General features: G+C 41.9%; 3 protein-coding genes across 7 annotated transcripts; 1 reads left to right on the top strand and 2 right to left on the bottom strand.

Moving 5' to 3' along the window:
• Window positions 1-14,739: 14,739 nt before the first annotated feature.
• On the bottom strand, window positions 14,740-33,993 carry QRSL1 (glutaminyl-tRNA amidotransferase subunit QRSL1). Of its 2 annotated transcripts, XM_084622634.1 has the most exons (11): window positions 33,839-33,993; window positions 31,388-31,547; window positions 30,474-30,572; window positions 28,740-28,836; window positions 27,423-27,599; window positions 25,739-25,914; window positions 25,515-25,627; window positions 21,957-22,149; window positions 20,101-20,218; window positions 16,512-16,717; window positions 14,740-15,220 (listed from the first exon to the last, which is right to left on the bottom strand). In XM_084622634.1, exons 1-11 carry the CDS (start codon window positions 33,860-33,862, stop codon window positions 15,009-15,011), a joined length of 1,575 nt encoding a protein of 524 aa, XP_084478760.1. In that variant the 5' UTR covers window positions 33,863-33,993; the 3' UTR covers window positions 14,740-15,008. The 2 variants fall into 2 exon arrangements, with proteins under 2 accessions (XP_084478760.1, XP_084478761.1); XM_084622635.1 differs by lacking the exons at window positions 28,740-28,836; window positions 30,474-30,572; window positions 31,388-31,547; window positions 33,839-33,993 and adding an exon at window positions 28,025-28,182.
• A 67-nt stretch (window positions 33,994-34,060) lies between these two features.
• Window positions 34,061-77,142, top strand: RTN4IP1 (reticulon 4 interacting protein 1). 2 transcript variants are annotated; one of them, XM_084622632.1, is made up of 10 exons: window positions 34,061-34,945; window positions 37,110-37,261; window positions 41,381-41,449; window positions 44,375-44,499; window positions 47,473-47,521; window positions 49,795-49,931; window positions 51,851-52,034; window positions 54,489-54,581; window positions 71,290-71,388; window positions 76,999-77,142. In XM_084622632.1, exons 1-10 carry the CDS (start codon window positions 34,645-34,647, stop codon window positions 77,032-77,034), a joined length of 1,245 nt encoding a protein of 414 aa, XP_084478758.1. In that variant the 5' UTR covers window positions 34,061-34,644; the 3' UTR covers window positions 77,035-77,142. The 2 variants fall into 2 exon arrangements, with proteins under 2 accessions (XP_084478758.1, XP_084478759.1); XM_084622633.1 differs by lacking the exon at window positions 76,999-77,142 and adding an exon at window positions 76,417-76,452.
• Window positions 77,143-77,347: 205 nt separating this feature from the next.
• CRYBG1 (crystallin beta-gamma domain containing 1) lies at window positions 77,348-199,302 on the bottom strand. Of its 3 annotated transcripts, XM_084622626.1 has the most exons (23): window positions 199,229-199,302; window positions 180,188-180,326; window positions 135,806-137,322; window positions 127,738-129,118; window positions 127,437-127,610; window positions 124,925-124,972; window positions 124,697-124,815; window positions 121,344-121,503; window positions 119,484-119,623; window positions 118,208-118,337; window positions 117,882-117,917; window positions 117,320-117,477; window positions 116,439-116,565; window positions 116,206-116,351; window positions 107,427-107,553; window positions 107,205-107,237; window positions 104,640-104,752; window positions 104,165-104,294; window positions 99,939-100,078; window positions 89,527-89,650; window positions 88,318-88,476; window positions 85,397-85,559; window positions 77,348-79,552 (listed from the first exon to the last, which is right to left on the bottom strand). In XM_084622626.1, the coding sequence occupies exons 2-23, from the start codon at window positions 180,197-180,199 to the stop codon at window positions 79,464-79,466; spliced, it is 5,226 nt and encodes a 1,741-aa protein (XP_084478752.1). In that variant the 5' UTR covers window positions 180,200-180,326; window positions 199,229-199,302; the 3' UTR covers window positions 77,348-79,463. The 3 variants fall into 3 exon arrangements, with proteins under 3 accessions (XP_084478752.1, XP_084478753.1, XP_084478754.1); XM_084622627.1 differs by lacking the exons at window positions 180,188-180,326; window positions 199,229-199,302 and adding an exon at window positions 139,394-139,525; XM_084622628.1 differs by lacking the exons at window positions 180,188-180,326; window positions 199,229-199,302 and adding an exon at window positions 139,049-139,156.
• Between the last annotated feature and the right edge of the window lie 44,491 nt (window positions 199,303-243,793).

Genomic DNA, 243,793 nt, shown 5'->3' with positions numbered 1-243,793 from the left:
TCACCTATTCAGTAGCTGCAAAAGTATTTGACAATATAATCTGTATTACAGTCTTTAAAGGTAAGTGGTCTCCCATGATTTAAAATGTATCCTTTATTAAGAGCATAGTTTTTGCAAAATGTTGACAACGGATGGCAGAGAGGATTTTGGTTCAATGTTTAATGTATTCCAATGATGGTAACAAGTCATTTATATCAGGAGATGTGTGTAATGATGGGTTGAAGTAGGTGTAAGTGATGTATAGACCTTATAGTGGTCTGTTTCAGCCACAGGCAATTGTGTATTACCAGGGAAAATCTAAAAGATAACATTTGAGGCAGTTTTTAACACATGGAATATACACCATTAAATATCCATATTTGACATTAATTGGCTTGTTCTGGCTTTTGTTGTTAGAAATTTTCCATCAAGCTACAAAACTAATAGCAAGGGGGAAAAAAAAGACTATTTCAGCTTCAAAGGTCCACTATTGGTCCAAGGTACCTCAATAGCTAAGATACTATTTGGTTAATTTTCATGATATTTAAAATATATGCTGTTTAAAATGTTTTACTGTGTTGTCAAATATAAACTAAACTACTTGCAGAAGCCACTCAAACAAGCAGAGAAGCAATAAAGAAGGGATCCAAAATATAATCAATTTGGGAAGCAGAGGGAACACCCATCAAACGTCTTCAAAAACCAAAAATGAGCCAAACGGATTTGTGACCAAGGGATGTATCCAGTAGCCACAATTAAATATTACTTTATTTCAAATTATATGCATACATTATAAATGTACAACAAGACAGTCATCCCCAATAACAGGATAGAACAGGATCATCAGGTACTCCTGTGATCTCCACTTTTTCTTCTCTGGTCCAATGGTGATAGCACTAGCCTGGGACTCAAGAGACCAGGTTCAATTCCCTGCTCTGTTACAGCATTCCTGTGTGGACTTGGGCAAGTCACTCAGGCATTTTTAGAATTACCCTAAGCGGTACCTAAGTGTTATCTGAAAATGGGATTGAGGTGCTTTTGAATATTTTACCATTCATCTCTCTGCCTCAGTTCCCCCTGGCACCCAGCCAGCAGCCGAGCAAGCACATGCAGAGCCCAAAAGCAAAAGGAAAAAATGAGCAGCAAGCAGCAGTTTTAAAGCTTTTTTTTTAGCAGATTGCGCAACCGGGGGCCAATCATGCTGTCTTCCGGGAAATTAAAAACCGAACAAAACAAAAAAAACAAAAAAAAAGAAGCCACACACCCCTGAAAAGCCCCAAAACAAGCAACACACTACTTAAGAAATGAATAGGCAATTACACACACAACGAAGCCAATATGCACTTGCTGGGAGCGGGCTCGGCAGCCAACAGTGATAACGGTACTTCACTGCCTCACAGGTGTGTTGTGAGGATATTTAAAGGTTCTTAGGTGGTCCCATACTACAATCCCTGGGGCCCTATAGATACCCAACACAGTGATAAACACGGTATTTATAATCTTCATAAAATATTCAGGAATAATTTAATTTGTTAAAATTTCATCCACATATCTTGACAGTTCAAAATTGCACAAATATCATTCTGTATTGTAAAAAAAAAAAAAAAAAAAATCAGCAAAGACCTGAAGAAATATTAGTGTTAAAAGCTAGAAAAGCACTTAGCAGAGACGAGCTAGATGATACAATTAACTTTGATTTTTTTTTAAAAAAAAACTATGCTAATTCACTTTGATTTCTTTAAAAAAAGCAATTCTGACAATACCCTCTGAGGCTGAGAATCGGAGCTTGACTAAGTTTCCATCTCTTAAATAAGATTAAAATATATCCTGAAATAGCTCCAGAGGGAATTTATTTCATCAGCATACATACTCTGCTAGCACTGGACAGCATGGAAATGTGACATTTGTTTTAATGAGTTTGCTCATGAAACCCATAGGTGATGGCTTAAGGAACTGTCTGTGCTTTCAGTGAGAGAAGGAGAATTTTGTACACCTCTGTGAGATAATCATGTAGATTACCATAAAAAGAAAAGGAGGATTTGTGGCACCTTAGAGACTAACAAATTTATTTGAGCATAAGCTTTTGTGAGCTACAGCTCACTTCATCAGCTGCATCAAATAAATTGGTTAGTCTCTAAGGTGCTACAAGTCTTCCTTCTCTTTTTGTGAATACAGACTAACACGGCTGCCACTCTGAAACCTAGATTACCATGGTTACTGACTTTGAAACTTCCAGGCCCTGACAACAGCACATCTGTGTACAGCAGTTAGAGCTATTTTTCTTTCTGCTTTGGGCTGCCTATGAAGTCTACATTTTGAAATCACATTTGCTCAATTAAGGCAAGAAAATTTATTTTTAAAATAAAGTGAACTTTGTGCCAGTGAAAGGTGGCGGGTTGGCAGCATTATAGACTGAAGTCCTGTATTTACAAAGAACAGGAAGTGCACAGCCTACAGCAGCCTTCCCCATGATGCCCCCATATATAATAGCCTTTTTGAGGGTATCACCTTCACAGGGGACCAAAGATCACTTGATTGCCATGTATTTTTTTATACAGGCTCTGATTCAGTGCCTGGTGAACTCAACAGGAGCCTTTCCACTGACTTCAAGTCTTTCACCTCTCTGCTGAACAAATTTGATCTGGATTACTGAGACCCAATAAAATGTGAACACCATGATACCCTTTTAATAGTCTGTTTGGAAAGTATGTTAACATTTGAAGAGTAAATTCCCTAAATGTGTTGCTGGTTCATTTTTCTATTGATAACTGTTATTCCACTTCAGTCTCACATTTAGTCAGCCATAAATGTTTATCATGTTCTTTGCTGCTGGGATTTATTCTGTGATACATATTTGAAATATGGATTCAGATTTTTGAGGCCTTTTAGACAATATGCTGGGGTGGAAGATCACAAAGGGATGGTGTTTTAACTTGGGTTTGTGATAGAAATATGTCAGGTGTCAGAGGTTTCAGCTCCCCTACCTTGGCTCAGTATCATTGTGGTACTTTATGTCAGGGAATACACTGTCTTGCCATAACATCTATGTGCTAATCTGCTGCCAGCACTCTACAGGGAAGTACTGTTGTGTACATGTACATGGCACAAATGGCTACAACAGGACGTCACTGTTTCTTAGCCCTTTCCTGGAAGGAGAAATGGCAAATGACACATGTTTGAGGGGCAAGTTAGCAACTGTAGAGCTCTTTCTCTCTGCCTCACCTACCAATGGTTCCATGTTAATCTTAAATTACAGAATTCCACAACCCCAATTTTGGACTGTTTCTCTTGTCACAACCTGGCCTAGTCTCTCTAGACAGGCACCTGTGTGTGAGTGGATCCACTCACTGCAAAGTGTAGACCTCACATCTGCACCCCTTCCTTGGGATGTGGAGCTCCAGAGCCTGGTTGCCTTGACCACAGAGCCGGTGGCTTATAGAAGCACTCTCAGAATTCTATCTTGTTATGGGCATTCTGAGATTCTTATTAACCCCTTCAAGGACAATATGGCTGGCAAGCAAGGAATACAGGCTTAGCAAAGGAACTGCTTAATCACAGCCACTATTACTCTTGAAAGCACTAGAGTTACAGATTTTGAAAACCAAACAGTCCTCAGTTCTTCCCTCCTATGGGTCTGAGGTCAGGTCACTGTTTCAGGCAAGACAGACCCTCCTCCCTCAAGCCGTCTCTGACCAGCCTGGGCTTCTGGCGTGTGGCAGTGGACACCCCCCCCTTCACAGCGCACACTCATGTTTTAATATAGTTTGACCATGTGCCCAAGAACTCCAGCCCCTTTCCCTCCCAGGGAAGCGTCTGTCTAGAGAGTTCGTTGTTCTTGTAGATGGGTCAGTAGCTGAGGGACAGAGTTGATGGCCTTTAATGACTCACATTGAAAGATTTCTTCAAGGTGACCAACACCCCTTCTGAGCAGGGCCATCTCTGCAATAGACTGACCACAACACAAACAGGCAGCAGGCTCACAAACATGGAGTTCACAAAACAAAATGGAGTTTACAACTTGATACAGACATATTCCCCTATGTCACACCTCTGATAGATGCTTTATTAAAACCATTTATTTACATATTTAATTTATTTGTTAGTAAACTAAACATTTACTTCTGTAAAAGGAGGAGGAACACAGTTTCACATTCAAAAATAGGACATGGAAAATAGAACTCAGACTTTTGGGGAAATGTTGTGGTTTTACTTTTTTATTAAATAAACGATAATTGGTCTTAATTTTTTTTAAATGGAATAACTAGGTCAAAAGTTAAATGTCATTGTGACACTGCACCCCATATTCTTTACAGTGATATTATTATGATACGATTATGACATACATTATAATGTATTTTATGCAAGATAAGTCATGTGAGGTGTCATTGGAAAAGTTATGATTTGCTGAATATGATTATCCTTTTTGTATGAATATATCATTTTTGTATCTGAAGTTATGAATATTGACTATGTGTCTGTATTTCAAATGTAGTTACACCTGGGTAATGCCCACTAGACAAGATGCTTTCAGGCTACACAGTGGGAGGGAAAGGGCCTATTCAGGGCAATGGGCCCTTAGGAAAAACAATAGGCCTTAGGAGAAGTTTATCTCCCACCTGGGGAGCCTTCCTGAGAACGCTACAGCCAGCCTCCAGTAATGGCTGCTATGACTCTACAAAGACATGTGATCAGACCATATGATACTGGATGCCATTTTGGGATGTCAGTATTTTTCCACAGACTGGTCTGGGAACCAAGCTTTGAAACAAAGGTTGCCACCATATTCAAAAGCTATATAAGGCAGGGAGTGACATCATCTGGTGTTCTTCACTCCCCACACAAGGAGACTTCTGGAAACACCTGAGGAACAAAGACTGAACGGGGGGAAGTGCTGGACCCAGGCTAAGGGGGTTTCTAGCCTATGAATGAAAGACCTGATGATTCCAAACTGTAAAGCAAGTGCAGCTTGCCCCTTAAGAATCTGCAGCCTGCTTGTATCATTTCGTAGGGTGAAAATCTGCTATTCATATCCAATCTATTTAGTATATTAAGCTTCGTTTGTGTTTTTTGTTTATTTGCTAGGTAATCTGCTTTGATCTGTTTGCTATCCCTTATAATCACATAAAATCATCTTCTGTAGTTAATAAACTTGTTTTTGGAGTTGGAGTGAAGTGTGTGGGAATCAAAACCCAGGGGCAAAGGCTGTTGCATATGCCTCTCCACATTGAGGGAGGAGGTGAATTTTATGAGTTTACGCTGTACAGTTCACTGTGCAGCGTGAGATGGTATAATTTTGGGTTTATACTCCAGTGGGGGTGTGAGTCTGGAAATTGGCTGCTGCCTGCTGCATGTTTTTGAGTGGCTTGGGTGAATCTGTTCTCTCAGGTAGCTCAGTTTGGGTGTGTGGCGCCACCTGCTGTCATGTTGGATGATAACAGGGCCTGGATTAGGCTGGCTGTGTCCCCAAGCAGTGTAAGCAGGGCCAACCCAATTGAGTCGTTAGAGGAGCCCAGTGGATCCCACAGCTCCCAGACTGCACCTCTAGGACACCAAGGCGACAGGAAAGCCAGACGACTCCTTCAGTTCAAGGAGGAACTTGTAAGAGGCACTTCCAGTAACAACAGCTGGTTGGCCTCATCCCACCCTCCTGCCCTGGACTGGTGCTTCCAATTGGAAGGATGGCACATTGTGACTCGTCACACTCCAACTGGATAGAATGAATGAACAGCCTCAGCTCTGCCCTACAGGATGGAAGGACACGTGTGGTAGATATGGGTGAAGAGAATGGAGAGGGAGAAAGAGTTAAGTGCATTTCTGTGGAGATCCGGCACTATAACATTTAGCAGTACATCACTGGTAAACTCTCAATTTTATTATTCAGCTAAAAGCTTGTTTTCTGTTTAAAGAGAGAAAACTACACTAAAGGCCCCATTTCCAGCAGTGAACCCCATCTAAAGTAACCCCCTCAAGATTTTCCTGTCCAACTTTGGATGAACTTTCGTTGAGACCAGACTAAAACCTTGGCATAAACTGGTTCAACTCCCGGTATAGCCATTGGGAGTTGGATTAATTTACAGCAGGGCTGAATCTGGCCCATTACAACCAAGGGTTTGGTTTTTATGTTTGATTAAGGCAGACTTCAGTGTGTTTCTATTAACAGTTCACTCTTTGTATTGCACTAGCTCATCGAGAGGTCCTGACCAGGGTCATTGTATGCTAAGTGCTGCACAAAGTAAAAAGACAGTCCCTTCCCCAAAAGTGTGCAAACTGTGTTTGACAAGACGCAACAAATTGTAAACTCTTGGGGGTAGGGACTGTCATTTATTATATTTTTGTACTGGTCTTACCACAGTGGGGCCTTGTTCTCATGGCCTTTACGTGCTCTCACAATATAAGTTTAAAAAAACCCAACACACCACCAAGGGAGTGGGGACAAAGTAAGAGATGAGCAAGTGTTGTAAACAAGAGTCACAGCTGACCCCTACTTAGTTGTTAGCAAGCAGTGTTTGGTATGCATGTGTCAAGGCCAAGGCAAATCTTAAAGGAGGGTTAAGGAGGCAGATAAGGCAGTGTGGCTTAATGAACTCTTTCAAGAAGCTTTTCCTGTGCACAAGAGGTAAGTAAGAGAAAGCAGTTAAGGAAAAAGTTGACTGGACCTCAAAAATGTGAATGTTGGTGTGACCATGACAAGATTTTAATTCTGTACAGTGCTTTGAGACTGTGTGCTGTGAGTGCTAAGTAACAGGTGTTTTGAAGTACAAATTCTTTGTTTTGAAGGCTTTCCATGTACCATTTTAACTATTAGTTGACCACTTGATTTCATTCCCATTTTTGTCAAGCAGTTGTTAGGAATGTAGGGCTGGAAGGGACCGCAAAAACTCATCTAGTCTAGCTGCTTACACTGAGGCAAGACCAAGTCTACCTAGACCATCCCTGAAAAAAAATTGTCTTACCTGTTCTTAACTTCCAAAGATGGCTGCTCCACAACCTCCGTTGGTAACCTAGTCCAGTAGTTAACTAACCTTACTGTTAGTTTTTCCGACAGCCAATCTAAATGTCCCTTGCTGTAGATTAAGCCTATTATTTCTTGTCCTATCTTCAGAGGACATGGAGAACAATTGAGCACAGTCCTCTTTGTAACAGCCTTTAACATATTTGAAGACTACCAGGTTCCCCCTCATGCTTCTTTCCTCATAGGTTACATTTTCCAAATCTTTCATCGTATTTGTTGAACTCTCTCCAATTTGGCCACATCTATCCTAAAGTGTGCTGCGCAAATCTGGACACAGTACTCTAGCTGAGGCCTCACCAGTACTGTGTACAGTAGAACAATTACCTTCCATGTCTTGCATGTGACACTCCTGTTAATACACCCCAGAATGATAGTAGCCTTTTTAGCAACTGCATCACATTGACTTGTATTCAGTTTGTGATCCACTATAACTAAGGCTACATTTTAGTAAAGGGTATTTTTAGTAAAAGTCATGGACAGGTCACGGGCAGTAAACATAAATTCATGGCCCAAAACTATACCCCTGACTAAATCTTGCGGGGAGGGCGGGGGATGGCCGGCTCAGGGATGTAATGGGTGCTCAGGCTGGGGGGGGTGCCCCTAGAACACTGCAGGTGCTGGGGGTGGGGGGTGCAGGCAGCAGCATGTGGCCCAGGACCCCGCTAGTGCTGGTGGGGGAGGGGGTTGGCAGGGTCGCCAGGCTCCCTACCTGGCTCTGCACTTCCCCAGAAGTGGCACCATCCCCCTAGCTCAGCTCCTAGACAGAGGTGTGGCCAGGCAGCTCTCTGCACTGCCTCTGCCCAGGAAGCTGGGTTTGCAGCTCCCGTTGGCTGGGAACCATGGCCAATGGGAGCTGCGGGGCAGTGCCTACAGGCAGAAGCAGTGTGCAGCGTTGCCCGGCCAGGAGGCTTCCTCTGCCTAGGAACTGAGTGAGGTGGATGTTGCTGCTTCCAGGGAGCCCCCCAGGTGAGCGCTGCCCAGAGCCCACCTCACCCCATCCCGTGCCCCTGCCCCCTCCCATGCCCAAACTCTGCTGTTGGGGGAAAGGGGTGTGGCGGCCCAAGACTGCCCCAACAGTGGCTGGTGCGACTGGTGCAGGGGCTGCCTGAGCTGCTCCTGGGCCAGGCACACCAGCCACTGCAGAAGTCACGGAATCTGTGACTTCCATGACAAACTCGCTGCCTTAACTATAATCCCCAAATATTTTTCAACAGTACTACTGCCTAGCCAATTATCCCTCATTTTGTAGATGTCCTTTTAATTTTTCTTTCCTAAGTGCAGTAATTCATATTTGTCATTACTGAATTTCATCTGGATGATTTCAGACCAATTCTCCAATTTATCAAGGTTATTTTAATTCTAATCCTGTCCTATCCTCTAAAGTGCTACAACCCCAGCTCGATGTCATCTGCATGTTTTATAAACATCTCTTCCACTCCATTACCCAAGTCATTAATGAAAATAGTGACTAGTTCCAGGCCCAGGACAGAGCCCTGTGGGACCCCACTAGGTTTGTCATCCTATTGTTAACTACTCCCTTGAGTACAGTCTTTCAACCGCGTGTACACGCACTTTTGAGTAGTCACATCTAGATCACATTTCCCTAATTTGTGTATGAGACTATCAGGTGGGACTATCAAAAGCCTTACTAATATCAAGACAAGCACTTCTGTAGCATCCCACTATCCCCTACGTTGCCCTGTCAAAGAAGGAAACTAGGTGAGTTTGGCATGATTTGTTCTTGACAAATCCATCTTGGCTATTTACTTATTGCCCTACTATCATTTAGACCATTGTTCCTCAACTGCCAGCACATGGGTTAGATCTGGCCCAGGAGAGCATTCCCATTTGGCCCTCTGCCAGTCACCAGCTGTTCCTTCCTGCCTCCCGGGAAGCAGCAGCCACTCAGAGCTGCGCAGGAAGCAGCAGAGCTCTCCTCCTTCCTTCTGGAGCCTACCCTGCTCTCACAGGGAGGGAGAGTGGAGAAGTCATCCCTGATCGGAGGTGGGATCAGAAAGAGCCCTGCAGCTCAGAGTGGCCCCTCCTACCCCTCACCTCCTGGAAGCATAGCTGTCTCCTCTGCTTCTCCTCCTCCCTCCTTGTAATACCTTGCCTGGGAAGAGGGAGTGGGGTGAAGAACCACTGGAGCTGTTTCCACCCCAACCTGAAAGAGAGAGGGGAACCACACTGCACCCTCTCCTGGCCTGGGAGAGGTTGGTGAAGAACCCCAGGGGCCCCTGGACGATCAAGATACAAAAGGAGCACTTAAAGACAGTAAAGTCATCATGGAGAAACTAAATGGATTCTTTGTTTCAGTCTTCATGGCTGAGGAGGTTAGGGAGATTACCAAACCTGAGCCGTCTTTTGTAGGTGACAAATCTGAGGATTTGTCACAGATTGAAGTGTCACTAGAGGATGTTTTAGAATTAATTGATAAACTAAACGGTAACAAGTCACCGGGACCAGATGGCATTTACCCAAGAGTTCTGAAAGAACTCAAATGTGAAATTGCAGAACTATGGTTTGTAACCTGTCCTTTATATCAGCTTCTGTACCCAATAATGGGAAGATAGCTAATGTAACGCCAACATTTAGAAAGGGCTCTAGAGGTGATCCCAGCAATTACAGACTGGTAAGTCTAACGTCAGTACCGGGCAAATTTGTTGAAACAATAGTAAAAAATAAAATTGTCAGACACATAGAAGAACATAAATTGTTGGGCAAAAGTCAGCATGGTTTCTGTAAAGGGAGATCATGTCTTACTAATCTATTAGAGTTCTTTGAAGGGGTCAACAAACATGTGGACAAGGAGGATCCAGTGAACATAGTGTACTTAGATTTCCAGAAAGCCTTTGACAAGGTCCCTCACCAAAAGCTCTTATGTAAATTAAGTTGTCATTGGATAAGAGGGAAGATCCTTTCTTGGATTGAGAACTGGTTAAAAGACAGGGAACAAAGGGTAGGAATAAATGGTACATTTTCAGAATGGAGAGGGGTACTAGTGTTTTTCCCCAAGGGTCAGTCCTAGGACCAATCCTATTCAACTTATTCATAAATGATCTGGAGAAAGGGGTAAACAGTGAGGTGGCAAAGTTTGCAGATGATACGAAACTGCTCAAGATAGTGAAGACCAAAGCAGACTATGAAGAACTTCAAAAGGATCTCACAAAACTAAGTGATTGAGCAACAAAATGGCAAATGAAATTTAATGTGGATAAATGTAAAGTAATGCATATTAGAAAAAATAACCCCAACTATACATACAATATGATGGGGGCTATTTAGCTACAACTAATCAGGAAAGAGATATTGGAGTCACTGTGGCTAGTTCTCTGAAGACGTCCACGCAGTTAGCAGTGGCAGTCAAAAAAGCAAACAGGATGTTAGGAATAATTAAAAAAGGGACAGAGAATAAGACAGAAAATATCTTATTGCCCTTACATAAATCCATGGTACGCCCACATCTTGAATACTGCGTACAGATGTAGTCTCCTCATCTCAAAAAAGATATACTGGCATTAGAAAAGGTTCAGAGAAGGGCAACTAAAATGATTAGGGGTTTGGAACGGGTCCCATATGAGGAGAGATTAAAGAGGCTAGAACTTTTCAGTTTGGAAAAGAGGAGACTAAGGGGCGATATGATAGAGGTATATAAAATCATGAGTGGTGTGGAGAAGGTGAATAAGGAAAAGTTATTTACTTGTTCCTACAATGTAAGAACTAGGGGCCACCAAATGAAATTAATGGGCAGCAGGTTTAAAACAAATAAAAGGAAGAAGTTCTTCACACAGCACACAGTCAACCTGTGGAACTCCTTGCCTGATGAGGTTGTGAAGGCTAGGACTATAACAAGGTTTAAAAGTGAACTGAATACATTCCTGGACGTTAAGTCCATTAATGGCTATTCGCCAGGACGGGTAAGGAATGGTGTCCCTAGCCTGTTTGTCAGAGGGTGGAGATGGATGGCAGGAGAGAGATCACTTGATAATTACTTGTTAGGTTCACTCCCTCTGGGGCACCTGGCACTGGCCACTGTCAGTAGACAGGATACTGGGCTGGATGGACCTTTGGTCTGACCCAGTATGGCCGTTCTTATGTTCAATAGGAGCAGAGGTGAGGCTGGGGCGTGGGGAGCACAGCTGAGGAGTGGGTTGGGCAGATTGGGGGGCTAGAGGGCAGAACAGTTGGGGGAGGTCAGGTGTGGGGGCATAGGCATAGTTTGGCTTCTATAGTTGAGGAGGCAGCTCCAGTCAGGCCAACGGGACTGCATGTGGGGTGGGGGATAAATTCTGCACCCGCCTAAGGCTTTCAGTTAGTGGAGCAATGCTCCCACAACCCTCCAAACTACACTCATAGGGCTAGGTATGTGCAAATCGCTTTCCCTTCTCGTTATCATCATGCCATGTATTTAATTTAAAATTGTTTCATTTACACATATTGGTGCTAGATTATGTTGATAACACTTTGACTTACAGTGGTACTCTTTTTTAATCAGGCACTTAATCAGCTACTTTTGCAAAGATTGGTAATTCAAGTGCTTTAGTTAGTTAACTTGATTGCATGCTGTGTAGTACTTTTTGGGGGGCAGGAAATTGCAAGCATTAAAATTTCAGGCAATAAGAAAGGGGAATTATATTTCTTGTGAGTTTATCGTCTCATTTTAATTTCAGGGGGACGTGTGTGTGTGTGTGTGCTTGAGTGTGAGTGCACTGTCTCTTTACGAAAGCACTCACACTCAGGAGCCTGCAGGTGTGTTCAGACACAAGCAGTTGCTGGCAGCTTCGGGACCCAGAGAAGCAGCAGCACAGACACATTCCCCCGTCCCATCAGTGGGGGCTCAGGGGAGACCAGGTACATAGGCAGGGGGAAGGGGACACCCCATCAGCCTCCCCCACAACAGACAGGAGGACGCTCCCAGTCTGGAGCAGCATGGCCAGGGGTGACTCCAGGGAGGACTGGAGGGGAGTGAAACAGGAGCAGCAGCAGCTGCACAGGGCAGTGGAATGGGGGGGGGCACCCCTGCTCCAGAGGAGCAACCTTGCTGGTCATCCAACAACTACCTCTCTGCAACTTGGGTCCCTCCACCCTCTCCAGACGCTGCTGCTTGCCTGCCTGCTGCTTCCCCCAGCCCAGCTGGCTCTTGGCACACCAGGCGGAAATCAGGCAAACCCTGCACATGGTACCCTCTTTGGCAGGCCGCCCTGGGCTTCCACCTGGACCGCCCACCCCAAAGGCTGATCTTGGACCTATAGAAAAGAGGCATCAATGTATCTCTTATTTTGTATCTCTTAGGGTGACAAAAAATTAAGTGCTTTTATCCATTATATAATGGGTTTCCTCGTTGTCCTTGGAACTATTCCACTTCTGACCTTACCAGAGAAAGCAAGTCCTGTATTTAAAGGCTCTATTCCTGTCCTTCCCAGCTCACTCTGGGCTAGCTGAGGAACACCAGCTCCTCCTCTTTTGCCTATGTTTAAGGGAACAATGTGGATGTGATGTTGCATGCTACATGATTTTATGAAAATATGCTGAGAAGTGTGAATATAATGTAACTAAAATATGCTTCATGCAAAAGGTCTCTTGTAAGGTATCATTGCAAAGCTTATAATCTACTGAGTGTGTTCATCCTATTTGTATGAATGTAGCACTCTTGTATCTGAAACTAGAAATATGAAATAGAACTCTGAGGGCCTATTGTAATTATGCAAAGTGTGGGCTATTAATGGTGGTTTGGAATCTTGATGGCTCCCATCAGCCAGGACAATTGACTGTGGATGGCTCTGTTTGCAGGCAGGCCTTCCTGTGAGTCAGGCTGGGAAGAATGAAGGCTTAGGGTCTCACAGGAAATATGACCATGTCACCTGGTACTGAAATCCATCTTTAGGGGAAAGGATTGTGCCCGTACAAGGAAGGTGTCCAGTCTGTGAAAGAAACTTATTGAAACATCTCTGAGGGTGAGATTTTATCTGTATTCAGTTTTATTATTGTATTAGGCTTAGACTTGCATATTTAATTTAATTTTACTTGGTAATTCACTTTGTTCTGTCTGTTTCCACTTGGAACCACTTAAATTGTACTTTCTGTATTTAATAAAATCACTTTTTACTTATTATTTAACCCAGAGTATGTATTAATACCGGGGTGGGGGTGGGGGGAGGGAGGGGCAAACAGCTGTGCAAAGCTCTCTATCAGTGTTATAGAGGGTGAACAATTTATGAGTTTACCCTGTATAAGCTTTATACAGGGTAAAACTGATCTATTTGGGGTTTGGACCCCATTGGGAGTTGGGCATCTGAGTGTTAAAGACAGGAACACTTCTTAAGCTGCTTTCAGTTTAAGCCTACAGCTGTTAGGGGACATGGTTCAGACCTGGGGCTAGGTTTACAGCAGGCTAGCAGGTCTGGCTCAAACCAGCCAGAACACTGAAGTCCCAAGCTGCCAGGGGAAGAAAGGAGGGACAGAAGTAGTTTTGGCACATCAGTTGGCAGCCCCCAGGGGGTTTCTGTGATCCAACCCATCACAGTGGGATTCTAGGGGTGTAATCTACACACCACGCTGCAGGGGCCAGGATGATGGAATGGAATCTATGGGCCCTCAGACATACAGCGAGTCCCAGGACTAGACTGACCGATAAGTGATAAATATGTAGGACCAGTAGCTGTTTCCTAGTAGCTGCTGTGTAAGACATACAACTAGTATTCAGGGAGATGAAAAGCAAGAGTTTAAATGAAACGTATATAATAAATGTAACTGAAAAGTGAAATACTTCTAATGTAGGTTTCCATATCAATCAACACTAGGTCTAAACTGACAAACTGGATCCTAAACAAGAGAGGTCTCATACTATCAGAAATTAGGGCTTGAAGGGACCTTGAAGTTATCCAGTCCAGCCCCCCCAACTCCTGAGGCAGAACCAAGTAACTCTAAACCATCCTTGACAGGTGTTTGTCAAACCTGTTCTTAAAAAAACTCCAATCCTCTAGTCCCTCACCATAATTATCTCATTTCTTTTCACCATCTTAGCTTGTGAGAAGAAAATGGAGCATCTAAAAATGAGCAACAGTTACAAAGAAATAAGCACTCATGGTGGTAAAGTGGAAAACAATATTCCTGAGGGTAAATTTTGCAGATGTTAGTGACTGTTTCTTAAATCTTCCATTCTAACATCTGGGTTGGAAACGTTCAACAGTCAGATGATACATTTCCTCATTGTAGGCATTGGAGAAAAGAATGTATTAATTTATGAAACTGCCTCTGATTTTGGTTCCTGAGCTGTGATTATAGCAAAATAGAAGGGGCAGGAGGAAGAGCAATTTCTGAAAATTAGAGGGTTGTTTCTCAAAGGAAACATCTGCAATTAGCCCTTATTGTGAAAAGGCTTTCTAAGTACCACAGCAGCCTCCAGGATCCATACAAAGATGACTCTTCTGCACCCTACATGGTTTAGCTACCTTCTTGCTCTTGTGCATTTCCATTCACACGTTCCTACACTCTCATCTTTCCCTCTCTTTCCAATCTAGTTGAGTGCAGAGCTTCACTAAGGCCTCCTGTGGTTGAGGACTCCTTCATGGCTTGGTTTCATTGGAGCCATGTAACCTGGGAGGCAGCAGGAGACCAGAGCTCCTGGAAACTATACATTCTTAAGGAAGAAGCCCATGTTTGTTCCACCAAGGAATGAATTCCGCAGGTTTCTTTGTATGAAGGGTAGGGAAAGCAGCTCTATAATTACAAGACATACACTTTATACCTACCATGAAAAAAATATATATTCAAACTATACATGCAGTTGTAGGGAACATACCAGGGGCCTCACTTCAGTTTAATCACACAGTAACAAAGCTTCCCTGCTTCGCTCTTGCATTCTGCTTGAATACAGATGTTTTTAGACTCTACAGCCTATCATTTGCACAGATAAATGGAAGGATTACATTTCTTTTCAATCTGAAACAGTACAAAGTGATTGAGAAATATTCTAAAATCCTCCTTACTTCTGCTACGAAAACCACCAAGTCCTCTGTTATGAAAAAAAGGCTGATTTCTGATGGTGACTGTCAGTGTGACCATGATCCATTATTCCCTGTAATTGTATCATGGGGAATTTTACTTGTTTTTCAAACCATTTGGCTACAGTAAGAAGCTGCTGCTCCTGGAATGCACGTCCAATAAACTGAAGCCCAACTGGCAAACCTTTCTCTGAAAGTGCTGTAGGAACAGTTATGGCTGGCAGCCCTGGGGGGGAAAAAGCAAAATTATTAAAACATCACATGTGCAGGATTTGCTATTACACATATTGCTAGAATTATTACAAACGAGACTCCTAGGAAAAATAACCAAAACAAATTCATGTAAGCTTTTAAGGCTTGTCTCTTTGCATTTTAGCAGTACAACCAAGATTATATTACTCCTGGGGGAATTCTGCACCATTGCACACATGCAAAATTCATGTTCCCCACAGATTCTCCACCCCCACAGAAAATACATTCTGCCAGAGAGGCACTGCAGTTGCACCTTTCACCCACCAGGTGCTTGTGGTGCCAGAGAGTGGGCAGCCGGCTCACCAGCTGGAACAGCCAGTCAGACAGGAATGGGGCAGAGGTTGCGGTCCTCACAACATGCCTGTGGGGCCCAGGTGAGAAGGCATGGGATATGGGGGGGTTGGGGGTGGACACAGCGGGGCTGCTGGGGGATCACAGACTGGGATGGTGGCACAGGAACTACCAGGGTGACAGCATTGCACCAGGGTTGAAGGGGGGGGTGCAGGGCCACATGGGGACAGGGGCAGATGTGTTGGACTGAAGAGAGGCTGGGGGGTCAGCCAGGCTCCCTGTAGGGGGAGGCTACTCAATTCCCAAACAATTCCTCCCCCCCCCCCCCCCGAAATACCACCTGTTCCATACTTCTCCCACCACACTCAACAATCCTCTAGGTTCACTCCCACTTCTTTCCAGAAATTACATCCCTCTCCCTCAGCTCCTCCATTACCTCTGATTCCCCCAAACCTTTGCACTGCTTGAGGGGTGTGGGAAATAGGTTTCTGTACTGTAGTTTAAATGAATTACTACTCAAAGTTCTGTATTAATATGCCTAGTAAGGAATCTATTTATAAAAAAAGTTTCCTGAATCTCTGTCTGTGTTGTTACAGATATACTTGCCAACAGGTATTTTGAAATAAATTACCAAAATAATTGGGCATGATTATATTGTGTTATTTTAACAAATAAAATATGCAGAATTTTAAAATTGTGTGCCAAATTTTTAATGTTTTGGTGCAGAATCCTCCAGAAGTAATTATATACTTAAATTCTTGCACATTTAATGAATGAACTCACTTCACACTGCTACCATCTTATGGTCAATATAAGCTTTGCTACTCAGAGAAACAAGCTGACACCTTGGTTCAGACAGTTGCTTTCTATACAGAGGTCCTATAGAAAGAGGGCAGCTGGCTGGAGAGAATGGATACTAAATTGAAGACTGGCTGGGAAATATGCTAAGGAGATGCACTTCTCTCTCTACTTACCTGCCATGTTTGCAGCCTGTGTAAAAATATCATCCTGTGCACTGCGGGTTCTGTTGTCTTCTTTGATAAACTCCACATATGGTATTGTATCACTTAGAGTGGTGGGAGTGAGCAAAACATCAATACCACTATGGAAAACATTCACAAAGTCTTTGGCAATGAGTCGTCTCACTTTTTGGGCCTTGATAAAATAATTCTCATAATTCCTAGGAACAAAGAGTCACTGGTGTTAGAAGTTAAGTTTAAGACCATCAATAATTTAAATTGCTAAGTGGCTACTGGGGGAAAAAAAACCAAGCCCAGTGTTCCCTTTGGGTTGAAGGGCTGCACCACAAGTACTTAGGGTTTCAACAGAGAACAAGATCAGTCATCAAAGCAGCATGGTTGCAGATGAACTAATGGCACTAAAGCATATTCTTAAAGATAAGCCATGAAACAGATCTGGGAAGAGACCTGGGGCAAACACCACTGAAGAGAGTGGAGAGGGAATATAAATGAAGGAAAATACAAGCCAAGTGGACGGTAGGCTCAAATCAGATAGTATTTTATGACCCAGTCTTTTTCTGCAACCTTATTGTTTACTTATCTACTGAACTTCATTGCATGATGGAAGTGATGTCTGGAAAAAAATGACTTGTCTTATAGTTGTGATTTATCAATCATTTAGGGACTATCTAGCAAGGCACTTAAGCACATGAACAGTCCCACTTGACTTCACAGGGACTACCCACATGCTTAAAGTTGTATGTTTCAGGTGTGTGCTTTGCTACTGGTCCTTCTTATTGATATTATAGAGAAGCACACCAGGTCTTTGTCTAAAATTCCCACAGTCATTTACTTTATGTAAGCAGCAGTTTAGACTGAAGGAGGCTATGAATTAATCTGTTTTTCCGCATATCTGAAGCAGAAAAACTGACAATTTTATATTTCATTCCTACATCACATGCAGCATTACCCTGAGTTTAAGGATTTAATGTCAAGTTTAGAGGTTCAGTTTCAAAAGAATTTATTAGTCAAAAATAACTGGTACTGTAAACATTTTATGGGTAATTAGCAAATGTATTGTAAGTCAAGGGTAAATAACTAAATGCCAGTGTCTGCTGATAAAACAATCCAAATTATCCAGTACATAACTGTCAGCTGATCACTCTGAAGATCTGATTTGCTGAAGAGTTGTACTGAAAACAAAGTTGAATGTGTCTTAACTTTTCAAGAGAACCTGGTACTTATTCTTCCAAAGTGATTGTAAAGATCAAGATATCATGGATCTCCGACAGCAAATCCATTGTATTATGGAAAATGGCTCTTTCTGGGGTTATTTATGAAACCCCACCTACCAGACTAAGGAAAAGGTTAGCTGCAGAATAAAAATATTCAAGACTCATGTAAGACTAAAGAGTCTTTAACCAGTTTTCCTGGTTTACATTTTTTTACCCTAACTACTTTTAAAGAATTTATAGAAGAGACCGAGTAGATACATTTTAGACTTCACTGACGATATATGCAAGCATGCATAACTTCAAGCATCAATCTAGTTATTTTATGGATTTTACATCTTAAAGAAAATATTTTGTAATTTGAATATAGCAGAGAACAAACATGGCTCTCCTGCAATCTATTATGATAATGTTATTTTAACCCTAAATTCTGTTCTTGATGATTCATTTACTGTGTATTGTTGCAAAGTGCTGAGACTCCCCCCTGCTTAGCTCTTGTAGAAATCACTCCTGTTTTCCTTCACCAAAACTGACCCACACAGGTTGTCAAGCATTCACCCTACATTTATGATAGATGGCTCAGGCAGATGTCATCAGAGAACACTAAATTGAGGATGCTTAGCAATAATATTGACAGTTCAGAGGGGCTGGCTGCTCATATGCTGACATCCCTGTCGTGAAGACACCCAGCTTTTATTAGCTCTAAGAGCTTAAAGTAGCAGGAATATTCTTGTGTGTGCTCAGTGTCACAGTTTAGGGCAATTGCACCTGCATCTCCCCTCAGTGGTTCAGCAAAGGTACCCATTCTCAGATTCCAGCTCCCCAATGGTCGCCTTTCTGGGTGGAGACCCATGTTTCTCTCCCTATTTCCAGGCTGCACAGTTTTTTGCCTTCACTGTATATTTCCCAGCAAAGACAATCTGCCTAAGCAGACTTGCTTGCTTTCTCTTCAGAGACTGATAACAGAGGGATTGCTACAGATATAAGGTACCAAACAGTTCTTTCTGTGCAAGCCTATTGTATTCTTAAGGTAAAAAGCACTATAGAGAAAACATACACTCTTGTTAATAAGCTTACCAGGAACTCCCACCCCAACATGGATTCTGACACGGTAAGTCCTTCAGAGGACCCTAGGGGAGTCCTTGTGATTCCCAGTTCATGACAGCTTTGAGGATTCCCAGTTCATGACTTCTTCAGCTCAGAACAAACATACTTATAACAGGTTCAGTTCACGGGTCTTTGATTTGAAGTTTCCAGATACAGGTAATTAGCATACAATGGGTCCCATTCCTGGGGGCTACCTTCAAAAAGCTCAGAGGGAAGAATTTGCATTCCCCTGACCCCCAGGGTATTTCCTCAAAAATCCACTTCAAGTCTTTTTGGAACTATATGTGTGAAGTTACTAATACCTTCCAGAGATTGTATTAATCTTGTGTTCCTGCTTAAGCAGTTCCACACTATCTCACAATAGTACATAAAACACTTTTAATACAATGAATTCCAAAAGATGTTAAATTTAATTCAATAAAGTTTATTTTAATTGATACGGTTCAGTCAGGATATGGCAGGAGATTGTTAGTCTGCAACACTCAGTTTTCTTAAAATAATTATGACACCCTGTATCAGTTGTTTTGAGGCAATGTGGAAATCCTCATTGTTTGGAATCTTAACAGGGTGGAGGCAGAGAAAGTGGCATTCTCCAATTATAGTCATAAATGAAGACAGATTGAGATTGAGTGGAAATTAAAAGTATGTTCATTCTGAGTTCACATACCAGTTCATCCAGCTGAACTGCATAAACATAAGGTTCCTCACAAAAATAAATGTGTTTACTTGATCACACCAGTACAATTTTATTTTCTCTGTAGACTCAAGCAAAGAGGTGGGGAAGGTGAGAGAGATATATAAACTAAGTGCCACATCATCTGGCTTTCCATGAGAGGCATCAGTAGAACATAATAAATGTTTCTATACCTGGAGAACTTTAGCAAGATTAAATCGGCTTGATGCTGATGGCCACAGAACATTTAAATATAGAATAGTTAGGGCTCTATTCTGATTTCACTGACAAACATCACAGACTACGTTTTTGCATAGCTTTATCCAAATGTGCCAATAGGCTACTCAAGATGCAAATCACACAACGTGTTGTTCTACCTTCCTAAATTCAAAAGGCTTCCAGTTAAGAGTAAAGGAAAGCATTCTTTTTAGCCATTAATAATGGTTTGCTACATATTATACACTTAAACCAATATAAATAGATATTTCCTTAGCAACAAAGAATTTGTTCAACATAAGTAATTTCATCATAGCTGCTTAACAAATAAGTCATTAATATGGTACATTTGAGCTTTAAAATACGATGAACTTACTGTTTTAACAAAAAGTAGTTTCCGGACAGAATTCTTCCTCTTACAACATCATTAAACCCTTCCCGTCGAGTTGCAGCATACATGACTTCTGTGGACTTGTCCATACTGGAACGGTGTCCTAAAAATAAACCACCAGTGATCTGGAAACAAATCCTGAAGGCCCATGAAAACTATTAAACAATATAAATTATTGACCTTCACAATGACATACTATGTCAAGTGCACTAGATGTTAACATGCTATTTTTGCACACAAAAACGAAAAACTTAAGCTAAATATTAAATGAATTCTGGACTCATACTGCAGCTATACATTTGGGGTCTCTAGAAGTGAAATATTTCCATTTATCTGTACTGAGAACTACAATGGAGCGTGCTACAATATGAACACTCCTGCCTCTGAGCTTCGGTCTGACATGGAAGGTAGAGAGAACTCTTATCCCTCACGACATGAATGTGTAGAAGTATTTCAGTAACACTGATAGCTCACCCTTCAGTTTATTTTGAGTAGAGACTAAAAACTGATCTGAACAATGCATACATCCTTTGTGCTGCACAGTACACTCCTCAAAGAACACAGCTGAGAACATTTCTCTCAGACTAAAAACTTGCTTGGCGAAATGAAAAGCAACAACTTATTTACAAGGGGTCGGATCCTAAGCTCTCTGTATTCAATGAGATTCAGTGGAATGAATTCAATAAACTTCGGATCAGGCCCTAATCTTCCCATAACTTAAAGAACACCCAAACTTCAGACAATCAGCACTGGCGTAAGCAGTGAAATTCTGCTGATTTCAATTAAGCTGCACTTGCTTAAGAGTTTGGCCAATCACTTAATTCTGTGAGGTAGGGACAGGTACACAGAGAGGATTGAGTCTAAATCAAAGTCTTTTTATGTATTGGGTTTTTGGGGATAGCTACAATATCTCAAAACCCCAGAATGTGAGCATTAGTTAAATAGAAAACAGAATCCAAAAAGGTCACATACTATAAACAACATTATAATGGTGGCTTTGTGACAAAAAGAAAGAAGAGGGGGTAAAAAAAATCACAGGAAAAGCATAGTTAAAAGGGGGAGAAAAGCACCATGTGTCCTTCAATAGCCAGGTGCAATGGGGATGTTTAAGGAAGTTATTACACCTAATTCAAATTACTATCTGGTAAAAACTTAGATATAATATTAATCTTTTGATAGTCCTGGCTTATTTTAATGCATGGAGAGTGACTGACTTCAGAAATTAGCTGCATTTTTATTTTTCACTCACCAGCACCACACATACCATAATCAAGTGATACACTCATTAGACAAGCTAAAATGGCAAACCATTAAGACAACAACCCATCTTGGTCAAGACACAAAATACAATCATGAAAAAGATCTTTTAAGTCTATCTGGTTCATTTCCCAGATAATTCAGGACTATTCCCTTGTTTACATTAATTAGGCTGCCCTTTTTTTTTTTTTTTTGGCCAGGCCTGTCTTTGGATGTATCCAGTGATGGGATTTTTTACTCAAGTGTTTCTAAATTCTAAATATTTTAATGCACAGTATCTCACCCAATAAGATGGCAAAACATTAATGTATATATTGAGCACTTTATGCTTTTAATAATTCACAGTTTCTGAAAACAAATTATTTTCATCTTTTCGCCACAAGCAGAAAGCCAGTGCAAGTTTCATGATCGCTTGGGATATCTCCTAACATTCAACCATGAAATGCAGGTAACCATGTATGTTAAATCACCACAGTGCACACACCTATGACAGGCATCTTTATGCCACTTAATGATCAACACAGTGAATGTTACTTTATATTATATGTAATATAGCCCTTTTTCCTTTGAAAACTTAAACTTACCATATTCTAGTCCATCAAACCTGGCCATATTTGATGCTACTTCTGATGTGCACAGCACATGATAGCATACAACTGAATAACGTGTGTGGGGTAGACTCACTTCAATCACCTTGGCACCTGCATTCTCAAAGAGGTCAGCAGCTTTAGACCAAAGTGCCAGAGTTTCACTAGATAATCCTGGTGCATGGTATTCCTTAGTGGAGAACAAAAGTTAGGAAATGAATTCTATGCATAAGCATCTTCACAAATAATTTTACACGAGTTTACTTTCAATGGTTCTTAATTATCGGTTGACAGTAAGCAAGCCAAACTATGTAATATGCTATTAGATGCAAATACTGTTTAAAAAAAAAAATGCAGCGATGAGCACTAGTTTAAGTATTTATTAGACTTATGTTTTTGCTGACTGTTAGGATATTAAATCATATTAAGTTCATAAGTTTCATAGATTTTTAATGCCAGAAGGGACCATCATAGAATCATAGAATATCAGGGTTGGAAGGGACCCCAGAAGGTCATCTAGTCCAACCCCCTGCTCAAAGCAGGACCAATTCCCAGTTAAATCATCCCAGCCAGGGCTTTGTCAAGCCTGACCTTAAAAACCTCTAAGGAAGGAGGTTATCACGATTATCTAGTCTGAACACATGCATAATGCAGGTCATAACATTTCACTATGCACTTCTTGCTTCAATTCTATAATTTCTGGATAGAAAGCTGCCCACCTGTCAGTCTATTAACTAGGACTGTGCAGTTCATGGACAGCACATTGTTGGATCATATTAAAGAAGTTCTGTATTAAAATCACAAATGAGTTTGATTCCCCAGAGTTTAAATTCCAGGGTATTACTAATTAAGAGGTCTCTTGGTTTTTGGTATTGTTTCTCTCCCTCTATGTGTGAAACTTGCAAGCTGCTAATTGTGTTAGTACATTCTAAGACAGAGTCTGTTCTCAAAGCAATTCACACAGAGAGAGACTCAAAGCAATACTCTAACAACAGAAACAGCACCCAGAGACTCCCCACCCTTTTGTTGTATTAACAATTGTGATTAAAATAGAGATAGAGGATGTATGTGGATGGATGCTTGGTGTGGATAATAACTGAATGATCAGGGAGGTGCCAGCCTAAGAATCCAGTGTCCATCGGCTGAAGAAGGCGTCAAGTGTAAATAACCAGAGGACCCCCGGAGGGCAGACTGGAATCCACCCAACAGCCTCAAGAATGGGAGAACCAAAGAACAAGATAACATCTTGGAGCCGTCAGGAATGTGCTATCTGCTGATTGATTCAGCAACAGCATGATGAAGCAATTCCCATAGACTGGCATAGGAAGAAATTCCTATAAAAATAGACTCTAAAAAGTGAGAATTTTGGGGTCTGATTCTGCAAACCAACTTCCAGGAGCATCAGATAAGCATCTGACAAGGCCCTGCTCCCTCCTCATGTCCAGGCCACCTGGCCAGTGGCTTGGCATGAGCAACTCTAAGGCTGGTTTCAGAGTAACAGCCGTGTTAGTCTGTATTCGCAAAAAGAAAAGGAGTACTTGTGGCACCTTAGAGACTAACCAATTTATTAGAGCATAAGCTTTCGTGAGCTACAGCTCACTTCCTCAGATGCAGGTAACTATGATAACAACCTTGCAGAACGTGTGTGTGTGTGTGTATAAATATGAGATTGAATGGAATGTTATAACTATAACTAACTGCTTACTATGATTCTTTCTGTATTCACAGTAAATGTGGTATTTTGCCTTTTTCCCTTTAATAAGATCCTGCTGGTTTTTATTTTATTGGTATAACAACATCTTAAATTTTAAGCCACGATACCAGACCCATTATGAATGTTAACTGAGCAGAAACAATGGCCAAAGCACACCAGTGGCAAGTGTCATACCTAGGTCAAAACACAGCACTAAAAAAAAAAAAAAGTCTCATAATATGAGAGTTGGTGACAAGCCTCACTTTGTGTATACTCTTAGGGTTTGTCTACATGGAAATAGCCCAGAATAGCTATTCCACAGTAGTTCACTGCGTAGACACTCTTATTCCGCATTAAAAGTGCCTTTTTGCTGTTTATTGAATAGCATACGCTTCCTAACCATATTAACCTAAACAGCAAAAGGCACTATTAGTGAGGAATAAGACTGTCTATGCAGTGAGCTACTGTGGAATAGCTATTGCACTTTACATTTATATCCTAGTTTATTCTCCATTAACTTTCCCATGAAGACAAGCCCATACCAAGGAGACAAGGACAGCCAGCCTGATTAGCCTAAGTTTAGTTGAATATCCACTTTTATAGACAGTGTCAGTTCAGTGTCAAAATATGGGACCAATCCTGCAGACTTGACCATAGTACTAACAGAGTTGCTTATATAAAAAAAATCCACACTACTGTAAAAGGGGCACTACCGTCAGGAGATCACTTATTAAAAAAGTCCTTATTTGTTACCACCACCATTTTGGATTACTAAAATTGAAATATTTACCATATAATTTACAAATTACTGTACATGCTCTTTTTGCATTTCAATCAAATTGGACAATGAAAATAGACTGTTCAGTGATATTTTTGTTTGATTAAATGTTCTGGTTCACCTGTATTAGCACAACGCTTGGATTGCAATTAGTGAAGGGATGTTTAAATCCAACTGTTATCCCCTTATCTCACAGAAGGAAACACATTCATAAAAGGTTTTTTTTGGCCTATTAATAGAAAGATAAAAACCTAAATTTTTTCCCTCAAACACCTGATCCCTAATTAGAACTCTTTCCCTGCTATTCCCTTCTTTGCCCAGCACAATAAATCTTTTAAAACAGTATTTTGTATTAATACAGTGCCTTTCAACCCAGGATCTCAAAAGCACTCCACAAACATTTATTAAGTCTTAACATCCCTGTGAGGTGAGTATTATGCCCATTTTACACTCAGGCTATGTCTACACTATGAGCTAGGGATGTGATTCTCCTACTCGCATACATGTACTCCCGGTAGCTCGATGAGAGCTTAGCACGAGTATAAACAGCAGTGTAGCCACAGTAGCACCGGCAGCAGCAGAAAAGCCATAGCTGAGCTATGCCGAGTACGTGCCCCCTGGGTTTCAAGTGGCACGACTCTGCAATGCCTCCACTGCATGTGCTACCACGACTACACTGATCTTTATACTCGGGCGAGCTATGATATGTGTACACAAGCTGAGGATGCACACCCCTAGCTTGTAGTGTAGACATAGCCTCAGGCACTAAGAAAAAGAGTGATTTGTTTGAGGTCAAACAGGCAGCTGGTGAAAGAGCCAGTAATAAAGCCCAGGAACTCAGGCTCCCAGTCTCCTCTTATAAAACTTCTAGACAACATTCCCTCCAAAGACTGGACAGAACTCTACAGAGAGAGTCAATGCCCTATAAAGGCCTGAAGAGGTTGACACCGAGCAATGAGATACACACACTTTCACTCCCATGCTGTCTCCGCAGATCCAAATCATTGCAGACTCAGGGAGCAGGATATATAGGTTTTTACTCTGGTATGAATTTTTTTTCCAGTGATAAAGTTGAAAATGCTACCTTTGGTATTCCTATACAGAGCTTGCTGGCATCTGTAAAACAGGTTAGTTCAAATGACTTAAAGGGGTCCTGCACAGTAGTAGAGTCTTTAGGATCATGCCCTGCAAGCACACCTGAAAGATGAAAAAGAGCTCATGACATACAGAAAAAGTAATACAGTGGATTCTTGAATTCAAAAGGTTTTGAGACAAACTGTATACAAAGACATATGCACTAGTAAATACCCAATACAATTGCTGCATCGTCCACACATCTGGTTAAAATTCCTGGTACATCCATGGAGTTCACTAGTGGAATGAGACCATGACGAGAAATCAGTCCATAGGTTGGCTTTAAACCTACTACTCCACAGTGAGCCGCTGGGTTTCTGGTGGACCCTCCTGTATCTGATCCTAAAGCCCTACAGTTTAAATAGAACCATCATTAATAGAATTGAATACTTCAAAAACACATCCAAATTTTATCTGTTCTTAAAGAGGTACAGTTTTAAATTTATCAGAGGGGTAGCCGTGTTAGTCTGGATCAGTAAAAACGGCAAAGAGTCTATAAGTTGCCACAGCACTAACAGACGTATTGAAGCATAAGCTTTCGTGGGTGAATACCCACTTCGTCAGATGCACGAAAGCTTATGCTTCAATACGTCTGTTAGCTTATAATGTGCCACAGGATTCTTTGACGCTTTTAAATGGAATTTTTTTTATATACAAATACGAGAATAATTTAAAGTGCTCCCATTTATTCTAGCCCTTTCTTTACTATTTAGTATGAAGCAGCAGCAGTTTTCAGTTTACAAAGACATGCTGATAAAATACGCCCTTCACATCTAACAACAAGGCTGGTTCATCAAGGAATATTACTTTTTTCGTGTTTTCTAAGATTGAGGCTGTGCATTGTGATTTCCCTTCTATACCAAAACTGCACCTGCTATACCAGGGGAAGGCAGACTATGGGCCATGGGCTGGATCCGGCCCATCAAGGTTTTCAATCCGGCCCGTGGGATTGCCAGCCATGTGGCGCAGCGGGGCTAAGGCAGGCTCCCTGCCTGCCCTGGCCCTGCTCCCAGAAGCGGCCGGCACCACGTCCCAGCAGCCCCTGGGGGGAAAGAGGGCGGGCAGAGGGTTCCGTGCGCTGCCCTTGCCTGCAGGCACCAGCCCCTGCAGCTCCCATTGGCTGGGAATGGGGAACCGCGGCCAATGGAAGCTTCGGGGGTGGTACCCACAGGTGAGGACAGGATGTGGCGGAGCTGCCTGCCCCACTCCACCACCAGGAGCCACTGCCGGACGTGCTGGTGACTTCTGGGAGCGGTGTGAAGCCAGGGCAGGCAGGGAGCCTGCCTTAGCCCCGCTGTGTGCTGCTGCCACCCTGGAGCTGCTCGAGGTAAGCGGCGCCAGGCTGGAGCCCACACTTTGAACCCTTCCTGCATCCCGCACCCCAACCCCTTGCCCTGAGCCCCTTCCTGCACCCCAACCCCTTGCCCTGAGCCCCTTCCTGTACACCACATCCCCTCCAACACACAATTTCCCCACCCAGATGTGGCCCTCGGGCCAAAAAGTTTGCCTATCCCTGTGCTACACTCAACATTTTTAGTAAAGCTGGTTGCAATTTTGATTGAGCCTCTGAGGGGTGAATGTCTGGGCTCGGAATGAAATGATTTAAACGTACCTATATGTAATCACTTTTAATTTGTGTTACGCATTTCAGTATCTCTGTGTTCTTCATGGTACAACTAATTCTTCAACACCAATGCAAATAATCCTACAGTTTCAAACAAAAACATTACCTTCCCTTCCCCAGGCACTACACTATAAACTAGGTTACTGAAAGATTCAAAAAATCAAATTAAATTTTGAGGAAAAGTGCACAAGTCATTATGAAGCATTTAATTAACAGTTCTAAAAAGGCTCTTACGCAAAGCATGTGAAAGAAGACACTGCAGCAGCGCTACCTCCTGAGCTTCCTCCTGTTATCAACCAATTGGAGTCTTCCTTCTCAGGATGGGAGTTCTGCACACATTTGTCTCTGTACTGCCTTGAATAACTCCAGGGGTTTCTAACTGGTCCAAATATTCCATCTGTGCTTCCAGATCTGGTGTGAGAAATTCAGATTGAAATATAGTTGTCTGTATTTATCCTGTTATAGACTTCACATTATTAATACAATGTTTTTCTTCCAATTCCACCTTTTACTCCTGGCCCTTCAGGCAAATCGGATTGTGACATGGAAAGGCTGATATAGATTTACTTGTGAAGCTGACCCCAATACTGTTTTAAAAGAGTTGCAGGAAATCATAAAAACCTATAGTTATAACTTCACTCCTTCCTTCTGCAGAGCAGACTGAGGGCTAAATTCTCCCTAGTGTAAATTAAAGTATAACTCCACTGAAGTCAGGGGACTCACACCATGTAAGCATCAGGCAAACCAAGTTATAAGTCTGCTTTGAAACGAAGGTCTTCAAGCCTGAGATACAGTAAACTACCAAAATTGGGTATGAGAAAACCACACAAGATTACCTCTTGAAGTAGTATGTCAGAAGAAAGTGCCACACCATGATGGCAGTGTAGACTGTTCTGTAGAAAGCATAGCTCTTTTTGGAACAAAAGAAGGTTTCCAAGACAAGGCACACTGTGTGCAGAGGCAATGTGATAATTCTCATGCTTAATTCAGTTACTAAGAAAAAAAGAAGCCACCTTGAAAGAAAATACTACTCAATTAATCCCCTCAAACCCATCCTACCATGCACAGCTGCTACAGTGTCTGGCCCTCTTTTCTTTAAATCATACCACAATGAACACACACCCTAATAGGATAGGTTTCAGAGTAACAGCCGTGTTAGTCTGTATTCGCAAAAAGAAAATGAGTACAGCTCACTTCATCGGATGCAGCATAAGTTTTCGTGAGCTACAGCTCACTTCATCGGATGCATACTGTATTTTCCACAGTACGCATCCAATGAAGTGAGCTGTAGCTCACGAAAGCTTATGCTCAAATAAATTGGTTAGTCTCTAAGGTGCCACAAGTACTCCTTTTCTTTTTCCTAATAGGATAAATATTCAGTGAGAAGTTCACAGACAGTCATCATATTCCATTAGTCATCCCTGGGGAGTAAATATTTACCACCATATAACAAACATGCATAAACGCAGCAGTTTAGGATTAGCGATGAATCATAGTAGACACTGTAGTTATATTACTATGCAATGATATTAAATATTTAACATAACTTACCCCATTGCAAATTCATCTAGGTTTGTTTTTCCTAGAAGCACAGCCCCCTGATCCAATAACTTCTGAACTACCGTAGCATTGTAAGGTGGAATATAACCTTAAAAAAAAAATCAGATTGGTTAAAAAATTGTCTGATACCACCTGGAGGACTTTCAATAACTACTCCTCCAAATGTTTCAAAGTAATCATCTCTGCATGGCAACTGTCATTGTGCAGTGCTACCAAGTTTCTTTGTGACAGTAGCAGTGATAATCAAAATTCATTGATAACAAACAAGGAATAAGTATTAACTAGCACTTTTATTATTTCCTAGAGTCGTCTTCTCCTGAGACTGAGCGAATCGTACAGTTAATTCAGACCTTGTTCACATGGAGAGGAGAACCAGGCCAGTTACAAGAGCACATAAACAGGGTGATTGCAGCCAGAGTTCTAACAGTTTCTCTGACCAATACTGATGCAGCTATCTTTTTCTGAGAAGTATGTTAGAGCAGTGGTGGGCAACCTGCGGCCTGTCAGGGTAATCCGCTGGCAGGCCACCAGACCATTTGTTTACATTTGCACAGCCGCCTGCAGCTCCCAGTGGCCGGGAATGGCGAACCACGGCCACGCAAATGTAAACAAATGGTCTGGCAGCCTGCCAGCAGCTTGCCCTGACGGGCCGCATGAGGCCCACAGGTTGCCCACCATTGTGTTAGAGCCTATATCAGAGTTTCACCCTCAAGACTCTCACCCACACTATCCCTATCAATCACAACTGCTTTGGTGGCATGCAGAGGAAATGGTAATTTTAGATAACTTGACCCTTGCTGTTCAATGGATATAGTCAATTTTTCCCCTTTCATTGTTACAACACAATAACACAAATCGAAATAAATTAGTAGGATTTTCCCCCCCAATTTTTTCAGTTTGTTTACCTTGTGTATTTGTCAGCACTTTTTTGTATCATCAGTTTCGCTCTTTACCCTCATTAGTTAATGTTCCCTGTTTGTGGTGGTCTATTACACAGCTACATGAGAGAGAATTTTTTTCCAAATAGGAAAATAATAGTGCTTTTATTAATAAAACATATTACAATGCTATGAACATCTTAATGGAACTGCTAAGTGAAACAATGAGCTATGGGTATGCAAAAAAAAAAGAGCAGCTTTTTATAAAACAAAAAATTATAAAAGAATTATGAACTGATGACTCACATCAATATGAAAGACAACTGTTGAGCTCAAGAACTAGGACCAAGTCTCTAAGAACACAACAAAAATTGTGTTTGCATTTTTGTATGTAGAAAGACAATTTAACAAACAGAAACAAAAAAAACAGTATGCATCCAATGAAGTGAGCTGTAGCTCATGAAAGCTTATGCTCAAATAAATTGGTTAGTCTCTAAGGTGCCACAAGTACTCCTTTTTTTTTTTTGGAAAAAAAAAACACTGACTACTCTCCAGTAACAGAGTAAAATGTAACCTGTTGATAGAATAGTTACATTTTAATGTATTGATTATAGTTAATATTGCATTGTTTCATTTATTTACATTGTTACAATATTAATAGTTTTTAAATATATGACTGCAAAAGCCACAAAAGTTTGGCAGATGGAGATAAGGGAAGTTTAGTGCCTGAAAGTACTTGAATTCATTTTTTTGAAAATGACTAGGTTTTAAGTAGGTTGCGCTGCTTTAGAGAAAAGGACTAGAGCTTCAAAATGGTGTTTGCTTTGCCTACAACGCATTACTTTACCTTTCAGCATGTTTGATGCACATGTTGTTTCAATACCAGCTGTGTTGAAGTTGTCTTTTACTGCAACAGGAATTCCATCTAAATCCCCCAGTATCTGACCTGCGTTACGAATTGGTACAAGGACAACAGAGTAAAATCTAAGTAGTAAAACACACTGTCTATGTTGCTCAGCAATGACATTTTATTTTACTCTTCAGCTTCACTTTTAAGTGGAAGTAGGAGTTGTACTCAAATGCTTTTAAGTTATATTTTCACTCAAGGTCTTTTGTTTTCAACTCTAACATTAAGGACTTTGCTCAGGCCAGATTTAGTTCCATACTGCATATTCTCTGCAACTCAGAAAGTGGCTTCCAAACTAGGTAAATTATTCCAAAAGATGCTTACCACCTCAGCTGCGGCCATACAATTCTTATTTCATCCTTAGACAGCTACTTAAATCTACTCCATTTCCAAGCCAGGAGTCCTAGATTCTGCCTTCTGATGCACAGCAATTGTGCTCGGAATTAGTAGTTGGACAAAGAGTCTTTCACAGCTGACTATTAGTTATCCAGAGAAGAATCTCAAAGGGGATAAATGCCTTGAAGCTGAAGTATCTTAAATGACATTTTGCTGAAGCAATGGGATGGTAGGAACTGTTAGTTAGACAGAAGAGCAGATCTACCAGGTTGAAATTCTTCTCCTCCTGCCCCTGTTCATCTTTTGTAAATGGTGATGACCTCAAGTGCAATCAGTATATGTCCACAGAGCCCTTAGTCTCAATAGGCCCCATCGTTGTTCACTACAAGCAAATCAAATGAACAGTAGACCTCACTTTCTTTTTTTAAAGTTACTGAGTCTAACAAAAGGTTCCATCCACTACAGTCAAAAAAATTTATGGAAGAACAGCAATTAAATACAAATCTAGGGTAACTTACCTCTCCTATATCGCTCCTCTGATTCTTCAGCCTGTTTTAATGCTGTCTCTTCTGCTATAGTAATGTAAGCATTAAGAAATTTTGTGGCTTTGATAAAGGAGAGACATCTTTGACAAAGCTCTGTTGGAGTCACTTGGCCTTCTTTCAGTGCTGCAGAGATCTGAAAGGACAGTTTCCATTTTTAAATTGCAAGACCCTAGTTAGAAATATTGGTATGACTTGCAAGAATTATTTCAGTCAAGTTTCTAAAACTAATTCCCTCCCTCCACCCTTGTCATAAATATAAAGGGAAGGGCAAACCGCTTTGAAATCCCTCCTGGCCAGGGGAAAGCTCCTCTCACCTGTAAAGGGTTAAGAAGCTAAAGGTAACCTCACTGGCACCTGACCAAAATGACCAATGAGGAGACAAGATACTTTCAAAAGCTGGGAGGAGGGAGAGAAACAAAGGATCTCTGTCTGTCTGATCCGATGAAGTGAGCTGTAGCTCACGAAAGCTCATGCTCAAATAAATTGGTTAGTCTCTAAGGTGCCATAAGTACTCCTTTTCTTTTTGCGAATACAGACTAACACGGCTGTTACTCTGAAACCTGTCTGTCTGTAGTCTTCTTAGTCGGGGATAGACCAGGAATGGAGTCTTAGAACTTTTAGTAAGTAATCTAGCTAGGTATGTGTTAGATGATGATTTCTTTAAATGGCTGAGAAAAGAATTGTGCTGAATAGAATAACTATTTCTGTCTGTGTATCTTTTTTGTAACTTAAGGTTTTGCCTAGAGGGGTTCTCTATGTTTTTGAATCTAATTACCCTGTAAGATATCTACCATCCTGATTTTACAGGGGGGATTTCTTCATTTCTATTTACTTCTATTTTTATTAAAAGTCTTCTTGTAAGAAACTGAATGCTTTTTCATTGTTCTCAGATCCAAGGGTTTGGGTCTGTGGTCACCTATGCAAATTGGTGAGGCTTTTTATCCAAAATTTCCCAGGAAAGGGGGGGTGCAAGTGTTGGGAGGATTATTCATTGTTCTTAAGATCCAAGGGTCTGTAGTCACCTAGGCAAATTGGTGAGGCTTTTTACCAAACCTTGTCCAGGAAGTGGGGTGCAAGGTTTTGGGAAGTATTTTGGGGGGAAGGACGCATCCAAACAGCTCTTCCCCAGTAACCAGTATTAGTTTGGTGGTGGTAGCGGCCAGTCCAAGGACAACGGGTGGAATATTTTGTACCTTGGGGAAGTTTTGACCTAAGCTGGTAAAGATAAGCTTAGGAGGTTTTTCATGCAGGTCCCCACATCTGTACCCTAGAGTTCAGAGTGGGGGAGGAACCTTGACAACCCTTAATTTTGGGGATAAATTTGATACATGTAGTACTTTTATGATGGAATAAAAGCATTAGTTAAGAATGCACTCTGCTAACTTTCACAACTCTTTCAAAACATTTCAGCCTCAACCAGCAATGCCACTGCTATTCTGGTCATGTCCTGAGCAATTTCTAAATACACTGGTAATATGAAACCCAGTCCTTCAAACTTTTATGCATGTGAGGAGTCTCGATCACATCCATCATGTGCACGAGTGTTTATAGGATCAGGCCCATCATTTGTAACTGGTTATTGTGGATGCAAATACAAGTTTTGCAGCATAATTATGATTAAAGATGGTTTTAAACACAGCTACAAATCCCTACTCTGCATAGAGCCTTTGTTAACTTGCTTTTGGCTGGTGAGGAAACTCACCAGCCAAAGCCTTGTTCCAAATAGCACCACTATCTCCCTCTCCATAAGTTAAAACACACACAATCATCCAAACAGAATGAAAACAAGATTTTAACCAGGCTGTATTCAGCTAAGCTGGCCAGACATCCGGATATTAGGAGCTCTGTCTTATATGGGACCCTATAACCCATCCTCCACCTGTCCCGATTTTTCACACTTGCTGTCTGGTCACTAGCTCATGGGCAATGCGCCGCAGCCTAGACACCCCTTGGAGAGGAGACGGCTTCTATTAAGAGCGCTGCTTGCTCTGTGTCCTGCCAACGCCTCCCTCCCTAGCCCCAGCTGGGCCGCAGCGCCCGATGCGGGACTGGGTGTGCACGGGGCTGCGCCAGGGCCACAGCGCGTCTCCTCCTCGCTGCCGGCTGCGCCACTTCTTGCCCTTGCGGGGTTAACACGCTCCGCCGCCCTCTTGGCCTTTGCGGCGCCGCCGCCGCCAGCGAGAGGGTGGGGGAGAAGGGCGGGCGCCTCGCGCGGACACAGCCGGGGCGGGCGCTGCGGGGAAAGTTACACCGTGCACATCGGGTACCCCGATACCACGGCGATAGGCGCGGGCCGGGCTCCGGGCAGTTGCTGTAGGCAAAGCTCGGGGTTCCGCTTCCGCCCCGTCCCCATAGGTGGGAGCCCCCGAGCCGCACGGGGTGGGGGGGGGGAGTGTCGGCGCCACGCGCCCGAAGCCCACTCACTTCTCTGAGGGAGACGCGCAACATCCTCTCCGCGCCGCCACTCCCCGCACGGCCACGGCTAGGGCGTCAGGCCCCTGCTCGGCCGGCCGGGCCTGGGCGCTGCCATCTTGGTATGCACCCCTCAACATGCAGCAGCTCCATTGGCTCGAGTCTTCGCCGGCGGGCATGATGCCGGCTCGCTATTGGCTGAGGTGAGCGGAGTGGGCGCGGCCCGGCGGTGACCCTCAGCCTGTGCGCGCTGCGCGGAGGAGAGTCAGGCCAGGCAGGGACGCGCTGAGAGGAGAGGGGGGAACGCGCTGGCACCTGGGGCAAGGGCAAGGAAGCGGGAGAGCGAGGCGGGGGCTGCCTCACTTCTGGGGGCCGGGGTCTTGTGGGTGGAGGCTGAGCTGCCTGGGGAGGGGTCCTTGGGGCACTGAGATTTGGTGATTTGTAACGGGTTTGGGGGAGCCCCTCTCTTCTTCCCCCACCTTTCAAACTAGGGAGCCTCTGGGGGCTGTGATGCTCGTGGGGAAAAGCCAGTTTGTTCAGGCCGCCTCGTTCACACCTCAAAACCTGTGAGCTTTGTAGTTAAAAATTGAATCTAGACAGGCCTCCCCCTATCCCGTATGGTTGTAAAAGAAGAATTAGAGAAATAGTAAAATATTTTTTTAAAAAAATTGAAGTTGGCAAACATACATGGATTTGATTGGCTTAAAAATTATCTCTGTGGAGATGGGAAGCAGCAGTGTAGCCAGCATGTAATTATTTTTACACATCAAGTATAGTAGCTAGAGTCATTAACAATCCCACCTTTTGCGTTGTCAATAATGTATTTAAAGATGCATCTGTTTAGTAGGAGAGCATACAGTGGCTTGCTTTTCAGTCAAGGTTCCATGGCAACTTGCCTTAGAAGCAGCAAAAGTTTAATCAAGCCCCGTCTATATAGAAATATCAGCCTCTCTTGTCAGAGATGTACAGTTATGGCATCGTGGATAATAGATAGATATGGGCGAAATGATGTGCTACGATTTACAAATAACATGATGTTCCCTATAATACATTTTCCAAATGAAGTTATTATTAAAGTCCATGCTGCAAGTTTAAACCCTATAGATGTTAATATGAGAAGTAAGTGATTTTTTTTTAGTAGGAATTATTATATTTTTGTGTATTTTAGTGTCGATTAAGTTCTTAACATAACATGTTCATACTGTAAATATAATTTTATTATACTTGTATTATTTTTATTAAATTGTTGGTGTAAATCATAGTCCAAAATGTGCCTGTGGCTCCAATAGTTTTTAAACAGGGCTGTCTGGGAAAATATTCCATGATTATTGTGGGAAGATCCTCTTGCAGAACTTTTTTTCTGTTAAATTGTTAGGGGGAGTGATGAATTTTTAGACTATTGTTCTGCATCTACCAAAGCAAAACTAAGCTGGGTTTTAGCCCAAGTAATACAAGCAGCTGGTTGCTGCTCTTCACAGACTTAAAACTCATGATCAGAATGAGAATCAACTTGCAACTCAATTTTAAAGTGTTTTTCTTCTTCTGTTAGTTTGGTTTCTATTGTGCAAGGGTCCAGGCCTGCAAAACACTTAGCTTCCTCAGCTCCCATGACAGTTGGCTCATACAATTAATTCCCAAAAATGTTTATTTCTCATCTTTGTCCTAACTTCCTGTTGCATAGGTGCCTCAGTGCCTACTTTTATTGGACCAGCTTCTATTCGTGAGAGAGACAAGCTTTTGACCTTACACAGAGCTCTTCTTCAGGTCCACTGAATTCAAGGCTTTGGCCAATCAGTACATTTAACTGATTGATCATTGACATTTGACATTTTTCTAGTCCAACAATTGTTCTCAGTAGCAGGCTCAGAAATCTTAACAAAAACTTAAAATAACAGAAAATCATACATTTCACTGTTTATTCACAGCAAGATGCGGCTTTGCATTTCAAATTTTGATATTGGTCTTTGAGGAAAATTGAAGGAACTTTCTATTTTTTTAAACAACCGAGCTTAAAATGTCAGTGATACAGCAATTACTTGCAATTTAACGCTCTTCAAAAGCCCTGATCCTGCAATGAGCTCCATCTTAGCAGACTCCTGAGCCTACACAGAGATCTGGATGGATCCGGGATCTGCCTGCATGAAGCTCCTTGTGGGACTTGTATTCTGTTTGTATTCTGGGGCCAAAACTACTCAAAACAAGGCAGGTTGTTTGTTATAGGATTGTTTGTCCAATCATGCAACCCATACTCATCTGAGGGGCCCTACTGAAGCCAGTGGGATCATTTGTGTGGTTAATGATTGCAGAATTGGCCCTGTCAATGCTCATCTACCTATGAAAAATAAATTAGACATCCTTGAGATAGTCAAAGATTTTAAGGAGCTCTTTGGTACATATGGCTGGCAAAGCACCATATTTTCATCCTCAGAAAATATTTTGTGTTTGAGTGTTCCTTTAAGCTTCTTTATTATAATAGTGCATAATTAAGATTGTGATTGCTCATTTTTCTATGACTGATAATTTTAAAAATAATAGGACATCTCTGCAGACTATTATATATTTGGTAGGCCTTGTACATCTGAACAACTGTCTAATGAATAGAAAATGGTTAGTCCAGACAGGATATGACTGTTGTTGGACCGTGACCATGGGTGGTGCAGAGCATTCACATTTACTTAATAGGAGTTAGAGTTGCTCAGTACGTATCAGCATAAGGCCATTAGTGATTTCCAAGATCATGTTTAGATGAATACTGATGTAATACTTCCCTCCTTGGGGAAATGAGACACATTTTGCAATTCTTTTGCATCATTAGCTATAAAGTATTATTGTAAGATGAAATGTGTTATCAGTTGAAGTTCTCAAGAGAATAGAATAAAGTGCTGTGTGTTGTTGTCACACATGAAATGATTGATTGTTCTTATTATGAAATAACAAATGTCTGTCAGTGTGATGTCTAATATCGTGTTATAAGTAGCTAACTGGTTTTGTGATACTTAATATTTTATATGTATTGTGCACCAAACGGGACAAAAGAAGAAATATTGCAAGACTTAAAAGTTGATACTTAGTTGTATAAACTTTTTTAAAACATAAAATAATACTGTTCTGCTTGCTTCTAGTTCTTTAGAGTTGAGAACATTTTCAGAACTGTAAAAATCAAATTTCAGGGGTGTAAAGTTACATTATGCACAGGTTATACACCTTACTCACTTGTCTGATTTGTGCAGTTCTATAAAAATAATCATTGACATTTCCTACTTTGTTAAACCATGTTTTATAGATGGTTATGGAGCAGCCGCTTTAAATGTGAAACGTGATCCACTGAAATTGAAAAGCACCGGGAGTGAATTTCCTCTAACACTTGGTAGAGATGTATCTGGTGTAATTATGGAATGTGGGCTAAATGTGTCCTATTTCAAACCTGGAGATGAGGTGATGTAACTTGTCTCATTTTTCTAACTTTATGTATGTTGAAAATGTAATATGAAGTCAATTTTTTTCTTTTTCTTTGCAAATACCTTTTTTTTCTTGCCTCCGTGCAGCCTACATGAAAACTAGGTTGCAGTAACTTTTTTTTGAACTTCTATTTGTTTTTTTCCTGCAAAATATTCATATGGGCTAGTTACCCCATTCCTTTATATTTAGAGTCCATTGAATTAGCATATGTTAAAATCCTGAGGTGGGGGTTTCTTATATTAAAAAATGAAACACCCAAAGCTGCTTCATCTTGATTGAATCTAGAATTTTCACAGGAAATTTCTCTTGGGTAAACCTTTATTATCTTATAATACCAAAAACTCCGACATAGTTTAGGAGCCAGCAAATTTCTGAGCCTCATATAAATCCTTGTAAGACTTGCTTTTAACTTTTTTCAGTTCTACTGGAGGAATGTGTTTTTCTTTCAGGTATTGTACCAGCTCATGGCCTTCCAGTAAGATATGAACTGTTTAATGTAATCTGCTTTCTCCAAAAGTTTATATTATACACAGTACAGTACGTCTTAGTTATATGGCCCATCCATGCTTCTATTAATCATTCTTCTATAGTTTGTTTTAAGAGAGCAATGAAACCTTTTTATAGTGAACTTAGATATAGTGAAACTGATATTCCGTATAATTAATCATAGAATCATAGAATATCAGGGTTCGAAGGGACCTCAGGAGGTCATCTAGTCCAACCCCCTGCTCAAAGCAGGACCAATCCTCAACTAAATCATCCAAGCCAGGGCTTTGTCAAGCCTGACCTTAAAAACTTCTAAGGAAGGAGATTCCACCACCTCCCTAGGTAACCCATTCCAGTGTTTCACCACCCTCCTAGTGAAAAAGTTTTTCCTGATATCCAACCTAAACCTCCCCCACTGCAACTTGGACCATTCCTCCGCGTTCTGTCATCTGCTACCACTGAGAACAGTCTAGAACCATCCTCTTTGGAATCCCCTTTCAGGTAGTTGAAAGCAGCTATCAAATCCCCCCTCATTCTTCTCTTCTGCAGACTAAACAATCCCAGTTCCCTCAGCCTCTCCTCATAACTCATGTGTTCCAGACCCCTAATCATTTTGGTTGCCCTTCGCTGAACTCTTTCCAATTTATCCACATCCTTCTTGTAGTGTGGGGCCCAAAACTGGACACTGTACTCCAGATGAGGCCTCACCAATGTCGAATAGAGGGGAACGATAACGTCCCTCGATCTGCTGGCAATGCCCCTACTTATACATCCCAAAATGCCATTGGCCTTCTTGGCAACAAGGGCACACTGTTGACACATATCCAGCTTCTCGTCCCACTGTAACCCCTAGGTCCTTTTCCGCAGAACTGCTGCCTAGCTATTTGGTCCCTAGTCTGTAGCGGTGTATGGGATTCTTCCGTCCTAAGTGCAGGACTCTTCACTTGTCCTTGTTGAACTTCATCAGATTTCCTTTGGCCCAATCCTCTAATTTGTCAAGGGCCCTCTGTAGCCGATCCCTACCCTCCAGCGTATCTACCTCTCCTCCCAGTTTAGTGTCATCTGCAAACTTGCTGAGGGTGCAATCCACACCATCCTCCAGATCATTAATGAAGATATTGAACAAAACCGGCCCAAGGACTGACCCTTGGGGCACTCCACTTGATACCGGCTGCCAACTAGACATGGAGCCATTGATCACTACCCGTTGAGCCCGACAATCTAGCCAGCTTTCTATCCACCTTATCGTCCATTCATCCAGCCCATACTTCTTTAACTTGCTGGCAAGAATACTGTGGGAGACTTTAGCAAAAAGCTTTGCTAAAGTCAAGGAACAACACGTCCACTGCTTTCCCCTCAACCACAGAGCCAGTTATCTCATCACAGAAGGCAATTATATTAGTCAGGCATGACTTGCCCTTGGTGAATCCATGCTGACTGTTCCTGATCACTTTTCTCTCCTCTAAGTGCTTCAGAATTGATTCTTTGAGGACCTGCTCCATGATTTTTCCAGGGACTGAGGTGAGGCTGACTGGCCTGTAGTTTCCAGGATCCTCCTCCTTCCCTTTTTAAAAGATGGGCACTACATTAGCCTTTTTCCAGTCGTCCGGGACCTCCCCCGATCGCCATGAGTTTTCAAAGATAATGGCCAATGGCTCTGCAATCACATCCGCCTACTCCTTTAGCACTCTCGGATGCAGCGCATCCGGCCCCATGGACTTGTGATCGTCCCAGCTTTTCTAAATAGTCCTGAACCACTTCTTTCTTCACAGTGGGCTGGTCACCTCCTCCCCATGCTGTGCTGCCCAGTGCAGCAGTCTGGGAGCTCACCGTGTTCGTGAAGACAGAGGCAAAAAAAGAATTGAGTACATTAGCTTTTTCCACATCCTCTGTCACTAGGTTACCTCCCTTATTCAGTAAGGGGCCCACACTTTCCTTGACTTTCTTCTTGTTGCTAACATACCTGAAGAAACCCTTCTTGTTACTCTTAACATCTCTTGCTAGCTGCAACTCCAGGTGTGATTTGGTCTTCCTGATTTCACTCCTGCATGCCCGAGCAATATTTTTATACTCTTCCCTGGTCATTTGTCCAATCTTCCACTTTTTGTAAGCTTCTTTTCTGTGTCTAAGATCAGTAAGGATTTCACTGTTAAGCCAAGCTGGTCACCTGCCATACTCATTATTCTTTCTACACTTTGGAATGGTTTGTCCCTGTAACCCAATAAGGATTCTTTAAAATACAGCCAGCTCTCCTGGACTCCTTTCCCCCTCATGTTATTCTCCCAAGGGATCCTGCCCATCAGTTCCCTGAGGTTGTCAAAGTCCGCTTTTCTGAAGTCCAGTGTCCATATTCTGCTGCTCTCCTTTCTTCCCTGTGTCAGGATCCTGAACTCGACCATCTCATGGTCACAGCCTCCCAGGTTCCCATCCACTTTTGCTTCCCCTACTAATTCTTCCCGGTTTGTGAGCAGTAGATCAAGAGGAGCTCTGCCCCTAATTGGTTCCTCCAGCACTTGCACCAGGAAATTGTCCCCTACACTTTCCAAAAACTTCCTGGATTGTCTGTGCACCGCTGTATTTCTCTCCCAGCAGATATCAGGGTGAGTGAAGTCTCCCATAAGAACCAGGGCCTGCGATCTAGTAACTTCCATTAGTTCCCGGAAGAAAGCCTCATCCACCTCATCCCCCTGATCCGATGGTCTATAGCAGAATCCCACCACGACATCACCCTTGTTGCTCACGCTTCTAAACTTAATCCAGAGACACTCATGTTTTTCTGCAGTTTCATACCGGAGCTCTGAGCAGTCATACTGCTCTCTTACATACAATGCAACTCCCCCACCTTTTCTGTCATGCCTGTCCTCCTGGAACAGTTTATATCCATCCATGACAGTACTCCAGTCATGTGAGTTATCCCACCAGGTCTCTGTTATTCCAATCACATCATAATTCCTTGACTGTGCCAAGACTTCCAGTTCTCCCTACTTGTTTCCCAGTCTTCTTGCATTTGTGTATAGGCACTTGAGATAACTTGCTGTTTGTCCTGCTTTCTTAGTATGAGGCAGGAGCCCTCCCCTTTCGCGCTCTCCTGCTCGTGCTTCCTCCCGGTATCCCACGTCCCCACTTACCTCAGGGCTTTGGTCTCCTTCCCCTGGTGAACCTAGTTTAAAGCCCTCCTCACTAGGTTAGCCAGCCTGCTTGCAAAGATGCTCTTCCCTCTCTTCGTTAGGTGGAGCCCGTCTGCCTAGCACTCCTCCTTCTTGGAACACCGTCCTATGGTCAAAGAATCCAGAGCCTTCTCTCCGACACCACCTGCATAGCCATTTGTTGACTTCCACGATTCGACGGTCTCTACCCAGGCCTTTTCCTTCCACGGGGAGGATGGACGAGAACACCGCTTGCGCCTCAAACTCCTTTATCCTTCTTCCCAGAGCCACGTAGTCCGCAGTGATCTGCTCAAGGTCATTCTTGGCAGTATCGTTGGTGCCCACGTGCCTACTTATGCTGCACTGAAATTGTTCTGGAGGTTGGAAAATGACTTTTCTATGATATAGATACAATTTTAAGAAAATAATAAATGTTGAAATGTGTTTTTCCCTTTTGTTTTAGGTATGGGCAGCAATTGCTCCCTGGAAGCAAGGCACTATTTCAGAGTTTGTTGTAGCTAGTGGAAATGAGGTAACCATACCAAAATTTCGATATTAAAAACAAAAATTTCAGCAGACTTTGTTTCTTCCAAAATCTATGTAAATTGCTTTTTCACAGTTTTTAAATTTTATAGCTTTTTTTAAAAAAAAATATTTTTCTACTTTATGTAGTCAACATATTTTGAAACATGGAAAATTCAACAGCTGAGGTTTAGTATTGCTTGTTTAATTTGCAGCCTTGTAGTCCACTTGGTGGGTTGAGTTAAATCAGTGATTTAAATCCCCAATTTTAATTGTAATTTAAATGAGCAGGCAGGAAACCTTGATTTAAATAATTGATTTTAATCTTGTTTTATATTTGTATTTTTTAGTAATTTTCCTAAAGGAAGGTTGATTCTCACTGATTGGTAACCATTAAAATTTGTGGATTTACAACTAAACATAGCCTTTACACTAAATGTGGTTGTGACGGGTTCTTTCCGGGGTGCCACCTGGAGCTGGGGTACCACTGAGTCCCCCTAATCCACTAGCCTGAGCTCCTTTTACACAGAATTGCTGTGAGAAGCTCTCTCCAGGCTCCAGCCTGTACTTTCACCAGCACATGTACAGGTAGGAACACACCCAGCTGCAGGTACATGCAGATGCTGTGATCAGCCTTGCCTGGGAAGGCTGCAGCTAGGGAACTTCCCAGCTACTCAGGCACGCACCCTCTGTGGAATGTAAACCCAAAATTATACTGTCTTGCACTGCACAGAAAATTGTACAGTGTAAGCTCATTAAATTCGCCCTCCCCCCCACATGTGGAGAGGAATATACAAAAGCTTTCTGTCCCGAGTTATGACTCCCACTCGCTGGTTTTAGATAAAGCAAAAACAAGTTTATTAACTACAAAAGATAGATTTTAAGTGATAGCAAACAGATCAAAGCAGGTTACCTAGCAAATAAACAAAAATGCAAACTAAGCTTAATATGCCAAAGAGATTGGATGTAAATAGCCGATCCTCACCCTAAGTGATGATACAAGCAGGCTGCAGATTCTTAAGGGGCAATCTTCACTTTTTTACAGCTTGGAATCTCCAAGTGTTCCAGTCACAAGCTAAAAATCCCTGGGTCTAGCACTTCCCCCAGTTCAGTCTTTGTTCCTCAGGTGTTTCCAGGAGTCTCTTTATGTGGGAAGTCAGTGAAAAACCAAGATGATGTCACTCCCCTGCCTTATATAACTTTTGCATATGGCAGGAACCCTTTGTTTTAAAGCTTGATTCCCACGCCCATCAGTGGAAAAATACTCATATCCCAAGATGGAATACAGCACCAGGTGACCTGGTCACATGTCCCAGTAGTGTCACAGCAGTCTTGACTCGAAGGCTGTCTGCAATGTCCTCAGGAAGGCCCCCAGGTGGGAGATAAGCTTCTTCTAAGGCCTGTTGTTTTCTCTAATGGCCCTTCCTCACCCAGCTTTCAGAATGAAAGCATCTTGTCTAGTGGGCGTTTCCCAGGTGTAAACACATTTGTAATACAGATACATAGTCAATATTCCTAAATTCAGATACAAAAGTGATCCATGCAAACAAATAGGATAGTTTTAGTCATTAAATCATAACCTTTCCAGTGATATCTCACATGGCTTTTCTTGCATAAAATACATCATAATTATGCCATAATCATATCAGAATATCTCTGTGGAAAATATGAGGTGCAGTGTCACAGTGGTACAATTTTTTTGTTATGCATTAGAAGAATAACCTATACAAATGTATGTTAAGCTATATATTTGTTTAAATTTTATTCAGATTCTAAATTTGTTACATTTTATTTATTTTAGCAAATGTGAATGATACATTTCTTATTTAGTACATGATTAACCTTTTACTTATGATTTGTGTCAAGATCTATTTGCATGGAAACTAGAATCTAGTTAAAAATGCACAAAATCAGCATTAATTTTTTTAGTAGTTAATTAAAACTACCTTATATATGCTGAATATCTAAGAAAAAAGTTAATTTCAAATGCAGAACATGTTTTAATAAACTGATTTATTAAAGTCATTAGTGAATTGAATGGATTGTTTCTGGTCACCGTGTCCTTCAAGATTCTAGAACTAGAAGATCTCATCCTCTCATACTTAGCTTTTCTTCATAGATTGGAAGACGAAAACAAGCTTTCCCACTTTTTTCAGCTCACAGCTGTTTTCTTAACTTTGAATGAACTAGCCATTGTACTGAACTAGTTCAGTAAACTGAAATTAAGAAAATATTCTCTCAGCACCTGCCGTCAATACTCTTGCTGTCAAAAGCTGGGTTAGCAGCTCAGCAAACTCTAGTTCAGTGGTTCTCAAACTGTGGGTTGGGACCCCAAAGTGGGTTGTGACTCCGTTTTAATGGGGTTGCCAGGGCTGGAGTTAGACTTGCTGGGGTCCAGGGCCGGGGCCAAAGCCAAAACCCAAGCCCCACTGCCCGGGGACAAAGCTGAAGCCTGAGAGTGTCAGACCTGGGTGGTGGGGCTCAGGTTACAGGCCCCAACTTGGTGCTGAAGCCCTTGGGCTTTGGTTTTGGCCCCCACACATGGGGTGGTGGGGCTTAGGCTTTGGTCCCCCCTTCTGGGGTCGTGTAGTAATTTTTTTTTTTTTTTTTGTCGGAAGGGGGTCATGGTGCAATAAAGTATGAGAACCCCTGCTCTAGTTCCAGGTTCTGAGCTAGTGACTTCCTCTAGTTCGGAAGTATGACTTTTTAAAAGTTTTGCAGTAAAAATTTACTGCTTAATTTTTTTTTATTTAATGTAAGTAATTTTAATAGATTATAGAAAAAGTTTAATTTTTTAAATGAAAAATGTATTTATGTAAATCAAATTTGAATTTTTTTTATTGAAATCCATATTAAAAACTTTATTTTTATCAACCCTGGTAGTCCACAAATATACTATTCATTGTGATTTAGACATGGCTGATCTTCTATTTAGATCTCTCACAAGCCCAAGTGTCTCAGTCACATGGAAGCTGCCTCCTTACCATATGTGGGTCTAACAGCATGGTCTGCAATAAACCAAATTGGGGGACTGAACCAAGATAATTGCAGTGGGAAACGGTAGGTAACTGGTCCTCCTGCTAATGTTTTCATTACGTTTTGTGTGTTTAATTTTTGTATAGAGAGCTTACTGAATTTAAATTATTAAGATAGGTAAAATAAAAAATGATCGTGCAGAGTCATTCCTATATACACAAAATGGTAAAGCCTTTGAATTTGCATTAGTATGGTAAAGATACAGAGATGACCTATATGGCTGAAAGTTTACTTTTTTAATTCAGGGCCTGAACTGCTAACCTTTATTCTGACAAATAGTCCTATTAATTTCAGTGTGGCTATTTGCTTAAGTAAAGCTTGTAGAATGAGACCCTCAATTGTTTTGGTGGGGTCAGAGGACTTCTCACCTCACTTCCTTCTGAACAGAAGGAAAATCCAATTGATCTTATAAACACTTACACATGTTCTTAACTCTGCTTATGTGAGTAGTTCATTAAAATTAATGGGACTACTCACATGAATAGAATTAAGAATGTGCATAAATGTTTACAAGATCTTGACCTTGTACTTTCAGACCTCCTGTTATCGTGGTGTATTATGTTTTAATAAAATATATTGCAAAGGACATTGGATTTAATAAAAAGCTTTCTTCTATCTTTGGAAGATACTGAAGTAACTGGCTATTGTGTGCCATGGTAAATTTCATTATGAAAATATCAGGCAAATGTTTACTATATTTTGAGAAAATAAATTATTCTTTGAAATTGCTTCTGCTCTTGAAACTATTGGTATTACCCTGTAGTAAACAGTAGAACATTTCACTTATCCCCCTCTTTATTTTTTAAATATTTTAGGTAATTTTTCATTTTGGTTAATTTGTTGCATGTAAATGGGATAAATATAATTTAATGAGGTGCCTTTGGTTAAAAAAAATAAAAATGCCCTACCTAGGTTACAAACATTACCTAAAAGTGAAAGCTCTTTAAAAAAAAAACTCCTTTATTTATACTGTTTCTTTTACTTTTTGCATTTGCTGCAGCTTAAACAATGAAAAAACAACTAGTGAGTTTTACTTTCACATTCTCAGTCACTATTTAAATGTTCTGTTACTGCTACTAATGACTCATATGCACTTATAGATTGCTTTGTAAATAGTTTCTAGTGTATAACATCTTGGTTGCAAACAACAGGCTGTGGTCAGCCCCTGGGTTGGGGGAAATGAAAAAGTTTTTTGACCACTTGTTTTGTTTCTGGAAATGTACTTAGTGCTCTTTGCTTCAGCTATGGAACTCTTGTACCATGTACAAAGACGACCCATGTGTCCTGGAGGCTTTTAGAATAAAAAGATAACCCTCACCAAAGCTGTTCCAAACTTCCACTGAAATATTTTACTTCAGTCACTCTTCAAAAGATGAATTTTCAACTCTTTAGCTGTAGCTTTCTTCAAAAAATCAGTGAGAAAATAGCAAATTTTAAGTTAGAAAGAAAATTGGCAAGATGTTTGATGGCAAAAGTATGTGCCCGTTTTTTAAACCAAAATGCTGAATCCAACATCCGGACAGCATACTACAATCTTGAATTGCAAAAGCAATTTCCTTCATCCCCAGCATAGTGAGAAGGTTTAAATCAGAAACATCCTTTGCTTGAAGGTACTGAAACTTCAATGAAACCCCCGTGGTGATATCTGAACTTCAGTCTTTTGAACAAAATAGTCACTGAAATTCTGACTTCAATATTCCTGCACTGAAGTCAGCAGATGGTTCAAAATTTACAATTCCAATTATAGGCTTCAGGTAACACTTTCTTATAAGTCTATGTATTAAAGATTTAATAGAAAGTATCTAGATGAAGTTTATAAAACACCACAATTAGAGTGCTGAGTGCTGTACTGAGGTCTCATATAATTAAAACTAGATATTTTAACAAAATATTCTACAATGTCTTTAGTAATATACTATGAGGTATTTATTACACACAGGTGTAATGAACGTACACTTGTCAAAATAAATGAAAAACATGTTTTATGATGCAGTAGCTCTGATCTTTATCGTATTTGCTCATTCTCAGTGTTTGCTATTCTGTAATCTCTTCCAATTATAAATGAAAACTAGCGGAGTTCTGCTCACCTTAACGGTAGCATTTCTAGAAAAGAAATGTATTTTGGTTTAGTACAGCCTCAAAATTATTTTTGCCTAGTCTACTTCATTACACGTTTTTTTTTCCCTCTGTTAATCAGCTATAAAGTTTAATAATGTGACCTACATTCCATGAGTTCTAAAATGTCCCAATACTGTAAATACGACCACTTTAAACAAATATTTTCTCTTAGGTTTACATTGACAATTGATTTTTCTGTAAAGGAAATGTCACAACACAAAACCAATGAAAATTTGATCATAAAGTATGGGTCCAAACTTAGGAAGTGCTAACCTTATTCAGTTCTTTTGGGGAGAAAGTGTGGAAATAGTGCTTCCTTTAAGTTGTCTCTTGATGAAAATATTATTGGCCTATGGTTCCACTGCTGGATTAGTGGAAAACTCATATGAACAAGGCAAAGAGCTGCCTTGCTGTACTGGAAGATAGTGTTATTGGCACAGAAGTGTAAGTCGACAGTGTTGCCTCACATTTTTAGTCATCTGAAAGGTTAACTGTCCAAAGGACCAATTTTGAAAGAGAAACAGAGCTGTTAGTTTCACATAGCCTGGTATCTGAAATCTGTAAGAGACATTCAAGTAGGGTGTTATTAAAATTTTGCACTTTTTTAAAAGCTGACATGTTGGCACCTTCTCTAAAATATAACCCTAGGTATTTGTTATGATTGCTGCATTCATCAGACTTTTGTCCTAGCTGCCGCTTCTCTTCTACATTCATGTTCATCTCCCTGTTGTAATCCCCCCCCTCATGTAAATAGGATCACCAAGGAATCTTTGTGTATGTTGGGTATTTCATTAGTTTAATTCACGTGGATTCTTACATAGTGGAATTGTCTTGCTGTGCAGTTAGGTTGTATCAATTGGAATTGCTCTTGTTTTACAGAATATTAATTTTCGGCGCTTCAGGTGGAGTTGGTACCTTTGCTATCCAGGTGATGTATTACAATAAGCCCAGTATGAGGCCTTTATAAAAATACTGTATGATCAAGGTTTAGGGAAATGAGGTGGGGGCTGTTGGTGGTGAATCGGGGGGGAGGGATCGCTCAGCGGTTTGAGCCTTGGCCTGCTAAATCGAGGGTTGTGAGTTCAATCCTTGAGGGGGCCATTTAGGGATCTGGGGCAACTATGGGGGATTGGTCCTGCTTTGAGCAGGGGGTTGGACTAGATGACCTCTTGAAGTCCCTTCCCACCTTGATATTCTAAGATTCTATGAATCAGCAAGCTACTGAATGATCTCAGTGCAAGCCCAAAGGTAAGAGAATATGAAAATAGTTTGAGATTTATCATTTCCATCTACTTTATTATCTTAGTCTAAGTTAGAAAGGAGTCGGTTTTAGGGGCAGAGAGGTTATGGGTGTAGGAAGTGAACGATTACACTTCAAGGCTTTAGTTACTGGGAAGGAGACTCCAATTTCCATGTGACTTGAAATCTGTTATATGTTTTGATTAGATTTTCTGCCTCTCTCACCCCCAAATGGAATAAACTGGTATAAATTGATAATGACTTCAGCAAACTGTTTTTTGTTTTCTGATGTAAATTCTTCTTAATGTGTTAATATTTTTATGTGCATCAAATATAGTGTAGTGGCTTAGAATGCAATTCCCCTTCCTCCAGTTTTTAATCTCAACAGTTCTAAACTTTGGGGAGAGGAGATGTTTTTTAATGAGCTATTCATCTTGAAACTTGTTCTGAGTACATTTGCATTAAATTTGGGGCTTTTGATTGAAAGCAGTGTCCCGTTATACTCAAGTATCTTTGTCTTCAGAGTATAAACAAACACATTTTAGATGATTGCACCACAAAGTGTTTTTTTCAGATTTCAAAGTTGTAAATGTAATAGCCTTTAGAAGAGCATGGGAGAGTTTTCAGTGGTACACTATCTGCCTAAACCTTGATAAAGCAAGTTGCTAAATGAGTTCAGTAAGAAAGGTTGAGCCTGCCACTGAGTAGTTATGATGTCTACCTGTCATCATGTAGAATAATTCATTCCTGCATTAAGTTTATGGTTGGCAAATATCAAAGAAGATATTGTAGTGAAGAGTGAGAATAAGGTATACAACAGAGGGTAAATTAAATTATTAGCAAAATTCCTTTCTGTCTTAGCAGCTCTGCAGACTATAAACTAACCAGCCATCTTCCCCTATAAATTTTTGCTCTTTGAAATTTCCACATAGCCAGATTATTGTTTCTAGTGAGCTGATTTACAACCAAATAGTCTTTACACTAGATTTGGTACATCTTTTTTTATACCTAGGAGGGTACACTATAACTATATATATATCTATTTACGCATATTTATATATATTGATTATATAGCTTAATACTTTCAGATTCTTATTAATGGTACATTCTTAGTATGTTAGAAAATGATGAATGATATATTGCTTATTTACTAGATAATTATCTTTTTGCTCGTGACTTGTGACAAGCTGCATTAGGATGGTCATTGGAATTTAATTAAACACACAAAATAGCATATAAATCTTATTTTTATTAACGAAACAAGTCTTGAATAGTGTTCATGACCTTTTCTGATATATTTACAAAGCTTGAGCTCAAAATTTAGATGTTTTTTCCCCTGATGCTTTCTTTATTTAGAAAAAGAGCCTTTAACTCAAAGTTTTTGATAGAGGCTTAGGGATTCGGCATATTTGTTTTTTATTTAAATGTTTTAAGAGATCATAATTTTACAACTTAACATATTTTGTATTAAATTCAGATTTTATTTTAAATAAGTTTATTTTTAAAAATAAAAATGTATTATAATTTAAATAAGAAATAAAAAATCTGACTCAAAATTAAAAAAAAATCATTTATTTTTATCTACCTTGATGGAAGGTTTGCACTTTGTATATTAGCAGCCAAGTGCATACTTAGGTAGTCAGCAGCATCTGAAGAATTAACTGTCCAAATGGCCAACTTTGAAAGGCACAAAGCCTTTTACTTAAGGTAGCCTGGTATCTAAGATCTGTAAGAGGCATCAGAGTAGAAAATTATTATAACTGCATATCCTAAACACCATTTATGGAGTTGTGTGTTAGTGAGTTGCCCTACACAGTAACACAGTGCACCTGCTGTACCCCCTCTGTATTGCAGATGTTTATTTGGATTCTGTTGATAATGAGATGTTGGTCTTCTCAGGTGTTTTCACTGTTTAAATAATTTTTAAACCTTAGAATTTTTTATGTTTTTTTTTTTTTATAGTTAATGAAAGCTTGGGGTGGTCATGTGACAGCAGTTTGTTCTCAGGATGCCAGTAGCCTGGTGAAAAAGCTCGGAGCAGATGATGTGATTGATTACAAATCTGGAGATGTAGCAGAGCAACTGAAAATGTTACCACTGTATGTACTAATGCAGTTAAATATGTATATAGTGCTGTAGGGACATAGGCAACAAGCAGACTCCCTTGCATATACCTTTTGTGTTGCTGGAATCCTAAATTAGTCTGGCAGACTCCCTGCCTCTGGGGTTTTGAGCCTTCCTGTTTGCAAAGCCTTACTTTCTAAAGCAAGCTCCCTGCCCTTCCCCCTTTGGATGTGGCCTGTGAAGTGAGTATCATAAATACAGACTGCTCTGCAGTATTAAGTCAGAAAAAATAAGATTAAGTCAATGGGGAAGAGCTCACTCTTTTAAACACATTTGAATGATGATAATGATTTCCACAACTATATCAGCTTCCCTCCAAGGATCTCAAAACGCTTACAAACATTAATGAAAGACAAGGTGGATGAGGTAATATCTTTCACTGGACCAACATCTGTTGGTGAGAGAGACGAGCTTTCAAGCTATACAGAGCTCTGCTTCATGCCTCAATTTCCCTTTCTGTAAAATGAACCTTTGGTGTTGGCATATCTCACACAGGATTTGCAAAGCTTAATTCGGTAATGTTTGCAGTGTTGCTGTAGCAGGCCTGAAGAAGAGCTCTAAGCTTGAAAGCTTGTCTCTCTCACCAACCAAAGTTGCTCCAATAAAAGATATTACCTCACCCGCTTTGTGCCTGTAATATCTTGAGACCAGCACAGCTGGAACAACATTGGAAACAATGAATTAAGCTTTACAAGTTTGTGTGCGGTAAGTAAGCTCTAATAGCTCATTTTACAAAAAGGGAAACTGAGGCATGGAGCAGTTACATGACTAAAGTCTGATAGCAAGTGTGCGGCAGAGCTGGGAATAGACTGAGTTTTTCTGGAAGTCTAGTCCAGCTGTCTCAGATAAATAACAAATGTTTCAAGACAAATACATTTATGTTTAAAATGTTTCATTCAGAGTTTTCCTTGGAATTAGTAGTTTGATAGGAATTCTCACCTTAAGGATTTTTTGCTTGTTTTTTTCTTAAAGACTTATTCAAATATAAATTGTGATAATTATATTTGAATCTAAATAGTTTGAACTTCAAACTTTCAAGCAAATATTACTTGGGAGAAGAATGCAAAGCTCTAGAATATGGGTGGGTCTACAGTTGCAGCAGTATGTAAAGTACAGACACAGTACGCCCAGCTAGCACGGGTATAAATAGCAGTGTAGATGGTGAGACACTGCTTAGGTGAGTAGAGTGTCCTACATGTCTGAACCCTACATGCACAAGCATTGCTTCTCCTGTCTACGCTTCTATTTTTTGCACTGTAGTGTCCTGCTGTCTCCCCATCGTGGGAGGCTTTTCCCGCCGCAGTGAAGCACTCCAGCAGCTCCTCTGCCTCTCCCCTAACAGAGCCTTTTCCTCACTGCAGTGAAAGGCCCCAGCAGAGGGGAGCTGCTGGATCCTTTCCCTGCTGTCAGAGCCTTTCACGGCTACATGTAGCTGCACACCATAGTGAGTGTGGACGCAGCTTGCCTTTCAGATACCCTAGATGCTGCTGCATGTGTAGGCCAATGTAACAGTAATAGTGACTCTAAACAATTAGGGTGGTATTCAGTTTAGCTACAGTGAGATTGTTAGTTGGCCCTGAGATCAGCGTGTGATGGTTGTGTCCTGTCTGTAGTGAATGACGAGTAATATATAGGTACAATCTCTGTGTACAGTGGGGCTGAGTTATAGTGAACTAGGATTTAGTTGAAAGTCTGGGTCTTCCATGCTACATTCCTGTGCACAGATTGTTTCAATGCCTTGCATCTGCAAATGGACATTTCAGCTGTAGTCAATCTCTGCTTAGAATCACCTTTTCCCTGGAATAAACAAGTTAATTATAAGACTGTTGCCCTGTTTCTGTATTTTTTCAGTGCAACACCGTGCTTTTCAAACATACTTTCCCCCTGTTTCCAGGTTTGATTTCATCCTAGATAATGTTGGTGGACCCACTGAAAAATGGTCTCCAGATTTCCTCAAGAAATGGTCAGGAGCCACATATGTTACTTTGGTAACACCCTTTCTATTGAATGTGGACAGGCTTGGAGTAGCTGATGGCATGCTACAAACAGGAGTCACGATTGGAACCAAAGCTGTAAAGGTACAGTAACAAAATAGATGCTTTAACTCCATGTAATAAGGAGTTTGGATGCAGTCAGTTTCCTGGTACATATGTTTTGCGTTTTTTTTGCTTCATTCCTGTGTGCTTAGTTAGGCATGCTTATACTCTTCCAACTGTTTTTTTTCCCTTTCCTTCTGTGGTAAACCCAGGACAAACAAGTACAAACAAGGGAGGGGTAGTAATTAGTCCCAGGGATTAAAAGGCCTCTCCCTGTCCACTGAGGAGAACCAAGCGGAAATAAATTTCAGATGGAAAAGGGGTTGCCAGGGAGCTAATTAGGTTCAGACCTTTTTAAACCCTCCCTGGCGTGGAAGTGGGGGGGCGGGGGGTGAGAGAAGCAGGGAAGCTGCCAGTAGACTAAGGGCAGCAAGACACCGAACCCTTCCAGGAAGGGAGGCTGCACTCCTTCCCCAGCAGGGAAGGAAAGCAAACACAAGGGACTGATCAGGGAAAGGAATAACCGGACCCTGTGCTACCTGTAAGGATTTGCCTTGCCCAAGCCGGTGTCTCCAAGGCTAAAAAGGACTGAGTCTGCTGAGGAGAACAAGGTACTTTGCCACACCTCCACATACTGGGTTGGTGATAGTTGAGTGAGAACCGATATCTGTCTGGCTGATGTGGGAGTGTTTTGGGTGCCTCTGAGTTAAGGTTTTTCATTCTACTTTTTTCATAGTAAGTCCTGTTGATATGTCCACAGTAAATGCAACAGATGAAATCCTGGCCCCATTGAAGTCAATGGGAGTTTTGCTTTTGACTTCATTGGGGTCAGGATTTCACCCAACACATTGTTTGTTTGCTCCAGTGATGCGCTGTCTTCATCCCTAATGGAGAGAATTCCCACAGGACAGCTAGGAAACACTTTTTATTTTCCTTTTTCCTTTCTTCCGACTTGTGTTTCTGAGTGGTGATATTGTTACCCTAATTTTTCTGTCTTCACTTTTTAAATTTCTTTCTGTTGGAAACAGGTGAACTTTTTATTTTTTTAAAGGCTTGTTTTTTCCCTGAACGTGCAATCCTTGCTCTCCAAAGGAGTGCTTTTTCTACAGTTGTTGTGGTTGCATATTTGAATGAGACCCCAAGTCTAATACTGACCCTTTAAAAGGGAGGCCTCCTGTTCATGATGAAGTGAAGTACGAGCCTGGAAAGAAGGCTGTACCCATATTGCTCAATGCAGCTTTCTGCACGTTTACATGAGAGGCATTTTGTGTCATGTATCACGTTTCAATTGTATTTGAAAAATCAAGGCCCTGATTCTGTTCTCAAACCAGATTTCAGTCATTGGAGTTACTCCTGACTTGTATGGTTGAATGTGAGATCTTCCTGAAATTTTAATCAAAATCCCCTTTTTGATTCACCTCTTTCTCCTAGCAAAATTGGTAGGGGTAGGCCCCTATCTGTTTGTCAGTGTCCGCTTTAAAACGCAGCTATCTTCTGAAAAGCTACCTTGTAAAAATGACACCTTCTTTTTCAGCAGATCCTTTAGTTCTGTCTCTGCATGATGTATCCAAGAGTAAAAGCTGGCCTGCAGAATCTATATTACTGGCAGTGAAGTTGAGCTAGAAAAAGCTGACTTTCCTTTCAGAGCCCAGGTTGACCTTGTAGGGCTGCCTATATTTGTGTGTGTGTATATAATATAGTTGACTATTTATGTATATTTAACATAATTTATGTATTTTAATGTATAATTTACTATAATATATAATAAAATTAATTTAACAGTAGTGAATGACGGATTGACAGCTTCAAAGACGGAAGGTGGCTGGCTCTTCAAGGAGTGTGATGCATAGCAGCAACGTTAGCTTTTTTCACATTGCTCCCCTAGTGTGCCTCAACCCTGCCTCTATGAGTGAGAGAGGGTACAAATAGCTCATTCTTTCTAGGTCTGCTCGGTTCTTAGCCACTGATACTGCCACCGACAGAGTATGCCTGTCAGCTGAGAGCTGGACTCAGACAACCAACCCACTTCAAATGGGCCACTAACCAGTCATCAGGCAGTAATGATTTTCTGCCATCACCACCCTGGGCTGGATTTGAACTGATTATATAGAGGTGAAAGGCTCTGACTCCCCAGCAAAATTCAGGATTCATTGTGTGTGTGTGTGTGTGTGTGTGTGTGTGTGTGTGTAAACATGTGACTGTTTCTTATACAAGATGTAAACTCTGCAGTCTTGCTTTTCTGGCTGTGAAGATGAGGCTTTTATCACAACCAGCCAACTCATGCAGTTGGACACTGGATTTCACTCTGATCTTATTGTGACGACGCAGCATCCATGTGCGTACATTTAGTCCATGTACTTCTGTGACATTTAGACACCAGAAAATATTTCCCACATTTTTCTTAAGATCCCTTGCTAGGCTCTGACTCTCTTGTTTAAATATGTGGTTCATATTTTGAGTTTCTTTGTAACTCTTTGTGTGATCTGTCCATTTCAGCACCTCTGTAAAGGAATCCATTATAGATGGGCATTTTTCACACCGAGTGGCCAATCTTTGGATGAAATAGCAAAACTGGTTGATTCAGGAAAGGTATGTTAGAATCAGTAATTTAACCCACTGTATTATTGCTGAAATAAATGCTTCTTTGCCTTAAAAAGTGTATAATTCACAGTTAAGGAATAAAACATTACAAGCTGCTCAGTGAGAGGGTTAATTGTTGCTCTTCAACTTTTCCTTCTCACTTAGTTCTTGCCCCAGTGTACAGAATGTAGACATTGGTGTTTCCTACTGTGTTAATAATAGGATTTTCCACTCTTTTCAGACATTATATTTACTGGGCTACAGGCAAAATGAGCTACTTTTGGCACTGGAAGTGATTGTTTAGCCTGAACTCTGACAATGAAAATGAAAAAAGGGTGTTGGGGTAGTAGGGACACCTGGTTGGTTCTTCAGTCAAAATGAACTTGACTGCTTCTTCTATCCATGTACCCAACCACCCCAACATGTACAGTGCTAGAATATTTAGTGTATTACAGGTCACGGCTGACGGGCATTGGCAGAGTGGTCTGGAGAATCTTGTATGTATTTTTTTCTCTTTTTAGGAGTATAAAATTCAGTGATACTTTAACATAATTTCATCAAGCTCCATTGTCTTTTAAATTGTCAATTGTCATGAAGCTTTCCACAGTGGAATCAGAAAAGGGGAATGATGAGGAAAGTGTACTATTACTTTCCTAATTTTCCCAGGTTTAAGAGCTTGTTACAAGTTGTCTGCAAGAGAGGATGGGGAGGCTTCTCCTGACAGTGTAACTTGTCTCCCCTCCATCCCCCCACGCTGAGAGATGAGGTGCTGTAAGAACTGGCCTTGCCGTATCTGCACCTTTTGGGGACTTCCCCCCCACCCCCAGTGGGGAAATCTCCAACAGAGATGCTGTGGACAGTTTCCTAGCGTATGTCTACACTACGGAATAAGGTCGAATTTATAGAAGTCGGTTTTTTAGAAATCGGTTTTATATATTCGAGTGTGTGTGTCCCCACAGAAAATGCTCTAAGTGCATTAACTCGGCGGAGTGCTTCCACAGTACCGAGGCTAGCGTCGACTTCCGGAATGTTGCACTGTGGGTAGCTATCCCACAGTTCCCGCAGTCTCCGCTGCCCATTGGAATTCTGGGTTGAGATCCCAATGCCTGATGGGGCTAAAACATTGTCGCGGGTGGTTCTGGGTACATATCGTCAGGCCCCCCTTCCCTCCCTCCCTCTCTCCGTGAAAGGAAGGGCAGACAATCGTTTTGCGCCTTTTTTCCTGAATTACCTGTGCAGACGCCATACCACGGCAAGCATGGAGCCTGCTCAGGTAACCGTCACCGTATGTCTCCTGGGTGCTGGCAGACGCGGTACGGCATTGCTACACGGTAGCAGCAACCCATTGCCTTTTGGCAGCAGACGGTGCAATATGACAGGTAGCTGTCCTCGTCGTATCCGAGGTGCTCCTGGCCACGTCGGCTGGGAGCGCCTGGGCAGACATGGGCGCAGGGACTAAATTTGGAGTGACTTGACCAGGTCATTCTCTTTAGTCCTGCAGTCAGTCCTATTGAACCGTCTTATGGTGAGCAGGCAGGCGATACGGATTGCTAGCAGTCGTACTGTACCATCTTCTGCCGAGCAGCCATGAGATGTGGATGGCATGCAGTCCTTCTGCACCGTCTGCTGCCAGCCAAAGATGTAAAAGATAGATGGAGTGGATCAAAACAAGAAATAGACCAGACTTGTTTTGTACTCATTTGCTTCCCCCCCTCCCCTGTCTAGGGGACTCATTCCTCTAGGTCACACTGCAGTCACTCACAGAGAAGGTGCAGCGAGGTAAATCTAGCCATGTATCAATCAGAGGCCAGGCTAACCTCCTTGTTCCAATAAGAACAATAACTTAGGTGCACCATTTCTTATTGGAACCCTCCGTGAAGTCCTGCCTGAAATACTCCTTGATGTAAAGCCACCCCCTTTGTTGATTTTAGCTCCCTGAAGCCAACCCTGTAAGCCATGTCCTCAGTCGCCCCTCCCTGCATCAGAGCAACGGCAAACAATCGTGCATCTGAGTTGAGAGTGCTGTCCAGAGCGGTCACAGTGGAGCACTCTGGGATATCTCCCCGAGGCCAATACCGTCGAATTGTGTCCACAGTACCCCAAATTCGAGCCAGCAAGGCCAATTTAAGCGCTAATCCACTTGTCAGGGGTGGAGTAAGGAAATCGATTTTAAGAGCCCTTTAAGTCGAAATAAAGGGCTTCATCGTGTGGACGGGTGCAGGTTTACATCGATTTAATGCTGCTAAATTCGACCTAAAGTCCTAGTGTAGACCAGGGCCTAGTGCCTTTGTGCTGCCGAAGCAGCACAAGGAAGAGAACCTGCCCCTGTGCCCTGTTGATTCTAGAACATGACTCTCCAGGCCATTTCACACTCCTGGGTCTAAAAGATTGGTCCTCTTCTAGAAGTGTGTAGGTTATCAAATTATGTCCCCATTTGGATTTCCTTTCTCTCCACTATATATTTTCCCCCTCCCCTTCCAGAAACTGGTATTTTTAGTTTTGTCCTTTTTTCCCAATTCCTGAATGATCTTTGTGCCACTTCATTGCTGCTATTCACCTTTTTAGTGCTGTTGACCAGGCACACAGGATAAGGTGCACTTCCTGTTCTGCCCATATACACAATACGCCAGTATGTCAGCACTTCAGAGAATATTACCTCAGACTACTGCTACACAGGGGCTGTATTAATAAATGGGTTGTAGTGTTTTATGACAGCGCTCCTGGCTGCAGCTTCACACCACTTCACTTGGCATTGCATCCAACATTTCAAGCACAATCTGCAGCCTAGAAAGAACCCACAGCAGATGCTTCACTTCCTATGATCTTGCATGACCACACTCAACAAATCAAAGTTTAATAAGGAGCAGAAATACCTTGTCTTCCTAGTTACTGCTTGTCCTGACCCTTGGCCAGTCACAGCACATTTGTGTTCTGTTCCTGCTTTATGTTTAAAACAAAAATGCAGAATATGCCCATGAAGGTGTCTTGGGAAATATCTGTTTATGCAATAGAGAAAAGGCTTAATTTGTATTCATCTGCCTAATAATCTGGACAGGGGATGCTAATGCTATTTAAAATGTATGTCATACATTTAAGGATGTCCTGATGTACCTTTTTATTGTTAGATGGTAGGAGGATAAAGGTGTTTGTTTAGTCTTTTATTCTGTGTCTCTACAAAAACCGGCTGTAGTGTCAAATAATGTTTTATCTACATAGTCATTATGCTAACAGTATTTAACTCATTGCTTTGTAAAATGCAGTATATGAAAAGTATTGTATAAAACCCATATCTGTTCCATTTGGATCTACTTTAATATCATGTAATTCTGTTGTCTGTACACATTGGTCCCCTCAAATTGAGTGATCATCGATTCATTGGAGGAGGAAATGTGAAATGCGGGGGGGTGGGGGAAGGGGATATATATGTCTCAAAACATCCCACAACTAAATTATGAATAATATTTGTTTATGAAACTAGTTTATAATAAATGAGCCATATGGAGGCTAGACATGCAGATGCCATTGTCCATTGAAGTCAATGGGGAATTTGGATCAGGTTCTCAATCAGCATAAGAATATAGGAACAGCAATACTGGGTCAGACCAATGGTCCATCTAGCCAAGTATCCTGTCTTCTGACAGTGGCCAGTGCCTGGTGTATCAGAGGGAATGAACAGAACAGGCAGTCATTGAGTGATCCATCCCCTGTCATCCACTCCCATCTTCTGGCACTCAGACACCCAGAGAATGAGGTTGCATCTTGTTAATAGCCATTCATGGACCTATCCTTCATAGGGGTGAATGCAATTCTGTGTAACCCTGTCCTAATTTAACACCCCCCCACTCCCCCGCCGCCAAGATGCAGGATTTGTTGTGTCTAAACCAGGGGTGGACAACCCATGGTACACTTGCCAAAGGCGGCACACGAGCTGATTTTCAGTGGCACTCACGCTCCCGGGTCCTGGCCACCGGTCTGGGGGGCTCTGCGTTTTAATTTAATTTTAAATGAAGCTTCTTAAACATTTTAAAAACCTTGTTTACTTTACATGCAACAATAGTTTAGTTATATATCATAGACTTATAGTGAGAGACCTTCGAAAAACGTTAACATGTGTTACTGGCACGCGAAACCTTAAATTAGAGTGAATAAATGAAGACTCGGCACCCCACTTCTGAAAGGTTGCCGACCCCTGGTTTAAACCATCCAAGACAGATAGCTATCCAGCCTCTTTTTGAAAGCTTCTGGTGAAGGAGCTTCCACAACCTCCCTAGGCAGTCTGTTCCATGGTCCTTCTGTTCTTACCGTTAGGAAGTTTTCTCCTGAGATTTAATCTAAATCTGCTATGTTATAGTTTGAACCCATTGCCTCTTGTTCTCTCTTGCCACAGAGGACAACTTTTCTCCATCTTTTTTTATGGCAACCTTTCAAGTATATGAAGACCACTATCATGTCCCCTCCTTAATCTCTTTTCTAAACTAAACATACCCGGTTCCTTCAGCCTTTGCTCATATGGTTTGCTTTCCATCCCTTTGATCATCTTTGTTGCTTGCCTCTGGATCCTTTCCAGTTCTCTGCGTCCTTTCTATACATTGGTGCCAAAATTGGACCCAGAACTCCAGCTGAGGCCTAACCAGAACCGAATAGATGGTACTATCACCTCCCGTGTCTTGCATGCCATGTCTCTGTTAATGCAACCCAAAATTGTGTTTGCTTTTTTTGCAACAGCATCATGTTGCTGGCTCATGTTGAGCTTTTGATGCACTGCAACTCCCAGATCTTTCTCAGCAGTGCTGCTGCCAAGCCAGTTATCTCCCATTCTATATTTGTGCCTTGGGTTTTTCTTCCCTAAGTGTAGCAACTTACATTTATCTATGTATAATTTTATTTTGTTGTCAGGGTACCCAGGATTGTGACTCACCATGTTTCCCCCTGTCTTTGGCATGAGGGAGTCCTGCTTGGACTGGGAATCGGGTCCAGGACACCATGAGCCTGTTAGCCACCCAAGCACTTTCCTCTGGACAATGCCTACCCTTACTTTGCCTTGCAGGTTAGCAGTAGGTGCACCCACGTTCCTGAGTCCCCTGTAGTGATCAGCCCCATATCCACTGAACACTCACAGAAATACCAGGTCTGCTGTCCCCAAGGGAACTGTGCACACACCACCGTGTACGATTCAACTCCGGACCAGCTCTTTGCTTAATACCACAGCACTGATAGATATATCTGTAATGAAACCAAGAATAAGTTTATCATCAGAGATTCAAGAGTCATGTGACAGTAAGAAAATTCAAAACAAATGGTTTACATACAAAACAAAATCATAACACGCTTTCTCGAGACTACACTTAACTTAAATGGCTAATGTCCCATCTAAAGAAGTTTCTCGCCCTGAAAGTCCTATGCAGCATTTCAGCTAAGGCTGGTTGTGATCTCGTTTTCATACCTGCTTCCTAGATGGAGGATTATGGGGTGTCTTTTTTGCTTCCTAGATTCACTGCCAGAGCTTATTGTCTTTGGATAACCACCTCTGATCTATTTTTCCTTTGTGTTCCTTCCTTGTTGGCTTCACATCTCTCTGTTAAATTCTGACATTTTATGGAAATGAGCTTCCATTGTGTTAGCGTTCAATGCTTAATTTATGAGCCAAGAGAGAGACATTTCTTACCTCCTGTTTGGAGGAAAACCTTTGTTTCACCCCTGCCTTGATGCAGATTTTAAAACCATATTTTCAGTATATAAAGTTAACTATTGACATAGTATTTGTACATATATTTCACGATGACATTAATGAGCAGTGTGAGCCTGCCTTTTATTTAAGAACACACGTGATATTTTTTGGTGAATCACAAAGTACATACCAGAATCAAGATATTCCTGCAACTCTCTTGTCAGTTAGCATTGAGGAATTCATGTGATCACAAACCCCATATTAAAACTGTGCAGAATATTGGGAAATTACAGTCTTATATAATGATCTTAATGATCCCATAATGATAGACAAAAGGGACCACTATGATCTGCCTGCCTGGTTACTACAACTTGTGCATACAGCTGGGTATTTAGACACTTAAATATCCCCTTGTTTGTGCAAGAGGTATCTATGCTGAAAATGTAGCACTGTTTAAGGGAATTGCTGTTATTTCAATATGAGGGGTTACATTCCAAGTACCTTTGATTGTTTCAGTGTTGTTATATTTAACATAGAAGAAGAAAATGTGTGTGAATTACCAGTATGAAATTAGTCCCAGTGTGAAAATAGTAAGGTGTGTTTATCTTAAAACAAAACACTTCACTCTCCCCACATGCCCTTCTCCACGGGAAGCCATGCAGTGTTTTTATGTGAATGTTGTTAAATTCATAATGGAGACCACTCATTCAAATAACTATGCTGATTTGAACAGATGTTACATATTTCAGCCTCTAGATAGCCAGATGTACATCTGTTTCTAACTGTGTGTCTGGTGTATTGGCCCTCTATGCATAGTTTGAAGTTAGTAGAAAATAGCATACCGCACACGGAGCATATTATTTTCAAATGCCTTTATTATTTATATACTACACAATTCTAACATGTCTGTCACTTGTCCTGATGTTGATGGGCTATACACGTGCCAAGTTTGAATGCTTTTTCTAAGTAAGTTTGAGCCATCAGTGTCACAAAAGTGATTTAATTTCCTTAAATTACTTAAAAATGATCAGAGTTTTCCCAACTTTTCAAATAATTCCTCTCTGTGCTGAGAATAAGCTTCAGAAGCATATCTCAGTTTGCATCTATAGTGTGTTGTTTAATAAATAAAACATCTGTTTCAAAAGGCATTCCCAAAATAAACAGCACCTTGCTCCCTCAGGCAAAATCCTTGGAAAAGGAAGGAGATTTGCATCTTAAAGCTGCAGTTCTCAACTATTCTGTCGGGGACCGATGAATTTTCATATGACTGAATCTATCTCTCAAAGGATTTATTATAACGATTACTAACCTATTTACTGGTATTACTGTAATGTCTAGGATCTCTAGTCATGGACCAGGACCCAGAGAGGGTGTCAGGATACATCGTTGCTATTCCTGGCTGTGGGACATTATACAAATCACTTAACCAATTTGTGCCTCAGTTTCTCCATCTGAAAAATAAGGATAGTGCTACTTATCCACCTTGGTAAAATGCTTTGAGATCTCCTGATGGAAAAATGTAATATAATTTCCTATTATTATTGCCAGCCTTTAGAATTGAAGAGGCAAATTACAGATCAATATTGTAATCAAACCTGACACCCCTCAGATTGTCTGCCTGTTCAGATATCCAATCTGTCCTTCTGCCAGTTTCCTTGCTGCACCATTTGTGGAGGTAACCGCAACCTTTTGACTGAATGTGTTCACTGTGCATGCTATTTATTTGTTTGCTCCCCACCCCTCTTATTAGGGATCTGCAGGTAACATCCCCTTCATTCCTGCCACATATTGCTGTAGATGTCTTCTCTGCTATAGCATCTTGGATCCCAAACGACTCTACAAATTCAGTATCTTTTTGGATGTGGACGCACCAGCGATTTAGGCCTTTATCCCATCATGGCCAGATTGGTGCAATGTGCTCTGCAGGGTCTACACTTAACACTATCTAGAAACTTCAGCTAGTAACAAAGGTGTTCTGCTCATGTATTTAATGGGATCCTTGCTTGGAACAGATAACCGTGCTCCATAGTCTGTACTGATGTTGATAGTTTCTGCGTGCAGTCCAAGGTTTTAACTTACAAAATTCTTATGATTTTGTTCCCATGCCTCCCAGGATTTGTCTTCACTTTAGAGTTAACTGAGGTGAATGTCACCCAGATCTGAACACGCTGGTTAGCCCTAGGCTGGCTCTGAGCAGCCGCCCTGCAAAGTGACATTTGAGTTGCTATGTCCACACTGCTGCGCTCATCTGTGTATGTTCTAGGGCTTTTGGGGACATATCCTATGGTTCTCAGTGCTGCAGTATGCTGAGCCACTATGATTCTTTCCTAGTGAATTGTGGGTGTACTTGTCTGTCCTTCTTGACACATGGGGAATTGTGGCACGGCGTTGGAGGACTATCGGCACTTGAGTGGTTTAACTCGTGTCCTCAATGCAAAGTGGATGGGTTACCAGCCAGATTTGGACTTTAGCTTACATCCCCAGATTAGTGGTTGCTTCATCCAAAGCTAACTGAACTAAGGTCAGAGGTTTTTGCATGTGGAAGGAAGAGGGATTTGAGACAATACTTGGATAAGAGCCCACATTGACTCTGCAGAGTCCATCCCTCTCCAGGGTAAGATCAGTTGGAAAGCTTGACCCCACCCTGTCTAGCTTTGTATGTTTAGGCGTTCTCGGTGGAGATGCCTTGACTTTAATTAGTTTTTCGTGATGGTTGGCTGGAGCCTGAGGTATTGATTTTTGGGAGATGTTGCAAAGACTTTCTGTTAAATAACCCATCTTTGTAGGGTTTTTTGTTTTGTTCTGAGAGAGAGAGAACTCTAGAGCTGCATGTAGCTAAGGCTGTATAAAATGCTGTGAATTCTGTTTTTTATTAAAACTCATCTGTTCCTCTCTTTTCAGATAGTATAGCTTACTCATGGTGATCATGAAAATTCTTCAGTGCTTACATTAATACAGTTTCCATAAGCAAAGCTAACTCAAAATGTACCCTCTTTACACAGGTGTTGGGCTTTATTTGAATATTCAGATTCACATAAATCATGATTAGACCTGGAACAGTGTAAGCAGATACCAGACACTTACTCAAATGTGTTGCTCTCTCAATTGGTTAGCCTGATGCAGTTGTGTATTCTGTGGTTAATCAGCACTGACTTTCAGGGATCTTGTCTTCGGGGGGTGGAGAGGGAATACATCTAGATTTACTAAAAATAGTTACAGTAGAATGGGTAAAGGTGGTGAACAAAACAGCTTCTGAATATGGTGTGGTGTTTCATTTTCTCAGCCCTTGCCCCTGGGAGTGTGCAAACCATGGGGAGAGGAGGGTTCTCCAGTAAGGGGAGACATTTTCCTCTGCTTGAAAAAAATCAAACTCATGTAGAGGGGAAGTATAAATAGTAGATACAGCTGCACAAACAGCTCTCACTTCTTGTTTGTGTGGGATTTATAACACCAGTCAGATTAAACTAACAGCACAAGTGAGTAACACTGAAGAGTGTGTGATACAATATAGAACAGCTTCCACTGCCTGCTACTAGACTAGAGAGTTGTACAAGAGAAGCTGTCCATTTTTCCTTACACCAATTAGAGCTTTCCTCTGCATAGTCCAGTGTGTTTAACATGGGGTAAATTAGCCACATCCAGCCACTCTAACTTGTATTGAGGCGAGCCTGGCCTGGCAAACACAATGCTCTTGGGCTGGCTCCAGTCTCTTGTTCCTCCTCATTGTGCTGGAAGCTGCTCCTGTTATGATCAAATACAGCCTGTGCGTCACTTAAACCCCCAAACATAACTGGATTCACTTGGACTTTGCTATCAGAATTTTATTGATCACGTGTTACTCTATCATAACTGCAGTTAGGAGCAATATATTGTTTTAAGAAACATAATATGGCTGTTTTAATTCTTTAAAAGATACCAGAAGAGCAGCTAGTGTGTATGACACAAATGTTATGCAAAGACACCCTGTGAATTAGGTATTGTTACCATTTGACAGATGGAGAAATTGAGGCAGAAAGAGAGGTTTGTGACTTATCTAGGGTCTCCTAAGAAGTCCTTGGTAAAGCTTGGAATAAATAGAATCCAGAACTTCTCCCTCCCATTCCTGGGTCTTTACCACCAGAGCATGTGTGTTCATATTTGATCATTTTTCATTAGGCATTTCTGAAGCTCTAGTTATTTTAAGATCAAGGCAGAGAGGTCAAGCTCTTCAATGTATTTTTGTGCATATAATATTCATATTTTTTGGAGATTCTAAGATTTCATTAAGAAGAAAAATCCTGCTTCTAGCCTTTGGGTTCCAAAGCTACCCTTGAATATGTGACACGAGTAATCACTGCAAGTGCCATATTTGGGTCTGACAGCAACTTCAAACAGTGCCTCCAAGAGGTGTGAACTTTCCTCCCACCCCTTAATCTCACTATGATGTTAAGTCTAGAGCCTATTGATGACACTTCTCATGTCTGCATTAACTATTTCATTGCATATCATTTCAGTGGTGAAATACAGAAGGGGGTGGGAGTGAAGGCTGTGGAAGGTGGGACTTGAGAGATGCAGCAGGGAAGGAAATGCAGACATAAGAAAGGAGAGAAACAGAAAGGAGGATGGGGAAGGAAGAGAAACAAAAGGCAGAAATAGCGGTGTTCCTAAAGGTGAGCGTATTTTCCACTTAGTGACTATAAAGTACCAAACAAAAATGAAATTTTTAATTGCAACATCAAAGCCAATTCAACTAATGATCTTTGTGCAAACTTCTCATTGACATCAGGGGAGATTCACTGTGGATGCAGGGAGGGGAGTAGTGAGTCCTACATTTATATCTTGGCTCATGAACCATAATTACAAATGGAATTTGGCCCTTTCCACAGAACGAGTGCCCCTGATCTAGGTACTGTCATGCTTTCATGTCTCAAAATTACAGTGTGTTCTTCATTTCAACCCAAAATATGCATATTTGTATGCAGTGCATTGTTAGCAAACATTTATATTCGTGTCCAAAGGCCCTACTCAGGATCATTGTGCTGGGTGCTGTAGAAACACAGAAAAGAACCAGTGCAATATCATTGCTTTTGAGTTATGGGGTTTGATTCTTCAGTTCTTGCTCAAAGCTCCTAGGGAGTTTTATATGAGTAAGGACTGCAGGATTTAGGCTTGTCTGTTCACTTCAGAACTGAAAGGGCCAGTGCATCTCTTATCAGAGAAATACGGACCTCCAAGGAAGGATTCAGATTGGCCAACGGTTTGAAAATTACTACTACTGAGTGGACTCCTAATGCAGCATTTCAGTCATAGCCTGTTGAGTTCAGAGCTGGGTTTGATACATTTCAGACTCTTAACTAACATTAGCAAAGAGGTTTCCCCTCTCTCTCCCCTCCTCCTCCTTTTAAAAAACGTAAGGAGCTCATTGAAGAGGCCAGGGATCTGTATCTATAATGTTCTGCACATTATTAAGAACGGAGAGCAAGAGAATATTCAAACTCAATCTGTTTTTTCAGATAAACAATTCTGTAGTTGTGGGTGTAATCCGTTCTCTCCCCAGCCTTTATTATTTAATCCTGTTTCCCTGAACAAGTAAGTGTCCATTGGCAGGGGACTGATGTGTGGCTGTAAATAGGCAGTGTTTGCATTATCCAGTTAATCTCCACTTATTATCATGTATTCAGCAAACAGGGATGCTCCCTCCAGCCTGCCTACTTGTTCACAGGAAGAGATTTTATCTGTGTCAGTTGATTATGGTAAAGGCCAAATGACTCATTGTGCTGTGATATGGTCAGCTCTTTCAGGGTTATCCAAACAGTGGGCTAATCAGCAGGCCAGATAAATTTTTTAATGCTTTAGATTGCCAGGATCATCAATTTAGTATTCATGTCTCTAGAGCATTGCCTAGGGTCAGTGTTTAAATCAGACCAGAGGTTTCTAACAATGGAGCATATGAGCAGTGACCATTTGGTGGCAGTGATACATGCAGTGTTTTGCATTCTATCAGGTTGGGCTAGGGATTCCTCTGAATCCCCTAGAGCACCATTTTTAAAATGTGCTGTGAATTTTGTGATATATTGAGAACCTAAGACATAGTGTTATAATCTGATACAAGTAATCACTCATAGTTCAAAACGTATATTGGGTCTACGGAGGGTAATAGTCTTGTTTTTGTTCTGAAATCTTTATATAACCAGTGTTGGTGTCTGGAATTATCCTTATTGTACCTTTCCTTGTAAATGGCTCGTCTGTGCTTCCATCTGGGGATCATAGCTGAGCTCCAACCTTTCCTGATTACTATTCTGATAGCCTCACCCTGCCACAGGCCACACTCCCCCTGGGCTAATCAGTGGTTTTGTGCTGTGTGTTTCTGAGGAGTCTACCTCTCTTTGTTTTAAACTGAAGTGAAGCTCGGCAAATAGATCTTATTTTAATAACTTTTATAGGTAGTTCAGATTCCTCAAACCATGCTCGGTACAAACAAGTTAGCGAATTTTCCCTGCTCTTTCCCCACCCTGCTGCTGCTAAAGCAATGGAGGACAGCCACTGCTGTTGATGCTACATTTCCCTTGCAAAGTCACAGCAGCTGCTTGATCCACCCCATCAGCATGGCCAAAGACACTATTGCTTTACCTCCCTGTCCCTAGGGTGACCAGACGGCAAATGTGAAAAATTGGGCCGGGGTAGGAGGAGGCTATATAAGAAAAAGACCCAAAATTGGAACTGTCCCTGTAAAATCGGGACATCTGGTCACCCTACCTGTCCCTGAGATTGTTGATCACTCGGGCAGCACTGATTCTGACCAGCATAACAAAACTAAATTAGTCTTGAACTCAGTCAGAGTTGCTCCAATATTGGGTAGTAGTGAGTGTTATGCAGCATCTGACTGCCCCCTCTGCCAGTTCTCCATCCCACTGCAAAGAAAACCAGTTGTGTCGCTCCCCTTGTCCAGCCAGGTAAAACTCACACTCCAGAGTGTGGTATGCAGTGGTGTTGTAGCTGTGTCAGTCCCAGGATATTAGAGAGACAAGGTGGATGAGGTAACATCTTCTATTGGACCAACTTCTGGTGATGAGAGAGAGAAGCTTTCGAGCTACACAGAGCCCAGACCTGAAGTAGCTCGAAAGCTTGTCTCTCACCAACAGAAGATATTACCTAACCCACCTTGTCACACCAGAGTGTGCACACTTGATGCAGCTGGTGAATATATATTAGCACAATGGCTTTAGGGGAGAATCAAATATACTAATTCTGATCCTTTCTTCCAAGTTGTTTGTGTGTGGGCGGGAGCTTACATCCCAGTCGTGTATGCTTTTCCACTTGGCACTGCTGATTTGACTTCTCTGAGTAAGAAATCAGGTGACTACTGTGGCATAATAGGTTGTTTTGATTACTAATGTCCTGGCTTTTTGCAGTCACACAGATCAATTCTTTATTGCAGATTTGTGCTTTGCTGTAGGACAGAGGTGGGCAAACTACAGCCTGCAGGCCACATCCGGCCCGCATGACCTTCCTGCCCGGCCCCTGAGCTCCTGGCCTGGGAGGCTAGCCCCAGTCCCTCCCGCACTGTGGTCCGTGTGGTCCCTGTCCCCCTCCTTCCCCCCCGCAGCTTCAGCGGGCCATGCTGCCAGCGTAGTGTATTAAGCTGCTCCGCGTAGGAATGTGCTACTGGTAGCAGTTATGGAGAGCAATTTACTACACTACACCCGCGCAACGCTCTGGGCCGTGCAGCTGCAGTGCCGCCAGCCACCGGTGCGCCGCGGTAAGGGGGCAGGGAGCGGGGGGGTTGGATAGAGGGCAGGGGAGTTTGGGGTGGTGGTCAGGGGACGGGGGTGTGGATAGGGGTCGGGGTGGTCAGAGGGCAGGGAATGGGGCAGTGGGGGGGCAATCAGGGGCAGGGGTTCCGGGGGTGGTCAGGGGACAGGAAGCGGGGATGGGTGGGTGGATGGGGCAGGGGGGCTGTTGGGGTGAGAAGCGGGGGGGGGGGGGAGATGAGGGCAGAGGTACGGGCACAGCCTCCCCTAACCGGCCCTCCATACAATTTCCGAAACCCGATGTGGCCCTCAGGCCAAAAAGTTTGCCCGCCCCTGCTGTAGGGCATTTAATATCAATCATATGAACTGAAAATATGCCGAGGAATGAGTGAAGGACCCTACATCAGGACTTTCAGCTACTATATGAGGGTTGTGCAGCTGTGGGGGGTGGAGAATGTGGCCAGTTTTCAAAACCTTGCTTGGGAAGTGCATATATGGACCTCTTCACTGGTAGATGTGCTATGCACTCATTTCCCGGGCTGCGTTTCTGAAAATGAACCTTTGCAGTTTGGTAAAATTGGGGGTGAGGGAGGGGGGCTGTTCGCTTAGAAGCTTGAAAAAGAGCTACTGCTTCTGAAATTTGCAAGCTGCTTGTGTTGGTTGTTGTTGCATTATACCTTTGGCATTTAGAGATATTTGAATAATATGCAAAAACAATGAGGAGTACTTGTGGCACCTTAAAGACTAACAAATTTATTTGGGCATAAGCTTTTGTGGGCTAAAGCCCACTTCATGAAGTCTCTAAGGTGTCACAAGTACGCCTCATTGTTTTTGCTGATATACACTAACATGGCGACCACTTTGAATAATATGGGAATTTGAGAGAGTAATTATGAATTTTTAAAGTATTCAGCTACATAGATTGGGGGGAAAAATGAATAGCTGCTTCTCGCAAAGGAGAATTGTCTTTATCAACAGGGTGTTATAAATGATGCACATCTTTCTAGTATAATAAACAGGGTGTTTAAGGCTTTGTTCTTTAAATTTTGATCACTGCATCAGCTAGATGCAGAACCAGCTAATATTAATCTTTCTTTCCATTAAGATAATCATGGCCAGCCCATTGATGAAGGAATATTGCATCAAGGTGTGAGATCACCCTCTGGGTAGTGTTCTTGTAGAGCTTGTTATCTTGGCCTCTGGGAAGAGGGCTCAATATGTGATGCCTTTTCTAGCACCCTTGTTGGCTGTCAATGAGATGTGTTTTCAGAAGAAGCTAATGTTCTCCCTCCATGGGTACAGCTGGAATGTGATCATTAGCAAGAGATGGGAGGAATATGTATAAATAAGAAGAGCGAAGCAGTGTTGATTTCCACACCGTGATGGGGACAGCGAATGTGGTTGCTTCACCTTATTTGGAGGAGATATGAAAACTGTATATAGGATTACTTTGCAAAATTAACAGGAGTATTTGTGGCACCTTAGAGACTAACAAATTTATTAGAGCATAAGCTTTCGTGGGCTACAGCCCACTTCATCGGATGCATAGAATGGAACATATAGTAAGAATATGTATATAGACACACACAGAAAGGGTGTGTGTGTGTCTATATATATATATTCTTATTATATGTTCCATTCTATGCATCCGATGAAGTGGGCTGTAGCCCACGAAAGCTTATGCTCTAATAAATTTGTTAGTCTCTGTCATAAATATAAAGGGAAAGGTAATCACCTTTCTGTACATAGTGCTATAAAATCACTCCTGGCCAGAGGCAACATCCTGTTACCTGTAAAGGGTTAAGAAGCTCAGCTAACTTGGGTGGCAGCTGACCCAAAGGACCAATAAGGGGACAAGATACTTTCAAATCTTGGGGGAGAGGGAGAGGCTTTTGTTTACCTGGTTGTTCTCTCGAGACTTAGAGAGGCCAGACAGAAATCCATCTTCTCCAACCCATCCTAATCCAAGTCTCCAATATTGCAACCAGTATAGGTAAGCCAGGCAAGGCAGATTAGTTTATCTTTTGTTTTATGTGAATTTTCCCTGTGTTAAGAGGGAGGCTTATTCCTGTTTTCTGTAACTTTAAGGTTTTGCCCAGAAAGAGATCCTCTGTGTTTTGAATCTGAATACCCTGTAAAGTATTTTTCCATCCTGATTTTACAGAGATGATTTTTACCTTTTTTTTTTTTTTAAATAAAACCCTTCTTTTAAGAACCTGACTGATCTGTCCATTGTTTCAAGATCCAGGGGTTTGGGTCTTTGATGATTTTGTAACCAATTGGTTAGGATATTATTCTCAAGCCTCCCCAGGAAAGAGGGTGTGTAGGGCTTGGGAGGATATTTTTGGGGGGAAGACATCTCCAAGTGGCCTCTTTCCCTGTTCTTTGTTTAAAACGCTTGGTGGTGGCAGCATAGGGTTCAAGGACAAGGCAAAGTTTGTACCTTGGGGAAGTTTTTAACCTAAGCTGGTAAGAATAAGTTTAAGGGGTCTTTCATGCAGGTCCCCACATCTGTACCCTAGAGTTCAGAGTGGGGAGGGAACCCTGACCGTCTCTAAGGTGTCAAAGTACTCCTGTTCTTTCTGCGGATACAGACTAACACGGCTGCTACTCTGAAACCTGTCATTTTGCAAAATTAAGATGTCAAAATAGCTGTTGGTACAAGTTGTTTCTTGGTCATGTATATTATACATAGATTTTTAAAGGTACGGATTTAAAGGATGGGATTTTGAAAGGTATCTAGCTGCCTAACTCCACTGGTTTAAATGGGAATTAGGTACATAAATACCTTTTAAAAACTGGCCTGAAGTGAGTTATGAGAACAAGTATGGGCTTTGTACTCCTAAGGCATTTTTAAAGGTGGGGGCCTAGTGAGAATTTCAAAAGCACCTAGGTGCCTAAGTCCCACTGACTCCAATGGGAGTTAGGACCATAGATGCTTTCAAATATCCGCAAAGGTGCCTAAATACCTTTTTAAAAATCTGGCCTTTGAACCTGGTGGGTGGGTGGGTGGGTGTGTGTGTGTGTGTGTATTGAGTTGAACATGAAATAAATAATTGTCAACAATGAAGAAAAATGTGTAAAACACCTCTCTTCCTCCAAATATTAATGTGTGGAACATAAGGTAGAATCAGTGTATCCATCTGCTTTCTCACAGCCTTGGACCATAGATGACTATATTAGTGTCCAAGGTTAGCGGTCACTGTGTTTTAGTTAGTTATTACATACAACTTGGAAGTGTGGGAGGGGAGAAGCTGTTAGATATCACTTGGCAGGGATCAAATGATTGAGCATGATCCTATCTGTTTTTGTTTCGTAGATCCATCCAGTTGTTGAGCAAGTCTTCTCTTTTTCTGAAGTTCCAAAGGCCTTTCTGAGGCTAGAAGGAGGACATGCACGAGGGAAAACAGTGATCAATGTAATTAATAAAAAATAACATCTACAGCCATTCTGTTTTGCTTACAGTCTGTTCTTGCTGATAAATGGCATTTGGACGTGGTAGATTTGAAGGTGTAGTTTACTATTTCCTTGCAAGTCTCTCAAAAATGGTGTCCTAAGGTTAAAACACTCCTAAAAGTTTTATAGGCCATGAATCTCTAAGTGTAGTAAGTACTAAAAGTTAGTTTTTAAAAACAAGTTATTGAATGTAAAATTCCTAATATAAAAAATTGGTTGGGTCCTTCCTACACCAGTTTTGTGGTTTGTTAAATTTATGAAACAGAGGAAAGGCTAATGCCTTTTCTAGGTTGGCTAGATTATAGCCATGTGTGAAGAGGATTTGTAATTCTTCATATGGACACTCATATCCATCATTCTGATGGCAGTAGCTAAGTTGACAGCCTCATTAATTTTTAGTTCCATGGAGCAGTTTGTGCTATAGGCATGTTTCAAATAAGTTCCAAAATGTCTTGTGAATGATGACTTTGCCCCAAAGGAAGCATTGGCTGTGTTGAGTTGTAAACAAGTGCTGAACTTCAATCTACAGTTTCTTGATCTGTAGAGTAACAGCAACAGAAGTCATTACTACAGACTAAACTCTTCAGGGACCTTGTCTTTGTACGTGTTTACACAGCAACTAGCACAAAACCGCGTAATGCTATTGCAATATAAAATAATAATTAGGGTTATCAAGCAATTAAAAAAATTAATCATGCTGTTAAATAGAATACCATTTATTTAAATATTTTTGCATGTTTTCTATATTTTCAGATACATTGTAACTGAAATCCGTGTACAGTGATCAGTATATTTTGATTACAAATATTTGCACTGTAAAAAAAAAAAGTTTCAATTTGCCTAAGTACCGTAGTGTAATCTCTTATCATGAAAATTCTACTTTGTAAGTTCAACTATGTACAAAAAAATTCAGAAATAAAACAATGTAAAACTTTAAAGCCTACAAATCCACTCAGTCCTACTTCTTGTTCAGCCAATCGCACAGACAAACCAGTGTGTTTACATTTGCAGGAGATAATGCTGCCCGCTTCTTGTTTACAGTGGCACCTGAAAGTGAGAACAGGCATTCGCATGGCATTGTTGTAGTTGGCATTGCAAGATATTTATATGCCAGATGCGCTCCTTCATGCTTCAGCCACCATTCCAGGTGTGTCTATGCTGATGATGGGTTCTGCTCAATAATGATACAAAGTAGTGCAGACCGACACATGTTCATTTCCATCATCTGAGTCAGATGCCACCAGCAGAAGGTTGATTTTTCTTCTTTGGTGATTTGGGTTCAGGTTCTGTAGTTTCTGCAAAGTGTTGCTCTTTTTAAGACTTTTGAAAGCATGCTCCAGACCTTGTCCCTCTCAGATTTTGGAAGGTGCTTCAGATTCTTAAACTTTGGGTGGAGTGCTGTAGCTGTTTTTAGAAATCTCACATTGGTACCATTTTTGCATTTTGTCAAATCTGTAGTAAAAGTGTTCTTAAAATGAACATGTGCTGGGTCATCATCCAAGACTGCTATAACATGCAATATATGGAAGAATGTGGGTAAAACCATGGAGCCAGAGACATACAATTTTCCCCCAAGGAGTTCAGTCACAAATTTAATTAATGCATTTTTTTAACAAGCGTCATCAGCATGGAAGCATGTCCTTTGGAATAGAGGCTGAAACATGAAAGGACATAGAATCAGAATCTTAGAATATCAGGGTTGGAAGGGACCTCAGGAGGTCATCTAGTCCAACCCCCTGCTCAAAGTAGGACCAATCCCCAATTAAATCATCCCAGCCAGGGCTTTGTCAAGCCTGACCTTAAAAACTTCTAAGGAAGGAGATTCTACCACCTACCTAAGTAACGCATTCCAAAGTGTTTCACCACCCTCCTAGTGAAAAAGTTTTTCCTAATAGCCAACCTAAACCTCCCCCACTGCAACTTGAGACCATTCCTCCTTGTCCTGTCATCTTCTACCACTGAGAATAGTCTAGAACCATCCTCTTTGGAACTACCTCTCAGGTAGTTGAAAGCAGCTATCAAATCCCCCCTCATTCTTCTCTTCTGGAGACTAAACAATCCCAGTTCCCTCAGCCTTTCCTCATAAGTCGTGTTCCAGACCCCTAATCATTTTTGTTGCCCTTCGCTGGACTCTCTCCAATTTTTCCACATCCTTCTTGTAGTGTGGGGCCCAAAACTGGACACAGTACTCCAGATGAGGCCTCACCAGTGTCGAATAGAGGGGAATGATCACGTCCCTCGATCTGCTCGCTATGCCCCTACTTCTACATCCCAAAATGCCATTGGCCTTCTTGGAAACAAGGGCACACTGTTGACTCATCCAGCTTCTCGTCGACTGTCACCCCTAGGTCCTTTTCCGCAGACCTGCTGCCGAGCCATTCGGTCCCTAGTCTGTAGCGGTGCATTGGATTCTTCCGTCCTAAGTGCATGAATGGCATGTAAATATCTTCCTATGCCAGCTACGAAAATGCCATGTGAACATCTGTTCTCACTTTCTGGTGACATTGTAAATAAGAGGGCAGCATTATCTCCCATAAATGTAAACAAACGTGTTTGTCTGAATGAGTGGCTGAACAAGAAGTAGGACTGAGTAGATTTGTAAGCTCTAAAGTGTTACATTTGTTTTGTTTGAGTGCAGTTATGTAACAAAAAAAATCTACATTTATAAGTTGCACTTTCACAATAGTGTGAGGTGAACTGAAATACTATTAATTTTTTATAGTGCAAATATTTAATCTAAAACAAGTGATCACTGAATACTTTGTGTTGTAATTGAGATCAATACTTTGTGTTGTAATTGAGAAAAACATCCAAAAATATTTAATACACTTCAACTGATATTCTGTTTAACAGTGTGATTAAAACTGTGATTAATTGAGTTAATTGCATAAGTTAACTGCGATCAATCACCCACCCTAAAACCCCCCCAAAGAAATAGTATTTTTCAGTATTTCACTTCATACAAGTACTATAGTGCACTCTTTTTATTGTGAAAATGCAACTTACGAATGTAACTTTTTTACATAACTGCTTTCAAAAACAAAACAATGTAAAACTTTAGACCTACTTCTTCTTCAGCCAATCGCACAGACAAACAAGTTTGTTTACATTTATGGGAGATAATGCTATTTATCAAAATATAAAGTGAGCAGTGTACACTTTATATTCTATGTTGTAATTGAAATAAATATATTTGGAAATGTAGAAAACATCCAAAAATATTTAAATAAATGGTATTCTATTATTTAACAGTGATGAAAGCTGTGATTTTTTTTAATGTCACAATTAACTGGCTTTTTTTTTTTTTTAATCCTTTGACAGCTCTAGTTAAGACATACCATCTAGTTATGTTTGTAATAACGAATGGGGCATAACACGGTCTAGAAACCAGAGAAACAGGGGTAGTGTGTTGAGGAAAATGGGGGTATTCAACTTAATTCAGAACCTGCATCAAGTTCTGCACATTATTTGAAACCTTTGCTTATGATGCTGCTGTATCAATTTATAACCTGCACAGTAGCCCTTATTCCTCTCATTTGCCAGACACAGTTTAATTAACCAGAAGTTATAATCAAAGAAACACAAATATTTAATTAGTTTCCACTCCCTGGGATTGTTAAAAATTATCTTGCCCATAAAATTTTCATTCCAGTAGGTTTCTCTTAATTGATAGTGGAGGCTTATCATTATATGCATATTCACCATCTTATGGTAATTCACCTTTAATTGCCCCTTGACATGAAGTCTTGGGTTTAGGCACTTAAGTCCCACTTTTAGGCTCCACAGTGGTCCACAAAACTCAGTGAACCATAAGGGCAGGTCTGCACTGTGATAAAAGACCTGCAGCTCAGCCATAGCTCTCAGAGCTCAGGCCTGCACATCCCCATGGCAATAGTTTAGCCCTCAGCCCCCGTCAGCTGTCCCAGGCTCTGAGACTTGGTACGGCGGTTTTGTGTGTGTTTTTTTTTTTTTTAAAAAAAAAAATCAGTGTACTCAGAGGAGCCTTTAGCAGCACCTAAACTTCTGCCTCACCTAGGTGTTCGGATGCCTGTCTCCAACCTGAGACCACAAGTGAGCCCTGACCTCAGGGGAAGATAGGTATTTGCCTGTGTATTGTGTGCACAGAGTCTGATCAGGTAGTTGTGCTCACAGGCTCAGGTCCCATTCAAAATAGGGTCACTGAAGAGGGGGTCCCTTCAACCTGGAAAAGGAAGGGGATGATGGAAACACCTACCTCATAACTTTAGCCCAGTGGCCACTCACCTGGGATGGGGGAGACCCAGGTTCTATTTCTTCCCCCCCACCTGAGGGGGAGAAAGGATTTGAAATTGGGTCTCCCACACCCCTGCACATGGGCAGCAGATGAACCCCTGCTTTGGGGAGGCTAGTCTGCTGGCCCCCCCTTCTACTTAAGGCCCTGACCCCCCCCCACCAGAGCTACAACCCCTGCCCCAACAGGAGAAGCCCTGAGGGGCCCCGCTGCAACAGAGGAGCTCCAACCCACCTGCCCCAGCCACATCAGGCCAAGCTGCCAACCCCCCAGCCAAGTTACTACCCCCACAGCCAGCACCGGGCTGGCCCCAGCAGCCCCCATGCTGGGCCAAGCCACCAGCCCCCCCACCCCTGAAGGCCTTCCCCAGGCTAAGTCACTAACCCCCACCACCAGTGCCAGCCCCCCACACCCTCAAGCACCCAGCCAAGTCTCCTCACTCCCCTGCCCGTCTCTAGCTCTCTGCATCCCTTCTCACTCCCACATCCCCCAGGAGTGAAGGAGACATGGCAGGAGCAGGGGCCTTCCCTGGCCCACTATACCCTCCACCCATGCCCCTGCAGGAGAGTGCTTTAACCTCTGGGCTAATGGATATTCTGAAGTACGGCTCCCCCAGTCTCTGCTGTTTAAGTTGTCCCACTGTGGATGAACACTGAAGGAGTGATCACAGGGAGGGAGGGTGGCTGCTACTTTATAACTATAGTTCCCTCTCACTTATAGGTATTGGGCCAGAGTGTGTGAAAGCAGGCACCACCAAGTCCCCCTCTGTAATTTTGCGAGGCAAGCACCTAACTTAATTCCTGCGTGAAAGTATTTAAGAGTCGAAGCCATCTGACTCCAGGCAAGTAGTTCCCATTTGTGGATTGCTAAACAGGGAGAGGTGCTCCCTGCAGCCTGGACTTAGGTGCCTACCTGCATGAGAGGAAAGGCTTAGGACACACACTTCTCATGAGCATCTCCTCTGATCCTGCCTCCTGGGCTGACTTTGTGGATTGCAGCCTAAGGCTCATTTCTCCCCCGTCTTTAAATCAGCTAGGCTCCCTATACACTCAGTCTAAGGATCTCAGTGTTGTTACTTCGATGTTCTAAAGTGCTTAAGGGTATGTCTACACTACGAAATTAGGTCGAAGTCCTTTTGTAGATCCAGGGCTCAATGCAGAGATTATTGGTTTAACCTGAAACAAATCAAACAGTACTTGAGAGATAAAACAAGAACTTAATACCCTGTGTAGAAGTGATCTTAGTGTAGTTCTTGTGTCACAGAAGCAGCAACTATCTCCACCACTTTTACATTCCTTGTAGGCAATCCATGGTAGAAAAATTAAGGACCGAAGATGACAACAGCCTGGGTGATCTCTTCACAACCGATTTGAAGCACAATGCATGAGAAGCAGGCAGCACTGCACCTGTACAGACGAGCTTCACTATAGACATGTAAACAGGGAACTTTGCAGACAGTTTCACTAAATCAGATTTACCTGAATAAAATTTGTGAAGTACATATAACATATTGTGTATACAATAAAAAAAGCACAGAAAAATTTGCCAGAATTACCACCTTGGAGCCAGAAGTAGCACTCTTTAAAAAGGTATCAGAGTAGCAGCCGCGTTAGTCTGTATTTGCAAAAAGAAAAGGAGTACTTGTGGCACCTTAGAGACTAACAAATTTATTTGAGCATAAGCTTTCGTGAGCTACAGAATAAAAGCATGTTAAAACTGTACAATTTTAAAAGAGTAAGATGTATTTGAATGTTGATTATTGCAGTTGTCTGTACAGGAAGTGAAAAAAACAACCACACACACTTAAAATTAGATTGAAGGCACTGACTTTCCCACAGGTAAAGATAAAAAGTAAAGCATCAGTATCCTGCAAGGCAACAAACAGTAAAGAAGAAAGTTACATTCTAATAGACTTACTATGCAAGCCAACATCCAATGAGTGCCCCCTGAGGCTGCTAGGAGTGGTTTGTAATAACACTGGTCTAGGCAAGAATGAAATACAGCAGCATGGTACAAGAGTTTACATTTACTGTTCTGCCAGTGACATAAAATAAAACCACAATTTTAACATTGGGCCAAGGGAGACAGTAAACCATTAATGCACAAGAACAACCTGCTACAAGTTATTTCACATGCCTCTCTTGAAACAAGCTCTTTGCTAAGGTGTGGTTCCTATCCTAAAGTATGCATGGAACTTCAAACTTGCTTGACTGGTAATGTATGTAAGTTCTTGTATGGCACTTATTGTGGTATGAGCGTCTCCAAGTTTTCTTTCCTACCTCAACAATGAGCTTTTGTCCTAGACTCCAGTGCATTGCTGCACTAGGGTTGCTGTGACAGCCTGGCTTCGCCCGCCCACTTCCCGGATCCCAATAGGATTAGTTTCCTATAGCCATCTGGTCCGACCCTGTCACATAGGGTTATAAGAATGTGTTTAGTGCCTAGACTTTACTGAATACTTGTGAGTTGCTCTCTGCATTAGTCTGACATAACATCTGTATTCCACATTGTAAGGTACTATTTGAGCAGTTGTATTGTGAGCCTCTGTGACCGTGTAAATCATCAGACTGGAGAGAGATGGTAACTAGTGTGAAGTGCTGATCTCCAGCAGAAGGTGTTACGTCCTGCCCAACAGGGAAGGCGCATTGACACCAGACAGACCATTGTGGGACATTAAAGAGGATAAAAGACCATTGACCTTGCCCTCCTCAACTTCACCCAAGATGTTTGGAGCATACGAAGATCATAGTGGGTTCAAACGTAATTAACTATGGCAAGTAGCAGACAGTAGCTGGGACAACGTCTGGAGAGTTTTGGAACCACTGACTAGTGATGCTTTTTTAAAATAAAGGAGAGAGAAGTATTTTAAATTACATTCTGAGAGTAGTAATGACTGCACTTAATGGAGCTACTTCTAGGTTTGAAGTATTTGCCCCAAGCAGAGAAGTAGATAATACTTTTAATTTGTAAAGAGTAAGGCAGCCTTTTAAAGTAGAAGCAGACAGAAAATGGGCAAATTCTTCATAGCTGACACACCCTTCTTGCTGCCCAATACTTTTGCTAACAAACATCTATAGATTTGTATTCTCTGTCTTTCTAATAGAAAAACTAGAAAAATAGATTGCTTACTAAAATACAGGCTTTAAAATGACAACTTACTAAAATACATCTGCACATACCTTGTAGTCATTTTTTGGTAAAAATTCTTCTAAACAAATTTCAGTAGACTGAAGTTCTTTTTTGTACTAATGCATTATTTACATGTTAATTTTCAGGAGATGAATACTCCAATATACTACTACAAAGATCAATCTATTTTGCATACCCCCCCATATATGTTGCACTTCAATCTTTTGTGATATTTTATCTAATTATCTCTCAGTATAATAGTTAAAACTTTTTTCCTGATAAAAACGTCTGTAGAAATAATTTAAAATTACACTCACTTAATATAGTCTGGATTAGCAATTCATCACTGACATGAAATTGCTGCTTGGAAGGAGGACCTTAACATTTAAAAAAATTAGTAACAAACAAACAGTCGGGAGCAGTTACAAAAATTGGTCAACATCGTTGTGGGCTAACATCCAGTAAAACACACAAACTTATGGAATTAATGCTTAGAGCTGAATCTACCCTGTCGCTTGTTCTTACAATTATTGTGAAGGCAGGATGGAGATTCTCTCTCTTCTTCAAAGACGGCCACATTAGTTGGATTGTCCAGAGTGTTGTTATAATTTCTCTCAGATGGACGGAACTGTCTGGATTTACAGAACTAATGCTTCCCAACACTGGGTTGGCTTCTGTTCATTGACCGCATTAACAACAACATGATTTTGATCGTATTGTGTGCCCCCTAAAAGAAATTTAAAAAGAAAATAAAATGTGAAAAATCATGAACTGTTGGATTGAGACTGCGTCAGTGTTATAAATGTTTCAGAGCCATTCTAAGGATACATGGCAAAGACACGTAAATCACATGCACCTTTTTAAATAGAGGTACAGAAGAGGAGTATATTCTCATCTTCTGTACTTCCCTCATTCCTACACTGCCTCCTCACTCCCTAAGGAACTGCAGAAGAGTGAACCTATCTGCCTCCCCACTTGGTGCCTGAGTCGTGCACCTCCTGCTCCCGCTGTTGTGTGAAGGAGAGAAAGTAGGACAAGGATGTCAGGTGAGGCTGACTGGATCAGGACTCTGACCTTCCAATAATCAAATGCTGCCTCACAATCCCCATGTTCTAGCCATCCAGTGATTAACTGGCCTCCAAAGGCTAGCTAAGGAGTAACTCAGTATAAAAGAAATGATGCTGGCCAGCAGAACATATAGCAGTTTCAGCATGGGCCACAATAGCCTTTATGTTGTCAGTATTCATAAATAACCACAGCTATTTGCTTTCAGGTGGTGCACTCACTATAATGCATTAAAGAATGGCCATCCTGGGTCAGACGAAAGGGTCCATCTAGCCCAGTATCCTCTCTTCCGCCAGTGGTCAATCCCAGGTGCCCCAGAGGGAACAGATAATCCTCAAGTGATTCAACACTATTCATATGGGTGCATATATTGTATGTCCCCACCTCCACCTCTCCCACTCTAACTGCAAATTGCAACACAAACCATGCCCTTACATTTGCACTATTTCAATGACACCTGACATTATTTTCTCTCTCCTGAAGTCAGTAAATGGACAGATGTAGTTGTCTATTACATCAATGGTCACGAACACAGATGATCAGTCTAGAGCTCCCACTGCTGGGAAGCCTCAGCCTCTAGAGCAAGGACATTTCTCATCCGAAACATGAAATCAGTCAGTGACTAACACAGCACCCAAACCTGTATTTCTTCATGCTGTATTCAGATCATGCCACAGACCTGTCACTAGTGGGTGTTTGAGTGGACTGATAGCCAATGAAGAAAATGTTCATTCACTCAAGAAAAGTCTATTCTTCCTATTCACAAAGATGTATTCTTATAGTGAAACAAATGCCTTCAGGCAGTTGCAGGTCAATTTCCATCTCCCTAGCAAGCTCCACATATTCCTGGCCCTATGCTTTCCACAGCAGCGCAATGTGAAGAGAAGCCCAAGCTAGTGGAAAGAGGTGGAGCAAAGAGCAGGTACCTAAAAGTATCCTCTCTGCCCTGGAACTGCCTCTCCCCTCTGCAATCACTTTGTGGTAGCTCAGTTCTGTGTGACAGGGCTGTCATCCATTGCTCACGGTGGCATGTTGCCTTCTTAGAGAAGCAGAACTTACGACAGCAGAAGAACAAGCTTCTTATGGAGCAGCAGCAATTTCCCCCCACCCCAGCTAGGATGGATGGTCTGGGACCAGCCAAAAGGTAGTACAGCAGATATCAGACTTGTACTGCCAGTGCAAAGGGAGACCCGAGCAGAGGGGAAGTGTGATAAGGTTGAGATCAGTGAAAGGGCTCTGTTAGTGCGATGTTATTTTGTTGAGACATAGGATGATCTACAAAAAAAAAAAAAAAAATCTTGGCCATTGGAAATAACTAAGAGATAACAAAGAAGAATTATCTAAGCAATGCTTCTAAAGGACAGTTCATAAGTAATCATCATGGTAAAATATTCTTAAATTTATGCATGCTGGAATGTAACTGTGTATGAGACACTATCTGAAATAGAAGGAAAGCCAGATATTTAAAAGTATAAAAGTGTATGGTTATTAGGGGCAAATATCACTGCCCTGCATTATTTCAGTACACCCACAAGATGGCAACATTATCACACATTTTGAACAAGTAAGTTTATTTGCTAAGAACGTGTTCGGGCTGAAAAATAGATGGTTGATTATTTGGCTTTAACATTGGTCCAGCGATGTGGAAGGACTTGAGACAGTTCTTATTTAATTGCCTGGACCAGCTACACTAAACCTATTCATTTTTCAGATACACTATATATAAAATAAGCCCTTCCACAAAGCACATGTACATCGTGTAACAACAAATACTTGGGGAAGAGACAAGGTGGGTGAGCTTGTCTCGCTCACCAACAGAAGTTGGTCCAAGAAAACATATTACACCTCATCCCCCTTGTCTCTCGAACATCTGGGACTGACACAGCTACAACACTGCCTATAACAATTACTTGTAACTTCACCTTTCATAGGTAGAAAGGGAAAGATGATCCCCTTATAAACAACATTCCAGAGTCAACATACCACCTCCTTGGTCAAATGTCTGAGAAAAGAGACAGGCTTTACACGGTGCCTTGCAGGCCGGTATAATCTGGCTCTGTCCAGACCCCGCATGGAAGCAATTCCCAGAGTAGATGATCCCCACCCCAGAACTCCCTGCCACTGGAGACCGTGAGCTCAAGCACCTCAACCAACTTCACTTGAGTTCCAGCAGAACATCACGATACATTTTTTTGTCGTCTTTTGTTGGTGGTCTTGGGACCAATTCTCATTCAGTGTAATTCCACTGCAGTTTCTCCTGATTTAAACCAGCATGGGAGGCTACTTTACTCAGGTTACATTTTATTAATATTTACAATTGTCAGAGTTGCAGTTATGTCTTGCAGTTAAACTAAAAAGCTGAGTATACCTCCTCACATTTCATCTTAGAACTTTTTAAAAATAAATGTTTAGGATCTCTGCCCTTCTACTTTTGAGCTTGGCAGTTCAAATCAGAAAGAGAACAAACAGATAGATATTGTATTTTCTAATGTGAGCTAGCTGGTTAGATCTCTGTCTCTCTAGATCTATATTTTCCCTTTCTGAGCTATTGTATTCTGCAATTAGGCAGTTTTCAAGTATTCACTCAAAGTACATTACATACTTTTTAAAATGTTTAATTGAAGATGAGCCAGTATACTAATCTCTTTTGTCTTTGTCTAGTGGCTCAATTAAGATTGAAAATATTCTGCACAGTGTAGTTATTAAATAAAGGCACTTCCTGAACTAGACACGTTGATAAACTTGTAATTAATAATCACACTTTTCCTTGTGGGGAACAAAAATTCCTCCATCTGGCTGTAGCACAGGGGTTCTCAAACTGGGGGGGGTCGGGACCCTTCAGGGGGGTTGCGAGGTTATTACATGGGGGGTCGTGAGCTGTCAGCCTCCACCTCAAACCCTGCTTCACCTCCAGCATTTATAATGGTGTTAAATATATTAAAAAGTGTTTTTAATATATAAAGGGGGGGTGGCACTTAGAGGCTTCCTATGTGAAAGGGGTCACCAGTACAAAAGTTTGAGAACCACTGCTGTAAAAGGATTAGGGATTACACAGTTAACATTGTGATTAATTTTAGTACTCATGTGGGAAAAAGAACGGATAGTGCTCGTCTGTGACAGGAACTATATAGGCCTATAGGAACTATAAACATTGCGTAACCCTGTCCTCACATTTCTGCCAACACTTTCCATGTTTGTCTCAATAAAGCATTAATAAACACTTTCCATGTTTGTCTCAGGTCATTTTGTATTTGTAACAGCTACTCTGATTAATATCACAGCATTATTTCAAAATTGGTTTTAAATGAGTAAAGTTAACGAGTGGTGTTTTGGGGAGATATTATTTGCTTTAAAAGAGAAGTAACATGAGCAAACTGGAGAAAACGAGTTATACCGGATGAGAAAACAACAATGGTGAGCTGTTAGATCTGCTGCTTATCATACCAGTGGGTTTACTATGCAGCCTATGAAATCACAAGGACAGAGCAAGGATAACATCTAAATGAAACAATCTTAAAATGGTATAACAAAAGCAGTTGTAAAATATGTAGTAAGGGATACAGATCTTAGGTTGGTCTAACATTAATCATGTTTTAGCATTAAAGGAATAGCTATTTTAAAATTATTTGTCCTTTTGTATTGCAAGTCTGCATGTGTTAGACAGGTTTCAGAGTAACAGCCGTGTTAGTCTGTATTCGCAAAAAGAAAAGGAGTACTTGTGGCACCTTAGAGACTAACCAATTTACTTGAGCATAAGCTTTTGTGAGCTACAGCTCACTTCATCGGATGCATACTGTGGAAAGCGTAGAAGATCTTTTTATACACACAAAGCATGAAAAAATACCTCCCCCCACCACACTCTCCTGCTGGTAATAGCTTATCTAAAGTGACCACTCTCCTTACAATGTGTATGATAATCAAGGTGGGACATTTCCAGCACAAATCCAGGGTTTAACAAGAACGTCGGGGGGGGGGGGGAGGGAAGAGGTAGGAAAAAACAAGGGGAAATAGGCTTGAATAGAGACTGGGAGTGGCTAAGTCATTATGCAAGGTAACCTAAGTTAATTGTATCTAATTTGCAAATGAATTCCAATTCAGCAGTCTCTCACTGGAGTCTGGATTTGAAGTTTTTTTGTTGTAATATCACAACTTTCATGTCTGTAATCGCGTGACCAGAGAGATTGAAGCGTTCTCCGACTGGTTTATGAATGTTATAATTCTTGACATCTGATTTGTGTCCAATTATTCTTTTACGTAGAGACTGTCCAGTTTGACCAATGTACATGGCAGAGGGGCATTGCCGGCCCATGATGGCATATATCACATTGGTGGATGTGCAGGTGAACGAGCCTCTGATAGTGTGGCTGATGTTATTAGGCCCTGTGATGGTGTCCCCTGAATAGATATGTGGGCACAGTTGGCAATGGGCTTTGTTGCAAGGATAGGTTCCTGGGTTAGTGGTTCTGTTGTGTGGTATGTGGTTGCTGGTGAGTATTTGCTTCAGGTTGGGGGGCTGTCTGTAGGCAAGGACTGGCCTGTCTCCCAAGATTTGTGAGAGTGATGCGTCGTCTTTCAGGATAGGTTATAGATCCTTAATAATGCATTGGAGGGGTTTTAGTTGGGGGCTGAAGGTGACGGCTAGTGGCGTTCTGTTATTTTCTTTGTTAGGCCTGTCCTGTAGTAGGTGACTTCTGGGAACTCTTCTGGCTCTATCAATCTATCTCTTCACTTCCACAGGTGGGTATTGTAGTTGTAAGAATGCTTGATAGAGATCTTGTAGGTGTTTGTCTCTGTCTGAGGGGTTGGAGCAAATGCGGTTGTATCGCAGAGCTTGGCTGTGTGTGTGTGTGGGGGGGGGACCTGGATTTGTGTTGGAAATGGCCCAACTTGATTATCATACACATTGTAAGGAGAGTGATCACTTTAGATAAGCTATTACCAGCAGGAGAGTGGGGTGGGGGGAGGTATTTTTTCCCATGCTTTGTGTGTATAAAAGTATCTTCTACACTTTCCATAGTATGCATCCGATGAAGTGAGCTGTAGTTCACGAAAGCTTATGCTCAAATAAATTGGTTAGTCTCTAAGGTGCCACAAGTACTCCTTTTCTTCATGTGTTAGACAATTCACTCAATACAAATGAAAACTAAAGAAAAACATGCTGAAGAAAAGAAATCAATTTTATATTTAAGAAGTGTTTTATGTATATCACCAAGTTAAGAACAATGGGGTATTTCTGCATACTTACACATGCACATAAGGACCATGAAGAAACACAAGCCAGATTAATCCCATGGGCTCTTGAGCTAGTTATCAGAATAACTGGGTGACATCCTATATCCTTTGTAATGCATGAGTTCAGACTAGATGATCAGAACAGTCCCTACAGATCCCAGATTAAAATCTGGGAACTATAAAGCCATCCTTAATCTTCAGGAACACTTTCAGCACATAGTCCACCGTAAACGTTGTGTAATTAAAATCACACCGAAAGGCAACAGGTTCTTACCTTTGATATCTAAAACTAATGTTGGCTTCATTTTGCTATGGATCCTGCCATCAGGATTAACACACCAATATTGCTTGTCTTCATTCTCCTCGAGTGATAGGCCTAGCTTAGAGCCAGGAGTTATAAGGTTTCCTACAATTGTCAAGCAGCAATCCTCAGTCATCTATATAATTGAAAAGACAACAGCAGTCAGTCTTTAGTGTAGTTGTAGAAACAATATCTGTACCCCAGGTTTTCTGGTCACGGATGGAGGGTATAGGTAGGAGATTGTGGTTCTTGTCATCACTCCCCCTCTGTTGGTAATGGAAAGGGTTTCACCCACATTCGACTCTAGACTACTTATTTTCCCCACGATCCTCTTTCTGATGGCAGCCTCCATTGTGATCCTTTTCTTTTTACTATAGAGGACTAGCAAAACAGATTCATTTGAGAGAAACATTGAAGCTGTTTTACACTAAGCAAAGGGATTTTTGAAAAAGGGCTACCACAATTCTTTTTGGGGTGTGACCTCTAAAGTTCTCCATTTTTACCAGCCTCTGGGTACAGCAGCACTTTTACAATATTCCTTCCCCACCCACTATATCACCAGCATTTGCATTACTGGCCACAAGACAATACTACACAATAACAATGCCAAATACAATACGTTATGTTATTTTGTATAAACAATGATTTCCAAAATTGAAGGTTTCAGAGTAACAGCCGTGTTAGTCTGTATTCGCAAAAAGAAAAGGAGTACTTGTGGCACCTCAGAGACTAACCAATTTATTTGAGCATGAGCTTTCGTGAGCTACAGCTCACTTCATCACTTCCGATGAAGTGAGCTGTAGCTCACGAAAGCTCATGCTCAAATAAATTGGTTAGTCTCTGAGGTGCCACAAGTACTCCTTTTCTTTTTCCATAATTGAAGATTACCATAAGACTCCTGTAGATAGCAAATTACTTAACAAGTGGTCCTGACAACATGGATTACAAGATACTTTACTTTCAGAAGCTAAGAACAAATTGCAAGTCTTGGAATATATTTACTTCATTCTGTATCTCTAAACTTCTCACCTGTACTCTAATCTACTAATTTCTTCCTGATAGGCTAGCAAAGATTCAACGCTCACACAGAAGTTGTACTAAACCACCATTTCTTTCTCTCTACTCTGCCAGCCAGGGAGTGGGTCTGTAAAATACTCCCCTGCTCCCTCCAGTTACTGTGGAACGAGTCTTATGGCAACTCACCAGTTGTCACTTAGCTAGCTAGGAAAGTTCTCAGCTGCTTCCTGGATGCCTAGGGCATGGCTCGTTATTTTGACTCAGGGCATAAGGCAACCTGGCTTTACTGGAACTCAGAAACAGTTGTAATAAAGTCTTTTTTTATCCTCCTTTGTTTTTCAATATACACGTGTCAGAGCACACTGGCAGTGTGGTATAAAGCTTTCGTTTGCACTTCTAAAGAGCAATGGCATAACTCAGTCATGGTCCAGTCATTATTGCAAGTAATGTAGCCATCCTAAGCTTCTGCTAGTTAACCTACACGACTATAGTACAGCACAAGCTGCATCCCCATGAATTCTCTGTGCACCATAAGTTTTATTTAGAATAAAGCAAATGGGTTGATTATGTTGAAATGAGAGGACTGAGATAACACCCATCCATAGCCATATTACAACACTGCCCAAGTAGTAATATGTTCAGTTTGAGACAGAACTACCGTCATGAGGAAAGTATTTTGCACGTGATGTTGTTAAAGCTGTTTGCTCACTTGGCCTCATTTTTACAGTCTATATAATTCCTTTTTACGAGAGCGTCTATTCTGTGCATGTCCAAACAGTACCTCAGTAAATTGAAAAGAGGAAGATTTGTCCCTCAAGCATAATTGACACAGTTATGGAGAGAAAACGCTCCCTTTACAAAATGGCTCTATTGAATTTATACAACGTTATGAAATAGGTCACATGATTCTTTGCACTCAAGCAGATTCACCGTATTAATTTTATTCACTTTAGACCCCAATTCCTGCAAGACTAATGCACATATTTTACTTCATGCACTATGAGTAATGCCACTGACCTCCATGGCACTACTTATAGCGCACAAAGTTAAGCACATGCTTAAGTCCGTGGAGGGATCAAGGCCTTAGTCAGAAGCCAAGTCTATAGTAATACTTTGCATCAGCAAGAAGATTTTTAGGGCTTTTCCATTTCATCTTGCTGGAATGCCAAATACCTTAACCCCTGAGTGTAACCTTCAACACAATACTGTTCAAATACTGAATTCTGCAAACAATTTTAATAAAGGTGTAGTTGAAAAGGGAAGTTATCAGGAAGGTCCATATTTTAAAAGCTTTTCCTGTTTTGATATTTTAATTGACATTTTTATGGAGGGAGAAAGAGGACACGGACAGAGGGAAAACAATGCATAAGGACATGATGTTATGGACTCAATTGTATGTATGACCCTAATGTTCTTCAACAAGCAGAAACACTCAAATCAAACATGTTGGACTCAAATATCTAGTGTGTTTTAACTCAGTTAAAGAAAAATGGAAAATACACTTTTTGTTATAAGATGTTATATAATCAAAAAAAGGATGAGTTTGAGGAAAACAAATAAAAATTATGTTTCAGGTGAACTGGAGAAGAGTGAGACATGGCAAATAAAGAAGAAAGGAAGACACAGCAGAAATTAATTTTAGAAAGTCAAGAGTACATGGTGTGTTTGTTTAACTAACTAAACTAAACTAACGTTCAATGGGAACTTTTTACTATTGAAGTAAGCAAAATATTTTTAAATGAAACAAATGTTCAATGCTTCTGTCAAGCCTGAAAAGGATTCTGAATCACAAAATCTTACCAGATGTAATTATTTTCTTCAAGAAACATCAGTCTGGTGCTTAAAAACAATATCAATCAACTAAATTTAAACCTCACCCTGCATTTGATGAATCCGTCTTGATAAACCCAGATCTGGTCATCTGATCTACTATCTTCTGTAACCTGTATTCTGAGAAGACTCAAATCATCCACATTTCCATCAGCTGACATGAACTTTCCAGTTTCCTTGTTTCGAAGTCTGAAGTATACACGTTTCTATGAAAACAACACAGCTCTTTAGCTAAATTCTCGAATGCAGGAACACATAGTGCTACTCAGTGGTGCACTTGGGAATCTTTGTCCCTTAGGCTTTGGATTTCCTCTGAGGGCATTTAAAAAAAAACAAAAACATTTCTAAGGAAAACCAGATTCTGAAAGTTCTCTATCTGCACCAGTACCTTAGATAGGGCAATCAAAATGCACTTATCCTCATTCTGCATAATGCTAAGCAGTTCAGAAGCAGGCCTGAACAAGGACAGTTCTAGGAGAGGGACCCAACACATTAATTATAGGTACCGGGCACTTCTTTAATTTCTAGCCCAGTTCTAATAATTAAAAACATAAGTGATTCATGAACTGCAGAAAGTTATTTCTCAATAAAAACTGGTTCAGTATGCAACACGGATGTTAGCACATGACAGAATAGTCTGAGCACGAGAATCTAAGCAGTTATGGCACTTGCCCTCAAATTAGCCAATACTTCTTAAAAAAAAAAAAACCAACATGACAGTACTCTATACATTATATTCACAAATCAATTTGTGCATTTAAGAGATTATTATATAAACAGAGAATGGATTTTTTTTTTAATGTCTACACAGATGAAAGTGCCTCTGGCTAGTATCCAAAAAACTAACAGCTTCATTTCCCAAATTTCTGAGACTAGCACATGACAATACAGATATCAGAATGCTTGTGACCAGAGGGAAGTTAAGAATTCTGACTGGTTGTTGTAATTCAGTCAAAGTAAATTGCTCAAAAATAACATATTTAGTTTAATGTGTGCATAGTAGACAATTCAGATTTTGGGAGATAGTATTGTGAAGCCAAATGGCACAACCAGCATCAGCATTATTGAAGACAATATTTTGGAGAGAACCTCTTTCCGTGTTCACTATTTTTGCTGTTTATTGTTACCTTTGACTGTGTAGTACCAGAAACAATTACTGACTATGAGATAAACTTGGCAATAAAAAATACAGGAAGTCTATAAAGAGGATCTCATGCAAACTCTCAGGCCCCAAAGTAGACCACAGCCTCTCTCACCTGTAATAAAGGTCGTAGAGAACCTATCTTATGACAGCCACTTAATTTACACCAGTCTGGGATTTCATTTGGTGACAATAACATCTGACGCCCTCTGTAATTACTGTATTCATAGATTATCCACCTGAAAAAACAAAATATACTTTCATGTTTAACAACTGTCAAGCATCATCGGTATTAAAATGTCCATTAAATACTGCTTCTGAAATTGTAAGAAGTGATATTTTAGATAGAAATTTGTGTCACGAAAAAGTAGTGCTTAAGTTAGTAGTGCTAATAACCAGGACCATCTTTCTTTTTAAGTGGTCTCCAAAATAATAAAATTATCTCCTGATTTTGGGCATTAGTAGATTTGTGCTCAAATTTAAAAATATTTCCATTAATAAATCACACCAAAAAGAAATAAAGCATTTTCATAGGTTAGAGAGAGCATGAAGTATAATATTTTTATGTATAATGACACCATTTCAGGAAAAAAACAGTGTGGTCAACCAAAATGGGCATGTAAATATGCTGCAAAATCAGTTGTGTTGTGTACCTTTTTACTGGCTTGCAGAAACTCCCTATCCATAACACACGCAGGTGAGAACTGCTAACAGAGGGCTTTGGGTTAAATAGGGACAACTGCACTATGGGAGAGTTGTAAGCACGAACACACACCTGTCACCTATGTCCTATCCTAGGATGTCCCTCTCCAGGATATTTTTTTTTTTTTTGGGCAGGGGAAAGGTGGAAAGTAGGAGTGTGCCAGGATTGGTATGGAAGAGTTCTGCCTGGCACTCTACAGAATGTGCACAGATTTTCTGGCAGCCTTATATTTGCAGGATCCTGCCAGAATTTGCCCCTGTGGCTGCAAAAATACTGTATCAGACAAAATAGGAGGGATGAATGTGTTCATTGTTTTTTATTACTCTGAAATGGGCCACAGTGCAGGGCAGTTGTCTAGTTCCCTTTCATGTACGCAAGTCCCTGCACTCTGATTAGCTGGGAGCATGAGATAGGCATACATTTTCAATAACCTTACAGTGATTATGCAAATTTCTCTGTACCATCTGCCCTAAAATCTCTCCCGTGACTGGCTCCTCAGTAGTCCCCCAGAACATGCCTACAATAAATATGGTCGCTGCCTTAATTTCTAAGCTCCTCCCCAGCCCATCACCCATCTACCCCAGATAATTTAATTTTAAAATGAACCACTCTGATGTCTAGTCTACACTAGGAGTTTACATCGGTATAGCTACATCTCTCAGGGTGTGAAAAATCCAGAGCCCTGAGAGAGGTAGCTATGCCGACCTAACTCCTGGTGTAGATAGCGCTAAGTCAATGGAAGAATTCTGCTGTCCACCTAGCTGCCGTCTCTCAGGGAGATGGATTACCTATGCCGGGGGAGAACCCTGCCATCGGCATAGGTAGTGTCTGCATGGAAGCACTATAGCAGCTGCAGCTGTAATATTTAAAGTGTAGTCATACCCTTTTATGGAGAAAAGGAAGGCTAAGCCTCTGTTCAAGGGGCAAGGAGGAGCGGGGGACTGAGATACTGAGAAACCTGGCGTTGGTGGAAGGGGGTTCAGCAGCTGACACAGCCATTTATACAATGTATGGCACATGGATAGGAAATGTTGAGGGCTGTGAACATGCAGAACAAAGGGATTTAAGTAACAGAGGAGGGAGCACATGTATAATTGAGGGTATACTTCCACTAACTGAACAACCACCACATACTTCGCCAAGAAACAAATTGGCCTTTGGCCTCAGACTAGGTCTTCTAAATTAAAAGCTAATAATATGTTTTAGGCAAGTAATTTGGAGGTGGCATTTACATTAGGCAGGCACTAGAGAAGTAGTCTAATTGTGCTCACTTTCACACATCAAAGGATGACACTTCAAACCACCTCAAGTTACCTTCTAATTTTGTGTGAGTGCAAATTTTGCACATACAATTGATCTGTGTGTGTGTTAAATTAGAGAACTGAATTTTTTTTAAAGTGGCCTAAGCCTTTTACCTTAAATTGACTAAAGAAATGAAATTCATAACTAAGGAGCTGATCCTACTACTGCTAAAGTCAATGCGCGTTTTGCCACCAACTTCAGTAGAAGCAGGCTAATAATAAAAGTTGTCATTTATTCTTACCTTATCCATAGTGCCTAGATAACACAGTAAATACAGGAGACTTACTGAAACCATTCCCTGTGCATTGAGATAAGAATAGTACATCCCATTCATAAAAGCTATGAACAATACTGCACCGTGGAAGCCTTAACGCAGATTTGGTTTGATCTCATGGATTTGTTAGACTGCTATGTAAGGCCCTCTTCCTGCAAGCTGACTTTGATGGGGCTTCACATATCAGCTTCCAGGATCAGGGACTAAGGTTGTATATTATTTTAAAACCAGATTATAGTAGTTTGGGACCCTCCTTCCAAATGACATCATGGTATCCTCTTGCACTGAGGATACCTCTCCAGGTGAGGGGACCCCTGTTATTAGAAAGAGACAGATAATAGTAATGGCGGATTCAATTATTAGGAATACAGATAGTTGGGTTTGTGATGACTGGGAGAACTGCATGCCGAATTGCCTGCTGGGCGCAAAGGTTGCAGACCTCTCGAGACATCTAGACAGGCTTATGTGCAGTGCTGAGGAGGAGCCAGTGGTTGTTGTATACATAGGTACCAATAAGCTGGGACAGGCGTCCCCAACGCAGTGCCCGCGGGTGCCATGGCGCCCACCGGGGCATTTTTGTGTGCCCGTAGGACACCCCGCCACTGAAATGCTGCCTAGAAACGTTGACGTTTCTCAGCGGCATTTCAGCGGTGACGCTTCTTCCCGCTGCTGCATTTTGGCGGTGGGTGTGGGCGCCCACCACAGTCTTCTGGGAATAGCAATTTACTATTCCCACAAGAAAGGTTGGGGACCACTGACCTAGGAACTGGTAGGAGAGAGACCCTGGAGGACAAATTTAAGCAGCTGGTGAAGAGATTTAAGTCCAGGACCTCCATGGCAGCATTCTCTGAAATGTTTCCAGTTCCACATACAGGGCCAGTTAGACAGGCAGAACTGTAGGGTCCCAATGCATGGATGAGACGGTGGCATTTGGAGGACGGATGGAGGTTAATTAGGAATTAGGGAACTTTTTGGGAAAAAGAGGAGTCTATACAGGAAGGATGGGCTCCCCCTAAACCAAAACAGAACCAGATTGCTGGCATGTAAAATTTAAAAAAGTCATAGAGGAGTTAATTTTTAAGCTAAGGGCTGGGGGGAAGTCGACAGGTATGGAGGAGCATGTAGTTCAGACAGACACATCCCTTAGGGGAAGATTTATTAAAGGGAATACTCTATATCCTAGTAAAGAGGAGAGAATAGATGTTGAAAAACTACAAGTAGGAACGGAAGAGGAACAGTCAAATGAAAAAAAGTCCCATTCAATTATATCACATGAAGGTAGACAACTGAATACTGACAAATTTTATAAGTGCTTATATACAAATGATAAAAGTCTCAATACTAAGATGCAGGAATTTGAATGCCTTTATTAAATGAGGATGTTGATATAATAGGCAAAACTTGGTGAAATGATGACAATCAATGGGACATGGTAATACAAAGATACAAAATATACAGGAATGAGAGTAGGTCATGCTGCTGGAGTGGCACTATATGCGAAAGAAAGCACAAAGTCAAATATAGTAAAAATCTTAAATGACTCAAACTGTACCATAAAATCTCTATGGATAGAAACCCCATGCTTCAATCGTAAGAGCATAGAAGTAGGAATATACTATTGACCACCTGACCAGGATGGTGACGGTGATTGTGAACTACTCGGGGAGATCAGAGAGGCTACAAAAACAGAAAAACCAGCAATAAAGGGGAATTTCAATTATCCCCATACTGACTGAGAATAGGTTTCCTCAGAGATAAAATTTCTGGACATCATTAATGACTATTTCTTAGAGCAGCTAGTCCTGGAACCCAAAAGGGGGCAGTCAATTCATGACTTAGTCCTAAGTGGCGCAAAGAATCTCGTCCAAGAGATAAATATTGCTGAACCACTCAGTAATAGCAATCAAAATGTAATTAAATTTAACATCCTTGTAGGGGGAAAAATACCAAACAAACCCATCACAGTAGCATTTATCTTCAAAAAGAGGAACTGCACAAAAATGAGGCCGCTAGTTAAACAGAAATGAAAAGGAGCAGTCACAGGAGTGATATGTCTGCAAGCTCCATGGAAACTTTAAAAACACCATAATACGTGCTCAAACTATCTGTATACCCCAAATAAAAAATACAAAATAGAAAGAGGACCAAAAACATGCCACCAGGGCTAAACAGAGTAAAAGAGGTAGTTAAGAGACAAAAAGACATCTTTTAAAATTTAGAAGTCAAATCCTACTGAAGAAAATAGAAAGGAACAAACTCCAGCAAGTAAAGTGTACAGGTATAATTAGTCAGGCCAAAAAAGAATTTGAAGAACAACTAGCAAAAGACATGAAAACTAAAAGCAAGATTTTATTTTAAAGTACATCAGAAGCAGGAAGTCTGCTAAACAATCAGTGAGGACACTGGAAGATTGAGGTGCTAAAGAAGCACTTAAGAAGGACAAGGTCGAGTTGCAGAGAATCTAAATTAATTCTTTGCATTAGTCTTCGCTAACTGGTATATAACCTACCGCTTAAACCATCTTCTGTACCAGATGACTGGAGAGCAGTTAATGCAATGCCAGTTTTAAAAATATGTTCCCGAGGTGATCCTGGTAATGACAGGTCGGTACGGCTAACTTCTGTACCAGGCAAACTGTGGTGCAGGGTTTGCAGTGAATGCGGATGATCAAGGTGCTCGTTATGGAGAACCAGTCTGCTGACAGAAAGCTCGTGGAGAGACAGAGTCTAGTCTTGCCCCATAAAGTTTACCGTTTCTGTGGGTGACAAAACTGACTTGTCTTTGTGTAAGCAGTGTCAGGATGAGCTCCACCCTGACATCTGGTGGTGAGGTGTGGCAAGTTGTGGAAAAGAACTTCAGGGGCCGATCTCATTTGCATAGGCACACCCACCCCGCCTAGAATGAGGCCATAGCTGCCCAAATGGTCACTTTGGCTGCTGTGGGATCCCCAGTGTCTCTGTTATTGGGGCAGAAAGAATAAATTGTTATTACCCTGATTATGGGAACTGTGCTTGGAACTGTACTTGGCCTTTTGTTATGATGGAGGGACTCACCATCAACTAAGTAGCACTCGCTAGGCAAGGGTCATGGGTTTTAAAACTCTGTGAATTGAGAGAGGCTGGGGACAAGTATTAATACTTGGTGGCACGGGCCCCTTGATGAGGGCCTTACATGCTAATTGCACTTCCTCCTCTCTCCACTGTGGAATATCAGAGCTAATTTTGATTCCATTAGGAGCCTAGTTATAGGCTGCTGAGCTCACTTTGGGCTAATAGTGCACTAGCACTGAGGCTCCCCTACTACAAGCTGAATTCACCAAATTCAGTGACTGACTAAGAGCTGAAATCACTGAGTGTTGTGTTAAGTAGTGGGGGAGCCTGAAGATATAGTGTGGAGCAGTTTGCGGGACGGCTGGAGTGCCTTGTGGACAGGCTGGTGGAGCAGTTCGTAGGACGGCGGGAACTGCTGGTGGGACGCGGAGCAGTTTGTGGACCAGCTGGTGGAGCAGTTTGCGGGACGGTGGGAGCTGCTTGTGGGATGCGGAGCTGAGCGAAGGAGTTTGTGGGGCGGCTGGCGGAGCAGAGCGAAGGCCTATGGAGCTGTGGGGCCATCAGCTTCAGATCATGTAAGGTGCCTCTTACCCCCATCCCATCTCCACCCAGGTTGGGAGGTAAAGCTCAGCAGATAAACTTTCGAACTCTGGGGCTGCCCTGACCAGGGACAGAGACTTTTGGGACTTTGGGTGATTTGGGGTTGCTGGACTCAAGAACCAAAGGGAAAAGGGCATGCCCCAATTTGCTTGGGGTGGGTTTCTTTGCTCATGGGTTGTGTTACGAATCCTGTTGGTGGTGTTTCCCCAACATAATGCCACATTGTTTCTCTCTGTTATTAAAAGGCTTTTGCTACACTCAGACTATGTGCTTGCGAGAGGGGAAGTATTGCCTCTTGGAGGCGCCCAGCGGGGGTGGTATATATTTGCCCCAGGTCACTGGGTGGGGGCTCGAGCCGGTTTGCATTGTGTTATTGGAATGGATCCCCTAGATATTGAACCCGGCCCTTGTTGCTGCCAACTCTGATGGGCAGAAGGATTACATTTGTTTACACAGACCCCTAAAGAGGCAAGGCGGCATCAAAGAGACTGGATCACAAAGACAACTTCTTGCCACAATTGCCCCACTAGTAGCCAGTGCTGCAGGTAACGGAATACTGTATGTCCCTTCGTGTCTCATCTGGGCTGCTATGACCACGAACACCTTCATAAAAATCCCTGGTGCTGTCGCTATGTCGAAGGGAAGAATGCGAAACTGGTAGTGTTGGTCCCCGACCTTGAAGCGGAGGAACTTCCTGTGAGACGGATAGATGTCCTCATGGAAGTATGCATCTTTCATGTCTATAGCCACAAATTATGCTCCTCCTGGAGGGAAGGAATTATTGATGCCAAAATAATCATCCAGAATTTCAGCTTTCTGATTAATATATTTAGCTGACCAAGATCCAGGATGGGCCTCCACCCTCCACAGGGATGAGGAAATAAGGTGAGGCTGGATGCCCTCTATCGCACCCTTGAGGAGCAAGGAGTCTGTTTCCTGCTGAAGAATCAATTGGTGGGAGGGATCCCCTGAAGTGGGTTGGGTGGGAGGGCGATGAGGAGGAAGGAAAGAAATTATGGAGTATCCATGATGGATGATCTTCAGTATCCAACTGTCTGTGGTGGTCTTGCCCCAACTGTGGGCAAAGAGGACAAGGCAGATGGCAAAGATGAAGGGCAGCAAAATAGGTGGCATTGAAAGTGGTTCATGGGTGTTGACCCACATGTCTAAAGTGACCGTTGGCCTACAGCTGGGAGAGGATTGTGTAGGTGTCAGTGGCTGGAGCTGAGAAGTGGGCCCTCTGGGACCTCCATTGTTTACAGGGGAGAGAGGGGGGTTCTGGTGGCTATTGATAGTAGGGTGGGTAGGTGGCTGTTGTCCAAAGGGCTGCCTTTGGTGCTTGCTCCTGGGAGCTGGGGTGTAGATTCCCAGGGACCGCAGAATGGACTGGCAATTTTTCAAGGAATGCAGAGACTAATTGGTCTGGCCATTAAAAAGATAGGCTTCATCAAAAGGGAGGTCCCTGATGGTGTTTTAGGCCTCCCTCAGGAAACCGGAAGACTGAAGCCAAAAGTCTCTGCACAGAATGAATCCCGTGGTCATGGAACAGGATGCAGTCTCAGCTGCATCCTCCGCAACCTGGAGAGCCACCTTAGCCACCAATTGCCCTTCATCTACCAAGGCCTGGATCTTGGCCTGGTGTCCCCAGGGAGCTTGTACTTAAACTCTACCAGCCTGCTGTACATGTTGAAATCGAACTTAGCCAGCAGTGCCTGGGAGTTAGCTATGTGGAACTGTCATCCCTACAAAGAAAAGACCTTCCTGTCCAGAAGGTCCAACCTTTTGACCCCTTGTTTGGTAGGCTGGATTTCTGCAGCTGTTGATGAGCCTGCTCTGCAGTTGCTGGAACCACCAGTGAATTAGGGGCTGGATGCGTAAACAGAAAATCGGTCCCTTTGGCCGGCACAAAATAGCATCTCTCGGCTCTTTTCGGGATGTGGGCACATGATGCGTGTGCCGAACCAGCCTGGGCAGTCTAACACCAGTATGGCCTTGTTTATAGGAAGGGCCACCCTGTGGCTCAAGGATCTCCAGGAAATGATGTTGGGGATCCTGGACTTCCTTCAACAGAATTTGCAGGTTGGTAGCCACCCTCTCTAGATGGCCTTGGTACCGCTGGTGATCATCCGGCAGAGAGAGCGGCAAATCATAACCGCCTCATTCAGTGACAAGGAGGCTCCTGTTGGAACCGGTGGTACAGATTCCATGTCTTCCTCCTCGTACACTGACAGAGGCTAGCTGGCGCATGGGGGAGGAATGATAAGACTGGCAACAGTGCCGGATGTCTGTGGTACAGATCCCAGGGTCTTCAATAGGGCCAAAACCTAGACCAATGGACCCCAAGGAAAGCAGTACCAGGCCTCCCTGAGGGGGTCATAGCTGGCAGGTAAGGGTGCCTCGGCTCTCTGTCTGGGCTCCTGCATGGCAGTGGAGATGTTGGTAGGACTATGTCCTGGGACACCGCTGAGTCAGATAACGGCTCTGTCAGAAACGGCAGAACTGTCGGTAATGGAGGACCCCATTCCGATGGATGGAGCGGGGGCCTCTCCTGTAATAGCAGTTCATCCTCAGGTGTAGCAATGTCCTGAAGAATGGATGGGCCAGAGAGGAGAGGAGACTGCGAGTAAGGCAAGATCACTTTCTCCGGCATCAGGAATGTCTCTGTATGTCCTGTAGTCCACATAATGCCCATGGAGACTCTGGAGGGACAAGGTTTAGTCATCAGAGCTGGCGAATGGGATATGCAGAGCCACACCCATAGATAGCTGCTCCATGCATCCGGACACTGAGATCACCAGTGGAACAAATGGATCCTACTTCTTTGCCTTACCCTCCAGGCAAAGGGGGGGTCCCTTTCGGCACAGGTTCCAGGGGATCCAGATGCAACATCCCGACCTGGTATGCCTCGGGGACACAATGCATCTCTTATGAGCAGTTCTCTGTAGGGATGTGCTCTTATGCCCTCTAGAGTGTTTCTTACTGTCCTGGTAGGGCTTGTCCTTGGGGTTCGGTGCTGGCGGCTCTGCACCATGTCTCGTGTTTGGGAGGCAATCCGAGTCAGAGGAGGCCACTGTATGCAGGGGTCTTCCTGGCCAGGATCAGACTGAATCTGGGGCCTCAGTCTCTTCCATCAGGAACTTGCAGAGTCGGAGCTCCTGGGCCTCTATAGTTCTGGTGAGAAGGACTTACAGATGCCGCACCTCGCCCAGACAGCAGAGGCACCGTTGATGATCGACACTGATGGAAAAGGAATGAAGGCAGGAGACACAGTTCTTGAAGCCTGGGCATCTGGGCATAGTCCCAGGGTAGAGAGGGGTTGTGTCCCCCAACCGGGGAGGTTCTGTACTAGCTAGACTACACTACACTGAACTACCTTAACTAATCTATAAAACTATGAAAACACTATTTACACAAGCATACAACAACTCTCTGAGATAAGAGCGAAGGAGGAATTGGTGTTCCTATTCAGGCCATGTGGCAGTAAGAGGGAACTGGAGTGACATCGACCCACACTGTCCCTTATGCCCTCTCTTTGGGGCACAAGAGTACATGCCGCACATGTGTGGGTCAAAAGACACTACCTTGGGAGAAAAATTCCGGACTCAGGCTCATGGAGCGCATGCGCACCCCACATGTGAAATACACATAGGAACCATCACTCAAAAAAGAAGGGACAGATAATAAAAAAATATCATAATGCCACCATATAAATCCATGATACACCCATACCTTGAATACTGCACACAGTTCTGGTTGCCCCATCTCAAAAGAGATAACAGAGAAGGGCAACAAAAGTTATTATAGGGATGGAACAGCTTCCATACAAAGAGAGATTAATAAAGACTGGGACTGGTCATCTTAGAAAAGAGACGAGTAAGGGGGAGATATTATAGACGTCTATAAAATCATGAATGGTGTGGACAAAATGCATAAGGCAGTGTTATCTACCCCTGAACATAACACACGAACCAGGGGTCACCCAATGAAAGCAATAGGTAGTAGGTTTAAACAAACATAAGGAAATACTACTTCATGCAACACACAGTCAACCGGTGGAATTCGATGCCAGGGAATGTTGTAAAGGCCAAAAGTATAACTGGGTTCAAAATAGAATTAGATACATTCATGGAGAGTAGATCCATCAATAGCTATTAACCAAGATGGTCAGGGACGCAACCCTATACTCTAGGTGACCCTAAACCCCTGACTGCTAGAAGCCAGGACTGGAGAAATGGGGATGGATCACTTGACAAATTACCCTGTTCTGTTCATTCCCTTTGAAGCATCTGACACTGGCCACTGTCAGAAGACAGGATACTGGACTAGATGGACCACTGGTCTGATCCATGTGTTCTTATATAAATATTTTATATGAATTTACGGCCTGCTTCCTACAAGGGGCAAAGCACCTTCTAGTCCAACATAGTCATCTTGTAGTAAGTAGGCCCTGAGACTCTCTTGACTCAGTAAATAGAAATGAGATTATCAATGTATTGCAGAGTAATACTCCAATGGGATATCACTTATCTTCTAAGTATTTTTTGCATTATTTCATGTTTAAGTAATTTCCAGAGAAGCAAAAAGTAAATGTAACTTACATGCCACCAAAAACTTGGACAGAAGCTATTCGAGGATTGTATCCTAGGAACTGGAGATTTAAGACTTCTGTAGTAAACTCCATTTTCTTCCCCTTGAAACCTTCCTTTTCAAAGAGGGCTATGCTTGGCTCAGAAAGCTCCTATATTAAAAAAAAGGGTCTTATTTAATACATGTACATCACTCCAGAACATTAATCCACAAAGACTCTTTGCACTCTTTTGCTTGAAGATTTGAAGATCAGAAATTCCCCAACCATCCTTGCTCACTGGCAGCAGCTTACTAAAAAACCACAAACCCCCCACAACCCACGCACACACTTTTTGCACGCAATACACAAGTCCTTGTGACAATGCGTATGCACAAATTTGTATGTTTCTACACACACATCACAATGATGCTTTCAAACAAATTTTAATTAAACTCATTGGACCGATCAGTTGAAAATCACTGGGGAATTCTGATTTTCAAACCCACAAGAAAAAGCAGCTTTAAAATGATCTTGAAGGCCTAAAATGTTGATAGAATCCCCAGCTCTCCCCATGATGAACTGTCACTTGAGTGAAGCAGTAGTCACTCACACACACACACACACACATCCCTGTCTTGTTCTTAATTCCTCTCATAGGACATGATGCTTTTAATCATTCACTGGACTAAATCCTCAAGATTAATGTTTCTGAGATCAAATACATGACATTCACCCCTTCCCACAGAGTTGTGCTCCAGAAACTAAACTCTGGGGAGGGGGTTGTTTTAATTATTATATATCTAGCCCTTTTGATTGCAGGGAAAACTTCAAAATACAAATAGAGTGTAAACCACAACAGTGAGAACTGCCTGTGTCTGCAGAGAGCTGAAACAATAGTTTTGAGAGCTGTGCATTGCCCCATTCATTTCAAAAACAGTGCCCTGTGAACTTGAACAGCTAAATGGGACTAAATCAGGGGGCCCAGATAATCTTCATCCAAGAATATTAAAGGAATTGGCACATGAAATTGCAAGCCCATTAGCAAGAATTTTTAATGAATCTGTAAACTCAGGGGTTGTACCGTATGATTGGAGAATTGCTAACATAGTTCCTATTTTTAAGAAAGGAAAAAAAAAGTGATCTCGGTAACTACAGGCCCATTAGTTTGACATCTGTAGTATGCAAGGTCTTGGAAAAAATTTTGAAGGAGAAAGTAGTTAAGGACATTGAGGTCAATGGTAAATGGGACAAAATACAACATGGTTTTACAAAAGGTAGATCGTGCCAAATCAACCTGATCTCCTTCTTTGAGAAAGTAACAGATTTTTTAGACAAATGAAACGCAGTGGATCTAATTTACCTAGATTTCAGTAAGGTGTTTGATACCGTGCCATATGGGGAATTATTAGTTAAATTGGAAAAGATGGGAATCAATATGAAAATTGAAAGGTGGATAAGGAATTGGTTAATAGGGAGACTACAGCAGGTCATACTGAAAGGTGAACTGTCAGGCTGGAGGGAGGTTACCAGTGGAGTTCCTCAGGGATCAGTTTTGGGACCAATCTTATTTAATCTTTTTATTACTGACCTCGTCACAAAAAGTGGGAGTGTGCTAATAAAGTTTGCGGATGATACAAAGCTGGGAGGTATTGCCAATTTAGAGAGAGACCGGGATATCATACAGGAAGATCTGGATGACCTTGTAAACTGGAGTAATAGTAATAGGAAGAAATTTAATAGTGAGAAGTGTAAGGTCATGCATTTAGGGATTAAAAACAAGAATTTTAGTTATAAGCATCAATTAAAAGTAACGGAGGAGGAGAAGGACCTTGGAGTATTGATCGATCACAGGATGACTATGAGCCGCCAATGTAATATGACCGTGAAAAAAGCTAATGCGGTCTTGGGATGCATTAGGCGAGGTATTTCCAGTAGAGAGAAGGAGATTTTAGTACCGTTATACAAGGCACTGGTGAGACCTCACCTGGAATACTGTGTGCAGTTCTGGTCTCCCATGTTTAAGAAGGATGAATTCAAAGAGAAGGGCTATTAGGATGATCCGAGGAATGGAAAACCTGTCTTATGAAAGGAGACTCAAGGAGCCTGGCTTGTTTAGCCTAACCAAAAGAAGGTTGAGGGGAGATATGATTGCTCTCTATAAATATATCAGAGGGATAAATACCAGAGAGGGAGAGGAATTATTTAAGCTCAGTACCAATGTGGACACAAGAACAAATGGATATAAACTGGTCATCGGGAAGTTTAGACTTGAAATTAGACGAAGGTTTCTAACCATCAGAGGAGTGAAGTTTTGGAATAGCCTTCCAAAGGAAGCAGTGGGGGCAAAAGACCTATCTGGCTTTAAGATTAAACTCGATAAGTTTATGGAGGAGATGGTATGATGGGATAACATGATTTTGGCAATTAATTGATCTTTAAATACTCATGGTAAATAGGCCCAATGGCTTGTGATGGGATGTTAGATGGGGTGGGATCTGAGTTACCCAGGAAAGAATTTTCTGTAGTATCTGGCTGGTGAATCTTGTCCATATGCTCAGGGTTCAGCTGACTGCCATATTTGAGTTCGGGAAAGCCTGATGCATTAGGTGCTACATGGGTAGAAGATGCAAGTGAAAAAAATGTAGAGACTGTTATGGGAGAAGCAGGCAAAAGGGGTATTGAGACGAACTGGGATCATTGGAAGCATGGCAAAAAATATGACCAGAAAAATAAATACCTGAAATAGAAATCTTACAGCTTTTCAGAATTATGAAAATGAGCTTTACACAAACACACATTTTTGTCTGTTGTTTTTTACTTTGTATATTGGTTTGCCATAACACAGATATTATCAGGTAGAAAACTGATTGCCTTGCCTAGTTCATCATCCCATCAATGACCTCTACGGAGAAGCAAGCAGCAGTGCATTGAAGCAAATAAATGGCATGGAATTGCTTTATACTATACTTATCTGCTAAGCCTCACATGACCTGTGGTAGCACAAACCTTAGTGGTGTTTATGAACTTTAACAATCAACAGCTGCCATTTGTTTGTTTTGTCAACAGAACACCATTATTCTCCTTCACAAGGTAAAAATTTTCCAAGAGTGAGTTTATCCTTCTATGGTCGAAACAGGCATATAAAATACAATGATAGTTTACACTGCAATGTATAAAAGCTCTCTACAGACTAGACTATTTTAATTAATGGTTGATAACAACCATTATGCATGTCCAGGACCATTCTATTTATTTTTAACAGTATCTGCATCAGCAGCATGGCAATGGAGTGGAGAAAGTATGACATACACCTAGGGGGGCTCTTTTCCTGAGTTTATATTGTACCTCAAAAGGCGCCATAGGGGCTAGTAATGACAACTACATTAGAGCAATAACAATACTGTCAAAGAGTTACGTGAGTATTATAATAGCCAAACCCAACGAAAAGGAGCAACAGTTTACTATTTCTCTTCTAAAATTAGTACAAACAGCTGGTAGTAGTAGTTCTAGCTTCTCACTGGATTCTTGACAACATTTTGTTTAAATTTATGTTAGTTTTAAAATGTATTTGCATGATTCTGCAAATGATCCACTGTAATGATCTATCATGAGGTTGAGTAAACTCTTAACAGACCTATTAAAGGGTAATGAGTGCAAATTAAAATGACATTTGATTTCTCATTTGCTATTAAAATATTAATTATTATTCTGGTACCAGCAAATAGGAATAATTAAAAAAGCTTATAAATTCCATATTGCCATAGAAATATAGAATTCTGATTTTTGAATACATGAAGTGCTGAACCTTCTTTGGAAGAATGAACCATTGAGTGAGTGAACAAAAATGGAATTTTCGTGATTATGACAACTGCACATTGTAATTAATTTAGTTCTTCTGAAGTTGCATGGTTGAATTCCACTTTTTATGCACATACAGCATGGACAGCATGGACAGCAGGGAAGCTTTTCCACATTGCCCCACTAACATGCTTGAACCCTAACTTGGAGATGAACAGCAGCAGAAAGCAGCAATTCAGTTGCTCTGCCTATGGCATCGTTGACTCCTTTATTACGACTGCTATCAATAATGATGGCAGCTTTTGGTTCATGCACTGAGACCAACAAACTCATTATGCATAGCTACTGAACAGTAACTACTTGTCCCTGTACCACTTGTACTTCACTGTCCTTTATGTAGTTGCAAAAATGAGAAGTTAAATACTCCTACTGCGTGTGTATTTATTCAGTTATCCTTACAATGTTTATAACATGTAGAGATTTAAGTCTTGTTTGGGGTGGACATCCCATTGCAGTCAGATTAGAATAGGTTCCTTCTTCTAACACATACTGATTACCAGAGAAATCTTCTTTATCATATGCAATCCAACTGCAGGAAGAGAAGGAAAAATCTAATAACTGAAGTATTCCACTCATAACCAAAGTTCCGTCAATGCTTCCCAATATTCCTTAGCATGTAAACAATCATTTTTAATCACTCTGAAATATTTTAGCGGAAATAAGCTACTGAGAGAAACATGACAAACTTCAGAGGTATTGGAGAGTTAAAAATTCACATGATGAATTGCAAAACTTTTTTCCTTCCATTTAACTCCACAGTTGGTATGTGAAACTGGATCCTTCACCCATTTCCAATTTCAGAAAGTTGGAATATTTTTATTTTAAATTTTTTACCATTTCAATGATTTTGCAATAATCATAATTCCATGCTTACCTGCCGCCCAAAACTTTTGAAGACTTTGTAGCAAATGAATCGTCAATATAATTGGTATTTTTCTCAAATATTTGGCTGTTACCTTTGAATTCTGGCTCTGAAAATAGCTGGACCTTTAAAATTATAGTGTACATATTAAAAGGATATTGTATAATAATGCATTCAGCTCCCTTTAACTAGGTAAATCAAACATTACTTCCATCCATGGTTATATTCAAATGCATTTAAAACCCCGGAATCCTTCAGTTTTGCAACATTAACATATTTTATTATCCACGAGTTACTTTTCTGAAAGATTGCCAGGTAACCAGATTGAAAATTACTTTCTGCAGTAAATCATTTAGCAACATACAAAACAGTTCACCAACTACTAGTAAACAGACAGACTGTTTAAATATATCCCAGATTAGATTTTTAAAACTTCCTTGTAAGGCAAGATGGTAAATGGTCTATCAAACTCATCTGTCCTGGTTCTTTAATCATATTCTTAGAAATACATTTTCCCTTCCCCATCCATATCAAACTACCTGATTTCTCAGAATATAAAAGTTTTGTATGAACTTTGTAAGCCACTCAGATACCACAATGATGGGTGTGGTATAAATTCCCAGATGAGACAGATAGTATTTGTACTGCTAGAACTATAGTTGTGTCAACACTTATATTACAAACCCCTTTATCTTGTTTAACATTTCATCCTAGGCTGAAAGCCAAACACACACACTATGAATTAATAATTCATATTAATTACTGTATGAGGATAGTTGATCGCATAATTAAATCTGATCACACAGGAATCATCCCTATCATAATAATTATGCCAAATTTATTCACACTTAAAAAAGATACACGTCCAGGCATGTAGATTTCCCACAAGAGGAATATCATGTACAACAGAATGTGCCCCCAAACAAAACATAGGTCCAGTGTTTCTTACCTCACTTAAAAATCTGTTTAGAAGTATACAATATGCAGGTGTAGACAATTTAAAAAAAAATGTGCATGGGGCTGGGCAATAAACAACCTTGAGGTATTTCTTTCCCCAAAAGCTATAGACAGCTGTGAACAGCAAGGCTTTGGTAAGGCACAATATCAGTTAAGCCTTGTTTAATATGATTTGCATCCTTCTCCCCCCTCCCCCCAATAGGGTCATAACTTTGTACTGTATTCACCATTTAGGCTGAACTTTTTCAAGTTTCATCTGTGCCATGATTTTTTTTTATTATTATTATTAAAGGAAGGATGAAAACAGATTTTTTTTTTTTTTTTACAATGGGAAAAGTGTAAAATCTGTAATCTCACTAAACAGGTAAGTATCCTCTCCATATTCAGAGTCATATCTCCTTGCATGAGTGACAAAAAGTTAAGATTTTACTACTCTTGAAACCATTAAAGCCCTATAGATCTAGGAGAGAAAGACACACCTAGATTCTCTGGTAGCTTGCATTCCATCAACAGAATTGTTAACTAAAGCAGGGAAGGGATAGCTCAGTGGTTTGAGCATTAGCCTGCTAAACCCAGGGTTGTGAGTTCAATCCCTGAGGGGGCCATTTAAGGATCTGGGGCAAAAATGGGGGATTGGTCCTGCTTTGAACAGGGGTTTGGACTAGATCTCCTGAGGTCCCTTCCAACCCTAGTATTCTATGATTCCATGAAATTCTAATTGCAGGGCTATTTCTGCAACCTCATTACCCTCAGATTATGGTCAGGCTACATCTGTGTAACCCCACTGAGGACATAATTTGAGAGTATAGAGGTTGCAAAATTGTGAATGAGGGTACTAATCCATCAAGCTATTTTCAGTGCATATTGTCAGGATGCTGAAAAAAGTTGAAACACACAAGCAGCAAAGGAAGAGTTAAGACTGTACAGGCACATTACCTACTGTCAAATGTAAGTTTCTTCTATGTTCAACAGGTAATGTTAGCCAACACTAAACTTTATTTATGGATAGAAGGAGTTTCTATTTAACCCCCACTTTTTCATTCACTTCTAACATTTTTCTTTTGAAGTTTTAACTTGGTGGGCGCTGAATCCATGAGAAGAAACTGTGTTAATGCAGCGTTAATATTCAGAAATTAAGTCCACAGAAATCAGGAAATGCTGTATTAACTCTGCATTTCCTGATTTCTGTGCTTAATTTTTAAATATCTGATATTGCACCAATAACCCCTTTGCTCCTGAAGTTTTTAAATGCTTGAGGGTCAGGAAATTGGGTAAACAGCAGCAGGGTAAACGAACGGATAGGGAAAGCTAAAGCAGAGATGGGGAGCTGAAGATAATGGAGTCAGAGAACATCAGCTACTCCCATAAAAAGGAACACAATGACACAAAACTATTAGTATTGGTAGTTTCTGAACATTACAGGTTTTCTTGAATTTGACAGGATGTAGTAAACACCACTCCATTCAATTATTTTGGCATCTTAGGCATTTGCTCAACTGCCTAGATATTTTAGTCATTTGATCAAATTACAATTTTGACAGAATGACTGCTTTTTAAAAATTTATATATATTAAACACACTAGAATATATTTGTTTTACAAATTTAGAGAAGGACCTTACCTTGAATTTCCCCATTTGGCTATTGATGGTATCCTAAAAAGTTTGGAGGGAAAAAAACCCAAATATTAAGAGTGATGAAATAATGCAAAAAGCATTCAAAACCTTACAGCTTTAAGAACCTAAGCACATCTAAATTTCATTAGAAAACAGGAGAAATAGCTACAATCATTTGTCAAAAATGTATAAAGTGTAATAATACCAAAAAAAAAAAAGTTTCTTTACCGCAACTATGGGTTGAACTGAAGAGATCTTACTATTCTTGCCTCCCCAGGCCTCAATGCTGGGATACAGTCCTTTATCAAGAATGTACTGCTCTCCTGTAAAGTCAGGATTCTCATAGACTACCCACCTGAAAAAACAGATACCAAAAACTTTTTCAAAACACTGGTGAATATTCATTATTGTCTTAATGTAAGTTTTAAGAACATAAGAATGGCCACAGTGGGTCAGACCAAAGGTCCATCTGGCCCAGTATCCTGTCTTCTGACAGTGGCCAAGGTCAACTGCTTCAGAGGAATGAACAGAACAGGTTCAAGTGATCCAAGAAACAGTTAATGTTACTGATATTTCCAAAGGGCAAACTAGCACACTGTTAAAAATCAAAATTAAAGAAATAGTACATTGCATCAACAATTTTAACCCTCCCAGTACCATGAGGTGCTGAGCCCCTCCTGCTACCACAGGTTTTACTGAGAGCAGTGGGTGTTCAGCACTTTGCAGGCAGCACTTGGAAACTTACAATATGGGGGCCTGATTTTGCAACAGGCAGCTCAAAAGAGCCATATATGGTTTGCACTTCAAAAATCTACTGTAATAAGTCATGCTTTCGCACCATGGATCTACTGTATGTGTATTTCAGAGTAACAGCCGTGTTAGTCTGTATTCGCAAAAAGAAAAGGAGGTGCCACAAGTACTCCTTTTCTGTATGCGTATTAAGATTCTGGGGAAAACAAAAAGAGAAGAAATTTCAACGCTCTTCAACTTAGCTACGCAAGCCACATGAGGCTGTATGTATTTTATCTGGCAAGATGCTCATTTGTTTTGTCCTTGATCAGAGAGAATATTTTGAGGTGTTTCAAATCTAAAGCTTTTATTATGTTACTAATTCTATAATTTTTATTTATTAGCTTGAGCTAAGAAATAAATAAGCTCTCTCTTGTAAAACGTGAGGATGTTTGGAAACAAATTTTTGCATGATGAACAGAAGCATTAAGGATACTCTGCTACAATAACATATTATGCATTTCATAAAAATTGAACCTGACTGAAGAGGATTTTTTTTTACATGACATCACACCTAAACAAAAACATTTGACTAGTTTGCAAAAGTCTGCTAAGGTAAAGTGTCCTTCCTGCTAGAAAATATGCCACCAAAAGGAAGGACGTTTTCCCCACAAAATTAAATGCTAAAACAAAGTGAAATATCTTAACAGATTCAAAGGTTTTAAGGCTGCATGGGATCATGATGAGTCCAACCATATGCATAGAAAAGACAATAGAATTTCTACATCAAGCCCCTAACTTCTAGTTCAGCTAGAACATGTGTTCTAGAAAGACATCCAAACTTGATTTAAAGAATTCAAGTGATGGGGAATCTACCAAATCCCCAAGTAAGTTGTTCCGATGGTTAATTACTCTCATTGATAAAAAATGTGCAACTTATTTGTTATCTGAATATATTTAGCTTCACTGAATCTTGTCATACATTTGTCTGCAACATTAAGGAGACTCTACTATTAGATGTCTCCCCTGGATCATAGAATCATAGAATAATAGAGTTGGAAGGGACCTCTGGAGGCCATCTAGTCCAACCCCCTGCCCAGAGCAGGACCAATCCCAACTAAATCATCCCAGCCAGGGCTTTGTCAAGCCTGACCTTAAAAACTTCCAAGGAAGGGGATTCCACCACCTCCCCAGGTAACGCATTCCAGTGTTTCACCACCCTCCTAGTGAAAAAGTTTTTCCTAATAGCCAACCTAAATCTCCCCCCCACACTGCAACTTGAGACCATTACTCCTTGTCCTGTCATCTACTATCACTGAGAATAGTCTAGATCCATCCTCTTTGGATCCACCTTTCAGGTAGTTGAAAGCAGCTATCAAATCCCCCCTCATTCTTCTCTTCCATAGACTAAACAATCCCAGTTCCCTCAGCCTCTCCTCATAAGTCATGTGTTCCAGACCCCTAATCATTTTTGTTGCCCTTTGCTGGACTCTATCCAATTTCTCCACATCCTTCTTGTAGTGTGGGGCCCAAAACTGGACACAGTACTCCAGATGAGGCCTCACCAATGTCGAATAGAGGGGAACGATCACGTCCCTCGATCTGCTGGCAATGCCCCTACTTATATATCCCAAAATGCCACTGCCCTTCTTGGCAACAAGGGCACACTGTTGACTCATATTCAGCTTCTCGTCCACGGTCACCCCTAGGTCCTTTTCCGCAGAACTGCTGCCTAGCCATTCGGTCCCTAGTCTGTAGCGGTGCATGGGATTCTTCCGTCCTAAGTGCAGGACTCTGCACTTGTCCTTGTTGAACCTCATCAGATTTCTTTTGGTCCAATCCTCCAATTTGTCTAGGTACCTCTGTATCCTGTCCCTACCCTCCAGCGGATCTACCACTCCTCCCAGTTTAGTGTCAGTTTAGTGATGTAAATACTTAACCTTCTCTTTGTTATAAGCTAGATAGACTAAAGAAATTCCATCTTTCTCTGTAAGGCAGGTTTTGAAGACTTCAAATAATTTAACTTTTTCCTGAACCTTTTCCCATTTGTCAGTATTGTTTCTAAAGCGCAGATACTAGAACTGGACACAATATTTGAGTAACAGTCTCACTAAAATTGTATGCAGGTATAATAACATTGCCCTACTTCGATCAATATTCTCCCTTGCTTATACATCCCAGAATTGCATTTGCTCTCTTAGTCATCTCATCACACTGAGTTCATGCACTGAAATCTACTTATAAGTAAGACACTCCCCATCTCCCCCAAGAATTTCACCATTTCACAATGTCCAGAACAGCAATTTTCATACCATAGTGCATTAAAATATGGAATTTTCATTTTACTTCACTGTAAACCAACTTTCACTATATACAAGAAGTTCACCATAAGAGGACATCCCTGTACTAAAGAAGAGAGTCTATTGACAAAACTATTATTCAAAGCACAAGGAGCCTGATTCTCAGCAGCTGTAAAGTGGGACAGCTCCACTGACTTCATGAAACTAAGCTGATTTATGCCAGCTGAGGATCTGACATGAGGAGTACAAAATTCATTAAAATACATAAAATTGGTACTCAAGTTTTATATGATTTGTCCACAGTGAACATATTCTTATAATCCTTCATATTACCTCTCCTTCTGAGTCATGTATAACTGAGTCTTTTAACGTGTTATTCTCTAATAATTTAAGGCATATTCCAGGACACACACCCAAGTCATTTTAAACCTACTTAATCAAAGTGACACAGGTATGTATGGTAAACTAACCACAAAGTTAAAAATGTTTGAAGTGTGCATACTATACCTGTAGGTCACATATGCCAGAAGCTTTGAAAATGAAACTGCCTTGGCCAATTTCTCAAACAGATGTTTACCAGCCTCTCAAATTACACAAACATCTGTGTATCACTAAACTTCATGAATAATCCTAATAATTTTTTTAAAATATGACCTCAAATTCTGTTTCAGTTATTTCAAACTATATTTACTACCATGAAAATAAATATTTGTGATATTAAATCTAAGTGGGAGTGTTAATACATGCCAGATCCCCCTTGAGCATCTCTCTCCACACTATGCAAACACCACTCTATCTCCATCCTCCACCTGCTTAAAGAGGGCTGTATGCTTCAGCACATCTGCTGGTAGCACTACCATGGTATCACATGAAGTATCCAAGAACCATAGTCCTGATTCAAGAAAGCATCCCTATTAAAGGCAACACTTAAGTATGTGCTTAACTTAATGCATATGATAAAGTCCCATTGAAGTCAATGGGACTTGTGCAAATAGTTAGGTGTTATCCTTAACAGGAGAGGACTTATGGATGTGATTAAGTGGTTTTCTGAATCAGGGCCCATTTGTGGGTTTACAGATCAAACCAACACCTTTAAGATCATTCAGAAACCAGCTGGAAGCCAGTGCAAACAACTGCATGGGAGTAACATGATAATCATTGGAAGTATTTCTACAACCATATTCTGCACCAGCTGAAGCTTGAGTGGTCTTCAGGTACATCATTCTGTAAGGTGCATCACAGTAATCCAGTCTCAAAATAACAAAGACCTGCATAAGTGGGACAAGGTCTGTGTGCAAAAGAAAGTGTCACAACCTCGTTTCCAAGCACAGCATGAAAGAAAGTACACTGCAGCTACTGTATTTGGATAGCCATAAGTAACTGAGGATACAACATGAACCTCAGGTTGCAAACCTGAATGAAAAAATTAAGGTACCATACTCTCTTAACTGGAGGAGCTAAAAATCTCTACCAGTTCTGGTTGCTTTCTCCATCCCATAAGCTGTCTTTATTTAGGCTGAGGCTCTGCCAGGTAGCTTTCATTCCAGCCCCAATCTTAGCTAGACACTGGATATGTCTAACTGCACCATCCCAATCAGATGAAACAGAGACCCAGGGAGGGGTGTCATCTGCATACACTAATGCTATTGCAGCAGACACTACTATCTCATACCCCTAACAGCCTCTTACACACACTGAATAGGAAGTGTGACAAAACAAAATCCTATGGAACCTCAAAAGAGACCACTTGGGACAGATGAGTCACTGAAATGCAACTCCATCTACTCCTGCTAGTGTCTACAGTCATGTCAACAATACTTTTGTGGCCAACAGATGATCTAAAAGAACCATAATGGATAACTAAATGAGAATTGAGGATACTTGGGACTGCTCAGGATTAGTTCCTTTATCTATACAATAGTCTGTAATAAAAACCACTTCTCAGTAGAATTAACCACTTCTTAAGCCTTCTTGCAAGTTCACTTTATTCAGTAAAGAAGGTCAGGTCCATACAGTACACTAATTACTTGAAAATTAGGGGAAAAAAAAGTAGTTAAATTAAAGGAGCACAGAATAGTTAACAAAAGTTTATGGGAACTGGGGCTGGGGGAGTTTTTGTCTAAATTAAACACAGGACCAGAACCAAATTTACTCTTGGTCAAAGACCCAAGGTCAAGTATAATCCAATTAACATTTGTATTTTGCAAAATAAGTTAATTTTATTATTTCTTAAAACAAATAGTGATTGAGCTTGACAAGTAAAAACTAAGCAGGAAATCAGAAACACCGTACACTCACAAGAAGCTTAATTTAGTATCTGTTTAAACTTGTTTTATGGGTGTTACCTTTTGCCACTAAATTCTTCCATTTTCTGCCAATTGGAAAGATCCCAATATGTAAGTAGATATCAATGCTGACTTGAGACAGCAAAGTGGCTCTTACTTTATAAAGGTTTTCCTTTTTTCAAAAATTTCTGAAGAATGAAACTAGTAATGATTTGTTGTAAAAGTATCCAATAAACGGTGATGTTTTATTCCAATTTGTTTACATTACAATATATACAAAAGTGAAAGTAATCCTTAGAAACAAGCATGTAGTGTTTGAAAATAGTATAGCTAAAAACACACACATGTAATTCTTGAAAAACGTCACGGAATTGTTCACATCTTTGTTAAAAATTTACATTTTTAATCTAAAAAGATATCAGATGAGCTACTTAAAAATTTAACAACAAATTACTGCATCTATGGCATACTAGCCTATTTAATGGTATTTTGCAGTCTAAAGAGCTCAGAGAATTTCTAGTTGATAATCACTGCACCTTTAAATGGGGGTGGGGCATGTTGTCTGGCTTGCTGGGGAAGAGGGAATAGCTCTTTACGGCCAAGGGTGGGAGCAAAGATCAGAAGCTGCTGCAAAAGGGGGAGTGGGTCAGCGTGACGACACTGACTCATCCCCAGGGACCGGAAGGGCTGGGAAGTTCAAAAGGGGCAAGTCTGGCAGGAGAAGCCACCTTCCCCACACCAGATGGAGCAGCACCCACCCTGCCTCCCCTTGAGGGGGCAAAATACCAGATTTGGTCAGAATCTGCTGTGGGCATCGAGCTAGCTGCTCCTTTCTAAGGAAGCTGGGAAGGAATTTTTCCCTCACCACCAGATTGGCCTAGGTGGAGTAGGGGGGGTTTCCACCATCTGCACAGCCGGTTCCAGTGGGGCTTTGTCAGGGTGAGTAGGGAAGGGAGTTAGGCTGTAATGTCGCAACTCATTATGCAAGTGTCGGGCAGATGTCTAGTGCAGGTGCTCCACAGGGAAGGGATAAAGGACTTGGTAAAGGACTTAAAAAGGAGGTGTTTGTTAAAGGAGTGGAATGGGAGAGGGGAGTTAGGGGCTCCCATGTCTGGTATGGCAGGGAGCCAACCCCCTCTCTTATAGTCCACCTTAGCCCTCATTTGGGGGAGAAATGGTAAGGTCCCAGCAATGGGTTGGCTGAAGGACAAGGTTGGAAAAAGATGGGGGCTGGCAGAAACTCCCCAGGTAGATAGTGAATGAACATGGCGCTACCTGCACTATACCCTTTTATCTGCCAGGGAGTCCCAGACATCTAATAATAGAGTTGCGGCCTGATTAAAATCATATCAAGTGTTTCCTGACATTCTCTTGGTATAGCTGAACAATAGGGTCTTTGGTTATAGATTCAAATTTGGAAGGGGTTCTTGACCAAAAGCTGTTACCATTTACTGTCTGTTCAGTGGCTTATGTGAAATGAAATGGTAGCTTTGCATTCTTAGTGGACAAATGTCCCTATCTTTGCAATAGACACTTTAGTCTTCTGTCTCAACAAATATATTAAGGATTCAATGGGCCTGGAGACTGAACACCACATTCTGCAGTTAAATGGTGTGGTTCTTCCAGGTTGTCAGATCTCAGGCAAATGAGTAAAAGTGTGTGGAAGCTTGTACTGCTGCTGTCCAGCTGTAACAGTTCTGTAGGGTAGGACAAGTTGACTTTCCAAAGCAGGTGAATTCAGCAGCTTTCATCCACCCCGTATTTCAGTACCTGACACACCACCATCATAAAACAACTGATTTTTCTGGCAAGGGAAGAATTACAGTTTGTGCTCCCAAATACATACCTAACACTTTACAGAACAAATATTCATGACAAATACGGCTTGGTTTACTGAATGTTATTTTTTATAAATATTTCTGCAATGTCCTTCCAAAATATTAATAATACTTTAGCAGTTTAAAAAAATCCTGTTGACACCATGTATCCCATATAAAAAAATATGAGAAACTACAAAAATAGTCTGATAGTCCTTTGGTAAGAGCCCCTGCTACCTGAATTAACTGTTCATTAGTAGGAAGCATTTATTTAAAAGAACGGAACATGCAGGGGAGAAACTGCAGGAGGAGGTGGCAGCAACCAGACACGATAAAAAAAATTAACTTATAGCTACCCCTGCCAACCCATAATCCTTCACTTAAAGTCTTCACATCTGAGGTCAACATTATTATTTTTCCCCAAGAAAATATGAAGAATAAAAAATGGTCAGAAGCTAAAAATCAGGAGTCCCTTCTCTACTGTAACATATATCAGACTTGCTGCCCTAGTGGTTGTGCAGAGGCTGTGATAGGAGGTCTTCACCCTGTCTCCAGGTTAGGGTGGGAGGAGAAAAAAGGGGCTCAGTGGATGCAAAGACTCCCATGTAAAAAGGGTTGCCTTAGGAACAATGTTTGCAACTAAGTCAGTGAGCTTGATCCTGCAGCCCTTACTCTTGCAAAACTCACACTGAAATATCAATAGGAGTTCTGCCTTCATAAAGACAGTGCAGGATGAGGTTTACGGTGGGGTCCTTCAATGAGAGTTAGCTAAATGTTGTGGAGGGAAAATCAAGCACCAATGTGTCTGAAATGCCTTCAGTGCTATCACTCACATTAATTCTGTGTATCTTGGAACATGCTGCCTAACACTTGTCTGTCTTTCCAAAACAAACTACTGTAGAAAATACTAGTCCTAGCAAGGGGTTAGCCTGAAGATCTCGTCACAGAGCAATTATATCTTCAGAGGAAACTTTGGTTCAAAGTATCATTCTGTGCTAGCAAAAAAGAAAAAGCACATTGGAGCGAAAATAAATCCTAATGCAATTTTTATTTTATTCTCACTTAGCAACTAAAATCAAAATATTTTACTTAAGATATCAAAATGGATCTAACCCTCCCTACAGTTACATGTGATCAGACTGAGTAGGAGGCTGTTTAGAATTTGTCATGCTACTTGTTGAGCTCAGAAGCCTCATGAGTAAAATCCTCCCTGTAGCGAGCCCCAATGAAAAATATCTGGAAAAGGTGAGGAAAAGTAGCAACCCAGTGAAGCAAGCTAGAGTCGGGCTTTTACACATGCCACTGGAAGTACCACAGGCTTTCTAAATATTCTAGCATGCATTCACTAACAGATGATTTAGCTACTACTGTCGTCTCATTTCAGTTACAATATAATATTAACTCATTATGTAGCACCACAAAATTAAGCTGAGTCCTCTAAGGACTATCTGAATATGTTTGATACGGATTCATAATAATCTGAATTGCAAGTAGGTAAATTTACCTTACGCATACCATAAAGAGGAACTACGATCAAAACTAAACAGGATATTTCCCAACAAAAATAAAATATTCACTATGAAAAAGTATCCTGTTCCAAAGATGTGCTAAAAAACCCACAGATCTATTATGGCCCACATTACATCACCACACAAATGCCTTCCAAGTATTTATCCCCACAACACACCTGTGAACATGGTAAATATTATTATTCCCCGTTTTACATATAGGGAACCGAGGGACAACGTGATTACATGATTTGCCTCAGGTAAAACACATGAAGACATTAAAAGCAGAGAGCAGTAAAACATTAAATTTGCTAATTTATTCTAAAAAGAATCACTAAAAGAAAAATGTAATTAAAAATATCACTTACACTCCACTTAAAACATGTATGGATTGTGTCCTCAGTCCATATCCAGTGTCTCTCAAATTGGAAATAATTCCTAACACATTAATATTGGAACCTTTAGTCCCGAAGTCTTTTTCACTGTACATTATCATGTGGGGGTTTGTGAAATCCTGTTGAAGCAAACAAAAATAAAGGAAAATGTAATAAAATATTTCACTGCACTCAAGTAGCAAATATTAGCTCTTCTTGGAACTTACACCTAGAATAGGTCTCAGCGACTGAAGCTCTTCACTGTAACCACCCCAGTCTTTCCATTCCTGGTACGCGCCTTCTTCCAGCAAATACTGATGACCTGCAAATCCTGGTTTCTCGTAAGCAACCCAACTAAATATTGGGTGGGGGAAAAAAGCATATGAGAATGGAACCTTGCGACTAAACACAGAGTTGAATTTATCTTATAATCCTTCAAAACACACTGAGATAAGACAGGTGAATTCTTTTTAAAAATAAGGAACTTCTGAACTTTGACCCTGTTAAAAGGAAGCTGTCTTTTTAATCAACCCAGACAGAAAAGGGATAAGTGAGATAAAAATCTGAATAAAATAAAACCTTTTACTAGGGTAGATGAAATGAGGAGATCTAGGTTCAAAGTCACCATAGGGTGACTATTTGCTTGGCACACCAGAGAGGGAGGCTTCCTTGTTCTCAGGATGTACATGTGCAGTACCTAGGGTAGGTTAGAGAAGCCTGTGGTGCTGTTCTAACCTACACCGGCTGGAGCAGTGCATGCTCTAGCAATTGCCTCCTTTTTACTTATGGTGGAAATGGGGTAAGGTGGAGGCACAGGTGCTGGAGGCACCAGCCCTGCATTAGCCAAGAGCTCCTCACACCAGGGGAAATCTCAGCTAGCCAGATCTGGCTGCTTTGTGAGGCTAGAGTGCCACTAGAGGTTCAGAATGCACCCCAGAATCTGGTTATTTGCATTGATCTAACACAATGAAATAGCTATGAGGACAAAGACAGCAACTGTACATTACATCTTATCTGGTGCAATTTCCAACACTATCATGTTATTATGTGTACCAGACTTTTCTTCATTCTGCAATTAGAGCTGTTTGTGGGATTTTTCTTTACTTACATTCCTTCCAACACTTTTATGGACCCCACTGATCTAAGTGGCAGTGTCTTATTTTCTCCAGATTCTTCTTTTTGCTTTTCTTCCTCAATAAGAGTGAGTATTTCTGATTCCAGTTTCATGTGTTTCCCTTCAAAGAAAGGTTTTTCGTAAATGACTACCTGTAGCAGAGATGAGATAAAGTGGCAGTTACTGAAAAGGTGCATTAGTTACAAGTTTTGACAGCAGATTGACTTTAGGTGCACAGCACAAAATGAACGAAGGATCAGACTTTGAAACTAATCGGTGGCTCTCTATACTGGCTCAGGAGTCTGCCCTAAGATTTATTATCCAGTCACTGTATAAGCGAGTGCTGTGCCATCATACATGATTAAGGACTGGTAATTAGGTATGACAAAAGTTGCAGTATCATAGTGTTTCAGCACCATGCATACACAGCCCAGCCACCATACCAGTATTCATGATATCGCCATGGTAAATGAGTGTGTGTGTGTTTGGTTGCCATGTTTAAAAGAGCTGGTCTCATGGTGATTAAATTAAATATAATATAGACATTGTTTTTTACCTTTGGCTCTTCAATGGATTCAACTTTGCGGCCACCCTAAAAAAAGTTAGGAAAATAAAAATAACTTGTTTGTAATAAATTTACATATGTATAACTATTTTACAGAAAACAGTCTTCTTTAAGATGAAATTTTTTTCGAAGTCCACAATATCAAACTCAAGAAGATTAAACACTCATGGGTGCAATTAAGGGCAAGAGTCCAAGGACCTTTAAACAGCACTATATACTACTTGGAAAGTCACTGTGTTTTATAGTTTATTTTTGTGAATCTTGCAGTTTTGTGACACTAATGTTATTGTTAAACATACTAGCTCTAATTATTTTACCATTTTCAAGGGTCTCAAGGACCTAATGTACGCCTCCTTCTTCTTCTCCCAAAATGCTAAGTTAGGGTATTCACCAGGCTCCAACATTAAAGGAATTCCCTGGAAACCAGGTTCTTCAAAAATTAGCCATCTAGATTAAGACAAAAAAAAAGTTAAATAGTTCAGTGTTTCTGAATTACAATAAACATCAATGTAGTGCTCATACAGAATCTTACAACAGAGGCCATTATCCATTAAAAGACAGTAAATACAGGACCACATTTGTCAGGATGCCACCAGCCTGAGAATAGATATGTTAGCATATACTTCTATGCCTGTGCAGAGTCCAGTCTGGTTTGCTCAGGTCTGCTCTTGTTGACATAGCGACCACCTCTCGGGGAAGTGGATTAACTATGCTAACAGGTGAGCTCTCCCCCATCAGTGTAGAAGCATCTTCATGTAAACGCTACAGGGGCACAGCTGTATCAGTGCAGCTGTACTGATGCAGTGTTTTAAGTGTAGACCTGCCCTACCAATGGTTCTGCGCTTGTTTGCTGGATTAGGGCCCAAGAAATTTTCACAATAGTTAACATATGTTTGGGGATTTGACCCTGTTGGGTAACAGGAGTTTCAGAAAATGACTGAACTTTGGAGAGTCAAGCCTGTATTATTGTCTATTTACTGGAGACATATTTTTGTATTTAAAAATGGATTTTATGGGTACAGAATTAATTTTTTTAAGTGAGTTAAAGAAGATCCTCAACAACCTAGAGCCAGATTCAATGCAAATGCTATCCAGCTTTCATGACGTATCAGACAACTGCAGATTTTTTTTTTTGGTTGGTTTTATTTTCCCCACTATTCATTAAAAAGTTCAAATAGCTCAGAAACGAGACCCAAGTATTTTCACAAAAAGAAAAGGAGTACTTGTGGCACCTTAGAGACTAACCAATTTATTTGAGCATAAGCTTTCGTGAGCTACAGCTCACTTCATCGGATGCATACTGTGGAAAGTTTAGAAGATCTTATTATATACACACAAAGCATGAAAAAAATACCTCCTCCCACCCCACTCTCCTGCTGGTAATAGCTTATCTAAAGTGACCACTCTCCTTACAATGTGTATGATAATCAAGGTGGGCCATTTCCAGCACAAATCCAGGTTTTCTGACCCCCCCCCCCACAAACTCACTCTCAGTTTGTGGGGGGGGGGGTGAGAAAACCTGGATTTGTGCTGGAAATGGCCCACCTTGATTATCATATATCAACATATATACACATGAAACTATATACTTACATGCCCCAATGTACTTTTATAGAACAAGTCTTCTGTGCTGTGCCAAATATACCGGTTTCCTCAGTGTCATCAAAAAATGAAGTTACAGTTCCCAGCCCTTCTGGTCCTGTAAACAGGTCAATTTGGCAAACCCTGTAATCCTGGAAAAATGGTAATTCTGTATTGTAGCACCATTTTTTATTGCTCTGATATAATTTATTGTAACTAAATCAATTTTTAAAACACTTCTGCTGTTCATAAGCCATTTACCCTATTCTATCTCAGTTACAGGTGTATGGATGCCTGTAGGTGAAATGTGGTGAGGCTGGTGATTTTTCCTCTCTCCGAGTGTTGAAATCTCTCTCAATGATTCTCAAATCTAACTTTTCATCCCTGACTTTTCTGTCACCTGTGCAGGCATGCATCTCCCCTTGGTCTCTTCTATATGTTGTTTGTCTAATTAAATATGAGGAGAACACTAAAGAGAAAATTCTTTAACAGAACCCTAATTTTTTAAAAAGCCTATTTACAAATCAAGCATGCCTCCTTTTCCCTTCCAAACATTGTTACAGCTTATAGTAGAGGTTGGCAAACTTTTTGGCCTGAGGGCCACACTGGGGTTCCAAAACTGTATGGAAGGCTGGGTAGGGAAGGCTGTACCTCCCCAAACAGCCTGGCCTCCACCCCTTATCCGCCCCCTCCCACTTCCTGCCCCCCTCAGAACCCTCCACCTATCCAGCGCCCCCTGCTCCTTGTACCCTGATCACCCCCTCCCAGGACCCCACACCCCTAACCGCCCCCCCTGGGATCCCACCCCCTATCTAAGCCCCCCCAACCCCCCGCTCTCTGTCCCCTGACTGCACCGACCCCTATCCCCAACAGGCCCCCCGGGACTCCCATGCCTATCCAACCACCCCATTCCCCGTCCCCTGACCGCCCCTCCCCAGAGCCTCTGCCCCATCCATCCGCCCCTCCCCAATCCCTGTCCCCTGACTGCTCCCTGGGACTCCCTGCTCCTTATCCAACCCCTCTGCTCCCTGCCCCCTTACCATGCCGCTCAGAGCAGCAGGACTGGCAGCTGCGCCACCCAGCCAGAGCCAGCCATGCTGGCGCGCTGCCCGGCAGGAGCTCGCAGCCCCACCACCCAGAGTGCTGGCAGCACGGTGAGCTGAGGCTGCGGGGGAGGGAAGGATAGCGGGGGAGGGGCTGGGGATAGCCTCCCCAGTCGGGAGCTCAAGGGCTGGGCAGGACGGTCCCGTGGGCCAGATGTGGCCTGCGGGCCATAGTTTGCCCACCTCTGGCTTGTAGTCTATTTTGGCAACCTTCAAATGGCAAGACTTCTGAATGATACCTTAAAACACACATAATAAGTTGCATATGCTAACACCGTGTACATAAAAACCCACAATTTGTGGTGGCTATAGATATTTGTTAATGCAAATCTGGGTTTGTGGGTGTGCACTAGAATGTATGTAAATTGGGTGCACATAAAAAAATGTATGTTACATTCTATGTACTTATTGAACTTTGGAGTTTTTATTTTTAATCAATTTGCAAAGCTTATACTGCATTTTAAATTTCTACTATGTTTTGAGGAATTAAGTAATGATAAGTATCAAGGAGTAGGTCTCCTTTCTCCCCCACCCTACTAGTACATACTATCAGAGTTGCTACTGCAATACACCACCAATTATTTTGTAATTAACCCACAGAATCATTGCATAAAACTCAAATGTGTCTCAAACACCCATACTTTAAGTAATGATATGCTTCGTGTATTAATAAATCAGTTTCTTGACAATCAGAATTATTTATGCCAATAGAGGAAACAAACTCTGAAAAATATTTAAGAATTGAACAAGAATAGATTATATTACTTGCCTTTACTACATGTTTAATTGAACCAATCACTGCAGACTTAGAGTTATATTCATCTTTCTCTTCAGAAGTATTTTCACCCCAAATATTATCGAGTTCCAGTTCTCCTTCCTCCAGAGGAATAGAGGGTCCTTCAAAATTTGGTTTCTCATATAGAATCCAGCTAAAGAACAGAAAATTTTCCCCTTCATACTTTCCATGATGACATTTTAACTAATCATGATTTTCTAAAAGATATGCTCTAGTTCAACCACAACTATTCTACTTGAAGGAAGAATTAATTCAGAGAAGTCATATGTTCTGGGTTATGCAGGAGATCAGACTAGATTATTCCTTCTGGCCTGATAACCTATGATATATTCTCATTAGTATAGAGACTTAAAAAATGTGGACAGCATTGTATATAAGTCCAAATGTTGTTTATGTTTATTACAAAAAGCTTTCCCGCAAAATACAAAACATTGCCCATGAAAAAGTCGTTTAGTAAACATAAAGCAGCCATGAAACCAGGGTGGAAAAAATAAAAAAAAAAAATGGATTTTTTTTATTTAAATTGTATTTTTGAGGAAAAAAACCTATCCAAATATAGTTTTAATTAAGATACATTATTGCTCAAAGATATCTCATCATGGAATAGGGATTATAAATTCTGATTCTATAGTATGAGACAATATATTCATGTAATGTTTAAGAAAAGTTTTGTAAATGAGTTTCAATAGTTCATGAATTAGGGACCCAACCTTATGGGGTTCCAGGGGCTTCTGCACAGATTATTTAGGTTAAACTTTCTATTTACCCAATGGGATTCAGTGCTCAGTCTAGAAGATACCATCAGAGATGCTTAGTTTTGCAGTTCTCAAACTGTGGATTTGGGTCTCCAGAGATAACATGCTTGTTAACAGCAAAAATGTTTTAAAATATATAAATAAATAATATATAAAGGTGAGAAATAACAGTCCTCAATCCTATTGTCCCTCTGCAAATTTGTGTACACACAGTCAATCCCATACCTCTCTCTAAAAGTGCAAAGTTTCAAAAAGTTCACTGAATAGAAGATAGTTGCGGGCAGAATAGATCTGGACAAGGAGGAGAAGTCTGGAGATAAATGTGAGAAGGGAGGGACAGGCAGTAGAAACAAAGGTGAAACTGTTTGAGCAGCATATTCCAGAAGTGTTGAGGTCTTTCTGACTGTAGCCTTCATTGATTTGAGATCTACCATACCATTCTCTCACTAGAAGGGAAACCTATAATGGTAGCAGGCTGTAAGAGAGACCTAGTTTGGGTGTCATCTATCTCATGTATTTCTGAGTTGTAAAAAATATGTATTAAGGTTATAACAACCAACAAGAATGCACTTTTATGTAGAAATCCATGATTAAATCAAGTCTTCCTGACTAATGATTTAAATCAAATCCACCCTGCATGAAACACATGAGTTTTCTATCATGCTGGGCTGCATTTACCAATTCTCCACTTAATAAAAGCTTCTAATAAAGCATCTTATCTAAGAGACAGAAATCTGGAGTAGAAACTGTTTATACTTCCCTAACTCTACTATATCATACCCTTAAGCATCAGCTACCCATTGCAGTCTTGCTTTACCAAGCTATATGATGAGCTATCCTTACATTTACAGTTAAAAAACATGATGCTTTCCAGAATTAGCTGTTTAATAAAATGTTAATGCAATCTTCAGTCTGTCTTAAATAATCAAATGCAAAGAAATGTGCATCATACTATTATGCCTAGGCAAAGTTGAGGCACAAAAACAATGGTGATTTTAAATAAACATACTAAATACCAAGACACAACAGGTGTAACAGTTAAGAAAGGACAGAAGCATTAACTCTGAAATTCTTTTCCAATACAACTGATCAACTGGAGACAATAACTACACCAAAAGTTGCTGACATGCAAGTTACTGTCCAGTGTTCATTTTTAATGTTCTTTTAAAAATACAAATACCTATTGATGGCATTGCAATTTCATTAGAAAGTCCTTGACACTTTCATATTGGTGTAATCTGGGATGGTAAGAATACTTGCTTTAAAACAACACTTTCTACGTTCACATCTAATGCCAGAATTTGTGTAAATCTCTAACTATATGAAAAGATGCATTTTATTGTCTAAACTCCTCACATCACCAATTTGGTAGTAAAATATAATGAAGCAACAGGATCTGATGGGATATGAAACGTCTGTCTAATAATGCCACACTTACCATAAGGTATGTTGTGAGGCATAAGGACAAAGGCTGAGTGTCTTCTGTCATCGTGTGTGGGGATATAGACAGAGTGATCATTTACTGAAGTTATTGCAAAAGGATTTGGTTGAGAGAAAATTATTTCGTAGAGGAAATTCAAAGTGCTTTCTGTTGGTTTCCAGGACTCCACATCATGGCCACATTATATCGCTGTGGTGTAGGGGTTTTTTGTGAACTATGAGATAACTACTTTTGCATATGCTATGTAGAAAGGGATATTAAAATGAAAAAAGGAGGACTACATGAATTTTATGGCAGCGTTAAACTGCCCAAAGGCTTTTATATTTGGTAATTAGTCCAATATGTAAACTAAAGTATGCAAATTAGATTGCTTTTAAACACAGATTAGGGATGTAGAAGTTGGCAAAAAAATCTGTAACTTGTGAATTACACATATGTGACATCAAAAACAGCTAAATCTATTAAAGAAAAATTTGTTAATGAAAAAATATTGCATCTTGGCTGTTGGTGTGCGAAGTCCAGTCTGGGAAACTTTAAATAGACTGAGTTTTAACCTCTCACCTACTGTATGCCCCTTCGAGGAAACAAAGATTTAAGAGAAATGTACACAGATTTCTAGATGACATGATGTCACCATGATCATGCTTTACTATGCTAACACCCTCCCCGCAACTCTCAATAATGCAATTCACTCCAGCCAGGCAGATCCTTGCACCCTCCTGGAACCCCAGCTGCCTACAGTTAATTCCATGCTACATATCATTGGCCTCAACAGGGCTCTGGTGGGTGCAGAGGTTTGCCTTCAGGGACATGTAAAGATCCTGTCTACACTGGATCAGCAATCATGTTTGCTAAAACAGTTGCATATATGGTATAAAACCAGCTCAGGATATCCCAGTTGGCTGGACAATGGGCACAATTTGGAAGCCATGTACTAGGTTAGGAAGGGTCTAATATTAGAACACTGTTTCTTGATTTGGTTTGGCCAAAATGTAACGGACAATCAAAATATGGTTAAATTGACTAAGCTGAAACAGTACTGCAGTGGAGTTACAAATTGGTTCTGTTCCCTTTGTTCCTAGCCTCATGGATACGGGGCAAAATCACGTGGAGAAAAATTCCCATCTTACCATCCTCGGATGACTTTAACTAAAATCACTGATGACAGCACCCAAGAGCTGCAATCCAAAACATCATTAAAAACTTCTATACCATTCTTGTGAGAGTTTGATTCACTATATATCACCATCTGTATCAAAAAAACAAAACAAACAAAACACATGAGCATTATATATCACCATTTTTAATCTAACAGGGAACAGTAGTCTGTAACAAAAAATAGAAAATATAAACCTTACCTTGCCAGGTCTGGGATTGATTTTATTTTGGCTGTTTCCTGAAAATGCCTGATAGGGGAGAAAAAAACAGGAATAGATATTTAATAGAGAGTGTAATTTTTCCATTACAAAACAATAAAATAATTAAGTGTGTTCTCATTTGGTATTATATAAATTGATTTTAATTTTGTTTCCAATTTCTCCTACTGAAGACCACTTCGTCACACGTGCACAAATGTTATACTAGTCAAAGTGTTGCCTGTGGACCAGGTAGCCTTGAAAATCTTGCTGGACAGCTTTCCAGATTTTCCAAAGGTGTTCCCACAGACCACTTAAATTGGGGTTGTGCTGGAATTACAGAAGCATATGCTCTACAATTAAAAAGTAAAATGTTTTTTGTATAGAGATACTATGGAAAAAATGCTACAAAAATTATTTTTTAAAAAGCATATACAAATATTGTAAAGATTAGATATGCTGGCATATAAAAATATACATTTAAAATAATCAGCACAATCATTTTCTTATGGACATCTTTTAATTATAAAATGTGGATTTATAAATTTAAAAGAATATGTGAGAACACCAGGAGACTAAACAAAAATATGCCAGACAAAACAGTCAAACTACACTTTGAGTCAGAAAACATACAATTTTAAAAGCCAACATTTTAAACCAATGTTGAACTAAGTGATAGAGAATATTATATATTGTGTTTCTAAAGAACGGAAGAAAATGTTAACATTTTAATATATTTATATTGCACTAATACCCATGGACCAAGACCCTATCATCTCCAGCAGTGGAAAAAGAACAAAAAGACATCCCCTGCCCCAAAGAGTTTACAATCTAAGTAAAAGACAACACACCACAGATGGATAGACAGACAGACTGCAAAGTGCAAGGAAACATTGAGACAATGCTGGTGAGCATGACAGGCATTGGTCTCAGAACACCAGCTGCCTAACGACTGCTCATTTTTTATAGGCATCATCATAATGAGTTGAGAATACTACTGCAGGACTGGTTTTCTAGCTTCTGATTAAATTCCAGTCAGTATTTGCCCAGTTTAAGGTTATTTTTTGTTGCTGTCCTTATATTCCTTTCCTTTACGCTGCTTATTAACTTTATTATCAAGCTTAGTCAAGAGAACATGTACAATAGGTCCACTTCATACAAATAAAACAATTTTCTCTTCCTCTCCTAAGGAAGTAAAAAAAGGCCCCAGTCCTACAAAGGGAGATGCATGGAGTCCTATGAAATCCATGGGAGTAAGTTTTATGTGCCTCCATGGATCTTTTTGTGGGATCAGGACTGTATGCTTGTTAAAAACATTCCATTTAACCCACTGGCAGCAGAATAAACATGGATGGGTAAGTAACCACTGAAATATCTTTAATCATTGAGCTTCACAATCTATTTTAGAAATCATCACATTAGAAAAGATCAGAGCAAGAGCCCCTTCTCCTCGCAATGTAAATCGAAACTACTGCTATACTCAAACTAATCTGTAATCTTGAAACATTTGACAAAAGTCTCAACTCTGATGGAAAGAACACCCCACCTTAATAGTGCAGGACAGTGCTTTCTGCTTCCTTGGGGAGGTGCGGGGGGGTTTGAGAAGTACTTCCTGGTTTTCTGTATTCTCCCTCAATTCTATACACCATTTTGAGGAGACTATTAAATTTGGGAGCTCACAGCTCCGCTACTCTCCTTCTTTCCCACCACCTACTGAATGTACTTTGCCGTTTTGGTATCGGTGGGAAATATTTTTGAATGTTAGAGGTCTGTAGCAGTAGAAATAGTTGTACAATTATTCATAGTTCAGACAACAGTAATGTGAGTTGATCCTAACATGTAGTGCAACAGAATGTTACTAAGGGAACAAGCAGGTCTGCCCTTCCCTTAAATTAACTTTAAAAATCAAGTTAATATTCTGTGTGGATGCTTCCCATGAATACCCATTCTGTGAATAGATAAAAGGACTTCAATATCCAGGGCTATTAATCCAGCACCTTTCACCATCTCTACCAGACCATTTTTAAAGTCTCCTTAAAAATTATGACTACTGCCCTAAATATGAGGAGTAAGGAAGCCTGACCCATTATCTCTGTAGCAGTGGAATGGCCCTGTGTCTTGTTGGGGAAGGAAGTAGTGAATATCAAAAGGGAGTGGATGTCTTCAAAAGTCTACAGAATTGGGCAAGAAAACAAAGTATTCTACTGATTTACAGAAGTAAATCAGAACAAGCTGTATTTAAAAAAAGGGAAAGTGAGGATTCAGAACAGAACGTCTAGTGTTTGATTATTATTTATTAAGATTCCTAGGATAAGGACACATTGTAGAATCATCAATAAGGGAGACATACACACACACACGCACGCTATCATTGCCACATTTAGCCACTCTTCTAAACTCACAATTTATGTACTTCGCTACTTGGAAGGAAAAACAAGTCAAATTGTGTGTACTGAAGATAACATGAAAACTGAATAACTTTTCAAACCACTTAGAAGAATTGCAACATGCTCACCTCTCCGTCTAGAAAGCCAGAAGGGATATTTGGTTCACATGAGCTAGACTTTAACCAGCTTGAGAAATTTTTGCCAGTGCTTCCATAGTTTGGCATTTGTGAATTTAGTTCTTTTGCATCATCTGTTTGCAAATATTTTTCCATGTAATTTGGAACTTTTAAACCTGAAAGAGACTGAATTACAAAATCAAAATTAAAGGGTTTTTTGTTGTTGGTTTTTTTGTTTGTTTTTTGTTTTGTTTTTTAACAGCCAGGCAGGGTTTCATAAGGTTTAATTTTCTGAATTATTTAGTTTTATTACCTCAGAGTTTTGAGGCATGTCAAATGGTCTGACTGCATCAAGTGGTAAAGCAGGCATCTCTGAGGAGTCAGTTGAGAAAGTTGTTGTAATAGTATTTACTGAGGTTACAGAGGGAGTAAACACCTTTCCTTTAGCTGTAGATGACAGCAAGCTTGAGAAGACAGCGCTTTTTTCCAGACGGGACCTCTTAATTTCACCATCTGTACTATCCCGGTTCTGCATTTTAAGTTGTAGGGCTGGTGCTAGATCTTGTGTTTTTCCTCTCTTTATTCCCAAACCCAATGTAAATACACTGGGATCAAATACTTTCTCTAAGTTGTCTTCATGAATTGGAGGCATTGCAAAATGGGGTGCAGGGAAATTTGGAAGCTTTGGCCTTTTCTTCTTCTGGGGTATGCAAACTGAGCTGTCTAGATTTTTGATAGTTTCTGTAAACTTTTTCATGTCAGAAGGGGAATCAGAAATACTCTCATCTTTACCAGGAGAAATATTACCAGTGTTACTTAGGCTTTGCTGTATATTGATAATATTTTGCTCTAATGTCCGTATGTTTTCTAAATTGCCTTTGTTACACTGCATGTTTGCAGAAATTGGCTCTCCTGTTTCTGTCTTTTTGCCTTCATTTTGTATCTGAAAAAGCACATTCTCCTCTAATTCGGATTTTTTGGAAACTACATCAGATTTTAGGGGACATTTATCATCTTTACAAGGAGATGAGATCTCTCTGTTTGATAACAGTATTTTTTCTTCACTGTGGTGGAATTTTGAGCTTGCATTAATTGCTCTATTAGCATTTTCTTTTAAGGTTTCATTTTTGTTGGCATCTTGTAAAGATGTTATAGGTAACAAACTGTCTTTATTAATAGCGGTAACTTCTACATCAGCTTGTCTTAAAGAGCAAGCATTAGCATCTGCTTTGCTTGTTTGGTTAAACAGCGATCCTGCAACTTTTCCTTTCTTCAGTTCTGCTGCCTTTTCAACCTCCTCATTAACGGACATTCCTACTTGAGAGCCTTCTTCAGGTTTGGTCTTTATTTCTGCTGAGCCTTCTTTCACCCGTGGCACATTTTCAGGTAACTTCAGGTGATTGTTTTGCTTATTAATTATTTTATCAGTTTGTTCATATTCCTGGGGTTGTTTTCCAAATTTCAGCTTTGCTCTACCAACAAATGTATTTGATACAGTGTTATTTTTCAAAGCAGGGACATCAGAGGGTCGCTGGCGCTGATTAGCACGTTTATTTTCAAACAAGGAAATTTTGTTGGCAATGCTGCTGTTAATTTTATTAACTGGCTTTTCAAGAGAATCATGATCATTTTCTAGGTCTTCAAGACTTTTAGGAGCTTTAAAATTCAGTTCTACATTCTTGGGTTTGGCAGGACTGCAAGAAGCACAGTGAAAGTTATTTTGCAATGTATGCTTAAGTAGAATCATTGTATTAATTTAAAAATAAGAAATAAAACACAGTTTCATAACAATATATTTTTCCAGTATCAATATTCAGTTTAAGTTACAATATTCCAAAAGGATTTCATAAAAAGAAAGGAATAATAACTGTGCTACCAACAGTAACCCAAAGTCAGGAACAACGTACCGGTATTTCATAATGTCAATCAAAGGATTGCGCATCTAGCTGGTCGAAAAATATCTGATTAGTCAAAAATAGCTGACTAGTCAAATATTAGTCAAACATTGTCAATCATCATCAAATATGGTCAAATATTTTAAAGCACTGATTTATTAGAATACTAAGAAAAAAGAGCAAGACTTTATGATCTTTAATAGGCTTAGCCTTAGTTAGGTACTTATGCCTAATTACAAAAAAACAAGTTATTTAACAGAGTTAATTTAATTCAGAAAAGTGAGAAACGCAATGAAATGAAGTTCTGACAAAATGTAAGAATGGCACTATGATGCAATGAAAAAGGTAGGCCGACACCTACATCAGGGCATTCTTGCTGGAATATCTGACAATATTTTACCATGATCAAGTAATACAGTCAACTGACATTATTTGACTAGCTTACCAAACTTAAACACACACACACGCAAAGTTCCTAACAATATTTGGTAGATAAACACAACAGTGTATCAGACAGCCAAACACTCCGGAGGATTTCCACTATTTACATATCTCAAAAGTCAAAGTTTAACAGTGGAGACAATTAATTGTATTCTTTTTTATATGCCAGATACGTTTTTAGTGTAAATCGAGGTGGGCTTTTGAAGAATTAATTTATTTCATTATTTTCCTGTTTGAACTTGGAATACATTGAAAGAGTTTCATTTCACCCAACCTTTTTTAAAATTTGAAATCAACCAAAATTACTACTTGATACCCAACATCACATTCTCTGATTTATTTCCCCCTGAAATATACCTGTTAAATTGGGTGGTAAAAACATTTTCTCCATTTATGAATTTTGTTTGGTAATTTACAGTGAAGTCTGAAAAGTTTTGTTAACTTCGGTTTCTAAACACAAGATGACAAATTTTCAAGGTCAGATTCTGAGCTGTGCTTCTTAGGAGGTTCAGCCTGGGCAGTCGGGAGCAATGGCTTTACATCACCTTTCTGGCTCCCAAAATCTTGGTTGATTATGTTGAACTTTCTCTGGGGCTAGTCTAACTCATCGAAGCTTCACTCAGCTGTCTATGGGCCATCCTGCAGCCAAGAACAGCCAGAGCAGAGTGCTCTGGTCACACTCCATCCAATGCACTCTACACAAGGGACTGCGAAGGAGATAGCGTAAGACTGTTATGCTGGCAAGGAACCTCTTTGCAAAACGGAGGAGGATGGGGAGAGAAGAAATTCCTGGCAGGACAGGGGGAAAGTCTGTTTTCAGGCCCTTTTATGGTACAGGAGCAATGTAAAGAGGTCAGAATACAGTAAAGAATTAGGGCATAAATCTTCAAAACTTGTTAGAGTTGAAGTGTTAACTGACCCATTCTCCCCTCAGTGATCAGTTCCCTAAACATTACAGGGAGTTACACGCATGCAGTGATGAGAGCACACACACAGTGTGTGTAAATGCACTACACGAAGTCTGGCGATTGTGGGAGATCACTGATCAGCTCCCAGCAGGCTCTTAAGAAAAAAAAAAAGAGACAGGTGAGGTCTATACATGATCTTTTGGCATACACTCATGCTTATCTGTTCGGATAGAATACTATTCACTAAATTGAATAGGAATTGACAGAGGTGGTGAGTACAAATGAGTTTATGTGGATAGCCTATATAGCACAGCAAATGTCATCTGTTTTGTAAGAAGTCCCTCTACCAACACAGACATACTGATAACAGAAACTTGTTCAGATATGATCACAACTAGAAGGTACATAAGTTTCATCAATGTAGACTCATAGACCTTCAGGCCAGAAGGGACCATCATGATCATCTAATCTGACCTCCTGCACATTGCAGGCCACAGAACCTAAGTCCTGTAATAGACCCCAACCTCTGGCTGAGTTACTGAGTCCTCAAATCATGATTTAAAGACTTACAGTTACAGATTTCAGAGTAGAAGCCATGTTAGTCTGTATCCGCAAAAAGAAAAGGAGTACTTGTGGCACCTTACAGACTAACAAATTTATTTGAGCATAAGCTTTCGTGAGCTACAGCTCACTTTATTGGATGCATCAAAGCTTATCCTCAAATAAATTTGTTTGTTAGTCTCTAAGGTGCCACAAGTACTCCTTTTCTCTTTAAGGTTACAGAGAATCTGCCATTTACACTCGTCTTAAACCTGAAAGTCACCAATGCCCCATGCTGCAGAGGAAGGCAAAAATCCCTTAAGGTCCCTGCCAATCTGACCCAGGGGAAAATTCCCTCCATCTAGTGCCCCATCACCGGCTGGTGGAGATATTTGCTACTAGCAGTTGAAGGCTGCCTACAAGCCATTGTAGGCAGACTCATCATACCATCCCCTCCATAAACTTATCAAGCTCAGTCTTGAAGCCAGTTAGGTGTTTTGCCCCCACTGCTCCCCTTGGGAGGCTGTTCCAGAACTTCACTCCTCTGATGGTTAGAAACCTTCATCTAATTTCAACCCTAACCTTGTTGATGGCCAGTTTATATCTATTTATTCTTGTGTCCACACTGGCACTTAACTTAAGTAACTTCTCTCCCTCGCTATTTATCCCTTTGATGTATTTATAGAGAGCAATCATCTCTCTCCTCAGTTTGGTTAGGCTAAACACGCCAAGCTCTTTGAGTCTCCTTTCATAAGATTTTCCATTTTTCATATTATCCTAGTAGCCCTAGTAGAACATTTGGCAAGCAGAGAAAAGAAACTGTTAAAACTTAGGGACAATTCTAACTGCCCCGTAGGCAGGCCGTATTTCAGCAAGAACAAACTGAAACCATGAAAACCACTTGGGGCTTGTCTTTGTTACAGCACTACAGTGGTGGCGCTGCTGTAGCGTTTAGTGAAGATGCTGACAGGAGAGCTTCTCCCGCCAGCGTAGGGAGTCCACCTCCGAGAGGTGATAGCAGTGTCAATGGGAGAAGCCCATAGTGCTGTCTACACTAGGGATTAGGTCAGTGTAATTATGTTGCTCAGGGGTGCGGACGTAGTTCTACCGACATAAGTTCCTAGTGTAGACCAAGCCTTGCAAAGCTAAAAAAAGGGAACAGAAAAGAACTCCCTGTATATTTCGAGGAAGGCAATGGAACCAGGTAGAAAACAGCTTCATAAGCAAGATTCTAAAGATACTTAGGGCTTGTCTACACTGCAATTAAAAACCTACCACTGGCTGGTGCCAGCTGGCTCAGTTTGTGGGGCTCTTTAATTGCGGTGTAAACTTCTGGGCTCAGGATGCAGCCCGAGCTCTAGGACCCTCCTATCTCGCTGGATCCTAGAGCCTGGGCTTGGACACTGCAATTAAAAAGCACCCAAGTCAGCTGGCACGGGCCAGCCATGGGTGTCTCATTGCAATATAGACATACCGTTAGACATGGTTTTTTGCTTGCCTAAAGCTAGTGTTTCCTAAACTTTTGAAAGCTGAGTTCCCCTTCAGGAAAAGGGAAACCAATTGTGCCTTCTCCTGCAATTGTTGGAAGACTAATTTTAATGTATACATCTTCCATGTCCCCCTCCCCTGGCCAGTCCCTCACTCTCACCACCCCACATTTTGAGGACTTCTGGTTTTCATAATATGATCCTTCCTTTCCTTTCTTACATTCTCTGATGAGCACTCAATTTTGACATTTACAGTATTATTGAGCACATCTGAGTTAGCACCCATTGAAAAAACAAGGCAGTTAATGTCTCACAGGTATAACTGCAGGCTCACGGCAATTCAGGCAAATACCTGTGCCACAGTTAACTTTCAAAATGCGAAGCATGTGTTTCTTCACAGCGACAGGTAGAAACCTCTCTTTCAAAAAATGAAAACAGACTCTGCCAAATAATTAAGAGGTATGTCTGTGCACCCCACATCTAAACTTTTGAGAACCCATTCCCCCAAAGAGGAATGTTCTGCACTTTCAGAAATGCTGCCTTAAAGCATGAGGCACCAGGTAAGGTCTACTTTGTATTAAAATGGGATAAACAATGCAAAGGTAAAAAAACCAAAACACTTGGCTCACTGTTGGTATGCTTGAAATATATCCTTATGCGGGGAAGAGTGGAAGATAGATTATCCACTATCATGTAAACTTGCCTCGTACACTCATTCAGGTCTGGCTAATTCATACAATTCACTAAGCAGTGCAACTCAGCCTCCAATTCACTAAACCTGAAACTGTCTGCTCGCCAAGTGTGAGCAGGTATAAGGCCTGGTCTACACTAGGAAATTAAGTTGGTATAATTACTTTGCTCAAGCGTGTGAAAAATCCACACTCCTGAGCGACGCAGTTAAACTGACCTAACCCCCAGTGTAGACAGCACTAGGGTGACGAGAGAATTCTCCTGTCAACCTAGCAACCGCCTCTTGGGAAAGTGGACTACCTGTGCTGACAGGAGAAGCCCTCCCATCGGCGTAGGCAGCGTCTTCTTTGAACTGCTACAGCAGCGCCACTACTGAGTTTTAAGTGTAGACAAGCCCTAAGATAAATACTGGTGGATTCCCCTTTAAAGATGACATACTGTTTACAACATAGCAGTCAGCCTTAAGAAGAAAGCAGTTAGACCTCCCCCAGTTTAGCCATATAGGGAAGGTGACTCACACAGCCAATATACAGCAAAAATGACAAGCTTCACAAAATACACCAATGCCAGAACATCAATGGCTGACACAAGCAAAACAAAATTGTGTGATCACAGACCTGGCTAATTTAACAAATGGGCACAAATGCAGGCAGCTACAAAAACAAATGTTTGAACATTACCAATGAGAACTGAGGCCAAGATTTGCATTAAGAATACCAAAACAGCTGCAAACCTCAGGTCTTATGCTCTGATTATGATGTACTATCATCCTAAATTTGGCTATAACCTCATTAAAGGTAGACTCAGGTCTCTTGGGCCTCAAATTTGTCCCTTTTAAAAGGTGTTATAACATAATAAGGAAAGTATCCTGGATTTTAAATACCCTTGTTTGCCAAAACAATTTAAAGGACAAAAAATACTATCACTACTTGTATGGAACTGTCAAATAAAAAAAACCCCACAAATGTGTTTATCATCTGTAATGCTTCTATAGCAGCATTTAACTATTCCCAGATCTTTGCGGACTTTGAGCATAATGGTGTAAAAGCAAGCATGTTTTGGCATTATAAAATACAACGATATTGCTAAGGTTTAGTTTCATTCGATAGGCCAGGGGAATGTGTGAAAGTAACTGGAGTTAGTCAAATAGAAAAGGATAAAAGTAAACTTTTTTAGAAAAATGCTTCATGTCTTCTTAAACTTTTAAAACTAAAAACACGGCCCTCTGAGCTATGCAAGGTAAGTTTCTGCTTCTGCCTAATGAAGTGTGTGGGGGAAAAAAGTCTCTTTGTTATGAGATTGCCAATCTTTTTTTCCATTACACAGCAATTTGATACACGCCTAGTTTTACAATTCGCATGTTCTGATTGGAACATTTTCAAATTATGACCTGATGAATCTCATCTGGTATTTTAACTATCTCAGCTGAAGTCAGCTGCCTATATAAAGTGTGACATTCACTTGACTGATGCTGCTACAGAAGTGTATGACTAACAGCAGGAGTCAACAATCTCACTATAAGGCCATGTCTATACTACCACTTATGTCGGCAAAACTTATGTCGCTCAGGGGTGTGAAAAAACACACCCTCCTGAGCGACATATGCCAGTGGTAGTGTACACAATCCTATGGTGGTAGGAGAGTTTCTCCTGCCAGCACAGTTACCATCGCTTGTTGGGGGTGATTTAATTATGTCGACAGGAGAGCTCTCTCCTGTCAGCATAGAGCAGCAACACGGACCTGAACATTTATCGATTAGAAAGAGCATTCATCCCCATCACCAAGTTTCAATCAACAATAACCAAGACAAGGTGTTTTGTTACCCTGCTTTTTAATGTCAGGGTCAAACTTTGACAGTAAGCATTGTAGGAGATATTTTACCTTTCAACACCTTGAATTCAAATTAAGCATCCATCTAACTGTGGATTTTGCTTTTCTATTGCTCTGATACAAGAGTGACTGTCACTTCATAATATAATATGGGACACTGTCAACTTGAATTTTTAGAAGTGTCAATATTAAAAGTAAAAGTCCACTTTTTGACAGTATAATTTTTAAACAGTATTGGTTTTTAACCTCTCCAGCTGATGTTTATAAGGGTCTTTCCCGCAAAGGAAAAACTAAATGACTATACAGTAGCACACAGTGAAATGGACTACACACAAAGTTGTCAAAAGCACAAAGAAAAACTGAAAAAAATACCATTTTTAGTAATTTTTTTCAATTAAAGGAATCCTTAAGTGTTACTTATTCTGTGGTCCACACAAAATTTGACAGAAATGCATGATTTTCAAATTCTCAGTGTCATTTTTACTGAGAAAAATTTAGAGAGATATTTAATAAGTGCTATATGAAAATGTATTGATTTTGTCAAGGTAAAAGCTACAATGAGCAGTCAAATTAAAGTATAAATTACTTACAGGCTAATTTTTGTTGTAACTGTAGATCTGGAAACATCCAAACATAAATTTCTCAGCTTTGTGCTGTTTAAATCGGAACTTGCTGGTTTTTCGGTGGATTTGCCTAGTTCTCCATTCTGAATCCCTTCAGTAAGCAAGACAGCTTTTCCATCAGAGCTATTTACACGTTTTGCCATCTTGGATTCAGTTTTACTTTCAGAAAGTAAAGAAGTGGTGTTCTCTGTGTCATTGAGAGAGGAAACTTTGGAGGTCTCTGCTTTGCTTTCACTAGAAGGTGCAGATACTGCTCCCTTTTCCACTGAAGTACTTTTTGTTGTTGGGTTACCTTCTGTTGCTGCCATAGGCTGTATAAACTGCTTTTTTGGTAAAGAATCTTTTAGTGGACTCTTCAAACCGGTAGGAGAAAGAGGGACTGCATCAGACGGATTCTTTTTAAATGATCTTCTCCTGAAAGGGGATGAAGTTGGGAGCTGCTGTTTGCTTTTCTCAGATTCAGTTTTAGGCAGCCCTTTGTGGTTAGATCCGACTTTTAAGTCCTGGTTACTCAAGGTAGAAGAGTTCCGTTCAGGAGTCTGTTGAGGAGATTTAATTTTTCTTTCTGAATTGGTTATCTTTTCTGAAACCACATCAGAAGGACCACCACCAAAAGCAGAATCTTCTTTTGCAGTATTCTCAGTCTGATTTCTCTCTCCATTTAGAGTCTCACTCAATGACTGAGATTTCCTCCTCTTTCCAGATCTCCTAGTAACAGATTTTTTATCCATTGTGTCTGTTTCACCCCAAACTTCTCCTGATAGAAAAGTCACAGATTCATTAAAAGGTGTTTCTTCTGTTTTACTAAGATAGATATCTAATGTTAGAACTCTAGCAGGATGTATGTGCTCAGCTGTTTTGGATTTCAAACTGTGTGGCAATTCCTTTGACGCTGCACACTCAGGTTGTGAAGACCTTTGCACATTCACTAGTTGTTTATTATTTAATATGTTATTTTCTAAGTCTTCACTAGATAAATTATTCAAACTTCTGATGAAATCCGGTGTTATAGAATTAGTAATGTCTACAACAGGCTCTTCTTTTAGTTCCAATGTCTCCACTGTAAGGTCACTTTCAGAGAATGTGTTTTTTATTGTTCCAGTGCTACTGTTCCAATCAGGTGACCACTCGATATCAGAAAAGCCTTCCTTGCTGCTCCATGCTGTAATAATACTGTGACTCAAAGGTGTTATTTTCTCACAATATTCTTGTGTCTCTGCAAGAGCATTCCATCTTCTTGCCTCCTGCACTTGGGGAATTGTACATTCTTCTTTCTTTAGGTCTTCACTATCTGTTGATTTGAGTGAAGCTGTATCCTTATAAGGTGAAACTGATTTCCCACTTTCAATATTTGGACTTTTAGAGGGTTCTAGTGAATTTTTGGCATTTTTTCTCCTCCCTGTACTAAACAAATTTCCAAGCTTTCCCAAAACTGGTTTCTTTCTGTTCTCTTCTTTGGAAGATTCTGGAGACTGTGTTTTAGACTAAACAAAATTAGAAAAAAAAAAGTTTGATAATGTGAAAGGTATTTCTTCAAGAAACACATTATTAATGAACATTTATATGTTCCAAGAGGTAGCCAAGGGGAACTAAACTGTTTATTAAACAGTAGGTCATCTTAGAAAAGATATGCTTTACTTTTATTTTATATATTGTTATATAATGCTTTTCTAATTACACACATTTTGCTTTAATATTATTGGTAATATAAGTCTCAAATCTTCAAACACTTGTGCACACACTTTTAGTTTGTTCATCAATCTGAAGAGAGGTCCATAGATTTTTATGTCTGAAGTGATAAATTTCCATAGCAAATTTGCAAAGGTAGGTTAAATTACTACACAGGAAAAATAATATGAGCAATGTTACACTGTGGACCAAAATTTGCCCTCTACTAAAATAGTGCCACACCACTGAGTTCGATGCATATTAGTATAAGTGACTAAGGGCAGAATTTAACCCTATGAGTGAAATTTTACCCTATAACTTCAAATAAACTTATTTCCTGTTTGACAGGTTATCTAGAGAATTTCAGTATATTTACAATATCTGTCAGTAAGTTACAAAGAATTTATAAACACTTTAAAAAGCAGGCATAATGCAATGGAAAATCTTCAGCAATCAAAATATAACAGAAACATTTTTAATAATACTTCCTGTCTAAAGGAATTAGTGCTATACAAATCAATTTTGTTTACTGAAAAATTAGAGCAAAATAAACAAAGACCCTTTCACAATATTAACATAGTCTAAGTCTTTTCATAATAAATTGTGTACAGTTTTATTTTTAAATAGACTAATATTTTCTTTATAGGTAGCATTGGAAGGATTAGATTTTTATCAGTAAATGTTGATAAACATTTATTTCACCATACATACATAAGCTGACAAATATATTTCCATCCATAATCAAAGTTTACAGATAGGCAAAGAAAGAAAAATGCTGCCTGAGAACTTAGAGTTTGATTTAAGGCTATTTACCTTATATATTTTAAAATTTATGTTTTAATTGTTATAAAGTTTGAACTTTTTGAATCTCAGCATCTACTGCCAGTAAATAATTGTCTGACCCCCACCTCCTATAATTACCCATAACTGAAAAATACATATTAAAATAAAAACAATTCTTAACACGATTCTGTGCAACTGTGAACATTTAAATCAATAAAAATTCAAAAAAAATCTTACAAATAAATAATAGCATCTGTCTAAATTATACAAAAATATAATTCTGACAAGGGCCTATTCATAGTTAAGTATACAAACACTCAGTGAAAAATGAGGTTGCTCTGTGGCCATATAAAGTGAGATGACAAGCACTGTGAATCACTGTCCCTACAGGAAACACCTCCTGAAGCATACAGCTCATGTTATGTCTCCCTCCCCTCCCTCCGGTGAAAAGAGCAGCATCAGAGATTACTGGTGCTAACAACATAATATCAGGTTTCAGAGTAGCAGCGGTGTTAGTCTGTATTCGCACAAAGAAAAGGAGGACTTGTGGCACCTTAGAGACGAACCAATTTATTTGAGCATAAGCTTTCGTGAGCTACAGCTCACTTCCTCGGATGCATGAAGCCATAATGTTGAAGCCATGGGAGCGGTACACAACGGAGGGACGATTAGCAAAGCTGTAGAACGAAGCAGGGCTGGAAGCTCAGCCCACGTGTTCCCAAAAGGCTAAGCAAGCTGCACAATGCTCCCCTTCCTTACCGACACGCAACCACTGGAGAGAAGGGGCAGCAGGAGGTTTTCAATGCACAAAACGCCCGGCGTGCCTAGCTCTGCGCCCCACGCGGACTTTAGCCGTGATTGCGGAGTTTACACTGCACAGGGTCCGTCCTCTGGCATCCGCGCTCGCAGCCAGGTGTGGGCGCAGCGCACACTCATCCCTCAACTATGCCCAGCTCCTTCCTGCCGCTGATAAGGTCAGGGAAAGCCAGGAGACGGGAAAGCCAGCCGCTTCGCCTGCAGAGATTTGCCTGTCAGCCCCTTGCCACAGCAGTTCGCACCCCCACCAGCCCGGCGTCCCAGCCCAGGGGCAGGCAGGCTACTCACAGCGAGACCTAGGTGGCCCCCAGCGCCTCCTTCCTCCGGCAGCCCCGAGCCCGGTGCCCCGCGAGGGAGCGCAACCGGCGCAGCCGCTCCCGTCTCAGCCGCCGGGAAAGCGGCGCTCCGCCAGTTCCCGCGGCAGAGGCGCCAGCCGTGTGAGCGCTCCGGCCGGCCCGCCTGCAGCAGCAGCAGCAGCTCCGCCTCCTCGCGCCGCGCCGCGCCCTCCACGCGCTGCGCCGGCCGGGGCCCCCGGAGCTGCGGCAGGGCCCCAGGGCCATGCGGGCGGGGCGCGCCCGTGAAGCGGGGGCATTCCGCGCGCAGAGGAGCGGCTGCAAAGGCGTGGGCGGGTGACAACGGGCGCAGAACCTGAGCGCGCAGGCCGGGATGCAAGGGACGCTCAGCGCCCAGCGGGTGAGACGCGGCAGCGCAGCCCAGGGCACCAGGGAAAAGGGCAAGGGGGGTTGAAGAACAGGACGGTAGAGAGGAGACAGCGGCTCAGAAGGGAGAGAGAGGGGGGAGCAGGACAGGAGCTCATCAAGGAGAAGAGGAATGCAAGGAGCCAACAATCGGCAATGCATAAAGACGGGGAGTTGGCGCTACCAGCGCGTGTCTGAACAACTTGAGCGGCTGCTATAGCAGAGCCTATTCCCAGCTATCCAGGGCAAAAAGCCGCCCCGAGCAAAACCGACAAACTTTGATGCTGAGGGAAGAAAAGCGTAGAATCTAAAGTATCCAGTCGCGCCATCTACCTGTAGGGAGCTGCTCGCGTTATAAAACAGGGCTTAGAGACGGCAAAGTGGTTTTGTACAAAGCAAATGCCCAGGATGGGGGCGGGAGTGGACGCACTAAGCAGCATCGTGTTTGGTTAATTATCATAATTGTTGTTTGCCGATCAGCTCTTTTACTTGACGAGCTGCAGGCACACTAGTTGGAAAGATCGTGTACAGATTCCAACTGGTTAGGGGGCGGAATAAGTAGGAGATCAGTGGTCTGTCCAGTAGTTTTTTAATGAGTGTATACTATGGAACGATTCTGGACCGGTGAAGAGGTGGCCTGAATAAGCTACTTGGCCTTCAACAATTGTAGCTTCTCAAAAAATATTTACTAGCCTCTGTACTAAAACATGCTTTAGTTCAAATCCTGTTACAAAGCATATTACTTAATTTCAGGCATAGAAACTTGGGCAGTGAAGAAACCACAAGGCTACCTAGCAAGAATTTTAAGCCAAAAGAGGAGAAATGAATGTGCAGAAGTGAATGCAGTTCTACACAAAAAGTATATCTATACACATTTTCCTTGTAGAGAATGTGGCATTGAGGGATGGAGAGGGAGTCAGCACTTAATAGAGGATAAATTAGTAAATTTGAAACCAAAGTTTGAGAGGCTTTGGATAATCTGAATAAAGCAGAAAACAAGAGGAAAATGGAGAAGTCTTGATGAGATTAAATAAATAAAAAAATAACCCTCATCAAGACAACTCAAATATAAAGTTTTGTTATGTTATGGTCACTATTACCAAGTGGTTCAGCTATATTTACCTCTTGGACCAGATCCTGTGCTCCATTTAGAACTAAATCAAGAATTGCCTCTCCTCTTGTGGGTTCTAGGACTAGGTGCTCCAAGAAGCAGTTATTTAAGGTGTCAAGAAACTTTGTCTCTGCTGTTACCACTCAAGATAGAAATCCTGGATAGTCCACTGTGGATAGTTCTCAGCCGCAGACAAAAAAGCAAACAGAATGTTGGGAATCATTAGGAAAGGGACAGATAATAAGAGAGAAAATAACATATTGCTGCTTTATAAATCCACGGCACGGCCACATCTTGAATACTACTTGCAGATCTGGTCCCCCAGTCTCAAAAAATATCTACTGGAATTGGAAAAGGGACAGAAAAGGGCAACAAAAATGATTAGGGGTATGGAACAGCTTCCATGTGAGGAGAGATTAGTAAAACTGGGACTTTTCAGGTTGGAAGAGATGACTAAGGGGGAATATGATAGAGGTCTATAAAATGACCGGTGTGGAGAAAGAAAATAGGGAAGTGTTATTTACTCCTCATAACACAAGAACGAGGGGTCACCAAATGAAATTAATAGGCAGCTGGTTTAAAACAAACAAAAGGAAGTATTTCTTCACACAACACACAGTCAACCTGTGGAACTCTTTGTCAGAGGATGTTGTGAAGGCCAAGACTATACCAGGATTAAAAAAAAATAACTAGTTCATAAGATAAGTTCATAGATGATAGATCCGTCAATGGCTATTAGCCAGGATGGGCAGGGATGGTGTCCCTAGCCTCAGTTTGCCTGGTGGTGGCATGGGTGACAGGGAATGGATCACTTGATGATTGCCTGTTCTGTTTATTCCCTCTGAAGCACCTGGCATTGGCCACTGTTGGAAGACAGGATACTGGGCTAGATGGACCTTTGGTCTGATCCAGTATGCCATTCTTATATGCTATATTATTCATACATTAAAAAGAGCTAAATTCAACCATAACTGTTGAGTCATGATTGCATTTCCGTAACATATTTGCATGAATAAAGAGTTCTGAGTTATTGAAAAGCACACTGGGTAGGGTTGCCAACTTTCTATTTGCACAAAACCGAACACCCTTGCACCGTCCCCTGTCCCACCCCTTCTCCGAGGCCCCACCCCCTCTCACTGCATCCCTCCTCCCTCTGTTGCTCGATCTCCTCACCCTCACTCACTCAGGGGGTTGGGGTGCGGAAGGGAGTGAGGGCTCTGGCTGGGGGTGCAGGCTCTGGAGTGGGGCTGGGGATGAGGGGTTTAGGGTGCAGGAGGGTGTTCTGGGCTGGGATTGAGGGGTTTGGAGGGAAGGAGGGGTTCAGGACTGGGGCAGAAGGTTGGGGCACAGGTGGGGGTGACGGGTGCGGGCTCCGGGCGGCGCTTACCTCAGGCAGCTCCCAGAGGCAGCGGCATGTCCCCCCCTCCTGCTCCAATACGGAGGTGCAGTCAGGTGGCTCTGTGCACTGCCTGGTCCACAGATGAAGCCCCATTGGCCACGGTTCCCGGCCAATGGGAGCTGCGGAGCTGGTGTCTGGGGCAGGGGCAGTGCCCAGAGCCCCCTGGCTGCCCCTATACCCAGGAGCTGGAGGGGGGTATGCCACTGCTTCCGAGAGTCTGCCTGAGGTAAGTGCCACCCGGAGTCTGCACCCCTTACCCTCTTCCTCTCCCTTGCCCCAGGGAGCCTGCCTTAGCCCCACTGCGCCACCAACTGGACTTTTAATGGCCCAGTCAGCAGCACCGACCGGAGCCACCTGGTCCCTTTTGGACCAGGCATTCTGGTCAAAAACCGGACATCTGGCAATCTTAACTCTGAGTTACATTTTCAAATAGTGCGTGTTAAGCCCATAGTTGAGTTTGATTTGCAAGACTACATGTATAAAAACTTAGTAGTAGGCAAATCAATTGCACCTGTGAAAAAAAATTGCTATGTGCAATTATCTTGCATAAGTTCTTAATTATAACATGCAGTATTTGAAAATCTAGCTTTAATTTCTTACTGAAGTTTGAATTTGTTTTATGTCTAGATAAATAGATGCACATACACAAGAAAACTGTTGCTTGATTCTGAAATACAAGCCTTGTGTAAATTGTACTGAAATAAGAGAGCACCACAATTACACACACTGCTTACAAAACGCATAAAGGTTCTTGCTCTGAAGAGCTTATATTTTAACTCACATAAATATAATATGCAGGACAACAGCGTAAATGCAAGAAGACATAAAAGGCCAAGATTTTCAGAAGTGGCTAGTGATTTTGGGTGCACAACTTGAGACACCATGGAGGGGACTAATTTACAGAAACTCTGAGTAACCATCTTCTGAAAATCAGGCCCCATTAAGGTGTCTCACTGCATCCAAAAATCTAAGGACCCAAAATCAATAGTCATTTTTTAAAACCTGGGTCAAAGACAGCATTAGTGACAAGAAAACCACAGGAAATCTTATGTGTTTTTAGGATGGATTTGAGGATGGGTTGAAGATCACACTGCATAAGGAGTTGGAGGCTGTTCCAAGTGTATTGCAAGCATCTTTAAGGTGATGTTCTACTATGAAGACTATATAAAATTGCCACCTTCTTAAGCAACAGATCTACACTTTGTGGATATTCAGTGATATATGTTTACATTAATGACAAAAATACTCCTGTTAGCAATGCAGAGCCAATACAGCCAAGACCCCAAGTCTTCAGAGTACTTAAATGTGCTTATCTTGATTTCAGTGGGACTTAAGCACATGCTAAAGTGCTTTGCTGAATCCAGGACTAAGGGATCAAAGGGATGTTCAACTGAGTTAACTTAATATGACTGACAAACCCTCTTATAGCATGTCCACGCTTGGGAAAAAAGGAGTGTTTTTACCAGGTATTAGCTAACGTGGTAGCTAACATGGTAAAATCCAAGTGTGGACAAGACAGTTATCGTTTTAACACATTAGCTGGTTGATGTAAACCCGAGGCTCTACCCTAAAAGTAAACAAATGGAATAAATTGCGAACACTAAATTTGACTTTTGCAGTTCTTTAAAATTCATTTATTTATGGCTTTATCAACAACAGGAAAATTTAGGTTTATGATGTCCATTTAACTTTATCTTAAACAATTCGCATTATTTAGCAGGGAGCATTTTTAGTTCAGGATAGGATGTTTGGGGGTTTTTGGATACCTTTAAATTACAAGTCACAGTGCTAACAGCATGTGGGAAATAGAAAACATCAGAATGGAGTTCAGCAGCCACTGATGGAGTCACAGAAGTGGCATTAGATAAATTATAGTGGAATGAGTTGTAACTGCTGTTCTCTGCTCCATTTGTTATAGTGATTGAGATTCAGCTGTTCAGCAACAGTAGTGCTGGGGTTTGTTAGGACTAAGCAATTACTGAAGCAGTGTGGAGACTCTACTGGAGAGTGGAAAAAATGACGTGGGAGGGATGTAAAAAGAAAAAAGATCTAAGAGAGTGCAACATAAATAAAATAAGAAATCAAATAGCCAGTATAATGAGGAAAGAATACTAAAAGGAAGAAACGTGGATAAAGTACAATGCAGAGAGAGGCACTGGAGAATGACAATGTTTGTGGGGTGTGGAGGAAACATGGAAAAGCTGATTTAAAACTAAATAAAAAAACAGAAAAGTGGGAAATATAAAAGACAACAAGAACTAGAAACCTGTACTGAACAATTTTTTTAAACCAACTACTGCATAAGCAACATTTATAAATTAAAATTAGAGTAATTTTTTCCAGGTTTGGTTTATTCTGTGCATTTGGTACCTTAATTTCACAGATTCATTATGGACAGTTTTCCTGGTGGTTTGTGCAGTGGTTTGCCTTTCACAAAGCAACCAGGGAGGAATATTATGCTGGAGAATTAGAAGGATTAATTATAAATCCCCCCCCCCAACAAAAATAGCAGGTGAATTTAGGGACAGGGGTTGTATACGATATTTTTAACAAATTATTTTAAATAGACTAGATTTCAGGTTGACAGTGTCTCTCTAAGATATGTAGAAGAAAAAAGCTCTAACTCCAACAATTCCATTACTAGACTCCCTTGTAGGTCCTCTTCTCCTTCCCTGCCACCCTCCATTTTGAGATTACACCAATCACCGTAAGGTCTAGGCACCACTATTTAGTGCACTAATTATTGAAATAGTAATTTCTTTGAACCCTGGAGACAGGCAATGCAGTTATAGTACTTGGGGAACTTGTAAACAAAATTGTTATTTTTCTGACCTACACTTTTAAAAATACATTCTGACAACATTTTTTTCAGAGACAGTGAAGTGGACAAACTAGAAATGTTTTTCCAATTTTCATGTTTTTGATGCTCACTGACTTGTAAGTTTTTCAGTTTCTCTGTTTCCAGTACTTCGGGATGTTTTAGGCTAGAAACTGATATCTCCAACACACCAAAATATCTCCATTTCCCCATAAAATATTTTACCAGAAAAAGGATTTTTTAGCCTATGGAAAGGAGTTATAAAATGTGCATTGTAAAATGATCTATGTTGCAACACCACACAGAAGAATATAGGGCCTATGTACCGCTGAAATTAGATGTAAATCCCGCAGCATACATGTTTGATTGATTTTTGGAGGGAAACAGCAAATCTCAAGAAATCCAAACATGGGTCAAATTTCTACACTCTGTCCTAAGCGCCAGGCATAAAGTTCTACAGCTTGGAACACCCCAAAAAGTAGCAAGGAAGAAGGATCATGCACAGCCAAAGAAACAGGACTTGGGGAATTTTTAAACTTCACTGAGCTGAGAAAGATTAAGTATTTCTACAAAGCAAAAAGTTTAGTACACGTGAAGAAGTATGGACAAAAATTAAATAGATTCCCTCCTGTTCGATATAAGTGTTTAGGAAAGGCTGTTGGACACAAAACAGCAAGCACAGCAGAAAAAACATGTCTGTTCTCATCCCCAAAGTAAAGCATTTCCCCACACTGAAATCCTTATCCCCCATCTTGCCAACAACAGCTTTTGATTTTTTAAGGCAGACTTCCTGAATCAAATGGAGCGTTAAGCTTCAAACTGATTGAATGAATTTGAAAAAAATACATAAATTAACTATATCTTAACCCAAAGAAAGTTTAAAAAAAGAGAGAAAAGAAAGTATTGTTTGCCTTACCATGATGGTGATAATCCTTTTTGTTTTTTTACAAAAGAACAAGCAGACTATGAGTTATGCGATGCAGTTGCGTGTGCGTTAACAAAAAAAAACTACTCCTCTATGATCCTCTCAGAACTTAGTCCCCCTCCCCAGTTTTTCCCCCTTTTTCCTCAGAGTATCCAATTTAAAAAAGAAAGTAATATCTGATCCAGGCTCTTCTGATTGATAAGTCAAGTCATCTGGCAGGCAGAAAATGACATCTACATGAGGAGTTCAATTACAGTTGTGACACTTGGGTTTCTAAGGGTTAATTAAGGAGGTGAGTCCTTTAGTAGATGTAACATCAAAAAGGGAAGAACCTGCTGTAAAAATTAAGGAGGCAGAGTTTGGCAGATGCCTAAATGCATTAATTAGCCTACACGACACAAGAATGCAGACATGCAATGCAAGGGAAAAAACCCACACATCTTTGTTCCCATAAACTTGATTCAAGTTTACTGATCTCCATTTAAGGTACGTATCCCTTTGTTCAGCAAGAGGTTGGTCCAAACTGACATCCATATTTATTTAGCTCCTGAATAAATACATCATAGAAACATATTTTTCCATGGTCTAATGGAAATCACCACAAAGTATTTGAATTTAAAAAGAATACAGGAAGCAGCATGTATGTGTTCTATATTACAGTCTGCAGGTCTCTCATTCCTCTGTATTTTGTGAGATTACATTATCTTATCTCAAGTTCTTATAGCTAATTAAATAGCAATATCTAGAATTACAGCAGGAAGTCTAATTTAGTCCCTTTTTTAAAAAAATGGCATTTCCTGATGTAAGCAGAGTCAGGATGAGCTCCACCCTGATATCTGGTGGTGAGGTGTGGCAAGTTGTGGAAAAGAACATCAGGGGCCAATCTCATTTGCATAGGCACACCCACCCCGCCTAGAATGAGGCCATAGCTGCCCAAATGGTCACTTTGGCTGCTGTGAGATCCCCAGTGTCTCTGTTATTGGGGTAGGAAGAATAAATTATTACCCTGATTATGGGAATCAAGGACAGTGGAACTATACTTGGCCTTTTGTTATGATGGAGGGACTCGCCATCAACTAAGTAGCACTCGCTAGGCAAGGGACATGGGTTCCAAAACTCTGTGAATTGAGAGAGGCTAGGGACAGGTATTAATACTTGGTGGTATAGGCCCCCTGGTAAGGGCCTTACATGCTAATTGCACTTCCTCCTCTCTCCGCTGTAGCATATCAGAGCTAATTTTGATTGCATTAGGAGTCTAGTTACAGGCTGCTGAGCTGAATTCACTTTGGGCTGATAGTGCACTAGCACTGGGGCTCCCCTACTACAAGCTGAAATCACAAAAGAGCTAAACTGACAAAGAGCTGAAATCACTGAGCGTTGTGTTAAGTAGTGGGGGAGCCTGAAGATATATGGTGGAGCAGTTTGTGAGACAGCGAGCAGAGCGGCTTGTGGGACGGCTGGCGGAGCAGAGCGGCTGGTGGAGCAGAGCAGTTTGTCGGATGCCTAGAGCAGCTCATGGGGCGGCTGGCCATCAGCTTTGGACTACGTAAGGTGCCCCTTAAACCCACCCCACATCTCCACCCAGGTTGGGAGGTAAAACTCTACAGATAAACTTTTTAACTCTGGGGCTGCCCTGACCAGGGACAGAGACTTTTGGGTCGTGGGACTTTGGGTGATTTGGGGTTGCTGGACTCAAGAACCAAAGGGAAAGGACATACCCCCACTTTGCTTGGGGTGGGTTTTTTGCTCATGGGTTGTGTTATGAATCCTGTTGGTGGTGTTTCCCCAACATAATGCCACATTGTTTCTCTCTGTTATTAAAAGGCTTTTTGCTACACTCAGACTATGTGCTTGCGAGAGGGGAAGTATTGCCTCTTGGAGGCGCCCAGCGGGGGTGGTATATATTTGTCCCAGGTCACTGGGTAGGGGGCTCGAGCCGGTTTGCATTGTGTTATTGGAATGGATCCCCTAGATATTGAACCCGGCCCTTGTTGCTGCCGACTCTGACAGGCAGAAGGGTTAAATTTTGCGAGCAGAGCGGCTTGCAGAGCAGCTTGCGGGACAAGCCCCCAAAAATGAATACTGTGAGTCAGTGCCTCATCACCTAGTCCAGCACCTTTAAGTGAGTCAGGGCCAGAATGGGACAAAGTGGCCTTAAAAGCTTTGGCTCTGGCCACAAGAGGATTCCCCTGGAATAGGGTCTGGGGAAGACAGTGGTAACAAGCCCCCTGGGATTAGTGGCTAGGTTAAAGCCCTCATAGCTCTCTGTGTCTCTTGGTCTTGTAAGAGCATAAAGCCAATATATAAACCGAAAAGAGAACAGTGGATCGGATTGAGAAGAAATTTCACAAGAGCTTACAACAGACAGCGGCATATGTGACATTTGGTTTGGAGACCAGCTTTGCAACATTTGAGATAGAACTAAATATATTCTTTTTAATGGGTGTTAAACATTCACTAGGGTGAAGAATGAAAATATTCTGTCAAACTATGAGTATTTAAAAATGAAATTAAGATGTTTTTAACCTTAATTAGAACTCCTGTGGAGGATATCAAATATGTACATAATTTACCTAGAACATTTGATTGTATAAAATCTTTTAATTGAAGTGTCTCTCCAGTTTGGCACTCAAAAATTAAAGTATCCACATTAGTGCCCACTTCTGAAAATTTGGGCCTTAACCTCTCTGGGCCTCTAAAAGCCCATTTGTAAAATGGGTTTAATAAATACTTATCCACCTAGGTAAATTCTTTGACAGCTACAGATGAAAAGTGTTAAGTCCAAAGAACTATTGTTATTTTTACAGTGAGTGTTATCCGGACTTTCAAATATAAAATGGGCTCTCCAGTCATTTTTGTTAATTACAATATTATTAAGCATTTCTCCCAATTGTGAGTAGCACTATGCCAAATGTCAGTGTTCTCCTGTAATTCCCAGAGCACAGAAACTAATTGTTCCAAAAATTATTGGATAGAAACGCTTATTAGTTAGGGTAAGTGTCACAATTATATTTCTGAAACCAACACTCACAGGAACAGAAGATGAGAATCACCTAGTGTATCACTTCCCCGGATACCTAGGGTTGTGAGGCACCTTGCTACCACTTGCCCTTAGCAGGAGCAAGTCTTGTCTGTGCCTGCTGGGGGTCAGCTCCCCAACCCCACCACCCCGGACACCACAAGCACTCCCCTCCAGGCCTACCCAGGCTATGCTCTGACACTACAGGTTAGTGATAGACACACTCCAGCCCTCACGCCTTTTGAGTGTCTCCTTGGAGTGATCAGTCCCTGGTCCACTGGACACTCACAGAATTCCTAGCTTCACTACTCCCAAAGACACTGTAAATACCATGATACAGTTCTGTGGTGACCTAGAATCCTATTTTCGACGTCTCCGACTCAAGGAATATTTCCAAAATACCTCTGAACAGCATACTAATCCACAGAGGTCTCCCTACCAACACTACAGAAAGAGGGATTCTAGGTGGACTCCTCCTGAAGGTCGAAACAGCAGACTGGACTTCTACATAGAGTGCTTCCGCCGACGTGCACGGGCTGAAATTGTGGAAAAGCAGCATCACTTGCCCCATAACCTCAGCCATGCGGAACGCAATGCCATCCACAGCCTCAGAAACAACTCTGACATCATAATCAAAAAGGCTGACAAAGGAGGTGCTGTTGTCGTCATGAATAGGTCGGAATATGAACAAGAGGCTGCTCGGCAGCTCTCCAACACGAGTTTCTACAAGCCATTACCCTCTGATCCCACTGAGAGTTACCAAAAGCAACTACAGCATTTGCTCAAGAAACTTCCTGAAAAAGCACAAGATCAAATCCGCACAGACACACCCCTGGAACCCCGACCTGGGATATTCTATCTACTACCCAAGATCCATAAACCTGGAAATCCTGGGCGCCCCATCATCTCAGGCATTGGCACCCTGACAGCAGGATTGTCTGGCTATGTAGACTCCCTCCTCAGGCCCTACGCTACCAGCACTCCCAGCTACCTTCGAGACACCACTGACTTCCTGAGGAAACTACAATCCATCGGTGATCTTCCTGATAACACCATCCTGGCCACTATGGATGTAGAAGCCCTCTACACCAACATTCCACACAAAGATGGACTACAAGCCGTCAAGAACACTATCCCCGATAATGTCACGGCTAACCTGGTGGCTGAACTTTGTGACTTTGTCCTTACCCATAACTACTTCACATTTGGGGACAATGTATACCTTCAGATCAGCGGCACTGCTATGGGTACCCGCATGGCCCCACAGTATGCCAACATTTTTATGGCTGATTTAGAACAACGCTTCCTCAGCTCTCGTCCCCTAAAGCCCCTACTCTACTTGCGCTATATTGATGACATCTTCATCATCTGGACCCATGGAAAAGAAGCCCTTGAGGAATTCCACCATGATTTCAACAATTTCCATCCCACCACCAACCTCAGCCTGGTCCAGTCCACACAAGAGATCCACTTCCTGGACACTACAGTGCTAATAAACAATGGTCACATAAACACCACCCTATACCGGAAACCTACTGACCGCTATTCCTACCTGCATGCCTCCAGCTTTCACCCTGACCACACCACACGATCCATCGTCTACAGCCAAGCTCTGCGATACAACCGCATTTGCTCCAACCCCTCAGACAGAGACAAACACCTACAAGATCTCTGTCAAGCTTTCTTACAACTACAATACCCACCTGCAGAAGTAAAGAAACAGATTGATAGAGCCAGAAGAGTTCCCAGAAGTTACCTACTACAGGACAGGCCTAACAAAGAAAATAACAGAACGCCACTAGCCGTCACCTTCAGCCCCCAACTAAAACCCCTCCAACGCATTATTAAGGATCTACAACCTATCCTAAAGGATGACCCAACACTCTCACAAATCTTGGGAGACAGGCCAGTCCTTGCCTACAGACAGCCCCGCAACCTGAAGCAAATACTCACCAACAACCACATACCACACAACAGAACCACTAACCCAGGAACTTATCCTTGCAACAAAGCCCGTTGCCAACTGTGCCCACATATCTATTCAGGGGACACCATCACAGGGCCTAATAACATCAGCCACACTATCAGAGGCTCGTTCACCTGCACATCCACCAATGTGATATATGCCATCATGTGCCAGCAATGCCCCTCTGCCATGTACATTGGTCAAACTGGACAGTCTCTACGTAAAAGAATAAATGGACACAAATCAGATGTCAAGAATTGTAACATTCATAAACCAGTCGGAGAACACTTCAATCTCTCTGGTCACGCGATCACAGACATGAAGGTCGCTATCTTAAAACAAAAAAACTTCAAATCCAGACTCCAGCGAGAAACTGCTGAATTGGAATTCATTTGCAAATTGGATACTATTAATTTAGGCTTAAATAGAGACTTGGAGTGGCTAAGTCATTATGCAAGGTAGCCTGTTTCCTCTTGTTTTTTCCTACCCCCCCCCCCAGATGTTCTGGTTTAACTTGGATTTTAACTTGAAGAGTGGTCAGTTTGGATGAGCTATTACCAGCAGGAGAGTGAGTTTGTGTGTGTATGGGGGTGGGGGGGATGTGAGAACCTGGATTTATGCAGGAAATAGCCCAGCTTGATTGTCATGCACATTGTGTAAAGAGTTGTCACTTTGGATGGGCTATCACCAGCAGGAGAGTGAATTTGTGTGGGGGGGTGGAGGGTGAGAAAACCTGGATTTGTGCTGGAAATCACTTTAGATAAGCTATTACCAGCAGGACAGTGGGGTGGGAATAGGTATTGTTTCATATTCTCTGTGTATATATAAAGCCTGCTGCAGTTTCCACGATATGCATCTGAGGAAGTGAGCTGTAGCTCACGAAAGCTTATGCTCTAATAAATTGGTTAGTCTCTAAGGTGCCACAAGTCCTCCTTTTCTTTTTGTAAATACCAGCTTATGGGTTTCCCTTCAGCTCACCGCTCCATTTAACACACAGCACTTATGCATGTATATAGTGAAAATAAGTAAAAGTTTATTTAAGAAATAGTAGAGATTTAAGTGATAGCAAGTAGAAATATTACAAACGAACAGTTTCATGTAAAATAAAATCATAACAGAACCTAAACTTACTTAACTAGTTACTATCAAGTCTTACAGTTTTGTTCACTGGCGTTTTTCAGCCATGTAGGCTGTGATCCCTTTCTCATGAAACAAAACACACTCAGCTTGTCTCCTCAGTGAAGGATCCAGGGATTACCTGAGTATCCCCAGTTATACCCCAAAAACCTATCCTTTTTACTCAAATAGGATGTCCTCCTGCTGTTTGTTTTTTTCCTGCAGCTTTCCCCTTGTGTGACATCTGGTTCAGGAATACAAATAGGTCTCCGCTATTTGTGTGGTGCACGCAATACACACTTGACTAGATAGAGAGATAAGCATCTCCTACCCCATGTAAGACTCACTGGCTCTAGAATCTGGGCCTATAGAGCTGCAACCCAGCAGCAGCTGTAACCAGCTTGCACTTCACTACCCACAATCCACTGTAGACTTAGACCACAGGAAGTCTGCTTCAAGGGGTCTGACAGGCAGCAGCCTCATTGCTCCTGATTGCTTTCCTGCCCTATATAAATCCAAGGGGCATTCCAGGAAGTGTCCAGCAATAATGTGGATCTCCTGGAGCTACTGTGACCATTCCTGCTCTTGAACTCATGGCTGTGACCTCTGTTTGATCTGGACTTCACCTCCTGAGCTGGACCCTGAAACCTAACTCTGACCCTTGGTGTTGATCCTGGCCTGGAACCTGGACTATGAACTCCTCTGCTACTCCCAGCTTCAGGTTTGACCCTGTGCTGACCCTTGGTCACGACTGCCCTTGTTAGGATCCTGAAACCTCTGCCTGACCAGAACCTATCATCTTCTGCTGACCTGTCTTCACTTACATACTTTCAGAACAGTTCTCAGTATAGATATGTAACTCCTTAAATATCATCCATCCATACATCTTGCAGTGATATTACATTGCCTCTATATAAATCCATGGTACACCCACATCTTGAATACTGCATGCAGATCTAGTTGCCCCATCTCAAAAAAGTTAGATTGGAATTGGAAAAGGTTCAGAAAAAGGAAACAAATTATTAGGCGTATGGAACAGCTTCCATGTGAGGAGAGATTAGTAAACTGGGACTTTTCAGGTTGGAAAAGAGATGACTAAAGGAAGATATGATAGAGGTCTATAAAATCATGACTGGTGTGGAGAAAGTAAAGAAAGTGTTATTTACTCCTCATAACACAAGAACAAGGGGTCACCAAATGAAGTTAATGGGCAGCAAGTTTAAAACAAACAAAAGGAAATTTCTTCATACAATGCACAGTCAACCTGTGGAACTCCTTGCCAGAGGCCAAGACTATAACAGAGTTACAAAAGGAACTAGATAAGTTAATCAAGGATGAACTTATCTATCAATGGTCCATCAAGGATTATTAGCCAGGATGGCAGGGATGGTGTCCCTAGCCTCAGTTTACCAGAAGCTGGGAATGGGCGACAGAGGATGGATCACTTGATGATTACCCGTTCTGTTCATTCCCTCTGAAGCACCTGGCATTGGCCACTGTTGGAAGACAGGATACTGGGCTGGATGGACCTTTGGTTTGACCCATTTTTATGTTCTGATGTAATGATTAGGATGACCAGTGTGTCAGTGGCTGTTGGTAGAGACCTCACATTTCACCCTTTAATGCATTATTATATAGTCCCAGAGGATCCCTAAAAACCCTTGTGCTCCCCTTATGCCCTCTGCCGGTTGACATAACTGGGGCCATAGGACACCTCTCACCACAAAGAGACTTAGGCATTCTGATGATCAACATTTCAACACCTAACTTTTAGTTGCCTAGAATTTTCTAGGAACAAATCACTGAAACAACACAGAGCCACACACTGCCTGTTAAGTGCCTAGGCTCCTTACATAATGCACAGGGAGAGAGAGGCACCTTAGAATCAGATCCACAAAAGCCAGAGTCCTAAGCAGGGTGCTGCCTAAGCCAGCCAATGGGAAATGCTGAGGAGAAGGATGTCATAAGCCCCGCCCCTCTCATGGAGATAGGCATCTCCCTACAGCCCAGGCTTAGATGCCTATCTCTGCTACCGATCCGCAGCTGGAAACATCTCTCCTGAAGTCATATGGCTCAGATGCTTAAGCCATTTCAATGAGAATGAATTAAGTACTTCTTCACTCCACACCAAATGGCTGGCGGAGGAGGAGGTGGTAGTAGTGCCTACCTTGTAAGTCCCAGGCCAGGGGTTACAGCACTGACCTAGGATGCAAGGAACCCAGGTTCAACTTCCCCTCCCTCCCCTGCTGTCTATTTTGAGAATATTTGAACAGGTGTCTCCCACTCCTCTCAGGGCGGGGGCTCTTAACCACTGAGCAACAGGCTATTCTGATGTGGGGGGTCTCTCTCTCTCATTTAAGTTGTTCTATTTTGGATAAATATTTAGTCATTAGGCCAGAGAGTGCATATGAGAATGACTCTGTAACCCAGTGGTTAGGGCACACATCCAGGAAATGAGACCCAGGGTTCAGTGCCCCTGCTCCAAAGACACACTAATTATTTCTCGAAAGTGGAACAGGGAGCCTCACATCTGAATAGTCCATATAGACCATGCTTGGGGAACTCTCCTGAGAGGTATGGGGGGCCCCTTTTCAAATCTATTCTCCCTAGCAGACAGAGGGGGAAACCGAATCGGGGACTCCCGCATCCCAGGTAAGTGCTCTAACCATGTGGTTAAAAGTGGGTAGTGGCACAACCACCACCATGACAATTTTGAATAGGACCTGATCTGGTAGGTGGACTCTGAGCCTACATCAGGCCCAGCTGATGAGGTAGATGAAACAATGTTTATCTTCCCCCAGTTTGTGGTTCACACTGGAGCTTAGGTGGGAAACAGGTGTGTCACAGATCTTAGCAAGATCCCTTTTTGGCTCACTAGCACAGCTATGAGGAGAATCCAATCCTCTCTGCTCTGGATCACAGAGCTTCTTCAAGCTCCTAGAGCCTAAGCAGGCTGCAGCACTGGTTCCTCCCCTGGGGCTCTCTGGCACGTTTCCTGGGCACTGACTCTGTCTGTTACACTTCTTGGCAATGGGGCTCCTCAGCCCACCTGCTCTAGGAGCAGTGCTGACTCCCCAAGATACTCCACTTATTAAATAACACCTCTCTCCCAAACCTCCACCCCAAAGATGTGAAGCTACTGGTTTACAGTCTAACACACTCAGCATCACTCAGTAGAAGCAGTAAACACCAACATAATCTGCACAGTTTAACACCTTTATGCACTTTCATACTTAATCATGTAAAGTACAGGAGATACAGACCCATACAAAACAATAACACTAAATGCATGTCCCTGACTCAGTTTCCTCACCACTCCAGGGCATTCTTTGAGCTCGGGTCCAAGTCCCTTGGCTTGTCAAGAGTCCTTAGGCTGCCCGGGATCAGGAAAGTGCACAGGGCCCTCCTTTCCCCATGAGGCTGCTACTTGCTGGGTGACCTCTTCCTTCTGGAGCCCCTCACCCAGCTTCTGTGACCTTGCTGTCTCCAGTTCTACCCTACTACTTCCTGTCTACCTCCCATATTCTTGTGTGTTTCTTTATTTAAACTCTGACCAGTCATCTGCTCTCTTTTGTTTGAGTCCTGGTAGGTTTCCACTGGTCCTACCCCTTGCCCTCTCACTCCAGAGGAATCAGCAAAAAATGTTTTTTCTAAAGATGTGGCCTTTTAAAATACATATACATACATACACGTTTGATTTTCACATAACTTTTGAGGCCTAAATGCCATCATTAATCTTAATTATTTCCCATTGTCCCTGTGTATTTGATTCTTACTTATGCATTTTAAAGATGCAGTTTACAAGAAAGTGTGATGCAATTATTCTGATAAAAAACTAGGTTTACACAGCAAAATGTGTTATCTTAAAGTCAAATCCTTGTCTAAGGACTGACTGTTGTACTTAAACTGATTTTAGGTGCCTCTATTTATCTGTCTAAATGTTGCCTGTCAAGATTTTGAAAATTATCTTAATGAACAAAACATGGGAGGAAAGTTTTTCCTGCATCCAAGAACTTTCTTTTGTTCAAATCTATCCCCATTTTGACCTCTTACTCAAAGAGTAATTTAGGAAATGCTTTGGCAAATGAGGACCAGAAAGAATGTCTTGGGGTATGTCCCACAGTATTCTTGTCAGCAAGTTGAAAGTATGGGCTGGATGAATGCACTATAAGGTGGGTAGAAAGTTGGCTAGATTGTCGGGCTCAACGGGTAGTGATCAATGGATCCATGTCTAGTTGGCAGCCGGTGTCAAGTGGAGTGTCCCAGGTGTCGGTCCTGGGGCCGGTTTTGTTCAATATCTTCATAAATGATCTGGAGGATGGTGTGGATTGCACTCTCAGCAAATTTGCGGATGATACTAAACTGGGAGGAGTGGTAGATACGCTGGAGGGCAGGGATAGGATACAGAGGGACTTAGACAAATTGGAGGATTGGGCCAAAAGAAAGCTGATGAGGTTCAATAAGGATAAGTGCAGGGTCCTGCACTTAGGACGGAAGAACCCAATGCACAGCTACAGACTAGGGACCGAATGGCTAGGCAGCAGTTCTGCGAAAAAGGACATAAGGGTGACAGTGGACGAGAAGCTGGATATGAGTCAGCAGTGTGCCCTTGTTGCCAAGAAGGCCAATGGCATTTTGGGATGTATAAGTAGGGGCATTGCCAGCAGATCGAGGGACGTGATCGTCCCCCTCTATTCGACATTGGTGAGGCCTCATCTGGACTACTGTGTCCAGTTTTGGGCCCCACACTACAAGAAGGATGTGGATAAATTGGAGAGTCCAGCGAAGGGCAACAAAAATGATTAGGGGTCTGGAACACATGACTTATGAGGAGAGACTGAGGGAACTGGGATTGTTTAGTCTGCAGAAGAGAAGAATGAGGGGGGATTTGATAGCTGCTTTCAACTACCTGAGAGGTGGTTCCAGAGAGGATGGTTCTAGACTATTCTCAGTGGTAGAAGAGGACAGGACAAGGAGTAATGGTCTCAAGTTGCAGTGGGGTTTAAGTGCAGTTTAAGTTGGATATTAGGAAAAACTTTTTCACTAGGAGGGTGGTGAAACACTGGAATGCGTTACCTAGGGAGGTGGTAGAATCTCCTTCCTTAGAAGTTTTTAAGGTCAGGCTTGAGAAAGCTCTGGCTGGGATGATTCAATTGGGGATTGGTCCTGCTTTGAGCAGGGGGTTGGACTAGATGACCTCCTGAGGTCCCTTCCAACCCTGATATTCTATGATTCTTGGACCGTGACGCATAGTACATTTGTTTTAAAGAGATAATTGAAAGAGCACTCCAGTTTATAAAGCAATAATTCAGTTACCAAGTGAATAGAATAAGAAAGTAAAGATCAATTTTTTCATAACAAGAGACTGGACATTGGAAATCCAAAGCAATCCTTTCATTGTGATTATTATATTGCAACTAGAAAAGGAGTACTTGTGGCACCTTAGAAACTAACCAATTTATTTGAGCATAAGCTTTCGTGAGGTACAGCTCACTTCATCGGATGCATAAAAGTGGAAAATGCAGTGAGGATGTTTTTATACACACAGACTATGAAAAAATGGGTGTTTATCACTTCAAAAGGTTTTCTCTCCCCCCACCCTTGCAACTAAAGATACAAAGTGATAAATTACACGTGTTCCAATTGTGTTGTACATTGTACAGTGTGCAAAGGGGGAAGGATCAGGCAATATGCACTGCTATGAAGGACTGATGAGCAAAGTACATCAAAAGTTTTGTGCTGTTATTCTATCAGTTCTAAGGGTGCAGAGCGACATTGTGCACATGCTGAGCTACATGGTTCTGTAGCAAGGCAAAATGCAGCTATGATCACACCCAAAGAGAGCAAAGCCTGTTGCCAAAATCCTAAAACTCATTCAAATAAATTATGCAAGTGCAACTGGTACAAGAAATGCATAATGTAAAGCAGTCTCTGACTCTCTGCATAGGTCACTGCATAATCATAGCCCTGGTCTACACTAGGACTTTAGGTCGAATTTAGCAGCGTTAAATCGATGTAAACCTGCACCCGTCCACACAATGAAGCCCTTTATTTCGACTTAAAGGGCTCTTAAAATCGATTTCCTTACTCCACCCCTGACAAGTGGATTAGCGCTTAAAATCGACGTTGCCGGCTCGAATTTGGGGTACTGTGGACACAATTCGATGGTATTGGCCTCCGGGAGCTATCCCAGAGTGCTCCATTCTGACCGCTCTGGACAGCACTCTCAACTCAGATGCACTGGCCAGGTAGACAGGAAAAGAACCGCGAACTTTTGAATCTCATTTCCTGTTTGGCCAGCGTGGCAAGCTGCAGGTGACCATGCAGAGCTCATCAGCACAGGTGACCATGATGGAGTCCCAGAATCGCAAAAGAGCTCCAGCATGGACCGAACGGGAGGTACGGGATCTGATCGCTGTTTGGGGAGAGGAATCCGTGCTATCAGAACTCCGTTCCAGTTTTCGAAATGCCAAAACCTTTGTCAAAATCTCCCAGGGCATGAAGGACAGAGGCCATAACAGGGACCCGAAGCAGTGCCGCGTGAAACTGAAGGAGCTGAGGCAAGCCTACCAGAAAACCAGAGAGGCGAACAGCCGCTCTGGGTCAGAGCCCCAAACATGCCGCTTCTATGATGAGCTGCATGCCATTTTAGGGGGTTCAGCCACCACTACCCCAGCCGTGTTGTTTGACTCCTTCAATGGAGATGGAGGCAATACGGAAGCAGGTTTTGGGGACGAAGAAGATGATGATAGCTCACAGCAAGCAAGCGGAGAAACCGGTTTTCCCGACAGCCAGGAACTGTTTCTCACCCTAGACCTGGAGCCAGTACCCCCCGAACCCACCCAAGGCTGCCTCCTGGACCCAGCAGGCGGAGAAGGGACCTCTGGTGAGTGTACCTTTTAAAATACTATACATGGTTTAAAAGCAAGCATGTGAAAGGATTACTTTGCCCTGGCATTTGCGGTTCTCCTAGATGTAGTCCTAAAGCCTTTGCAAAAGGTTTCTGGGGAGGGCAGCCTTATTGCGTCCTTCATGGTAGGACACTTTACCACTCCAGGCCAGTAACACGTACTCGAGAATCATTGTAGAACAAAGCATTGCAGTGTATGTTTGCTGGCATTCAAACAACATCCGTTCTTTATCTCTCTGTATTATCCTCAGGAGAGAGATATAATTCATGGTCACCTGGTTGAAATAGAGTGCTTTTCTTCAGGGGACACTCAGAGGAGCCCATTCCTGCTGGGCTGTTTGCCTGTGTCTAAACAGAAATGTTCCCCGCTGTTAGCCACAGGGAGGGGGGAAGGTTGAGGGGGTAGTCACGCGGTGGGAGGAGGCAAAATGCGATCTTGTAACGAAAGCACATGTGCTATGTATGTAATGTTAACAGCAAGGTTTACCCTGAAAGAGTGTAGCCACTGTTTTATAAAATGTGTCTTTTTAAATACCGCTGTCCCTTTTTTTTTCTCCACCAGCTGCATGTGTTTCAATGATCACAGGATCTTCTCCTTCCCAGAGGCTAGTGAAGCTTAGAAAGAAAAAAAAACGCACTCGCGATGAAATGTTCTCCGAGCTCATGCTGTCCTCCCACACTGACAGAGCACAGACGAATGCGTGGAGGCAAATAATGTCAGAGTGCAGGAAAGCACAAAATGACCGGGAGGAGAGGTGGCGGGCTGAAGAGAGTAAGTGGCGGGCTGAAGAGAGGGCTGAAGCTCAAATGTGGCGGCAGCGTGATGAGAGGAGGCAGGATTCAATGCTGAGGCTGCTGCAGGACCAAACCAGTATGCTCCAGTGTATGGTTGAGCTGCAGCAAAGGCAGCTGGAGCACAGACTGCCACTGCTGCCCCTCTGTAACCAACCGCCCTCCTCCCCAAGTTCCATAGCCTCCACACCCAGACGCCCAAGAACGCGGTGGGGGGGCCTCCGGCCAACCAGCCACTCCACCACAGAGGATTGCCCAAAAAAAAGAAGGCTGTCATTCAATAAATTTTAAAGTTGTAAACTTTTAAAGTGCTGTGTGGCATTTTCCTTCCCTCCTCCACCACCCCTCCTGGGCTACCTTGGTAGTCATCCCCCTATTTGTGTGATGAATGAATAAAGAATGCATGAATGTGAAGCAACAATGACTTTATTGCCTCTGCAAGCGGTGATTGAAGGGAGGAGGGGCGGGTGGTTAGCTTACAGGGAAGTAGAGTGAACCAAGGGGCGGGGGGTTTCATCAAGGAGAAACAAACAGAACTTTCACACCGTAGCCTGGCCAGTCATGAAACTGGTTTTCAAAGCTTCTCTGATGCGTACCGCGCCCTCCTGTGCTCTTCTAACCGCCCTGGTGTCTGGCTGCGCGTAACCAGCAGCCAGGCGATTTGCCTCAACCTCCCACCCCGCCATAAACGTCTCCCCCTTACTCTCACAGATATTGTGGAGCACACAGCAAGCAGTAATAACAGTGGGAATATTGGTTTCGCTGAGGTCTAAGCGAGTCAGTAAACTGCGCCAGCGCGCCTTTAAACGTCCAAATGCACATTCTACCACCATTCTGCACTTGCTCAGCCTGTAGTTGAACAGCTCCTGACTACTGTCCAGGCTGCCTGTGTACGGCTTCATGAGCCATGGCATTAAGGGGTAGGCTGGGTCCCCAAGGATACATATAGGCATTTCAACATCCCCAACAGTTATTTTCTGGTCTGGGAATAAAGTCCCTTCCTGCAGCTTTTGAAACAGACTAGAGTTCCTGAAGATGCGAGCATCATGCACCTTTCCCGGCCATCCCACGTTGATGTTGATGAAACGTCCCTTGTGATCCACCAGAGCTTGCAGCACTATCGAAAAGTACCCCTTGCGGTTTATGTACTCGGCGGCTTGGTGCTCCGGTGCCAAGATAGGGATATGGGTTCCGTCTATAGCCCCACCACAGTTAGGGAGTCCCATTGCAGCAAAGCCATCCACTATGACCTGCACATTTCCCAGGGTCACTACCCTTGATATCAGCAGATCTTTGATTGCGTGGGCTACTTGCATCACAGCAGCCCCCACAGTAGATTTGCCCACTCCAAATTGATTCCCAACTGACCGGTAGCTGTCTGGTGTTGCAAGCTTCCACAGGGCTATTGCCACTCGCTTCTCAACTGTGAGGGCTGCTCTCATCTTGGTATTCATGCGCCTCAGGGCAGGGGAAAGCAAGTCACAAAGTTCCATGAAAGTGCCCTTACGCATGCGAAAGTTTCGCAGCCACTGGGAATCGTCCCAGACCCGCAACACTATGCGGTCCCACCAGTCTGTGCTTGTTTCCCGAGCCCAGAATCGGCGTTCCACAGCATGAACCTGCCCCATTAGCACCATGATGCATGCATTGGCAGGGCCCATGCTTTCAGAGAAATCTGTGTCCATGTCCTGATCACTCACGTGACCGCGCTGACGTCGCCTCCTCGCCCGGTATCGCTTTGCCAGGTTCTGGTGCTGCATATACTGCTGGATAATGCGTGTGGTGTTTAATGTGCTCCTAATTGCCAAAGTGAGCTGAGCGGCCTCCATGCTTGCCTTGGTATGGCGTCCGCACAGAAAAAAGGCGCGGAACGATTGTCTGCCGTTGCTCTGACGGAGGGAGGGGCGACTGACGACACGGCTTACAGGGTTGGCTTCAGGGAGCTAAAATCAACAAAGGGGATGGCTTTACATCAAGGAGTATTTCAGGCAGGACTTCACGGAGGGTTCCAATAAGAAATGGTGCACCTAAGTTATCGTTCTTATTGGAACAAGGAGGTTAGCCTGGCCTCTGATTGATACATGGCTAGATTTACCTCGCTGCACCTTCTCTGTGAGTGACTGCAGTGTGACCTAGAGGAATGAGTCCCCTAGACAGGGGAGGAGGCAAATGAGTACAAAACAAATCTGGTCTATTTTTTGTTTTGACCCACTCCATCTATCTTTTACATCTTTGGCTGGCAGCAGACGGTGCAGAAGGACTGCATGCCATCCACATCTCATGGCTGCTCAGCAGAAGATGGTACAGTACGACTGCTAGCCATCCTCATCTCTTGCCTGCCTGGCAGAAGATGGTACAGTACGACTGCTAGCAGTCCGTATCGCCTGCCCGCTCACCATAAGACGGTTCAATAGGACTGACTGCAGGACTAAAGAGAATGACCTGGTCAAGTCACTCCAAATTTAGTCCCTGCGCCCATGTCTGCCCAGGCACTCCCAGCCGATGTGGCCAGGAGCACCTCGGACACGACGAGGACGACTACCAGTCGTATTGCACCGTCTGCTGCCAGAAGGCAATGGGTTGCTGCTACTGTGCAGCAAAGCCGTACCGCGTCTGCCAGCACCCAGGAGACATAGGGTGACGGTTACCTGAGCGGGCTCCATGCTTGCCGTGGTATGGCGTCTGCACAGGTAACTCAGGAAAAAAGGTGCGAAATGATTGTCTGCCCTTGCTTTCACAGAGGGAGGGAGGGAACGGGGGCCTGACGATACATACCCAGAACCACCCACGACAATGTTTTAGCCCCATCAGAGTGCTCCATTGTGACTGCTCTGGACAGCACTCTCAGATGCCCGATTGTTTGCCGTTGCTCTGACGGAGGGAGGGGCGACTGACGACACGGCTTACAGGGTTGGCTTCAGGGAGCTAAAATCAACAAAGGGGTGGCTTTACATCAAGGAGTATTTCAGGCAGGACTTCACGGAGGGTTCCAATAAGAAATGGTGCACCTAAGTTATTGTCCTTATTGGAACAAGAAGGTTAGCCTGGCCTCTGATTGATACATGGCTAGATTTACCTCGCTGCACCTTCTCTGTGAGTGACTGCAGTGTGATCTAGAAGAATGAGTCCCCTAGACAGGGGAGGGGGGGAAGCAAATGAGTACAAAACAAATCTGGTCTATTTCTTGTTTTGATCCACTCCATCTATCTTTTACATCTTTGGCTGGCAGCAGACGGTGCAGAAGGACTGCATGCCATCCACATCTCATGGCTGCTCGGCAGAAGATGGTACAGTACGACTGCTAGCAGTCCATATCGCCTGCCCGCTCACCATAAGACGGTTCAATAGGACTGACTGCAGGACTAAAGAGAATGACCTGGTCAGGTTACTCCAAATTTAGTCCCTGCGCCCATGTCTGCCCAGGCGCTCCCAGCCGACGTGGCCAGGAGCACCTCGGACATGACGATGACGGCTACCAGTCGTACTGTACCGTCTGCTGCCACAAGGCAAGGGGTTGCTTGTAGCATCTGCCAGCACCCAGGAGACATAGGGTGACGGTTACCTGAGCGGGCTCCATGCTTGCAGTGGTATGGCGTCTGCACAGGTAACTCAGGAAAAAAGGCGCGAAATGATTGTCTGCCCTTGCTTTCACGGAGGGAGGGAGGGAACGGGGGCCTGACGATATGTACCCAGAACCACCCGCGACAATGTTTTAGCCCCATCAGCCCTTTAATCCTGTGGATTTGGCTGCTTTCAAAGCACAGGCAGAAGAGTTTTCCACCAACCCAAGAAGGTTTATATCAGTTTTTGAGGGGTGCCTCAGTAGTCACAAGCCAGACTGGGATGATTGTAACATCCTCCTGCGAACCCTATTGTCTGAGGTTGAAAGACAACAGGTTGTGTCCAAAGCAAGGGAGAAGGCGCAGAAACGGTACGACCGGGATCGTATTAATGTCCCTGACCCGGATGCACAAGTCCCTCGAGCAGACCCCAGGTGGGATCCAAATGATCATGGGGATATGATCCGCCTTACCTCCTATAAGGAGTTGCTTTCGCATGGACTCCGTCACTCGGCTATCTGACATAATAATTGGGCAAAGCCATATGAAGTAATGCAGGATTTAAAAGAAAGCCCAGGGGCCTTTCTACAGCGTATGGGGGACACAATTTGACAGAACACTAATGCAGACCCCAATGATCAGGCAACTGAGTCAATTATTAAGGGAATTTTTATGAGCAAAGCAGCCCCTGATATTAAGAGAAAGTTACAAAAAAAGGAGGATTTAAGGGGCATAACCATGGCACAAATCTTAGAGACTGCAAACCGAGCTTATAGTCTGAGAGAGACAGAAAAGAAGGAAAAGCAAGTAAGACTAATGGTAACAGCGGTACAGGCCGGCACTTTTAAGGGAAGTGACTGGGGAGGAAGGGGCCGCGGACGCGAACGTCCGGGCTCGCAGGAGAGACTACTGGGTCGCAACCAGTGTGTCTTGAGTCAACAAGAGGGATACTGGAAAAATGAGTGCCCAAAGAGGAAAGAAAAGGTAGGTGCCCCTATGATGGCGATGGTGGAGCAGGAATAGGGGTGTCAGGGGAGACGGACCACCCTACCTCCGGAACCCCGAGTAAAGATGCGGGTGGGAAGCTCAGAAATAGATTTTTTAGTGGACTCTGGAGCGACACGAACTGCTGTAAATCAACCCCTTCAGTTGCCAGTAGCAGATCCCCTTACTGTGGTGGGAGCCACAGGCAGGGACACCAAGTGCCCAGTGTATGCCCCAGCGGAATGCGCTTTGGGAAACAGGACTATATCCCACAAGCTGGTATACCTCCTTGAGTGTCCAACACCTCTGCTGGGACGGGATCTGCTTTGTTGCCTCGGTGCCACCCTGCATTTTACTGAGGATGAAATAACCCTTACCTTACCCCCTGAGAATGCATGGATCGTGACCCTTGCAGTTGAGCCCTCAGCCATGCAAGCCCCAGAATGGAGCCCGTGGGAAGACCAGGTGTACCCCCTCGTGTGGGCATCAGGGATTCCAGGAAAGGCCACCCACCAGACCCCCATTACTATTCAGCTCATACCAGGAAAAGGCCCAGTGCAAGTAAAACAGTATCGAATCAAGAGGGAAGCCAGAAAAGGTTTACAGGCAACTATAGATCGACTCCTAATGTATGGTTTCTCCGGGAATGTTAGTCAGCCTGGAACACTCCCATTCTACCCGTACAGAAGTCTGATGGCATGTATCGGCTGGTACAGAACCTAAGGGCAGTCAATAAACGGCTTAAGAGTTTGCACCCTCTTGCCCCTAACCCGTATACCTTATTGGCTTCTATAGGGGAACAGTATACCCATTTTTCAGTCCTCGATCTAAAAAATGCTTTCTTTACCATCCCAGTTGCCACCCCGTCACAAAAAATCTTCTCCTTCAAGTAAAAAAAACAAAAAAAAAGTTAAAAAGCAACTTTGCTGGACAGTGTTGGCCCAGGGATTTAAAAACTCCCCCACCCTCTTTGGCCAGGCTCTGGCCAAAAACCTAAAAAAATAAAATAATAAAAAGGCCCTCCTTCTGCAGTACGTAAATAATTTGTTAATTGCCACTGTGGGCCAAACCCCCTGCCTTAAAGCCACCATGAGCCTCCTGAATTTTATTGGACTCCAGGAATATCGGATAGCACAAAATAAGGCTCAAATCGCCCTCCCAAAGGTATGGTACCTCGGGTTTCACGTACAGCAAAAAAAGTGTCAGCTTTCAAGCAAAAAAAAAAACAAAACTATCAAATTCCTACCCCAAGTAATCATAAGCGGCTCAGGGCATTTCTGGGTATGGCAGGCTTTTGCAAAATACGAATCCCAAAGTTTGGACTGTGGGCTAAACCCCGGTACAACTATATAAAAAAAGCAAATCATAACCCCTTCTATTGGACCCCAAAAGCTAACAGGGCATTTAAAATCCTAAAAAAAAACAAATAAAAGCCCCAGCTCTGGGCCTGCTGGATCTCTCTAAGCCGTTTCAGCTGTATGTACATAAACAAAAAAGGAATGGCCCTAAGAATGCTCACACAGCTGTTAGGAGCATAGAGACGTCCCGTGGCTTATTCTTCTAAGCAACTGAATCAGGTTGCAAAAGGTTGGCCGGCATGTTTACGGGCGGTCGCAGCTACTGCCCTAGTGCTTAAAAAAGCCAAGAAGCTAACATTGGGAGGGGTTATGCAAATCTATACTCCCCATATGGTCCAAGCCTTATTAAATGCAAAAAAACGGCTTTGGCTCACCCAGGCTCAGATTGCTTGGTACCATGCTAAGCTGTTAAAGAACTCTGAAGTCACCTTACAGCCTTGCCCCTCCCTTAACCCAGCCATTCTCTTGCCAAAAACATAACTGTTTAAAAATCTAATGCCCAGTACTCCAGCCATCCAAATTTAAAAAATGTACCCCTCCCAAATGCAAATTATAAATGGTACACTAATAATAGCAATACTGTAATAAATAGGCAAAAAAGAAGCGGGTTATGCTGTTGTGACCCTCCATAACACTGTAAAAGCTGAAGGTTTGCCTGCTGGGACTTCTGCCCAGCTTGCCAAACTAATAGCCATAACCCGTGCACTTAAACTATCAAAAAAAAGCAGATCAACATTTTTACTAATTCAAAATAAGCTTTTGGTGTGCTGCATGCTCATGCTGGCCTATGGAAGCAAAGGGGAATGCTGACAGCCCAAGGCTCCCCAGTCAAGTATGGGCCCCAAATCCTCCGGCTCCTAGAAGCCGTACAACTTCCCTCGGAAATGGCAGTAGTACACTGTAAAGCCCATAAAAAAAAAAAATCAAAATGTGGCCAAAGGTAACGCCCGGGCGGATAGAGAGGCTAAGCATGCTGCTACCCTGCCATCCCCTCAGACTAAAAATGCCCATATGCATGCCCTTATCCCATCAGTAGGGGAGCTTCCAACCCCTCAGTACTCTTAAAAAAAAAAACAAAAAAAAACAGCTAACTAACGAACTTGGTCTCAAAAAAAAAAAAAAAAAATAAAAGGCTCCATTCCCCAGAAAAAAAGGTCCTCCTACCAAAGGGCCTAATCCGGCCAGTGCTGCAAAAACTACATCAAACCACTCATGCTGGCAGGGAAGCACTTATCCAGCTAATAAAAAAATACTTTATCACTTCCGCACTCCGACCCCTGGCTCCCAAGTACAAGCGAACTGCTTAGTCTGCCAAAAAATAACCCCCGACCGGAACATCCTGTGCCACCAGCTGCCCTAGAACCCACTCCGGGCCCCGAACAAGTGTGGCAAATAGACTTTACTAAGTTTCCCCGGACCCAAGGGTTCAAATATCTCCTTGTCATAATAAATCGGTTCAGCGGATGGCCAGAAGCCTTCCCATGCCGTAATTGCACTGCCAGAACAGTGGCCCTCAAGTTTATTAATCATTCCTCGCTTTAAACTCCCCCTGTAAATAAAATCTAACAAAAAACACATTTCACATCAAAAATCATTCAAAGCATCTCACATGTCTTACAGATCCCCTGGAAACTCCATACGCCCTGGAGACCACAAGCCAGTGGTGTAGTAAAGCGTACCAATCAGACCCTTAAACAACATCTCGCAAAAGTGTGCCAAAAAGCCTCACTGCAATGGCCTAATGCTTTGCCCCTCGTCCTACCTCGTATCCGCGTTCTCCCTAAGGGTAAATTAGGGCTTAGTCCCTTTAAAATTATGTTTAAAAAAGCATGGCCTATAAATAGCACCCTGGTTCTATCAAAAACATAAAAGCTAGGTAATGGTTTTTTGTCACAGTATGTGTGTTTCCTGTCTGCTGTTCTCTTGTCTTTTCACAGGTATACCAAGAATTCCCAGGCTCTCCCCTTAGACTCTCCCATCCACTCCTTACAGCCCGGTGACTCTATGCTTTTTCGTACCTAAAAAAACAAGCCTCTCCAAAAAAAATAAAAAGGACCCTATACAGTCCTGCTGGTCTCTCATACAGCGGCAAAAATAAAAAAACACAAAAACTAAATCCATCACTCTCGTCTAAAGGCAGTACCCGTCCCCTCGTCAGCAAAACAGTGGACCATCCAACCTGCTGACTCCTCATCTAGTAACAGTCTCGGGCTAAAGCTACTATTTAAAAACACAAATAATAAGCATTTTAACGCTAAAATGGGCCCACCCAGGTACTAAAAACCCTAAATTAAAAAAACTCTAATAATAATTAATTAAGTAACATTGTTATTCATTGTATTGGTATTTCCAAATTGTGCATATCAAAAGCATAACTCCTTTGTTTTGCTTGCGGACCATGTTGCTACTTTAATAAACCAAACTAATTGCTGGGTATGTGCTCCAACTCCACTGTCCCCCAAAATGGAAATGCCCCTTGACATACTGCCCCTAACCCTAGCAAAATTAGCTGCCACCAAAAAGCAAAAAAAAACCAGACTCGCCGTTCTAAAATAAAATCTCTTTACAGCAAGCCACCTATCAGGACCAAAAGTATTCAGCTGCAGTACTCACTAAAAAAATATTATGTTTTACCCAAATCCAATCTAATTACTATAGGCATCCTATAAAAAAAAGCTCCTGTGTTATTACACAGTAAGCTAATAAATATTAAATAAAAACAAAAAAAAACAGTAGTATAAATGTAATGGTTCCTCCCCTTTTAAAAAAACTTACAAATCTTCCCACAAAAAAAAAATTAAAAATATAACTTGCCATCGAGTTAATATCTCCAATATAGCAAGCCAATAGTAAATTTGTAATGGTCCCTATAGCAAATGTAATTTAAACAGCACTATTAAAAACGCCCACTTGTACCCAAAAAAATAAAATTCCCCCTTAGGGGCATATAAACTGTTTAAAAAAGCAGCCTTAAATATCCCAAAAATCCCCTTAAAAAACAGTCCTTACTGGGCCCTACAGGGTCACTATTTTGTATGTGGTCAAAAGGCTTACAAGGTGCTGCCAGCCAACTAAACAGGTAGCTGTTATATAGCTCATGGAGCTTTCCATAACTGCCACACTGCCCAAAAAAAAAAAAAAAAAAAATTAAAAATGTCCAAAACACCCCTATTAAGTCACAAAAAAAAAAAAAAAAAAAACCCTGCAGCAACTAACTACAGCATTAAAAAGCAATATAAAAAATTCCCTAACAACCAAAAAGCTTGTAGGGTGCTCTGTACTAAAAATAGCGCCACTGTTTTCCGGGCCAGCCATGGCATGCATAGGCTGCTATACTATAAAGCTGCAAATAGTACTTAAAAAATTGCCTTAAAATTAAAAAACTCAGTTAATAATTTAAAATCAGCAATAAAAAATTAAATAAAAAGGTACAGCAGCTCAAAACGTTTTCCCTCCAAAACAGGCTGGCTTTGGACTATCTCTTAGCATCCCCCCCAAAAAATTTGTGCCCTCGTCGAGCCCCAATTTTATATAATAAATAATAGCAATTATAAAAATCTATAAAAAAATGGTACAGGCTGAAGCCCATGCCCAAGCCAAAGCACAGGTTGCCTATACTGCCCCAAAAAGCAATTGATTGCAAACCTTGTTTTCAGGCTGGGGTTTGTCGTCTTCGCTTGGTGGTTTATTTAGCCTGTTATTAAAACTTCTCTTTCCTGTATTGCTTGTATTAATAGTATTATGCTGTGCAGTATTATGTATCAAGGCCCTTTTGCAAAAGTTAATAAATCATTCTCTTCAGGGCTATCACAAAATACTTATGCAAAATCCTATTATAAAAAAATAAGTAGCCCAAGTGAGAAAACTCAAAGCCAAGGCTGTTGAGTGTTCTCAAAGGAGGGAGTTGTTAAGGACACTGGGGCATGGCCATTAGGTAACTCGAGGGGATGGAAAACCACGAGTGTCGATGAAGCCCCCTCGCACTAGGCCCAAGCGTCCTTGGCCCTCCCGCCTGGAGGCACTCGCAGCAGTTATGCTGAGAATCTGCAACAATATGTTGCAAAGTCAAACTGCCTGAAACTAAACAAGGCCAAACAAAGCAAATATTAAAAAAAAATGCTAAATAAAGCAGCTTTATGTATAATTTAACAAATAATACAAAAAACAAAAAAACTAGCTGGTAACTAAATTGGCTGGCTATATGAATACTTAGGGCAGTTTGCTATTAAATAAATATGCTAAAAAATGTATAAAAGCCTGTGTAACTTCCTGCTCTGGGTGCAAAATTTGAGATTCTATCCTCCCTGTACCTTTCTGCAGCTGCAAATAAACTTTTCTGCTTCTCCACCCCGTTGTATTTATTGGGTGAAGCATACCGGGTAGCGAACCAACCCCTGCTGTTGTTTTTCTTCTCGGCACTGAGTGCCGGCAACAATGGGAAGGGGAGACAGGGACATTTTTATTAATGCAGAAATACATTTGTCATACAAATGGAGATAGGATTGGCAGTAATCTGGGAGTGTGGAAAAAGGAGGAAGTACAGGAAAGTTGCAGTGATGTCATCAGTCTAGTCAGCAGAACAGTTCTTTTATTAAGTAGACTCGTAATATTGTTGAGCAATAAGTGGCTTTGTGTTATGATTGTCTGAGAAACAACTCTTGTGTTCTAATTACATATACATTTCAAGGTTTTTTCAGGATAAAGGGATGAGCAAGTCTATAGTGAACTGTATTACAACACCATAGCTTTGATCATAATAGCCAGATATTTTATACAGCACTGGTGGCCAAACTTCTTAACATGTTGGCTACGTACTGAATACAATGCAGGCCTCTGTCTACACAATAAGCACAACAGTGTTTTTGTAATCAGTCTGCAAGACTTATCAGACTTGGTTACAACAAATACTGTTGCATTGTGTGCATGCAGCAGCTTTTTTCACAGTACAATCATATTTGTGTATCCACAACTTCCATGCTGTCTGACTATATTTGTATCACTGCAGCCTGGAAAATGTGGGCAGAAAAGTACTTCAGTAAGGGATACAGTGCCCAGAGAACATATACTGCAATGGTTACTCTCAGAGGATTGACTATACTGTTGTGATGGGGTGGACTAGGCCCTGAGGTGCCCTGCTGGAGGCCTCATGACCCTACCTCATCCCGCCCCAGAAAAGGGCAGAGAAGAGGGTCCTCCAAGTGAGCTAGAATGGATGCAGGGGAACCAGGCAATGAGAGGGACTGCAGGAAGCAGCCAGTCAGGGCCCAGCAGGGCCATATAAAAGGAGCTGCAGGGCTAGCATGAGTTCAATCTGTTAGCAGTGACTGAGGGAGTAAGAGGTGCTCCTGGCTGGCTGCAGGGGCTGGGGAACCAAGAGGTGCTCCTGGCTGATTACAAGGGCAAAAGCAGGTAGTTACTGACGGGGAGTGAGGAAGGAACTTCTGGCTGGCTGCTGGGACTCAACTAAGAGGCTATGGGGAAGTGGCTCAGGGAAACAAAGAGCAGCAATTAGTAAGGGATGCATCATGAGGCTGCTATACTTAAATGTTCCCTGGTTGGGACCTGGAGCAGTGGGTGGGACTGGGTCCTCCCCCACCCCCAACCACTGGTAGGAAGTGGCTATGCCCTAAAGAAGGGAATAAGAACTGTGGCACCCTAAGGAAGAGGTCTGCACTGGGACTGACTTGGTGAGGAGCTGTGGTCAGTGAACTGACTCCAAGAGTGGTAGCTCAGCAGGAAGACTGGTGTCACTGAGGACTCAAGTAGAGTCAAGGAGTCCCCTGGGAATAAGCCCTTGGGGCACTGCTCAATTCCAGAGTAGGAACCTTGCAAGCTGACTGGACCAAGCGAGGGTACTGCAATGGGCCCTCATTAAAAACTAAGCCCAGGGAGGGCTGCAGAGAAGGATATACCAGCTAAGGGTACCATGATTGGCCCTGTTGGACTATTTTAGAAGAGCCAAGGAAGAGCTGAAGGACATTGAGAATACTTGGATTGTGTACCACAGAAGGGGTTTGTTTGTTTTGCACACGGGCTGAGTCACCAAAGACCTGCTTGACCAAGAGCAGCGGCTGACAGGGCACCGTGAGCTGAGGAAATTGAGGGAAAAACTGCAGGTATACATACTCGACCAGGGAACGCTCAGGAGAGGAGACTGCACCCCCTTATAACTGTGCATAGACATGCAGCCTTTTCCCCACACTATTGACCATAATGAGGTGGGCCATGTGATCTGTCTTTCTCAAAGCCAGCAGATGAAATCCTGATCCCATTGACATCAACACTTCCATGATTTCAATGGGGCTGGGATTGAACACAGATTATCTCAAGTTAGCGCTGCTTGTTGTGCTACAGTAATGCCAGTTCTATGAACAATGTGGGTTATTTAATATGCCATGGACTTGAGCCATTCATTGGGCTCTGTGGGCAGAGGAATTCCAGAGAGCAGTCGCAGTGTTCTAAATTGCCTCTATCTGCTCTGCTGAGATCGTTTTGGTCATAAATATAAAGGGAAAGGTAATCATCTGTCTGTATGCAGTGCTATAAAATCCCTCCTGGCCAGACGCAAAATCCTTTCAGTCTGTAAAGGGTTAAGAAGCTAAGGTAACCCTGCTGGCACCTGACCCAAAATGACCAATGAGGGGACAAGATACTTTCAAATCTGGAGGGGGGTGGGGGGAGAACAAAGGGTTTGGTCTGTCTGTGTGGTGCTTTTGCTGGGAACAGATCAGGAATGCAAGCCTTACAACTCCTGTGAAATTAGTAAGTAATCTAGCTAGAAAATGCATTCGATTTTCTTTTGTTTAATGGCTTGTAAAATAAGCTGTCCTGGAGGGAATGTATATTCCTGTTTTTGTGTCTTTTTGTAATTTAAGGTTTTGCCTAGAGGGATTCTCTGTGTTTTGAATCTGATTACTCTAAGGTATTTACCATCCTGATTTTACACAGGTGATTCTTTTATTTTTCTTTAAATAAAATTCTTCTTTTAAGAACCTGATTGATTCTTTCTCATTGTTCTGAAGATCCAAGGGTTTGGGTCTGTGTTCACCTGTACCGACTGGTGAGGATTATTAGCAAGCCTTCCCCAGGAAAGGTGGTGCAGGGCTTGGGGGAGGGGATATTTTGGGGGAAGAGGTCTTCAAGTAGCCTCTTTTCCCTGTTCTGTGTTTAAAACGCTTGGTGGTGGCAACATACTGTTCAAGGACAAGGGAAAGTTTGTACCTTAGGGGAAGTTTTAACCTAAGCTGGTAAGAATAAGCTTAGGGGGTCTTTCATGCAGATACCCACATCTCTACCTTTGAGTTCAGAGTGGGGAGGAACCTTGACAGTTTCGCTCCTAAGATCTGAATTCTCTATTTAGTGAGGAGTTTAACATTTTGGCGGTGCCGGGGGGTGTGTGTGTAAAATAACTATTAGTTGTAAATTGGTCTGAGTATTTGCTAAATCATTGTAATACAGTGTTGTTCACCACTTTAGTCAATTGCAACAACATAGAATAATGGAATCATAGAAATGTAGGGTTGGAAGGGACATCAAGAGGTCATCAGTGCAGTCCAATGTGCTGAAGCAGGACCAAATGTACCATGCAGTCAAATTGCACAAGTCAGCTGCTGTTTTTTTCTTTGCTGTGTAGACCCTTAAAGTCTTCTGTGCTTGACATACATGGAAATATTAGTATTGTCATCTCCTATGTGACGCCATATAGATGTACTCATATGACTAGTAAGGAAACTATTTGTCAAATAACGTTTCCTGAATCTTTTCTGTATTGTTACAGACACACTTGCTGACAGGTATTTTGAAATTATCAAAATTGAAAATGGCATGATTATATTATGTTTTTGACAAATAAAATATGCAGAATTTTGCAGAAATTTAAAATGTGTGCAGAATTTCCCCCCAGGAGTAGACTAGCAGCCTATATTTGCAAGGATCACCTCTGGAACTTTTTAAAACTTGGCATTATATTAGCTACCTGCCAATCATATGGAATAGAGGCTGACTGAAATGATAGGTTACATACCACAGTTAGTAGTTGTGCAATTTCATATTTGAACTCCTTCAGAACTCTTGGGTGAATATCATCTGGTCCTGGTGACTTATTACTGTTTAATGTATCAATTTGTTCCAAAACCTCCTGTACTGATGTAACCCACACACCTCTTAGGTGTGGTGCTCTGTTCCCTCTAGTGGCACCGAGACTACGTAGAGATTAAGGAGTCTGCTCTACAGCCTTAGCTAAGGGTCATGTGGCTTTTAGCTCATATAGTAGAGGCTCACGCATTAAGCTTCAGGTTTAATCCTGCCCGCCAAGGGCTGTCCCTAGCCATTTTGGTGCCCTTTGCAGCCTCCCAGGCCTCTGCGGGGAGGGGGGGGCCAGGAGGGGGCTGGCCCCAGGCCTCCATAGGGGGCATAGCTGGCTCCCCCGGCCTGTGTGGGGGGACAGGAGCAGGCTTTGGGGGCGGGGGAAAACTGCCCCCCAGTACGAGCCGGCGGAGCAGAGTGGATTGGGTCCGGATCACTGCACTTCCCGCTCCACTTCTTGCACTCACGGGGTGGCAGGAAGTGGAGCGACCTAGCACCAGCCTGCTCCACTCTGCTCACCTGGGTCCCAGCCTTGGGACTGGGGGACAGAGGGGAATTGCCCCCCAGCACTCACCAGTGGCACAGAGGGGGCTGGGGCTGGGGCGCTGCACTTACAGCTGCCTGGTGAGTGCAGGCTCGACCCCTGCTGCAGCCCTCAGGGGTGTGGGGGCAGAGCTAGGGCAGGAAGAGACAGGGCTGGGGTGGAGCAGGGGCAGGGGTTATGGGAAAGAGGCGGAGCAGGGGCTGGAGCAGCACGCAGCTGCATAGAGCACCAGGAAATTTGGTGCCCTAAATTTCCTGGTGCCCTATATGCAGCTGCGTACTTTGCATATGGGTAGGGACGGCCCTGTGCCTGCTGGCAACCGGCGTCTGTCAGTGTTACACTAACACCTCAATCTGGGATAGTTCCTCAAATCTGTCACCTAAACAGAATGGCTCAGGTTGGGAATCTCCCTCACATCTTCCGCAGTGAAGGGCAATGCAAAGAATTTGTTTAACTTCTTGGCAACTGCCTTATCTTTGAGTGCTCCTTTAGGTACCTGGATTGTCCAGTGTTCACTATAGTTGACTCTGTTTCCTCTTCACTGTACTTCTGGTCAGAGGCTGCTTCAAAAGAGCTTCTGCCCCACCCTGTGAATCTGGTTTTGTCTAGCACAGTTTCAGAACCTGTCTCATTTAGTTGCGGTACTGAAAGTTTCCCCAAAGCTTAAAGCATTGCTGCAAGACATACTGCTGAGGTGGTTTGGGTTCCTCCACACTTTGGCTTTTGATGTTATTTCTTGACAAAAGTCTGAGACGACAAACAAGTGCCCAGGTGTGGTTAGGTCAGTTGTCTTCCTGTATATTGCTCTGAGTGAGGCAGAAATCAAGCTGAGGAAGTAGGAGGGAATTTAACATGGCAGCCGGAGCCCTCACTCCCCCCCCACCCTGGCCCTGATCCCCCTCCTGCCCTTCAAACCCCTCAATCCCAGCCCAGAGCACCCTCCTGCACCCCAAACCCCTCAGACCCACCCCAGTCTGCACCCCCATCCAGAGCCCTCACACCCCCCAAGCCCCTGCCACAGCCCCCTCTCACACTCTGAACCCCTCAGTCCCAGCATGGAATACCCTCCTGTACCCCAAATCCCTCATCCCTGGCCTCACATCAGAACTCGCACCCCCAGCAGGAGCCCTCACCTCCTCTCACATCCCAACCCACTGCCTCAGCCTGGAGCCCCCTCCTGCACTCTGAGCTCCTCATTTCTGTCCCCACCCCCAGCCCCCTGAGCAAACCCAGTGAAAATGAGCGAGTGAGTGAGGGTGGGGAGAGCAAGTGATGGGAGTGGGGTGTGGGGGGAATGGAGTGAGCGGGGGCAGGGCCTCGGCAAAGGGGCAGGGCATGGGTGGTCGGTTTTGTGAGAGTAGAAAGTTGAGAAACCTACCAGGTGCTTGTAAATTAAGATACATGGAGGCAGGAAGAAAGTGGCTACTCCTAAAAAAAAAAAAAAAACAAAAAAAAACACACCTTAGAACTAGGTGTTTTAGCTGGAGTTGTTAACGTGCAATTGCCTCAGTTTTTGCAACCTTTGTTCAAAGTGAACAGCAGGAACTGTGTGCATATTGTGAAAAACTAAGAAAGAACTCCCTGAATGTTCAGTTTATTAATTTAATTCTCAATGAAGTAAAAATCCAGTCTAGGACCAGGTCTACATGGACCCCCCCCAAATCTTTTCAATCAAGTTAAGCTAACTCAATTGAAACTCCTCTCTTAATATCAATGTACACACAGTTTAACATTTTTAACATGATGTGACCTGGCCATTATATAACCTGGGTTTCCTGCTACGCTAGGATGCAGTTCCCTAATTATACTTGGCCACCATTTTGTCATTACTGAGTTAATTTGACTGAAAAATACTTTTTTTTTCCCATGACATGGCTGTAGAAGGGATTTATTCATCAGGAGTGAGAAGAGTGAAAGAAACAGGGAGTTCTTTCCTAGTCTAGTTCATTCACAATGAAGTACACAGTTCCTGTTAACATAGGAAAAAAAGATAGCAAAACGGTAATTTTCATGTAGCATAGGCTATAAGATGATCAGCTCAGGCAATCTTAAAGGTTTGTCTAAATGAGCACTGGGTCTCCAATCAGGCTAGTTCAACTGAGTTAGCTTAACTCAAATGTAGAACAGCTTTTTCCAGTGTGTATGGTCTAAGGTCTAAAAAACTCAGATTCTACTTCAAATGCTTGTGAGCTGGGACAAATTTTGCCCTCACTATATCTGGGCAATCTCACTGAAATCAAATAGCTACTCCTGTGCAAGTCCACTGAGCAAAACAGGGTTTCACAGAGGTACCAAAGGGCAGAATTTGTTCTGAAAAATCTTTACTACTGATGATGCATGGAAAGGAAAAAGCCCAGCTTCACTTTGACTCCTGTAGTAGTTTGTAGGACTGACAGCTAGAAATGAATGTTACTACTTACCAAAATTTGTTATTCGGTAGGATTTTCCTCATCCACACACTTTACTATTTGCACAAAAATGACAAAAGGCCAACCACCCTATATCTAAGCAAAGATTAGTATTATTCTGAAGTGTCATTCTGAAGTCTCTAAAACTTCATTAATTTTATTAAACACTTATTAATACTGTGACAAAGTTCCACAAGCTGTCTACTGTGACAAAGTTCCTGCTCTACCTTGGTGGGTCTTGCGCTTATTGGCGGATTTGCTCGCCTTGGAGCTTCACGGCAGCCTTCAGCTTGGCCGTTTTTCTGAACCCACAGTCTAGGTCGACTCCTCCTGTGTCTGACCAGGAGTTAGGAGGATTTGGGGGGAACCTGGGCCTGCCCTCTATTCCGGGTTCCAGCCCAGGGCCCTGTGGAATGCAGCTGTCTAGAGTGCCTTCTAGAACAGCTGTGTGACAGCTACAACTCCCTGGGCTACTTTCCCATGGCCTCCTCCCAACACCTTCTTTATCCTCACCATAGGACCTTCCTCCTGGTGTCTGATAATGCCCAGTCCTCCAACAGTCCGTGTTCTCACTCTCAGCTCCTAGTGCCTCTTGCTCCCAGCTCCTCACATGCACGCCACAAACTGAAGTGAGCTCCTTTTTAAAACCCAGGTGCCCTGATTAGCCTTCCTTAATTGATTCTAGCAGCTTCTTGATTGGCTGCAGGTGTTCTAATCAGCCTGTCTTAATGGTCTCCAGAAGGCTCCTGATTGTTCTGGAACCTTCCCTGTTACCTTACCCAGGGAAAAGGGACCTACTTAACCTGGGGCTAGTATATCTGCCTTCTTTTACTCTCCTGTAGCCATCCGGCCCGACCCTGTCATAATATATAATAAAACTAAAGTAGAACCAACAAACAATGAAAAGACATTCTATGATGCATTATTCTTGGAGAGATTATTGCTAGTTTGCACATTAATTTTCAATGGATCTCCTAGTTACCCATATGAATTAGTAGGGATCTACTCTGTATTATATATAATGGATTTTCAGACACTTAACGCTTGCCTTTTGCTTGTACGGAATTACACAACTGACACTTTCATCAGTACAAGTTGGCAACATGAAAAGAACAAATTAGATTTTCTGATGAATTATTCTTTTTATTTATGAACTAGCAGACAAATTATTCAATAACCTTCCCTTTGAATTAAGGAAATAATTTCCCTAAAAACCAGAGAAGTATTTCCTGAGTGCTTTGTGTATTAAAATTTATTCTAAGCCCTATTAAGTTGCTGTTTTGAATTCCAATTTATTGTGTATTACTGTTTGTTGGTTTTGATAAAGTCTTTGGCTTTGCCAACAACCATGGCAAAAACCTAAGGTGGGAGGTGAGCTTAATGGGTAAAGATATCTCTATCACTCTGTTCTGAGGGTTCAGCTGGAGCCCAAAAACAATAGTATGATATTGACTGATGAACTTGTTCTTTGCCACTTGCCTGCTTGGCTCCTTTTCCATGTACCAGGACAAGTGAGATCTTTGTTTTAGGAATCAAGGAGGCTGGTGTAGTTATTTTATATGCAATCAATCACTTGCTCGATTGTTTTGAGATTTTTTTAAAGGAAAATCATTGACATACTGTTACACCAGCATTGTAGTTAACAACTCAGTGTAGAATAGAAACATTCTGGTTATGGTTTCCATAACCGTATCTTATATTAGTATGATTCTAATCTCTCACTAAATTTTCCTCGTGTCACTCCATTAATTTCAATAGCATTATTCCTGAATAATTGTACTATTGTAACTTAAATCTGAATCAAACACCTCCCTTCCCCCCACCCCGTATATTAATGACATTTGAAAACCAACCTCAATAATACAAAACGGTCACATACATACACGCATGGGAGTTGACTGATTCCTGCCAAAAAAATAAAATTCAATTTCTTGACTTTTCTAATTTAATCATAACTTTGCTCTATCATGTCTCCATTTTATTATATAACAATTAAAAGACAAGATGATTGGACCTGCTTTGTAACTTTGTAGGGTGTTTCAGTTGCAAGGTCTTTTTTGGTTTTTGTTAAATACAGGACTGGGTTCCATGTGAAGAATGAAACCCCAACGTTTTAACTGATATCAGCCAGGCATTAACAACTGACTTGGCAGTTTTCATATCTAGGTACAGCAGTGTTCCAAAAAGGGAAAAAAATATCAAAACTTGTAAATACGTTAATCAATGCTTATTAAATAGTAAAACTTTATCACTCTCTCATGCTGCAAGAAAGCAATCTGACATTTAATTTCACAGTAGCTGTTTTCTATGAAGTTGGTACACTACTTGTGGCGTCACTATCTTTGTGAGAGATTTTTTAGAGACATTTCATTCTACTCCAAAATTAAGTCTCAAGCTGGCTTCTAGAGCAATACTGATTTTATCCCCTGATGAAAATGCATGGTTTTGCTGTTTCAAAATGGTGCTGAGCAGAATTCTGTATTTTATCTGTATGTTTCCACAGAAACATATACAGAAATAGCCTATTGAAGACAACATAGGATATGTTGGGTTTTCCATCATTTGCAGTGTAAGTCATAACTGGATGTAAATAATATGCTACAGCTCAAACAAGTTATGGGCCTCATGCAGAAATTACTGGGTGAATTCTTATGGCCTATTGTTACACCAGTGGTCAGACTAGATGATCAAAATAGCGGTTTCTGGCCTTTAAAAACACACTATGAATCTTAGATATATATTAGTACTACAACTAGGAAAATTCAGTTTTCTTCAACTAATAGTCCGCTGTTTACTTCTGTTTATGGGAAAGTTAGTTTCTCTGCTGAGCCAGATAGTTTTAAAATAAGTTATGACAAGAAAGGCATTACACAACCTTGACTTGTAATATAGTAGTTGAAACAGTTCTCACACTAGACTGAAATAATTAGTATCTCTCTTTCCACCACTTTACTGACATGCAACAATACTTATGACAAATAGATGAGTAACGCTACTGGAGAAAATGAACATGAAAAAGAAAATACGCTCCCTACTTTCCTTCCCTGGAAAAACTTTACCTTTTTGCAGGAAACAGTGCATGCCAGTTAGTTAATGCATTAGTGTAGGTGAGTGTGTCACTTTACTGTACTATGTCATTTGTTGGCTTATACATATTTCATGAAAATACAATCAAAAAGGGAAAAAAGTCATAGTCTCTGTGGAAGATCTCCTCAAGCCATTTCACACACAACCCCAGCAGAATTTATTCCAATGTAGAATACACATTTGCTAACTTGCAAGAGTTCACAAACAAGGGTTTTTTACAATAAAGTTAAGAATACATTAAATGTTATATTCCTTCTTTTCCAAAATTATCATCTCCTCTAATGTTTTTGATTCCCCCTTACCTTTCTTGACATTGTTGTTAATGAAGTGATAGATATTGAAATTGCTGAGGGAGTTTGAGAAAACTGGCGATCTGGACATGATATTGAAGACAACTGGTTTTCTTGAGCAACATAGTGTCTATCTGGTATGTCAGAGTATCTGAAAGGAAAGAAAACACTGGGTATTTAATAAATGCTAATAAAATAAAAGTCCAGGATATGCTTCCTCTGCTAAATTCTTAGGCCTGGTCTACATCTAAAACTTAGGTTGACCTATCTAGGTCACCCCAGGATGTGAAAACTACATGTCTTGGGTGTGAATTGAAATCCACTAAGCCCCCGTGTAGACACTGCTAGGTTGATGGAAGAATTCTGTCAACTTAGCTTCCACCTCTTGAGAGGGTAGATTTAAGACAGAAAACCCCCTTCTGTGGTTATAGCAAGTGTCTACACTACAGCAATGTAGCTGCAGCTCTGTCACTGTAGTGCTTGTAGCGTAGACATACATTTATATATACCTCCTTATACAGCCCCCTAAAGTAATTTTTGTCCCTGTTAGTGTTTACATCGCTCAGATAGTTGTAGATTTCATGCTGTTTTTTAGCCAAGCCAGCGATTTTTATTTAAGTCTTCTAATGTTTTCTCAAAAGCAATCCCCTTTTTTTAAATGTATTTATTTTTCAGGTTTGCTCTTCTTTGAGCTTCTTCCAATTCATCCATGTCTTTCTGGTAATGAGATGCCTACAACTGTATGCAATATTCAGTGGGGGGCAGTCATACCTGAGAAGAAATATTATCCCCTTGTTCTGTGATGCAATCTCTGTGTACACAGCCCAACACTGCACAGGGCTGTTTGGGTCCATCATGTACTGCACATTCTGCTCACCTAACTAACTACAAGTAGTCTCATCAAAAAGTGGGACTGTTAACAGGAAGAGAGTTTGGCCCTAGATGAGCATGATGGTATGTCATTTGTGCACATGAGCACAAAGTAAAACTAAGCATTCAACAAAGTAAAGTGACTCAGTTTTGAATATGACAGAATATAAAACACAACAGGCCCAATTTTGCCCACACTTACACCCATACCACTGTCTTGATTTCAAAATTCTGAACCAAGAGGACTTACAAAAATTTCATTTCACAGTGCCCCACTAATGGAGAAATAGGAGACATTTTAAAAAATTGAAATCCTTGGTTAGCTACGTTATAAAAATAGATGATTCCTGTAACATGAGATGCTTTTGTGCATCCTTGGAACCTGGCTAGTGAGGCAGTGCAAGGCACCCTCTTATCCCCCTGTGCAGGCAGAAGGGAAAGAGTTTCGCAGAGTGGTTATGTCCCCTCCCTGGGCAGGGCAAGAAGAGATGGAGCCAGCACAGTTGCATTAGGTAACATACAGAGTTTACTTCCTCCTCCTCCTCCCCCCCCAGAGCAATAGAGGAACTGAGAAGGAGACTGTGATACTCCTGAGTCACAGTCTTCTGCCCAGGTTGCTCCTGGAGCAGTGGAACAATGCCTGTTACTTTGCGCTCACAGCAAAGTCACACCTTAGCCCTTGGAGAACAGCAAATCCTGCAATTATGGTGCTTTATCAACATAATAAAAGCTTCCCTTCCCTAGAGTGACAGGTGTAAGAGAGAGAAGATAGGGTTGTTTCTGAAAGCTTTCATCTAATATTTATTCTGTCTTGGATTTTTTTTTAACTAACTCATTTTCTGTAAGTGATGCGGAAGTCAAGAGGCTAAAAACTCCAAGCCTTTATTCCCCTCCTGGCTTGAGTCTTTCAGATATCCATAATGCAACCATGTATGTTGCTGATGCAGGCTGGAAGGTCAGCAGCACTACAAGGGCTAAATCCCTGGCTGTCTTGCCAATATTTCCTCCCCACAACTCCCTGTCACAATGCTTTCTAAAGTGCCAAGAGGGTAGAAGGGCCCCAGGCTGTGTTTTGTTTTTGTTGGATTTGGGGCAGAATTTTGAAAAACGCACTTGGAGAAACATGCAAGTACTCCTAAACCCACACTCAAACAAACCAACCAACCAAAAAACCCAACACATACAATAGGGTAATTCCCCATCATCACTGGGCCCTTTCAGTTTTAGACATGGGTATAGGTAGGCTTGGCAGAATTAGATTTAAAAAAAATAATTATGACTGATAATATTAATGTTTATTTCTAAGCTTTTTTCTATTTTTATCTATTAAATTTTCAGTTGTGGGAAATTATTGTGGGGGTCAGACAGTTATTTGACAGTAGACATTGAGATTCAAAAAGTTAAAGGTTTACAGCCATTAAAACACAAGTTGTCAACATATGTCAAAATACATAAAGTAAATATCCTTAAATCAAACTAAGTTCTCAAGCAGCATTTCTTATTTGGCCTATCTGTAAATTTCAATTATAGATGGAAATTTTTTCATTGGTGGGTGGATGTTGAAATTGACATTCACCAATAAAAATCTAATCCTTCCAAGCCTAGGTATAGAACAAACTGCACTGATATCACTGGTTGATGATCTCCTCCTAGCAATGGATAATTTTAAGGTGTCCGTGTTGATTTTTATAAATTCTGACTGAGTTTGACACCATTGCCAACAGAGGTACTGTTAACATGCCAAACCAGCTTGGATTTCCTTCTTTGACAGGGTAACTGATTTGGTAGATGGGGAAATGCAGTGGACATAATATACCTGGACTTCAGCAAGGCTTTTGACACAGTCCCACATGACATTTTGGTAAGTAACCTGGAGAAACGTGGGCTTGGCAGAACTACCATTAAGTGGATACATAAATGGTTAAACAACTGCAGACAATAGTTATGTTAATGTAATAATGTAATTATGTCAGATTAGAGGGAAGTCTCAAGTGGGGTTCCACAGGGATCTGTTATGGGTCTGGTGTTGTTTAAACATCTTTATTAATGACCTGGATGTAGGTACAGAGAGCATCCTGATCAAGTTTGCAGATGACACAAAGCTAGGAGGGGTTGCTAACACTTTGGAGGATAGAGCTAAAATTCAAAAGGGATCTTGATAAATTGGAGAACTTGGCTACAGACAACAAAATTAAATTCAACAAAGACAAATGTAAGGTTTTGCACTCAGGGAAGAAAAACCAAATGCACAAATATAGAATGGAGGATAACTGGCTTGACAGCAGCGCTGCTGAGAAGATCTGGGAGTTGTGGTGGATCACTATCTCAGCATGAGTCACTGTCAGCAATGTGATGCTATTGCAAAAAAAGCAAATGCAATTTTAGGTTGTGTTAACAGAGGCATAGCATGCAAGTCATGGGAGGTGATAGTGCCACTCTACTCGATGTTGATTAGGCCTCACCTGGAGTACGGTGTCCAATTTTGGTCACCAATGTATAGAAAGGTGTGACGCTCTGTACCTTGGCGGAACACCCAGCACCCACATATTCATCCTTGTAAAATGACTGTGTGGTATCTAATGCAAAGTTTGTCATGTCGGGTGTCTTCGGAAGACTCATGATGAACTGAGCATTGTTGTTATAGGTCCGGATAACACCAGAGGGGAACATCACAAAAGGATGTAAAGAAACTGGAAAGGATTCAGAGGCAAGCAACAAAGATGATTAAAGGGATGGAATGCAAGCCATATGAACAAAGGCTGAAGGAACTGGGTATGTTTGGTTTGGAAAAGAAGAAATTGAGGGGGGACATGGATAGTGTCTTCATACACTTGAAAGGTTGCCATAAAAAAGATGGAGAAAAGTTGCTCTCTCTTGCCACAGAGGGCAGGACAAGAGGCAATGCATTCAAACTACAGCATAGCAGATTTAGATTAAATCTCAGGAAAAAACTTCCTAACGGTAAGAACAGCAGGACCATGGAACAGATGCCTCAGGAGGTCGTGGAAGCGCCTTCACTGGAGGTTTTCAAAAGGAAGCTGGATCGCCATCTGACTGGGATGGTTTAGACACAACAAATCCTGTATCTTGGCAGGGGGTTAAACTAGATGAGCCTTGCAGTCCCGTCTAGCCCTATGATTCTAACATGCCTACAGTCAACAGCATTTAATTGCTTTAGATTAGCTCCACTACTATATGAGAGAATCCAGAAGTTGATAATGGGCAACTGCTCATCTGGGTGAATGTCTTCTCATGTCAGGTGTTGGAAGGTTCTGTTATGTCCCACTTTTGTTTATTGTGTATATGAGGTCTCTGGTAGGGCTAGTCCAGATATATGGTGCAAGATGTCTGCAGTATACTGGTGCCACTCTGCTTCATGTCAAACTGATCTTACTAATGCAGTGGAAGAAATGACCCAGTGTCTGCAGGAGATCAGGGTCTAGATGAAGGCTAACTGGCTAAGACTCAGTCCAGCTAAGGGGGAGTTAATGTTGGTAGGCAGAGGGAAGCAGCCTGAAGAATTGGCAAGTACTATATATTACTCCTGGGAGAATTCTGCACCAAAAAGTTAAAAATTCTGCACACAATTTTACAATTCTGCAAAATTCTGCATATTTTATTTGTCAAAATAATGTGATATAATCATGCTGGTTTCAATTATTTAGGTAATTTATTTAAACTACAATACAATGGGTAGAGAATGGGAGTGAGAAGTATTGGAGGAAATCCCCAACCCCCCTTGCCTAATAGTAATGTAGCTAGGTTTGACCCTTTTATTTTGCGTTTTTAGTCAACCAATATATGCGGCCATATGCTCAGTGTTACATCATAGGCAACTGAAGAGCAAGTGAGGGCTGGGGAATCAAACTCACAATTTATATTGGTAACTGACCATCACCAGAAAGATCAGTAGCAAACAGTTCGTAGAGCACATTTTTTCAGTCCAAAAATTTAGACCAGTTCTAATCACTAAAGCACCATAAGCATTTATAAGGCCATACGGTCTTTCACAGCAGTCTGGCAATGTAAAGGAGCTTTAAAACTTCTACACCTGTTTTATACTCCTAGGGGAATTCACTAAGAACAATGGGAACAATTGACTTAGCAGGCAGGCTGTTACATTCTGCTCTGCCTGAGGGGACAGAGCCTGCCCTACGCCTACCACCTCAAACACCCTGAAGCCCTGCCCCTCCATGCCAAGCATGCTGCAATAGCTCTCTCTCTCACATGTACGACTACCCAGACCCCCTCCCCCCATGGTGATTTATGTCTCTAGTCTACCAGCTGCTCCGGGTGCCTAAACCAACCTGCCTGTGCTGACAGGGAGGGGCGTGTGACCACTCTTGCAGCTTCCCTGTCAGAAGTAATTTTTCTGCGGGAAAGCAAAGAAATCTGCTGGGGACATGAATTCTGCACACATGCAGTGGCGCAGAATTCCCCCAAGAGTAGTATATGCACCTCTGACAGAAAGAGGGAGGTCACCATTTGTGATTCAGGTTTGAAGTTTAAGGCCTTGATGAGGCCTGAGGCTACTATTAGAGCCTAAGCAGCTGTAGCCAAGAAGCTGTTTTATCACCTATTGATGAGGCAATTGTGTTTATTTCATTGTGCTGTTTTCACCTCAAACAAATACCTGGGGATGCATCTTTAAGCCACTCAAAAACTGGAGCTAGTGGAAAATATGGCAGCATGCTTATTGAATGGCGCTTCACACCAAGAGTACACAATGTCAGATATTCAAGAGCTATACTTTGAGTTTCTGAGTGGAATACAAGGTGATGGTTTAAACTTTTAAATCCCGGAGTGATTTAAAGACCAGGTTACGTGAGAGATGGTCTCTCTCTCCATGCCACAGCTCCTCAGAAATAGTCAAGCTACCTTCCTTTCTTAGAAACAGGAGGAAGCAGCTAGTAGGACATTCTCCCAGAAATCCTCTCAATTCATGAATACACTTCCTGTCTTGGTCTGTCAAAATCCCAAATGGCTGAGAGAAAGGAGGAAAAAAAAAAAGGATTTGCAACATGTCATGAAGATTACCAAATCCTAGCAGATGTTTGCAAGGCCCATCTATTGTCTCAGACACCCAGGGTGGAGGTTTTTTAATCAGGAGAAATGAGGGGCAAGGTGTTTATAGGAGGGTGAGCAGTTTATTACTTGCTATTACATGTCTGAATATAAGATTGTAAATTTAATTATACTAAAGGTGCCCAGAGCCTGGGATGGGTGCTTATCTGAGCCAGGATACTGAGAGGGAGACATCTTGTTGCATAATAAATAAAAATTATAATAAAATAATAATCCAATCAATCTTACAGCAGTAGAGCTGGAGCAGAGGCAGAACAGCAAGAAAGGGCTTGGCAGTTAAAACCCCAGTAGGCTTACAACCCCTGACAGCAACACCTCAAAAGAAGAGCTCGCTATCTTCCCTTTGCTACGCTGTGGCATGGCTTTGGTGCAAAGCATGAAGAAGCACTCTGTAAAAGGCTTTGAGAGGAGATGGGAGAAGCTTTACAGAGGCAGAAGAGTCTGTTCACCAATAAATTACTATTGAACAACAGAAGAGCTGACAACAAATACAGTGATCACAAGCCATTATATATATAAATTGAAATGAGAGGTGTATGTTAGAGACAATATCCTTTAGCCTAGCAGTTCCAACCTTCCCATAATCACTTTGTTTTGTAAATGTTTAAAAATGAATAAAAGTATTTAAGATAATAGAAACAAACACTTAAAACATTTTAATTCATGTTTTGAAAAGACTGATATTATACCTTTAGTTAAATGAATATTGAAAACAAAAATACATGGCAAACTGCTCAGTATAAAAAACTGGATTGCTGTTTTACTCATAAATTAATAACGTTTAATAGGCTGGCAACCTTCATAATTTTTATAGTGGTAGATTAGCAGTTTACACAACTTGGCCACCTACTGTCTGTCACTTAAGAGCACAGTCTTCAGGCTCTGCCCATTAGACCTTTTTTACATATGTCTAACTCCTAATCTGGATTGATTCTTATGAAACAAGAAAGGAAACACACACACACACAGTTCCTACCCCTACTGCCTCAGGGTTGAATGTAGTTATAATTTGGAAGATGTAAGTGAAGCTATTCTGAAATAAGTAATTGGGTGATAGGCATACTAGTTTTGTAGCACAAGTGACAGATGCTTGCTATTCTTATTTGTTTCAGGAAAACTAAGTAAGAGAGACTGAATTCTAATTTGTATGATTCCTGATTTTACCATAACTCCAAAGTATAACAACAAGCAGCAATCACAGTAAAGTCTGAACACTCTATACCAGAACTCTGCCACCTAATGGCCAAATTGTAGATTCATAAATATATAACTTGCATTTTCAAAGAACCTAGAGATGTAAAGGGCCTATGGTCTCATCTCCCTGCTGTGGCAGGATAATTTCCTGTTGGTCACTTGACAGTCTTTTGCCCATGGATCTTACGGGCAAAGATTTTTCTGATAGCCTAAATGTTCTTAATTTTATATTATTCTTCTTAGTAATACTCCACTGTGCAACTCTAAATAATTCTTCCCCCTGCTTTCTGAATTCTCACTTTTTCAATATTTGTAGGATTTAACCATGTTTCTCATGTAGTCCCCTCTTAGCAAACTCTAACTTCAATCTCCCATTTTTCTTACTCTTCTCTGAATTATCTCCAATTTTCCAATATCTTTTCGATAATGAGATGCCCAGAGTTGAACACAAATTTCCAGGTGCAGCAGGGGTAAAATTAATCTCAAGTACAGAGGCCCAGCTCCAGACCCCGGCAAGGGGCAGGGCCTCAGGCAGAAGAGGCGGGGCAGAATTTAGCCTCCCTCAGCCAGCCCATCCGCACTGCATGGCCCACACCGCATAGGCCAGTACCGGCTTCTTATTGGTATGCCGTATCAGCCCACTTTCACCCCTGAAGTCCGGTCACATCAGACCTACATAAAGGACTATTACCTCGTTGCTCTGTTATATGATGGCTTTGTGTATGCCATTTAAAACTTTCTGTTGCAATAAAAAATTGCAAATTCATCCAGTGTGCTGTAAATACATATGACATAACACCATCACTCCACCTTTTCTTCCCTTTCTATTTCTACTATGTAGATTTGTGCAAATCTATACTGACTTTTTCATTAGAAATCCCACCAGATTTCTGTTTATGCCCAATCATAATCACTATCTTTTAGTAGCATTTCTAGTTCTTTTTGTTTGTTTCCCACATGCTTTGCTTTGGTGTACAAATACTTTAGAATATTCATACACTTCTTTAATCTTTGTTTCAGAAGAGCTGCATCTTCTAATATCTGCCAGATTATTTGAATTAGTCAAGCCTTCCCTTTATCCCCTAGTTTAAAGTTCACCTAACAAACCCTCCCAGTTACTATTTTCAGGAGGCCAGTACCCCTTCTGTGGAAGTAGCAACCATCAAATCAAAAAAAAATTCTCATCCCACAAGTAATTCCAATGTTCTATGTACCCAAAATTCTCTTCTCTATATCCTCAGTTATGATTTTTGAATTACAGTCATATAGACTTGTTATAAAGTTTGCCACTGGGTGGCACATTCACTGGGGTGCAAGATTTATCCAAATACTAAATAAATCCTACCTATGACCATCATTCCACTGTACCACAACCATGTGATTCCATTATCTCCCCTTAAGTATACAATTGAGTTTAGGTGAGGCAGAGATAGTGGGTAGGTGTCTACAGTCAGATTTAGTTACTCATCTGCTCTTACAAGTACATCTGGAGTTTTCTGTTGTAATTTTCCTACTCACAATATTGGGGAGAACAAAACATTTTAATTGTATAAATAGTCTCTTGTAATGAAAAATTAATTATTCAAAAGTTTAATCTCTGCAGCTATCTAGAAAGTTTTCTAGATTTACTATAATCAAATGACTTGACACAGAAGATATTACAGTTAATTAATACCCAATGTAGGAGTGAAACAAATTGGAGCCCTTTTTGGCATTACTACCTATTATGGTAGCATCCAAAGGCCCCAATCAGGGTCAGAGCCCTGTAGTATTAGGCACAGTACAAATACATACATAGATATGATCCTTCACCTAAAGAGCTCACTTGTACCTACTCTTCACACTTGCTGAACTAGATCATCATGCTCTGGCTGTACTGTGCCTAAATCCACACTCAACTACCCTTGGATATCATAGTAATAATAATCTTGAAATGTTTATGGTGCTCTGTGTGTTCAAAGCATTGTATGAACAATAATCTTCACAACCCCCCACCAGGTAGGTGAATATCTCAACATAACATATGGAGAAATTAAAGCAGGGAGGTGAAGTAATTTGGCCAAGGAGAGAGGAGTCAGGAGTTCCGATTTAAATCTCTCACTCATTCCTGTAACCCATGCTGCTTCTCCACGTTTGTTATTACTGACCCATCTTTATTACCACAATACCACATAGTAGTACTGCTTCCTGTACTCTTTTCTATCCATGGATCAAGTTATCCCCATATTCATGGATATATCTGAAGAGATATTTGTGTATCTGTGACATGTCTCATTTAAGGTCAGAAGTAATGCTCATTTAATTTTTTACCTACATGGACACATTTATGAAATTCTTTCCCTCTGCAGTGTTAGTTGAGCATTAGATTTTTTATTCAAATGGGTATCTGAAAAACTAGTATAATCTGAATTACTTTATTCTCTAAAATCTCCTGTGACTAATTATTTTTGCTTAGAGTGAGTCCCAGTTTCAAAAATCATATTCAACTGGGTATTATTAAATTTGATATGGTACTAAGAGCAATCAGAAAAAACTCTTTATTTCTTAAAATAAGGTTAGTGCTCATGAGAAAGTGAGAAGATACACACTACAAGGGAGCCAGAGTGTGGACAGGTGCTGAGCAAGCCTGTCACACCACTTTGTCAATGCACCAAAAGCCTGATAAGCAAAGCCCTTTTATTTCAGTGCACACCCATTTTTTTCCCCCATGGTTTGTGTGTATAAAAAGATCTTCTGTACTTTCCACAGTATGCATCCGATGAAGTGAGCTGTAGCTCACGAAAGCTTATGCTCAAATAAATTGGTTAGTCTCTAAGGTGCCACAAGTACTCCTTTTCTTTTTATGAGCTATACTGCTTCTCTTTTCTTGTTCTCAGATTTTATAATGGATTGTTTGATTTCAGGTTTCAAACAACTATACATGTCTTTTGCAACCAAAATAGCTTGCATTTTTTGCATTTTCCTGACTTTCACATGTATGGACACGATATTGGAGTTACATATGTACCGCTAACTGTAGATTTTTTAGTAAGAATTTGTAAAAAATGATAACTTTATAAGAACTTTGGCTTGAGAAACCACTAGTTACTCATATATCTATACTGAGCATTTGTGTGTGAAGATTTGTTAATGGTAAGGTACAATTCAAACAGATGACTATACTCTAAGAACACAAAACTTCTGAATAATTTGGGCAGGCCAAGCGCAGAAGCAAGCCTCATGTCCATAGGGACATAAACACTATGTTGTTCTGCATATTTGCTGTTATGTTTATAGCAATTATTTCAATACAGTTTCTATTTACCAAGCCTGGATATTGAAGACAAATTATTGAAATTTTCCCGTTTTTAAAATGTATTTTCATATTTCCCATAGTCTATTGGTTATTTAAAGCTAGACACAATGAGAGTTCCTAAACTAGAGTATGATAGAACAGTGAGTTGAGAAAAATATGGGAAATTATTGGATGTGCATGATGGGAGAGAAAACTCAGGAAATAAACAAAAAAGAAAGCAAAGTTTGATTATATCATATCTGTTCAGCAATGGTCTTTAAGAGCAGGGGCTAGAGAAGAAATAAGGAGTTGTAGTCTCCAAAGCTCCATGTTTAATTTGACATTTAAACTGTCATGATTACACTTCAGAAGCAACCCATTGATGTGGATAGCTCTGTTCACACTTCTCAGAGCTATTGTTTCAGACTGTTTGCATATACAAGCAGTCATCTGTTTTGAAGGTTATCCTTCTATCCAGAAAGGCTTGTGGCTTTTTATTTTTTAAAAAATTGAAAGCTTAGATTATGGAGCACAAGATGGCAGTCACCAGGAAAAAGTACTCGGTTGCTGCAAATTGGCTTAGTTGGACCCCTGCTTATAAACGCATCAGCTAAGAAGAGTCAGAAGATGGCTACTTGGGCCTCTCATGCCCATATAACAAAGTAGAAAGTTCTCCAAAGTTTATATAAGAAAATGGGTCTGTCAGACTGGTGAGCATTTTGTAAAAAGGATTAAAACTCATTTTACTTGAGTTCTCTTCTGTCAACTCCTACCACTTTGCTTCCCTGCAGGTCAGCAGGGCTCCTGTTCCCTGAATGTATAATTTGTGTGTTCACATTCATTGTTGCATACATATTGTGAAAATCCCAGACCAGCGCTAGTCCCCTCCCCCCCCCAGTTCAGTTTTGAAAGATGTAAATAAAAATATACCGCAGTTATTTTGGGAAGAAAAACCTTACTGACATATAAGGCAGAAAGTAGGGGATGGTTTGGAAAAGATAAGAGCGTAAAGGGGAAAAAATGAGGGTGAGAATGAGAGATGATGGCTGGGGAAGAGGAAACAAAAAAGAATTAACTTTGTTTTTCAGCAGGTTCATGGTCCAATTTTTTCTAATTTAAAAATCTGAATGTTTCATTAATAAAATCAGTACAATTTAAGGATGCTTCCTGTTAATTAAATAGCAGCAATATCCTGGATTAATAAACTCTAAGGCATTCAGAAGCATTTAATCTCAGGGACTATTTGTTATAAACATCTCATCCTTCATCCTCAGAGTTTATTCATACTAGGACACAGTAATTAGCTTTGAACAGGAAATACCATCAAGTTAATTATATTAAGTATATGGGATGGAGGCTGTGCCAAATGGCTCTAAACTTCAGTTACACAGGAAAGTAAACAGAGACTTTGCCTTCATGGCAAAAAAAAGAGGGAGCTTTACAGCGAGATGACGGTCTTGGTGTAAAGTACTAGTAGATACAAACTCTCTCAATATAGCTAGTTGAGGTCAACCTTACAGCCCCACCTCTTGTTTATCTCAAGTAGCTACACTGAAATAAAAGCTACCTATGTCTCATTTCCACTAGGATCTTACAGTGAGATAGTTATCTTGATGTAAAAACACACCTCTTTTGGGGATGAAGACAAAGCCAGAAAGAACAAAATTACCTATGCCCTCTATAAGAGTTAAATGGGTTCCTTCAGACTCACCCATTCTTTCAATCTGAGCCTATCAGAATTACCCCTGAAACTGACCACCTGCAGGAAGGAAAGCCCTCTATCTATGGAGACCAAATTCAGACATAGCCCTTCTTGCCGTTGATGTAAAGGTGTCAGTTATAAAATAATAAATTCTCTACATTGTGTCAAAAAGTGCATGTTTTGTATCAGGACTGCTTCCCATGTGAACTTATGGAATATAGTAATAAGTAATTTCTTTCCTTCTTTAATAATTAATTTCCCCAACTACATCCATCTCTGTCAATTTTCAGAGGGTTCTTTCATTGTCCTTGTTCACTTGGACAAACAAATGAATACTCCAGAATTAATTAATCTTTTCTGTTGCTTGAAGGCTAAGTAACATCTTTCCTAAATGAACCGTTCACTTTGTGAACTCCTATGCAAAGTATTGTCTGTTGTGTAGTGTAGGTATGTTTTTTGGCTTAAGACTTACAGATCCACAATTCTGATTTAACAAATTACAAAAATTAAGAATCACACACATACAGAGATGAACATACTGGTTATACCTGTTGCAACGCTATAGGAAGGATATTGCTGTTTAGCAGAGGCTGAAGAAGAGGGCTATGAAAATGATACAAAGTATTTAAATTATGAAGAATATCTAAGGGAGTTAACTTGTTCTCACTGGCCTGCAGCCATATCACCTTGGGCTATAAACTAATCTAATAAGCACTGTTTGACCCGCTCAGCACTTAGCCAGAAAACCTTGAAGGAAAACCCAACTGGTGAAGGAAGTGTCAACTTCAGTTCTGTGTCATCACTGAATCAATACTCAGGCATGGTGCTAGATGGCATTGTGCTGCTGAAGGTACCATCATTCAGACAGTATGTAAAACTAAGATCCGCCATACTTGCAGTCATTAAAAGATCTCATGACATTAATTCACAAAAAAGGGTTTTAATCCTGGTATCCTGGCCAAATACCAGTTTGAGTAATTTCAGTCCTTTTACACTGAAAAAATTCCTCCAGTTTTAAATGGATAAGTCATGCTTCACTTCCTCTCTACTACTTTGTAGGGAATCTGAGGTAATATGGTTAACGTGTTCTGTATCTTCCCTTGACATATATCTGCCTGTAAAATTATTTGGGATACATCATGATGAAATATAATTTTTTGTCTCTGAAAGAGGAGCCCTTGAATTTGATCACTAGCTTTCACGCTTTCTAAAACTTCGATTTAATTACCTCAATATTAAAAAAATTAAAAATACACATGCAAAGTGAAGGGCTACTCTTTTGAACACTAGTCTATAATTTTGAAAACAAGGAGTAAATTATAGAGGCAGATCTACATCATATTAAGTAAAATAAACAATGTGGACTAAGTTACCAATAAGGGTTAGTAAAGTAAAATTGAAGAGAAAACTAGACTGATTTCTGAAAGAAGGGATTAAGGAATATGGTGAAAAAAAGCAAGGTGAAATTATGAGCAATCCAAAAGGGACAGATATATTAGGCTACTTGTGGATTTTCTTCCACAATTTAAGTATGTTCATAAATGAACATGTCATGTAAATGTCTCTGAAAGTTTTAAAATAGGAATGGAGTGACCAAAAGGGTGTCTCTCTTCAGGAGTTTGAGACAGGAAGCTATATACATTTTCACTGAACTTTTAATAGTTTACCATCTCACCGGATTGTCTAGCTCAGGGGTAGGCAACCTATGGCACGCGTGCCAAAGGCGGCACACGAGCTGATTTTCAATGGCACTCACACTGCCTGGGTCCTGGCCACCAGTCTGGGGGGCTCTGCATTTTAATTTAATTTTAATTGAAGCTTCTTAAACATTCTAAAAAACCTTATTTACTTTACATACAACAAAAGTTTAGTTATATATTATAGACTTATAGAAAGAGACTTTCTAAAAAGGTTAACATGTATTACTGGCACGCAAAACCTTAAATTAGAGTGAATAAATGAAGACTCGGCACATCACTTCTGAAAGGTTGCCGACCCCTGGTCTAGCTCAATTTGGATCAGGGACTGAGACTTCTATCTATTTAGGGTGACCAGATGTCCCGATTTTACAGGGACAGTCCCAATATTTGGGGCTTTGTCTTATATAGGTGCCAATTGCCCCCACCCCATCCCGATTTTTCACCCTTGCTATCTGATCACCCTACATCTATTGCACAGTGATGAGCAGGTTGTTAGCATTTAAATAAGATGAGTAATAAAGTAAGCATCTCAAAAACACCAAAGTATGATCACTAAACATTTAATCATGTTTAAATTTTTTAAGTTCACATACCAACCTTTAGCCTGATACAGTTTCAAAACAGATGAATTATGAAGCATGAGTTTTATCATTGAAATGTCAATAGAATAAAAACTATAGGGGTAATGGTGGAGCCAGTCTCAAGACTGACCACCCTTACAGTCTTCTGAAATGTCTTACTTAGAATGGCTTGTTATGGAGTCACCTGTCAGCAACTCTGTAGTTATCCACTGCATGCCTTGTTCCATTGTAACTCTACTTTAACCCACTTTTAACCTTCTGAAAAGATTTTTGAGGGCAATGGTCTAGAACCAGATCATCATTGATATTGCCCTGTTATTTGTAATCCCTCTGAGACAATGACATGCAACTGCATAGTTGGAGCAACCCAGAGGTAGCCACTCAGGATCCAGAGGCAAGACCTTTTCAGAGTTGGGTCCTAGATTTTTGAACAGTACGAGGTCAGAATGCACTTCACTCTGACCACCTTCCAAAGCACAATCACAACAACAGGAACCATGATTACTTTAAAAAATAAAAAGTACAACTGATCAATCTCCAGAGAGATGACAGCAAAGGACATTATTGGTCAAGTCTCTACTAACCAGAACCAAAATACTAAAGTGATTGGCATTCTATCAATAGAATAGATAAGGCAGAAAAATCTATTTTCATTGACCAAACTGAGAAAGTTGCAGAAAATGAATGATAAAAATTGTGAAGTATAAATCAGAATGTAAAAATTTTCAGTATTATCAGAGAAGATGATGTAACAGTCCCTTCTGGACTTAAATCTATGACTCAAAGCGGTTATGAGTAACATAGTATAGATTTTGACATATTTCCCTTTAAGGCTGCAAATTTCTCCACACAGAACTACCATTGGAGAGGTCAGCTACAAAACAGACTCTGAAATCTCTGTTGAGAGAGATATTTGATCATATGCAACACAGAATTGTATTTTTTCCAGTGTCCAACTATCCTTTTTTGGAATAGCACTCACTACACAGGAGGCACAAAACCAGAAGCAGAGCAAACAAAATAGTCTAAGTATTAAACATATATAGGTTGTCTTTCAGGAATTAAAGCTTCCTTTAATAAATTTTGGTGTTCTAGATTAATAAAATGCAGATCTGAAATTTAAAACTCTGTTCTGCAGAACATACACAAGGAAGAGACTCTATTGAAACCCTTTATCGGAAAAAAGTTCCATTAGAAGATAACACTCCAATCTCAAATGTCACCCTGAGCTATTACAAATCCCTTTCAGAAGGAAAAAGTAACAGAATCCACTTATATTTGTTGATGAGAAAATATGGTACAATAAAGGCACAGGGGCTGATTTATATCTTGGCTTTGCTTATTAGCTAGTCTAATGTCCTAGCTCCCGTTTATAGAAACTTAGAAAAAGATTAATGACCATAGATGGGATTATATGCTTCCAAGAATGAAAGCATGGGTCTTACAGCCCTTATTTATGTGAATAAACCTTCCCTCCTCCTCCATTAAAGATGAGCTGCCAGAGCTAATGAAAACTGAGTTAATTTATTTATGTAATAAAGGCCCCCATGAAACAGGCGACAGTGCTTTTAATACAGAAATCTGGAATTAGCAACTTTCATTTCACATCATACCTGCTCTTTCAAAATGTCCTAAATGTAGCCCTCCACAGAAAAAACTTATTTTTTCCATTATATTATCCCAAGTCCTTTACATTTTCATAAGTATCATTTATTTGAAAATAAAACAATGAAAAGCAAAATCCTCTGTCTGTTAAAATGAAGTATGAGTGTTTTCTTAAAATAAAAAGCATAAAAGCAACATAGCCACGAGTATTACGTTAATACGCAGATCAGTAAATGGTTTCTTACAGCGTTGCAGTACTAAAGATGATGAAACAGAAATGAGATGAAAATTAATTCTTTATGTTTAACTCCTCTGTTTTTTAACCTAATTCTATTTGTTCAGTCATTCTTTTTACAGTTATACTAAGTAAACAATCAAGAGTTGGCTTTAAAAGTAGATTTTCTACAGAAGCCTTGCCAGACATTCAGGAAACTACCTTTGTTACAAAAGACTTTGCCAGTTCCCAGTCAAAGAACTGGAACTTTTAAATTAAAGCAGGGCTCCAGTCCACCTTACTTCTCAGATCTCGGACAGAGACACAAAAGATTGATTATTATATAAGGACATTGCTGTGGATTATCTTCTTACATCTATGTACAGTGCAAAGACCCATCTTGAATGCCTGCTTTCTAAACAGACAAAACTATAGCCAACAATAGAGAAAGATGTAAAGTTATTGGCATGAATGTTTTTTTGACATGCATCTTGTTACTTCCAAAGGTGGGAGGATTTTTCCCAATAAATATTACATTCTAATTAGATCTGAGTTAAAGGACGATGGAGAGGCATGAGAGAAAGGCTGGACAATTAGCAGCTAGCTGAAAGAAGCAGGTTTTTACGAAGGACTTTGGAGAACAGCAAGGTTGCTTGGCATGTTGGAGAAGGGAAACCGTTCCAGGCATTGGGAAGTGTCTTGAAAGAGTTAAAGAGAGGATAGTGAGAGAAGACTGATGTTTCTGAGGGGTAACAGATCAGCAGGGGTATTCTTAAAAAAAAAAAAAAAAAAAACACAAAAGAAGAGGCACTCTGTAGTTTGTCCTAACAATAGATCCCAAAGTTTTTAAATTTTTTAAATTAAAGTGTTTTTGCAAACTCTGTGGGTCAAGATGGTCTTTTGATGTCTGTGCTTGTGCATTTCTGTCCCTATAAGGTTAACCAGAAATAAGGATTTAATATGAGCAGTGAGTCCAACAAGTCAGGCAATTAGAATGTAGCAGGCAGGTAAATGGTGATGAATAAAGATGTTAAGAGGAAGTAATGGTTGAAAAGTATTAATATTTATTTTTTAATATTTGCATTTCAGTAGCACTTAGAAACTCCAGTAAGGGATCAGGGCCACATTGTGCTAAGTGCTGTACACAAGTCTTTAAGGGCATGTCTGATGAAGATGCTCTATGCTGATAGGAGAGCGCTCTCCCGCTGGCATAATAAAACTCTGCAAGTGGCAGAAGCTTCATCGGTGGGAGAAGCTCTTCCGCTGACATAGCGCTGTCCATGCTGGCACTTATGTCAGTATAACTTATGTTGCTCAGGGAGGTGGTTTATTCACACCCCTGAATGACATGAATTCTGCCGATATAAGCTGTAGCGTAGACATAGCTTAAAAACAAAGACAATCCCTGTTCCAGAAGTGAATAAATCCAATGGAGGGCGGATGGTCAGGGGAAAAAAAGATAAGATGATAGTAAAAGCAGCAGCAGTCTCAGCACACCAGCTGCCTAACTAGAGCAAAGGCCTTGCCAGCACTGGGAGGCAGCATATGGCAAATAAGAGAGATTTCTAATGAGAAGTTTCAGCATAGTATGAATGAACATCAAAGCCAAGTTGTAGTAGATGAGCAGGTTGGTTGCTTCAGGGAACCTGTAATAGGAAATGCATTGTCATAATCTTTCACATCAAGTTCACAGGATCCAAACTGGTTTAGATCAATAATAGTCAAAAATACATTGCCATCTCTAGTAGCTTGAGAAGCACTGCCATAGGCTATCTGATATGGGGGACCGGCAATTTTTTTTTCCCCAGTGTGCACGCAGACCGGTAGCCAATGGCCGGTCCGCGGACCACCACTTTGAGTAGCACTGGCCTATAGTACATTGAATGTACTGGTGATCTCATTCCATTACTAGTAGTGGCCACTGGCAGTCTTGGAAAATTCATGAGCAACCCTGGAGCTCAAAATAACTGATCGAGGGTTAAAGAGAATACCACAATAGAATTGAATGCATGTGAAATTCCTTACTTGAACCAATTTGCATGGATTAACAAAATGAATGATGATCTCATCTTCTAAGAAGGGGGAAAGAGCAGTTTGCAGATGCCAAGGAACAAAACAAAAATAAAATCATAAAGAGCAAAGTTAAATTTTGATCAACAAAAAACTATCAATATCCAGCAAAAACACCGAGGAGCCACAAGGATTCCTTGCTGTTTTTGCTGATACAGACTAACACGGCTACCACTCTGAAACCTATCAATATCCAGGTTATTTTTTAAAATATGTTTCAAAACATATTCAATTCCTTTTGTTGAGAAAGGTAAAAAATACATAGCAGTGCATTTAGACAATTGTGCAGTATTTCACTTGCAAGAAAAAATTGTTTCCTGAATTTCTCCAGACAATCCTCTTATTCCCTGAAGTATAGAATTTGATTTTTCTTATCATAGTTTGCTTGCTACAAATGCTGTAATTAGTAACAAATTATCCAGACATTTTCTAAACCCAGATGGCGTATTTGACTTCATGGACACGTGTGGCAGTGAATTCCACAAGCTATCTACTGTGACAAACTTCCTGCTCTACCTTGGTGGGTCTTGCGCTTATTGGCAGATTTGCTCGCCTTGGATCTTCAGCTTGGCCGTTTTTCTGAACCCACAGTCTAGGTCGACTCCTCCTGTGTCTGGGCCTGCCCTCTACTCCGGGTTCCAGCCCAGGGCCCTGTGGAATGCAGCTGTCTAGAGTGCCTCCTGGAACAGTTGTGTGACAGCTACAACTCCCTGGGCTACTTCCCCATGGCCTCCTCCCAACACCTTCTTTATCCTCACCATAGGACCTTCCTCCTGGTGTCTGATAATGCTCAGTCCTCCAACAGTCTGCGTTTTCACTCTTAGTGCTTCTTGCTCCCAGCTCCTCACATGCACACCACAAACTGAAGTGAGCTCCTTTTTAAAACCCAGGTGCCCTGATTAGCCTTCCTTAATTGATTCTAGCAGCTTCTTGATTGGCTGCACGTGTTCTAATCAGCCTGTCTTAATTGTCTCCAGAAGATTCCTGATTGTTCTGGAACCTTCCCTGCTCCCTTACTCAGCTATCTGCTTTCTATGTTCTCCTAAAGCCCCCTAGCCTGGGCTTTTCTTACTTTTTGACCCTGCTTCGTTTCCCCCTCCCCCACCCCCAACCAAGCCAGACGCTTTTTCTTCGTTTTGTTTTTTTTGCTGTTTTTCTTTGCTGCCGTTCGAGTGCTGGTCGGCTGCCAGCTTGCCTGCCAGCCCCCCCACGCCTGCCCTCGCACGCTGCTATTGCTTCAGCTGAAACCCCTGGAGAAGCGGGGGGACTGCCGACCCGCTCCCCGGAGGAGGGGAGTGGAAGCCCCCAGAACCAACCATTTTGCTGTTTGTTTGTGGACCTGTAATTAACCGACAAGTTATTTTTTTTTCTTCTTATCTACTTGGCATTTTTGGAATGCTCCACAAAGACCGGGAGAGAAGACAGCTGACAGAAATCACCCAGGGAAGCTACAAATCATCGTGGAGGGGGCCGTAAGACTGAGTAACTTCCAAACTGTACTTCCGTGTGGGGGGAGTTTGACTGTGTCTTAATTGCGTTTGTACGGGCACAGGGGGTGTGGCACGGAGCTGTCCCCCGATCCATCGGTGCCCCCGCCCCCAACACTACAACCGTCACAGCCCCCCCCGCCGTCTGTCCCTGCTGGCAACTTGCCATCTGTCTCTGGATTCAGCTGCTTATTCTGAATTTCATCATCCGGACCAGACACAACAGCTGACCAAACGAGACTCTTTGGACAAACGCGCGTGGGTCCACGTTCCCCACCCCCGTCCCCGGACTGCCCCCCCCACAGTTTGCCCCTACTACCTGACCCCAACTCCTGTTTCCTCCCCCTGTCCAGTCCGACCCATTTGCCCCCCCCCCCCGCAGCCCAGGAGGAGAAGTGGTTAATCTGCTTCCCCCTCCCCACTCCTCCTTCTGGTGTCTCCCTGCCTCTTCCTGCTCACGATGACAGGGAATGAGAGGGGTGAGGCCCCTCTAACAACCTCAGCTGCCCCTCCCCCACCTACCCCCCTGCCCAACCCCCAAGCCTCCCTCCAACCACTGCTGTCAAAACACCTGCCACCGCCCCCGCTGGGGCATCAGCAGCAGGAGGCACCGGGGCGACTACTGCCGCTGCTACGCCCACCACCCCCCCAGATTCTAGGAGAGCACCCCCAGTTGGCTGGAAAGGCCAGGGTGTGAAGAAGGGAAAGGGCCCTGCTACAACCACCAGGCCCTCCATGGCAGGGGCTGCCCCCACCGCTGTGGCCTCGTCATCGACCACGGCGCCTCTCCCCGCTGTTGCCTCCACCAGCTCTGTGAGCGTCCCTCCCCCCGGCCCCCAGGGCGTATGCCCGGGTGGTAGCAGCCCCCGCACCGCCTGCCACCTCATCATCTCGCCCACCCACCGCCTCCGCTACCATCACTAGCGGCTGCCATGACCAGGAAGCACAGCGTCCGTTGCCTCCTGATACCCGCCTCACCCCACGTGGAGACATACGTGCAGGCGTTGGCGAGGGTGGTAGGACCCACGGCTATTGTGGCGGCCTCCAAAATGTATGGGAAGGTCGTCTTTTTCTTAGCATCGGAGGCTACCGCCCAGGAGGCGGTGGAGAAGGGCCTGGCGGGGGGGGGGGGGGGATGTTCGATCCCCTGAAACCGCTAGAGGACCTGGGCGTCCGCCCAGTCCTGACCTCCGTCCCTCCCTTTCTACCCAATGCCGCCCTGTTACCTGCTCTCTCCACCCTGGGGAAACCTGTTTCTGTCATCAGCCCTCTCCCGTTGGGCTGCAAGTACCCCACCCTCCGTCACGTCCTTTCGATCCGCCGGCAAGTGCAGCTTCTACCGCTGCCGCCGGCGTGTGACGGAGAGGCGCTCGAGGGGTCCTTCCTAGTCCTCTACCAGGGAGCCCGCTATCGGGTCTTTTACTCCCCGGGAGAGGCCCGGTGCTACCTCTGCCGATCAGCGGGCACGTCTGAAGAGACTGCCCCTTGGCCCGGCAGGACATCGGCTCCGTCATTGCCGACACCCCTGGCTGCCCGGTACCTGAAACCGCCTCTCCTCCTGCTCGGGCCCAAGAGACACCTCCCCTACAACGCCCAGACAAACGAGGGAGCCCAGCCCTTGCTGTTAACAATCCAGCAGAGCCTATGGAGGAGGATGCAGCAAAGATATTACCAGGCATAGGAGAGGGCCCGCCCCAAGGAGAACCGCTCCCCCCATGCTGCCTCACCGTTACCCCACCGAGTGTCTAGTCCTGGGTGGGGACTTTAACACCACCCTCGAGGAACAGGACCGCTCAGGGGCCGAGCTGAGCCCGGCCGCTGTGAACATTCTCCGAGGAATAGTCGAACATCACTCTCTAGTGGACGTCTGGCGTGACCATGACCCAGATGACACTTCCATGTTCATCTTTGTCCAGGTGGAGGCCCATCGGTCACACCACTCTCGGTTGGACCGTATTTCTTTATCCCGTTTCCATCTCTCACAAGCCCACTCCTCCAACATTCAGCTGGCCCCATTTTCCGACCATCATCTAGCCACCATAACAGCCTCCCTCTGCGCAGAGAGGCCGGGGCCGGCCTATTGGCATTTTAACAACAGCCTGTTGGAGGATGAGGGCTTCGTGACGTCCTTCCGGGAGTTTTGGCTGGCCTGGCGAGAACAGTGGCGTGCCTTTCCCTCAGCGCGACGATGGTGGGATCTAGGGAAGGTGCGCGCCAAGCTCTTCTGCCGTGACTACACTCGGGGCACCAGCCGACGGAAAAATGCAGCGATAGAGCAGTTGGAACGGGAGGTCAGAGATGGAGAGGCGTCTGGCCGCCAGCCCCGAGGACCTGTTCCTCTGCAGAGCGTGCCGGGAGAAGCGGGAGGAGCTCCGGGCCCTCAAGGACCATCGGGACCGAGGTGCCTTTGTTCAATCCCGCATCAGCTTCCTTCGGGAGATGGATCGCAGCTCCCATTTCTTCTACGCCCTGGAGAAAACGAGGGGGGCCAAAAAACACGTCACCTGCCTTCTAGCAGAAGACGGCGCCCCCCCTCATGGATCTGGTGGAGATGTGTGGGAGGGCCCATGACTTCTACGCAAGCCTTTTCTCCCCGGATCCGACAGATCCTGGTGCTTGCAAGGTGCTCTGGGAGGAACTCCCCACGGTCAGTGTGGGCGACCAAGACCGACTAGAGCTGCCTCTCACCCTGGCTGAGTTCTCGGAGGCCCTCTGTCGCATGCCCACCAATAAATCTCCGGGCATGGACAGGCTGACCGTGGAGTTCTACCGCGCATTCTGGGACATCCGTGGCCCAGACCTAGCCACTGTCTGGGCTGAGTCTTTGCAGGGCGGAGTCCTCCCTCTTTCATGCAGTTGAGCGGTGCTCGCCTTGTTGCTGAAGGGGGACCTCCACGATTTACGAAACTGGCGTCCCGTCTCGCTCCTTAGCACGGACTACAAAATCGTAGCGAAAGCAATCTCGCTGTGGCTAGGGTCCGTGATGGCGGACGTGATCTACCCAGACCAGACCTATACTGTCCCGGGTCGCAGCATTTTTGACAACCTATTTCTAGTCCAAGATCTTTTGGAACTTGGGCGTAGAGACGGTCTGTCGTTTGCCCTCCTGTCTCTTGATCAGGAGAAGGCGTTCGATAGAGTGGACCATCGGTACCTCCTGGGCACTCTGCAGGCATTTGGATTCAGACCTCAGTTTGTGAGTTTTCTCCAGGTGCTGTACGCTTCCGCGGAGTGTCTGGTTAGGCTCAACTGGACCGTGACCGAACCGGTCAGCTTCGGGCGAGGAGTACGGCAGGGGTACTCCCTCTCGGGCCAGCTGTACGCTCTGGCAATCGAGCCCTTCCTCTGTCTCCTCTGCAGGGGGTTGACAGGGTTGGTGCTGCGGGAGCCGGAGCTGCAGGAGCCGGAGCTGCGGCTGGTTCTGTCGGCATACGCCGATGACGTGCTCCTCGTGGTCCAGGACCCGGGGGCCTTGGCATGGGTGGAGGCTTGCCAGGCCATCTATTCAGCAGCCTCCTATGCCTGAGTCAACTGGGTCAAGAACTCTGGCTTGGCGGTGGGGGACTGGCGGCAGGTGAGCTCCATCCGGTGGAGTGTGGGTCCACTGCTCTACCTAGGCGTTTACCTTTCTGCCACGCACCCTTCTCTGCCGGAGAACTGGCAAAATTTAGAAGGCGGGGTGATAGAGTGGCTCCAGAAATGGACGAGGCTACTCTGATGTCTCTCCCTCCGAGGGAAAGCACTGGTGCTTAACCAACTAGTCCTGTCCACGCTCTGGTACCGGCTCAACACCTTGGTCCCGGCCCCGGGTTTCCTGACCAACCTCCGGACATCGATTCTAGAGTTCTTTAGGTCAGGAATGCACTGGGCCCCTATTGGCGTTCTTCATCTACCCCTGAAGAAAGAAGGGCAGGGCCTGAAGTGTCTGCACACTCAGGTCCGTGTCTTCCACCTCCAGGCCCTGCAGAGGCTCCTTTATAGTGCAGGTAGTTCGACGTGGAGCATACTGGCGCACGCCTTCCTGCGCCGCTTCCAAGGGCTCCGATATGACCAGCAGCTCTTTTATCTCTGTCAGAGAGGTTTTCCACGAGACCTCTCCGGGCTGCTGGTCTTCTACCAGGACCTCCTCCAGACCTGGAAACTGTTTTCAACAACCAGGTCCGTGGCAGTCACCGTGGGAGCAGATCTCCTCGCGAAGCCCCTGCTACACAACCCCCTGCTCCATGTGCAGGCGGCGGAGTCCCGCTCGATGCGCCAGAGAGTTTGGTCCTGGCAGAAGTCACGAGAGTCGGAGACCTCCTGGACTACGACCGGGGAGACTGGCTGGATCCCCTGACGCTCGCTCGGCGCATGGGGTTCTCCAGACCTCATACCCCCCGGCGCATACTTCAGGAGATGAAGGCCGCCTTGATGCCCACTGTTCAGGCTTATCTCAACCGAGCCCTGCGCGAGGGCGCACCCCGCCCACCCTCTACCCCAGGCCCGCCGGACCTTTCAATTGGGCCCCTACCCCGTAGATCTCAACAAACCCTGCACCCTTTCACTGCGAGCTGCCTGCATGAACTGCAGCTGGTCAGCTTCCAAATCGCGCCACAGAAATATCTATACACACTCACACTTCACATCCTTTACGCCCCCACCCTGGTGTCCCGCCCCGATACAAAGTGGCGGGACCTCCTGCCACCTTTGGAGGGTGAGCAACCCTGGTGGGCCAGCCGGTATTCCACCTTGGTCCCGAGGCCCGTTGGGGACATTAGTTGATGGCTCCTTCCCGGAGCTGTGAGCACGGGCGTGTTTTTGACACGGTTCACCCCCATCCCAGATACTTGCCCTTTTTGCAACGTGAGGGAAACCCTGGCGCATGTATATTTAGAGTGTGCCAGGCTGCAGCCCCTTTTTCGGCTCCTCACGAATATTTTATTACGCTTTTGGCTACACTTTTCCCCTCACCTTTTTATCTACACACTCCCCATCCATGGCCCCACAAAATCGCGAGATCTCCTGGTTAACCTCCTCCTAGCCCTAGCTAAAACAGCCATTTATAAAACCAGAGAGGGGAGGTTGGCTAATGAAGTGTCCTGTGATTGTAGGGCCGTTTTCCGATCCTCAGTACATTCACGTATCCGGGCGGAGTTCCTCTGGGCGGCATCCACCGACTCCCTTGACGCCTTCGAGGAGCGGTGGGTGCTGTCCGAGGTTCTCTGCTCGGTGACCCCGTCCGGTTCCCTCCATCTGACCTTTTGATTGAGGGGAAGAGCGAGAGACCCCAGCCCCTGCTGTTGCCGCTGTGGATACCATCATCACTGTCACCTAGGAGGGGTCCTATCACACGTGGGTGTACGTCCCCCCCACCCCTAAACCGCCACCCCACAGCCGTGCCCATCTTGTTGGGCACTCTCAGGAGAGGAATAATCGGTGACACTGGGCGTGGCACTAGGTAACTCGAGGGGGTGGAAGACCATGAGTGTCCAGGAAGCCCCCCCGCTCTAGGCCACCAGGTAACTCAGGAGGGTGGAAGACCACGAGTGTCGAGGAAGCCCCCCCGCTCTGGGCCCAGGCTAGCCTGAACACTTCTCCCTCCTGAAGGCTGCTCTGTTATACCTTGTGTTTGCTTTTGTTTTGTTGCATAGTTTTGCTTTATCCTTTTTGGTGATTCTTTGTAAGTGTTAACACAAATAAAATTCTTTTTTGCTTCAAAAAAAAAAAAAATTACTCTCCTATAGCCATCTGGCCCGACCCTGTCACACTACATACAGAGTGATGTATTTTTTTTTTTGTTCTAAATTCATTGGTGTTCAGTTTAATTGAGTGATCTGGATTTCACATTAAGGATTCTGTTTAGATTGTAAATATATTCAAACAATATTATTGGACAAGGTCAAAGAGGAGGGTCTGATCAATTTCCATCATACCTGTAACAGTGTCGTCTGCCTCCCAAGTGACCCCCCGAAAGCTCTGCAGTGCACTCTCTCAGTTTCCCTTCTTTAGGGCTCCTCAAACTTCACACACAGGCTTCTCTGTGTTCAGACATGACTCATAATAATAGCACCAAACAGAACTTTCCAGGAACAGTTAGAGACTTTCTGAAATCACTTTAAGACACAAAAATGCTCTTTTAGAGAGGAAAGCACTTGGTTTATTAACACGACAGTTCAAAATAAAACTGAAAATCTCAAAATAAAATTTACAAAATTCAATTCAATTCCCTGCTTTTAGCAGGCCACTCCCAGCCTTTCCTAACTGGAGTATTCTTTTCTTCTCCCTTGAAATCTGCTCTTGGCAGCTCCTCCCAGGCTACTGTCCTGCCTGGCACTTCCAACCCTGCCTAGCTAGAGCATTCTCTCAGGCCTAAACCCTTCACCCTTTCCTGCTCACTAGGACTTTTCTGCAGTCTCTGCTACAGCTTCCTACTCCATTTCCTGTTCCCCTCTACCTCTTTATAGAGACCAGCTGACCTCTATCAGGGCCTATGGTGATAATTCTGACTATTTCATGAGATCTAACACTTTTCTCCTTTCAGAGTTAAAGATGTCTTGGTTTTCTCCACCTCCTATGAAAGTATCATCAGACTCTACCCACCAGGGTTCATCTTCAGGGCTTTCAATTTTATCTACACCTTAAGTGAGACAATCAAAAGTGAGTATAGCACTCCAGATGATGCGAGCTCATGGACTGTCTACTAGAATTCCAAACCGAAATCAAAATAGCATTCAAGTCACTGGGAGCTGTGTCATTGACTTAGGTGGGGCCAGGATTTCACCACAAGTATTTTGTTCACAGACGATTCCTTAAGTTCAGAGGCCTATTGTGTATTAAAGTAGTATAGACTTTTTCAACTAAGGTACATTAAATGTGAAGAAATGCAGTTAATTTCTTGTGCCATCATGCTGCCCCATATTCTTTCACTGTATTTAAATCCATCTAGACTTTATCACAATCCTACATGGCTTTCACATAGTGAAATCAACTTATTCTCATCAGCATACAATGAATTTAGAGTCCACTTCCTCCTGCAAAATCATTAATAAAATATAGAACACTGGTCCCAATACCGGGCCTTAGCAAGAACCCAATATTCATCTTTTTGCAGTCTGAAAGACAGCTATATTCACAATTGGGATGGTGCCAAATTGGCGTGGCCATACTGAATGAATGGTGAGAACATGGCTTGACATGACTGAACTGCAAAAGAGGATTCTGGGAGCAAAATCCTTCTCTTAGCATCAGGCAGAGGTGAAGCTGACTGGCTCCATACTGCGTGTATGATCAATACTGATCTTTGGGTCAGCAAATAGGTCCACTTGAAAACAAACATGTGTAGAACATCCTGAATGGAGCATGGGCTGACCGGGGCATCTCGACCCTGTTGAAGGACATCACCCAAGGCGCTGAAGTGAATGACTGATGAGGGAGTGAATGCGGGGTAATGTTCAGTTGGCACAGCTCTGCAGTCTCCTCCTAAAGTATTAATTAAGTAAAAATTAGTAGCCACATGCTGACTGGGCATGCTTTGAAGACATGTGACTCCTTTGAAGAAAAAAAAAAAAAGAGTATAAAAGTCAAGCAAATTAAATTACTGTTGGGAATTCGTTAATTGACACTTGAAGACGCTGCTAGACAGAGTAGCCAAAACCCCGTTCCGTGGGCTCGAGTAGGACTGTGACCAGAGAGGTCTCCAGGCAGCCAAGGCCTTGCCTCGAGGGAATCCAAGACAGACCAGAGGGCTGAGGAGACCAGACCTGCAGAGAAGTTGTCATCCATAGAATTGGTAACCACCGTCTGTTTGCCAAGCAGGAACTGTGTGAGGCTAGCACAGGGCCTGTTTCTGTATATTTGTGAAAGAGAGGCTCACTAAGAGGAATGTATAGCTCTAACGTGTAACATAGGAGTTATGTGCTTAATGTAACCCTTTACCGCTTGTGTAATTCCTTCTCAAACAAACCGCAGCGTATGCAAGTTAATTACTGTGGACCTTTTTCGTTGGTATGACAATAATCTGCTCCACTGGGAGCCATCAAAGATCAATTCAGGGGTAGTAGCCCCCTAGTGCCAACATTTGGTAGCAGAGGACGGTTACTGTTGTGTCCCAGAAAAAAAGATGGTCTTTAAACTGCATCAAACTGTTTTATGAACTGGTGGACTTTGAAGAGCTTGGTATCCTGAATCAATGGTGTTAACCAACTAAATTAAATAATGTTCTGAATCAGTTTTGACTTATATTAATTTTAGCTCGGAGGCCAAATTTAGTTACAGTACGCAGACAGGGAAATATACCGGTGAGCAGAGTTATATTGGTCATTCCTATAGTCGATGATGTTTTGCAGGTCGAACCGGTGGACGAGGGGGACGCCCCAAATCCTCTGGGTGTGGTTGATGAGTGTTTGTTAAGACAGGTATTTAAAAGCGTGGGGTCTGATCCATCTCTGACTGATGCAGTCCCCACACTGCATGAGAAAGTTTTGGACAACTTGCGTTGAGCTACCAAAAGGGTTACACTCCTGAGAAAGCCCAAATAGAAGCACATGTCATCTGTGCTATGTATTGTGCTGTAGATAAGCTTGTAAAGGAATTAGATGTTGTGCAAGAAGGTTCGGAACAGGAATTGGAAAAGCTAAAATTGCAGAATGAAAGCCTGAAACATGACTTGCAAACGCTGTAGCACAAAATGTAACCAAGGCTCAGCAGATAACAGCTTTAACCCAAACATGTCCGAAAAGACTAACTATACAGGTGGAAGATGAAGAGGAGCCCCTTCCAGGGTAGCCCAGCCAGTAGTGATAGCAAAAATGCCTCAGCCTTCATAGCAAATATGAGAGGCAGTAAATTGTCCTCTGACTGAAACTAAAAAACAGGCACTGGCTAAACAAATGGACTCTTTGACAAAGCCATTAAAGATCCATTCAGGGGTAGTAGCCTCCTAGTGCCAACATTCACCATTAGTTAGCCAGATTTTGACACCCCCTAAGACTTCACTCCCAAGTGTCAGTAAACAGAATAAAGCAAAAGAGAAACTCTTCAAGAGCCTCAGAGCTCACAGTCTAAAAATTTCATGGGAAGTAGAGGTAACCAAGGAATTTGGAACAATTCAGGCCAGTGATGACAGGTGAGAGTTACAGAGTCAGACAACACTGTTTATACCTCAACATCTGCTGAACTAGCTTTTAGTGCACAACAAGACTTTGCTTCTTATTTCAAGGTTATTTTCTTAATAGTCTTATCAGTGAGTTTATCAGAAGCTTTTTTAAACTCCAAAGGGGAAATTTTAATTTATAGCTGGGTGTCCAGAACATGAAATAAAGTTCAAGGATTTGAAGCAGATATTGACATCAGTAGTAATACTGTAATTATTTGAGTCAATGAAAGAGAGCAAGATTCTACAGAGGCTTCAAAAGCAGGGTTGTAAGCTATATAGCTACAGAGACATGGAAAAAATGGCTGACTGCAAAGTATGTTACAAAAGCTATGACAATGGCAACAAAAACATATCTGCACATTGAAAACTATGCTAGGCCCTGTATGTTGGGGTACAAAGCTTAAAGTGATAACCACTAATTGCTATGTACAAAAAAACGGAGAACCACCATCACGGTGATAACTTTGAAAGTGCCAAAGGAAATTCACAGAAAGATCCTAGAGCTCCAGTCAAGTCATTACCTAGTAATTGCAAACAAGCTGTTTGGAGCAGACGCTTCATCACATGTCATCTAAACATATGATGTAGAAGCAGCAGTAACAGTACATGTAAACATGATAAAAATGTCATGTACCGCATCACTAAGTAAAAACGGTAAAAAGAGAAACATCTAAGATCAAAATACAAATAATATAAGCTGTAAGTAAGTAATCCTCTCCAACCTATATGTTCCATATTATTTACGTGTGTGCACGCATGTGTGTATACATACATACACACACACACGCTCACTCTTCCACCAATATCCATCTGTGACCAACACTTCTTTTTGAATTAGTCATTCCAAGTTGTGCCGTTCATATATTCTTTCTACCATTTTCTCACTCAAAACTTTTTGTACATTCATACACTGTTAGTATTCCCAAAATCACTTGTGTGTGTGTATATATATATATATACACACACACACACAGAGTGTATGAATGTACAAAAATAGTTTTCTGAGTGATGAGAAATAAAATGGTAGAAAGAATATATGAACGGCACAACTTGGAATGACTAATTCAAAAAGAAGTGTTGGTCACAGATGGATATTGGTGGAAGAGTGAGCATGTGTGGAATCTGCCTTACATTTAGAGTTTCACAGCAGAAAGAACATATGATACCTTAAACAACCTACAGTTCCATGGGAAAAGTCAGAATTGATTTTTATCCTCAGAAAGTAATGAGCATCTGATTATAATTAAGGCTGCGAGTCAGTCACGGAAGTTACGGATTCCGTGATTTCTGCAGCGGCTGGTGCTGGCCCAGGAGTTGCCAGCACTGGGCAGCCCCTGGGCCAGCAGCAGCAGTTGGGGTGTGTGGGAGGGGGATCAGGGCTAGGGGCAGGGGTTGGGGGGGTGCTTACCTGGGGTGGAGCTGCTCCTGCAGCTCCTAGGTGGCGGAGAAGTGGTGGGGGCCTCCACGCCGTGCATTGCTGGTGCCTGCAGGCCCCACCCCCACAGCTCCCACTGGCTGTGGTTCCCGGCCAATGGGAGCTGCGGCCGCCAGCAGTTGTGGTGGGAGCAGCAGAGGAGCCCCAGCCCTGGCCCCTGCCTCCGCCGCCTAGGAACTGCAGGGATGTGGAGTCAGGTAGGGAGCCCTGCCAACCCTCCCTCCCCCAGTACCAGTGGAGGTTCCGAGTCACCTCGACCCCCACCCCCAGCACCTGCAGTGCCCCTAGACCACCCGCCTAGAGTGCCCCCGCCCAACTTTTAGTCACGGTAGGTATTTTTAGTAAAAATCATGGACAGGTCACAGGCCCGTGAATTTTTGTTTATGGCCCATGACCTGTCCATGACTTTTACTAAAAATACCCATGATTAAAATGTAGCCTTAATTATAATCAACTATTTGAGCAACTTTCCAGAGGTAATGACAGTTAAACGTACCACAGCTTCAACTGTGGTCAGGCACGTTAACTACATGTCTGTAAGTCATGGAATTCTAAAGTACCATAGTAATGAACATTAGACCACAGTTCAGTGAAAATCATTGTAGAACTTCTGTATAACATACCTATTCTTACTTAGTTACAGATATGAGATATACCAAAGGTTGACAAATAACTCTGATGGGCAGCAGGTGTAATAGGCCTGGGGAGACTAAGCCTTTCCTAAGCCAAGTCCTGGCCCCACCCATTCTGCAACCTCTCCCCCATGCTGGTGCCCAAGCCAGCGGGAACCCAGTTCCGCTGAAAGCTGGTGGCCTGGTGCTGGGGCTGACACTGAGGCCAGTCAGCAACCTGGCACTGGCGGTGGCCCGGCGCTGGGGGCGGCCCGACAGTGCAGTGCTGGTGCCAGCCAGGAGCGGTTTGGTTGGGGCTCTTCTGGCTATGGGGGTGGGGGGGGCAGGGAAGGCAGGCACTTGGGGCTCTGGTGGATGGGAGGGGCGGGTGGTCAGGGCTCCCTCCAGTGCCCAGGGGCAGGGGCAGGGCCTTGAGTCCAAGGGGTGGGGCCACATGGCTAGTGTCCCCAAATGGGGGCACACGCGCTCCCCATGGAAGACAGATTAGACAAGTCGAGAGACACCACTTTTACCGCCGTTAAAAAAAACAAAGAATGTTAGACTTTCACAAGATAGTCACTGGCCACAAAAATTACAATGATTGAAGAAATGTCATCTCATTCATATTTAGTGAACACCAAAGTAGGAAACAAACATCTGGTAGAGGTACCCAAGAACACAACTGTGGAAGAAAATGAGCAGCTAGCCAAGAAGACTGATTTTAGAACTGATGCACCAGGGGAAAAAAAAAACAAATTTTATGTACTGATCTTGTTTCAGATTACATGGAAGAGACTAAATAGATAACTCCTGAACTAGTAAAAACAAAAAGCAAAAAACACAACCCTATTGATATTATAAAAGAACACTTTCTTATAGCTTATATTATTATAAAAATGCTGCTATGTTCAATCACTGTCTTTGCTAGAACTTGCTAGAATTTGGGGGGGGGGGGGAATTAAAGCGAGGTGTGCCACAAAAGGTTAAGCATTGTCAGAGAATTTAAAGTTGCCACACATCCTGTAGGGTGCTTCCTGTTCATTCAGACTCTCTCACACAGAGTCAGGCACCAGCTGCAGAAACTAAGGCAGAGAATACAGCCAGGCTACATCACAGCAGCAGCAGCACTATGTTTCCTTTAACTAAAATAATCACAAAACCTGCTTTAGTCATCAGTAAAATACTACAGTTTGAGCACTGTGCCATTGCTGTTATCGCTAGTATAATCCCATTGGTTCAATTACTAATGGTATATTTCTCTAGTGCAGACAACTTTGAAACTCCAATAACCCATCTAGGTTCTGATACAGTGTAACATAGTATCTGAGCACAAAAGCATACTCAAAAATATAAATTCACTTTAAAAATGTGATTCTGACAAAATTCACTTATAACGTATTCAAGCCTGATGTTGCGCCCTTGTCATACTGTATTAATTTCATTTCACATTGATAAAGGCAGTATACTACAGTTGGAGTTACTTCATTGTTTTGTTTATAAAGATAAAGCCTAGTTATGTCACGATGTTTACTATTCCTTAAGTGATATATAGGAGAATGCTCTATTTTTATAGGATAAAGATGTGGTATCTGAGTAGACTTTATCCCAACAAGGATAGCTGTACTGTAAAGTAAATACAGCACCCTTCCTATTTTTCATAGGAGAGGAAGTTTCTTGTTACTAGCAGTGGAATAATTCTTAAGGGCTATACATTTGTCATGCAGCCTTAGCGCGCGCACGCGTACACACACACACACACACGTTGTTCAGGGTGAGAACTCTTATTTGTTGAGACTCATACTAAACACTTCCTATACTAAATAATGAACAAACTGGAGTCTCTGGCACTAACAAATACTTATTTAAGGTAACAAGGTTTTAACAAGGAGCAGCCAAATGACGAAACAAAAAACTGACATCTAGGTTCCAAATTAAATTTCTATTTTAAATTACATTAATTGTACAGAGGCAGCTAGGAATCTCCCTACCCCCTTTCGTCTATTCCATTCCTAATGGACTGAAGTAAAAACAGCACCTCTGTCCCACAGAGTTTGGTCCAATAGGAAGTTTAGCTCATTTAAAATCCACAAGAGCCTGCATGAAAAGCTGCCCTTCTCTCACTCTCATTGAAGAAAACCACTCCTGCTCAGGATCCATAGTGCTGCTTTCTGGTTGTTCCAAAAGGAAGATACCATACATTTCTTATTTATAACTTGTTTGCTTAATTGCTGAGTCAGCACATTGAACATCAATTGGAAATAACAATAAGGCTGACCAATTTTAACAGTTCCTCTGCACAGTTCTCACCCCTGCTGTGAAATCATATACACATTAACCTTCTCTCCTGGTCTCCAGCAAAGCATACATATTTCTCAAGTGGACAGAGTGCAATATTGACTTTCAAGCAGGTCAGTTTGCATTCCACTTTTCTCAAAGTCATAAACACAAGGCACAAGACAGGCCAAACAATGAGACTGACACACTGAGGGAGTAATTTGAATATTACAATGCCCTATTATTTTTCCTAGGAAAGTAAAAATCCATAAAAACCAAAACATGAGGCATACAATAGGATTATTTTCTATATACCTCTGATCCACACTATAAATAATAATTAAATCCACCTGATAATCTATAGGGATTTTGTGGTTGTGTTTTTTAATCAGATTTTTGGTGGTAGCTTTCATTTTCTTAAAACATTACTAGACATGGGCCCAAATATGGGATATGTCGAGTGTCTCATTGAAGGTGCTGAGCATTCCCAATCCCCCATGTATGAAACAGGAACTGTAACATTCACCACGTTAGAGTATTAGGCCAATAAGCAGGAACTACATGGCTTATTTCACATGAACAGATTTGTCATCAGTAAGTAACTGGCTTATCAACTGCATTGTCTATAAAAGTATTTCTGCTTTTGGGAGTTTAATATAGCTTTGAACCTCTTGCCTTCCTCCTGACTCTCCCCCCCCCCCACCTAGTATCATATATATCTTTTTAAATTATACAAAGATGACAAAACCTGATAAATGTTTTGTTTTTAATTAGCCACCGTTTTAACTAAAATGTTGTGCTTACTTAGAGCTTGGCTTGTGAAAGATGCTAGATTAACAGCCCTGAAGACCAAAATCATTGTTATTAAATATTACTTGTATTACAATAGTATGTAGAGGCCTCAGTCAAAACTGGGGCTCCATTGTGGTACATATTCTGCATACACAGAGTAAGAGACAGTCCCCGGCCTGAGGAGCTTACAGTTTAAATAGACCAGACAGACAAAAGGTTGCAGGAAGGAAGTATTACCACCCACAATTAACAGAGGACAGAGAAAATTGTTTTCCATAGAATAAGCTACTGGATCCATGCCCAAATCTTGGGGATCCCATGACAGTAACTGGATAGCTGGGCATGTTGAACTTCCATGGAAAGTAACAATAAGGCTGTCTAGTTTTAACAGTTTCACTGTACAATTCTCACCTCTGCTATGTAATAAATATAAACAAGCTCTTGGTCTCCAGTAGAGCTCACAAATATTCTTTGAGTGGATATTGACTTTCAAGCAGAGAATTTCCATTTGCCTTCCAGTTTTTTTGTTTGAGCTTCTGCACTTAACTATGGAAGGGTCACAAACAAGTTACATAGTAGCCATTTTGTCAAAGGCAGCCTAAAACAAATAATTATGTCATCAAAAAAAAATCCTTAACAATTTGCTGGAACACAACCAGTGATTTAGGGTGGACCATAAAAACAAGGCCTCCACTTCTAAAATAGAGGTGGCCATATAACGTATGCACTGATAATATTTTAATTATACTTCCTGTGTACTAAAGATCATTCTATTTGGGCTCATGAAATACATACTATACTGTTCCAACATTCCATGCATATGTGCTGTTTCGTGTATTACAGGTTATTCATTAAATGACTCAGTGAAGGTGTAAAATAACCCCTCAGCACTGGTGATTACTGTGTTTCTCTTTAGCATCAGTGGGATGCCCACTATGAAATCCCAAATAGCAGCAGCAAGGACATTAAAACAGTGGAAAACCAATACTATGCCACCAAAGGCTGCTCCATAGGAAAATACACCCTGCAGGGAAGCTAGAATAGAGAAAGTTAGACCATCCTTAGAGACTCCAAACGCTTCAGATGATGGGCAAAAATGGCTCTTGATGACAAGCATTACAGAACTCATATTGTCCTTCTTGATTCTGACTACAAATTCATAGACCCCCAAGGCTAGAAGAAGCCACTAAGATCATGTATAACCTCTTTTTACAAAGGCCATAAAGTTTTTCCCAGAAACTGAATTAAAGCATACCTTTCAGAAAGATATCTAATTTTGTCTCAGACTCCAAGTGATGATGAGTCCACCAGTGTTCACTCTAATTCTTCCCACCCATGTGCGGAATGAATTTTGTTATGTGCACCAATATGGAGGTGATGTGTGACTGAAGCCCCAGGGCTGAGAGGTTCAGCGTGTTGGAGAGGTCTCAGGGCTGGGGCAGAGGGTTGGGGTGCAAGGGAGTGAGGACTCTGGGGTGGGGTCAGAGATGAGGGTTTTGGGGTGCAGTGGGGCTCCCCAGGGCTATGGTGGGGAGAGAGGACTCCCCCCCCAGAAGCACCTGGGGTTGGTGGGGGAAGAGGTGCCTCTCCCCTGGCTGTGGCAAGGCTGGGCTGGGGCCAGGGGAAGGTGCCTGTTCTCCCGCCGTCGCAGATTTGGGGCTGGGGAAGGTTGGGGAGGGGTGCCTGTGGTCCGGCAGGTCCAGGGGTGCCTGTCCCCCAGCCCTGGCAGGTTTTCCACCTCAGTTGATGCTGAAAACAAGACTTTGCAGTACTCCAAAGAGAGATACTAAGTCTAAAGATAATGATGCTGCATCTGACACAACCAGGTTGAGGGAATGGCAGCCACAACACAAGAAGAAAGCTCCCTCCAGCAAAGGAAAAATTCACAAGCAGAACAAAAGATAATCTAACATGCCTTGCCTGCCTTTTACTTACAATTTTTGTAATATGAGAGACTTTTAGGATGGTTTATAGGAGAAGGAGTTTTCTGATCTGATGCTTGTCTGCTCCCAAGAACACACGCAACAAAGCCTTCCCCCCAAGATTCGAAAGTATCTTCTTTCCCCATTGGTCCTTTTGGTCAGGTGCCAACCAGGTTATTTGAGCTTCTTAACCCCTTACAGGTAAGGAGGAATTCTAGGCTACTCTTAGCTGTATGGTTATGACATTTGCCAGAAAGGTCAATCAATTCATTTTGAATTGTTTTGCTACAGTGATGGTCCATAGCTTCTTTATGAAGCACTCAATGTAGGTGCTCACACATGACATCGTCATATTTCCCAAGGAGCTCCTACATTGAGGAAATTGTAAACTGAGGAAATTATCATTATGTTCAGGCAACAATTTATCCAATGAGCCCAAGAAAGCCCAATTATTCTTTGCAAGGAACAGGGTAATTGAGAACAGATGCTCAAGCACATTCCTCCAATGCTGGGTTTCTACATTAATAATGTTTTGTTTTTTCTGAGTCTATGCATTTAGTCAGCTGGAGTCTGGACTCGACCTCCATCCATTTGGAGTTGACTGTAAAATGGCCGGGTGACTTTTCATGTTGCTTTAGAGCATTAGCTAAGTTATGCCAGTAATTGTACATGGAAAGCACAAGCAACGATTTGGCATACTTGTCAAATATTTTGCAACAAAAACAGAGCACTTTGTCTGTTGATTTTGAGTAAACTAGCCAATGCTGATTCAGTTTTTCACCATTCTTGAGCACTCTTTTGCAGTATGACTTTGAGAAGTGTCACTTCTGTTCATTTACTGGAAACGTTATATCCTCAGTTTTGCCCAGACAGTTCAAAATTGTACAATTGATATCAGTAGAGTTTAGGATTGCCAGCCATAAAGCAGGCTCTGACATATCGATTTGTGGTGTGCAATTTTTCTCATTGCTGGTTCCGTCATTATGCGAGGCTGAATCTTCTTTATTGTTTCTCTCCTTTTCATGTGAGCCACATTCTTGTTTATCATCACTCTCCTTTATGCCACCAGGAAAACTGGACTATTCTCCATCACTTTCCTCACATTTCCATTCCTTATCTTCAGGTAAATCTGCTAATTCCTTAGTAATAGAACTTCCACCATTTACACTTCACTCCTTAATTTCTTCTGCACAGGGATGATCACTACTGCCTAAAACCTGGTCTATGTTGTTCTGTTTCAGATATTTTTCCATCAAATTTGCCCGTGGCTGCAAACTAGATTGCAACTGAGCTTCTCACTTCCTATACTGAGCTCCTGAAGGTTTCTTCAGGGGCATCTTTTATTTTCTATAGGGGAAAACAGATAGACTTTTGCTCTCCATAATACTATGTTCTGCAGTCTGAGAAAGTCATCAATCATAATGTCTTAAGCATGGCAAAAGTAACAGTATTTCTTTTATATTGTTGTATTGACAGGGGTTTGATAGATCTCTCTGGCATCTCATTATGTACAAGAACATAAGAATGGCCATACTGGGTCAGACCAAAGGTCCATCAGGCCCAGTTTTCTGTCCTCCGACAGTGGCCAGTGGCAGGTGCCATAAAGGGAATGAACAGACAGGTTATCATCAAGTGATCCATGCCCTGTCACCCAATCCCAGCTTCTGGCAAACAGAGGCTAGGGATACTATTCCTGCCCATCCTGGCTAATAGCCATCGATGGAGCTATCTTCCATGAATCTATCTAGCTCCCTTTTGAACCCTGTTATAGTATTGGCTTCACAACACCCTCTGGCAAGGAGTTCCAGAGGTTGACAGTGCATTGCATGAAAAAATACTTTCTTGTGTTTGTTTTAAACCTGCCACCTATTAATTTCATTTGTTGGCCCCTTGTTCTTGTATTATGAGAAGGAGTAAACACTTCCTTATTTACTTTTTCTATACCACTCATGGATTTTTTAGACCTCTGTCATATCCCCCTCTTAGTCACCTCTTTGCCAAACTGAAAAGTCCCAGTCTTATTAATCTTTCCTCATATGGAAGCCATTCTATACCCCTAATAATTTGTTGCCCTTTTCTGAACTTTTTCCAATTCCAATATATCTTTTTTGAGATGGGGAGACCACATCTTGATGATTCCCAACATTCTGTTCACTTTTCTGACAGCCGCTGCACATTGAGTGGATGATTTCAGATAACTATCCACAATGACTCCAAGATCTCTTTCTTGAGTGGTAACAGGTAATTTAGACCCCATCATTGTATATGTATAGTTAGGATTATGTTTTCCAATATGTCCTCTATTATTCATTACTTACAATCTTCAAGTCTTAAAATACAAGTCCACTTTCATAATTACACAATAAAATAAGGTTCACAGTATCACAGCTGGGCTCTCACTTCACTTCATTCTTATATCTCACTGACTGACTGGTGATGCCCCGCCCCTTATTTACCCACGAGGACATGACTGACAACATTCTAGGAGGTTCAAGAAAATGTAGTTCTCAGAAAGTCTGGAAGGTTCCATGAGATTCTACAAAGGTCCAGAACACTCTAGGAGCGTAGTGAAAAATGAATCTACATACAGAATACCTAAAACATTTTACTTCAAACGTTCTATTTTCCCTTTTGTCGCTAACAACAAAAACAGCATCCTGAGCCCAGCACTCTCCAAGTCCAGGAACCCAGGCAGTTGCCCGGGTCACTTGCCCCTAAATCCAGTCTTTGAGAAGGGTAGAGGGAGACTGGTTCTGGAGTCTGGCAGGAAGGAAGGAAATGTGAGTGTGGGAGTGACTAAAGGCTGTGTGTGTGAAGGTGGCACTTGGTTGTGTGAATTGTAATTAAATGCTAGGATACAGTCTTTAATTACAATTTACCAGGGGGCCAAATTAAGGTTGCCCAGGCAACCTTAAATCTGGTAATCCTTACCTTCTGAGTGCTTGACTTTAGCAACATTAATAATGTTCTTTTAATGTAGTTTCCTCTGTGTAACATTAGTATAACTTGTGTGCTCTCTCCTTTATCAAGTAATATGTGCAGATGAAGGGAGTTGGACTCTAATCCAAGTCACCAATTCAGAGCAAAGTATTTTCATCTTACTTACCAAATGGGCCCTTTGGAACAGTGCATAAAAAAGAAGCAACAAATTATTACTTTAAAATCAGAAAGTTCACACACACGTTTGCCAAAACCATAGATTGCAAGAAAACCTGTAAGAATATTCAATATATTCTTGTACAGAGCCATAGTTCTCAAACATGAAACAGAAAAGGAGCCTGCTTATTCAGGTAGCAGTCTATCTTAGCTGAAGAACATTTGGATTAAAAGAAAATGTTAACTGTTGCTCGGTAAGAACAGAATAAGCATAAAATGTTTCTGGGCTCTGATGTTATGCCGACTGACAAACTGTTTTCGGCTTGTTTTTTTCCTTGTAAAAGACAATTTATCTCAAATGTAAAACATGTAACATGTAATATATGCTCCAGCCTCATGACATCCTTGTGAATATTTGTTCAAATTTACTTAAATTATGAGCATGAGTATAGACAACTGAGGGCTTTAGGAGAGCATTAGGCCCCCAAAAACTTAGGGATTACATTAATAAATAAAGGAAATAATGAGTTTGGAACAGAAGTTTATCGCACTTTATTAAAAGTAGACAAATTTAATCACGGTACAAAACTACTCAGTGAAGCGATATTCAACAGCTATTATGTTATTTTATTTACTTCAGCCCTCCACATAAAAAAAAGTTATCTACACACCTGATGAGCCACTGAAAAAAAATCACAGCTGACACATGCTCAGTAAAGGCACTTTTTAGAGTTTGGCAGCTAATTTCCCTGGAGATTCCATTAGCACTAAGCTTGCTCTAGCCAGAGTTATAAGGACTGAGCAGGACTTTCTTTACAATTGCTCTTCCTGGCTGCCAGGTGCTGCTGTGGCACTAGGCACAGGGATTAAGATCAGGGAGGTTCTCTCTGGTGTTTTCATTGTCCTCCCTGCTCGCACCAAGGAGTGCAGAGGGAGAGGGGGTGTAAGAACCCAAGAATGGGAGCAGTGGGGAGGCAGATAGGAGCAGAAAAGGGGAGAGGAAGATAAAAGACAGAGGAGCAGAAGGGAAGGGAGGGCATTGGCTGGACAGTGATCACGGAATGGGTAGATATTCAATATTTATTTTTAACTTTAGCGTTCAATGTGTGGCTCTAAAATAAACCATCCACACCCTGCACTGAATATAGACTTATTAATTTCTTTGTGGGCTTTTTTTATGGTGCTTTCACCACAGTATTTTAGTTCTTTACAGACATTAATTAATTAATCTTCACCACATGCTGGTGAGTTGAGGCGATATTACTATCCCCATTTTACAGATGGGGAACCAAATCACAGAGTTTAAAGCCAAAATTGTTAATTGTCCACTAATTTTGGGTGCCCAATCTGAGAATCCAAGGACCAGATTTTACAGAGTACTCAGTATTTTATAGCACTTTATATGCTGAGAACTGAGCTCCCATTAACCTGAGTTATATTCGCGAGTGCTTAGTATTTGGCAAATCAGACCATGTGTGCCTCAGTTTGGGTGCCAAGAAAATGAGGAACACACAGAGGCCACCAATAAAAACTATGGTTTATATGATATGTCCAGCATCATACAGGAACTCTGTGGCAGAGACCAGGGTAGAGTCCAATTCTCCAGGATTGCAGTCAATTACAAGACCATCATTTCTCTGCCTGCAGTTCTTTGCCTCATTCATCACACACCTTCCAGCTTCTCCAACAAATGAAGCAGAGGTCCAATAGACAACAGCCTCTTTCAATACACAACCATGATTCATTCCTGGAACACAGTCCCATCCTCTGCACTGAATGAAGCATGGATCCAGTGGAAAAAAAATAGTATGGGATCATGTAATTCAAGGCTGTATCATAATGCACATGCACACGGGGGCCAAATTAAGGTTGTACGGGCAATCTTAATTCTACAGATTCTCTCTAAGTCATATTCAAAGAGATATGGACGATTCCTATGTATGTGAATGGCAAAGTCCATTCACTAGGTTTCATTTTTTGACATCAAGAGCACGGTTTTAAGTGATAATTTAGATGTATTTTACAAAAAATAGTGTATATACCATAATTTGATATTTTTGAACTAAAGAATTCTGAAGATACAGAATTTGGGAGTGAGATCCTGTTCCCACTTTACTAAAACAAAAGGCAAAACTTCCATTGATTTTAAAGGCAGCAGATCATTAATTATTAGAAGTACTATTTGGTAAAGTTCAAAAATAAATACCAAACATAAATGCCAATTTTAATTAAATAATATAAGTGAAAAGTATCATGCTCTACTTCACACTGGTCTAGTTGGAGCCACTGCATAACCTAACCCTAGTACAAATGAGGCATAGAAGCCTCTATACAAGGCAACTCTGCCCATGTCACCCTCAACCTGTGAAAGGTTACTGCAGGCTTTCAGGGCACAGACATTCTTACATAAGTCTTTCATAAGAGGGTACATTTCACCCTCTATGAATTCAGTGCAATTATTACTCTATGAACAGCACTGAGGACTTGTTCCAGCTTGCCACTTACCTTCGTATCTTTCTACGGAGACATACGTTTAAAAAGCATTCATGCTTCATTCACAAAGTGACCATGTCACACTATACTTGAGAAAAAACCCTAAGTACAGTATTTGATTCTTGAGGTATAACTTGACATTTTATCAGAATTTGTTTTTCTTTACTTTATAGAGCAATACTAGTAGTATATTTTTATTCCTAAAGCACTTTGCTTATTTATGGCATGATTCAGGATAGTTTATTATGTATTTTTTATTCCCAAGTATAATTTTGCAAAGTGAATGTAACTAGTAACACCTTTAGACATTTCAGCCTGATCTTGCAAACAAAGCACATGCATAACTTTGTGCATGTGAGTAGTTCCATTGACTGCAACTGGATAACTCACAATGTAAAGTTGCACACACAGTTAAGTGTTTGCAGAATTGGGGTCATATTTTGCTATAGTTAGCTTAATGCAGTTAAGAGCATTACAGTTCAGTAAAATTGTTCTTAGTAAAATTGCCAAAGTCTCATATTATTAAAAATTCTTGTTTAAGATAAGGGTAAAAGTCAGCTAGTAACAAGCCTCAATTAATCTATCAACAAAATGCTATATAATATACAGACCTTGAAGTATGGTTCCCACAGTTCTCCTCATACAGAAGTTAAAGCAAAGAATAGAAAAAAAGAAGTCAAAGAAATTAGATATGGAGAAGAACTATTATATCTCCATACAATATATTGCTGAGTTGTTGTTCCTGTCTGGGGTAAAGTATATTCCATAATCTAAAAGTTTCCTGATATTTGACCTAAGTTTTCCTTTACTAAATTTCATGCCACTATATACCTTAATTAACTGCTTTTCTTTCTGTCAAGCCACTGTGGGATGACCTCTTCATCGCTATGGACAGATGCCACTCTGCCTGCAAGAATTCACCATCTAGATGAAGACCAGCTGGATCAAGCTTAATTTAGATAAAAATGGAAGTAGTTGACCAGAAGGGCAAACAATCAGAGGCTGCTCAGATATCTGCCCTGAAATTGTCATGACACTTAAATCTCTGATTATTATTATAAGTTATTGTTCCTTGAAACTAGGGATGTAACAGTAGTAACAACTCCAATTTGGCAGATGATTACATCCATTCCATTTGGCCAAGACCCTTGCTGCTATAATCTGGGCATTTGCTGGCTCATAACTGTACTATTATAACTCTTCAGATGAAATTTAATGTGGATAAATGCAAAGTAATGCACATTGGAAAGCATAATCCCAACTATACAGATAAAATGATGGGGACTAAATTAGTTGTTACCATTCAAGAAAGAGATCTTGGAGTCATTGCGGATAGTTCTCTGAAAACATCCACTCAATGTGCTGCGGCAGTCAAAAAAGTGACCAGAATGCTGGGAATAATTAAGGAAGAGATAGATAATAAGACAGAAAATATCATGTTGCCTCTATATAAATCTCTGGTACTCCCACATCTTGAATACTGTGTGCAGATGTGGTCGCCACATCTCAAAAAAGATATATTGGAACTGCAAAAGGTTCAGAAAAGGACAACAAAAATTATTAGGGGTACGGAACGGCTTCTGCATGAGGAGAGATTAATAAAACTGGGATTTTTCAGCTTGGAAAAGAGACGGCTAAGGGGAGATATGATTAAGGTCTATAAAACATGACTAGTGTAGAGAAAGTAGAAAAGGAAGTGTTGTTTACTACTTCTCATAACACAAGAACTAGGGGGCACCAAATGCTATTAATAGGCAGCAGGTTTAAAACAAACTAAAGGAAGTATTTTTTCACACAACACACAGTCAACCTATGGAACTCCTTGCCAGAGGATGTTGTGAAGGCCAAGACTATAACAGAGTTTAAAAAAGAACTAGATAAATTCATGGAGGATAGGTTCATCAATGGCTATTAGCTACGATGGACAAGCATGGTGTCCCTAGCCTCTGTTTGCCAGAAGCTGGGAATGAGTGACAGGGGATGGATCACTTATAGATTCATAGATTCATAGATATTTAGGTCAGAAGGGACCATTATGATCATCTAGTCTGACCTCCTGCACAATGCAGGCCACAGAATTTCACCCACCACTCCTAAAAAAGGCCTCACACCTATATCTGTGCTATTGAAGTCCTCAAATTGTAGTTTGAAGACCTCAAGGAGCAGAGAATCCTCCAGCAAGTGACCCGTGCCCCATGCTACAGAGGAAGGCGAAAAACCTCCAGGGCCTTCCAATCTGCCCTGGAGGAAAATTCCTTCCCGACCCCAAATATGGCGATCAGCTAAACCCTGAGCATATGGGCAAGATTCATCAGCCAGATACTACAGAAAATTCTTTCCCGGGTAACTTGGATCTTACCCCATCTAAAAACCCATCACAGGCCATTGGGCCTATTTACCATGAATATTTAATTACCAAAACCATGTTATCCCATCATACCATCTCCTCCATAAACTTATCGAGTTTAATCTTAAAGCAAGATAGATCTTTTGCCCCCACTACTTCCCTCGGAAGGCTATTCCAAAACTTCACTCCTCTGATGGTTAGAAACCTTCGTCTAATTTCTAATCTAAATTTCCTAGTGGCCAGTTTATATCCATTTGTTCTTGTGTCCACATTGGTATTGAGTTTAAATAATTCCTCTCCCTCTCTGGTATTTATCCCTCTGATATATTTATAGAGAGCAATCATATCTCCCCTCAACCTTCTTTTAGTTAGGCTAAACAAGCCAAGCTCCCTGAGTCTCCTTTCATAAGACAAGTTTTCCATTCCTTGGATCATCCTAGTAGCCCTTCTCTGTACCTGTTCCAGTTTGAATTCATCCTTCTTAAACATGGGAGACCAGAACTGCACACAGTATTCCAGGTGAGGTCTCACCAGTGCCTTATATAACGGTACTAAAACCTCCTTATCCCTACTGGAAATACCTCTCCTGATGCATCCCAAGACGACATTAGCTTTTTTCACAGCCATATCACATTGGCAGCTCATAGTCAACCTATGATCAACCAATACTCCAAGGTCCTTTTCCTCCTCCGTTACTTCTAGTTGATGCGTCCCTAGCTTATAACTAAAATTCTTGTTATTAATCCCTAAATGCATGACCTTACACTTCTCACTATTAAATTTCATCCTATTCCTATTACTCCAGTTTACAAGGTCATCCAGATCCTCCTGTAGGGTATCCCTGTCCTTCTCTAAATTAGCAATACCTCCCATTACCTCCATTGATGATTACCTGTTCTGTTCATTCCCTCTGGGGCACCTGGCACTGGCCACTGTCAGAAGACAGGATACTGGGCTTATAGATTCATAGATATTCAGGTCAGATGGGACCATTATGATCATCTAGTCTGACCTCCTGCACAATGCAGGCCACAGAATCTCACCCACCCACTCCTGCGATAAACCTCTCACCTATCTCTGAGCTATTGAAGTCCTCAAACCATGGTTTAAGACTTCAAGGAGCAGAAAATCCTCCAGCAAGCGACCCATGCCCCATGCTACAGAGGAAGGCGAAAAACCTCCAGGGCCTCTTCCAATCTGCCCTGGAGGAAAATTCCTTCCCGACCCTAAATATGGCAATCAGCTGAACCCTGAGTATATGGGCAAGATTCACCAGCCGGATACCCAGGAAAGAATTCTCTGTAGTAACTCAGATCTCACCCCATCTAACATCCCATTGATGGACCTTTGGTCTGACCCAGTAGGGCCATTCTTATGTTCTTATCTACTGCTGACAATCAGGACCAGACAAAAAACTTCAGAAAGTACAGTGTCTGTAGGCCCATTTATCAGCGTTATCAAACAATCACAACACCAAGGCTACAGGATTTCCATTGGCTCCCTGTCTACTTTTGAGTCCATATTAAGGTCCTGGTCCTGATTATTAAAGTCTTCAGTGTGTTGGGATCAGTCTTCCCTGGAAACCACTCCTTCAATTGAGACCCAGAGGGACTGCTAAACAGAGTGGGAAATACGTAGCATTTTTTGAGAGGTGGAGAGCAGATGTTCTCAGTAAAGGGGCCCTCTCTGTGGAACTCCCTACACAGTGAGAGCTGATTTAGCCCACGCCCAACCATCTTCAGATTTGATTGCAAAACTCACCTTTTTGCGCTGTCACTTCTTCAGTAACAGAAACTAAAGAACATCAGAGAAGAGAAAGAGGGTTCAGGCAGCCAAACTCAAAGAGAGAAATGGAGGGTACCTTAGGAATTCAGTGTTATGCTACTATAAATTTCTATATTCCAGCACCTGGATGCTAAAAAGATGGATGCCTTGCAGCTACCCGCGCAAAGCTTTTTTTATGATCATATCCTTCAGATATGCAAATGCAAACTTTTGCAGACAATTCTATCTGCCTCCCCATATCATCGTTCAGCAAAGATAAACACAAAATACATAAGTGTTAATTATTCCAAATAAAGTTTCTTTTAAATTGCGGAAGCTTGAAGCATGACAGAAGTAATGCACATTGAGAATGTATTTTCGAATTAGCATCTGCCTCACGAACAGTGAATCATTAGACCAATTGTTATACTAGCCTGTATTATCAGTCTAGATTGATTAGTTGCGTTTTCCAATTATAGTTAATATAGATTAAGGAAAATTCATTTTTGTCATTATTTCTAGATATAACTGTCTGTCACCGTATAGATATTTCTGTTATCCTCTGCACCAACCAGTTTCAGAGATGTAATTCTATAATCACCTCTCTAAAAATATGCCTATTTTTGCCATCCAATGTTCAAGAGTTGGCAACCCTATCATCCTTCCTTGGGTACGTATCCTTCACACTTGCGGTAATCCCAACTAGTATATCTTAGTATAGCCTGGTTTGCTAACATTTCCATTCTTCTTCATACACATAAGAATTTATTGTTCTCTAGCATTTTTTCCATTCCAGTTTCTTCTGAACTGGTACTATCTGACCCAGCTGTGTTACGTATCCACTTCTATAGCTGTCCTCTCCTTACCAGAGATAACAAGAGTCACTGTTGTGAAGATAGTCCAGGGAAGAATTGATCAGGCTTTTCTAAGTTAATCTTAAAAGTCCAATAGTAAAGGAAGTACGAGGCCAAGACAATGCTGAGGCACAATATTCTGCAGTAGCAGCCTCAATTTTAAAGAAATCCAGATTTTTAAAAATCTTTTAGTCCAGTTTGGCAGCTGCTACACAGGATAGACAATCTCTTAGTAAGAAAAAATGACAGCTAACCAAAAATAATCAAAAAACAAAACTATTTTTCCATATCCTGACTGCGCAACTATAACATGCCCCACAACTGCCACTCAACTACTTATTTTTTAAATCTAAATTTAAATGCAAACTTCCCATGCTCATTTTGAATAGGTACCTTTGAACATCAAGCCTTCACATTTGTAATTAATTGAGTGAACATCTGTCCCATAACAAAATGTGACTGTTTGTTATGCACTTCAAATTTTAAAAATGAGCTCTATTTAACATATACATTAATTTAGGTTATAAAGTCTTCTTTTGGCCTACTGTGGATACACTTTTTATGGCTAGCCAATGAATTTAATAAGAATCAGGTGCTTGCACAAAATATATTGAAAAGCAATGTTCAAACTGAAACAGATTGTACAATACAAAACTCCTTTGAGAAAACATAATTTTGAGTGGCATAGCCTAAAATTTACAACAATTTCCTTGCTCCATTCCCCCCCCCCCCCCCACACACACACTTTTTTTTTGGTGATGATACAAAACTACAGGTTAATGGGACAAATATTTAGATTCTTCTAAGAAGGCCAGTTTTATTCAGGAAGTGATGCAGACAAACATGTACATTTGTCTTAAAAGATGTTTTCAAATATTCTTCCTAGTAGCTTTGCTATAACTAGGGGCTTAATCTGTCCCACAATGCAGTCAATAGAAAAATGACTTGCGCTAGGAACAGGAAACAAAAAGCTGTGCTTTTGTGTGATGTTTATAAACCTGTCATTTTCAAGGTCTAGTAATTAGTGGGGTTTGTTCATACTTTGTCATTACCAAGTATCATACATATTATGCACGCAAAACTCCCACTGACATTGTCAGGTGTATGAAATTGGGACCTGTTACAATGTTTCTACTTTTTAATCTCATCTATTTATTTTCTTTGGGCTTTGTATTAGTACCCATGAACCTGTTACCTGAACACCTCCATAGCAAGGGACCTTCAGTACTTCACTGAGTCTTTGACTCTTCTTACCAAGGTTATAAAAAGCTGTATTTTGGATTCTGCCTTTTGGGGGCAGAAAGGAAGTAGATTATGTGTTGTTGTAAGTGTCCTCATCAATGAACTTCAAGTTGAATTTGGCTGTCAAACAGTATTATGAAACACATTTTCTATTTCAATCAATCATTCTACAAGAGGCTTTTTACTATTTGTACAAAAATATATGAAAAATATTTAAAGTTGTTCCATATACACATTCAAATGCAAACAGCAGTAGTCAACATTTTTAATGGGTACACTTGACTACCCTTAATTTTGTAAAAATATTATATACACCCAAAGACATATCCCTCCCATATATGAACATTTCTCAGGTGTTAAATATAGATAATTGAGAAATGTATATTTTACTTTGGACACTTTTGAATCCACATAACACTAACACTACTGATTCCCAACTGCCTAGACTTTGCTGTTCATATGAGTCCAGGTCTGAAATGTATTGTCTGGAACACGCACCCAAATTTGCTGTAACCAACCATGAATTCATTAAATATATAAAGGGCCTGTTTTTCAATTACCCTACAGCTCCAGCAGCATAAAGGGGCTGCAAGTGATGCCAAGGAAGATCTCCATTATAAAAGAGGTGTGCCAGGAAACGAAGGGAGAGCATGGTTGGAATATACTGCACTCTGACTAGGAGGGCAGCCCTCTGAGAGCTTTTGGAGCCCTGAGGTTTGCTCCAACTTATACTGGGGGCTGAAAATATGGGGAAATGCCATGGAAAAGAGTTTTAAAGCCCTGTTTTCTTCCTTCCCCATTTCTGTGCTGAGCCTAGGAGTGGAGAAAGAACATGGACCAAGTCAATGACGATTAGGGCAGCTCCTGAAAATACATCATGTGCATTTTATGAACTCCTTTTTACCCAGGAAGTTTCTTCCTGCCTCAGGCATAGGGTGACTGCTACTTCTGCGCATTAATACATTTATTGATTTACACACAAAACATGTTGACACTATCAGTCCTTGCTTCTATTCAAAGGATTATTGAAAGTAAGCAACTATATTTCAGCTAAACATTCTCTTCTAGAAACAAAAAGCTTAAAATTGTATGTGACTTGATGAATTGTGTTCTGGGTTTCAACAACACGAATCAGCTCCAAGGAAAGCCAGCTGTATTTGTAAATGTGAATACTGTGCAACTAAATGCTCTACCCTCACCTGTAAACAGCCTTTTGAGACTACAACACCCACTTAAGTAATTCCCCAATAATTTGGCTGAAGTGTGTCTAGTCCATTTACTGTGGGAACTACATCGATTCCCAGGTCAAAGTAAGCACATGAACATCTCAGACATGTGCGTTTCAGGTACACATACACACACTCCAATCAATCAGGAGGGGGACCAAAACTGGACTGAACTTCACAACGGTAGAGTTTTGCTTGACCAAACTAGCAGTGGTTCATGCCTGGTCCTGGCTGAGAATGGTAAACGGGTCCTGTTTTCGCTCATCTCTAATTCCCTCAAAGGTTCAAGGATATGAAGCTTGTGTGCGGCGAATCACTTCCATCCGTGGGACCGGACGGATGGAGAGGTAAGGGGGGGCTCCAACGCCAGCCTCTCTCCCCGTGCCAGTCTCTGGGCTGGAGGAGGCACCGTACCCGATTTGGGGTCGCTGGTGGACAGGGGACTGGCTGCGCTCCGGGGAAGGGGGCGGCTGCCCAGGGAGGAGCCCGGCAGGTTTCGGAGAGGGGAGCCGCTGCCGGGAGTGGGCGGCAGGTGAGGGAGGCAGAGCGGGACGCGAGGTGAGCGGGGTTATTACCTGGTTGTGGAGGTCCCGGGATCCGGGGTGGCGCAGAGGGCTGAAGGGGGAGACGAGGCCATGCCGCCCCCTTCTCCCAGGTGCTGCCTCTTCTTCGGGCGCCAGTGGCTGAACGCCGAGCACTTCTTGGGCTCCCGCTCCGGGGGGCTGCGGCTGCTGCTGCTCCCGCTCCCGACCTGCCGCCGGTCCCGCCTCGTGGACGGCGTCTCCGCGCCCATCTCCGGCTCCGAGTCCTCAGACTCGCTGCAGTGGAAGAGCTTCCCGAACCGCTTGCGCCCCCCCTTCTCCATGCCGAGCGCTGCCGGAGCCGGAGCGGCGGGTGGGCGAGCCGAGAACTCGCCAGCGAATGAGGGGGCTGTAGCCAGAGCCCGGTGCCTTAACGTAGACAGCGGGAGCCGCAGCACCTCCTGGGGACCAGCCGTGGGCTGCCCCAGGACCTCCTACCTTCACCTAGCAGCAGCTGATGCTGCAAACCCCTCCCTCTTCTCCCAGTCACCGGGGTTCCCAACTTCCCCGCGGAGCGAGCTGCAACGATTTCCCGAGTTGTTTTTTTTAATTGTTTGTTCCCTCTTCCCTCATCTCAAACCATCACCGACAACCCCTCCCCACCGAGAAAGCAGCACAGGAGTAGGGCCACCGTCTATTGCACAGGAAGGGAGAGGTTTGCATTACCCATGTCCAGGGTGCAAATTATACATCATCATGTTGTTTTCTGCTGAGCCCGTTTGACCAGGGCCCTGTGTCACTCGCTTGTGCAATGCTTGCTCAGTCAACGTGCTCCTCCATTGCAGGCACGCGGTGCATTTCTTCCACCCAAGAAAAAGAGATTTGGCTCTACAGTAGGAGGAAAGTATTGAAGATAGCAAATAAGACTTCCACATCATTTGTCTCCTTTGAGATTCATTTATGATCTAATACATTAGACAATGCTTCAGCCTGATGGGAACTATACTGTCCAATAGCATAGCTATTTTTTAACATTGGCCAAAATTTTTGAAGTCACCAGGCCTAAATATAACTGTCTGCACCCAAATGTTAAGTGGCCTGATTTTCAAGTTCTGATTTGTGGGTACTCAGCACTTTTAAAAATGAAACTACTTATATTCTGGTGCCTAAATATGGAGTTAGGGCCCTAATTTTAGTTGGAAAATTTTGGTCATTTTCTTTTAGAAAAAAATTAATATCATTAGATACCATGCTGACTAGGGAAAGCACAGATATTAGTTATTTATTAACATTAAAATTATGTTCAGGTCGCATATTGACAGTCTTGACATTTATATTCATGAACAAAGTCAGTCTAGATTTTATCTAAACCAATTTAGTTTTGGAATATTTATATTTAATTAATTTCAAAGAAAGAGCATGCAACAAATAGGTCCCATTCTCAAACCTCATTGCACCACAACTCTCTTCCGAGAACAAAAATGACTACATGACCCCAAGAGGGAGGACCAAAGCCTGAGACCACCTGAGCCCCACTACCCCAAAGTTGGGGCCAAGGCCCAAGCCCCACTACCCCGGGTGGGTGGGGTGAACAGGAAGCCAAAACCCAAGGGCTTCAGCCCTGGGCAGGTGGCTTGTAACCTGAACCCTGCCACCCAGGGCTGGAGCCTTTGGGCCCCGGCCCTGGGTGATAGTGATCAGGCCCCAGCAAGTTTAATGCCAGCCCTGGTAACCCCATTAAAATGGGGTCAGGCCCCACAGTTTGAGAACTGCTGGATCAGAGATCAGTAGATCAGGATTCCTTGGCTAACAGTTTTCTCTCTCTCACCTTTCACATTTAGCATGGTGAAAAAGATCAAGTAGATATCCCTCTTTCCTCCCCAAGTTTTCAGACTAGAACTGGTCCTAATAATATCATATACTCAGCAATTCTGAATGGCTGGAAAGCATTGTTAGCTTGTCTACACTAAAACATAAGATTTACACAAATAAATATTTTGGGATTAAAGTGGGCATCATCAGACAAACATTAAAATGCTCCAGAACTGTGGCAGGAATTAAATAATTTAGATGTGAGAAAGAATAAATTACTCATTAAATTATTGCACCTTCCATACTATTATTCCAGATCAACAACACTGTTCTGTCTTCCAGAAACTAATTTTATGCAATAACTTGTGAAATTCCACTGAAAAAAATTATAAACCCTTTATGGAAAAAAACATAGGTTTATTTGTCTGTAAAATACTGTATACAGCTATGGCACTGTGTAAATAATTATTAATACTCACACATTACCAGTGAGTTTCCTGTTTTAGCTTTTCTTCCAACATTATGGTGATATGAAAAACCTTTTCCAAGAATCTGCATATGAAGACCACCATTTACTTTTTAAATTCTAGTTACGCACATTCAGAGTCCACCAAGAAACCCTCTCAAAAATCATTGTGTGAAATCTCATGCCACTGAAGTAAGCAACAACTCCCATTGACTTCAGTGGGGCCAGGATTTCATCCATTTATATACTAATAACTCTTGTGAAAATTTTTGACATAGGGCCTGATCCTGCAGTCCTTAGAAGCCACTGGGAATTTTGTCTGAGTAAGGAATTTAGCTAGCACTAGTCCTTTAAATGACGTGGCTGATTGTGGAGAGGACTAAATAGAATTTGTAAAACAAAACCGAGCTTATAAAAATGGTTTCTTATCCCCTTCTGGTGTTGTGAAATAATTGTAAAGTATTTATAGGAGATAAATACTCCACAGATAGCCACATAGGCTGGAGCCCCTCAAATCTGATATAAACCATGGTGTGTACAGGAAGTTCTTGCACTGGTATCCCCACCACCTCACGAGAAAATATGCTTTGAGTTGGAACTGCAAAACTATAGTGCTTACAAAAAGCAGTTCCCTCCTTTGGGAGAGGCCAAAGTGTGGCTTGCAGGCCATATACATACCATGGCGTTCTACAGCGTAGCTCACAGCCACCCTTCTTCTTAATAGAAATGCAACCCACACAGACTACAGTTACCAACAGGCCATGCTCCATCTTGATCCTTGCAGTGGGAGTAATTTGCTCAATTTCATGCAAATTAGGTTCAGCTCTCAGAGTCCAGGCAGAGTGTAAAAACAGATTTCAGTCAGGCAATGTTTCGGAGTTCCAGGGATACTATATTAGTCTGTATATGATTTTTTGCTAGTTTGCAAAGCACGCAAATCTGATTTTACTTCTTCTCTCTTCACCCAATCAGTTCATAGCAAGAGAGTCCCACCAAGCAAAATCCTGTGCAGCCTCCTCCCATGTTGCATATTCAGTTCTTTTTTCACTTTGTCATTAGCCAAGTCACTCTTCTCCTACCTCTCAGTGAAATTCACCCCAGTGCAGAGGACTATTGCATGAGCCTTGTGCTAGCCAAGTCCCACTTCAGCCCTATTTTAAGGACTTAAGTGGTACATAACCCTTATGCTGGCCCTCTGCATCAGGATAAATTGTGCATTTTAAAACTCACAATTCCTTCAAGAAGTTTTGAACCTTATGCCTCTTTGATTTAAACTACATAGTTAGGGTTGCCAGGTGACCAGTTTTCGACCAGAACATCCAGTTGAAAAGGGACCCTGGCGGCTCCAATCAGCACAGCTGACCAGGCTGTTAAAAGTCCAGTTGGTGGGGCTGGCAGATTCCCTACCTGGCTCCATGAGGCTCCCAGAAGCAGCGACATGTTCCTCTGACTCCAAGTCATATGGGTAGCCAGGGGGGCTTCACGCTCTGCAGCTCCCATTGACTGGGAACCACAGCCAATAGAAGCTGTGGGGCTGGAACCTGTGGGTGGATGCAGCGCACACTGCATAGAGCCACCTGGCCGCACCTCCGCCTCAGAGCTGAGGACGTCACTGCTGCTGGGGAGCCCCCTGAAGTAAGTGCCGCATGGAGCCCACACCCCCTCCTGTACCCAACCCCCTGTCCCAGCCTGGAGCCCCCTCCCATACCCAAACTCCCTCCCAGAGCCCACATCCCAAGCACCCCAACCTCCTGCCCTAGGCCGGAGCCCCCTCCTACACCCTGAATCCCTCATTTCTGGCCCCACCGCAGAACTGGCACCTGAGCCTGTACCCCCTCACACCCCAACTTCCTGCCTCAGCCCAGAGCCCCTTCCCACACCCAACCCCCCTCCTGGAGCCCACACCCCAACCCCCCCAGCCTGGAGCCCCCTCCTACACCCCAAACCCCTCATCCCCAGCCACACACTCAGAACCCAAACCCCAGCCCAGAGCCTGGGCCCTCAACCAAATAACTCACCCCCTCCTGCACCCCGACCCCCTGCCTCAGCCCGGAGCCCCCCCCCCACAACCAACTCCCCTCAGAAATGATAGTGTTATTTTTCCCTGCAGAAAAATGACTGACAGGGAATCAAAGGGAAGCTGCAAGAGCAGTCACACACTACTCCCTAGCTGTGCAGGTACATCGTTTCAAGCACCTGGAGCAGCTGACGGAGAGGTAAATCACAGCAGGGCTGGAGACACCCCAGACAGTGGCTCCAGTGGGCCAGTTTTGTTCAATATCTTCATAAATGATCTGGAGGATGGTGTGGATTGCACCCTCAGCAAGTTTGCAGATGATGCTAAACTGGGAGGAGAGGTAGATACCCTGGAGGGTAGGGATAAGATACAGAGGGGCCTAGACAAATTAGAGGATTGGGCCAAAAGAAATCTGATGAGGTTCAACAAGGACAAGTGCAGAGTCCTGCACTTAGGACGGAAGAATCCCATGCACCGCTACAGACTAGGGACCGAATAGCTCGGCAGCAGTTCTGCAGAAAAGGACCTAGGGGTTACAGTGGACGAGAAGCTGGATATGAGTCAACAGTGTGCCCTTGTTGCCAAGAAGGCCAATGGCATTTTGGGATGTATACGGAGGGGCATTGCCAGCAGATGGAGAGACGTGATCGTTCCCCTCTATTCGACATTGGTGAGGCCTTATCTGGAGTACAGTGTCCAGTTTTGGGCCACACACTACAAGAAGGATGTGGAGAAATTGGAGAGAGTCCAGCGAAGGGCAACAAAAATGATTAGGGGACTGGAACACATGACTTATGAGGAGAGGCTGAAGGAACTGGGATTGTTTAGTTTGCAGAAGAGAAGAATGAGGGGGGATTTGATAGCTGCTTTCAACTACCTGAAAGGGGGTTCCAAAGAGGATGGCTCTAGACTGTTCTCAATGGTAGTTGATGACAGAACAAGGAGGAATGGTCTCAAGTTGCAGTGCGGGAGGTTTAGGTTGGCTATTAGGAAAAACTTTTTCACTAGGAGGGTGGTGAAACACTGGAATGCATTACCTAGGGAGGTGGTGGAATCTCCTTCCTTAGATATTTTTAAGGTCAGGCTTGACAAAGCCCTGGCTGGGATGATTTAGTTGGGGATTGGTCCTGCTTTGAGCAGGGGGTTGGACTAGATGACCTCCTGAGGTCCCTTCCAACCCTGATATTCTATGATTCCTACCCTGAGCTGGGATCAGCTGCTAGTCCTGGCTGGGCTGGAGAGGATGGGACTTCCTCTTCCCCTGCAAGGAGTGGCTGGGGCTGTGTCAGGCCCATCCTCAGAAACCTCTTCCAGCTGCAGGAAGCTCAGTATCCTCCCTTCTTTCCTATCCCCATGCTCCTCAGCTGGGGGGGGGAGGGGTCACTGTACGGGGAGCTGCTCCCACATCTGCCCAACCCCCGTGCATCTGGGACCTTCCATACCCAGGCACCCCTGCCAAGCCTCACACTGTAAACCCAGAACCTCCCCCCAAGACCTCCATACCTGAACCCCACCCCACTGAACCTCAACCCCTGCATCTAGAGCCCCACTGCACCCAGACCCCTGACTTCAGACCCCCACCCTGCACCAGACCACCCCCACTGAGCTCCTTGCACTCAAACCCCCACCCTGATGAGCTTCGAACTCCCTGCATCAACTTGAGCCCCCACATCCAGACCCCCACGCCACTGACCCCCAACTAGCTGCACCCAGACCCCATCAAGCCCCATTCCTCCAGCACCCAGACCTCCCTGCTGAGACCCCCACACTTGGTTGGGTGAATTGTAATTAAATACTAGGATACAGTCTTAATTACAATTCACCAGGGGGCCACATTAAGGTTGCCCAGGAACCTTAAATCTGGTATTTCCTACCTTCTGAGGTGCTAGACTTTGCAACACTTAATGTTCTTTCAATGTAGTTTCCTCTGTGTAACATTAGTATAACTTGTGTGCTTTCTCCTTTATCATCAAGTAATATGTGCAGATGAAGGGAGATGGATTCTAATCCAAGTCACCAATTCAGAGCAAAGTATTTTCATCCTACTTACCAAATAGGCTCTTTGGAACAGTGCATAAAAAAGCAACAAATTATTATTTTAAAATCAGAAAGTTCACATACACACACGTTTGCCAAAACCATAGATTGCAAGAAAAACTGTAAGAACATTCAATATATTCTTGTACAGAGCCATAGTTCTCAAACATGAAACAGAAAAGGAGTCTGCTTATTCAGGTAGCAGTCTATCTTAGCTGAAGAACATTTGGATTAAAAGAGAATGTTAACTGTTGCTTGGTAAGAACAGAATAAGCATAAAATGTTTCTGGGCTCTGATGTTATGCCGACTGAAACTGTTTTCCGCTTGTTTTTCCCCTTGTAAAAGACAACTTATCTCAAATGTAAAACATGTAACATATGCTCCAGCCTCATGACAGCTAAAGTTCTGAACAGTCAGACACATTAGGTAGGGCTGGCAACACAGCCCATATAAGGTTGCAAGACTCTTTCCGTTATTAGACTTATCCTCTTAAGTTTCTTATAATTTTGCCAAAATGTAACCATTTAGTCTGAGAATTTCCATGCCAGATGTCTGCATCAGGCTGATATTTAAGAGTAACGGTATAACCATTTTCAAAAATGTTAGGGGAAAATATGCTGGTTTGCCCATGTTAAAAAAATTATTGCTCCTGTTTCTTTAACAATTTCTAGTGCCCCCAGGCTTGGGAACAGGGACTTGCAATTGGAATGGGGTGATGGTAGTGGTGAAAGGATTTTACCATCCTTGTGAATATATTTGTTCAAATTTACTTAAATTATGAGCATGAGTATAGACAACTGAGAGCTTCAGGAGAGCATTAGGCCCCCCAAAAACTTAGGGATTACATTAATAAATAAAGGAAATAATGAAGTTTCTCTCACTTTTGTTAAAGTGGACAAATTTAATCATGGTACAGAACTGCTCAATGAAGTGATATTCAACCGCTATTATTTTATTTACTTCAGCCCTCCACATAAAAAAACGTTGTCTACGCACCTGATGAGCCACTGAAAAAAAAAAATCACAGCTGACACATGCTCAGAAAAGGCACTTTAGAGTTTGGCAGCTAATTTCCCTGGAGATTCCATCAGCACTGAGCTTGCTCTAGCCAGAGTTATAGGGACTGAGCAGGACTTTCTTTACAATTGCTCTTCCTGGCTGGCAGGTGCTGCTGTGGCACTAGGCACAGGGACTAAGATTAGGGAGGTTCCCTCTGGTGTTTTCATTGTCCTCCCTGCTTGCACCAGGGAGTGCAGAGGGAGAGGGGGTGTAAGAGCCCAAGGAGATATGATTAAAGTCTATAAAATCATGGCTGGTGTAGAGAAAGTAGATAAGGAAGTGTTGTTTACTACTTCTCATAACACAAGAACTAGGGGGCACCAAATGAAATTAATAGGCAGATTTAAAACAAACTAAAGGAAGTATTTTTTCCACACAACACACAGTCAACCTATGGAACTCCTTGCCAGAGGATGTTGTGAAGGCCAAGACTATAACAGGGTTCAAAAAACAACTAGATAAATTCATGGAGGATAGGTCCATCAATGGCTATGAGCCAGGATGGGCAGGGATGGTGTCCCAGGCTCTGTTTGCCAGAAGCTGGGAATGAGCGACAGAGGCTGGATCACTTGATGATTACCTATTCTGTTCATTCCCTCTGGGGCACTTGGCATTGGCCACTGTCAGAAGACAGGATACTGGGCTAGATGGACCTTTGGTCTGACTCCGTATGGCCATTTTTATATTCTTACAATGTCAGATGAAATTCATTGTTGGCAAATACTAAGAGATACGCATTGCAAGAAATAATTTGAGCTATTTGTATACACTATGGCATCTAAATGAATGTAACCACTCTGGAAAAAGAAAGATCATAGCATGAAACTACAGAAGACCATACTGTTCATAGAGCTGCAATAAATGGGTACAGCTAAGGTTCCATTTTAAGTGTTAATTTATAAATCTAATACCACCAAAATAACTGAGTTATTAATTGTAAATTCCAGCCTTAAATGACAATTGTCAAATATTTGTATATTTAAGATTTTTTTAGTTTGTTTGTTACTACATGGTCTTGGACATGACATTTTTCTTAGTGAGGATCAACTTTAAGGTAAAGATATTTTGATGTAAAAGCAGCACCATTCTTACTTCTTATATGGTATATAGAGCAAATAAACTGATTACAGTTTTTTATGTGGAGGGCCAAAATACAAAGCCTGAATTAAAAATTTGTGACTGTAAGAAAATATTTGAGGACTCCTTAGCCCCAGTGTGATATTCTAGGCCAGGGTGATCATGCAACAAACAGCTGGCTGGTTATTGTTGAATGTGGGGATGAATAGTAAATATGACCTGTTCATTGCTCTGCTCCGGTGAGGGCTTTGCTGCACTCAAATTAATGCTATATATGTCCCCACTAGCAGTATCTCTGTTGCTGCCTGACGGACTCACTCTTTTCCCTTCTGCTTATCCATGTGGATTTTGCTATGTGCTACATTTGTGGCAGAAATAGGGCTGTGGAGTCCTTGTGCCCAGTTTCTCTGCTGCACTGTTTACGAGGTCAGAGCGATGCCGTATTTCCACTTCTTTTGACTTTCGTATTATTTTACCAGGTATGTTGGTTATCAGGTTCAGGACAGAGTTTAAGAACATTGGGCCTGATTCACTTTGTATTACTCCAGTTTTACATCAGTGTTATACAACTGAAATCAATGGAATAACAGAAAATCTGGAGATCATAGTGGTGCATTCAGTTTATTAAATCTAAAAATAAATATCTGCCCCTTAATATAGCTGCCAATGCCCTCATGTACAAACTGCAGTCTGTTTTGTTATTTTAAACATACTATAATCCACACACACTCCTCCCCTAACACACACATACACACTTTTCACACACGCTTACTCTCCTTTTGGCAGCTCAAAAGCATTATGGGGAAAAAACAGCAGAAAGATTATATTCAGTAATCCTTCACCCTCCTATTTTACGTGCACTGTACGCTCATCTTTTTACTCACAAATACAATTGAAGTTTTAACGATTTTGCTGTAACTCATAAAATGAGTTGTGTAAGTATAACAGAAGAAATATAACAACCTGAGGATTTGAATTTCATGTAGATTTTTCAGATAAATAGTCTTACAGTCCTCCTTAATAAGGAGACTTCTACTCAAAAGTATAATTAGACTAAGCAGTGCAACAGTCTTTTTAATTCTGAACTGCATTATTGAGGCTATAAGACTATAAAGCAAAAGAAATGACTAGTCAGTGAGACAAATTCATCCCTTGTTAAATCCATTAATGCTAATAGAGTCATACCTCAGATGAATTTGATCTGTAATGATAGTCAACTATGAATCAGATGTGTTTCAGTTCAGTGCATTCTTTTTAACAAAAAGCTGAGAACTGTCTGCTCCAAGCAGTTACTATCAGATGTGATAAATACATAAATAATGGGAAGGAATCTCCATTGATGTAAAATGGCATAGCTCTGTTGACTTAAATGGAGCCATCATGATTTGCACAAGATATTTCTATCTACCAAGTTTCTTATGCTATGCCCATCACTTTATTATCTTTGCACTTTATTCCAATGCCATGTCAAACCCCAGTACAGCTACTGTAAATTTGCCAACAGAGGAGGCTGTGATGAATCACTGGGATGACAGGTCAAAATGTAGATGCTTAGAGTTATGCAATACAACAAAGAAAAGGAATTAAAGTTTTATCAAAAGGCTTTAAACTGATACACAGTAAGTAATCGTTTAACTGTAGTATAGAATAACTACTTGTAGATAGAAGTTAATTCTTTGTTTCAGTGCTGGGAACTTTAAGTTACTAGATGAAGTGAAAGAAGCTCAATGTTATACTGCACCTATGGCTAAATATTACCTTTGTTTTACATGCTGATGTTCCACATACATCAGTATGAGGTTTCCAAAAAGATCAAAAGCACTAAAAACTGAAAACTTATTCAGCTACTTCTTAAAATAAGATTAATGTGTATTATTCCATTATGTTTGATTTTTTTCCTCGGTATTTTCAGACTCAGTACTGTGACAATGCTGATATTGGAACTACAAATAATAGAAAGACATAGCCAGGACTTACGGACAAAACACAGGATTGGGATCAGAACCTAAATGAGTTTTAATGTTATATGGTATTGGGAATGTCACTTAACCTCTCTGCCTCAGTTTTTCCATCTGAAAAATGGCGATAATAATGCTTACTTACCTATCTCAAAATTATTTTGAGGTTTTTCTAATGAGTATTTTACAAAATTTAAAGAAATATGTACCAGTAAAAATCAAATATTATTATTTCCAGAAAAAACAGGGACTCCTTGTTGCTCAGGGGCTCCCTGTTTTTGTAGATACAGACTAACACGGCTACCCCTGATACTATTATTTCCAGATATATTAATGTGATAACCTTAAGTCAGATGTGCATATGTTTCATATAAAATATATGAACTGAATTATCTGTGAGTAGATTATGTCTGTATGTTTTTAATGTCTTTTCCCCCCCCAGGAGTGATTTAACAAAGACTCTTTTTCATGACTTTTTTAGTTTTCTTCATCTATAAAATAGGGATAATACTTACGCACCAACAATTAATATCTACAATTCTTTACAGTGCGATATCAATACTAAGTATTAAATATTTTATTTATTTTCCTTTAAATTCATAAAATCATTTTTCATACATTCTAGGCATATTCATACAGAGAATGGAGAACACAAGCAAGATGTTCGTGGGATGATAAGACATGCAAGGATTTATGTAAACCAGGTCAAAATCCTAGTGCCAGGACATAGGAACTGCCCCTCAAAGACAGGAAAATTCTGATATATCTATCTAGGCAACTGGTCACCTTAAATCAGTACTTCAAACCATACAGTATCAATCCAAATCATGCAAAACTACTCCATGCAGTCAGACCCTTGCATCTGCATGGAGCTTGTTTCAGGAGTGGGGCCTTGATGACTGCATCATGTCTCTTTCAGTTTGTTTCAAGACAGAGAATGCATTCAGCTGCTTTTTGCTACACTGTCTAAATGAACAGTTCTGAAACATTAAGCTCTACTGTACAAAAGTATTTATACTACCAACTTTGTAATTGTAATCAATATAGCTATAATGGATTTTTATTTGAGAGCATGCAATTTTTTATTTTTAAAGAAAAACTACATACCACCAGTTCACAGCCTGCATTCTACATAAATTGAGAACTGCTGATCTTAGACTTTTGTCTAGTTAGTGTCTAATTGAAAGTATTTTAATATTTATTATTACATTATTCCCAAATAATGGGATATTAAACCAGTGATTTAATTTTTATCTCAGTGATGCGCTGCCAATATTTTAAAAGAAGTTGCCACAAAAATGTCACCTTTCTCATTTGATAAACCCATGTGTGTAGTGCCAAGGGTATGTTGGCTTGCCAACAAGAGAGATAAGAGACTGGTGCTTGGTAAAGAAACATATTAAGATTATTAAAATAGCTACACTTAAAACAATACGTGCAGTTGCTGGAAATATTTATACTTGGTTCCAGAACACGCCACAGTGTAGTACATTCATAGTATATTACAGTATCCAACATGTAATTCCAAAAGAAGGATGAGGCCATGGTCTTAGACCATAGCCAGTATTTTCAGGAAAATTCACTATCTGATGCAACCTGGCCCAGTCCTAAACCAAAACAAAAACAAATAAGGTCTTTTAAAGTATTTTTATATTTCTGGCATAAGGGAAAAGTTTCCTCTGGCAGGGATGACTGGCTAGTTTCCAGAGAGGGGATGAACTGTATCAGAGACAATGAAATCAGCCCCACCTTCCCTTCAGTTTGGTGGTAAAATTTAACAATGGGCCCTTGAAAGCCCTAAAGTGCTCCCTCTAGTTTATTAAAACTTCCACATAATATTTAAAGTCTGTATTTATTATCTGCTTCAACACACTAGAACTTTGGGGAACTTCACTTCCAGCAAGTCTCTACTCCCTCGTACAACATTAGTGGTATTGGATAATACCTTTAAATTAAGCTCTTCCTTATTCATTCTAATTAAGAAAGTTGTTCACAGGGTTCCAGGTAGTTAGGGAGGAGTCCATCCTATTATTTTGGATGATGTACAGTATCTCAAATTATAAATCATAAGAATGGAATTAATCTAATGAACCACATGTGAGAGAAGTTCTTCCATTCCTGACTAACAATTTCCACTGTGCATGTTGTTAAGGTGCTCACAAGAAGCATATAGATGAACATTTAAAAAGCTTATCTTTATAAGTTTGCTCTGTGCCCTTGTATGTAACAGTTACACAGCACAACCCAGATTTTCAGCATGGTTAATTTTTATAAGTGTCCATATTGGTTTGTGAACAAACAGAATTGAGGATTAGCTAGTGGAGGCTACTCTTAACTTGACCCTAGATCTTGTTCTGCTGTAGGAGATGGTCTACCTCCCAAAAGTTTTGTAGTTTTCATAATAGTTGAGCCTAATAGATGTAATTTGTTTATAAATAACGAATTCTAAGTGATTTTGTCCGGTTTTTAAATCAGCGATTAGTGCCTCTGGTAGAATAGCTAGATTATTAAAGCATCATCTTGCCTATATAAAAGGGCCAGACTCTGCCACCCTTACTCGCACTGAGTAGTATCTTATTTTGCAAGTAGCTCTACTGAGATAAAAGGGGCTACTTCTCAGAGTAAGATAGCATGAGGAACAGTGGAAAAATTTGGCCTAAATTTAATAGCAGACTGTTGGTACTATCAGGGTTGGATTATGTTTGATGGGGACCTGGGGCAGTTTATAATTTTGGGGTCCCGTTTGCATACTCCATTCCTTCTCTTTACTGCTTTACCACCACCCAGCTCAGACCGAACACTTTATTGTGAAGTTACCTTGATTATTTCAGGTAGAGTTTTACAATGTGATATACTAATTGTAAAGCTGAATGAAAATTAAAATGAACAAGACCATGTTAATTTCGGCACATAACTGTAGTAATACACATAGGGATGCTATGACTTCAGTTACTTATATCAGTGGTATTCAATTCCATTTTCTGGTAGGCTAGATAAGCCACTGTCCCAATCTTGGCAGGACAAAGGGTTTTCTCAGTTGTTTGCTCTCTAGTAAGTCTGCCATCAGCCAGAGATTAACCTTTCCAGAGTTGTGTGCTGGATTGCATTTATTAATCTTAATATAAAAGGTTAAGTGTGCTGGTAGACAATATTCCAATGAAATCTTGCACACAATTATACAAATACATTTTAATGGAGTGGAGCCAACCTGAGTTGCAGGGCTCTTTCTACTCCTTCTGTCCCCCTCCCACCGTGTGTGAATAGGCTAGGCTAGGGAGGGAAGGGGGAGAGAGGTCTGCTGCTTCCTGAGCAGCTCTGATGGGCTGCCGATTTCCAGAAAGCATTGAGGAGCAGCTGACACCAGGTGGTGGGCCAAACAGAAGGCCCCTGTGAGCCAAATCTGATCTACAGGCCACCAGTTGAAGAACAATGTAGAAAATGTATATTTTAGGGAGGCCCTCTGTGACTGAATGCACCCCTGTATTCACATCCTAGACACTATTCTGACTTTAATGCCTTATATTTGTACTCACTTCAAGGCTATTTTTGTATTAAATAAACTATTTTTTAATCAGAACTAATCCTGGGACATGTTTAAACTGAATTGTCCAATTAAAGTAGCAAACTGTTGTACATCGACCTCAGAGGATTAACAGCCCTCCAATATCTGAATTGTCCATGAGAGGACTGGACAGTGCA

Source organism: Lepidochelys olivacea, assembly GCF_965140295.1.
Source record: "Lepidochelys olivacea isolate rLepOli2 genome assembly, chromosome: 3".
NCBI lineage: Eukaryota > Metazoa > Chordata > Testudines > Cheloniidae > Lepidochelys > Lepidochelys olivacea.
The sequence above is the reverse complement of the archived record's forward strand: the minus strand, read 5'-3'. Positions and strand labels throughout refer to the sequence as shown.

Bases quoted from the DNA above. Each gene is read 5' to 3' on its own strand.
- RTN4IP1 (XM_084622632.1), top strand. From the start codon at position 34,645: ATGTATTTAAAGATGCATCTGTTTAGTAGGAGAGCATACAGTGGCTTG. The intron at 34,946-37,109 runs GTAAGTGATTTT...CATGTTTTATAG, and splicing joins TATAGATGTTAATATGAGAA to ATGGTTATGGAGCAGCCGCT. The intron at 71,389-76,998 runs GTAATTAATAAA...CATTCCTTGTAG, and splicing joins GAGGGAAAACAGTGATCAAT to GCAATCCATGGTAGAAAAAT.
- CRYBG1 (XM_084622626.1), bottom strand. The intron at 118,338-119,483 runs GTAAGTATATAG...GTCTTAATCTAG, and splicing joins ATAAAAGTACATTGGGGCAT to ATGGCTAATTTTTGAAGAAC. The intron at 107,238-107,426 runs GTAAAGAAACTT...CAAACTTTTTAG, and splicing joins CAGTTCAACCCATAGTTGCG to GATACCATCAATAGCCAAAT.
- QRSL1 (XM_084622634.1), bottom strand. From the start codon at position 33,862: ATGTTGCGCGTCTCCCTCAGAGAA. The intron at 20,219-21,956 runs GTAAGTTTAAGT...GTTTATTTTTAG, and splicing joins GTTTGATGGACTAGAATATG to GACACCGTTCCAGTATGGAC. The intron at 16,718-20,100 runs GTAAGTTCATCG...CTTTGTTCCTAG, and splicing joins AACTACTTTTTGTTAAAACA to GAATTATGAGAATTATTTTA.